The following is a 288,358-nucleotide window of genomic DNA, read 5'->3' as shown; positions in this document are numbered from 1 at the left end:
GCATAAGAACAGGAAAAGCATAGCATTCAGCTCCTAGTTCAGGCTGGACTGGGGCTGGAGATGTGGAGGAGGCTGACATGTGAAACCAAGACAGTAAAAGTCACACAAAGAGACAAAATCAAACAACTGGTACAAACTCAAACAAGACCCCTTACATCATGGGCACAAAAAAGACAGAAAGGGGGCTCTGCTGGTCTCGCAGACAGGCCCCCCAAATTCCAGCTTCCTTAAGGACAGGCACACACTACTAAAGAGAAGCCAAAGGCATCTGTGTTCCAGGAAAAAACGATGAAGACATCTTCTATAACCCCGCAGACTAACCCTAGGTACCAGCTGTCACACTTTCCATCCTTAGCACTAATTCCTCCAATACCTGATCATAGTGAGGGAAGGAGGCTCTACAGATCTAGACATTCACAAGTGACAAGTTGGCAAACTAAATTGAGATAGTCACTCTTAGGCCACTTTCCACAACACTGACTGCCAAGACAGTAGAAGGCTGCTGTAGCATCTTACGTCAGATCTGCTCTAGTCTGCTTTTCTGTGAAAAAAAAAGAGAAAGAAAAAGAAAAAGAAAGAAAAAAACAATGAAAGAAAGAAGAATGAAAGAAACAATGAAAGAAGAAGGAAGGAAGGAAGGAAGGAAGGAAGGAAGGAAGGAAGGAAGGAAGGAAGGAAGGAAGGAAGGGAAGGAAGGAAGGGAAAGAAGAAAGAAAGAAAGAAAGAGAAAGAAAGAAAGAGAGAAAGGGAAGGAAAAAGAAAGAAAGAAAGGAAGGAAGGAAGAAAGGAAAGAAAGAAAGAAAGAAAGAAAGAAAGAAAGAAAGAAAGAAAGAAAGAAAGAAAGAAAGAAAGAAAGAAGAGAAAAAAAGAAAAAGCAACTTGGGGGTGGAAAGTGTTTAGTGTTTATATGGCTTACACTTGCAGGTTGGGGGAAGTCAGAGCAGGAAAAAGCAGAGACCATGGAGCAATATAGTCTCTGGATTACCATTTACACATAAGCATAAATTACTTGCTCTCCTTGATTCTAACTACTAAGACAGGGCCTCACCACTCAGTCAGGTTGCTCTTGGCTCTCCCAATCCTCCTTACTTTTCCAAGTGCTGAGAAAGCATAATCTGTGTCCCACCATACTTGCCAAACAAAAAAATGAAACAAAACAAAGCAACTTCTCTGGGTTGACACTTAGGAAAGGAAAAGATAAAGCACGAGACGGAAGAAATGAAGACTGGCGTCAGTGAAATAAAGGAGATAATAAGATCAAAGATGGTGGCAAGTTGACAGATATCCACAAACATAAACACACGCTATCCCCTAAGGAAACAGAGGCTGTGTCCTCACGATGTTAGAGAAGTGGCTACTCCAGCCACAAATGCAGACTCTGGGCTTAGCAGTCCTAGCACCAATTCTATGACTTCAAAACATTTCTTGTCCCCATGAAGCCTCAATTTCTTCAACATGAAAACAGAAATCACAACATCTACCCAACTAAAACAAAAACCTTCCACTCTATAGTCTCACATTACTCTTCAGGCTGGATCTTAAGATTCCAGAGTCTGAACCCCTCACCCCAAACCAGTCTGCCTGTGTCTTCATTTGTCTTGGGAAGCCCTGGGTCATCTGGGTCTCAGAATTTAACAAAGTCAACCAAAGTCATCTTGTTGTAGCAAATGTTGGAAGGATGAAGCTAGTCTTAAGTCTCCATTCTTCCACAGAAATACATGGTGCTGAACCAGACTGCTGTACACTATATGCACTGAACCATATTCCACGGTCCAACGGCAGTCTGCTGAAATGCTGCTGTCACAGTGAAACTTACTACCCATCTGGAGAATGGAAGGTTATAAAGTTTAGATGAACTGAATACAGAATCTCGCTTAAAGTTGGTTTATATGTGCAAAGGGTTTACTATGAGCTTTTGTTTCTGCTTCCGGGGAAGTGTGGTCTGGCTATTAGACAACTGCTTTAATCTTCATAAAGCGAGCTTGCATATCAACTATGCTTCTAACAAGCACTTCTTGCAATATGGTTGGTAGCAAAATGACTTATAATGCCTGGGCCAAATGCCGAACTCTATTAACAACAGAAGTTCAAGACTTTTCTCTGTAAAGAAAGTTCAGTATCTTTAATGATTAATTCATTTAAACATGAATACCAAAACTACTTAAGAGTTATAATTCTGTATCAAAGAATAACATGCTGCTGCTTAATTCTATGTACTTTTAATATTTTTTATAGCAAGGTTTACAAGAGACTTTTCAATAATCACTATAAACTGAGAGGCATCCAACTCAGAGTCATAACAACTAACCAAAGACAGGAGAGATTTTTCCCTGATGACAAGTTGTTACGCAAAATATTTATAGCTCTGCCTGAATTCCACTTTACAAAAGGCTGAAGTAAATACCTGAAGTAAGTATTCTTTAAATACATATAATACTTTGCATGAGAAAAAAACACAGAGCTGGGGATCTAGCAAAGTGGATCTAGCTTGGCATATACACAGCACACACCCCCATCTCCACAGTAGAAACCTCAAGAACTTCAAAGGAGGAATGACGAACCTAAATTCGGATGACAGTTTGATGATTTTGGGGGGAGGAGAAGAAAAGAAGACTATACACAGCCATATATGTATTTAAGGCCTGGATTTTATCTATACGTATTTATTATATATAAACAGTAAGGTATCCAAAAAGCTATGCAATGTGAATGTTAAAGTCACAAAAACATGTAATTTAATACAGTCAGCTACACTTGCGTGTTCATGTCCTTAGAGGCTCACAAAGGATGCTTCTTTGTTTGCTCTTGACTTTCTACAGTTAAAGACTACACGCCAGCATGCTTGTCCATCCCCTTTCACAAGCGTGTTCCCATGACATTTCCTAAGAAAAACTAAATAAGGAACGCTGCACTGCTTTTTCAGCACTGGCACCTTCCTGTCAATGAGCAGGCTGCAGTGAACCCACCATGTCTAGCCTTACATATCTCAAATGTGAAGAGGCTGAACTGTCTACCTCTGAGCTGTACTCCCAGCCTGCTCCCTACCATATTATCTGTTTTAACAACCTTAAGCTCCCAGACTTTGGCCATCCCCTTCCACAACCAAATCCTGGGAACTTGTCATCACAAAACTCTACCACAACCAAATCCTGGGAACTTGTCATCACAAAACTCTACCCCTCACTAGACTTCAGCAGCCTATTTTCAGATAAAATCAGAGTAAAGAGGAGAACCCCCCCCACACACACACACACAGGCAAGGTTTTACTAAATATGCTTATGACAAGGAAACTATTAACTTCCTTTGAGCTGGGGATAGAAGAAGATAGAAGACAGGCCTGCCTTGGGGCGGGGGAACTTCTCTCATAGTAAGATATTTAGAGAGCTCTTTAGGAAAGGCAGGCACTTACATAAGAGAAAAAAACTGCCAATGAGGAATGCTATGTATGAGCAGGGAGATACGCCAGCAAGACTCACTTGGGAAACAAAATCTGGCAAGCACTGACTATCACTGCTGAGAAGAAAGCTCACGTTGACTGTAGATTAAACTGTATGCATGAAATGTTTCTAAGTGAGGCTGAGATCACAGACACCTGACTATTGAGAGAGGTAAGGAGAAACAAGAATCCAAAACTGTTCTGCAGGGGCAGGCACCATTCAAGGGGAAGATCAAGTTTGCTTTTAAACCAGGAGTGTTCAGTAGACAGCAGAGTATATGGATCAGAGGTTCAGGTATAAGATATGAACTAGACATGTGTATTGAAAGTTTAATATTAAAAAGTAGTAAATCCTATTTCTAAGTAGTATCTTATTCAAGAGAAATGTTCCGGAAATACTTAACTTCCTAATGTTGTTTATTTTGTTTGTACTAACAAAGAGTTAATACCAAGCTGAGTTGTTTTTGTATTTTACAAAAACTAAACTTTCCTATGAACCCACCAATAAACAGTCTCAGGGGAAAAAAAAAAAAAGATATGGTTGCCAAGTCCCCAACACTTCCTCTTTTGGAGCTTTGAGGAATAACAGACAAGCACATGATTGGAACCATTACCAACTTGTAAATTACAAGACCAACTTGTAATTCACTGCTCTAAAAGGCATTTGGCTTGTTTAGTGAAGTGTGTTATTACTTCTGAGGACACTGCTCTAAACAGTCTAATAAAAATACTATTCAGCAGGCAAGCATGCAATTTGTCTTTAGTCTGAAGGTAGAATTAAACCACAAATTACAGATCAGGGAGTTAAAGCTGAGCAAGCTGAGAAAATTTAATTTGCATATAATTATCATGCCTTAAAATATAAGTGTTTATCTCATTACTAAGATATGTAAATACAAACAATGGCATGGTATGGGCAAATAACAAAATATGCACTATGCTTCCTCCAATGGCTACTGTGTTCTACTGCTTGAGATGTGAATGTTTGATAGTAGACAGAAACCTCTTTCTCCATAACTGAGTGCTCTATACATCTTAACAGAATGCTCACACTGGGTCGGTGCACAGCAACAATCTAAGATACTAAATGAGCTTCCTCTGTAGAGTACAACTCTGGACCACTTCAGTCTTCCGTCCTTTACTCAACATCTCTCACCCACAGCAATCACAGATACTCACAAAGTAAAGTATAAGAGGAAAGGCCCTTTTCCTAATAATGTTGATGGCTAGAAGTTAGTCCTGATTCTGCCAGAAAGGGTCAATACTTCCATTCTGAATTTACCTGTCAAACTGAAAATCTCAGTTCTATAAAATTAGTACAAACTTCAGATCACACACCACACTATGCTCTGTAAAAACTCAGAGTAGACATAGTCTCGGCACACTCCTGTCATTTGGCAGCTCTACTCCAAGGGCCAGTCCAGCACTGCCTGGTCAAGCATCACCTGGCCCAGCCACCTTTTGCCTACAGCAGCCCAACCACAGGGACACCAGTATCTTTCCCACACAAAGCCACTCATGTCCACTGAGCAAGACACACACTTCTTCCCACGTCTCTAAGCAAGCACTCATGTACTTTCTCCCAACAGTTCTGGTACCCACTTCCCTATTTTCAGGCTTTTTCAGTAACTACCCAGGGGACTGCTCATCTGTATGTTGGCAAAATGAAGCTACTTGGCCAGCCTCAGTATTTAGCACCATGAGGCAAAAATAGGACATGACTGAGATAATATTACTTAAAAAGATAATCTTCACATTACAGCATCAATTTTCCCAAGATTGAATCATTTAATGTATGTGTTTTGAATTACTTTCCCCTCAACAATTCGTTATATAGTTGATTCCACTATGAATTCAAGAGCTAAAGCTTTCTCATAATTTTAAAATCTGTTTTTTCAATCTCAAGATAAGAAACATTCCATTCCATTCTATCTGCTTATGATGGGAGAAAGCATTATTTGAACCCAAAATGCCAAAAAGCTTTAGTGAGTCTCTCACATGATCATTTTAAATATATTTGCCACAATCTCATAATAAATGTGCAAATCAAAGTTAAAATTACTCTGAAAATTAAAATGGATAAGAAAAAAATAGACATAACGTTGAAATCACTTACTTTCTGCTCAGAATTTTCCTGAATTAGAAGTCCAAAGTAGTCCTTCTCCAAGAGATTGAGGTGTTCACACACTCTGTCAAATAATACTTGCCCCTTAGCACGTTTCTGCAGAAAAACAAAGCACATCCTTACTTCTCTACAGATCACAAAACGGAAATGAGGTGTTGACCAGGAAATGGCGAAGAACACACGTGACATAAATGAAGAAAGTGTGGGAGCATGCAAGAGGACGAAGAACAGGGGAGAAGAGAAACAACAAAAACAAATTTTGTGTGAAAAATGCCATAATAAAACCCATTTTGTATACTAATACAAATTATAAAAGAGTATTTTAAAAGCACCGATTTATTCCAAGTTAATATAAAGCATTTATTTTCTAATGTTCAAACAATGCAAAGTGTGACTGCTACTCTTATTAGATACTTACAAGATTAGGAAAACAAAATGCTGACTATCATCTACTCCTACGAACAACAGTGAAAACGTATGTTCAAAGTGTTCCCTTCAAAACCTGAGGATGACTCGCACCCATTCTAAAAGACGCTGCCCTATGAACCTGCCTTCACGTCACACAGCTTCCATGGCCCCTACGAGCTGTCTGACGTGACCTCCCACAACTCCCACTGGCAGCACTGGGGCTTAGTTTTCTTGTCATTGCTGTTGTTCCAAGTTATTTGTACAACACCAGCTTTTCCATTTAAATTACCCTTTTATTTCTAGTTTTCTAGAGAATATAGCATTCATTCTTTAGGAAACTTAATAGAGATTTAAAAGCCCCAGGAAGCCGTATTTCTATGGCTTTTTCAAGTGATTTAACCAGTGACAAAGCATACTTATTTCCAACTAAGACACACAACCTTGGAATGTCCCAACTGAGTTCAATCAGACACATGTCTCCTCCCCGCAGGCATGTATACATGCCACAACTAGATGGCCAGTGAAACAGGACCAACTAAAGCAGATTTCAGTGGACATTATCAAAATATGCACCTAAATATACACATTAATGCAGTACAGAGAAATTACACATGCACATGTGCACACAGAGAGAGAATGAGAGAGAAGGATGGAGGAAGGGAGAGAGAGATTAATCGATTGATTGACCCTGGAGAGTAGAATGCAGTACTTGTAGTAGATGTTCCGCAGCAACATTTCTAGAATCTGGTTATTTATTATGTCAGTGGTAAACGAAAGGAGAGATTCACACAAATTATATCACTATAAGCAATGTGCTATATTTATCACTGGATTCACAATCAGTAGTTGGCATTTAGTTGTTACTAAGTTGACACATGTTTCTATTCTTTACATATTTACAGTACGTAGAAACCCTGAAGTTGAAACACACCATCACTTCTAACAAGTGAAGAAAGACCTGTGACTGGAGGCATTCACCATCCTCCCACCAATTTTCACAGGTCTGAGTGAGGACAACAGAACATCCCACGAGGTGTGGCAAGCATGAAATAAACTGAAACGTGTAGCTACTGGTTGTGGATTTTGAAATTAGGAATATCTAAGACAATGTCTATAATATGTGTGTCACAGAGCATTTTAACACTGGCGTAAAGTCAGTTTTTGTAAGCTCGTGCCTATTCACTAGTTTCTATCTCAGAGACAGGCTCTCCCGGACATAATTATCCTAAAAGACCAAGATGAACACATCCAGAAAGCACCCCACAGTCCACTGTTGGTATTCTGAGCAGGACATCAAGCCCAGCTCAGGAAATGGAGTCAGACCCAGTTCTTCAGCATCATTTTAGCATTTCAGGAACATCGGTCCTGTTAACTAGACAGTGTGACAATGGGAAAAGCACAAAGTCTCCTATATGTAACTGCAGACAATAACTATCTAACAGCTCTCCATAAGTGAAGTTAATTAGACTTGTGTCTGGGTCAAGCCAGCAGAGATCTACTCCCAGCTGCTGGGACTAAAGCCCACAACTCATAATTACCAAGATTACTGTCTCCACGATCAAGCCGCTCCTCCAACCAGGATTCCATGCCCCTCTAAGACACAGACATTTTACCAGCCAATGACTACACACAGCTGTTTACTAAACTTCCAATTACAATCTCTGCGCTCCGAGAGCTACGGGAACACTAAGGACCAGAAAAAACACAGCTTCAAGAATATGACATTGCATGTGAATTTGAAAGGATGAAATGATTTCTAAAAGTGGAGAATACAGATATTTGAGGTCTTGTTTTTCACTTGTGGTGTTTAGTAAGCCTGGTACAGTGAATTTCTGCTCAGAGTCACTGCAGGACATAGGAAGATGTAAAGGGAGCCATCTGATAACAGACAGGCATTCATGATGATGCTAGGTACTGTCCCTGTGCAGATGACTGTGGGGCTTGCCAAGCTGGACGGCTGAATACACTGACACTGCAATAGCAGGTGTTGGTTCCTGCACTGAGACAGCAGAGAAACAATGATGAATGAAATACAAAGAGTCTAGAAATTTTTATTCAGTTGGAGGACAGAAAATGAATAGAAAGAAAAACAATGCCTTACTGATCAGCACTAGAAGATGGTAAGAAGAGAAATTAGGTGTGTGACATTTTTAATAAAATATCTGAGGTATTTCGTGCATTCACAGAAGGCCTTAGAGGATCCTTGTGAGCTGATTCTAAAAAATAAATAAATACATAACTTGGTGTTAAATATGATTCAAAAGCTTCAGTTACTTAATTCAACCTCTTTTGAAGTTACAGGAAGTTGAAACGACTCAGTTTTCCTGTCTGCTTTTCTGAATCTCTTTTAAAGAATTAATGAGGAATATCTGTAACTGTAACACTTACACCTTCTCTCTGGGGAGACAGTTTTTTCTTTGTCTGGGCTACAATATTAGAATGCAGGCTAGGCTGGCCTCAAACTTGAAATCCTCTTGCCCCAGCTTCCTGAGTGCTAGACTATAGGCATGCAAAACTATGTCTAGCCACAAGTTTTGTTTTCTTATAAACAATTACAGTTCTGTTTGATGAAAGAACAACAAATGAATATTGGCCAGCCAAGCAAAATGAAAGACATCTGCTTTACAGCTTGTAGCAAAAATAGCAGTTTGTGTGTGCATCCTTCCAAGTCCACTTATGTGCTGCTTATACATAAATGATTTCAGTCCACTTGGATGGCCAACCAAGGGCTCATCCTTGATGGAAATGGAAGGTACTGCAGGAAATGAAGGTACACTTTCATTTCCAAGGAAGAAAATGGAAGTGAGAAAATTATATATTTGTTTTTTTCAAAATTAAAAAAATGCATGCATATGTATACACACGTGTATAAATATGGAGGGAACTGTCCCAGAAAAAAGAGAACCCTCAAATCATTTATCTTGATTTTTTAAAAGAAAACCATTTATTTGTATGGGTTTTTGTGTGTACCACAAAGCACACAAAGAGATCCAAGAACAGCTCTGTAGACTGAGCTGAGGTGGTCCAGGCTTGGCAACAGGTTCCCACTGAGCATTTCTCCAGCCTTTTCTACTTATTTCCAAGGGTCGAAACTCTGCTTCTGCTTCTAAACAAATCTCTCAATTTTTGTCTCCTGTCAAAACTCTTCCAATCTCCCAATATTTAGACTTTCATCCTTAAGAACTTTATTTTATATCTCTCATACCCACTCTTTCCCTCCCTTCCATACTTAGGAATTTCAGTGCCTGGGTTTAGAGTGTATCTTGCCTCAATGCCTCCTGCGGCAGAACTTCACTGAATTAAAAACCAGTAGGACATTATTGGACAGAATGACTCACGGTATCAATGCAGGCCAAAACCCTGGCAGCGTTGAGTCTAGAATTCAGTCTTTCTGGCTGACAGGCAGTTTCCTGGGTCCTCCTCATTCATGACTATCAGCCCACAGACATCCAAAGAACTGAAGCAAACACACACTGCCAAAAAGACTTTGGGAGAAGTCGGCTACAAACCTACACAACTTTTCCTTAGTCAAGGAGAGCATCTCCGGAAGCCTTTGGAGAACTACACAGCAAATGGCTCTGCATCTGTCCTGACAGCAGGCCACACCCACATCTATACCACCTCAGTGGTAGACCTTGTCTAGCATACACGAGGTTCTAGGTTCAAGCCCGAGTACTGTCACGAAAAAGGTTCATAAAACTAGCCAGGCACATTTTAAAAAAGAAATTTTAGTTTTTATATCAAATTCCAACAAGCTAACAGTCTACTTCCCCCATATGCCTCTCATAGCCCGAGAGGCACGGGGAGAGAACCGCTCTACTTTCCCGGTGGCACTCAGACATTTTATGCCTCTGTACGGAGGGCCTGTCCTGTATAAGTTTACCCGCGTAAGTGTACATGAAAAAGGTGTGTGTGCCTGCGGTGGGAGGGGTGCGCGTAAGTGCACGCCAGGGCTCAACTCTGGGTGTCTTCCTCGTCTTTCTTGTTGTTGAAGATGAGGTCTCTGACTGAATCTGAAGCTCCCTGGCTCGGCTAACCTGGCGGCCAGCACGCCCAAGGGATCCCTGCCTGTTTCGCAGCCCTGTCAGGCAGGCTGCCTCCACAAGGGCCTTGTAAGTGAATGCGAGGGAGTCCTCCTGCTTACACCGTATTGGTTGAGCCGTCTCATCAACCCAGATCTTTTTTGGTTTTGTTTATTTGTTTGTTTTGGTAGAGGCTGCATAATATATTAGAGATATGCAAAGGAGATGGAAAAAGTAAAATAATTTAGATGAGTTTTCCAAAATATTTTGCTCAAGGACTAGCAGACTAGCTTATGAGAAGTTTCTCAAAAAAAAAAAAAAGCAAATCCCAGCTGAAGAAAAGCAGACTGAAATGTGAGACACTGAGCAAAGTCTCCTGTATCTGTGCTGTTATTTGTGGCATTCATTACCGAAGCCAAAATATGACATTTCTGGAGGCCTCACAACTTGGAGGAATTCGGGCTGATGCTTACCCAGCAGATCGCAGGGGCACCACACAGCACCACTGTCTCATGTAGGCCCCTCCACAGTGCCCCATTGTGTGCCAAGAAGCCAGTGTTGGGAAGTGCACAATGCAATCCATACATCACTGCCTGAGAGCTACGCATTCTGCACTTGCTCCAAACTACACTGTGCAAATATAAAAGGCCAAGGAACAAAGGTGTGCACAGAGCCAACAGAAGCCATGCACTGTGGCGGGGCAGAGGAAATCAGCTAAGCCGTATGCAGGAGGAAAGGGGCCCCTCAGCCTACAGTCGTGATGGTTGGAATTCTTTCCCTACAAATGAGTCACCTGTCCACAAATCTGTTTCCAAAGTTCATTCAACTTCTGGCAAAAAGAAACCAGAGCCACTGACCTTTCTGCATATAATCAGAACATAATTCTACAGGTAAATATGTCATTTATGGTTTCCTGATGATGAAAACTAACTTTGAAAAGGTTATTTCAAGTACTCAAAAATTCTTCCCAGTGGGGATGCCTCTAGAAATGTTCTATTTGGAGAGAGAGAAAAAAAAAATTACATCTGACTGAACGTACGTGGACTTTTCCCCATTGTTGTCATTCTCAAAGCGACCAGTGTAGTAATATTACTACCGCATCAACACGGAATTATAGATTCTAGGTGAGTTAGCGCACACATGAGAACGACATTATGAATACTGGGCTATTCTACGGAAAGGATTTTATGTTGTGTGGCTCTGGGCATTTGTGGAGATTTTAGAAGTCAAAACTAGGAACAATCAGATTCTAAAAAAAAAAATTTTTAAACAGAATAGTATTTCTATACTTCTATCTCCTCTGACAAAACCTCCATTTTATCCAATTAAATATGTATGTAAAATAAAGTGGATTAGCTAGACACTTGCATGAAGAAATAATAAAAGAACATCAACACTTATAAAAATCTTTAAGAAAAACCACCAATAGTGTCAAAATAGAAGTCATAAGACTGCCAGAACTAATTAAAAGTCTTAAGAGATAATAATTTCAAAAACTAACTTTAGGACATGTTATATTCAAAGACTCCACAAGCTTATTTTAATCCAGTGATAAAAAATACTCATTATAGAAAAATTTTTTACATAAACTAAGATTTAGAATGGAAAACACACATTCAGCTCTAATCCCTAGAAAAACTATTACATATATTTTAGTAGCTATGTATGAGAATGCATACACACATGCTCTCTCAGCTGCCACCACCACACAGAGTACCCCTGCCCCATGCGTGTACCAGAAGACAGAATGAAATTCACAGCGAAACTTCAGAAAACAGACCCCAAAGTTAGGGGGTGGAGTCTGTATTTCTTTCCTTGCAAGAGAGTAAAGTACCTCTCAAGAGGATTACCGTAGTGGAGAGCGAGCTTATCCCTGATGTACAGTAGTAATACAGTCACTGACTTTGAATGATCCAAGTCGTCATAGTTAAAGCACAGAAATGGCAACACTGGCCCATAAAACCAGTGAACAAAGCTGACAGTGTACGGTATTAGGGGTTAGTACTAAGGTATCTTAACATGCCTTTTCTTTTACATAACTTAAAAGGAAGCATATCTTTCTAACACACTTTGCTATTTCATGGAAGATTACATCACACCATTTCATCTTTAAACCTTGACAAAAATCTGGGTTTTTGTTGGTGGTGTTGGTGTTTGTTTGATAGTCTCAGCTCAAGAATTTAAATTTTTTAAATTAATTAATGCAATTTACATCTCAGTCATACACCCCTCCCTCCTCTTCTCCTCCTGTGTCCCCCATCCCCCACTTCTTCAAAATAGGAGAGACCCCTACCCGGACACCCTAGTTCATTTATTCACATGAGGACTGAGTTGTCTTCCTCCCCTGTGTCCTGGTAGGAAAATCCCATCAGGAGGAAGTGACCAAAAAGCAGGCAACATAGCCCACTCCCCTGATGGGCCTCACTAGTGAGCCCACATGAAGCCTAGGATGCCCATCGGGCTTATCTTCTTGGGGTCTGTGCATTGTAGTATGTTTATCCTGTACTATACAACTAAAACCCACTTATAAGTGAACATACAACATGTGTATCTTTATGGGTCTGTTTTACCTCACTCAGGATGATCTTTTCTAGTTCTTTCCATTTGTCTGCAAATTTCATGCTTTCCTTGCTTTTAATGGCTGAGTAGCATTCCATTCTGAAAAATGGAATACAGTTTCTTTATCCACTCTTCGTTGAGGGATATCTAGGTTTTTTTCAAATTTAAATTTGCTTAATTCCTCCATTAATGATGAGAAAAACATACCTATGCAGACTTTCACCAATTTTATTCTGAACTTCAGCTTTCCCATCATAACTTAAATAGTTCTTCTAGTTCCTGCTCTGCTTTCAGTCAGGTCCCAACCCTGGGACAAATGGCTGACTGAGTTACCTGTTTAACATATCGAGGTGGAGCTGGCCTCCAGCTTCTCCCAGAATCCCTCGGTCTCTACCAGTTAGTTACAGGGCATGGCTGGAATAATCCCCTACTGGCTATGCTCTCCTTCACATCTACAATAAAGCTTCTCCACCATACCTAGGAGCTGCCATGTCCTCCTTTTCTATTTCTTTTTTTCACTTAGTACCAACAGGTGGGTACAGCGCAGAGCTACTGAGTGGTAACTGCCAAGGACTCTCTGGGAGAAAGGATCAGTAAGATAAGCAGTGTACGGCAGGTACCCACAAATCCTCCTATATTTTAAAACAAAAAGTAGAAAGGATATTACAGAATTTCATGACTACTCAGAATTGAAAGCCACCCTTTCAAGAGAAGACATTATTAAGACGTCAGAGTAAGACATTGCTGACTTTTACCGTGGCAAGCCCAACCCCGTCGGCAGTTTACTGCATCAAGAAAGGGGAAGACTCCCACCTTTCCCTCCAGGCTGCGCATTCCTGGGGGTTCACCTCTGGACTTTAACAACCTTTTGTTAAAATATAATGAACTGTTTTCATTCATTAAAGCCTTGAAGTATTTCTACAAGTTAGCCAACCGTTGCTAAGCATTAAAAAGCTGCAGTGAGGGACAAAAGAAAAAATAAAATTAGAAACGTAATTCAGCAAATGCTCTCAAGACACCCTAGGAAAAAAGGATAAAAAGTATATAAATGTAGCAGAGCGTGGTGGCGCACCCCTGTAGTCCCAGCACTCTAGAGGCAAAGGAAGGCAGAGATCTGAGTTCAAGGCCAGCCTTGTCCACAGAGGCAGAGGGAGTTTCAAGACAGCCAAACTACACAGAGAAACCCTGTCTCAATGTTTTTTACATATGTATATGTACAACAAAATAAATGGAAATAATTACTTTCTAGAACTGACTTAGGCAAAGTGTTACATTAACACTCCGTAGGGAAAGTTTCGGGTAAAGAAGTGATAAAAGCATTTTTACCAAACTGACAAGTACTTAGCACCTGTTCAACAACACAGGAGAGTCTTACAAGGCAGTGCATGATGAACAAACACAGTGACAGCATAAATAAGCTCAGAGGACGAGACAAGATTGAGAGCTGGATATGAACCAGACATTACAGACCAGAGAGGAACCAGGTAGCTGAGGAACACAAAAGACAGGTTACATGACCAAAAACTGACAGCGAGCCGACAACTCAGGGCTGTGCAGGGGGAGAATGTTTTGCATGTCAGGGAAAGGAAGGGAGCCTGGGGTCACATGTCACAGCCCTGAGTGACCAGCTAGGAAGTAGCTTCATGGTCTAGGTCAGCTCCCAAGACTCTAAGTTCTCTGACTTCTTCAAGAGGGACTGAAAACCTCTACTGTTCCCACGGCACCCTTTTCCCACTTTAAAAAAATCAAGCCCTTGGACACAATTATCACCTGAAAACATACACACACACACACACACACACACACACACACAAAAGAAATAAATGGGAAGTTGATCAGACATTATATTTGGATCTAGTCACTGGAATTTTTAATTTGCACTGAAGTTATTCTCAACTCCAAATACACACATCTCTCCCATGTGGGATTTTCTAAAGTATCATAACTTCTAGATCCTCCAAAAGTATGTAGATAACTGAAATCACTTAACTGTTCTACCTATAAGGGTCACAACTGTAGACTGAAAACAAACCTGGGGAGGCAAAAGTAGATACAAACACACACCACAGGAAAAAGCAAGGATACCAACTTGGATTTCTGAAACTCAAAAGCAGTACAGAGAAGGCCTGGGGCCCTTGACACATCTGCCTTCTGATGAACACTGTTACCAGAACACTGCTGCTCAGAGCCTGCATTCTGACTGCCTTATTCATTACTAAGAAAAATGGTTGTGACATTCCTGTGTGGGCTAAAACAATGCCTTCAATTCTCAAAGTCAACACGTGGGACAAACTTGCAGATGCCGGAGGAAAATGTAAGGCTTTACTGAGAATGCACATGTACTCACACTTCCAAAGCCTCCCAAAATTCCATATTTCCTTCCCAGCTTTAAAAAATACATACAGAGAAGCTCTAGAAAATCCAGCTCAATCCTAGAAATAAAGGAAGCAAATACTTTCATTCTTACTTTGCAATCTGAGAATAGAAGAAAGGGCAGGAAGTCACTTGCTCAAGACATACAACGAATCAACAGAAAAGTAAACATAAATCTCCTGGCTCTACCCAGGACTTCAAATAAACCTTAACTCTATTTTTCCTTAGAGGAAAGAGCCCGCTGTTTTAGCACACCAAGTGTGAAATGACTTCTACAGTGGTGTCACAGGAGTCCTAACCAAATGTCTGGGGCCAGCATGCAGAATCCATGACCCTAAAGTTTACAACTTAAGCTCTGGCAGCAAGCTAGGCCATCATACATCACTTAAATAACAGAATGAGAGAAAAGCTGGCATGACCTTCATTTAAAACTAAAATACTCCTCCTTGGCTATGGCGGTACACACCTTCAGCACTCAGGAGCAGAGGCAGGAAGAGCTCTGAAAGCTGCTCTCCACTGAGAGTTCCAGGCCAGCCAGGGCTACAGACACTGAGACTCTTTCTCAAAAAATAACAGTAATAATAATAACAGTAATAATAATAATCCCCAAAAGTAAGATTTAAAATACCTATGTGTATAATTCAATTTACCAACAGATGATGACAAATTAGAATAAAATATAAATAGCAATTTTCATGGACAATGAAGAAAAGGTAGTTAATGATCTGAAACAAAGACAGGAAAATATACTAGGCTTTAGATAAAGGAAATGCATGCCATAGCCATAAGCTATTACTTCATAAGCCAGAGACAGCACGACAGGCCAGCCGTTCCCACAGGACTGTTTAAGCTTAACTGGAGCCATCTCTAGAGCACAGCACTGCTGTTGGATCTTTGCTTGTCACCCCAGCTGCTGGGAGGCGGGCACAAGGGTAAGGCGCTCTTTTATCTATCAATCTTAACCTGCTTCTCCTTTCTGGAAAGAACGCCAACTTCAAAGGTGACACAAGTGTTTGAAAACCAGTTTACTCAGCAGTTGTCTTTATCTAGTTCCTGAGACTCTGGAGCAGAACGAACAGGTTCAGGGGTTCCCTAGAGAAAAAGAATTTTGAAACAGGAAGCCAAAAAAAGTAAGGGGAAGTCACATGTCTGTCCACAGTCCCAGCTACTGGGGAAGGCTGAAGAAGGAGAACATCTTCAGATCAGGCATTCAAGGCCATCCTTGGTAACTTACTAAGCCCTAGCTAAGCCCATGTCCAAAAAAAAAATAGTCTTTGTATGCGTAAAGAGTGGATGCTGACAAGTTTAGAAATATCTACATTATATACATTTATAAACTAGTAAACTAATATATAATATGTAGTATGTATATGAATGCATTAGACAGATCCTGAATGGTAATTCTATCTATGTAGAGAGATCTGAGTAGCAGACATGACATTTACATAGGACAAAAAAAAAATCTTGCAGAATTATGTATCCTAACATGAAAAAGACATTCAATAATATATAGCATCACATAGCTAAAGGTGGGTCCTTTATTGACAAAAAGATAGATAATACAAACAGGAATTTGCTGACCAATGTTTTAAATAAATTATATAAAACTGTCACCTGCATAGATGATCAATGTGTAACTAACCAAAGCAGTGAGGTTTAACACCCCACCCGTCAACTGCAGCAGCACAGCTAACAGTTTCAAATTGTAGGTGGCATCTCGGTTTTGTTAGATTCTTAGCTCCTTGGCTCTGGGGGTCAGTTTTAATCTTATATGTATCTGAAGTCTTCCAAAACCTCACTCTATTCTATAAAGACCCTGTGAATCTATGGCCATCTTCTCATGACTTCCTATAGTGGCCGATTTCCTTTGTGTCTGTTTTTTTGTGTGTTTTTTTGTTTGTTTGTTTTTCTTTTTTATTTTATTTTTTTATTTTCTTAATTTTTCTTATTATTGTTTGTTTTTCAAGATAGGGTTTCTCTGTGTACTCCTGGCTGTGCTAAAACTCACTCTGTAGACCAGGCCTGCCTCAAACTCAAAGAGATCTGCTTGCCTCTTCCTGGGATGAAAGGCATGTGCCACCATACCTAGCTAGTGGTCAGTTTGCTAATGGCTCCCCTCTACGACTGTGAGTGCCCTAAATGAAAATCATTAGGCCCTCTTTACTGCTCATGTCATATAACCTAAGGAAGGCTGAAAATTAGACACAAGTACATAGACAAATAAAAAACCATGAGAGAGAGATAACTTTTACTGACAGTTCTCCCAAGCCAAAAAAAAAAAAAAAAAAAAAAGTATGTAAGTGCCTTTCTCAAATGCTCAAAAGTTCATGAATAGCTACAGTTTCCCACACATACTTCCTCAAATAACACCCAGACACTAAGTTCCGGGTGGATCTGCAGAAACGCAGATGAGCAGCATCGGTCCAGCATCAGACAGGAAGCATGCAGCCAGCCAGGCCCCAGCAGCCCATGTGCCACTCCTGAGGCAGACAGAGCAGCTCTGTGGAGACACAGAGCCAGATTCATGTGACCACGCAACCAGAGAACCACGGTGAGAAGAAAATTTAGATGACAGAGACATTAATTAGAGGGAAAACAGTGCCTAACCTCTGCACTACTGCAGCTTCTGCTGGGAGGAGAGGAATTACCCTATGTTCAGGTTTAAATCCCTTCTCAGAGCTCAAGCAGGCTGCGGGTGCAGGACCTCTACTGCAGGAGAGTACCAGGAGTGTCTACCCAGTTCCCTTTTGCTTTTGTACCTGAAAAGAATTAGACATGCACTCAACACAACTGCTATAATTCTGGCTTAAGATCAACTGGCCTCAAAGTGTGTTCTTAAACAATCCACATTAAAGAAAAGCTATAAATTAATACTCCCATAAAATTACAAGAATCAGATTTCCCCATTGCAGCTTTTCACCTTTGGTACTATCTCAGCTCTGCTTTGGAAAATACAACAAACTCATGCCCTATGAGCAACAGAATCAATCATAGAAAACGACCAGATACACTTGCTTTGCAGTATTACTAAAAATGAGATCGGAGATCTAATAAATACACTAACAAGACAGAGGGAAATAAGCACACAGGAGCAAACTTCCATCAGTGTTGTCTCTAAGACAGACAAATTCCAAGAGAAGAGCAATAAAAGAGGAAGCAAGTAAACAAAGACATAACCCAAACTTAGATGGTAGAATAGAGCCACACACATCTAAACTAGGATGCTGATTCTCTAGTTCAAAGCTAGACTAATTTAAAGACAAGTCTCTTCTATCTTAAAAGAAATGGCAGGAGGAGGGCCAGACAATTACTAACCAAAGCGATTGTAGTGATATTACTATCTAATAAAACGGATTTAAGGTATATGCAGCAATAAGGAAAATCATGCAACAATATGCAATTCTAAACAGTTGATAATCTAGCCTAAGTTTTTAGAAAATAATAAATTTATAGGAATACTAAGGCAAATTACTAAAGTGACCATTACAGAATCGTTGTAACACATTTCAGAATCAAAAGTCAAAGCAGTCAAACAGTATAACATGAAAGAGATGTAATTCATCGGATCAAGGACAGATCTAAAACTCTATATGAAGAAGAAGAAGAAGAAGAGGAGGAGGAGGAGGAGGAGGAGGAGGAGGAGGAAGAGGAAGAGGAGGAGGAGGAGGAGGAGGAGGAGGAAGAAGAAGAAGAAGAAGAAGAAGAAGAAGAAGAAGAAGAAGAAGAAGAAGAAGAAAAAGAAAAAGAAGAAGAAGAAGAGGAGGAGGAGGAGGAGCCACACATACCAACCTCAAAGGGAACTGTGCTGACTAGCTATCCTGCTTTAAGTGAGTCTTAAATACAGCAGGATCCATTCTAGACCACATTCTGAGCAGAGTGTAACAAGAAGCTGGGATTCTGAAAAAAGAAAATTATCTTCTCACAGCACATCCATGTGTATACTCACACACTGAAACTTTAAATCTTACCTGTGAAAATTCCAAAGTCAAAATAAACTGTGATATGAAAAACACTAAAAGATATGATTAAGAGCCAAAAACTATTATTACTAAGTATTAAACTTGAGGAATTACAAAAACACAGAAACTGGGTGGGGAAAATAAAAAGAAACAGGAAACAAAACTTAGTTGTTGGTTTTGGGGGGGAAATAATGTAAATTTGCAAGAAAACTATAAAGAAAAAGAAAAGAAGTGTTGATTCTGTGTCCTAATACTTTGCTGAAGTGCTTATCTGCTACACAGTTTCCTGGTACGGGTTTTAGGGTCATTTATTGTTGGGGTACATTGAAGTTGTGTCTCTGAATATTCCACACTTGACTATTAAACCGGCAGAGAGCTGAGTACAAGCCAGATCGTTGTATTGTTGATCCTATGGCTCATCACCAGTGTTATATTTTGTAAATATTCATCCTTCCTCACTTGCTGACAATAGCTAGTCAGAAAGTAGAAGGTAGAACTTCCAAAAGAGAGAGAGGCTCCAGGAGAAGAAGAAAATGTGGAAGATTCGCTAGTGGCCATGGAGGTGAGCAGATGGACATGAACAGGAGCAAAGAGGTAGAGCTAGCCACGTGGCAGGAAGTAGTGCCAGGATTAGCGAGATGGTCAGCTGGGAGACTAAAAGGCCTAAACTTTAAAAATACTAAAAACTTCTGTGTCATTATTTCTACCAGTGGCTGGTCCGAGAGAGTCCACTATAGTTTATGTATGCAATCATATCTCTAGCAAATAAGGAAACTGACTTCTTCCATTCCTGTTTGCATTTTGATCTCCTTCAGTTGCCTTACTGCCCTAGATAAGACTTCAAGTATGATAATGAAGAGGTATGGAGAAAGTGGACATGCTTGTTTTGTTCTTTACTTTAGTAGACATGCTTTTGTTTCTCTCTGTTTACTCTGATGTTGGCCATGGGCTTGCTGGCTAAGTCTATCTCTAGCCACATCAGAGTGGTGGTATTAAGAGGTGGAGCCTCTGAAGAACTCATGAGGCTTCCACCTTCATAACTGACCTTAGTACACACTCACACAACGTTAAGGGAGCTGTGAGCTACCTCTGATCATGTGGGAACAGTTTCACTCCCTGCAGCACATGCGGGGTCAACAGAAAGGCGCCATCTAGGAAACACACTGAACTCCTTGATCATGTACCTCTCAGTCTATTCCAGGGGCTCTCAACCTTCCCGATGCTGCCACCCTTCAACAGACTTCCTCATGTGTGATGGCCCCAACCATACAATTATTTCATTGCTACTTTGCCACTGTTATGAATCATAAAGTAAATATCTCATGTAGGATTTGTGACCCCACACAAACCACCAAGGAGTCACAACCCACAAGTTGAGAACCTCTGGACTCTACTCTTCAAAGTATTTTGTTAAAACACCAACTAAGACAGGGATTTTTAATTCTTTGTTACTCTATTTTTGAAATGCCTCAAGTGCCAGAACAATTATACATGCATGGGTGGAAGGTCTAGACAGTTTATACAAAGATGAGAAAATAATTACAAGTGCTCACTGAGTATCCTTGCCTGGCAATATAATATACTCAAATATAATAAAAGTGATGTTCTACTAGATAGCCACAGCTGTTCTGACCAAACTTCAAACAAAAGTGCAAGGAATGGTGATGGAACACGCCTTTAATCTCAGCACTTGGGAGGGAGAGGCGGGCGGGTATCTATGAGCTTGAGGCCAGCCTGCTCTCCAGAGTAAGTTCTAGAACAGCCAGAGCTACACACAAAGAAACTGTCTCAAAAAAAAAAAAAAAAAAAAAAAAAGAGTACCAGGGATTTGGCATAATTTTTTAAATCGTTACTAGCAGACTTAGGAAAGCTTAGTCTGCATTTAAAGTGAGTAAGAAAGACAGATGACCTGTGGGATGTCTGCAGGTCACGAGCTCTAGTGCCAAGGTGCCATAGCAGCAGGCCTGGCGCTTGTACCACCTGACGGTTCCCCTCCCACTGTGACGCTGAGAATGGAGTCCCACCTGATACATGACCATCCACTCAAAGTACTTCAACACGGATCAGTGCCATTAACCATCGGTGTGCGTCATGTGAGTAAGAGTCACTGAAAGAAAGGCTAGCACAGAGCCCTGAGAAGCCGGTGCTTTGAGAGACTACACTACAATGGCAGTGAGGGCAACTGCCCATCTTACCAATCACGGGCATCTTTTCACCAAACGATACAAAAGTAATGACCTAGGTTTCTAGCATTCTCTTACGCAGAATAAAGGCTTACTGCTGAAACTTCCTTAGTCTAAAAACCAACTTACAACCGTCACTTCTCACGATATCCTCTAGAGGTGATGGTCAAAGCTGACCCTTCAGAACAGACATAGTCCATGCGAGGGTGGATGCACACAGCGGAACTCCGTCCCTGCCTGCCCCAGAGTGGAGTACTGCTGTTTGAAATGGGAACGATGAGCCTCTTTCTTCACTCATGGCTCTTAATGTTTTGAAGACAAAACTGCAATAAATTGGCCCAGAGGAACTTGGTAAAATGAGACATTCACGGTGCCATGCAACCAGGAGAGCACGCTGCTTGTAACCCGCCCATCAACAGACCGTTGGCTCAGTCCCTGCCTCACCTCTAGGTCACAGCTGTATTCGGTGCCATCTAGGAGGGTCACTTTGGCCAGGACAGTCTTGGTCTTCTTGGTAGCTTTCTGAGAGGCCACCTCTGCTTTCAGCTCACTTGTCTGCACCTCCTTGGTCTCCCTCTTTGCCGCCTCTCCTTCCTGCGTCTCTTCCTGCGCCTCCTCCTGCGCGTCCTGTATCTTCTCTTCCTCTTTGTCCCTCCTTACTTCTTCAGCAGGCTGCCCAAATAAATAAATGCATCCACATTAACCGACTTGTAGAAGACAACATCAACAAGAAAAAAGTGATCACAATCTACCTTTCTCTGTAGAACCAGTACTGTACCCAGGGCTTTGAATGTGGTGGCAAGTGCTCCAGCCACATCTACAGGCCCCAGGAAGATCTTTTATGAGAATTATGGTTTTCAATCTAGTAGCTTTAAACAAGCTTTGTAAGATTGAAACATGACGTAAGAAAGGGTATTTTTTCATTCTTCATTTTGGTAGGTTAGTGATTTAGGCATTAAATGAATAAAAGAAACTATATTCCAGCAGCCACCTATACTTTTAAAAGCACTGAAATAACAAAATTTCTAAAACCTTAAGCCACAGCAAAACCTAGGCTTCCACAAGCAAACAAAACACACACAATCCACTGTTCACTTAACACTACTTGACTAAAGAAAAGACAGATAAAAGGGCATTAGCTTAACAGAAGAGGTGAGAGGTCTGCCTGCCTGCTCAGCCTTACCAGACCAGGTGCTTCTGAGCGGGCTGAGAGGGTTGTGTGCCTTCTGTTGCTGAGGTGGTGGTTTTGTTTAAAAAGACTCACAGGAAGACTGAGGTGCAAGAAACGGTTCTGGACTCAAGATACATCAGGCTGAGGTTGTATCTCGATACAGAAATGGGAAACAGTGGAAAGCAAGGCAACCCCTTTCCCTGTGAGACTATACTCTCGTTCCTAGTCTTCTCCCACTTACCTGGGTCTCAGCACTGCTTTTCAAGGAAGGCTTTTCTTCCCTGACCTCCACCTTGACCTCAAAGTGCTTTCTCTGAGCCATCTCTTCTGCATCACCCTTGGCCCGATTCTCTTCCTTGGGAAGCGAATCCTCCTTTTCCAAGACCTGTTCTTCCACATCAGCTTGGGTAGGCTCCTTTTTATCTCCTCCGTCTTTGGCTACTACCAAGTTATAAGACTTCTGCTTCTTCAGCCAAGGGGGTATGAATCGAGAGATGCCCCTGCTCTCGGATGGTGTCTTCTCTCTTTTCCGGCGGTGGGGACTGCGTTGGCTTTCCACTGCAGGAGCTGGCTGGGAACCTTTCTCCTCCTCTGGCTCAGATAACGGATTCTGCTCGTCCTCTGCCTCTTTCGCTTTCTCCTTGGGTACATCTGCTCCTGCCTGGTCAGAGTCCTTCTTCACTTCAGATGCAGAGCCAACTTCAGTAGTCATGGCTACAGCTTATACTACAAAAGGAAAACCACAAGATAATAGTTTAGAAACTTTCCCACTTTCAATCTGGCGGCAAGGTGATGGAAAGGGTGAAATGGAGTAGGAAGAGAAACTGAACAGAGAAACAGGAACAAGGCAGTGTTAAAACAGAAGGCACAAGAAGACTGCTCTGTGAGAACTCTGAGTCACAGAACCAGCAGTGTCACAATGGCATACACTCTGGACAGTTGGAAAGCAATCACCCAGACCCAAGAGAGAGTGATTACTTTTATTTTGATTCCAACTAGCTATAGAATAATTGACACAGAAAGTCCAATGTTTATGGGTCTGTTTTACTTCCAGCTTTCTTCTTTACTAAGGAAACACTGTTAGCAATATCACCAAGCACTGAGACACATTTCACTACAATTTCACACATTAAACCCAAAATCTGTAAGAAATTTTAAGTATTAGCCAGGTACTGTGGTGCACACCCTTAACGCCAGCACTCGGGGAGGCAAAGGCAAGATGATTTCTATGAGTTCGAGGCTATCTTGGTCTACAAAGAGAGTCCAGGACAGTCATGGCTACACAGAGAAACCCTGTTTCAAAAAACTAAAAAAAAAAAAAAAAAGAAATATATCTGGGTGTTTAAGAACAATAAAAACTTACTTAAACAAAACTATATTATTATATTGCTTTCCAATATTAAATTCTGATTTTCCAGCACTATTCCAAAAGTTCAGCTTCTGGAAAAATGATTAAAGCCAAAATTAAAACTCCAAGCCTTCACCCTACCCAATCTCAAACATGTGTGTGTGTGTGTGTGTGTGTGTATGAGGTATGGTGTAAGCTAAGGAAAGGTCCTAATACAAACTTACATAAAGATATTATAGATCAGAAAAGAGAGGAGAACCTCCCCTATCAGTGGACTTGGGGAGTGGCATGCATGCAGAAAGAGGAGGGAGGGTGGGATCGGGAGGAGAGGAGGGAGGGGCCTATGGGGGGGATACAAAATGAATAAAGTGTAACTAATTAAAAATATATAATAATAATAATAATAATAATAATAAAGATATTATAGAATGTGAAAAACTATAGCTAATGACTAACTCCATCACAACTAATGAAACAAAACAGGTTAAATCTAAAAATAACTGCCAGCCCAAATTTTAAAACAAGCAGAGAGGGTCTGCTCAAGCACAGCAGGCCTCACCCACAAAGACAGCAGCTGGGGCTGGAGCCAGCTCATGCTCCCTGGCTCCCCAACCTCAGGGTCCTTTTCCCAGACTGTTCTGAGCACTGGCACCCTAGCCAATGGGAAATGTCACAGCTAGCCTCTTAAAGGGTACAAATAAGAACTGTTTTAAAAGGAATATTAAAATACAATTGTTTTAAAGCAAATTCACAAACCACACATGTGGCAGTTTAAAACATACTATGTCAATATAGTAGAATGCTGTTTAGTCAGAAGAAAGCCCTAATAGATGCTTTTACATGGACACATCCTGAAATTAATTGCTTCTAGAGCTCAAGAGCTTAAACTAATAATGTGATAAGATTCTTGTTTCAATAACCCAACCTGACTGTAAGGTCTAAAGTGACAGACTGAAACAGACATCGGGGAAATGACTGCAAAACTCCAGGCATATTCTTTATTAAGGCCAAAGCACATCAGGAAGAAGGTAAGAAATAAATCTCATAGGAAAGGCAGAGGCTATCCTAACGATGGAAACAGAGAAAAATAATCTAGGGACTTTATGGGAGACTAGGGAAACCTATTCGTGGAAATAGGCGATCCAGGAAGATGGGTCTAGCCCAGACTCTAAATTTGCTGTGACTGTAGAGAAAACAAGCTCTGATAGAGACTAGATGCGCATGGGGGATACCATCTGGGAACTGTGGCCACACAGATGAAGAGCTGCAAGCACACGCGATGCCAGTATCACCTAGGAAACTGGTGTTGCTCAGTATCAGAGGACTCTGCAAAGGACCCTCACTACACCCACACACGAGGCAGAGAGATACAGAAGAAACAGTGAAATGCAGTATCAGAGGACAATGTCTTTGAGAGCAGTAGCACACGTTAACTACCTGACCCACTGTGACATCCTATTCTTAGGTATTTACAATTCAAAATGCACACCAGCAAGAACAGGATACAACTGGGTCAATAATGTTCAGAAAATGTCTTTTTCCAAACATACTTAAGAATATTATGTACATTAGTCATGTGGAACCAAAGCTGATTTCTGGCATGTACTGTCTAATTACATCCCGAGAGCTAAATAAATACCTAGGTAGTTAAAAGAAAGATGCCCCACACTTGTATAAGTAACCAAGATAAACTGGCAGTTCTCTAAGTACTCTGGCTACAAGAAACAGGGGAACAATCAGCTAACACTGATTTGGCCAAAACAGTCAGAAAATAGTGAAACATAAAACTAAAGTTTCCACTGTCACGGTGAACAAATTAATAGTGGTTCATATTTTAATCACAGAAGATATCACTGTGGTGGTTTGAACAGGTATAGCCCCTATAGGTTCATGTGTTTGAATGCCTGGCCATCGCGAGTGGCTCTATTAGGTGGTGTGTCCTTGCTGAAGTAGGTGTTACCTTGTGAGAGGAAGCGTGTCACTGTTGGGCAGGCTTTGAGGTCTCCCATGCTCAAGCTAGGCCCCGTGTGGCACAGTCCCCTTCCTCTGCCTGCAGATCAACATGTACAACTCTTGGCTCCTTCTCCAGCACCGTGTCTGCCTGCATGCTGCCATGTTTCTTACCTTGCTGATAATGGACTAAACCTTTGACCATGTAAGCCAGCTCCAAGTAAATATTTTTCTTATAAGAGTTGACGTGGTCATGGTGTCTCTTCACAGCAATAGAACCCTAACTAAAACAAGCACTGACAGATCACTGTGTCAGGCAGTGTGCATTTTCTGTTCTTCAAAGCATCCATGAATTACCTAGTGGTCAGAAAACTTCTGGTTTACTCCTTAGAAAAAATTCATGTTAGTTTATGGAAATGATTATAGAACATATTATAAAGCATATTCTCACCGTAAGTAGCTCTTCCCCAACCCAAACATATTATCACGTCATAGTTGAAGGTCCTTGTTGATCATGTAATCACAAGCTAAAGGACAGATGTTGAGGACAAACTGTAAATACGAAAATAAAGAGCACAGGTGAGCCAAGCACAGGCTGAGCCTCACCAACTGCAGCAGAGACCACCGAACTCACAGCCATGGGCTGCCCAGTGTCACTCATTCAATGTGATGTTATAGAAAAACAAATAGTAAAAATAGCTTATGGAGCTGTGAAGAGGCAACAATAAAGGTGGGCGTAAGTCTATGTAAACAACCATATTCTTAACATAGTCCCAAGAGCTCAAACCTAACACTACCTTCTTTGTTTGTAAGATGGTTTCTGAAACAAATCACTACCATCAGGAGGACATGATTACAGCACATGCATTCGCCATAATTGCCACGCTTGTGGCTTACAGCATTCAGATGTGGACAGGCCTTTAACTGCACCACCCAGAAAAAAGGAAGCTCAGGGCTGTGTGGTATACTTCCAAAAAAACTAAGTCAGGGTTGCATTTCCCACTAAAGTGAAAGGGCCATGAAGGCAGGGCTTTCATTTATAGCGGTAGCATCTAGGCTTGTCTTTTAAAGGGTGGCAAACACCATTCAGTAAATACTACTTTCTGGGCATTGTTAAATTTTCTAGTGTAAACCAGGTGGTGGTAGCGCACACGTTTGATCCCCACACTCAGGAGGCAGAGGCAGGTGGATCTCTGAGTGTAAGGCCCACCTGATCTATAGAGTAAGCTCCAGGACAGCCAGGACTACACAGAGAAACCCTGTCTCAAAAAACCAGAGAAGAAAAAAACAAAAATCTAGTCTGATATCCTCACTTTATCAGCAAGGGAAAAGACTCAGCAAGCTAGATTTGCCCAAGACAACAAAGCTAAATGGGCAAAGGCAAAACCAGAACTAATGTTCCTCAAACTATAGCAATGCTCATTAATCTTTAATTAGAATTACCCAATTAGTAGTATAGTTATATAATATACTAAGTAAAGATTTTTTTCTAATCAAAAACCAAAAAAAAAAACAAAAAACAAAAACCCAAGGCTGTGAACAAGGAGCCCATTAGAGAAGCATTTGGCTTTGACACAATTACCACACTGGCATTCTCCAACAGGGCTGACGAAAGTGTTTGTTACTGTGACAGCTTCAGAAGAAGCATGCGTGCATCACTGAACAAGCAATCACGTGGAAATCTATCAAGGGAAGGCCAGAGTGTTTAGTAGATGATGATACTAAGGAAAACCACTCTTTATGTCCTGTGTTTTTAAAAAAGGCATTTATGCAAAGGTGCTGTAGCTACACTGGCTTAAACGACCTACTATAATTCCGCTGCTTATAACACAGGCTCTTACAACCATCAATACTATGCAAAACAGACAGCCATACAGCTGGACACACTCAGGAAGAATCTCACGTAAAGGTCTGTGCTAATGGTAGCTCCAGGTGTTTCTTACAACCATAGCGGTGACATGCAACCCTTAAGCAGGAAACTGGGAGAGTGGGCCTGCAAGAGTGGTTCCCTTCTTGTGCGAAGATCATAAGCAGCCATTTCTCTTAGCAGGACAGAACCAAGTATTTAAGGAGCCAAGATTAACAAAGAGGGAAAATATATATTTTTAAACTTCAAAACTGGTGGTGAGAGGCTAAGAATTTTTTTTTTGATTCAACTCTGAGAAACACAGAAATAAGACTGTTCTTGCTACATATAATAGCCATGAACATAAAAATATATTGTCAATGTGTGGACAGTTCTAATTCATCTGTTTTCTTCAGCTAACAAAATTCATCTACCATTTTCGTGACAGGGTACTAGATAAGTAGAGGATCTTGCTAATATCCACAACTGCTCACTTTTTCATTTCTCCAAAGAGCCAACGGCCAAAGGGAAGATTCTCTTAATACCCACAATCTTCCATTAGAGCATCAACTGTGAGAAAACAAGTACAGAAATGAGCCAGCAGCTACCTAGTTCTACTGAAGAATAACAGGGTGATGCTTCTCAACTATATAAGACATTAAAGAGGAAGACAGATGGGAGGAAATGGTGAGAGAGGAAAGGGAAGATAAAAAGCCTCAAGAGGAAGGAGAGGTAATAAAAACAAGCAGATGGAATGGACTGCAAGGACTGATGTAGACAATTCAGAGGAGAGAGTGCTGAGCACAAGGGAGGAGAGGAAGAAGGGAGGGAGTCTCTGCAGGTTTGTTTCTCTTAAGGATGAGATGATCTAGAAGTGCTGTGCTCTCTATCCACCAAGCACAAATACTTTTCAAAGAAGGGACTGGCCAGTATATGGCATCTATTCAATGACATTAATTTAAAACTCATAATGACATACTATTTCTATAAAGATGTAAACTAACATCTGCTTGAAATTAAGCCCCCACACTGAAAAGATATGGACCACAAAGCAGTTGTTTGCTAGTTCCAGTGCAGGTATGCATCTCCTCTGCTTTTTCTCCTTTTTAACAAAGCCCACATTTTGCTTAGTTTTCTCCCCTTCCTCATGTATGCACAGAGAATGATCCAGGCTAAATCCCAATGTAGGTTCTGATGGTCTAGAGCAATCTTGACATTTCCCCTTTCTTGTCAAAAAGACATGCATTCATCAGCTGATGAGTTTCCAGGAAGAGATTTCTTCCTCTACAGAGGTAGTCGACTTCACCGCCTCTGAACACTGTAGCAATGGTATAACCACCTGGAATCCACAAAGGAGACAGCCTAAGGAGAACTTGGCTCAGGATACAGAACACAAACAGAAGTTACAGGGAAGTTACAGGAAAGATGGCCATCCCCCATGCATGCCAGAACCAGTCTGGTCCCTTTTCTGTGACATAAGGTAACATACTCTACTGTGGATGCAACTGTTGCCAAAGGCATTCAAATGGCATTAAAAAGTTGACATGGCTACAGGATGATCACAGAGCTGAAACAAAAAACGCAGTTCCTTGAATTCCTAGTAAAAGAAATGCACCCAACAGGTGCTAGTCTGTGGCCTCAACAGAAGGAAGCTAAGGCAGGGGTCAGCTAACTCTCTTCTGGCTAGAGAAGGAAACAGTATTTAAAAAGAAAAGGGAAATACAGTTACGGATTTAGAATGGAGGCACCCTTATCACATGATCACAGAGCACAGCTACTGATGCAGACACTTTCCCACACAGCTGTTACTGAAGAGTGTTTGGTAGACACACCATGAATGTCAGTTTGTCAGTAGCTGTATCTTGGGGGTGGGGCTGAACTTGGTGATACACGCCCTTGATTGCAGCACTTGGGAGGTCGATACAGGTATGTCTCTGTGAGTTTGACGCCAGCCTAGTCTACACAGTGAATTCCAGGACAGCCAGAGCTACCAGTGAAACCTATCTTAAGAAACAGAAAACTATCACAATCCCAAATGCGTATTTCAAATTAACAGTCCCGCTAGGCTACCTTTTAGGTTGCAAGCACAGTACATGAAAGAAATAAATGTTATGTGCACATACATATCTACTTGTATATTATGGAACAAACTAGAAAGAAACTAGAAGAGTAACAGACTGTGAGAAACGGTAGCTGGCACTAGGCAGTGAGATGTAAGAAAGGTGCAATGCAAGAGAAAAGAGCCCTTCCTGAGCCGAAGTTCCAACAAGGTGAAGTCCTTCCACACTGCGTAAGATCTGTACACTGAGAGGGCAGCAGAGCCATCCTGCCCTATCACACAACTCCAGTCACACCAACCAACTGCCTGAGCACAGACAAATTCCAGGCTGCTCCAACTCACAGGCATGAAATTGATTTCCTGGCGAATGGAGTTGAGCAAAGTAACTCATTTCGGCTAGTCTATTTGAAATACTCCGCATACCAACCTCATCCTGCACAGACTGCTTACCTAGTCGAAAACCTGTGTGTAGACTAGTAGTACTTCTGAAGAAGTATTCCTCATGGCCCTTCAAGCCGGCTCGGTGGGTAAAAGCTCCTGCCCCCAAGCCTGCAATATGTGTCTGATCCGAGGACCCCTGTGCTGAAAGGACACTGCCTCTAGCCTCCACCCATGCACCTTGGCACAGCACGCATAGACACACACCTTATACACACTTAGATAAATGTAATAAAAGTAAAGAGTATTCTCAGTTGTGTGTTTAGAAAGACAGAAGGCTAGAGCTTCTGAGAAAGCCCTGCTTGGTCCTTTACCCTTTACCTAAGGACTGAGCTGAAACATGTCTTTAATCATAGCCTGTAGTGCAGGGAAGCCACGAAAGATTGCAGCTCTTCTCTGCTGAGGGAAGGAAGACAGAGCACTAACCTGTTCTCTCAAAGCAGAGAACATTTTTTAAAGGGAAAGGGAATGTGTAGGATGCTCACATGTAAGCACTTCCAAGCACATTCAGCAGCTTCCTCTTCCTTTGTAGGGAGAGCAGCAACAAACTGGCCTCATGAGCACAGAGATGTTTCCTGTCCACACCCCCTTCCTGGCCCACATGTGCCTCTACGCTCCAGAAAGAGGGACATTTTTGTGAGATGAGTAAAGCATCATGTTCCCAGTGCAGTGTCACACATCCGGTGGCTTCTCAACAATACTTCTATGTTATTCCTAGTATCTAGGGAGCACTTAGTAGATCCTCATCATATAATACTCTACAGAAAAGAAAAATACACAATGTGTCTCCGAGTGACATCAAAATCAGGCTCAAGCAGAGCAGGGCCCAAACCATCATCTCTCTGGATCCTAGCACCTAACATGAAAAAAGTGTCCTTTTCCTAAGCTCATCCCAGCCACCTTCCACAGGGTGCGGGGCCAACCAAGTGGTGTTCAACAACCAGTCACCTACACGGATGCAAATAAACTCTAAGTCCTGTGCTACAAAACACTCCTGCTAGAGTGTTTCCGGAGGCGCTTCCCAAATAAGCTAAAGACAAATCCACCAAGGTTAACTGCACGGATAAACACACAGGCTGCAGACGCTGCATTTTAATGGGTCATAAGACAAAAGCTTGTCAGAGTCAATCAATGCCCCAGACTATGACAAGTCCACCAAGCTGGGGCCTGCTTTCAAATCCTCTTCTCTGTAAGCCCGGGAATGCTGCAGCTTAAGCTCACAGGCACTCACCCCTAGCCCCTTCCTCCATACGGCAGGGGAGTCCCTGTGGTAACCAGAACACAGGGATCACCTGCCAGTCATGGGGGTTCACTTTCTATTGTTAGGACGTGGCAAAACTAAACAAAAACCAGTTTGAGATTTTTCTTCTTCATTTTTAAAGAAAGATTACTAGATGAGGTAAATTATTTAAAGAAAAAAAAACAATTTTTTCAATCCCAGATGAATGTCAGAATCTAAGCAACAGAATGAATTTTCACATTTCCTCACTATGACAAAATTAGATACTAAGAAATAAATAGAGCACACTATCACGTAAACAGCACACAGTTTTGACAACTGTATACCTACAACTCTAACACTGTGGGAATTTACATCTCTAAGAGCTAAAGAACAACTCCTTTTAGCTAGTTGTATTAGGGTAAAAAAAATTCTATAAATCAATTACTACACTGAAATTTTCGCCTTTTAATGTGCTAAAAAATAACTGTGCACCAGACCACTGACTACACAGAGTGTTGGAAAATAATTCACCTTCATTTGGTTTCTCAATCTGGGGCTGTGAAAGTCAGTGGGGAGGCAGGAGGACAAATCTATAAAATCAACTAGCTCCACTGCTCTCAGAGCAATGAAGCTATTTGTGTTAAAGATAACCCACACACATTCAATATTTGCCTAGCAAATAACCAGTAAAACAAAATTTTGGCCACCAAAATAAATACACATATATATGCTGTCGGTCACGCACAACATACACATACACTTTCACTCATTTTTAAAGGGGCTTACAGCAAACACAACACAGCATTTCTTTCCCAAAGAGTATACACAGCCAAGTGCCACCTACTCGGTACACTAGCACAGTCCACATTTTTCAGCCCCCCCCCCCATACCTAATTGCACTCTCACAACTTCTCTCACAAGTAGAAACAAGTCAGCGTGTATCACAAAACCCAGCTGCTCCCACAGCACTCTCTCGGATGTACATACACAAACAGCATCTAGGCACATCCAGCGGCTGTCTCCTGCTTCCTGTCATTGGCAGACTGTGGGAAGCTGGTGGAAACCCAGCTCCACAGCTTAATGAGCAATCTGGGCCCCACCCAGGCTGGACCCTGCTGCAGAAGGGCATGCTCAGTATAGCAGCCCATCATGCTTCCAAGTCACCTCCTTCTTCGGCTAGAAAACTCGTGTAGTTACTGCTGCCCATTTCATGCAGTAACTGCATAAAGACTGTCTAGTGACAAAACTCCAATTCTATAACTGCAATTTTTATGATTCAACCATTACTAAGAATGCCTTTCTCACTTAGTTGGGTTTTTACATTTATTTACTTGGTGGGGGAGGGGTCAGAGAACAACTTCTGGAAGCCAGTTCTTTTACCATGCGGGTCTGGAGATCAAACTCAGGCCATCAGGCTTGGCAACAGGCATCCTTACCCACTGATCATTTCACAGTTCCTATCAGTTTTTATGGTAATAATTTTTGTTCCCCTCAAGAGCCAAAGCTCTAAGACCGAGCGGGAGAAGTTATCTTTTGAGCTGCTGTTCAGGACTGTCCAAGAAACTCCCAAAACATTGGAAGTTACTGCTGTTGCCTTTGGTTGCTCTCCAAAGGTGGAAGGTAAATCTATACTAATGATGAACTTCAGACTCAAGGCCCACAGGGCTTACACTAGCTATAGCAAGGTCTTAAAAGGTTGAAATGGGAATATTTCAATCATAAGCAAAGCATTTTAGGTATCTTAACAAACAAGATGTCACCTATACCAGATGGTTGGAAAGGATAATGTTTTCTTTGTGAGAAGACTTGCTCAAGGTAAGTTTTTGTAAAAGCTCCAAAAAGATTCCTTTATCAATGCAATTACAAAACTTTAAAGTTGGTCTATATAACAAAAACACGCTATTCCCAGTTTTCACCTTACCATGAAACAGCAATTTGGTGAGACTTCCAGTAGAACCATTTTACTTGAAAAGTTTCATCCTTTATTTCCATTAAGTTTTTGCAATTTTTAATTATGAACCTATTTTTAAACTTTTTTTACACTTATTTATTTTGTAAATTAGAAGCATGGACCACTTACAGAAATCCTCTCTCTCCACTGTATGAGTTCCACATACTGAACTCAGATCGTCGACATGCCAAAAAGCATCTTAACCAGTGAGCATCTCACATGCACTTAAAACATTTTTAATAAATGTTGGTTGAACAAATATATTACATACACGGTTCCAGACATTTTCTGGAACACAGTGCTCTGTGGAATGAAAAAATCTGGCAGCACTAACGCCAGTAAACCAGGCTTCAGCTAGCAGGTCTCTAAATACTAGCTTAGACATCTCCTGCCACGCCTATGTAGCTTTCTTTTCTTGCCCATATTTTGCCTGTAGAGACAGAAATTTGTCCCCCTAAATCTGTCCTTTGTACATGGAGGCTGAACCTTTAGGAGACCACAACTTGGAACGAAGCTGAGGAGGGAGGGCGGTCCTGATGAAAAAGTTAGTGCCCTGTGAGAACAAACACCAGGGAGCTTACAGCACAACTATCTAACACACACCCAGGAAGAGGTCTTACCACAAATGATACCAGCTAGTCCAATCTGGACTCTGACCTCTAAAGTAGGAGAAACTGAGTTTCTGATGTTTCGGCCGCCCAGCCTAATGTTAGAGCAGCCTGCCTCCTCACAGGACGGATGTCAGCACCACTGCCTCAGCTCCTGCTGCCTTCAAAACTGAAGACCACACTCAGACACAAACCTTACACTGAAGAGAACTAAGCAGCATGGCAGCGTGGTGACTTCTGTGGCATTAGAATATAGAAATACAACCCAAACATATTAAATGTAATTCCTGCATTCATCCATCCAGTATGCAGGAAGGCCAAAATCTATACTCCAGTCTGCTCCAAAGCAGTCGGTTTTCCATCTGTTACCTACTTAACATCCTTGCTTTCTTGATTAGTAAACTGAATCCACAAGTGAAACAACTTTAGAAACTTACCCAACAGGTTATCAGCAGAGAATTCTATGAGTATGTCCAGCTACATTTAAATTACTTTGTTCCCAAAAAGAATGTAAACAATTCAAAGTACATAAGCTGAAACACAGCTTGCATTTTGTTAACACGCACTTGTGTAAGTTAAATGCACCTTGGGGAACTATTTTTATGCTGTATCATCATTATCATAAAACTGAAATTAGGAAAGTTTATAGTTAAAATGTGGTCTGTATAAGTAGTCAAGAGAATTGTTTGTTAGGGTAGAAAATATTGTCCTTTATTTGTGTACAAAGATTTGTGTAGATTTTAATCTTAAACCTAGGGTGACTATTTCTTAAAATTGTTTCCCACCCAAAAGAGAAAAGGGAAGAGGAGGAGAAGAAGAGAGAGAGAAAAGAGCAGAGGACTCAATAATCTCAGAGGCGGTCAGCTCAAGGCTCCAAACCAAGAAGGGCACAAACTCGGTGAAAACGGTTCTTAGTGTCACAGAAAAGCCAAGAGGACAGCAAGCGTCTTTAGCAGGCACATCTCTACTCTGCCGCATGCCCCTATGAAGTGAGCATCTTTCTAGGGTCTATGCAGCGTCGTATATCCTGTACTACATGACTAAAATCCACTTATAAGTCAGTACATACCAGGTCTTTCTGGGTCTGGATGATCTTTTCTAGTTCTACCCATTTGCCTGCAAATTTCAACATTTCCTTGTTTTTAATAGCTGAGTAGTATTCCACTATGTAAATGTACCACAGCTTCTTTATCTATTCTTCAGTTGAGGGACATCTAGGTTGTTTCTAGATTCTGGCTATTACGAATAAAGCTGCTATAAACATAGTTGAGCAAATGCACAACCCAAGACCCACCCCATGGAAGAGAGCCAACCCCTGACAGTATTAACAATATTCTGTTATGCTTGCAGACAGGTGCCTATCAAAATTGTCCTCTGAGAGACTCCACCCAGCAATGGTTCAAAACAGATGCTGAGACTCACAACTAAACATTGAGCAAATCATAGGGAGTCTACTAGAAAAGAAGGAAGAAAGAGAAAAGGACCCAGAAGTGACAAGTGCTCCACAAGAAGACCAACAGAGCCAACTAACCAGGGACCAGAGGGGCCTGTGAAGTCTGAAGCACCAACCAAGGACCACGGGCTGGACCTAGGTCCTCTACATTAAAGTAGCCAATGGGCAGCTCGGGCTTCATGTGGGTTCACTAGTAAGGGGAACAAGGGATATCTCTGAAATGGCCTCTGTTGCCTGCTTTTTGATCACTTCCCCCTGATGGGACTGCCTTACCAGGCCACAGGGCAAGAGGATGAACTCAGTCCTTGTGAGACTTGATGAACTGGGGTGGGTGAGTGGGGGGGGCTCCTCTTTTCTGAGAAATAGGGGAGGGGTGGAGAAGGGAGTGTGAGAATGGGAAGCAAGGAGAGAGAATAGTGTAAAATAAATTAATTAATTTTTTAAAAAGAAATGAACATCACCTGCCCAGCCAGGAGAAATGCAGACAACACAATTTTCTAGCATTGCCATAAAATCACATGGAAAGCTCTCAGAAATAAGCCTCTTTCTCTTTCTTTTCTAATACAATTGAGCTTACTGACTGAGAACCAACATTCCCGTCAAGCAACCATCATACAAGACTTTATAACCCCCACCACCACCATGGAGAAGTTGCCTGACTCTTCAAATGGATGTTAATTTTCTAAAACATCTTAGGATGACTGCTATTGGCACATGTATCTAGGGTGAACAGAAGACAGACACAGGGAAGGAAGAGGACCGGTATTTCCTAAGTACCTGGACTCCAATGTACAAGTTGTCTTTGGACCACACACCGCCATTTAATTTCTTTCAGGCTCGAGATGCAGAACAATCTGTGGATGAGTCATCTGCAAACCTCCTTTCTTATCCAGACGTTCTGGCAGAATTATACTCACACGTTCAACTACATGCCTTAAACTGAAGCATTTTATAGATTCGTAGGGCTCTGGACACCCAAGTATGACTTGAATTTCTACAAGGGATGTGGAGACAAGTGGAAGCAAGTACAAGGAAAAGAAGAAAATAATAAAGGGTCTGGGATATAGCTCTGTGCGAGAATGCACAGGGAGCTATGTTCAATTCCCAAGCACTGACAATCACCCCAACATAAACACACACACACACACACACACACACAAAGACAAAGCAAACAATGGTGGCTCAAACTTGCTAATTAAAAAGTTACTGCTTTTAAAACATCAGAAGGTATTCTAACAAAGCTCTTAACATGTACTCTTTAAAAGAAATAACTGCTAAAGACTACAGCATAACAGAAGTATACAACTGGACTCATGTACTAAGCCAGCAAAGATGTCTGTTTTCCATTCTACTTTGGCACTGCCAGAAGCCAAAAGAGCAACTAACTGTCAATGATGTTAATGTTTTGGTTTTTTGTTGTTTGTTTGTTTAAGATTTATTTATTTACTATGTATACAGATCTCATTCTAGATGGTTGTGAGCCACCATGTGGTTGCTGGGAATTGAACACAGAAGCTCTGAATGAGCAGCCAGTGCTCTTAACCTGAGTCATCTCGCTGCTTTTGTTGATGGCAATGTGGGCAGAATCTAGAATAGGATAGTACTTTAGTCTATGGAATGAATGTGATCATGAGCTGAGAGAGAAGGCCAATGAACTCAGAAACAAAAGCCAGACTGATGCTTTCACAGCTAGTTAAAGCAGAAGGAAGGGCTTGAGTGTGCCAGCTCAGGTAAACCGATTAGTTACTGTAAATCTCCTAGGGTGGTTGTGGTTTTCTGTTTGCTTTGGCTTTGAAATTTGGCCCTTTTCAGACTCCAATTTGATTACATAGCAACTAGCAAGACTCTACTCTGCTTTGCTTTGGGTACTGCTTAAGGCCAGCGAGAAGAAGTTCTCCAAAACCACAGTGCCAAAGTAGCACTTACTAAGTTCCTCCCAACGTCAGACAATGCTCTTCCACCAGAAATTCAAAGTCCAGCAGGGAGACAGACAGGTAAACAAATCATAGGCCATATATGATAGGAGATGTAGGAAGGGTACAGGAAGAATGCAGCCGAAGTGGCCAGCTCATTTGGGAAGTCAAGAAAGGAGTTACAAGCTGACAATGTACAAGCTTGTTCTTCACACTGCAGTGAGCAGGGGCTACTGTCAGTAATAACAATTTCCATGCTGCCTGAAAGACGAACAAATGAAATTTTAAAAACTACTTACCACAGACACTATGGCAAAGAGCAAAAACAAAGGCTCTGGTAGTCACTGTTAAATACTCTTCAGCAGGATAAAGCAAAGCAAGGCTTTATAGATTCAACGTCAAAGCCAAAACAGTCAGCACTCACGCACCTCATGACGGCCTTTAACACATGGAGAATCTGAGCCCCCACACTGGGATGATGTCTGGATTACAATGTCAGTCAGCAGCTGAACTAACCAAGCTAGTTTTCAGATTCTGACTCATATTCCCAATTCCTTACCCTATACAATAGTATGCCCTGCCTGGCTGAGGAAGGAAAAGGAAGTCATAACTAAAGGAAAGAAGACGGCAACAAGGCCCTTTACTATAACCTAATGCCAAAACCACAAAAATTAAAACCTAGCTCCACTATAACAAGTGCAGATCTACGTACTTTCCAGCCTGCCCCACTTCTGTACCTAAGAAAAAGCCAGTACCTTCCCAAGGATGGTGAGCAAAGGGCCGCTGCTACAGCACATTATCCAATGAGGCTGAAGAGATGGCGGCTTGGTTGGGAGCACTTACCATGCAGGCCCGCAGGAGACTGGGGTACATTCCCAGGCCTGCAGCGTAGCTCACAGGTGTGACTCCAGAGTCCTGGGCACCTGACACCCTTTCCTGGCACACTGACATACATGCAGGTGAAACACTCAGAATTATCTACTTTTTCAACCAGAAAAAATAAATAAACTTACACTCAAACAGTTTAAATATTCTCACACTACCCTTTACCTTAGTCTACAAAATTAAGGTGTCAACCACTAATCTTTAGGAGGACTGGGGTTGAGATCAATAAAAAATCATTACAATAACTGCCAGTAAAGTACCAACACTAAAGGAGTGCAGAATACTATTAAACAAAAATTTTCACTGCTCACAATCTTCAGCCATTTTTCTCTGAAATGGCAGAATGCATCTTATATTAACTTTATTTTTAAAAAGAAAATATATTAAAAATACAATAATCTCCCTAACCAATTTATTATTTTCTGGATATTCGAAATGAAAACGACTCGCACCCAGGCTACCTCCTGTAGTTTCTCTCCGAGCTTTCCTAATCAGGCTTTTTAAATAGCCATCTCTGGGACCTGGAGGTGACGCAGCCGTGCATGCTGGCATGAGGACCTGAGTTTGAACCCATAGCACCACAGAGAGCTGGGCAGCAGTTTAGGGCATCTGTAAGCCTAGCAAAGTAGAGGAAGGGGCACAGGGAAGGCGGGCAGCTCTCACTGACGAACCGGGCCACCCAACCCTGAGCGCCAGCTTCGGAGTCCCTGTACTGAAAAATAAGGGAGAAAGCAACTCAGAAAGACATGCAGTGCCAACCTCTGGCCTCAACAGGCACACATATGCACAGACACCCACATGCACATGCTTACACATTCATATGTATTCCATGCCTGACAACCTAAATCCAATGCCTGGGATAGGGGAGGGGAGCAGACACAGATTTGGGGCACCAGCTCCCAAAAGTTGTCTGTTGTGGATGTTTTGATTTATGATATATAGACATGTTTTGTTAAAATTTCGAATTGGGGATTTTGGTTTGTCCACACCTGTTAAGTGTCTTGTGCAGAGCGTGTTCTTTGCCAGGTGGAATTAGTTGAATTCTGAGGACTTTGAGGGGTATAAATATGACAGCCCAGGGGAAGAAGGCACAGCTGCTTAGAGGAGGACTGCTTGCTGCTGGTTCATCCTGAAGCTGCATTTGCTGTTTGCTGATTTGCCGGTCACCTGGACTTCTGGATTCTGGACAAATGATATTGGTACTGCCCCCCCAAAAAAAGAGTCCTGAGACCCTACCCAGCAGGAAGTAGCAGAGAGAACTCCGCCTCTGTCTCCACTAACTTTCTTTTTCCCTCCTACCCTGTGTTGAAGAGTTGTGGGGGGGGAGGGTAGAGGCATTTAATAACCCTAAATAAAGTAAGTTTGTTAAAAACTCAAGGTCAACAATTATCCTCTGATCCTCGTACTCATGCCCCAAACACACAATATAGACAAGTTATAAAGTTCTACAAAGCTGAGCACTGATTTTTCCATTGGAAAATACGAAGGTGCAACATAATGTTCAGTACCCAGCTTTCTAGTGCAGCCTGGGGAGGTACAAGCCTGGCGGGGCTCGTCTTCCCTCCCTGGCAATTCTGCTGCCATTTACTCTGGAAAGCAGCGTACTTCCAGCTGTGCTTCACTCGCATCCTACCTGGGTACTGCAGCTGTGTGCATGTGCTTCTGTATCTTCAGCAGCATACTTAAATTAGGAAGACAGTCATAACCATGTGTACGGACATGACCCTGAGAACTAATGCACTCGCAGCCCAAGCGCCTCTGCCCAACACAAGAACACAACTATGCGTCACTAAGCCTGAACACACATCATTATTTGTGCCTACGAGATCTTGACTCCAGTTCTGTCCACTGAGGTTGGCCACAATCTGCTCATTTCGTGAGGACCTGCTCTTTGCATGCTGAAAGCTCCTGAGACTGCAGGCCTACACCAACGTGGCTCTCCGCAGGGTGAGGGCGCGCTAGAATATACAACTGCACTAAGAAAGAAAAGAGTGATAACGGAGGCACAAACAACAATAACTGACTTGATGAGGAAAGAATGACTCCCAAGGTGACCTTGAAGGATAAGAAGGAGCTTCCTGGCAGATGATAAGTGGGCGTAAGTACATTCCAGACTGTGGGAACGGTTGGGAAGGGCCCTGGACCATTAAAGATAAATGTGCTGCAGAATGGTGAGCACCTCATCTGCCTGGAACACAGGGTGGGGAGTGGAGATGGGAAAACGGAAGCAACAGCCAAACAATGCATGGTCAGTGCTGAACTCAGATGTTCTCACTCAATCCTGCAGGCAATGGAAAATAATATTAACTTTGTATTTCTGGAAGACTACTTTGAGAGTCATTTGAAAACAAGTGATATAATGAAAGGAAGTTGGATAAAATGAACCTCCAATGATCCAAGAGACTAAGATAGGGGTAACAAAAGTACAAATAAAAAGATGGAGTCTGTAACTGTTCAGTGAACAAAACAGACAAGACTTCATAGTAAGCTAGACTGGGAGTAAAGGAGAACAGAGTTCCTACATTTCTACAAGTCAAAAGCCAAATAAGAGCACCACTGGCCTAGAGAGACTTCCAAAATGAGCAGAAAATAAGGACAAAGAAATCAATACCACTTGGAGGGCACTTGGACTGAAGTGTCTACATGATACTCAACCAAAAAACAAAAGGCTGACAGGTGATGGAATCAAAGAGGCTAGGTTTCCATATGAAGAACTGGAACAGACAGAGGATAGGTCAAGCAGTGTCAGTAGTAGGTGGAGCCCTGGGCAGAGGGGGACAAGGAAAATACTCCTGATAAATTTCCAGGCAGCAATGGCAAGGAACTTCAGGAAACTGTGAAAGAGATGACAGGAGGGAACCTCCCAGATGGGGACTAGAGCACAGGAGAACGGCTGCAGCAACCCTCAAGGGTTAACAAGTGCTAGGAGGCTGTAGTGCAGGAAGGAGGGTAAGCAGGGGACCTCGGAAGGCTAGAATGAAGAAAAGGCAGGGAAGCAGTAACGACTAAACACTTCATGGCTGGGGAAAATGGCTACATGCTCCACTTACGCAGCTTAAAGCACTTAAGTTTTAGGAAAGGGGAGTTTGGGGAAAAATATTGCCAATCACTTCTGATCAGTGACATAGCTACCAGAATGTATGTAAATAAACAGGAAGCACAAAGCCAGTTAGGTTGAACAGTTTCCAGTGAGAAGGCATTGTTTTGTTCTGTTTTTTAACTTTTCAATGTTTGGAATTTCCTGTGTAATCTTCCATCTTCTGATATATAAACTTCATTTGTAAATCAGTACTTTTTACACTACCAAGAAGAACACAACCACATGAGTATCAATGTGCTTATCTGCAAAGGTGACTTTAAAAAGTCACCACTAAAACTGGAAAGCTTAAGGAAGGGTGATTTGTTTTCCTCACAGTGTGTGCCAAGGGCAGGACTAAATTTATTTTACAAGATAGAAAAATTACAACTGTAGTTGCTATTCTGAAACTGTGAAGCCTGTGTCTAATAAAATGTCAGTTCAAAGACAAGCCAGAGAAGACCCCCAGTGCCCCGTAAGAACGAGTGACGTTATAAACAGTACTCCTTTTACAGAGCTAAACCCTGTCCACGGTGGGCTTTAGGACACTCTGCAGTGCACACAAACACCATCTCTGGAACGGAACCAAGTGGCACAGCTGCAGGACATCTTCCGCGGGCGCTGGAACCAACTCAGTCGCAGCTCTCCCTTTTACAAGAGTCCAGGAAAGCCAGGAGCAGGACTGTTTTCCCCTACAAACTGCTGAGTGTAACTTCGCTCTCCTGATCCAAACCTCAGGGGGGAAACTAACATACACTGTAGCATACATTAACTTATAATGAAAAATGGGAAAACTTGGGGGAAATCCCCATCTGCACGAAAATCAAGCTTAAGTATAGAAGCACACATCTGCAAATTACAGCCCGCTATCATCAACCAGCAGGAAATTTAGATCTGCAGTGGTAGAATTGTTTTCAAGTCTCAACAGCAATAATAAGCAATAATTAGATAATTTGTATTCCTATTAAGGATATTTATTTGAACTTCATATTTATGCTATATGGCTATTTCATGACAGCTAAGAATAAGAAAAGGGTATCTTAAAAATCACTGTAGCAGAGCTCCACAAGGAGAGCAACAGAACCAAAAAATCTGGGCACAGGGGTCTTTTCTGAGACTGATACTCCAACCAAGGACCATTCATGGAGATAACCTAGAACCCCTGTACAGATGTAGCCCAGAGCAGCTCAGTCTCTAAGTGGGTTCCCTAGTAATGGGAACAGGGACTGTCTCTGACATGAACTGATTGGCCTGCTCTTTGATCACCTCCCCTGAGGGGGGAGCAGCCTTACCAGGCCACAGAAGAGGACAATGCAGCCACTCCTGATGAGATCTGATAGACTAGGATCAGAAGGGGAGGAGAGGAGGACCTCCCCTATCAGTGGACTGGGGGAAGGGCATGCGTAGAGAAGGGGGAGGGAGAATAGGATTGGGAGGGGAGGAGGGAGGGAGCTACAGGGAGGCTACAAAGTGAATAAATTGTAATTAATAAAAATTAAAATTAAATAAAAGGAAAAAAAAATCACTGTAGTAGCCCCAAGACAGGCAGCCCAAGGGACCCCTCCTGACACTGGCATCCCACAGCTAAGAAAGATGGCCCTATTTGAATACTCCAACTGCAGGCAAGGAAAAAAAAACAAACAGCTGCTTCTCAACAATCAAAAAATTAAAAAAAAAAAAAGATACAAAGAAATGTCCCTTCCCAAATTTCACTGCACAAACTTCAAAGCCTATGATTTAGATGAGCATCAGGTGCAGTTAACTCAGTGTGAGAGTCTCCCGGGTCGAGATGGTAAAGACAGAGCATAAAACTGTCTAACTTCTCTGACATAATCACTCGGGACAACAACAAAATCCACAATAGAAGGAAATAAGCAATTATCAACAAATCAGCTTGGAATGTTACCTGCAGCTATCAAAACACTGAACTAAAGCCCGTGTCAAAATACAAAAGCAATTCATATTCTAAAGCCAAATGGTAAGTGAATCCCTTGCTTTCAGATGCACTTGCAAATCTGTGCTAATGCCAGTTTGAAGTTTAAAAGAACAAAACAGAACAACATTTGGCTCACTGTAGTAATCCTGTCAGCGTAGGAAGCAAGATCTTCCGTATTACATCCTCACTTCTATTTTAAAATCTCTGCAAAGCAATAATTAAAAAATTCATTTTAAGCCTCATGGTGGTGGTTCATGTTTTTTATCCCAGCACTCAGGAGGCAGAGGCAGGAGGATCTCTGGGTTCTAGACCAGCCTGGTCTATAGAGCAAGTTCCAGTATAGCCAAAGCTATACAGAGAAACTCCTGTCTTGAAAAACAAACAAAAAAAGAAAAAAACCAAAAACAAATCATTTCATATTATAATACAATAAGGCTCGGGGAAATTAAATAACTCATCTTAACAGCACAGAATGCAAAAACCAGGACAGCTAATCATCCGCCCTGGATTTCCACAAGTCGGCTTTGGATTTCTGGCTCAACATCCTAACCACTGTTTGAAGATACTTTAACACTATGCTGTGGTCCTTGCACACCTTAAACTCCAAGAATCTAACCAAAGACAGACCCACCTCCCTACATTCACATTTGCATACATACGTTTCCACAAACAGAAGGGCTGCCTGAATTATTTCTACTCTAATAAATTTTCTGAAAACCATTTTTAGATATATGGGATAAATTATAAAATATGGAGAAAAAGAAACCCACTACCTGGATCCTTCTGTCTTCTATACACACATACAACTGCCACATAGACACACTCCTGGCAATTAATGTCAAAGCACTGTTGAAGACTTGGTAACACCAGAAGTTGAAAAGTTTTCCCTGTACACTTGTATAAGAACTACATAGTCATTAAGAATGTATGTCCACATGCCAAGTGTGGTGGCGCGTATTTTGAAGCTCTACACTGGAGTGGCAGACACAGTCCAGTGTAGTCTAGAGAAGACACTCCAGGTCAGACAGGGCTACACAGTTATTAGACACTGGCTGAGGAGGAGGAGATGGGGAGGAGAAAAGACAAAGCACAATCCAGGATGCTTCTGGGATAGTGAGTGTGGAAATAACACTTGTGCCTGCTGCTTTCACGGGAGGCCTCTTCAGGTGCTCAGCCATGCAGGCACTGTTGTTTGGACCACACTGGTCCACACCAGATCCTGGGCCACAGATCAAGAGAGCTGCCCTGGCCCCTGGAGTGAATCCCAGTTGCTGGGTGCAGCATAGGCCAGCAGGGACTGTGATCCAGGGTTCTGCAAGGAAGGGCTTTCAAGCAGGTAGGGATGAAGATGCTGCAGGCACCACAGGACATTCTTACTGAGCCTACTGGGACCTACAGAGAAAACTCTTCCGCCCAGCCCTCAGGCTCTGGACCTGTGGTTGCCATCATCTGGGAAAGTGGGTGCACACCTCAGCAGCCATGATACGACACACTGAATAGATGGAGACAGCCAGGGTTGGGGTGGGAAGACATTAGGAAGACTTTATCCGTGATGCTAGTGGAAGGGGCAGAAGAAGGCCCAGCTGTGGTTCCAGAGCAGCAAGCTGCTGAAATGGGCAACGAGTGGGTAGCACACAAGCTGATCCCCAGACTAAGGGTTTGAAGAACTCCAGGGGCCACCCAGGACAAACTACCTCTGTGAACAAGAACACAAACCCACACCCTTCCCATCACCCAAACCACTTCCTGTTCATTATTTTTCCTACTCTATCCCAAGTGAGTTTAAGCCTCAACTTTATGTGTCTTTTTGTATCCTAAGCCAGCACAAGATTGGATCATACCCTTCTATATAGAAGTGGAACACTGTAAAAGATGACCTTGCCTCCCCAAAAGAAGACATTAAAAATCCTCTGCTTAGGAAGAACAAAAAGGTTTGTCTGTAGACACGACTAACACATATAGCAAATACCCCAAAAGTTCTAATTTCTAGTGTCCTCATCTCCTCGGGTAAACTCACAGTCTATATCACATTTTCCAGTTTATATATTCATCAGATTTAAGGATTTGAGGAGAAAAACTATTGCAGACTGAGAGTGGTGAATGAAAGAAATCCAAATGCAACTTTGAAAAACAGAAGTTGGGCTCTCACAGTAGCACCCAAGAACTGTAGGAACAGTTGAAAAGTGAAAAGCAAGGTGCACAAGATGCTCTGAGAGAGTGGGAGTGGATGGCAATGAGCAAAGCAGTGGACCTGTGAGTCACTAGACCCGAGTTACATACAAAGATAAGTTAGTGGTAGCGCTGTATGCAACACTGTCTCAACAAACAACAACCAATAAATCATATTAACAGAAATGAGGAGTCGCATACACAGGGCTATTTCAAGATAGGAAAAAAACTTGACAAGTCCAACATCTTGAGTCAGGCATGGTGACACACACCTTGAATCCTAGCATTCAGGAGGCAGAGGCGGGTCTGTTAGTACGAGGCCAGCTTGGTCCACAGAGTGAGTTCTACGGCAGGACTGCCAGGGCTATTGAGAGAGATCCTGTCAAGAAGAAGAAAGAAGATGAAGAAAGAAGAAAGAAAAAGAAAGAAGAAGAGGAGGAAGAAAAAGAAGAAGGAAGAAAAAGAAGAAAGGAGAGGAAGAGGGAGGGAAAGAGGGAGAAGAGGAGAGAGAGAGACTCTGAGAGATGGGGAGAGGGAGAAGTGCAGTATTTTTCCATCATAAACATTCAACTAAATAGGTACATGGAGAGAGTGTCTCATCTATCAGCATCTACCCTTCAAATGTGCTAGATAGAAAGACAACCTTCCTCTTAACATCAGGAAAAAGAGGATTCTCCTCAACATTTCTACTCAACATTGTATTCCAAGTTCAAGCCAGGTTAAGTAGGCAAAAAAAAAAAAAAAAAAGGTGGGGAGAGACATCTGTTTTTAAGAAAATAAAAAGAATTAAATGATAAAATAAAATTCAGCTAAGAAAGAAGTAAATTATCTCTCTTAACAGAAGATACGTCTTATACTTAGAAAAACTCTAACGAACATTTTTAAAATAATGAACCAGTTCAACAATGATTATTATACAAAACCAGTTGTATTTCTACACAATGGACAACACAAAATGAAAACGTTTCCACTCAGCATTGAGAAGAATAAAAGTTAGAATAATAAGCTTAACTGAGGAAGAAGAAGATTTATACTAAAAACCAGAAAACACTGAAAGAACTGAAAGCTTTGGGTAGAGACGTGTTGGCAGGTTCAAAGGCTGAATGGTGTGAGAGCGGCAATCAGTACCTTCCATGCTGATGTACAGATGCAGTAATGTGTCAAGCAGGCTGGTTTTTGCCAAAATGACAAGATAATCCTAAAATTATGTTGACTTGTAAAAGAACTCAAATATCTAAACTAATATTCAACCAGAAGGAAAAGTGAGGCCCACTTTAAAATTATGCTACATTAGTCAAAATATTATAGCACTGGAATAAAAGAGACATACAGAACAATGAACAGTAACTGATAATCCAGAAACAAGAATGACAAGTCTATTAATAAGGAGCAAATTCTTCAACAAATGGTAATGGGACAACTGGATATGTACATGCCAAAGACTATCTCACACTGTGGACAAAATTAAATCAAAATATTATCAAACACCTGAAGGAAAGTGAAACCTACAAAGCTCTTCGAAAGAAACATGTAAATCATTATTTTCCTGGGTTAAATGTGAAACCAAGAGCAACATAAGGGGGGAAAAAGGGAAATAAATGAATTGAACCTCACCAAAATTACATATGTTAACAAATGTTAACTAAAGGAAGCAACTTGGAATGAAATAAACAACCAAATAGTTGGAAATATTTGTGAGCATGTATGTGATAACGGTTTACTATACAAAACATGTAAAGCAACTTAAAACCAAACTCAAAAGCTGGGCAAGTCTTGAACAGACTTTTCTCAAAATAGTTACAAATAGCCAATCACGACATGAATGAAACGTGTGGAATTACTCATTACAAAACCAAAATTGTGATAGTCCTTCACACCCACTGGGATGACTGTTTTAAGAAAAAGAAGATGAAAATAGTGTCACAAGACAGGTGTGATCACACATGCATGTAATGATAGCACCTAGAAGCCTGGAATATATGGTAAAATCCTACCAGAAAAACAAGGAAAATGTGTGCATGGTGTGTGTGTGTGTGTGTGTGTGTGTGTGTGTGTGTGTGCATGCGCACATGCATGTGCATGCAGGAGAAAACACACACACAAGAGAATCTGGAACACCTACGGCCTGAATACCTGCTCCGGGAAATGTGAAGTGGTATTGGGAAGAATAGGAATGACCACTCAAGATACACAGGGTTTCCCCTAAGAAGAGAAGGTTTTAGGGGTCCACAACATGTTGGCTATAATATAAAATATGGTGAGAAAATAATGTGAAGAAATCAGGATTGGAAACAGCCTACAGCAGAAGAAGGAACACATTCATGTGGCCAACTAGAGAAGATACAAGGGGTTGGGGGTTAAATGATCAAATCACCGAACAGCAGAGCCATTTGCTGGGACAGTTATCAAAGAAGGAACAGTAAGGGGATACATTCAACTTTCAGTTGTGTATCAGTAAAACAGAGATGTAACCTTAGTGGAGATAAATGGAAATCAAACAAACATTCAATTCATCTGCAGAGACAGGAAAAGAGGAAAAAGTAATGAGAGACACAAAAAACAAATGGAAAAACAGCACTCAACCACATTAACAATTACATGTAAATTATCTAAAGGCACCAATGAAAAGGCAGCAAGCACTAGGAGTGAAAAGGAGACCCCACTTTATGTTATGTGCTTAAAACACAAAACCAGGGCTCAGCTGGCCCAGGGCAGAACAGAAGCAGTGGGTCTAGGAAACTGAAGCTACCATGAACTGAGCCATGACCACAGGAGACCCAGACTGTCATTCAGAGGAAGCTGTACAAATAGGTTACTTCAAGACAACACTGATTATATTATAGAGATGATAGCCAAAAAAAAAAAAAAAAAAAAAGGTCAGAAGCAAATGACAAAACTAAACTATGTCTGTTTCCAGGGAATAACATAATTCAGTTCACCATATGTCTCATGGGGTGTTAGAAAAACAACTCTGCTACAAACGAACAAGCCAGTCCAGTGGTTCTCAGCCTCTGGGTCGAGATCCCTTTGGGAGCTAAACAACCTTTTCACAGGGCCACATGTCAGATACCCTGCACAGCAGATTACTATTCAGAACAGTAGCAAAGTTACAGTTATGAAGTAGCAATGAAATAATGTTATGGTTGAGGTGAGCACAACATAAAGAACTGGGTCAAAGGGCCACAGCATCAGGAAGGTTCAGTACTGCTGCTCTGAAGTTTTCAGAAAGCAGCACCTCTGTAGTTGTGTGCCTTCGAGGGGATGAGGCGAAGCAGCCACAGTTCTTCCCTTGCCATTTCTAGCACTAGACCTGAAAACAAGAGGTTCCAGGGTTTCTACGAGGTCACAGGAGCAGAAATGTCCACAAGGAAACCTGAGGAGGCAGCACTCTCTGAAGATGGGATAGATGTTATGTCAGAACCAGATGTTCCTGGTGATCATGACCTCAGTTTTGAGTCTCTTACCTCACAAAAACACCTACAGTGACCCTTCCATGGGTCTCTTCTTGCCCTTATGATGAGGTTTCTTTATCAGGCACCTCCAAGGGCTGGCGCTCATGTCGACAAGCTGCAAACCAGCAGCAGCATTGTGCCCTTCTACCCTATTCCCACCTCCCTCATCTACCATGTTAGTAGCATGCTCTCACATGACACACGATGTAATGCTGGTCACAGGGAGGGCCAAGATTAACTACGCGGGTGTGGTGTGCCAGGTAGACATTTACAAGGCCTCTACTTGCATAATTATATCCTAATTCAATAATTTAAGCTAAAGCCTTTAAATATATCTAGGTCATGTTTCACACAGTAGGAGACATTTTTATTGAGCATCCCTGAATCTTTCACTTTCCTTTATAAACCTTAATTTTAACAATACAGTATTTCTTTCCCCTCACTTCTAAAATATCTACATTCTGAGAACACTAGTATCCAGTGTTACGTGACCTTTCAACCCAACCTAAAAGTGTCTACATATGTACTTTTCTCTGCTGGATTTTTAAAGCTTAAAACCATGACAACACTTGATATGCTCTGTAAATTACTTGAGAAGGTAAAAGCAACATGGACGCATACAGGCTTACTGTGTTCTCGTTGCTTTATTCTTCTTCAGAAGATTTACTCTTTGTGAAAGAAAAGCATGAAGAATATTTTAATACTCTCCAGAAGACTGTGAAAAGTTCACAACCATAGCTATAATTTGTGTCTCTTGGATCTAAACATGCACACACACCCACTGGCCTCAGGAAACTGCTTGAGCAGAAATCTTAGCCAGCCCTAAGTGATACTTCCTGGCAGTGGGAGAAAGACTGTAACGGCCTTTAGCTTCGCCAGCAAGGCCCTTACATAATGGATGAGCAGAGCAGCAGCCGACGGATTTATGAATACCTGTACGTAACGGCTACTACTGACCCATTCTAAAGAAAACCAAGGGCCTCTGAGCAGAGACGCCCTCCTGCCTCTTCATCTCGGCTTACTGCTGCACTTCTATGCATTTCTGTAACCAGCACTATCAGTGCTTACATCTATCAGTGTCTTGCGAACTCAGCCACTTAGTCTTCTTACTCAGCCTGAACCTCCTCCGCCCGGCACAAGGTAAAACTGGACCCACACGTGTTTCACAACAACAAACACCAAAGTTGGCTCCTCTCTGAGCATTCCCAACTTGACATAATCCTCTGTGGGAATCGACCAGAGACTTGACTGTAGTTGTCTCTAAAGTAAATAACATAAACAAACAAATAAACAAAAAACGAATGAATGAAAATTCAAATAACATCAAGGCTATCTGATAAAAACTTCAAGAAATATTATTTTTATGTTTACCTAAAATTATACACAAGGTGTGTGTGCGTGCACGTGTGTGTGCGTGCATGTGCGCGTGCGTGCGTGTGTGTATGTGTGTGTGGTTGTGCATGTACACATGTGAGTGTCTTAAAGGAAATTAAGCCACTTGAACCGACCATGCTTGCAAGAACCACAGACTAAAGCCCCAGCATGAGGAATGTCCATTCAAACGGCTGCTCAGAGTAGTCCAAGTGACTCCAGAGAATACACAGATTATGGATGCCTCCCAGGGGTGGCGAGTGGGCCACTATCACTGAAGGTTCCACAGTTAGGGGACAGGACTAGGCTAACTCCAGCTAGATCTGACCTAAAACCTCTTTCCTGAAGTCTGGCTTCCAAGGCACCAGAAGATAGTGCTCTGCAAGATGCCAGGAGGAAGCGGTTAACAGTCCCTCGGAGCTCCCCCTTCACAGCCCTCACACCCTTCAACTCCAGCCATACCAGCTTCTTCCTGCTTCATCTATTAATGGCAGACCTTCATCTTAGGTCTAAACTGTCCACTTCCCATGTCTACCTCCAAAAGCAAACACACCAACAAAAATCCAACATGACTTTCCAGATCTAAGGTTAAAAATAGGCAGCACGTGACCAAATCCAGCATTTTTAAGCCACAAAATACCCAGAATGACACTTGGGCCTGAGGGAAACCCAACAGTTAATTGGGAGTTTATCATAAATACTCAAACAACAAAAGCCATGAAACAGAAATCTAGATAAAAACCACAGCAGGCAAATCCCCACTGGCAGAATAAAAGCAGGATTTCAAAATGAGCTACATATAAAAGGACCCACTTCACAGGGACCCTGAGATACAGCACGAGAAGCAAGTCCTCCCAGCACAGGGACAGGAGGAGGCAGTCGGGAATCACAGGAAACAAGAATGCCCCAGGCAGCACTGCTCCCTCACCTAGTCATCCACCAGAACCACATGACCACTCACCTACAGAACATGACGGGGACATGCAAAAGGCCAGGGCAGACCTACCAATGGTACTCACTGCAGCAGACTCGGAGGAACGAACAGCCCTGTGTTCTGTGAGGCAGACATTCCCTCCAGACGCAACAGATCAAATAAAGCTGCAAGATTTGCCCTGGAGAAGTAAGATCTGGTATGTATACACCAAGTACGCTCACGCGCACGCGCACACACACACACCTAACTTTCCCTTTGTCCTACTTGGCTAAATCTTTCCTCCCTCCGTGGCCAACCCTAATCTGACTGCATATTCAAGCAATAACTGGGAACCATCTCCTATCTTCCTTCCCAATCCTTTCCTAGTCCCTTCTAGTTTAATGGTACTAGAATAAACTAAACTGCTTAGTTTTAACTCAATAAGGAAATCTGCCTTTTCTGTCCTGTTCCTATCTAAAGTACGAATTAAATAAGAACAGTCATAAAAGGAAAATTTGCTTGTGTCTTGGTGTTGATTCTCACAGGATTTGCCTATACCAACTGTATACTGACCTTTAAAAGAAATGGATGAAATATGGCGCACTTCCCTCACACCAAAGTGCCATAGCCCAGACAGACAGAAACGTGGTTAGCCCCACACACCTCTGCCCAGGCAACACATCAACCCTGGAAAAGCAGCAAACCAGCTCTCTGGGCCACATAGGCTGTGTGATCCGTTCTCTGTTTCAATGGCTCCTTAATGGTTAAGGGACCTACTATACTTCTACCAACTCAGAAAACATCCAGAATGATATCCAAGCCCTTTCTGGCCACACCTGAAGTCAATTAACACACACACACAACTTGCTACTAAAGACAGCTTTCAAATAAAGTTAACATTTCCAAACACAAGCTCTACCATAACAGTCTCTAGAGCACACACATTGTTTTGCACTGCCTTGTTCTGTCAAAGGAAAGGGAACTTAAATAGAGACCGCCTCTGTGCTAATGCCCACAGGCACACCTACAAACAAAGACTGTAAATGCTTACCAAAAATGCTAACTGGTAATTCCAGAAATATGGGCACTGGGAAATCTTGTTTTATTGTATTTTCCTGTTACCACATTCTCCGTACAAAATGTGTACTGTTACTGAGAAATGCAGAGTCATCAAGATGGCTCAGCAGGTAAGGGTGCTTGCCACTAAACCTGATCACCTGAGTCCAATACCCAGGTCCAACATGGTAAAAGAGCTACAACTCGCACAAACTGTCCTGACCTACACAGACACACACAAAAGGGTAAAATGAGATACACAGGTTCTCCTGTGTAAAAAAAAGAGGAAGGGTGGCTGCAGTTACAGCACTGTGCAGGAGACAGACCTGAACACAGAGGTGCACTCACAGCAGGCTCTCTAGGCAGGCACACAACTGCTGGACTCTGAAGAGCTAAGGCTTTCAGACAGTTATCCCAGACACTCTCAAAAGTCTGATTTCAACTGGACTCAAAAGCATGAAAGGAATTTCCTGCATTTTATCAAGGCAATTTCCCAATAGACTTTTGCTTCCAATTCTTTTTAATATGAGAGTTAAAATCACTTAGCAAATTAGAGTGTATTTCCCACTAAAAATTCTGTAGACAGCACATAAATCCAGAGATACTTAAGGAGCGGCACATATCAACAGTAGGCTGAGTCCTTCTCAGAAGTCATTTTCAGTAGGAACTTGTTCCGAGTGTCAACCATCTGTGTCACATCTAAGGGCGAGAGTAACATCTGCTTGAGACCACACAGGAACACATAACATACATCTTCTGAAGATCAACCAAGAGCCTGTCTTTGTTTTGTTATCATATGACAAGTGTTACTGTTCAGTTTTCTCTATAACTCCAACCCAATAGCAACCACAACACACATACAATTTAACACAGAAGGGCTGACATGCTTTCCAGAACGGCAAAATGGCATCTGTAGAATGTATAAAGGAGTAACAAAGGCGCTTCTTTAGCCTAACAAAGAACACTGTTTCCACTAAAACACTACAGGGCTGTTGGCTTTTGGAGGGGAAAACCAGTAAAAATTTACAGTGCAGAACTAAGAATGCAGAATGACAGTATATAGAGAAAAAATAAAAGTATTAGGGGACAAATTTCCCTCATAACAACGTGGAACAAAGTAACTACAAATATGAAACTTACAAAGAAAAACCATAACAAAAACTTCAAAACCAGTTACCAGCGAAATATTTTTGTCCAAGCAGTGTATGTGAGGAGTGCCACTGCTGAGGAAGAAGCTTTGCAAGACACTTACTCCCGAGTGACCGCAGGCTAAGAACACCATCCAAGCCTCCTTCTGCGGCTAAGGACACTATGTGTCAACAAGACCAAGTTTATTTCCAAAATCCTTCACGTACCAGTTAGGACACTGACTGACATTCACATGGATTAAACACAAGCCATTTTCAAAAATGGCAGAAGAGCTTTCCTAAAACACCACATAAAGATGGAGCTGGGGTAATGACTCTGGAGGTTAGAGGGAAACAAAGATAGATCCGCTCAACTCAGTCAACCCAGTAACATTTTCCAACCCTGTGCAGAGTGGGTTAGAAATGAATGGAGGGAGAGGATCCTCAATGGTAAAGCACTTCCTTGACACGTCAAGCACACCTGGGTTCCATCCCGGAAAAACAAAAGCAAAGTAAGAACTGTTCTGGGAAGGAACAGGAGTTGCAGGGGCAGGGACCAGGAAGGAGTGCACCTGGGCACGTGGCACGGCACAGGGAGAGCCACCTGCAGGGCCCGTGCTCAGACATCTTCCAAAGACAGCACCCTAAACTGCTCGTTGATGTCTTTTGTATTTGATGGGAAAAACTTCAATCATAACGATAAATTAATGTAAGTAAGTTACCAGCAAGTACACTGTTCTCCCTCTAATTGTTCCTCATAACTTACTGGTCAGCCCTACCTACTTCCACTCTTTCAGAACACTGTTCCTCAACCATCTTCCTCAATCCCAGTTCTGATGGAACCATTTTGTCTGGAAAACTTCAGTGGCTATAACTACCAACAGCAACGGGATTATGCACAATGCAGAGACCTGTAAGGGGCAGGCTTGATGACCCTCTCAGAGTTTCTCCAAGGCTCAATGCTATACTTCAGCAAGGGAAAAGTGCCTTATCCCTTCCCCCGCCCCCTCACAGCCCAGGCCTTACTCAAGAGGCAGGCAGAGCAGAACACAGCTTCAGCACCAGCACTGAGCAGCGGGAGTCGCTGCCACCCATCCTTCACACCACTCTTACCCTCCTCTGGGTCCCACTGCCCCCTCAGAGTTCCTAATGTCCAGAGTTGTGCTTAGTTGAAATTAAATAAGAAGAAGTGGGGCAAAAGGAGGAAGTCAGCAGACCTACATTTCAAGCAATTCTGGTACTCATAATCGCATTTTTCTGTTACCCGAGGTGGTCATGTAATGATCCCATAGATATAATACCGAATTAAGTAGTACTCTGGTGATACATATATTTTGGTGCATTTTAATGAGAAAATTTTTGTCATTTTTACAGTGCACATTAGGAAATATGAGGAATGGCAGGTATGTACAGCAGTTTGCACGTATAATGCCAGGTGTAAGGGAAGTGGAGGCAAGAGAATGAGAGTTCAAAACCAACCTCAGTTATACAGCAAGTTCAAGACCAGACTGGGCTCTGGAGAGACCCCTTCCCAAATACCAGTCAGGGAGGGGCGTTAACTCTAAGGGAAGAACAGGAAAGAGGCAGTCTCTGAAATGAACACTAGAACAAGCCAGGAATACAGACCCTTCTGAATGACAGAAACAAAATAAATAGAACAAAAAAAAAATCACTTTTATTTTATAAATATCAAAGAACCTGAGAAACTTTAAACTGACCTAAGTACACAAGAGGTCAGCTTTTTAAACTGAGAAAGGCAGAATGGCCCCTGCCCCACCCCACTCCCATTCAATGGATATCTGCCAGCTAGGCCTCACTTGCATGAAACATGTTAAATGGTATGCTTAATGTGGTTCTGAATGAACTTACCCTCACTCACTTTCATCTCAAATGAAGCTCATTTCACCTGCCTAGTTCCCCAGTGCACTTCACTGTTAAGTTTCCAAATTTTTTTATAAAAGGCAACTAAAATAAAATTCAGGACAGTGGCTGGTATGGTAACATATTTGTAACCCCAGCACTCAGGAAGCTGGGGGCAGACTTGGCCAACCTAAGCTACATAGTAGGGCTGTTTTTAATAAATAAATAAATGTAAAGTAATACAGTAATATTACTCGTTAAAGGACCTGACCTGGCTCTGCAGAGGCGCACGAGGGAAAGCCAGCTTTCTGGCTGGGTGGAAGCCAAGCATGGCCAGCTACTCCAAATATAAAGTGAACCCCTTTGGGCCTGACCTGGACACAGGACTTCCATCAAGAAAGCAGCTTCAGCATAAGCCATGCTAAAGAGATGGAGAAACAGTACCTCCTTGCTAAGATAGCGTACCTTCCCTCTCCAGAATTCCCACTGCCAGCTCTCCCAGCCTGCCCAGGGTGCTTAGAGAGCTGCAGCTTGGCAAGTTGGCACACCTCTCTGTATTCCTCAGAAAGCCAACCTTTCTCTCATTAGCTCTCTTTTCTAAGCATGCCTTCCTAACACTGGGCTTCAGTCCTTCTCTAAGCTCCCCTCCCTACCATGTGGCTATTTGTCTACCATGTGACTGACCTCTATGTCAGCCTAGTTCAAACAGCATGGCTTCCTCTTCTCCACCCTCTACTCCCAGCAACTGCCACAATTTAAAGTTTGCTGTCCTGGGGTTTTCCTTTAAAATCCTACTAAAATTGCCCTCATACTTCATGGAATCTGTTCTTAAACTATTTGATCAACAGGACTAAGAGCCCAAAACAAGAGACCCCAATTTCCATAGTAGCAAAGGTCAAAAAGTGCCTGGAAAAGTAGGGGTGCTTATTCTAGAAAAAAAAAAAAAAAGCTATGGCTCACAACTGAGCCATAAGACAAGAAATCTCCAGCATTTGATTCTTCTGGACCCCCTCAAATATAACATGCAAGGGCAACACCCAGAATTTAGGATATTGCTAAATAAAACACAACTTGTCTTCTAGACAACCTAGTCAGCCTAACGACCAAAACACCAGGCTGGCACAGTGCCTCAGCCCACTGAGCAGCTGGCTCCTCACCAGCTGGATGGACACCTTCTCACCTTGCAACACAACAGAATCCTTTGTGACCAAATTCAGATATGCATTATATATACATTGTTATACATACATTGTGTATATATACATACGCACAGACATTGTTAGAACACTGCCATCAAAAACCTGCTGCCAGTACCCATCAAGCCATCAAAGCACAGCATCCCAGGAAAAGCTCAACTCACATTTATCGGTAATGGAGTACTACGAGCGCTCGGAACCCACACTGCCACCCAGGTCTGCAATCACTGCCACCTCCTCGCTCACCAGCCCTGCACAGCCCAAGGACGCCTGGATTAGGATAAAGCCCTTAAGTAGCAGTGCTGACACAGTTCAGTCCTAGTGCTTAAGTCAGAGGTGGCACAGCTCCAGGTCAGGAAACAATGCTATTGACACCAGAACCCAAAGATAAACACAGACATCTCCAAGAAGCAGTGTTTCTCAGTCAGAAAGGTCATTCCTGAATTACCTGCCAAACATAAAATAATCCCAAATGTCTTGGAGGGATACAAGACTACTAAGTACAATAAATCATTAAGCAAAAGATAATCAACAGATGAGATCACTCAAGCATTTTGCACAAAAAAAAAAAAAAAAAAAAAAAAAACCTCTCTTCACTTATACCCACAACACACAAAGGCCTGTCACCTGGGCATGGAGTGATAGGGCTGCTCATGTCATGGAATCAGTCATTCCTTCTACACATCCTGCCACCTCAGGGTCAAGAAGTAGGGTGTGGATGACTCCAATATCTCCTTTAACAGGAAGCACACACAAATCTACTATCACCTAAATACAGTGAATTAATGAGCAGAAACTACTCAAGAGAAACAAGAGAAACATTACAGAAACAGTGATGCCACAAGAAGGAAAAATAATTCTTTTTAGTTGTTTTCCCCATCATATCTAGCCACTTGCCAATTTCTGTTATATTTCTCTAATACTTAAACTGTCATCTCTAGTGGAGTTTCCCCACCCATTCCAATCACTTTTTAAATCTTGTAGGGGAAAAAAATTTATATATCAACTTTGCCAAGTGGTGTTTGGACTCAGACTGCACCCCACAATATCTGGCTGTCTTGTTGTTTTTCCATCTCTTTCTACACTTCCATTTTCTTCCTACCTACAAATAGATGCAGTGGTTCCCTTTCGTTCTCACTCCCTACTGCTGAAGAGCTTCAGAACAGAGTAGTTCCACCCTTCCCATCTTGCTGCGACAGCTCTCAAAAAACACAAGCCATGCATGTTGGGTCCTTCCTACAGGGCCAGTGTGATCCAAAGAGGCCCAGTAAGGACAATTGCACAGGGTTCAAAGTAGCCTGCACCAGTGAATTCCAGGCCACAGTGATATTGGCTCAGAAAATAAAGCAGGGAACTGGATGCTTCTCCATCTATTTTCAGGTATTCCTCCACATCTCACCAGTGTTTAGCTCATAAACAATCTCTTCAGATTTAGAGTTCAAACAGATTTGTCAGAGAGTTTGAAGCCATAATAAAACTACCCTTTGACCAAAGCATGTGTGCCAAACATGCCAGACTTGTTTATTCCTCAGAGATGTTTCTTAGATCAGCAAGGCCAGAATGAATATAAGCCCAAGAGACCATGTTTCTTCCCATGTTCCCAAAGTGCCCAAACATCTTTAGTAAGCCGTGAAAAGAAGACTATGGCCCTTTACGGTCCTCTGTTAGGAGAGGAGAGAGGAATAAAGAGCAAGGGTGTCAACAGGGCATCCTTATCCTTGAGGACAAATCTCAAATGGTCAACAGTGATGAGTCAATTCCAAGATAAGAGCAGAATAAATGGCTTAAGACTATGTGTGAACAACTGCCAGAGGAATTAGAAAGCTGCAACTTCTTACAGGAATTCAGCAAAATAAGGGCACATACATCCCAGAGTAAAACACGTGAGATATGAAACACTTCACCAAAAGCTCTAAAGTATGCTGGGGAAATGGCTATCAGTAATATGCTTGACACTCGAGGATGGAGCTGGCTCTCCAGCACTCACACTGGGGTGGGAAGAAAAGAAAAGAGAGGGAAGGAGAGAAAAGGAGAGATAGAGGGAGGAGGGTATGGAGCATTAAACTGTGCACACAAAGCTGTCAGGGACATACAGGTTTTTAACAGAGTGGAAAAGAAAAGCTTCCAATATCCATACGCTAAAGGTAAAGCACGTTTTAAGTCCAACTGCTTTCAAATAACTCAAAGAGCAACAAAGCAGCCACAGCATAGTGTTTCTCAAACTTGCCCAATCACTAAGGCTGAACTGCTGAATAGTTGTGTCTGGGTGGTCTCGACTTCTCATTTTTTCATACTTGAAGCGATAGATGGAATTAACTCTCTAAGGTTAATGATCATTAATTTATCCTAGAATACACAAACACTTCACAAAATTTTATGGTAAATGAGGCAAAATAGAATGCTGTATGTATTAAGAAAAGTACTGGCTCTATAGGACTGATTCTAACCCAGCTCTGGAAATAACAGATGTCATGAGCAAGTTAATTTTGTTTTACCTTCTTCATCTATGAAAGTAAGAGAATTACTCATAACATAAAATATACCTTAATTCTAAAAGTATATGTTTTTTTCAAAAGAATCTGAAATTGCATGGCAAGCGATAAAGAATAAGCAAAGAAAGACATCATGATCAAACATAGTTCACAAAAAGACCCACTTCATAAAAAGCACACAAATCTATATTTACATAAGCTATGAATTCAGAGCACAAGGATACAAACAATATATTAATAGCAATACATCTGAAGGTAAGAATAAGAACGGTCTATGAAGCTGGGCATAGTGGCGCATGCCTGTGATCACAGCACTGGGGGAGGCAGAGGCAGGCAGAACTCTGAGCTTGAGGCTAGCCTGGTCTAAAAAGCAAGCCCAGGACAGCCAAGGCTATAAAGAGAAACCCTGTCTCGAGAGAAAAAAAAAAAAGAGTGGTCTATTAAGGATTCTCTGCATCACAAAGTCTGATACACATGTGGATTTCTCCATTAAATAGATCAAATCTCTGGAGTCCATGCTTGGCATTTAACAGTTCTTCAAACTTTACAGAACAAGCTGGTAATCAAGAGCTCTCTCAGGAAAACACTGAAAATTTGATCTTCAGGTGAGGGAGGATTAAGAAAGAGAGAGTCAACTTTGTCTTTGTTCTTGTCTCTGAAGAGTCTGAAATCCCTGCCTCACCCTGCCTCTTCTCCCAATTCCCACACATCATGCCCCAGCAGTGCCTCAACATTCTGCCTGCTCTCTTCCTTTTGCCTTTCCACATAGGGAAAAGAGAAATGAGCTGGCTTCTGTGGAAGTGATGTCCTAGCCATGGCTTTGAACTGTCTCCAGACAGCCACAGCCTGACGCCCCTAACCCAGCCCATGTAAACAGCTCCTCTCCTAGCCCTACAGAGCCTCACAGTCACTGGGCTCTGCTTGGGAAACCCTGCAGTAACAACTTCTCAGTGTTCAATTCTTCATACCACGCATCAAATTCTGCCAAGACAGAACCCTAAGACAGGCTCCACATCCCAGCTCCAACCATCTGTTTAGCTACAGGACACCCTCCTAACCTGCTTCCCTTGTCAGGAGCCGGTCAGGTGACATAACCAACACTTGCACACTTGTTTTATACAGGAGTTTAATGCAGAATCAAACACAGTAAGTGAACTTGTGGAAGAGGGGAACTTCTAAGGAGTTAACTGGGGAAAAAAAGACAACCTACCTTCATAAACAGGGCAAAGGAAAAATAGATTATCTCTGATGTTCAATGTTAGCGTAAAAGCAAAATACAAATGTTACTTTTAATACTGCACCATTTTCCAACTTTTGCTAAATGAAATAGTTCTACAAATTTCTGTCCAATCTCAGCCAAGGCATGGTTTCTAGTAAATAAGATTAAAAATTCACTTTACAAAATCAATCTTCTGAAAGGTCCAATGACTGAGTGGGAAAAAGCATTTTCTCACACATACCCAAAGCCCATTTGGACTTGCTGGTTTGCCCCACAGTTGTTTTCTAGCCACAAGCTTCTACAAACTGTTCAGACCTTTTGGCAGCAACACAGGAAACTGCCCTTTTCACCCATTCTCTCACAAAAAATGTAGTCAATTTCTAAGCAAACCCTTCTCCCAAGGGTACTACACTTTGTGAAGGCAGATTTGCACAACTTCTCATTTAGCAATGAGAGCCCCAAATACTTTGCATTTTTGTGAAGAAAACTGAAAGCAAGTCACCAAATACATATGGGCAAAGTTCTTTATTGAATCAGCTCAAAAAGTGTGCTATGCCAACATCTGAAATTTATGAGGCATTAGGAATCACAGCTGTTTCTGTTTTGTGCAAAGCATCAAGAACGTGACAGGCAGGACGTGAAGCCATTTCCTGCACTCAGTATCCTTAGAGTCCCCACTATTTTATATTATTAAAATACGTGGAGTGGGGGTTGTTTGACTTTAAAAGCGAAACAACCCACTCACTGTAGCTTCGATTTTGATCTCAGGTTTGCTACAACCTTACACAACATACAGACATGCGGGCAAGCAATAAGGCTGAAACTGAAGGTCCTCGTCAGCCTCTCACCCCAGGACCCAGGCGACCCACAGATTCCTCATTTGCTTAAGAGCAGCTGACAGCAGAAGGCGTTAAATTACCCAACAGCTATAAAATATTTAATTTCCAAAAATAAAGCCAGCACTGCCTCTTCAATACAAAATTAAAGACACACCTTTGGAAACCAGAAATTCCTTTGTTCCCAATGTGGCTTAAAATTTCACAGACTGATCATTTATTAAAAAGAAAAAGAAGCCAAAATAGTAAAAAAAAAAAAAAAAAGGCACTAAAAAATAAAATTCATTATACTATGTACTGGGAGAATCAAGTGCCAAAATCCAGTCTGTGAACAAAAGTCATGATCCCTAAAGAAAAACAAGTATCTGGCCAGTATCCTACAGGCAACATTTTCTGTCCAAAGATGACTTATAACTGCTAATGAGGTCCAGTAACAACACAAATGTGGCCTTTCCAAAAGTACAAACAATAAAATGTATACACACACACTTACATATACACACAAACACAAACTCTCTCCCACACACAATCACTCACACACTCTCTCACATAAACACTTTCTCACACACACTGTCTCTCACACACACATGCACTCACAAACACACAATGATGATCTCTACTCCTGATCCTCCTGCCTCCACCTCCCACACACTGGGCTTCAAGCAAGCATTGCCACGCACAGTTTTAGGCAGTACTGGATATAGCAGCTGGGGTTTCAGGTATTCCAGGCAAGCATGCTACCAACTAAACTACACCCCTAACCCAAGACCTAATACTTTGGTCTGAAAGTATCCTTTTATACATTTTTATACCAAAAGAATACTTTCAGAGTTCACCATAGGTGTGACTATAAGTTAGGTTAATAGTCAAAACGCCTTGTCAAAGAAACTTTTAATCATTAAACACATACACACACACACACTACAGATAACATAAGAAAAAGATTAGGAAGGCAGACCAAGTAATTCCACCTAGAAACTGCAAGGAAAATAGACAGCAAACAGGTAAAAAAAGACTTGTGTGGTATTGTTGGAAACTTTTCTAATTTTAACAAACTCCACGGTGGAGAAAAGGATAACTATAAACATTTGAATTCACTGCTTGCCTTAACCGTTATTAATAATGATGGTGATGGTCTGACTTCATCTCTATGACAATGGAACAACAGGCAGCTTAGTGTTTGATAGCTCATCAGCGTCTTCAGCATACACATACACACAGTTTGTGTGGGAAGGAGGAAGCACTCTGGCTGGAGAGTCCCTCAGCTGGCTCCAATCCCTGTGTGCTGTTCAACAGCAGCGTGACACCACTGAGAAGGCAAGCACACACTTCCTCAGTGGACAGCCCACACGCTCACACCTGCTCCAAGTAGGGACAAGTGAAGAGAGCTGCCCAAGGTCCTGCAGACGTTTGGCAAGGAACACAAAGCACTGAGGATGATTTTCAGACTCAGGGTCTTCTGGCCCATGTTGAAAAATGTCAGTCTGGGAACAATCTACCTCAGATTTGAGCTAAACGGACAATTAGGGACTCTTTTCCACCATTTTCATTTTTTTTCCACAGTTTTCAATTTTTCATATCAAAGACATTTTCTGGACAGTAAAGTAAGCCACTAAGTGGTCAGACCTCACCCTCCTCTAACCCTACATCCAGGAAGCATTTCTTGAAGCTGCATTAAGGGCACAGGAACAGCCATGACTCACAGCACAGTGAAGCAGAGGGTGGGCACAGTTCCAAACACAGTCTGCATCTGTATTCACACGTTACTTGGGCACTGGTACTCTTGCTGTGTGTCCTGTTTTATAAGGGACCTCAGCCTAGTTTACCTCCTACAGCACAAGCGCTGAGTGTCCATTACAAACCTAGAAAGAAAACTATGAGCATTTGGCTTCAGAAGGACCAGAACTTTCTTGATGGTTGCAGCTATGTCTGAATTGTCTACATTTGTGTACTGCAAAGGCTCATGGGGCAGTTTCCTGTGGTGCTGCCAATGGCTGGACAGTGTGTACGGGAGCTTGTGCTGGAGACCTCCCTTGAGAAGAACTGCAGTTCCCAAGCCGCTCTGCTGCAGCTGGTACACAGTAACGTGGGCTTTTTCCTCCTTCTTTCATTCTTTTTTCCATTACAGTTTCTCCAGTAAAGTCCATGTAATTTTATAATCATGTTTATAAATGATTCCAAAAGACTGACACTAATGATCACCGGAAAATAATTTCGCACATGTGCAGCTTCTGAGCCTTCAATTTTTCCTAGCGCTGTCCATTAGCAATTGATACCAGGCACAGCCAATTCACCTGGGTATACTCCCAGATTCCTGGCACATCCCTCCTGAATTCATCCTGAACATGTTTACTAAAGTACTCAACCAGAGAGGGAAGAAAAAGAAAAAAACATGAAACCAAATTTAATATGCACACCACATCATATTATTCCTTGATGATAATAACAATACCTGATGGGTTATAGAGTGAAATCCAGGCTAGCCTGAGCTACACAGTGAGACTGTCTGAAGAAAGGAGAAACAAATGCTACAAGAGACACATCAAGTAATGAAAAAAAGCAAGAAGAAAGAAAATGTGAGGGCAATCCCAAACTCATCCCATAGTTTTGTAGAAGCGCACCAAGTGTCAACAGTGAGATGAAAATCTATCAGTGAGCTATCACTAGACATGAAAATCTATCAATGAGCTATCGTGAGTAGGAAGCCTCATCTCTGGATCCCTTCAATGAGAAGCCTAGCATACCACTTCTTTATTAGGAATAAGTCTGCTATATAAACAAAGTATACCTACGATTGTTTGTTGGGAAAAAAAATAAAGTTACTATAAAAATAACTAAATTGAGAACCATAAAGTTATTATTGTTTTAATCTATTATGCCCACACTGTATAAACAGCTTAGTTACAAGAATTCTTCCATATCCCTCATGCCAACCACAAACTATGTAAGCAGCTAAGCAGGTAGAAAATTCTATGAAGTTTTCTATATATTTCAAGGTTGGATTTACAGTTGCTTACTTTCTCCACTACTTGCAAACCAGAATCATCAGATATAATCACTGGCTTCAAAATCTGAAATGCAGTTAGTCATGACAGTAAGGATATAATTAAGTCCTGTACTGAGCAGCACTCATACACAACCATGTGTTTTAATATTACAAAAGATGATAAGGCCACAGCTCTCTCTCCACAGGGCCATGTACATCCCTATATACTAGTTTAGCTCCCCCTGGGACACAACTCACTGGGTTTCAGCAGGCCGTTGCCTAGGAAGTCAAACAGCTAAGCATTACTTCACAAGCCTGCAATGATTCAAATGTTTGCCAAAAGCATACAAGGCCAATACTGAATATAGCCAATGACTGATTATGTAATGACTCCATGAGCCAAACAGCAACAGGACTTGCATCAACCTTGAAAAGTTATATAATGTCCATTACATCATCAAAAATTGAAATTCTTATATAGTTTTGTGCTCTTGCTCTGATACTTACTACAACCCAATATTTAAGGATGGCAGCCCTGCTTATCTCTCTGAAATAAAATGATTATCATGAAAAGGAGTCTGTCTTTACTCAACTTTAGGCCCAACGGTGACCAAACCTTCCCATGTCAAATGAGCAAAACATCTGAAAAAACTGATGATTTTATATGTAATTTCTTAGATAAGTATGCTAAAAACTAGCAATGCATTAAGATAACTGCAAAATTGGGAAAACTTCAATTTACTAAGGGGAAAAAAATCTTTTCATTCAAAAAAAGTGTGCTCACTCTTCATCTAAACATTAAAACTTTCAGTTAATGAGTCTGACTCCTCCAAGTTTATAAATCATTTAAAACTGACTCGAGCTGCCAAGAGTTGCTCTTACAGTATTCTAAAGTCAATTCATTTTCTGCTGATAACTAATCTTAAAGTTTATTAAAAGCTTCCATGATTAGAAATACTTTTGAAGAAAACAAGTAAATTTTTTCTTCATAACTTCGATGGTAAGGGCCTACTCAAAAGCCACATACTAACATACAGTAAGTACACGTACTTGACAGTTGCCAAGATCATTTAAAAGATCCAACAAGAAAAAGGCACCAGTGGATCAGCAGTAAAATGCCAGCACTGTAACAGTTAACATCAGACACTAACAAGACCTAGCGGATATCATTCATCATGTAGATCTGCCCTTCATGACTGCTTTGTACAAAGAGGTTGAGAAAAAAACAAATAACATTACTAATCACCCAAAACATCAGAATTGCTATACCTTCTAAGAATTAATACCCATGTAAGCCTGCGAGGTACAAAAACTGATCCTTCAGTCCCTTTAAAAAGTATAACCCAAACAGGTCTTTCATGACATGGGCACACAAAGCCGCTCTGTCCCTGTGTCCACAAGTAATTTTACCTTCTGAAAGTGACTGGGTAGGTGCTGCCATGGTCACTAAAGGATTAGGTCACCAAATAACTACTAAGCCCCAGCTGGAATTTCTGAATTGGTGCTAGATAGCAAACATTTTAACTTTTCATCTCTCAGTCAGTCTAACACAACATTTCCAATAAAGAACAAATACTTTCTTCAAACACTGTACATTCATAAAGTATTTTCCTCCCTTATACCTCTTTGTTTCCAAAATTCTAGAAATATCAGATTGTTTCATTAATTTCCTCCTTTAGCATCTAGCACAATGAGAAGACTCCATTCAGCTTAGGACTAAACATAAAAGTTTGGTGTTTGTTTTGTTTCTAAAAAAAATAACAAAAGAAAAAACCAGTAACATTGCCATTCTACCTAAGCATGTATGAAAAATCAATCACAGTAAATTCTCCTGAAGAAATTTACATAGGATTTGTTCTGACAAATCCTATGGGTAAATACTACACCAGTCGTGGCCCACCAGAGGCTAAATTTACAGCTTACAATCCCAATCTATGGAAGTGAAAGTTACAGAGCAACTGCCTGAACATTCAGGACCGTCAGCGGCTACTGAACAACAGGAAAGGGGCTTCTAGTTGTCCACAGCCATCGGCAGCACAACAGCGCAGTCTGAGCCAGGACCTGACTGCTGTGAGCGATCTACCTATCAGTGAAGCCACAGGTTGGACTCTGGGCTTTAGGGGCTGCTGTGTTTTGCCATAAAGCACCTGCAACCCAGACAAGGAATTTCTTGATGAGGACAAGAGCACCGCGGTCATCCAGGAAGACTTAGGACTCAGTTATAAACTGTGTGGAACCTCTTTTAGCTTCCACTAAACTGCTTTAATGAAAGGTTCAGGGCTTTGCTAAGTGTGACCTTCTGAGACCTGAGGTCTCAAGGCAAGAAGCAAAGGCTGTACAACCTACAGGGCCCGCCCGCTCCTCAGCCAGATGACAATACGCCCGTGGCCATGTGCTCTGTGGCCCTCCTGCGGTTTTTAGCTCCTGTTCTCAAAACAGCCTCTCTAACCTTTAACTCCACAACAGTTTAAAGTAAAGGCTTACAACTGCCTCAACTTTAGCAACAGGCTTTCTGAATGTCGTTTCTCCCTTGACTAAGTGGCCAGAACGTGGCTAAAGGCTGCCACATCTTCAGAAAGCTGTAAGTCAGTGACAAATACCTACACACTCCAGATCCCCAAATACATCTCTTTCACATGCCCTGTCTTAGTTTGCCTTCTGTTGTGATAAACATGGCTGAAACCAACCTGGGGAGGAAGGTTTTTTCACCTTACACTGTATAGTCCACCATCAAAAGAACCTAAGACAGGAACTGAAGACACGAACCAGGGGAACGGAGCTGAAGCACAAACTATGGAGGGGTGCTGCTTCCTTGCTTATTCTTCATGGCTTTCTCAGAAAACCCAAGCCACCAGCCTAGGTATGGTATCACTCACAGTGGGCTGCACCCTCCAACATCAACCATTAATCAAGAAAATGTCCCATGGACATGCCCATGGACCAATCAGTGGAGGGTCCCTCTTCTAGGTGACTCTGGTTTATGTCAGGTTGATAGAAAGTAACTAGCAAATACTCCACTTCTAAACAGGCAATTTCTCCAGCACTCACCTCACTACTAAGCCATTTTTAACTGAGTCATTTATTTAACAACTTCACCAATGTCATTACATAAAAACCTATTTGCAGTCAAACAAAACTGCAGAGTATTCAAATCATCAATAAATTGAGATCCTCTGCCTAGGGATCCCAAAGGCTCTAACTTATAAATGCTTATTAAAAATGTCCAGGTATGTTGTCACATACTGAAGGAGGTGGTCCATGACAAGAGCCCGTCTCAAAAACCAACCAATAAATATAATTATAGCGCATAGTAAAGAATATTGAAATGCAGTGCAGATTGGCTCCAGTAGCACTGACTGTCCTCTAAACAACTCTTGGCAACTGAGGTGTAGGGGTTGCAAGTTCAAGACCAGCTTAGCCACCCAATGAGACTACTGTCTCAAAATGAAAAATATACATAGGGCTGGAGACATAGCTAAGTGATGAAATACTTACCTACCATATGCAAGCAAGACCCAACACTCAAAAAAACTAACTAATAAAACAAACTGTAGTGAGGAAGTAAATGAACAGTAGGTACACTGGAAAAAGACAAAATGACTGAATTCTCAGGGGAGAGAGAAAGAATGAAAACGGGAAAAAAAAAAAACCTTTCCAAATTCTGTAAATGTTTATTTGGATAATGACTAGGAAAGTAACCAAAAGAGACAAGAATGAGAAAATATAAAATGATTCCTTTTAAGCTATATCAGAGTCTACCGTGTGATAACAACAAGAGGATCAAGGCCAGCCAGGACTACAAGCTACTACCCTATCTCAAAAGAAAAGCTGACAGCTGGAGAGGTGGCACAGAAGCTAAGAGCATGAGCTGCATTTGCAGTTCCATTCCCGGCACGTACACAGTGGTTCTCAACCACCTCTGGGATCCACACCCTCTTCTGACCTTTATGGGTACCAGGCACACATGTGGTATATACACTGACATGCAGACAAAAGTACACATATTTTTAAAAATCTTTAAAAAGAAAATAAGAAAAGCCGATCAACATCATCAAATTATTAGGGAAATGTAAATCGAAGCCACAGTTAAGACACTTTACCCATCAGGATGGCTGTTACCTGGAGAGACAGGGGACACAAGTAAAACAAGCGCAGGCGCTGATGTCGAAGAATGGAATCGGGGTAACACACACACAAGCACAGCACAGCGTGGAGCAGCCTGAAGTCCAGGGGTTGTCACAGAGCTTCTGTGAAACAGCAACTCCTCTTCTACCTTCTGCCCAAGGCGAGAAGCAGAGACTCCAAAACTTGCTCACCTGTGTCCCGGCGTTACCAGCATTATCCACAACAGCAGAAGCAGGTCCAAGACAATGCTCAACAGGTACATGTGCAAACAAAATACAGAAGAGGTGTGCAGTGAAACACTGTTTTGTCTCAAATAGTAAGGAAATTCTGACACATGATACAAAACAAACGAACCTGGAACTTTCCCTGGTTACGTGAAATAAATCGATAAAGAACAAGTTCATGGCTGTATGAAGTGGAGAGAACAAGCAAACTCACAGGTGAGACATAAAGCACGGTTACTCAGGGCCAGTGGAAGGAAGAAGGAAGTTATTTAATGGGTACACAGGCCAGATCGAGAGTGGGGAAATGCCTTAGCTGCTAAGACGCCAACCATACAAATACGAAGATGTGCGCTCTTCCCAACACCCACGGAAAAGAAGTGCAGTCCAGACTGGGGAGGTGGGTGATAGGATCCCTGCTGTGCGAGTCAGCCACTGTAGCCAGTTAGTCAGTTTCGGGTTCAGTGAGAGACCCTGCTTCAAAAAGTAAGATAGACGTGCTTACCTGGTAATGACCTCTAGCCTCTACACACATGCCCACCTGCATGCACGCCTGCATATATACATGGGCACACACACACGCAAATACAGAGACATGTAAATACAGCACAACAAAAAGAATAGTTTGTTTTTGTTTACGTTGTTTTGTTTTGAGTTCTGGAAATAGTGGCAATAGATGCCCAATTCTGTGGATATACTTAATACCAGCAAATAACAGCTAAACTGGTAACTCGGTTTGTTTTATGGCAAAATCGCACTAGTCCATGTATCCTGCCTGATCTCAATTTGCAATCTCCTACTTCAACTTCCCCAGTGCTAGGATTACAGATGTGTGCCACCATGCCTAGCCAAAAATGATAAATCTTATGTATGTTTCATATAGTTTTAATGTATCTTTCATGTATTTTACCAAAATAAAAGATACTATAATTCAAGGGCTAACAGTTCCCTGACAACAGCACAGAAAGTGTTTACGGCCGCTAAAACATTCCCTAATAAACATGGCAAGCTTCAAACCAGCTTTGCAGCTTCCGGAAACACTTCATAAGCTACAGACCTGTGTCCCCCACCCCCAAGAGGAAATGATTTCACTTCCATCACAAATAAACTGTGAAGGTGACGTCCAACTGTAGTAAACACACGGGGAGGCGAGCAAGAGTAACAAAACCCGGCTCACTACACTAAAGTCACAAACACAGAGAGTTCACCTCATCTGTCCAAGGCCATCACGGGCTGAAGATGAAAACAGGGTGAGAACAGGCCCCATCTGTTCTCCCCCATGCTGCTCCCCATATGCCTACTTTGGCTTCAAGGAATCATTTAGCCTCCCTCCTAAGCCATGCACCGCATTCATTTCAAAGTGGTTATTCAAATGCCTTGAAAAGTACACTTCAGAGAATGCCCTCTAAGTGTGCTCCTCAATCTACAAGGTGCATTCTCAGACCAACAATCACAAAAGACTCAGGCTGGCGCAGTATTGAATTGTTTCAGAAGAACAAAGAACACTAAACACAAAACCTAGGGGAAAAAATTCCAGGAAATAGATATGCTTAAGTGGCTTAAGGGTTTCACCTTCCCAAAAAGGACAACTGACAGACAATCATTCACACCTACTGCATGACTGCATGTTCACGTCTACCTGCGGAACCACAACAGACACACAACTGCCCACATAAGCCACACTATCACTGAAGCCACTTGCTCAGCATAGGGAGCACACCAAGTTGGAAGAGCTCAGGACAGTAGACAAGTTGAAGGTGGTGGCTTCAGAGAGTGCCCTTCTGTGGAAGCTTTAGTACTCCTGCTGGAGAGAGCCTTGGTACCAGCTACTAAGGAAACACCATATGCAACAATGAGCAAGGCCAGGCGTGGCAGCATGTATCTGGGATGCTAGCACAAACTCTACAAGTGAAGTCAGAGTCTGTGTTGTGCACATCATTCGTGGAATGAGATGCCTGTCTCCTAGAGCGGTCCTAGCGCACTTCGTCTCTCATCTTCCACAGCCTCTGCCCCAATACCAATGCTCTGACATTCAAATATCGGACATCCTTAAATTAAGGGGAAAAAAACAGGCACTGAGCTGAAAAAGGCTGGTACCAGTGACCTAGAAAAGACCCCTCAGGTAAACAATTACAAACAGGCTCAGTAAGCCTAGCTCTGACCAGATCCACACACAAGCCTAAGCCTGACATGAAAGACTTTTCCTCTTTAGGCCTTCGTATCTTTCTGTCCTTCCTTCTAAATGGTGGGTATTGGTGCCCTGCAGTGTGGCTATAAGGAACAATGAGGTAACCACCCACAAAGTAAGCCCCAGAATCTACATTATTATTAATTTTTTTATTTATTATACTTTATTCACTTTGTATCCCAGCTGTAACTCCCTCTCTCATTCCCTCCCAATCCCACCCTCTCCCCCTCATCTCTTCCCATGCCCCTCTCCAAGTCCACTGATAGGGACTCCCCTTCCATCTGACCCTAGCCTATCAGGTCTCATCAGGGCTGGCTGCATTATCTTCCTCTGTGGCCTGGCAAGGCTGCTCCCCCCTCAGGGGGAGGTAATCAAAGAGCCAGTCACTAAGTTCATGTCAGAAACAGTCCTTGTTCCCCTTACTAGAGAGCCCATTTGGAGACTGAGCTGCCATGGGCTACATCTGTGCAAGGGTTCTAAGTTATCTCCATGAATGGTCCTTGGTTGGAATATCAGTCTCAGAAAAGACCCTTGTGCCCAGATATTTTGGTTCTGTTGCTCTCCTTGTGGAGCAACTGTCCCCTCCTGGTCTTTTTATCTCCCACTTCTTTCCTAAGATTCCCTGCCCTCTGCACAAAATTTAGCTATGAGCCTCAGCCTCTGCTCTGATAACTTGCTGGGTAGACTTTCAGAGGCCCTCTATAGTAGGCTCCTATCCTGTTCCCTGTTTTCTCCCTCTTCTGATGTCTATTCCATTTGCCTTTCTGAATAAGGATTAAGCATCTTACACAGGATCCTCCTTCTTGCTGAGCTTCTTTAGGTGTACAGATTTTAGTCTGATTATCCTACAATATATGTCTAAAATCCACTTATAATTGAGTATATACCATGTGTGTCTTTCTGCTTCTGGGATACCTCACTCAGGACAATCTGTTTTAGTTCCCACCATTGCCTGAAAGGCCAGTCATGGTGTTCATTTGTAATCTCAGCACTGAGGAGATGAAAACTCTGGGTTTGTGAAACTTCCTGGTGAGCCAGTCTAACTTGCAGGAACAACCCCCAAGGCCTCCAGAGATGTGTGCATACACATGCTTATGCGCCTGCATACACACACACATCGCATGCACATATGTACACAAACATACACACAAAAAAGGTCAGGATTTAAGAGGGAAAATGTCTTCAGTAACTTTCAGCAAGAATAACGGTTACATCAGGAATTATCGGGTATCCTATTTATGTGTATATTTGTTTTGTTACTTTTATTTTATTTTTCAGTTGTGAGCCATTAACCAAAAATAACAGTATTTCGCTGTGTGTGGTGGTGCATGCCTGTAATCCCAGCACTGCAGAGGCAGGCGGATTGCTGTGAGTTTGTGGACAGCCTGGTCTACAGAGCAGGTTCTAGGACAGCCAAAGGTATACAGAGAAACCCTGTCTTGGTGAAGGGGAGGTGGGAAGAGAAGGAAAGTAGGAAGGAAGGGAGGGAGGGAAAGAGAAAGAGAGAGAGAGAGAGAGAGAGAGAGAGAGAGAGAGAAAGGAAAGGAAAAGAAAAGAAAAGAAAAGAAAAGAAAAGAAAAGAACAAAACAATCTGATAAGTAGAATGAATGTCTTCTATACGTACGCTGGGCCATGGTTATAGCTATGTCTGTAGATACTCATTTTGATGCTTTCTGTTAATTCTGAATTTATCTGACCCTAATTGGTTTTTAAGTAATTTTATCGTAAACACTCCCTGTAAGATGGCTTAAATTAATTGTATGGTAATGTACAAAACAGCTGCCATTCAACCTACACACACTTGTATTTTCCTCCATGTCCTTATAAAGGACAGTGCTAAATAACTTAAATTGCACTTATTCACAATTCACTGATATTATGAATGTGAACGAAAAAACCAAGTGTTCGGATTATTCTGGTTGCTGTCACATCTGGAACAGTCACAGAAGAGCTTTATCTGCTGGAAATGACAGTATTCAGTTTCTGCAGTTTGTGCAATTTTAGATATTTTTTACGTAGTGGTTCTTTACAAAATAAGTTTCTTTTTTTTTTTAATTCAGTTTACATCCTTGTTGTAGCCCCATCCCTCCCAATATAAGTTTCTTATAGTTTCAAAAATGTTGTATTTTACAAAACTTAAAGGTATAAAGAAGAATATTTCTAACTAAAATACAATATAGCTTTTTTTTACTTACTCTAAAACTTAACTCGCTGGAGAATGAACACAGAATTCCGTTACACTCCTTTCTATTCTTGGAAGATAAACGGCTTTTCAAAGCACAGCATTTGGTTTGTATTACTATGGTATGCAGCTGCATTATCTGTGTGGCTGCCCAACAGGCAGCACAAAGTGTTCAAAGTACTTAGAAGCTGGAGCCACGATGGCAACTATGGGAGAACGGGGATAAACTACACCACTTTTATTCTGGAAGAGACAGCCTACAAAACTAAAAAGAACTATTGCTTACACGATGAATGCAGTGTGCATTAAACTCTATTGTAGGAAAAGAAAACTTACAAGCCACCGTGTGTTTTAAAGGTTTGGAAACATGATGTGCTCATGAAGACTTTATTCAATCACTAGTCAATCCGTCACAAACTCATACCTTTCAACTCCTAATTCCACCTGTTTACTCAAATCAGGGGAAACAGAGCTGTCTGCAGGAAACTCCCAGCAGTCTATTAATCCAGCATGACAAGGTTAATGTTCAGAGAGAATGCTTAGCTATGCTCTAGGATGAAATGAAAGGCAGAGGTTGGCATGCAAATCCCTCCTCATTTCCTCTCAGGGTGGAGTTTTTTACTCCCAAGTATGCTGGAACTTTCCCATCTCCAAATTGAATCCTTAGCTTGGAAAACTAACGGGATAGGGAACAAATCCCATTAGCTAAGTCAAAATCTAACAATACACAAACTCTTGAAATATTTTGTTCCAATAACGACTAAATAGCAAGATAATATTTTAAGTGTTAAAAGACACAAACCATGCAGAGAGGAGAGACCTTGGAATGCCTCTCCTCTTACACTCTATTTCTTAAGTCTGGTGACTTTTTATCACAGTATAATCTCTCTGATTCACAGTACTTTCTTTATACCACAGATCATTTTATGTTGTAGTTAACAGACATTTTATGCTATTCTCAAAAAACACCTTTAAGTAAACTCATTCCTTTTTTTTTTTTTCCAAAATTTGATAGGGTTAAACAAAACGACAGAGACAGTTTGAAAGGACTCAAAAAAAAACAAAAATGGGGAGGGGAGGCTGAGTTTAACTGCTTGAAGTCCACTGAATAAAAAAATTAAAAAAATAAAAATCCTAAATCAATGAAGATACTCAAAAAAGAAACAGACTGTTTCCGTTAACTTCCCACTTCTGTGACAAATGCCTGAGACAGATCAACTTGTAAGGACAAAAGGCAGTTTTTGCTCACAGGTTCAAAGGTTTCAGTTCACCACCCTGAGGCCAACGGCAAGGCAACGGGAGTCATCCCAGCGGGAAGAGCCAAGCCCAGCAAGACAGCCAAGAGCAACAGAGGGGCTGAGACCCCAACATGCCCTCCCGTGACCCAGCGTGAGTCCACCAGGTCCCCACATCCTGACCACTCACTCTCCTCCGCCATGGCACAGGCTGTCAAAGTCTTTATACATGGGCATTTTTCTATTAACACTGAAATAAAGAAACAGGCCTGACTACTAAGCCTCCTTCCAAACTGCAATATAACGCAAAAAAAAAAAAATTGAAAATTTATCCTGCATTTTATGGTAACCAAAGAGCTCACATGGATAAAGAAAAGCTACTTAGCAAAGAGCAAGCAAATAAAACTAAAGTAATAAAAACTGTAAATGCCAGGACTGCAGCTGAATAGCTCTTGCTGCTCTTGCGCAGTACTGGGGGGTGGGAGTGACGGGACATCAAAACAGGAGGTCATAGCCACCTGTAACTCAAGTTCAGGGGATCCAACACCTTCTGGACTGCACAGGTGGCACACACCCATGGTGGGTGAACATGCATGCACAGACACAAAACACTCACACATAAAATAAAAATAAATCTTTAAAAAAAAAAAAAGGTTTAAATACCACTTCAGGTTGGCAGTTTGAGTGCTGTGAAGATCAGCACATCAAAAAAAAAAAAAAAAAAGTAAGACTGAACTATATGCTTTAGAAGGATCAAGATAATACACTTGTGTTTTGACTCGCATTCTTTTTTTTTTTTCCTTGCAATGGAGCAATTGTCATCTTTTTGACTCACATTCTTTAAAAATCCTGTTTTTTAGTGTTGCTAATTCCAGGAAGATAACTGACTCTGGTAAGACCACCAATGGACACTATACTAGGTAGAAGTTGGATGAAGAGCTAGACACATATGTATTGCCAAAACTACTCTCCTCCCAGATGACGCACGGCGATCAAGGGGGAAAACATGGTTTCACAATGGGAAAATCTATCATCACCTTAAAAGTCACTTCATAAACAATGACTTCTGTGGTTCCTGCTATGGATGCAATGGCTCTGGCTATTAAACCCTCTACTAAATCGTTTGCTCTGTATTCTTCAGATCAGCTTTCACTTTGACAGAAAATAAGGGATACAGAAGAATGAGCTAAACACATTATAGAACGAGTAAAACCAATTCATAAAAAGAAAGGTTTTAGGGAGGCTGGAGAGATGGCTCAGAGGCAAGAGCACTGGTGCTCTTCCAAAGGTTCTAAGTTCAATTCCCAGCAACCATATGGTGGCTCACAACTATCCATAATGAGATCTGGTGCCCTCTTCTGGCATGCAGGTGTACATGCAGGCAGAACACTGTATACATAATAAAGATAAATCTTTTTTTAAAAGGTTTTAGGCGACATTAGATGACATCACACCTTTCTAACAAGTTGCTATCATGAAAAGTCATGACGTGAGAAGGGAGCTGAACTACTTCAAATTAAACAACATTAAGTGGACAAAAGAGTGACTAAATGAGGCAAGTGTGCCTTTGCAAAATTCTGGCTAATAAGCGCACTATAAAAGACATCATGCGAATGAGTGGAGATATTTTAATATCCCATAAATTAGATATTAGAGAATTTCTGTCAAATTAACTTGTAAAAATAGCAGTGCTCTGATTAAATGCAAAATTCCTTTTTTCACAAACACACACTAAAGATGGGAGATGAAAGGCTCTGAGATCCATAATTCAAATTACTTGATTAAAAAATACACACGGTGGGAAGAGAAGAGGAACGGAGGTGGGATTGGGAGGAGACGAGAGAGGGGGCTACAGCTGGGATACAAAGTGAATAAACTGTAATAAATAAAAAAGATTCAAAACAATACATATGGAAATAATTTACTAACAATGCATCCAGGCAATTAATAACCTTACCAATGGTGCTAAATACCACCTTGCTAAAAGCCTGCTGGAAATTTTTATATATCTGGGTGCAGGCCTGACCCATCTTCATCCCAAAGACAGCCAGCCACAAGAGTATCTTTTGTCTGTACAATGCTTTGCATGTGTGTGCTGTGCTGTGGATGCACAAGATTTGTGTATGTGTGCTATGCAGTGCTGTGGGTGCACAGTGCTTTGTGTATATGTGCTGTGTTGTGGATGTGTGCAGTGTTATGAGTGCACAGTGCTTTGTGTATGTGTGCTGTGCTGTGTATGTGTGCTGTGCTGTACTGTGAGTGTGTGCTGTGCTGTGGATGTGTGCTGTGCTGTGTTGTGGATGTGTGCAGTGTTGTGAGTGCACAGTGCTTTGTGTACGTGTGCTGTGGTTGTGTATGTGTGCTGTGCTGCGCTGCAGATGAGTGCGGTGCTGTGGTGTACATGCTGTGTTGTGGACGCACACACTGCTGCACATTTGTGGGAGTCAGAGGATAACTCTTCGTAAGTCAGTTCTCTCCTACCATATAGGTTCCAGGGATTGAACTCAGGTCGCCAGGCTTGGGGACAAACCTTGTCACTAACCCTACAACAGTATTTTCTGATGAAACACCATAAAAATAAATGCAAGAATGAAGGACTCTAACTCACCTCCCCACAAACTAACCTTGAATCTTACTTAAGTGTCTGCCTACCTATTTACAGGAAAGCAGAAGGCACAAACCTATCAAACAGTACCACAGACATTGATGCAAAAAAAAAAAAAAAATAACCAAAATTTCCACAGAACAAATAAACTGAAAAACAAAGAAAGGAAGAAGCCCTACATTAAAATATTCAAGGGCCACAGCAATCAATATAAATATTACTCAGTAGCCAATGTGAGTAACAGCAAAAGACTTTTTAAAACAACTAGAAAAATATGGACCCAACATATCTAATGACACAGATATGGGATTTTGCTGCTATTTTGCTTTGCTTTCTGAGCCAGGCTGTCCTCTCACTATGTAGCTCTGCTGGCCTAGAACTACCTGTAGGCCACACAGCCCTAACCCTCAGAGATCAGTCTGCTTCTGCCTCCAAGTATTGGGAGTAAAGTCAAGCTTTTTAGTTGTAATCATGAAAATGTGGCTTTTTTTTTTTGGTGCTTATCCATCACAGACATTTAAAAAGAGAGAGAGAGAATCAATGAATGAATGAATGAAAGAAATGACATCATGTCTGGGATTTGCTTTAAGATAATCCAGCATGGGAGCTAAAGAAATGACTCAACAGTTAAAGTTAAGCTGGAGCTCTTGCAGAGGATTAGAGTTTGTTTCCCAGCATCCACATCAGGTAGCTCACAACTGCCTGTAGCTCCAGAAGACACCTTCTTCCGGTATCTGAGCGCATCCATACACATACAGCATATAAACACATGATCCTGTTGGGTTGCTGTTTGTTTGTTTTTGGTTTGGAGTGTGTGTGTGTTTTAAATAACCCAATACAATCCAATATAGAATTAGGGGAAGGTGCTATACAGAAGAAACTGATTAGCCATATGCTGATAATCAGATGGAAAACGGTACATGAGATCCATTACTCTCTTCTATGTTTGTATATGCTTCCATTATGATAGCACTTGCTTAAAAAGAAACACAGTGAGAAAGCATTCCCTTCACCTGCTACCTAAAATGAGATCCAACCAAAATACATAAGACAGAACTAGCAAAATGTCAGCATTGATGAAAGAAAAAAAGACACACTCTGTGCCACAAGTCTAACAACAAATGGAAAACGAAATTATTCCAGTGGACGGCAGTGCAACCCCATCCCATCTCCGTTAGACAGATGAGGGGGATGAAGGCACAGATGTCATGACTCCACTGTCTGTCTATTTCTGTATCTGAAAAGTTCCATTAAAAAACAGGGCTAGGGAGGGATGAACGAAGGGGAGGGAGAAAAAGAGGGAGGGAGGAAGGAAAGAAGGAAGGGAAGGAGGGAATGAGGAAAAGAGGGAGAGAGGGAAAGAGGGAGGGAGGGAGAGAGGGAGGTTGGTTACAAATGTCCCGAGGATGCTCACTGCAGAACACATGTATCTGATTTCCTTACACATCTTCCCACTTTAATCCTTTTACTTCCAACTGCCAAGAAAGAAAAGGGAAAAAGTAATTAACGATAGCTCCTTAGCGGGTGGGAAATGCAAGCGACAAAGCTGGACCGCTTTTGTTACGGTGTGAGGCAATCAGGGCTGGTGTGACTGCAAAGCGTGTCACTTTTAACGGCATGCCAGGTGTGTGCACCAGAGGTTTAAGGCGGCTGCGCTCTCCCCCTCTGTGTTTTAAAGCAAAGCTGGACTAGAAACTCTCAGGTAATTTGTATCTGGCAGTATGTTGCAGACTCTCGTGAGTGGTTCCACTTGTTTTTATGGGAGATTTCAGAAGATGAAGGCCTCTCGGCCGAATCCTTACAGTTGGTTTCGGAACACTCCCTGAGATTAAGAAACAAAACCAGAGGGCTGGAGAGAGTGCTCCACAGTTAGGAGGGCAGGCTGCTCTTCCAAGGGACCCAGGTCTGTTCACTGCACCCACATTGCAGCTCACAACTGTCTTTAACTACAATCTCAGGGAACTCAACACTATCTTCTGGCCTCCAAAGGCCCAAATTGCACACATGTGATGAACAGACATACGTTCAGTCAAAACACCCATACACACAAAATTAAGTTAGAAATCAGAAAAGAAAATATGGGGGCTAGAGAGACCGCTTAATGAACCAGAGGCCACTCTTCAAAGGACCTGGGTTCAATCCCAGCACCACACAGCAGCTTGCAACCTGCAACAACTACAGCTCCAGAGGACAGAGGATCTGAGGCCCTCTTCTGGCCTCCTCAGGAACCAACCATGTACACAGTACAGAAACATACATGCAAGCAAAACACTCAAACACATTAATAATACACCTCAAAAAGTTAAAGAAAATGTCAAACAAAATAATAATAGAAAAATGAACTGGAAACTGATTTTTTTAAGCCTCTGTTTATTCCTACCATCCTACAAGGGACAGAGTAACAGAACACTCTACAAAGATGACAATGGCAGCATAAAAATTTTGGGGATGGTTCAGAGCAGGAACCCATCACTTCAAACAAGTAACTGGAAGAGACAGAACCTTTAAGTTAGAGAAAACTGAAGCAAACTATCACCAATCACAGTACATGGGCCTAATTTGGATTCTGATTCCAACAGCATAAAAAAGAGCCAGGTGGTGGCCCACCCAAAACCCCAGCTCACAGAATGCTCAAGCACTGTCTCAAAAGTCTAACTTTCAGCACAGCTGGCGGTCAATACCCACTGAATAACACAGCCCAAGGCCGCTAACTCCAGCCCTGCACTCAATGCCAAGCCTCAGCTGCTTTCCACATCTCTGTGCCCTAAAAACCAGCAGTACCTGGTGACTTATGCTGGTGGCTGATTCTGGGGAATCAGTCCCAGATTAATGAACCTCAATGATGCTGGTCTCTTCTTAGCCACTGCTACTTTCTCAGCTCCACTAACCAACATCAACTGTCCCAGTAAAACCAAGGTGTCACTTCAGTGGTGCTGGTCTCCTGCTAATCACACTTCTTCTTCAGCACCAGCTGACCAGAACCACAGATTCTTAATTCAAAATATCACATAAATGGTCCCATTGGAGTCTCTGCTTCCTTCTGAGACTTTGCAAACCAGACCTTCAGTGTCCGTACTGCCCTCAATAGTCTCTTTGAAGCTCCAACAGAACAGCCCACTGAGCTCTGAGCTCTCAATGGCTTTTGTGGCCCAAAATTCTATGGTGACAACAATCCTCCCAAAAACACATGGTCAGGTCTGTCACAGTAAACCCCATTCATGGTATCAATTTCCATCTTAATTAAGGTTTCCATTATTTCCGTTTACAACTTGTACGTAATCAACATATCCAAAGAACTTAGGGCAGGAACTCGAGGCAGGAACTCGAGGCAGGAACTTAGAGAGTTCATGGAAGAACACTGGCTGGTCTGCTCCACCCGCTTTCTTCTACACTTTCAGGACCACTGCACAGGGATGGCACTACGCACATCAATCACTAAGTAAGAAAATGCCCCCACAGGCTTCCTTACAGGCCCAGCTGGTGGAGGCATATTCCCAACTGACTCCAGCCTGTCACATTAAAACTAACACAGCCAGACTAAATATTCACAGGCTAAATGTATATACACATAAAAGAAAATAATAATTTTCAAAGACTTTTAAAGAGAGAGAATCTTGTCAAAACCAAGGAGAGCAGAGCCAGTGAAGTGGACCTTTCCATGAAGCCTGACAATATAAACTCAAGTCTTGGAACCAGATGTGGAAGGAGAGGACTCCGGAAAGCTGTCCTCCAATCTTCAAATGCATGTTTTGACACCTGAGTGTCCCAACTCTCTCTCACACACACAATGATAATATTAATAGCAATAAGTCTAAACCAGGAGAGAAATGGGGTGGGAAAAATAAGTTACAGAAGTCACCCAGGCTAATCCTCGCTGTATACTGAATTGTTTTCAAGGAATTTATAATTGGAGAAACTGAACAACTCACTCGTAGAAAAGTTTGTGTTGTCCATCTACTTTGAAGTATGGCAATGTACACGGCTTCTAAAGTTTCCCTACAAACCTCTACATACTCAAAGGAGACTGGATCAGTATTTCAAGTTGACATCGATGGGCCACTAGGGAGATGGCTCAACAGGTACAGGCACCGCTGCCAAGCCTGACAAACTGCTGCCAGTCTCCTAGAGCTCAGATGGCAGAAGGAGAAAACGTACTCATGAAGGTTGTCCTCTGACCATCACATACACGCTGTAGCACACACACAGAAAGCAAAATCACTACTTACAACAGCCAAGAAGCAGTAAGGTAGCTACAGGCATTATTTTCAGAAGCTTAAAGAACAGAATGTAAATGTTTCACCATAAAGAAGTGTTTGGATAGATATACTGAACACAACTCAAATATTACACAATGTACACATTTATCCACATATCACATGAAAATTCATAAGATGTACAATTCTTATGGAGCTTTCTATGGTCGTTTTGTTTTTGAGGTTTTTTGGTTTGTTTTGAGACAGAATCTCATGCAGTCTGGCCTAGCACTCACGATTGCCCTGCCTCCACCTCCTGAGCAGTGGGACGGCAGACCTGCACCTGCACACTCAGGGTACAGTGATGAGGACTGTACTCAGAGCACCTTAGCCTTAGGCAAACACTGCTGAGAAAGGTGTGTGTAAAGCCCAATTTTTACGCTATGTATCAGTTAAGAAAATAAATGTCAGTGCTCAGCATGGTGGCGCATACTTTCAAGCTTAGCACTGGGCGGAAGAGACAACAGGATCTCTGTCACTCCAATCAGCATGGTCTCCACAGCAAGCTCCAGGGACACATGGTGAGTGTTCATCTCAAAAGTAATTAGAATACTACACTTTAAAATAAAACTTTAGTGAGAGCCAGGCAGCAGGGGTGCACACCTTTAAAACCAGCACTCAGGAGTCAGAGGCAGAAGGATCTCTGATTTCCAGGCCAGCCTGGTCTACATAGTGAGTTCCATGACAGCAAACACCACTAAACTGGTTCCTACTAAACCATTTTTCCAAAGTCGCTATGAAAGATACCATGAAAAACTTTTGTCAAACATCTTATCAAAATCTTTCACCTATTTTTTTTATAAGGAAGGACATTTTTAAGTGACTTTAAAGAGTCACAAGCACATGAGTCAGGACTATCCTCACCACATCTGAGGCACCGAAGAGAGACCAGATGCTAGAAGCAACACAGGTACCAGGCACCGTCCTCAATGATCAGGGCATGAGACTGGCACATGGGCTACAGCCACCTTCTACCATCTTTCAGAAGAAAGCGGCAGCAGGAGACAGCATCTAATTACCTGTTGCGTAAAAGTCTAAAGACTCAGGACAAACTCCGGTGAAAGTCTGCCGCCTTGGCTAACCACAGCTTATGTTCCTAACACACTCACCAAGGCACTCAACTGAAGACACAGGGCTCACCAGCCCCTGCTGCCTTCAACTGCCCTCACCAGCCTTTGTGACTTTAACATTCCAAATGGAATCCACATTCCACTTCAGAGGCAGGGGCGGGGCCAAGAGAGGACCAAGGAGAAGAACAAAGATGTTTATCATGTTTCTCTTGAATACAGAATTTCACTATATTTACATGAGTCATGATTTTACACACACACACACACACACACACACACACACACACACACGTGTGCACATGAGCAACATAAAGGTAAAAGGGAGAGTATTTGAGAAATAGAAAGGGCCAGGTTTGGGTGAGGATGAGAGACGGTAAGTAGGGAGTCAAAGCACATGACACACTGAATGAAGACAATATGTGGTCAAGGCGCTTAAATAAAAGTGTCTACAGAACCCATGACATTTCTCAGTGAATGCAGCTAATTACTGTGTAAAGTGAACGATGAAGGAGCATGGAAATAAGAATAAAGGATGATGATATATTTATATGCATGGTCACAATGAAATCCATTACCTTGTATGGGAACTAAATACACACACTCACACACACACACACACACACGCATATATTTTAATTCTATTTTAAAGGTAGAAGAAACTTGAAAGTTTTCTTTCTTCATTAAGAGAAGTGAATTAAAGGAAACTCTAAGATTCCTCCCGCAAACATCAAAGTGAGTGACTGAGTTAGAGTAAATGTACGTCAAAGTGCAACGCCAGGCACGCAGGAAGATGAAGGAGCGTCAGCTGTTCCCACTGCTCCACGAGACTGAGTGCATGCAACTTACGAGTGTAAACCAAATGTGAACTCTTCCCAACATAAACACCCACTTGTTAGTGAGGGAGGCGTTGCAGTATCAGAGCCTCAGCTGTGGCTACGCCACCAGGAACGGCCAGACTCCTAAGCCCACGTCAGTGTTTTAGGTTGTGCCCTGCTCCCCACACTGCTGGTCGTTTACCAACAGAAAGAATGAGTTCTCACTTATTGCAGTTCTCACGGGAACCAAAGGACAGAAGGGAAGAAAAGGGGGTCGGGGGATGTAAAATAAATACAAGTTGAAGGCAGGGGGACTATGTATATAAACATCACCTTAAAAATACACTAAAGGCCAGGTACAGCGGTGCACACATTTGATCCCAGCACTCAGGAGGCAGAAACAAGAGGATCTCAGTGAGATTTTGGCCACCCTGACCGACATAGTAATTTCCAGGCCAGCCAGAGCTGCAGAGAGACCCTGTCTCAAAGAGGAAAATGTACTCCAATTAGCTCTCTCTGCTCTGTCTTTGTGACCACTCAGAAAATTCTGTGTCACAGTTTACTTCTGTACTGTGGTGTCTCACTGCTGGTGCTGGCTAAAGCATGCACAGTGCTGTACTGAGACAAATCTGCTTTCAGTGACAAGAACAATACTCGGATATTTATTTCAAACACATGACAACTAAGTTAGTTCTAAATGAACTATTTGGTTACTCAAAGAAGAATCAGTTATAAACACAGACACAATATAGTACCTAACAGGGTTCCCACATTATTTACACAAGAAAGACTATGATGCTTAGGATTTACTTCAAAATATCATGGTGGGCTACGGTGAAAATCAGGGAGTAGAAAATACAGACGAAAGCCTCTCCAGCCCAGCACTAACACAGGGCACATGGGCTCTTTATTACCATCCTCTCCACTCATGAACATACTGTAAACTTTCCAAACAAAGCACAAAAAGGAAGCAGGAGTGCATGTCGGCACATGTCTCAAACCCCAGCACCACCGGAGAGGTGAAAACAGGAGAACAGGGGGTTCAAAGTCAGCCTCAGCTAGAAACCTACCTGCATGGCATGAGACTGTCTCAGTAATAAGACTTTCCCTTTCCTGGAACTGATAATGGTGGGACCTACTGACAAAATAAAAACACCGGCAGATACAGAAAAAGGTATGGCTTCAATAAGCTACAAACACACTTACGAAGAAAACACTCCTTACAACGAGCCATCTTCCACTGCTGTCCTGTGTGCTGCACAGGGCAGTTAACTCCCAGGTCACAATCCACAGAGCGGTCTAGAACCCACCCTGAAGCCTTTGAAGCTCACAGCACCACGGATGAAAGTGAGCTGGCACCGTGCGGGAGACCCCACATCTGCACTGCACGTGCATAATCGACAGTCCTTTTCAGGGCTGCACAAGTTCCGGGTGCCCTCCCCAGACCCCATTCTGCTTCCTGCTGTAAGCTAGGGGCACGCGGGATAAACTAGTGCGTTTCACATTCCTATGTGGGCCTAATTTAAAACAGACGTGTGGCATTAGGAAAATTAAGACACGAGCTTTACTGACGTTGATTTGAACGGCCATGATCCAAAAACAGTTCTGGCTACAAGTGAGTGCACTGGGAAATCTTGATTTCTTTTTTAGACAGGCTCAAGTCATTACTTGACACTTCAAGTTTTCCTACATATAATTTTTATCTACTTTATGGAGCAAGAAAGTTTTCTCTTTCTTCATTAAGAGAAGTGAATGAAAGGAAACTTTTCCAGGAAGATGTTCATTTAGCTGCTTTTCTTTCTGCTGCAGAAGCAATTAGGCAGAGAGTGGCAGGAAGAAGCAAAGGGTTATCATAATCAAGATAGGCTCCCCAAGCCTCAGCTGGACTAAGCACACTGTCTAGATAGAGCCAGGGCCACATTTGCTTTTCAAACACTTCTGAAAGCATTTGGCATCATTCTCCAGCAACCCCCACAGTACTAGACTTCCTTGTTTTTTCAGTAGTATTTCAAAACCTTGACACATTTATTGAGCTATTTTTGGAAGACCTCAGTCTGTCTACCTTCAGGACTCATGATGCAAATATATAAAAGCTACAGGACATCCCTTTAGCTACAAAACTTGGCAGGCTTCCTGGGTCTCCAAGAAAACTCCAATTAGCTACTTTATGAACAGCAAAACAGTACAATGGAGAATGAACAGCTCTGAACACAGGAGACTGGCCGTGCCCATTACTGAACTGCTAAGTGAATTCCATTTAACCTCTTCCTGGCTTGCTTTTCTTACCTGTCAGATCTCCCAAACACAACTGAAAATAAATAAATAAATAAATAAATAAATAAATAAATGAATAAAGATCTTGAAGTCAAATGGCAAAATGTTCTAAGGATTTCTCTTGGAAAAAAATTAACTTTAAAATTAATAGATTTTTTTAAAAAAAAAAAAAAAAAGAATAAAAGCAGCATGCTGGGAACACCTATAACCCCAGGACTAAGAAGGCCAAGCCAGGAGACCTGAGCTGCAGCTGGAGACCCTGTTGGAAGGAGCAAAGGGAAGCAGGATTCTATCGAGGTCAGTATAGCTTTACACTGTTACCAAGAGAAAAAAAAGTACTATATAAATGCATGGCCTAATAAATTTCTCTTGGAACATACCCAAGGTGATTTTTTTGAACGGTCTTGTTTTCTTCGGAGCAGAGTCATGTAGCCAAAGCTACCTAAGACACATTATGAAGCAGGTGACCTTGAGCTCTGCCTCTCTCTCGAATTATAGGCAAGCACCCCTGTGCCCTGTCTTTCTTTCTTTTCCCAGAATAGAACCAAGGGTCTCACTAGCCAAGTGTTCTACGGATGGATTAAGCCATGGCCCTGCAATGTATTTCAAACTTCACTAAGTGGTACAAATTTGTAAACTATTTTATAATTTTTCCAAATCCTGTATTAACTATTTAATGTCTGTCTCTGAGTAACTTTAAAATGTGCATCCATTTCCAAATTAGACTACGTAATAGAAATGAGGTAAGAGTTGGAGAGAGCTGTGCATTTTCCGGTGCACATCTGCACATACAGTTAATCCGAGGTATAAAAAGAGTCTTCTATGCGACACCTTAGTCATTTGGCATGCCCCTGCATTTAGGGGAGACACTGTAATACCTACCACCTGCAGTATCATTGCAGCTAAAGAATTCAGCATTTGAATTTGTAGGCCTCTGAAGCGCACTGGGAAACTTCACATGAAGTATACCCCCACAGCCATTAGCTGCTCCCGGACAGCTCAGCCAATCCTACTCTACAGCCCAGAATCCCTCTTCTGTCTCAACGTCCCCAAAATCCAGTCACAAAAATTCTTAACATCCATATTCACATTACTATAAAACCTCCTACTACTTACACCTTACCTAGCATCTAATCCCCAAATAATATTCCAATTTATATATGGTAGTGTGTGTCACTTTAAAGGCGGGCATCTTAAGAATTTACTATTCCAAAATAAGACTCGCAGTTCTGAAAGGAACATAATCTCATCAAATCTGCTGTCATTGTGTTTTTGTTAAATTTACCTCAGATATGGAACATTTAAGCTTATACTATGACAAGCTTAAACAATCACAAGAAACATCAGTGTGGTACAAATAATGAGTTTCCTGACCTCTTCCAAGGAAAAGCTGTTCTATTCAACCATCAGTCACCCACTCTAAATACTGACTCATTTACCTGATTTTTCAGTAACTGGGATAGAAAAGGAAATAGTTTCATTATGGCTGCAATAAGGATGTGTTAAGTAGCACAATAATCCTCTGAATTTTATTTTTAATCAACATAAAACCCTAAATCCAGCCAACTGAACATAAATCAATTTTTACTTGGTTCCTTAACAAACTAACATTGAAGAAAACAAAACAAGCATTCCTGAGAGGAAGCTTGGGATTGGGCAGTACACACCTTTAGTCTAGGAGCTTGAAGCAGAACTTCTGAGAGTTCAGGCCCAACCTGGACTAAGACCTCAAACCAAAACAAGTGGGGGAGCGGAGGAGATATGCGGCCAGAGTGTGGAAAATGAAGAGAAGAGCAGATCACAAAGCTGCTGACATAGCAGCAGAAGTTGGAGCCTGACTCACTGCTTTGGTGGACAGAAGGCCTGATGGCTGAAGTCCTGCAAACCTTAGGCCTGCAGGTTCCAGGTTCCTCTGGGGCCTGACATTTGACACAGAAGTAAATACAGACTTCTAAAGGCTGCAAAATATGCCTTCAAGCTTTGAGGGGAAGTAACCACTAACTCAGAAGTCTATACAGCCCAAAAAGCCATCAACTGAAAATGGAAGGCTATATCTTAAGACATACCTGGGTCTTCTGCTGGTCTCCCATTTACACTCTCTTGAACAACTGCTAGGTGAGTCCATGTGAAATCAGAGTTAAATCAAAAAACAGATACAGAGCACAGGGGACACAGAACCCAGGAAATAAAGATGGTTACAAAGTCCCAAAGTACAGTTAACTAAATAGAGGTTCCAGAAATAAAATGTCCAGGATGCTAGAGGGACCAGGCAGGATGGGGAAGGGGGACTGAGAGGATGATCAGTACAGGGCTTGCTTACAACTCTGAGGGTCTATGCTCAATCCCAAGCACCCACACAAAAACCCAGACCTGGTGACACCTATTTACTATCCAAGGACTGGGAGGCAGGTATCCCTGGAGCTCCCCGTCAGTCTGGCCTGTAGCAAGCTCAGCATAGAGAGAGACCTCTGTCCACAAAGTGGACAACAGCTCCTGAAAACACCAAGGCTGACCTCTGCTTACACACACAGATGTATGCCTACACACACACAGATGTACGCCGGCACACACGCACACATACACACACAGATGTACACCTGCACACACACACACACACATGCACACTTGTGCATGCACACATGCGCACACACACACACACTCCTAAGATGGAACTAAGAAATTGTTTTCTGTTTGAGCCTAACTGCAGGAATTTTACAGCTTCCAACATAGCTGAACCAAAATTTGACACAAGGAAAACAAACAAATGAGACAAAAGCAAAACAACTTTCAGCAGAAAATATGAAAGACCGGTTTAAAAAAAAATATTTTTACAAGCATAATCAAAGCACTTTACAAGGCTCATCTTTCTAAGTTAAAACAGAGTATGAGTCTGTATAAACAGGTACATGAGTTATATGTACAAGAAGCTGGAGCAGACAGACATCAACAAGATTGCATAGGCTTCTCAAGTGTTGTTCCCACAATGAGACATCAACTGAAACAACTATTCATGTATAAAAATACCTCCATAAGAGCCAAAGGAATTAGACAGTGGCTGCTAAATGTCTGTGAAACCACGCTCTTGACTCCCAGCATGTCCTGTTCCCTTACAAAATACACAAGACTTTAACAAATAATGAAAAGTATTTCATCATTTTTTTCAAGTCAAGAAACAAGAAAATTGTGTTTCCTAGAGACCAAACACACCAGAAAACAAAGTCAAAAGCATTGAAAGTCGTGGCCTCTGGGGATCTGAGAGTTGTCAGAAAGGCTTAGGGCACTGGTCCGCCTGCTGTTTCCCTTGTCTTCCTAAAGCATGCCTGACTTTCTAAATCATGTGAAAGTACTCTAGGGAGTGCCATTTCCACTGTAAATTAAATAGCAAAAAGTGTTAAACCACATGAAAGAAAACACTGGCTGGGAAAAGGAGAGATTTGTACTTTGTTTTTATGTTTTATGCTCTGGCACATTTCACTGATGTGTGAAAGGCGAGATGATGGTCATTCTCCACTTGAGAATGGAGGTGAGCTCTGTGACGCACTGCATGAGCATGCAGCCCTGTGTTCAGTCACAATATGAGAATCACAGCTTAAAGCAGGGCTCAGTCAGGACACTTGTCACTCAGGCCTTCAAGACCGCACCTTCGGGAAGAAAGGACAAGGCACCTTCAAAGCCAGCCAGGAAAGCAACCTACCTTCTATGAAAGCTTGATGCCAGCGATGCCAACAACCTGCAAAATGAAGTCCAGTTCTTAGGTATAGCATCAAATAACAAGGAATTCCTGGCCCCAGTGCACAGAACTATTTTTCAGGCGACACGTACACTAGGCACCATGAGAAACTCATCCAACTGTCAACCTGACCTTCATCTGTAAAGTCAACTGCATGTGACACTAACATGTACAAGTGCAGAGCAGTCTTCCTCCTCCTTGGTCTGCTTTTCTGGGGCCTGCTTCTCTCTCTCTCTTCTAACATGCCATTGACTGTGGATGGTTCTGATTACTTATGGCAGCCCCTAAGACCAAATGAGCCTGCCCAGGCTGTGACAGCACCAGAAGCCTGAGGGCCACAGCCCAGGAAGAAGGCTCAGTGGGTAAAGGCGCTTGCAGCCAAGCCTGAGGATGCGAGTTCAATGCTGAAACCCACAAAAAATTAACTCCCATAAGCTGTCTCCTAACCTCCACAGTGTTCTGTGCTACATGCAAGCCTACATACACAAGCATAAATCCACACACAAAATAAATAAAGGTAAAAACAAAAGCAACAGGTATCAAATAAAAGCCTATGAAATAACCTTGGAAAAACAGGAAAGAGGGAGAGAATTGGGTCATTTTTCTAGACCTAATTCCAAAGCAGAGAAAATATAGGGCACAGGAGGTTAACTGCAATACTATAGAACTAAAAACAACAAAATGCAAGCTGTACTTAGCACATAGGACAATCAATTAAGCTTCTTCAACAAATAACCTGAAAGGAAAAATAAGAAATAAAGAGGCAACAAATCTTAACTGCACCTTCATCCAAAGAATTTTTTTCAAATACTAACTACGGAGAAAACTTAGTGGTTAAGAGCACTTGCTACTCATGCAGAGGACCCAGGTTCCGTTCCCAGGACCCACAGTGGCTCACTACTGCCTGTAACTCTGGCTTCAGAGGATCCAACCTCCTCTTCTGGCCCCCATAAGGACCAGGCACACATGTGGTCCACAAACACATATGCAGGTAAAACATTCATGTAGAGGAATTTTAGTTCAGAACATGGCTGCTCTAACAAGAAATCACATCCAAAGACCTTCTAGGTCTGTGTGATCTGGTTGGAATACAAACATGTCTTTAATCCAGGAAACAGAGGCAAACAGATGTGAGTTTAAGGCCAGCCTGATACAGGGCAAGTTTCAGGTAAAGAAAAGCTTAGGTCCAGGTGTGATGGTACATGCCTTTTATCCCAAACAATGAATGTCAAGTTAGTTTGTAGAAGGAAGCACCCATGTTTAAAAGTGATGTTTAATTGAATGGCAGAAAAAGTGACAAATCAGAGAATGATTTGACAGAACAGGACAGGCTCAACTTTCATGAGAAGAGAGGAAAGGGAAGCCACTTAAGGGTCAATGTGTGGGGCACAGCTTCACCAAGAGAGTTTTACAGAGAGAAGTTGAGGCAGAATGAGCCAGAGAATGATAAAGAGCCAGAAGATTAGGGCAGATGGCTGGAGTTAGTTTTAGGCCAAGCAAAGCAATTCATGGGCAGAGAGAAAAGCCAGGTAGGACAGTCAGCTGGGAAAAGAGTTTGAGCCAGAACAGTTTAGTTCAAACAGCCAGCCCAGAGCTCGTAAAGAACAAAAAGGGTGAGCTTATTCAGCAGTAAGTCTCAGAGGCTGAAAACATTCTAGGCCTAGGTTAGAGTGTATGCAAGCTTCCAGGACTAGGACTAGGTTAGCCAACAGAGGCAATAAACCTCTAAGACAATTGAAACAGGCAAATAAAAGTTCCTTTTATACATTCATACACATAAAATAAATCTTTTAAAAATGGCACTGATTAAATGACACTTGACTAGTTGAGAATGGTAGCCATATATCTGTAATCTCAACACTCAGGAGGCTGAGGTAGGAAGATCACAAGTTCAAGAACAACATGGGCTACATAAAAGAGTCTGAGACCAGGCTGAACAACAAAAGGAGTTCAAAACCATTGCGAGGCTACACAGTGAGACCCTGACTCAATGCCTCCCATTTTAAAAACTGGCACTTAAGAAAATCAAAGACCTTGAGGGAGCTTTCACAATGTCTTCTAGCCTCCAAAGGCACCCATAAGCACTGTGCACATACTAACATGCAGGCATACATATACATCAAACATGCAAGTGAGCACACACATCAAACATGCAAGTGTGCACACACATCAAACATGCAGGCACACACTTCAAACATACAGGCACATACATCAAACATGCAGGCACACAGTTCAAACATACAGGCACATACATCAAACATGCAGGCACACACACATTAAACATACAGGCACACACACATCAAACATGCACTTAAATAAAAACCAATTTAAAGAAGAAAAAGTTGGGAATCAAGACCTCAGTGCTGACAAATGGACAAGCTGGTGGCTTTAAGACATGTTCGGCGTAATGATGGTGTTCAAGTTAATGTCATAAAACAGTGTGCTGTCATCTAAAATTGAAAATGAAATGGAAATCACAATTAAGACAACACTAAAGTTTTTCAAGGGCTGGAACTTAAGCTCAATAGAGTTCATAAGGTCCTAGGTTTGACCACAGTGCCACATAAATCAGGGTGGTGGCTAGTGAACCCCTGTATTCTCAACACTTGAAAGGTAGAGGCAAGGAGGATCAAAGGTTCAAGTTCATTAGGCTATACGACGAGTCTGGGATACATGAGACCCTGTCTCGATGCAGAAAATTGGACTTAACTCACATATCAAGCTGCTGCCTCACAATGCAAGCTTTGGTTGTTCCATTCTTTGACTATGACATCTGGAAATGATCAAAATGACCAAATATCCAGATATTAGCACCCTGTGTCCAGAGATAGAAGAGATGGTCAGACTTGGTTGTGATCATTTCTACATGGTACATACACTATTTTCTCTAGTCTATGTGAGTCACGTGACCCTGCTTTTTCTGAGCATCAGAAGGTAAGTCAGCACTGCTTGCCCGGATGAGCTCCCACCTCCCTCCTTTCTTCAAAAGGCTGCGATTCCTAGGACCTCAAGTGAAAGTGCTTTACAATTTGTGCATCTGAACTGGTACATAAGGAACCGGAAAGATCAAAATGAAAAACGTCACTTTAAAAAGCCAAGTAACATATAATCAGGCACAGTTGTGGGCTATGGAAGTCTAAAACTACGTGTTAGAGAATGAAGCAAATATTTAACGGTAAGTGAGGAAGTCCAGAGCCAAAGCAGAACGGGAATACGTCCACACATTACTCGGGGCTTACTGCACACTGGACACTGATTAACCATGACTCTGGCGGTGCCCCCAAAACAATGCTTTGTGGAGGGAGGGGTGAGAAACAACTGCTGGCCCAAGAAGGCAAAGCCCTACTGCAAGCAACACTCACTCTCAGGTCGCACAGGCCCAGGGGTTTTCACCTATCCACTGCTATTTAATAACTGGAGTATAAATTCAGGAGTCGGTTCACCCAGTGCAAATGAAACGGTGCCGAGAAGAGCTTCACGGCCTGTGGGTCACGACCTAGACCCTGCATATCACATATTTACATCATGAGTCATAACGGTAGCTAAATTACAGTTCAGTAGCAATAAAATGATTTTATGGTGGGTCACCTCCACATAAGGAACTGCATTAAAGGGTCACAGCGTTAGGAAGGTTGAGAACCACTGCTCTGGAGGTAACATGAAAAGGACATGGGGGAGGGAGCGACTGAGACAAGAAAGAGTTATCGTAAAACAATGATGCAAGCTCTGCATGGCTGACAGGTCTTCTAATAGAGGTGTATGGACCCAAGTTTCCCACCCAAAATAAAAGTCTTTATGTTAGATTTCTGGTTTCTTAATACCAGGAGACAGTTTAAAATTAAACACTATTACATATGTCTGCAGATGTATTTCACACATAAAACAGTGCACTAGATTTACAAAGGTTACATTTTACTGTGTTGTTTACCAGAATTTAAACAACCAGCAGAAAAACCCACTTAGGAGCCTTACTTCAACCAGCTCACTTCAACCTCAGAGAAAAGAAATTGTATCACAGCTCATGCACCAACTGTAGACTCAGGGTCCGCTACCTCAGGCAACACCACAAAAAGACTACAATCTCCCTGGACTGCTGAAACCAGATCACAGGAGCTTTGCCACACACACAGTACTTTGTGGGTTATTTTTAAAAGATGGGCCAGATTAAGTCAAAGGTTTTTGTAAAAGTTCGAAATTTCTAATGATACTGTACTAAAAGCCGTTTTAAGAAGGCATTTCAGCCATAAGAAATCCCAGACTCATATCAGACTCTGTTGCCACACATAATTGGTTCCTCACAACTGCAGAAAATGTGCTTCCCACAAGCAACCTACTGGGTCTTTTCATAACCTCACAACTGTCATAGCCAGGCACTATGTGAAACACCTTAAGAACTCACTCAATTCTCTTATCACTCTGTGAAATGGGTAGGATTTATATATATAATATATACACACAAACACAGATACCCCACTAAAAGAAATATTTTGCCCAAAGTCCCCAGCAGAGTAGTAGTCTAGCCGGCACCAAGTAGCGTGACCTTGTTAGTGACCCTCTCTAATCACCAATTCTACCACAAGAAACTTCTAAGGAAACGAGAGCAGCCATTAAACTCACAGGTAAGAATGAAAGTGGCTGAGACTGCACATCAGAATTCAGTTTCGCCTTCACAACACAACAGCACAAGGGGGACTGACTGAAGAATGCAATGGAAAGGAAGTAAGAGTACAGTCAGGCGGGGAAGAAAAATACAAGGTACAACAGTGAAACAAAGAGGAAACTAGGCGAGCCTCTCTGAAGGCTTTGATTTCCTAATCTCAAACAAATTTGCAGAGTCCCGCGCATGTGGTAAAGCTCCTGGGATCTGGTTTCAGCACTACAGGGAGAACGGAGAACGGAGTCTTTCTGTGGTGTTGCCAGGGGTAAGCGACCCTGAGTCTACGTGTGCACACACGCTGTGTTACAGCTTCTTCTCTCTGTAGCTGAAGTAAGCTCGTTGAAATAAGGCTAATAAGTGGGTGTTTTGCTGGTTGTTTAAACACTTTTAAAAAATTAAGCACTAGGTCTGTCTGGGATGTAGTTCGGCTGTACAATGCACACCCTGGGTCAATCCCCACCACATAAGCTGGGTGCTCAAAGCCCTTCCCTGCTACACAGCAAATTCAAGGTCAGCCTTGTCTACACAAAACCTTGTCTCATAAATAACAATTATTACCGAAAAAAGAACTGAGTTAGATAAGCAATTGGAAACCTTTCCTGATCCCCCAAATAATCTCATATTCACTTTGTCTTTCTCTGTGTCTCCCTTCTCATTCACTCAAACACGATTCCCATACAAACAGAAGCATTTGGCTTACTACACTCTGAGACACACCCCAAGCAACACATTCTCACTAACCTCTCTGTCCTCAGGTCAAGAGTGTGAATTAAATCAGGACTAAGCTTCCTTCTGACCAAGTCTAGGGTGGGGAGGTGCAAGTGAAGGGGGGGTCTCTTAAGAATCTCAGGGCTAGAGAGATGGCTCAGAGGTTAAGAGCACTGGCTCTCTTCCCAGGGTCCTGAGTTCAAGCCACAGCAAACACATGCTGGCTCATAACCATCTATAATGAGATCTGGTGCCCTCTTCTGGACTGCAGGCTGAACATTGTATACATAATAAATAAATAAATCTTTTAAAAATAAATAAATAAATAAATCACATCTCAGTATCTTCGAACTACTGAGATATATACGCATACTGGTTGAAGACTGGTGATTCTAAAAACATGAGCAAATTCAGCATGGTTGTTAGAACTCTGGTGGGTTCAACTCCACAGTTCATTCAGAAACCTGGAAACCTGAATTTAGAATTTGAAAAAAAATAACTAGACAGTTGATAATTAGTTGATAATATATGCCATTTTTTAAGCAACTTAGAGAGTGCTAAATGAGAAACATGCTAAAATGAAAAAAAAAATCCAAATTATCTGAATGAAACATACTTAACTGAGAATATAAAATTAGCAAAGCTCTGACTTGATATCTGAGAGAAGTTGAAAAAGGAAATTTCAGAAAACCACATTTTTCAGAAAAATTCTAGTTATAATAAATGCTATTCCTCAAACTAAGGAAAGGGTACATAGATGATTTATGAATCTAGACATGAGAAAACACCCGTCTAAAAAAACCTACACAGATCCCAAATCAGTGATAAAAATAAGGGAGAATTATGTCCAGAGATTTTTTAAAGCAAGCCCCTTTACTATTTACATGGTCTTTCTGTATAAGCTACAAACAATCTTTATAAAGTTGACTCAAGCTTTCAAGGCACACAACTGGAATCCCAGCACTTAAGAGATGCAGACAGGAGGGCCTGAAGTTCAAAGCCAACTTTAGCCACATAGGCGATTCAATACTATCCACAACTCTATGAGACTGGGGTTTTGTTGTTGTTTGGGTTTTTTTTTTTTTTTTTGGCTTTTTGCTTGTTTGTTTTGAGACAGGTCCTTTCTACATAGGCCTAGCTGTCCTGGAACTCATTCTGTAGACCAGGTTGGCCCTGAACTCACAGAAATCTAACTGCCTCTACCTCCCAAGTACTGGGATTAAAGGCGTGCTGGAAAGATGCTCAGCAGTTAAGAACACTGGCTGCTCTTGCAGAGAATCCAGGTTTGATTTCCAACAGGCTTACAAGTGCCTGTAACTCCCGTCCCAACAGAACCAGCATCCTCTGTGGCCTGTGTGAGCATCAGATACCCACATACTGCACGTACATACATGCAGGGAAAATAATCACACACACAGAATAAAATAAACCTTGTAAAAAATATATACAAAAAAAGGTTCAGTGAATTAATTCAACCACTGAGTGTAATATCAAAGTTCCCCATCTGCCAAATATGTGTAAAATATGTGTTGTGTACGTGTTTACTCCCTTCTATAGTATACAAAATACACACACTTACAGAAAAACTACCCCAAACAGTTATAACTGTCAATTTTTTTCCAGATATATTAGAGGTTGACTACTTACTTCCTTTCTGGCTTACTTGTAACTTCTACACAACTACACTATTAATGGGTGCTGTAGTAGACATGTCCCTATAGTTAATAACGCACAGCAGTCATTCCACCTTAGATTTTAGTTTGGGACATTGCCCAGACAGAGGATTGATACAAATCTTATGAATATCAAGTTACTGGTTCATGCCAAAACATGGCACTCCCAAAGGATGCTCTGTCTACACTCTGTGAAGGAGCCATGTACAAAACCTCTATTTATTCTGGTCTTCTAAAGAAGCTAGAAATGTTTGTATGCGGATAGGACAAGGGACAGAGCTAAGAGCAGATCTGCTGACTCCCTAAAGTTCATCTCTGAGATTCCAAGGTTCTATAAAGAGCAGCAAATTAGGGTCTGGCTAGTATTTGCTGACTATGGAAGCCAGAATAAACATTTGCTTGAAGCATTTAAATCTGTAAGAGTCTCCAATGGTAAGGTACAGCAACTCCAAAGGGGGGGGGGAGGCAAGCAAGTCCACTGGAAATGTTTCTAAATAAGGGTGGGGTGGAGGAGACAGGCATGTTTCCTCTGTTTTCTCCAATAAACAATACAGACTTCAAAAAGGCAACATGCCAGTTGGTGGTATTGATCTCTAGAAACTTCTGCCGCTGTTATTTAAAAACACCCAGCAATTCATATTTTCAAAAATGTCTACCCACAGCTACTTTGGTTCAAGTAAAGAAAAAGCCCATGCTTTACTGTGGAAACAAAAAACCATAATCAAACCTCCCACTTTATAAAATATGAAGCCCCACATTCCTAAATAAAATGGCAGAGACACAGCTTTTGCAGGTCACAAGCCACAGCACTGTGGAGTGGTGGTTCAGAGCAGAACTAAATGCTAAGCATAACTGCACAGAATTGCTAGTTACAGAGAAAATATAGCAATAAATATTCTGGTTGAAGACTGCTCTCTCATCTTCCTAGGTATTTTTAGTTGAAAGCGTGTGGTTGGGGGAGCCCACATGGATGTGGTTCTGATTTTTTTTAAATATCTATTTTTTACATCCTGGTCACTGGTTAGGTTTTCTAAACTCAATTCTTTAGCTCTGGTCATTTGGAAAGGGTGAGCCACAAGGACATTACATTAAAGAGCAGAAGACACCAGGCCCACCCGCTTAGGTCAGCAGAGCCAAGTCAAAAGGCTTCGTTCTCACAAACCTAAAAGACGGGTCTCTCTGGTCCAGACTCACATGTAACGTGACCTGTACATGAACAAGATGTCCTAAACCCATGTCTTAAAGTATAGCAACACCTCTGAGTTTCCTTATTTGTCTCTCTGCATTTTTTTTTGGAGTGGGTGGTGGGCCTCCAGATTCCCCCCCCCCTAAAGCTCCAAATGGGCTTCGCTCTCAGAATCAACTATTGTGAAACATTCCACAACAGTTGTCACTGAAAATCTATTAAGGTGAATAATGTTAAATGACACTGCTTTTGATTCTTTTAAACAATCCCTATCTAACTCTCAGACTTCAAGAGCTTTGAGGGTTGGTAGCTCAATCCACCACACTTTTTTTTTCCTTGCACACAGTGCCCTACTTCCACTAGAGGTAAATGACTGAAGAACTGTTAGGACTACGTCTTTCTTAAAGGGGGATATTTTAAAAGGAGAGAAACTGTCCTCTTCTGTTAATGATCAGTCTCTTGTTCTCAGCAGGCCGTGTGCACATTAAGACCACTACTTCAGTGGGAATTCTGCCCAAGAAGTGAGGAAGACAGAATAGGATTAAATTGGGCAAAAATCCACACCATTATTCTCACCATTGCTACTCTTCCACTTTTCCAATAGGCTACAAAGAGTAGATAGATATCTGAGATTTGATTGTGGCTCTCAAACCGAACTGTAGAAATGATCACCCTAGCCTGGCAGAGTCGCTCTAAAAGTCATGCCAAACTAGACGCTTCATCGAGGATTGCTGGCACTTACTGAGATCCAGGGTTACATTGCAATGCAGCCCCACTGGTGGCTGAAAGAGCAAACCAGTGATTTCTCATAGCAGGAGCCGGCAAACAAACTGAATAGTGCAGGAAAACCTGTACAAATATTGAGAACCCAAAACCCCACCTCCCACAGCCAAGAAACGATCAAGTTTCCCTCGAATCCACAGGGATGTCTGACAAGGTAAGCTAAAATCCTGTCAATGCTGTGTTATTAGGCAATAAAAAATACAGAGAGAATGTACTCTCAACGGAAGAATTAAAAAAAAAAAAAACAGGAAGAAAGGACTAAAGAAAAATGAAAACTGTAACTGTAGTTTTTGTTGTTTAGCTAATCACAGTAATAAGAACATAACGCCCTGCACACCCAACATTTCACATGCAAGAAAGTGCAAGACACAGAGAAAACCTTGATTCTGAAAGGAGAAAATACATCCATCACTCACCTAGATTCCACCCTCCCTACCACTAGCCCAGGGACCTTAAAAAACGGGGACAGCAGCTGTTCAGGTGATGGACACTTACTGAAGGGCTTCCTCACTTTGTAACCAAGCCTCCATACAGAGACCACCCCCCAAAATAACACGGGAGCGCCTCTAACTTCACCTTCTCCCCACCCCCCAAAAAAAACCTTGGCCCCGCCAGAGGCTGGCATCTGGAGACACTTAATGGCTAAGGACCACCGCAGACGTCTGGGTCTGGGATGGGGGTCCCCGGACGCCAACCTCAACGCCACCAGCCCCGTTATTTCCTCCTAGCCCTGCAGCTCACCTAAATCTTTCCCATCCCTGGGCTGCCAGCTCAGGAGAAGAGGAAGCCATCGGCGGTGGGATGGCCTGGTGTCGGAGCTGGAAGGCTCGCCGCAGAAAACGTGCACGCGTGTCCGCATCTCCCGGACCGCGCAGCCGGCGGCGGGGGCGGAGGGTCGCCCGCGTGGGGCTGGCGCTGCGCCCTCCCCGGCTCCCGCAGAGCCCACGCGCGCCACGGGCCAGCGTCCGGCGACCCCGGGGAGGGCGCCGCCGCGGCCGACCCCTCCACCCCCGCCCCGGCACCCAGGATGGAGCCGCCGCGCGCCCAGGCTGCGGCTCGGCGGAGCCCGGGCGCGTGACCCCGGGGACGGCGCCGCGGTCCCCGGCCGGGAGGGCCGAGGCCCCACGGCCGCCCCCTCCCCCGCCCCGCCCGGGATGGCCGTCCCGGGCTTCCTGCCGGGGTCGGCTTCCCGCCTGCAGCCTGCGAGGACGCCGCCCGCCACCCCGTGAGCCCGCTCGCCTCCTTACCCCGACGCCGCCCGTCTCGAGCTTGCTCGCCCCCGGGGGACGCGTCCCGCTTCAGCCCCGGCCGCCGGCCCTCCGCGCCCGCCGCCTCCGCCCTCCGCTGGGTTTCAAATTGAAATTCCCTGGCTGGGGCCGTCAGAGAGCTCGCCGCGCAGGCCCCGCCCCCTCCTGGCGGAAGCTCCGCCCCTCATCCCCCGCCCGGCACGCCCCGGGCGCGGAAACCCCCGCGGGCAGGCCACGCCCCTCCGCGGGCAGGCCACGCCCACGGCGCCGGCTGGCGTGGGAGGGGGCCCCTTCCCGAGGGGTTCGCGCGGATCCCGGGCCCAGCGCCCCGCCGCGGGGGTCGCGTTTCGCCCTCGGAGCGACCCCGGAGATAATGACGGCCAGTGCGTGTGTGCGAGGCGTTCTTTCTGAGAATCCTGGCCTCAAATGCCCTCTCAACTTCTAAAAGTTCTTTCTTCGGAGTGCTTTCACTGACTCAACCTTCACCGGGTGCCTATTTCGCGGTGGACGGTAGAGCAGGTCCAGGAAACAGAATAAGGAAAGCTGGGTCCCCGCTCAGTCTGCAATGAAAGAAGTGCTTTCACAGGAAAGACCTGAAAAGAAACCATTTATTCTTCCTGTGCGAGAGGCAGGAGAGATTGGGCAAACCCTGTGGAGCAGAGGAGCTTTGATAGTCAGCCTTAAGAGTTAGGATTTCTCCAGGCAGAGGACCGGGAACCTAGGTTGCAAAGGGATGAAGCAGTGTCTAATGTATATATACACATAAAGGGTGAAATCGTGGAAAGTTTTACTCACACACACACAGAGTCTTCCCCATGTCTTTTGTGCAATTACCAGCTCAATCTCTCCTTATTTCATCTTTTCTGAACATTGCACGTCAAACTGTCAAGAATGTCAGCTCTCTGCCTCCAGCATCTGCGCCCCCATGCTCCTCTAGTCATTTGCTTCCTCTCACCCCTAATAAAATCTTTAGTGATTCACCTTTGCCAAAGTCACCTTTGCTTTCCTAAACACCATAAAATTAACAGTACCAAACTAACACTCGGCAGTGTGGACGATGCTTTCCAGGAAACAAAACACACTCGTGTATTTTATCAGTTGGTCCTCACAATAACTATGAAGAAGTTGGCTACATCAGAAAAGAGAGTTGGGGAAAAAAGCTGCTTGCTAAAATCATGCTTGTAAGTAATAAAATTATTGCAATAATGGCTGGCATTTGTTGGTGCCTGGAACTTGAGTTGGCTTAGTTCACTGCGGTCCGAGACACTGAGTACACAAGGTGAATTTGCTGTGGTGTGTAAAACTTACCGGGGTCCTGACTGCATACATTTCCGGTAAAGAGGAGCTGGGAACTGATACTCATTTTCTGTTGCTCTGAAGAAATAGCCAAGTAGGAGAGTCTTTTGCTTATGGTGCCGCAGGTTTCTGTCCTCGGTCACTCAGCCCTCTGCCCTGAGTGGGTGGCAAGGCATCCTGGCAGGGAGCACGTGGAGCAAATCTTCTCACCTCACGGAATCTGAGAGACCTAGGTCCTAATAGACCCTCTGCTGACATACACCCGGTGACCCGGTGACCCGCCTTCCTCCGGTTAGGCCTGATATGCAAACGTTTCCACCTCCCACCCACAATGTCATCAACTGGGGACTAACCCTTTCAACCCATGAGCTTCAGGGAAAGATTGAAGACCTGGGCCACAGAGGTGGCTACTATAAAACTGATGAAAAGGGCTTCAAGGTTCACTGTTTTCCCAGGCCTTGAAACTAAATATTTGTGACTTTTGATTCCGTATTGAGAATAAGAGCTGTGAGTTGTTTTCATTTGCGTGTGTTGAGACACACACTCACTGTGTGTGACAAAGCTGGCCTAGAGTTTCTGAGGTAAAGTAATCTTCCTACCACATGTAGCTGAGGCTGCAGGTTTGTACCACAGGGCTGAACCTAATCTTGTAAGTTTGGGGGCCCATAAAACCTTGATTCACACAGCTGGGGAGGCGGCTTGATGGTTTAGAGTACTGCTGTGCAAGCCTGAGGGCCTGAATTCAGATCCTGACATCCAGGTAACAAGCTAGGCAGAATGTCCCAGGTGCTTAAGGGCTGGACACTGGGGGATCAGTGAGGCTTCCGGACTACCAGCCCACGCCAAAACACAAAGCTCAGAGAGAAACCCTGCCTCAGAGGGATGAGGCTGAAAACAACAGTTCAACGGACGCTCTTCTCAGGCTGTCGACTACAGATGAATAATTTTTGAAACACCATTGCAGACTTGTAAAATGAACATACATATAAATAATAAAATATAATGGTATTATAAAAAAGATACTCCTATAATATTCTCTGCTGCACTGCTTGGATCACTTTACATGCTCTTTCCCCACTCCTGCCCCACCCCACACAGGGGGAGAGGTTGAGACAAGGTATTAAGCTCTTGGGTAGCTGTTCTGGATAGTTTTATGTCAACCTGAAAAGAGCTAGAATCGTTTTAGAAGAGAGAACCTAAGTTGAGAAAATGCCACCGTCGGAGCAGCCTGTTTGCAAGCCTGAGAGCTCACTGATGTGGGAGGGCGCAGCTCACTGTGGGCAGTGCCACCCCTGGGCTGGTGGTCCTGTGTGCTGTAAGAAAACGGGCTACAGCCTGGAAGTGGTGGCACACACCTTTAATCCCAGCACTCTGGAGGAAGAGGCAGGCAGATCTCTGAGTTCAAGGCCAGTCTGGTCTACAGAGTGAATTCCAGGACAGCACTTAGAAACCGTGTCTCAAAAACCGAAAAGAAAGAAAGGGAGGAAAGAAAGAAGAAAGGAAAAAGAGAAGAGCTAATATTGCTATTTTTATAGCAATAGAACGCTAACTGAGATGGTAGCCCGTGCAGGCTTTTGAGTTCACTACGTAGCAAAGGCTGCCTCCATTTTCCACAGGTTGGAAATAAAGGCACGCGCCACTGTGCACTGCACTATGCCACTTTTAAAGAATATTAATGAGATAATTATGTCCATAAACGGGTTGCTTTTATGTGGAAGCCAACAACACTTGGCTTGAAGAAATGATTTGACGTCATTTTTAAAAGTTTTTATTGACCATGTAGAGGTGTATATGTGTGAGAAAGAGAGATGAGAAAGAGAAAGAGAGAACCAAGCTGGCCTCAACCTAGCAGAAAAAGAACATTATTTCCGTCCTTTCTTTCTTGTTTGGGAATTTCATCCATGCATCTATCTTTTCATCAAAACTACACCCATCCCCTTCCTCAAACTCCCCCCTTTCATCTCCCACCCACCACCACTTCTTTTTTCCCCGCCAACATGGCCTCTCTCCTTTAAAAAGTTTTTTCATATTTTTAATTTTATGCATATGACTGTTTTGCCTGTGTGGATGCCTGTGTACCCTGTACGTGCGGTACCCACAGAGGTCAGAAAAAGGTATCGAATCCATTGAGACTGGAGTTACAAAGTAGCTGTAAGCTGCCCAGTAGGTACAAGGAGATGAACCCGGGTCCTCTGCATGAGTAGTAGACAAAAGGCCTAATCACCAGCCATCTAGCTCTCCAGCCTCGTGGGCTCTCTTTTTTTTTTAATCTCAAAGTTACTAGGTACACCTATTCCTGCCAGTGTATGCGCATGGGCAAAGGGCCATCTATCAGTCAACAGGGATGAGGCATCCAGGCCAGGCTGGTACCAGTTGGAATTTCTCCATGTTCTGTGCATCAAGAATATGGAGTCCGCAGCAGTAAAGTGTTACCATCAGATTCTGAAGGGTAATCGTCCTGCTTTGTTTTTATTATCAACCTGGCATAACCTAGGACCCTGTGTCAGAATTTGCTGTTTCTTTTTTATTTTATTTTATTTTATTTTATTTTATTTTATTTTATTTTATTTTATTTTGATCTTAGCCATTCTGACTGGGTTAGGACAAAATCGCAACGTAGCTTTGTGTTTCCCTTATGGCTAAGGATGTTGAAGATTTTTGTAAATATTTCTTAGTCGTTTGTACTTCTTAAAAGAAAATTCTGTTTAGTTCCATGTCCATTTTTTTTAATTGGATTATTTGATTTCTTGGTAGAGTTGATCTTAGCTCTTTGTATGTTCTAGATATTAAATGCATAGCTGTCAAAGTTCTTTTTTTCCCCATTCTCTAGGCTACCTTGACACTCGATTGGCGGTGTGTTTTCCTCTAGAGAGGCCTTTCATTTTAATTTCATGAGGTCCCATCTATTTTGGTCTTAACCCCTACGCTCCTGGAGCCCTATTCAGAAACCCCTTTCCTGTTTATATAGATTGATACAACTTCCCCACTTTTCTTCTGTAACAGATTCGGAGCATCAGGTCTTATGCTAAGATCCTTGAACCATTTGGAGATTGTGTAAGGTAAGAGATGAGCATCTAGTTCCATTCTTCTATAGGCAGATATCCAGTTTGTCCAGCACAAACTGTTGAAGGTGCTGTATTTTCTCCAATGTGTATTTTTGGGGTTTTTTGTTTGTTTGTTTTGGGTTTTTGTTGTTGTTGTTGTTGTTGTTTTCCTCAAACAACAACTGTGGGAAGATGGTCTTTTATCTAGGTATTCACTTCTATCCTATTAATTTTTAAATTACTTTTTTATGTGTCATGCCTTTATAATGCTGGCCCCATGCTGTTTTTATTACCATAGCTCTACAGTATGACTTAAAACCAGAAACAGTGATATGTCCGGCAGTTTTTATTGTTCAGGATTGTTTTAGCTATCCTGGGTCCTTTGTGGCCTATGTGAATTTTAAGGTTTGTCTTCAGTTTCTGTGAAGAAGGTGTTGGAGTTCTAATGAGGATCGCCCTGGACGTACGGAGTACTTTTCGAAGGATGGTCATTCTTCACATATTAGTCCTTCCAGCCTGGGAACAAGGGAGCTCGCTCCGTCCTCTGGTGTTTTCTTCACTTTCTCATTGCAAATGTTTTGTGGAAAGTGTGTGTTGGTCTGTGTGCCCCTCGGGGGGAGGAGGAGGTGAAGGGGACAGCGCTACCTGTGGGAACTTCACGGCTCTGCACCGTCCTCAGGTGGTGGGAACCAGGGTGGAGGCACAGGTTGTTGGGTGCTACCTGTGAGAAAAAAGCATAACCCTCTCTAGAATATAGATCCTCCTACCACCACCCCACAGGCGCTGGAATTACAGGTGCGAGCAGCTGCACCCACCCTATGTGTTTCTAGGGAGGGATCCCAGGGCTCTGCATATGCTGGGCAAGTACACAACCAACTGAACCACATCCCGGCTCGTGAAAAGGTTTACCTTTCTTGAGAAATCAGTCTGTTAATTTCAAGACTGGATTTAAACACAGCGCTGTATAGCACCAACTAATACTCCTCCGGCTGTTTTTCTTGTGTGCTTGTTTGTTTGTTTGTTTGTTTTAAATAGATTTACTTATTTTATTTTATGTGTATTCGTGTTTTGTCTGCAGATGTGTCTGTGCATCACATGTGTGCCTGGTGCCCACGGAAATCAGAATAAAAAAGCATCCTGTGGAAGTCAGGGAAAAAAACACTGGATCTTCTGGAACTAGAGTTACATTGTGAGATGCCCATGCAGTGTTTGAAATCATACCTGGTCCTCTGGAAGAACAGCCAGGTGTTCTTAACTGGGCCATCTCTGTAGCCCGTTTGCTTTTTAATTTTTTCACTGTGTTGCCCACTCCAAATTCAGACTGCTGGTCTTCTTGCCTCAGCCTCCCAAATGCTGAGATTACCAGCTCAAAACAGCAGGCCCAGGTGTACAACATTCAACAGGATGAGCGCCCTCAGCGAGGACCTGGCAGACTTGATGGGGACACGAGTTCCAAGAACTTTAAGGATGTGAAGAAAACAGATGGGAGATGTTAGCAAACAACAGGTGGCCAACGCAAGCAAGTCTAACAGGAAGGGGAGAGGCCTTTGGACAACACCCTAAATAGGAGATACTCAGTACTGGCAGGCTGAAACACTGGCGGAATTACCAGGCTGTGGTTCAAGGGCAGAGCATTAATCCTCAGGAAACAGACTGGTAACAACACCTGGGGCTTCTTAGACCTCAGTAACAGGTAAAGGACTGACACAGACCAAAAAGTAGGAATGTCAATGCTAGACCTGAGCGTCAACTCATCCAAAAGCACCACCACAGCCTCAATCGTGGGCACCATAAGCAGCAAACACAGACGAGCAGTGTGGACACCCAATGGACACGCGATCTCACTAACACCCTTACTAACTCCATAGGCCTGTAGAGAAAGCTGGTCTTACTATTACTGTATTAGTGATTTGCATGTGTGCCTCTGAATGCCCGGCTCAAGCCAGAGAGCTTGATGTAGTGGCGCTGGGTTGAAAATCAGCCCTTTCTTTATGCAATACACAAACAGGAAGACCTGATGATACAGTCTTCTACTGTGACTGACTCAAGTGTTCTCGAGCTGACATGCGGACAGTCCCAACTCCCCCATCACAAGCGACCATGATACCATTCAAACATCCCAGCAGAAGTCATTCTCATGGCCAAACTTTGGTACAGTTTTGTTGGGCTTCAAAACTGTAAAACAGCCATTTATTACCCATGAGTCTTTTGGGCAGAAATTTCTGCCAGACTCAAAAGAAGTCCTTGTCTCTGCTCCGTGTGATATCAGCTGGGTCAGCTTAACTGTAAAATATAAGATGGTTCCATTCACACCTATCAGTTGATCCTGCCTATTAGCTGGAGCATCTAATTTCTATTCCGCATGAATCCTCACTGCATTCTCTTTCCCTCCCTCCTTGTAAATCTCTCTCTCTCTCTCTCTTCCTTTCCTCTCCTCCCTCCCTCTTTCTTTCTTCTTTCCTTTCTTTTTTTCTTTCTTTCTTTTTTAAATAGGGTCTCACTGTATAGCTCTGACGGGCCTGGATCTTGCTATGTAGACCAGGCTGGCCTTGAACTCACAGAGATCAACCTGCCTTTGCCATACTTTTCCAGTGCAGTATCAGAATCTTCCCCCAAGCAGCCCATCCAGTTTCTATCTGCAGTAATATTCTCTATCTCTATCCATTTTCTATCAGAATCATCACAGTGCCCCTTTCCATATAAGTCATAGTAGATGATGGCAATCTCCTTTTGAAAAGCGACTGTGGCACATGACCAGCTATAGAAATCCCCAGGCTACCGAAGGGTGGTATTTCCTACCATTGTTGTAGTTTTCTCACTAAGGCACCCTGCTTCGTCTCACTCTTAAGAGGAAGATGTCAGCGTGCAACTTCCTGTAAGCAAGAACCAGCACGCCATAGCTGCACATGGGTTCTCATGGTCAATTTCTCCTTAGTACTAAAAACACAAACAAAATAGGCTGAGGAGGTAGCTCAGTAGGAGAGCGTTTGCAAGAGGCCCTAACTTCAAATCCTAACTGTAGCTGGACTTGGCAACTTTGTGGGTTCTCTTTTCCCCATCCTTTACCCCCCCCCCCCGTTTCACTAGATAGGAGGTAAAGAAGGTTAAAGGGAGAGAAAGATAGAGATCTCTGAATCTAACTTCTTTCTTCTTGTTTCTTTTCTGAGCCTGACTACTAACAACCCACAACCAATCCCCCCCCAACAACCAACAACCACCAACCCCCACCTATGGGGGCCCTAGTATTTGTATACCCTTTGAAAATTTCACAGAATTCCAAACATCACACAATCACCGAAACTATCTGCTGCTGACAATACCACGTCTCTGCTAGGGCACAAGGCAAATCACAGTCAGCTCCTGCAAAGCAGCCCCATATGCCCATACCTGGGATTAAGAGGAAAATATATTCTTACAATAGTTCTGTGGGTTTTTTTTTAAAGATTTATTTATTTATTATGGATACACAAGATCTCATTATGCACCAGATCTCCTTATAGGTGGCTGTGAGCTACCATGTGGTTGCTGGGAATTGAACTCAGGACTTTTGGAAGAAAAGAAAGTGCTCTTAACCTCTGAGCCATCTCTCCAGCTCCCGGGTTTTTTTTTTTTAAAGAAACCAAAATTCCAGAGTTCTCACTACACCTGACCTGAAAAAAAGTTCCTAAAAAGCTATGTTTTAGAAGGATACAATTAAGGTTTATGATTTCAGTTTACCAATCTGAAAATCATTTCATACCAAGTCTTGTTCTGGAAATGTAAAAATGAATGAAACATCATGCCCACTGCCAAGTCCAGAGTCTGATAGACAATAAATATGGAACAAAATTTACAAGGATTCAGGAATTTCTGGTTCCTATCCTTGGTCCTCAAAGTGCCCTCACTCCCTAACAGACTACATTTTGTCTTTATCATCTTAAAGTGGATATGAACAGTGAAGATGAAATACTGTTTTACATGAAGAACAAACTTCATTGACTTCCATTTTGTGTCAATTCAGTTCAGAAAATAACCACAGAATAAAATGCAGCAAAAGTTATGCTGTACTTTGACTTAGGCTAATGGGTAAACAAGGGCTATGAGGCTTCAAGATGGAACTAAACTTCTCTAGAAGAATTCAGAGAGCACAAAGAAGCAGGTTTTAGACTCAAAGACCAAAAGAATCCAAGGAAAAGGGTCTGTAGCAGGTGTGCTAAGAACATGGGTACCAGTTTTGCTTGAGATCGGAAGGATGTCTTACCATGTGGAGAGACTGAGACAGAACACAGTATTTTAATAAGATGGCATGTCCTCTCTTCTGATTGTAGCTCCCCACTCATCCGGACTGCCAGCCTGTCTCTGCCATTCAGAGCTCTTTCCAGGGCAGTACTGAGAAGAAGGTTTGATCAGATTATAGAGGTACCATGTCCTTCTAATACCCATTTAATTGAATATGGGAATTGGGAGGCAAAATGACTGTCAAAATGCCTTTTCATTGGACATCACTTGTCACATAAAACAACCACCACAATCACATGGACCAGTTTTCTGCCAAGTGCTAATCAGGCCCGACCCTGCTTAGCTTCAGAGATCTGTGACATAGCCAAAGCCTATAACGGACAACATCTGAGATAGCATGTCAGTGAACACCAAAGTCTGTGAACATGCTATGAGGAATCTTCCTTGTGGAGCATAATTTGTGAATGACCTCAGTAGCTGGTGACATAAAACTTAGCAACAGTGGTGATGGAAACAGCAAAGAGACTGTGGAATCAAGAGAACTAGAAGCAAGCGTTATCCTCTGAATTGGATGGAGTGATATTGTGTAGCCCAATCTTAATGGGCTAGTTTATTCTTAAGGGGCTATAGAAATAGCAGTGACAGAGCCATTGAAAATGGAATGTAAGCCGGACGTGGTAGCACAAGCTTGGAATCTCAGCACTAGAAGAGGCAGAGGCAGGTGGATCTCTGTGAGTTAGAAGCCAGCCTGGTCTCCAAAGCAAGTCCAGGATAGCAAAAGCTACAACAGAGAAACCCTGTCTCAAAAGAAAGGGAGGAGGAGGGGGTGGAGGGAGTGGAGGAGGAGGAGAAATTGGAATGTAGCCATTTCTAAGCAAATACTTCCAGATGGAATATTCATTCTCCTGGACAGTGATCCTTTCCTTACTCAAAACAGATGTGTGGTAGAAAGAAGGTTGGAATTAGCCAACTACCAGCCCTCAGTTGCATTCTGTGTGGATCTTCACAGCACAGAATGTGTTCTGCTTATTGGGAAAAACTTACAATGGATTTTAAGGTTATGTGATGCTATTATTGCCTATGATCCAACCCTTTCCAAAGGAAAATTTTCCTGGAAAACGTAATTGCTAAGAAGAAAAACATACTCAGAGAGTCATAAAAGGCATACAACTGTGGACTCTATAAAAGCAGGGGTTTCTTCTGCTTTGTTTACCATGATATTTTAGTTTTAAGTATAAGGGTTCGAATAAGCCACCTTCATTAAATATTTGTCGTTGGAAGAATAAAAGAATATCCTTAACCAAAAACAAGTGAAGCAACTGTTTCCTAGTTTGACAGAAAAAGGATTCAAAGTGTCAAATGTTCTAAAAGTGACGGATATATAATTGTTTTGTGTGTATGTATGTTCCAGTGTGTATAAATGTTCACACGTGTGGGCAAATGTGTGTGTCTAGGTCAGCAGATAATGTCCGTTGTCATCCTCAACGGACATTACCACCTTATTTTATTTTGAGTCAGGGTTTCTCACTGAATCTAGAACTGGCCAGTCTCTGCCCCTCCAGAGGCAGAGATTGTGATTACAGTAACACCCCAGAACTGTGATGACAGGTACACACGACCAACTTGTATGTGGGTTCCAAAGACAGAATTTAGGTCCTCAAGCTTGTGGAGGGCTTAACTGACTGGGCCATCCCCAGAGCCCAGATTCAGTATTTCCAAACATCCTGTAAATGCAAAGCAGAGCCTGACAGAAAAAGTAAAGTAACTGTAAGAGGCCAGAATGTAGAAGAAGGCCAAATCTCCAAGGGTGAACAAACATTAGAGGCACTGGCCTCTACCCAAATGGACTCGTGTTAACTACCTGAAGGCACCCAGTTGAAATGTGTTGTACCAACACTCTGTTCTTCAAAGCTTGAAGCAGCTCAGAGGACAAAGTGCCCTTTTGAAATACAGCAACCATTAGGGATGTCCTTCCTATTACAGTGCTATCAGATCCATTGCATGGGCTTTGGCCTGAAGCTATCTGCATATTTCTGACAGTTTTAGACTTTCTTTCCCATAAGCCACACTGTTAGGAGACATTGGGTTATGGAGAGCAGCACCTTTATGAGTGACGGAAGGACCAAGCCTTCCCTACAAAAAGATGCCATCGCATTGACTCCTAGTACAGGAAGAGAGAAGTCCAGGTACAGAAGCTCATGCCTGTACCCCCAGCACTCAAGATGCAGAGGGAGAAGGATCACTGCAATTTCAAGACCCACCTGTTATACCTAGGAAAGGGTATCCAGGTGGAAAGGTATGTCTTGGAGGACTCGGGTGGGTAGGGGAAGAGGGAGGGGAAGCTTTTCACTGTGCATTGAAAAGCTGCCTGTAGTGCTCTTTTTTAAAAACTCTACTTTATTCTGGGGGTTTAGGCCTCTACCTCCCTTCCACCAACCCCCCAACCTTAAGCAGGAGAGAGAAAAGGTTAGTGGGTAGAGAGGGTTCAGACCCCTTTACTTCTCCTGGCTAGTTAGGGTCAACAAGTTCTTTTAGGGCTCTGTACCAATCTCTGTCAAACGCGCAGACACAGCTAGCAGGCTCCTCCAGGCCACTGTGCCCCAGTCTCTGGTATCTCCAAACTGCTCCATACCACACGCTACCCACCAACACCGAATGCCACACAGAGTGCCCCCACAGCGCCACGCCTTCTCTTTCTCACTCTCATATTTACACTCTCCGAGTCCTTGAGCACTCCCCTCTCAGGTTCCACATGGACACCACACAGAACAATTCATGGGTGTGGACAAAGGATAGCCCAACTAAAATCCCACAGGGTTAAAACAAAAGCATATTTACATCACATACCAAGAAACCAAAACGTCCATCACAGCATTGGATATGGACAAGATCAGGATAGAGTATATGTGTGTATGTATGTATGTGTGTGTGTATGTATGAAATTGTCAAATAAAACCAATAAGGGAGTTACACTGCTTTCCAGAGGACCTTGGTTTGATTCTCAGCACACATATGGTGATTTACAGCCGTCAGTAACTTCAGTTCAAGGAGATCCAATGTCTTCTCCTGGCCTCCAAAGACGCCAGATATACATGCATGAAAAACACCCATATCCATAAAACATAAAATAAAAAAATACTTTTTCTAACCTTAAAAAAATGCCATTTGAGATGACCAATGCCCAAATTAGCAGTTCATAGGAGATGGCAAGACAGTAAGTTCAAAACCAGTCTGGACCTCATAAGAGAGATCAGTGCTAGCCTGGGCTGTATAATAAAACCATTTCTTTTGTCTAAAGAAATAAAGAAGCAAACAAAGAAAAAATACAAAGACACTTACTACATAATTACAAAAGGAAACAAAAATTTTAAATTTGTATACACGAATGTCGGAGCACAAAATTATAAAACTTTTTTTTTTAATTCAAATAGGCAGCCACTGAGGATGAAGGTGTGAAAATGAACCCATATCGTGCAATGATACAACCGAGTCCAACAAGTTGTCTTTTGACTTACACACTCACACACACACACACACACACACACTTGTGCACCCGTGGTAGAGAGCATGTGCACATATGCACTCATGTGCCCACAAACACAAATACACATAAACAAATGTAATAAATATTTTTAAATGCAAACAGGTTATCTAAAACCACAGTGGTGACAGTTTCCACATAACCTCCTAAAACTGGCGGGGGAAAACAGCTTCACATCACCCCGTGGGACCGGGGAAATTAAAAAGCAAAAGAAAATACTGTGATGGCAGAAATTACAATGAAAATTGCAATCAACACAAGTGCGTTACAGATCTAGTTAAAAGGAAGGTTCGGGGACAGCCCTGTGCAAGGGTGTGGAGGCGAGAGGGCAAGTTTGTAGAGTCAGTTTTCTCTTTCCATCTTTCCCTGGATTTTGAGGACCAAACTGAGCTCTCTGTGCGTGTGTGCTGGACATCGTTACCTGCTCAGCAGTTTGCCAGTCCTGGTGCTGTTCTCTCTAAAGGACCAACTCTGTTTCCTGAAGACTTTGTATCATCCTTGAGGTTCTTGTTGATTTTTGCTCTCGCTCATTATTTCTCGCCACCTACTGCTTTGAGGTTTGGGCTATTCCTGTCTTTCTACAACTTCTGGAGGTGCATCACTAACTAGGGTATTTGAATTCTCTCTCCATCTCTCTCTGTGTGTCTCTTGTTCTGCCTCCTCTCTCTCTCTCTCTCGTTCACATTTTAAAATGTATTTTTGTTGACCTTTATGTGGGGAAGGTCACGCAGATGCCACAATGTGCATATTGTCAGAAAAACTGGAAAAGTGATTCTCTCTCTCCATCATGTGGGTCTTGGGGATTGAACTCACGTCAGTCAGTCCTGGCTACAGACATTTTCATCCTCTAAGCCACCTCACTGGCTGTTTCCTCAACCAGAGCTCTTTTTCTTTAATTTTTTTTGACACCCTGCCATTCTTTGATAGAAGCCCTCACAGACACTGACCGTGCTCTTAGGAGAGCCTTAGTGATATCCCAGTGACTCTGGCCTTTCATTTCCCTTGCATTCTAGGAATGCTTTCATTTCCTCTCTGATTTTTAAATCGACGAATGTATTGTTAAGTCGCCCACTATTCATATTGTTTCTGTGGGCGCACTACAGTGAGTAACTAGGACGCCTTGAAAATAAGAACAACAGTAAATGAATGTATTGGTGAAACAAGAAGTAACATGTTGCAAGTCATTCATCGTAGGGAAATATAAGAAAGACTCAGTAGGGGCATTTTTCAGGCCAATTTTATCAACAGACAAAATAGTTTAAATCCTAAATAAAAGTACTAGCAATGGGAAGAAAAGGATGCTAAATTCTGACTAGGCCCTGACTAGGGCCTCAGGAACATCTGACCAAGTGGGTACCTTGGGATGGGAGAAACCACTTCAACAGTGGCATTGAAGCTCTGAAAATAAGTTTACCCTTTGCACATAATTGGGCAACACTACAGATTTCCATAAGATTAGTAGATTATTGATTTTTTTTTGTTCTTGTATTATAAATATGACTTGCCCTCAACACCTGAAAGCATAACCTAGCTTACTTAAGTCTCACTTTATCAAATTGAACACATATTATTCTGCAACACAGACTGTGCAGAGTAGACTGTAAGCCAGTCCCTGCCTCCCCTCTGAAAGGAGCACTTGTTACAACAGCCTACCTTACTGCTCAAAGGTGCCTAAATAAAAAAGTGGCTAGGTTAAAATTGTTCTATCTGTCATCATTTTTTAAATGTTGAATCTTTAGAACCCATGTAAAAATGTCAAGCATAGCAATAAGCACTTACAATTTCAGCACTAGGGTGGTAGAGACAGGAGGATTTCTGGGGCTAACTGCCCAGCCAGTCTAGCCTAACTGCTCAGCCTGAGTTAAAAGACCCTGTCTCAGAAGAGGTGGACAGTATTTCAGAGGATGAGACCTTGAGATTATCCTCTGGTCTCCAACATGCATGCATACACAGGTGAACACACACCTCCCACATACACTTGCATGCACATGAACACACACATGCATTAAAAAGCCTGTTTGGCATAATATAATAAAAGTTAACCTATGTATATCTTATGACACAAAATCACACTGCAAAGAGTGTGTTGTAAAGAAATGCATGCATAAATACACCCAGAGGTGTGGGAAATGGAGGAAGCCCTGAGAGAACTGTGCAAGGAGCAAATGGATGAAGTCTTGCGTGTATTGTTGACTTGAATACAGCCATGCCAGCAACTCCAATGCTTCAGACGCATGGGGATGGCAAAGCCTTTGTCTAGCCCAAGTATGAGTGTTTACGAATGATTGGCCAGTGTATGCAGAAACTCCTGACCATAGCTTCCTCCTTGGGGAAGACTGCAGCCTGAGAATGTTGCCCACAGATTAATTACGCCTGCCTCCTGGTTTTGCTGTATACAATGAGCCCACCTCCTTGACCCAGACGTATAAAATAAACACACTGTTTCTCAGCTGCTGGTGCTGCTGTTGTGTCTCCATCAGAGAGAACACAGCCTACTCTATTCCAGCTTTTCTGTAGATCTGTCTGCATTTCTTCTGTGTTTGTTATTTCTTCATTCTCGGGGTTGGTCTGATGCTGCATTTTGATGCTTTATTACTTGCCCTCAAGATCTGGTTATTGTCCTATCCTTGTTGTGTAAACCTGCCTAAGACATTATCCCTAATTAGTTAATTAAAAAGGCCTTTGCCTGGGCAGGCAGAAGGAGGTAGGCATGGCAAAGGTTCCTGGGCATTGAGAACAGGAGAGTCACAGGAAGCAGACAGGTGGATGAGAAGAGAGAAGAGAGAAGGGTGCCATGATGAGTTAGCCTGGAAGGAACGACGTGGACCAGGAGGAAGGGACTCTGGGAATGGGGTAGAAAGAAACACCAAGATGAAAAATATAAAGTATTTATAAGATTATGGATGGAAGATAGCCCAGATAGGAATAGTTAAGACAGATGCCATGGGAAGGAAGCTGGGCGGTAGATGGTAAGGTTATTGAGACAGCACAGGTGGGCTATCTGCCCAGCCCAAGGTAAACAGGCAATTATAAAAGCTAACAGGTGTCTGTGTCTTATGATTGTGATAGCAGGCTAAATAATAACACCATAATAATTATAGGGTTAATCATTATATAACCCGACACCGTTTTATTTATAACAACAACTCTCTCATCCATCCCAGTCTAGCTTCAAGGACCAAGCCACGCAGGAAATGGCACCTAATGATACGTGCACAGCAGCATGGACTATAGTCCGAGTTACAAAATTTTAATAAGGCAATTAAAACAAACAAATTGTGAGTAACATTAAACATGGATGCACCTAAAAATATTAACTCTGAGTTAAAAAAAAAATCACTGAATACCATACCTCTGTTTACACAAAGCTCAAATGCAGGCACTACCATCCTGCGGTGATAGCAGCAGTCGATATGATGTTAAACCCTGGAGATGCGATGACAGGCAGGAGGCCTGAAGTACCAGCAGTGGTTTCTGAGATGGCTGGTGGTTACACTGGCATGTTAGTGTTTGCAAAAACAAAAACTATTATATAATAAAATTAATGATCCTGGGACCTGTGGGATGACCCAGCCTGTGAAGGACTTGTCATACCAGCCCAGCATCCTGGATTTGCTTCCCAGAACACACACGAAGGAGCAAGGAGGGAAAGCTAGTTCCATTGTCCTCTGACTTCCATATGTACATTATAGCATGTACACACACACACACACACACACACACAAACAAACAAACACATAGCAGCAACAACAATAAAATAAAAAGTATTTTTTAAAAAGAACTTGACATGTGTTCTTGTTTCTGCATCAGTGTTAATATTTCCATTTAAAAGCTCAGTTCCCAGCACCTAAATGGCAGCTTTCAATCACTGCCAGTTCCACGGGATTCATTCAGCTCCCTCGTCTGACTTCTGAGGGCACAGGGCACATACATGTATGCATGACACTCAGACACACAAAAATAAAATAAATAAAATCGTTCTTAAAAACTAGTTTAAATTTTAAAAACGAAAAGGGAGAGGGCCTAGAGTGCAGCTCAGCCATAAAGCATCCACCTGGCAATAGCAGGCGCTGAGTTTGATCCCTAGAACCATGAAGAGGGGGTGAAGAAGTAAAACAAGACAGTTAGGGGTGGTAATTATACTCCAAATCCCGAGGAAAGAAAGATAACGAGAGAAGGATCTCATGATTGCTTCGGTTGGTGTTCGTGTTGTGTTTCTTGAGGCTGAGTCTGACACAGCCCAATTTGCCCATTAACTGTGGGGGTGAGGGTAGCCTTGAACCAAGAATCCTCATGCTGTCACCTCCAAAGTGCTGGCATCACAGGCACACCCCACCCACCACACCTGCCTTGCAGCCTCTGGGGGATCGAACCTAGGGCTCCGTGTGTGCAAGGTGAGTGATTTTCCCAGGGTTCCACTCCCCGGCCATTTGCCGCCTTTGTCGGCCATCACCAACTGGCGAGGTGAGCACACAATTTTCTATTCTGTTTTAAGACAAGGGTGTCTTGCCGTGTTTTGAAGGCTTAAGGGCCCTAAACTTCCGGGCTCAAGCAATCTTGCTGCCTCTGTCTCACTGTATCTACATGTGCAGGCTTGTATTTTCACACCTGGCTGCCTGCTCTGTTTTCACTCAGTTTAGACAAAAATTTAAAACAAAACAAAACAAAAAAAAAAAACATGCCAGTGAGCAGAATTGGGAAGAGATTTCAGCCCTCTCGTAGGAAGTTGGCTCTTTGTAATTTAGCTCAAAGAAATTTAAATGGCACACGAATTATAAGTATTATTGGAGTAGAAAATTCCACCTGCTTAGACTCAGCCCTATTCTATTCCACACAGTTGGTTAAACACTTATTTAGAAGTGGTTTCCATTTGCTTTTATCGCATTGTTTCCAGGGTCTTGTTTTTCATCCTGTCCTCTGGGAGTTCTCTTTATTAGAATTGTTCCATGATCCAATGAAAGGAGGTGTGTCACCCAACTGGGAAAAAAATAACTTGTTTACCTTCCCCAGCCTATTATTTTTGCCTTATGCTAGGTAAGTTTTCCCACAGGCTATATCTCCTTTACCCTGTGTGAGCTTTTTAAAAAAATATTTACCACTTTGTGTGGTAAACTTATATTTTTCTCCACATGCACTCAGGTCTACAGATAAAATTGTACTCTTATTCCTCAGTTATTTATAAGAAACACAAAGTCTGACTCACACTGTTAGGCTGTTCAAAAATAAAGAAAATGTACAGTGTATTTTATAAAAATAAAATGTTTATTTTAAAGTAAGTAATTATTCCTGTAAAACAGTGGTTGACAAATATTAAATACAGTTGCTCATGTAAATGATTGAAAATATCTACAATATTTAATTATGACAACCAAGCTTTCCTTCATAAGACTTTTTTCAAGCTGCTATGACACATGCCTGTAATTCTAGCAATTGGGAGGTTGAAGCCTAAAGAGTGAGTTCAGACCAGCCTGCATTTCAAAGAGAGTTCTAGGTAAGCCTGGGCTACATACGGAGCCAGCGTTTCAGTAAGCAAAACCAAAATAAAGCAAAACAAAGCCATGCAAACATTTCAGAAATACCAGTAAGAGTTGGTAAGTTAGACAGCAGCCATTAACAGGCCGAAAGATAGGCTCAAAGTCAATCCAGCAAAAACATGTGTTAAAGCCATATCTCTGTTGTTTAAAATGGGATATACCATTTTGACACAGCTTGAAAGACAATTACAGAATGAGCTATTGTAAAAATCTGGTATGAAGGCCTTATAGAAGCAAACAGCTACCATCACTTGCAGATCATATGGAAATTTTCTCAATATCTGTTTTGTTTTGTTTTGTTTAACTTAAAAAAAGTAAATTTAGCTGTGGAACAATCTTGGAGAATTGTCATCTGAGAATCAGGCCATTTATTCCTCCTGAAATTTTCTCTTATTTTTAAATTTAATTTTATGTGCATGAGTGTTTTGCTCGCATATGTATCTGTGTACCGTGAGTGCACAGTGACCGCAGAGGCCGTTAGAAGCTATCAAATCCCATGGGACTGGAGCTGCAGACTGTTGTGAGCCGCCACGTCACGTGGGCGCTGGGCTCTTAGCTGCTGAGCCACCTTCACCAGTGTTTTGGGGATCTAGAGAGAAATGGAACTCTGGCCAGAGGAGATGGCACAGTGAGTAAAGAGCTTGCCTTGCAGGCACACAAATTTCAGTCGAAATCAAGGCACAGGTAGGCCCAGTGTTGGGGAGGCAAAGGCTCTCTGACAGTCCGGCCTTGTCTACTCGGAAACATCCAGACCAGAGAGAAATACTGTCTCAGAACTAAGGTGAGTGCCACCTGACAGCGGAGGTCATTCTCTGACACCTACATGCAGGTAGGACAGTATGCTTGTGCAACAGCTCCCATGAACATGCCCACACTTGCCACACACACACACACACACACACACACACACTCACCACACACACACTCCCCACACACACACTCACATACACACACACACACACACACTCACACACACACATACACTCACCACACACACACTCACATACACACACATACACATACACTCACCACACACACACTCACATACACACACACACACACACACACATACACTCACCACACACACACATACACTCACCACACACACACTCACATACACACATACACACACACATACACTCACCACACGCACACTCACATACACACACACACACACACACTCACCACACACACACACTCACACACACTCACATATACACTCACACACCCACACACACACTCACATACACACACATTTAAAAGTGAATAAACGAATAACACAGAAAATAAAAGGCATGGCATTCATGCAATGGACACGACATGGAAATTTGGGGTCGTGGTGATGGTTTTCTATCCTTGTCTCCACAGAAATCTTTTCTCCCCTTTTCAGATGTTATTTATTTTGACGTTATCTGAAGTCTGAGTAAATTGTTTAGCTCTGTCCGCAGCGGCTGTGAGTTGACAGTGAGGTTGTGCACTTGACCTTTTTATTAGAGAAAACGTTCTTTGATGTCATTCATCCTCCCGAGTTTACCAGGCGGTTGGTAAACACTGAAATGAAGAGCTATGAACATGGGAAGTAATTTTGTCATTATTTCTTTTTCATTCCCTTTATAACCTTATACAAACATCTATAATCCCACATTTATTACAAGACTATAAACATGCAAACTACTTTGAAGTTATGACTTCAGAAACTTTTCGACATTGCGAGGTCTAGTGTGGAGAGAAGACACACTTAAGTCCTGTTTAACCGGCAAAGAATGGCAATAGCTCTCAAACTTTCAAAACAAAATTATCTGAACATCTGGAAGCTATTAAGGACTACGGAAGTGACGCCGCGGTTGTGCTTGGAAAGGCATTTTTGTTATAAATTCCTTCAAGGCACAACGTGGAAAGTAAAACTAAATTTGCCATTGCCACTTTGCTCGAGTTTCTCCTACTAACTAGACATGTTGTAATCAAAATGTAAGCTCACTCAGGGAGAAACCAGGACTACTTAGGATTATGAGATATCGCATGCTGAGCTGCTGGTTTGTGTGCTTGTATAGGATACTGCTTAAGTTCATCTTGATTTGGGGAAGTGTAGAGAAGGCTCAGCGGTTCAGAGCACTGGCTGCTCTTCCAGGGTCCCGAGTTCAATTCCCAGCAACCACATGGTGGCTCACAACCATCTTCACTGGGATCTGATGCCCTCTTCCGATATGCATGAAGACAGAACACTCAGATACATGAATAAATAAATCTTAAAAAAAAAATATATGATGGGCTTCAAAGTCAGTCAGAACCATCAGTTCCACTTTGCAGGAAGGAGGCAGGTTGAAGCGTCATCTATTCAGAGCCACAGTGATACCGTTACAGCCCAAGACCAGAAAATGAGAGGTGGGCAAAGCATTGCTTACCTGAAATGCTTGTAACCAAAAAGTGGTTCAGAATTGGGACTTTTAAAGTTGAGGGGATATTTGCATGTATTAGGTGTCTCCACCCTGTGGCTGTTGGCCAAATGTGCCAGAGGACAGCTGGGACTGCATCCTTACACATCTGTAGATGAGAACATAGTATGTAACGTCCAAAGGTTGGATCTTACATGTGATGAGTAGCTTTGAAATGGAATCTGGGTCCTAACATGAAATTCATTTATGTTGCATAGACTACTTATATATATAAAAGGTAATTTAAAATTTTTTTCTTTTCTTTTTGTTTGTTTGTTTGTTTTTACTTCCTGTTCATGTTGCCATTTACTTATGGAGATCAGAGGACAACTGTGAGAGTCTGCACACTTTTTGTACCATACAGGTGCTGGGGTTTGAACTCAGATCCTCAGACTTGGCAGTGAGTGCCTTTACCAAATGAACTATCTCACCAATTCGTGTGTGTGTGTGTGTGTGTGTGTGTGTGTCTGCAATTCACCGCACAAAAGAATTTTCTACAGTTGCTGTTCTGGTGGTACTAAAAAAAACTTTTGGATTTCAGAGCTGTATTTACTTGCTTATTATTTATTTTTGGTGCTAAAGAGTAACCCAAGTCCTTTCACATGTTAGGCAAATGCTCTACACTGAGGAGCCATCTACTCATAGCCAGGTGTTCGCTGGGTAGAGCAGTGATACCATTACAGAAGGCTGGAAAGAGGGACCTAGATCTCTTTTGTTTCATTTTGAGCCAAAAGCTCTCTAAGAAGCCCAGATAGGCATGGAGCTTGATGGCCTGAGGAGCTGGGATTTTGAGTGATTCTTCAGATTGGAGGGGTGAAAGCCCAATACCACATAGGGACTGGTAGTGTCTGCTTACTGTGTCCAACATATGATCCCTTCTGCCTCTATTTCCTCATCCCTTTTAACACTACCGTCACTTTAGGGCCCAAGGGGATGTCCATGGAAGTCTGTGGTGATTTCCTGCATGCTTCTGCATCGTTGCCAACAGCACGAAACGCTAGACCACCTACACACTGCGCTCATCTGCTGCTCAGAGGCGAAGGAGGAGTGCTCTGAGTCACAGAATACATCACATTGACAATACCCACTCGTTTTTATCCTAACCACTCAGAGGGATTCATCTTTTTCTGTTAAACAATTCTGTCACCGGCTTCCACAGCGCACAGCTGTGTTGGTGGGAAAGTGTGTGTCAGGTTTTGTTTTTTTTAAATCTACTGAGCTCAAAATGGATACAGAAAGCCTGGAAAGATCTGGGTGGCAGTCAGTGGTGGTGGTGGCTATTTAAAAACAAAATGTGAGAGGGACGTACCGAGGCATATAACACATCAACAGCAGTGTCGCCTGAGAGACTGCTCACTGATCCCCCGAACTGTGGAAAAGAGAACACAGCGGCTGAGAATCAGAGCGAGGCCTGAGGCCAAAACGTACAAAAACACAAGCGAAACTGGGAGAGCTTGTGCTGAGCCATAAACGGAAGGAGGATGAAAATATAATAACAGAGAACAGCATCTAGAAAGATCATGTGTTAAACCCTCTGGAAAGAACAAACCTCCACAGATGTGGCAGCTCCCTAACAACCATTAGTCTGGCCGTACAAGTCAGGCCAGAGGGAAGGCTCCCTCATGGTCACCCTCCCTCATGGTCACCCTCCCTCATGGTCACCCTCCCTCATGGTCACCCTCCCTCATGGTCACCCTCCCTCATGGTCACCCTCCCTCATGGTCACCCTCCCTCATGGTCACTGTCAGCTCCCAGCTTGCTCATTTTCTGTAAGGAGCTGCTCCTGCAATCAAGAGGCATAGCTGTCTGCCATTCCCACTTGGGTGCCGGACACACGACTTTAGTGAATGATGGGAAAGATGCCAAAGAAATAGATTTTCTTCTCTTTCTTTTGTATTTTTTTAATTTTTCACTTATTGTTATTAGTTATCATCATTATTTTTGTTTTGTTTTGTTTTGTTTTTGAAGATAAGGTTGCTCTATGTAGCCTTGGCTGTCCTGGAGCACACTCTGTGGGCCAGGCTGGCCTTGAACTCACAGAGATCCACCTGCCTTTGCCTCTGCCTCCCTGAGTACTGAGTACTGAGTACTCACTATGCTACAACCACCTAGCTCTATTTTATTTTATTTTTAAAGATTTTATTCTTTAGTTCTTATACTGGCCTGGCACTCATCAGTCAGCCCAGACTGGTCTTGAACTTGTATCAGTCCTCCCGCCTCTGCCTCCAGACTGCTGAGACTACAAGCATGTACCATGCCTGACAGAAACACAGATTTTGTTACTTGGTGGATAGAGCTTTCTTTCTTACTTGGACATAACATTACAATAGCTTCTGCTGTTTTGAATCTGTCTGAAAATTTTCTTATTAAGAAATGATAATTCAGCCAGGTGGGTGATACAGGCCTGTAATTCCAGCACTCTGGGAGGCAGAGGCAGGTGGATCTCTGTCTTGAAAAACAAACAAACAAACAAATGATAACTCAAGTTTTGTTTCTGTATGATGCAGATTAGCTAAGTTTGGAAATAAACCTTGTTCTTCCTTCTCTATATGTGCAACACGAATCTAGCTTCTGTGTTTAGATTCCTGCACCTGAAAATGTAGGCATTACTGCTGATATCTATTTCAACTGGACAAAGACTGAAAAACTGAGACCACCATGTTGCTGAACATTACAGCAAAGCCAGGTCACTGACAGCTCAATCATTAGCTCCACAGGCAATGGTCTACTGACTGCACTTACCCAATAAGTATTTCAAGGCGTATTTCCTTTCATCACCCCAGTTGTGCTCTGGTCATGGTCTAAACCACCATCATCTTTAACCTGGATTATTGCAATATCCTTCTAAGTAGTTTCAGTGCTTTCGAAACCATCAGAATGTCGCCAACACTCTAACCAGCATGAGCTTTCAAATGAGAGTCAAATCACATCAAACGGGATGTGGCCCACACGTTCTTCCTGCCCTCGTGCACCGGTGCTCGCCCACCCTCTGTACTCCACCCACTGCTCTTCCTTCTGAGGCACGCTCGGCTGGATCCTTCCCACTCATAGAACCCTCTGCTGTCAGGAGCTGCCCTTCCCCTCAAAAGAGCCTGCAGTGAAAAGCCGGAGAGATGGCTCTGTGTTTAAGAGTGCTTGCTGCTTGCTAGAGGACCCAAGTTTGGTCTCAAGCACCCAGGTCAAGCAGCTCACAGTCATCAGTGAACTCCAGCTCCCAAGGGTCCTCTTCTGGTCTCTGGGGGCCACTACATGCATGTGACATGCAGACACACGTAAATAAAAATAAGTCTTTCCCCAAACCCCTGTATTTAAAAGTGTTCAGTAATTTGCTCCCCCAAGTCCCTGTGTATCAAGTAGGAAACTCAGAATGGGCAGTGACAAAGAGGCTCCCGTTGAGCAGGAGCCAAACCCCTCTGGGACTGGCCATCAGAAAGTAAAACTCCCTGCACAAAGCAGCTCAATGGGAAGCTCGGTGGTAGACCACTTGCTTAGCATGCATGGATCCCAGGGTTCCATCTCTGGCACAGAAAAACAAAAAACAAAACAAAGAAAGTACTACAACTCAATCAGCCTTTGGACGTGGGCCCAGACATGGTTTTTCGTTCCTTTCCCAAAACCTCCTTGGCTAATTCTATTACGTAGCCTGGACTGAAAAGCTCTGGTTCAGGGGACTATGGTCTCAATCTTCAGAAGCGCCAAGTAACTTAACTCCTATGAGAACCTTTAGAGACCCAATCAGGGGTGAGGGGTATTTTCCCGGTCCTATTACACATCTGATTCTATTGTGGCTTATCTATGGAAAACTCTGGTCTCCTGAAGTTGTCATAGAAGGATTAATTCCGTGGATTGTGGCTACCAATACCAGACTTAGAACAGAGTACTAAAACATGCATAGTGGTCCCTGAGACCAGGATAGTTGTACCAATAAAAGCAGGTGAGAAAGCTATGTGCAGTGGTGCACACCTGGAATCCCAGCACTTGACAGGTAGAGGCAGGAGGATTAAGAGTTCAAGACCACAGGGGCCTAGAGAGGTGGCTTAGTGTTTAAGTATGGAGGACCCAGGTTTAATTCCCAGCACTTGTGACTCCAGTTCCAGTGGGACTCCCTCTTCTGGCCTCTTGAGAAACTGTGCGCAAATGGTTCATAGACATAGGTAAGCAACATACTCACATACATAAGTACAAACAAATCTCAAATTGTATCCTGTAGTTTGATTTTTTATCTTATTTATATTATTGTTGTTTTTATTATTATTAGATATTAATATTATTATTTTGTTTTTCAAGACAGGCTTTCTCTGTGTAACAGCCCTGGCTGTCCTGAACTGATCTGTAGGCCATGCTCGCCTAGAACTCACAGATATCTGCCTACCTCTGCCTCCGAAGTGCTGCTGGGATTAAAGGCATGTGCCACCATGCCCAGCTTGTCTCCTGTAGTTTAAAAACAAAACAGAAAAACAAAAAACAATCAAAACAAGTGTGCTGGCACATGCCTATAATCTCAGCACCTCGGGGAGGCAGAGCAAGGAGATTTCTGTGAGTTTGAGGTCATCCTGGTCTACAAAGCGAATCTAGGACAGCCAAAGCTACACAGAGAAACCCTGTCTAAAAAAAACAAAAAAAAAAACTCAGCAAAACAAACAACAAAAAAATAGAAGTGAATGATTATAGAAGGAAAGTTGAATATCTAGCACTTTGCTATGGACTGAGTATTTGCGACACTCTACCCCAAAGACTAGCACATCTAGAGTCTCACTCTCAGTGAGACTATCTTTAGAGACAGACCTTAAGTGGGTGGTATAGCTTAGATTTTGGCTGATCCCCAAAGGCCTGTGTGCGGGACTGGGGATATGGTTCAGTGTGGAGGCAGGAGCTTTGATCCCCAGCTCAGGGATGGGAGCAGAAGAGTTGGGCCTAATGGAGAGCTTGGATCACTGGAGCCCTCTCCTTGAAGAAGATTGTGGCCCTAGTGCCTTTCTCTTTTCTCTTTTCTTACAGACCAGGACATGGGCAGGTTTTTCTGTTTGTTTGTTTGTTTGTTTGTTTGTTTGTTTTTTTGGCCGCACATGTACTATGATGTGTTTGCATTATCACAGGCCCAAAAAATAAGGCCAATGTGGATGGAAACTCCAAAACTGGGACTCAGGATAACCTTTTCTTTATAAGCCGATCACCTCAAGTGTTTTGTTGTAATGATGAAAAGCTGACTAACAACAGAAGGTTAGATAGGGTTAGATTGGGTTGTGACGGTCGATCACAGTCCAATGAGATTAGTGCCTTTTTTCTTTCTTTTCTTTAAATGTTCCCAATTTAAAGTTTTAACTTCAAATTTCCCTTTGTCCTTGATGCTGACTTTTGCCTCTGTTGATCATTTTTTCAGTGCCTTTTAAGAAGAGATGTTAGAGAACTCTTTTGTCTCTCTTGGTATCTGTCTGTCGGTCTGTCTGTCTGTCTCTCCTGCACACACACTAAGAACAGAGCACAAAAAGCTGGGTGTGGTGGCCCATGTGCTCAGGGGGCAGAGGCAGGCAGAAAAACCACTCATGCCTAACCCAGTTGGAAGTCAGAATGAGATAAATGAGACAGAGAGAGACAGAGAGAGAGAGAGAGAGAGAGAGAGAACATCTTTGTCCCTCACAGAGCTTCTTAAATTCTCAGGGTTTCCAGACAATTGGTGACATTTAGTAAGCCCCAGGATAATTATCAGGATGGGGCTGATTTCCGGAGCAATGAACAATATGAGCAGAGGCTTACACTTTGATCCACTTTGATCCACTTTGGAGCTCTGGGGATGAGAAGGATCTGGAAATTGAATTCAGTCATCAGTAGCCAATGATTCAATTCAGTCTTGCTTATAAAAACTGGGTGTGGTGACTCAGGCCTGTAATCTCAGCACTGGGATGGCTGAGGCGAAAGGATTACTATGAGTTCAAGGCCAGTATGGACATCCATAACCCCACTTCTAAGAGATCCAACAGGCATATATTTGGTACACATACATGCATGTAGGCAAAACATTCATACACAGCTGGAGGGGTCAGAAGACCCACAGAGTCAACTAACTGGGGCCGATGGTGGCTCATGGAGACTGAACCACCAACCAAAGAGCATGCATAGACTGAACCTAGACCCCTACACAAATGTAGCAAATATGCAGTGTGATCAACATGTGGGTCCCTAACAATGGGAGTCGGGGCTGTCTCCAACTCTGTTGCCTGCCTTTGGATCCCTTTCCTCTAGCTGAGCTGCCTTGTCAGGCCCCAGTGGGAGAGGATGTACTTAATCCTGCTAGGACTTGAGGTGCCAGGGTGGGTTGGTACCCCTTATGGGCCTCCCCTTCTCTGAGAAGAAGGAGAGGGGGGGACTGGGAGTGTGAGGAAAAGAGGGAGGAGGCCGGGGTTGGGCTGTAAAGTGATTAAATAAAATGAACTTTAAAAAATAAAATAAAGAAAACTTAAATAAATATAAAATCAGTCCCTTTGAGCCTAAAAAATAAAACCATGCCAGAATAATAGAACCTTCATGCAAGGTCCTGAAAGTTAGTACTACATAAACACATCCCCAAGCCAGGAACTGCTGCATCTCAACAGAAGCTCCCGTGCATAGGAAACTTCAGGATCTTCCTTGATGTATCTCTTCATCTGGCTTTTTTCTTTTCTCTTTTTCTTCTATGATAAACTAACTAGTGAAGCAAGTAAATGTTTTTCTGGGTCCTGTAAAGCTTTCTAGCCAGTGAGGGGAGCTTGCCTGGTAGCTAATTGGTCAGAAGCGTAGCTGGAAACCTGATATAGACCCAGCATCTGCGATGAGGACTGTCTTTTGAGAGTGAGCCCTTTAACCCAATGGAATAGGATACTAACTTGGGGTAGTTACTTCAGAAATTGAACTGAATTATAGGATGCCCAGTTTGTGTCAAGGGAGTGGGAGAACTTCTTCCCACTGTGGACAACCGGCTCCCATTTTTGGTATCAAAAATATTACGAGTAAAAGCTACTCAGAAAATTATATTTGACCTTAAAGCAAAGGCCAAGAAAGGAAGGAAGGAGGGAAAATGGGTAGAAGGATGCTACCTTGCCAGTACCTTCCAAGGAGCCTCAGAGTATCCATTCCAAAAAAGCAGAAGCTGGGGATGAGATGTGTTGTCTGGAGGACCAAGGTTCAAAGTTATCTTTGGGCACCTAGGGAGCTAGAGGCAAACTTAGGTTACATGAAACCCTGTCTCAAAAACAAGATAAAACAAACAAACAAACAAACACAACTAGTTAAAGCACAACTACACACAGGCAGAGACACACACACAGGAAGGACACAGGAGACCATTTGAGTGCATGGGCTCTTGCCTTAAGCAACTATGGGTACTCCGTGTAATATCAATCCCTTCATACTTCCTCACACATCTGGCACGTACTTGTTTGAGTGTTAAATGGGTCCCTGAAGACTTTCTGTGTGTTCTGTCAGGGAAGGCCCTGATTTAAGAGAGACCAGAACAGTGCGCCCGAGGCCTGCTGCTATGAAGAAACAACTGCATGAAACTGCTAACTCCAGTGACTGGGGTAAAGGCTACAAAGAGGGTCTGAGACAAGACATTAGAATCATTAGTGCAGGAAGCGTGTGGACCTGCGAATTCCAGCCCCCACGCCTAGCTCCAGTCACAGTCCTCACTCCAAGATCCTCCCTCCACTCCCATCCTTTGGCGGGCGAGTTGGCCGCATTAAGAGAGCCGACAGAGCTCTCACGATAAGTCACTCATCTCTTATCTCTCACGCTGTCTTCAAGGGATACGTTGTTTTAGAAAACAAGGTCAGCTATTTTACAAACCAGGTAGAAGAGAATGGTGCCCAAGCACGGAACCAGACATGACCGTTCTGAATATAAACTGTTGTTTGCTTATTTGAATTAATTGTTTTATTATTTTTGCCCTATGGCCAGGGTTTCATGTAGCCCAGGCTGGCCTCAAATTTGCCGTGTAGCAATGTTGGCACTGGGTTCCTTCTCCTCCTGTCTCCACCTCTTGAATGCTGGGACTATAGGCATGCTCCACTGTGCCTCCCTTTATTTATTTATTTATTTATTTATTTATTTATTTATTTTTCTATCCTTTAGCCTGTAGACATTTTGGAGCCTTTCTCTATCAGTAGCTGAAATTGCTCGTCCAAGGAGTGCTAGCTTCTAACACAACACCATTTTTCAGATTCTTGTTGTGCAAACACATTGCATGTGTGTGTGTTCTTTAATTTGATATTTTATTACCTTCCCTACATATTGCTCATATTCATCAACCTCTGTTCTCTCCTTTATAGATGGCCAAACTCTTAGATCATGAATTAGCAATTTATACTCTGCTCTCTGCCTTCTTCCTTTCCTTCTTGCTGGGTTGAACTAGGGCTTTTCATGGTACAGGATAGGAGAGCACTCAATGGGTGAATTACAACCTTTACCCTATTACCTGCTTTTGTATGGTTTGCAAGACAAGAATGTCTTCTTACATTACAAGTGGTTTCTCTGCAATAAAGACAATAATCATTTCGTTGCCTGAAAATTATATGAAATTCTAATTTATGTCCATACATAAAGTCTTATTAGAATAAAGCCACACACACTCATTTACACATGGCCACTGGCTGCTTTTGCCCAATGAGGGAAAGTTTATTAATGGCCAAGAGTGACTCTGTTAGGTAAGCCCCTACTTAGCATGCCTGATTTGCTCCCTAGCCCCACTTTACATGACATGCTAGCACATGCTAACTAGACATGGTAGCACACGTATGTAATCCCAGAATTCTGGATGTGCAGGCAGGAGGATCAGAAATTCAACACCACCCACAATTATATAGTGAATTCCAGGTCACCATATGCTGGATGAGACCTGGACTCAAAAATTAATTAAATTGAAAATGCCAGGAAGGCTAACAGCCCTTCAAGTCCTAAAAACGGTCACATGTAGCCCTTTGCAGATTATTTTTTCTGACCCCTGTGCTAGCTGACAGCAGGATACTTGTATATTAATTAGACTTAGGTACCCAGAAAATTTAAGCCACTCTCTTTAAAAAAAAAAAAAAAAGACTTATATTGTTCTGCCTGCAAGTATGCCTGTGTGCCAGAAGAGGGCACCAGATCTCACTATAGATGGTTGTTGGCCACCATATTGTTGCTTGGAATTGAACTCAAGACCTTTGGAAGAACAGCCAGTGCTCTTAACCTCTGAGCCATCTCTCCAACCCTTCAAACTACTTTCTAGTGAAGATGATTTCTGTGTGGGTTGGGGCTGTAGCTGTAGAGCGCTTGCCTAGCAGGCGGAAGTCCTGGGTCCAATATTCAGCACCACATAAAGGCTTGAGGTAATGATGGATGCCTACAATCTCTACCTTGGGGAGGTGGACACAGGAAGATCAGGAGTCCAAGGCCATCTTTGGATTACATAATAAGTTGAAGGGAAAGTCTGCACCTGTGTGACTCTAGCTCAAAAAATAGTAGCAATAAGAATTTACATGTGTCGCCAGTATTCCCTTTTCATTAGGCTACTCAAAATCTGTGATGGGAAGTGTTTTTACTACATTGTTTCATTTCATCACAAGTCTAGTACATCATTGTATGTGCACAGTATGTGTTTATCAGGTAAATCAGCAGTGACTGAGACAGAGCAACCTCAGACAGACACCATCAAGGAAGAACACATGTGTTCCCGCTACGTGTTTGAACAGAGCTTAAAGAAGCATGCCCACCTCAGCAGGGACACGATTTTTCTTGAGGAATTTGTGCAATGGTGGGGAAGGGCCACTCTTGTAGAGGCTACATGTCAATAAGGAATGCATCTGGAGAGGAAGCCTCAGAGAGCTAACGGGAAATGGAGTTACCTTTGAGTCTCTCCCAAAAGATATGCTTGCTATTTTATAGTAAGAAGTATGCAGAGACACTCCACAGTTTCCTGCGGTCAGCTGGATCACAATGCTACAGCTCAATTCTTCAAACGTCCTCCTGCTCTTTCTTTGGCTTAATCCTTTATATTGTGATATGGGCATGTTTTTAAAGCTCTCTCTCTCTTTCTGTCTCTCTGCCTCTCCCCCTTCCCCTCTCCTCCTCTGTGTGTGTGTCTGTGTGTCTGTGTGTCTGTGTGTGTGGTATGTGGAAGCTACAAGAGGTTGCCAAGCTGTCCTGCTCCATCACTGTCTGTCTTATTCCCTTGAGGCGGGGTCTTTCACTGAGCTTGGAGTCAGGCTGGCCAGCAAGTTGCACTGATCTCCCGCATCCCATAGCTCTGCAGTTATAGTGCTGTGCATGGTCATACTTTTATGTGCGTCCTGGGGATTTGAGTTCCAGGCTTTATGCCTGAGCAGCAACTCTTCTTATCTACTGAGCCATTTCCCCTGTCCAGCTTCATCTGCTCTTGTGGGATGAAGACAGTCAGGTCATGTGTAAATGGATGGCATGGTTGTGCTTCTGTTAACTCTTAGAATGCAAACTGAGCCTGTACGATTTAACTTTCTGACTGGTGTCTTTTACTAAGTAAACACTACCAGGGACTCCTTACTGTGTCCTACACAGGATAAATCCTACAAAAGCATGACTTTCAAATACCACTCCTGTCCCAGTGCTGGCTGATTCTCCATCTCCCTGTCTTTGTAACAACCTGCAAGGACCTTCATAGTCTTCCCATTCCACAGGATTTCTTACTGCCCCTCTGTACTGTGACATTGTCATGCTGACTAGAGCAAGTGAAAAGAAATGTATAAATGCTCTCTGTGTTTCTGAAGATAAATCACAAAGGAGGAAAAGTAATATTCCAGTAACCTTTAGGACCTGCCAACATGGTGAAATGCTTAGGACTCCTATGAATCAAGCCATGCCAAGATGCAAGGGGAAGGAAAGGCTTCATCTCTGCAGCTTGGATCCCCTACCATCAAGGAACCATGTGTATGCTCAGAAATGTACCCGTATTTCTAGCAAATCAGAAAACAATCTGACTTCTGATAAGAGGTAATGGATCAACTGTTGACACTCAACACCATTTCTGGTCCCCCCAGCACTCCCCCCTTCATGTCAGGGGCTGATAAATGAGAAGTGTATTTTCCATGGCCTCTTACCATCAGGGATCCAAGTATAGTTTACGTTATGCCCACGAAGTGTCACGTGCTTGAGGGTGAAGGCAGAGGAAAGGCAGAAGCTGTTCCTCTTTCTCTACGCATCGTGGTGTGGTTGTGAGTGGAGTAGGGGGACTTCCAGCTCCTTATGACGGAGTGTTCCTGCACCGCCAGCACACAGAAGGCTGACGAAGGAAACTTGTGAGCCATCCTGAGCTATCCAGCAAGACCCTGTCATGAAAGAAGTCACACTGAGGGATGGCTCCATGGTTAAAGTGCTTTGTGTATGAGTGTGAGGACCAGTGTTCAGAGTCCCAGAAGCCCTGTAAATGCCAGGAAGACATGCTGGCCCATGTGTAATCCCAGCACTAGAAGTGGAGACAGATACCCCAGAACTAGCTGGCTAGATTAGCCATAATGCCAAGCTCTGAGTATAAGTGAGAGACCCGGCCCTAATGTGTATGGAGAGCAACTGAGGAAGACACTGACCATCAGCAGCTAGGCTCCATATGCCAGTGTACATGTATATGTGAATCTGAACACACACTCAAGTACATCATAAATACATGCATGGTTGAGGGGAAGCGGTGGGGAGAGAAAGGTGGAAAAGGGAAAGAAACAAAAGAGGAAGGAAGGAAGGAAGGGAGGGAGGGAGGGAGGGAGGGAGGGAGGAAGGAAGGAAGGAAAAAATGACTGACCCTAGGGCTTTCAGGCCTGTTATTGATTTTAGTCTGTTGCATATTCCTGATTTCTGCATGAAAACAAGATGCTTCAAATTCTTTGGACTTTAACAAACATGAAAGATGGATGCAGCTTCTATAACTTTACTCCTTAAGACCTTTCAAAAAAATTTAAGTACTGTGTGTTCTCTGCAAATTAAATGCCATTCTGAGCATTGTGGCACATTTCTGTGATCCCAGCACCCATAAGAAAGCGGGGGGAAAAACAGTTTGAGCCAGCCAGAGCTGCATAAGTTTCAATCCAGTCTGGGCTCCATACATAGTGGGAACCCGCCTTTAAAAAATTAAATTCTTTTCTCTTGAAATGTTTAAATGGATCTCCATTTCCTTGGCCGAGACTAAACTGTGTGCAGGAACAGGATCTGAATTGTTTTCATTTCCCATATTATCTAGTGGTATTTGTGAGTGGACTACAACAGAAGAAGTATTTTCATATAGCATACTCTAATCTTTTTATTTGGTGTGATGACCTTCTGGGCATCACTGTTGAAGTCCCTACCTGATACAGGGCGTGGCTGCCACACCCTGCTCTCCACCTCCGGCCGGGCTTCTCGCCAAGAGGCCCTTTGCTAAATTACTAGATATCTTGGCTCCTTGTCCCCCTTTCTCTCCTTTTATCCCTTTCCTGCTCTCTCTCCCTTCCCCTCCAGAGCGCACACTCTCCTCTTCCTCCCTTCCTTCCCCTCCCCCTCCCTCACTGCTCCCAATAAACCTGTGTTTATATAATATAGCTTTGTCTCAACATTAGCTCATTCCATTTTATTTAATTAACCAATCACAACATTTCTATTTAATTGTTCTTATATTTTTTCTTTCTCTTTTAGAATTACATGTATCACATAACATCTTGATACATGTGGCATTCCTGACAACACCCCAGATCATTACCTATGTGTCTGAACCGCAAGCAAAAAAAAGCCTTCCTAAAGGATTAGTCCATGGCATTATCACTCCCTGCCATCTGGCCGTCTCTTATGAAGATATAAACAAGATATTAGTTGGACCAAACAATCCCTGTGGTTTTAATACTACACGCAATTTGATGCTATGTTCTAGCGATATTTTGAAGTCATCTCTTACCATGCAACCTCAAGAGAATAGATTAAAAATAAAATGCTGTAAGATAACTACCAACTGATGTTTTGTATATTCATATTTTTTGAAATTATTAGCTTATTGAGATATAATTCACATGGCACGAATTCACCTATATGGCAGCTCATATACAGTTCTGTTTTTCATATATCTATATGATTGGGTAACAATTGCAAAAATATTGCAGAATATTTTTGTCCTTCCAAGAAGAATCCACAACCACAGAGAGCCACACCCTATTTTAGACCTAGGCAACTGCATGTTTGTTTACTTTTTGTTTGGGGTTGGGGGATTTGCTTAGGCTGAACTTTTGAACTTTCTAACTTTTTTTTAAAATCAAAACATCCTGGTGCTGGCAAAATGATGCCTCTGTGATTTGGGCTTCTCTAAGATAAAGATTTTAAACATCTTTTCATGTGCTAAGTGTCTATTTGTCTATCTTGTTCAGTAAGTTATCTATTGCAATCTTTTGTTTTTTTTTTTAATTAAAGTGTCTTTTTGTAACTGAGTTATGAAATTTTATATTAGGAAGGCTGGGGAGATAGCTTGTATAAAAGTACTGGTCACACTAACCTGAGAACCTAAATTCAGTCCCAGAACCCATGAACATACTCAGATGTGCTGGCCTGCGTCTGTAGTCCCAGGATTCCTGTGGTGAGGTGGGAGGCAGAGACAAAGAACCACCGGAAAGCTCAAGAACCAGCTAGCCCTGAGTACAGACTACAACGGAGCAGCGGGATAAACAATTCGAGACACTGTGTCGAAAGAGGCGAAAACGGATCTACCTCCCAAAAAGTTGCCATTTGAAAGTATTTTCCTGCCACGCAGGTTTGTGCTTCTGTTTCTTTCATTCTACGTCGTTAGCGTTTGAATCCATCGATCATGTACGTGGAGCAATCAGTTCACTGATGAACTCTTGCAGTGGTTCTCAACTTCCCTGATGCTGCAACCCTTTGATACAGTGCCTCGTGCTGGGTGACCCCCAGCCATGAAATTATTTCACTGCTACCTCCGAAGTGTAATTTTCTACAAAGGGATCCCGAACCCACAGGCTGAGAGCCACTGAAGCAGTCCCTTATTTTCTTGATAGTATCTTTGGAAGCGCAGAAAAAAAAAGTAATAATTTTGACGAAGTCCAACTTATCAATTTTTTCTTTTGTCATTTATACTTTTTATGTTGTTCTATTTAAATTGTCTCTGTGAGAAGTACAAAGATTTTTTTTTTTTTAATTTAACTTTGGGGGTTAAATCTCTGGCTTCTCCTCAGCATCCTAACTGCTGGGATTACAGGGGGGCATGAGCTACCACACCCGGCTCCTCAAGTAACAAAGAGTGATTCCTTTATTCCCCCACGTCTATGAATTTATGTAACACACTAATAGTGTGACCATATCAACATTGGGATCATATCAAAGACTGACTCTTAGGTTTATTTTCTGGAAGTTTTATAGCACTATTGGTTTTATTATAACCAATTGTGTGCTCATATAACTTAATTTTTAGCAATAAAGTGTTAATAGCCAGTTCTCAATGCTCTTGAAGCTTTAGCAGATGGTCTAGCACAGTGTGGCTCAGTGGCTGGTGCTGACGGTGTACAATGCTGGGTGAGACCAGAAGAAGCCCAAGTGAAAGCTGACAGTGGGACTGGGGGAGGGGAAGAAAGGTGTGCCCTGGGAAAGCAATATTACTCAAGCACTCTAACCCTGCTTTGCAAAGCAGTCTTCCTTAAACTGAAAGCCAGCCTTTCTCCAAGCAGCAATAAAACTAATCCTGGGCTAATTCTTCTAGGAGTCACAGGTGTGGCTCCAGAAACTGCTGTCAGGACACACCAGGAGGGGATTCCTTTGGGCAGAGTCAGTAGACAAACAGGTGATAGTAAGGGCAGCCTTAGAAAGGCTTGCATGGACTACACAATTCACTGTCTCAAAACAAAAACAAAAGAGAAAATAAAAGAAAATAAAAGAAGGCTAAGCTGACAAAAAATGTAGCCACACAGGGGTCCAACTTCAAGATGTTTTGATTTGGCCAGCCTGGTCTACAGGTCTCAGTGTAGGCAGGAGAGCCAAGGATACACAGAGGAACCCTGACTCTAAAAAACAAAACCAACCAACAGACAAACAAAAAAGATGTTTTAAGTTATCCAGAAATCTCCTAGAATTATCACTTTGAAAAACTTTAACATAGATTTGACTAGGCCTTAGTGAGTACATGTAGAACAAATGTATTGGTTTTTTTTTATTTTATTTTATTTTTTTTTAATTTTTCATCAATTACACTTTATTCATTCTGCATCCCCCCCATAAGCCCCTTCCTCCTCCCCTCCCAATCCCACCCTCCCTCCTCCCTCTGCATGCATGCCACTAAATGTATTGTTTATTGAGAAAAAAAAAATCAACAGGCCACCCAGGGCTACATAGTAAAACCATGTCTAAATAAGTAAATATATATAAATAAATAAAATTAAATGTGCCATGTGCTAAACAGTCAGGTTTCCTTAAGGCCCTAAATATGCAATGATGTGGAACTTTGGTTATCCCAAAGGAGGTGAAAATTAAACACAGGGATTTCAAAGTAGAGAATATTCCCCTTTGGTTGAAAAGATCAGATGAAGACCGTAATTAGTGTCCAAGTGGGTCCCATAGTAATGGGAAGAGGGACTGCCTCTGACATAATCTGATTGGCCTGCTCTTTGATCACCTCCCCCTGAGAGGGGAGCAGCCTTACCAGGCCACAGAAGAGGACAATGCAGCCACTCCTGATGTGATCTGATAGACTAAGATCAGAAGGAAGGAGAGGAGGACCTCCCCTATCAGTGGACTTGGGGAGGGAGGGTGGGATTGGAAGGGGAGAAGGGAAGGGCTTATGGGGGGAGACAAAGTGAATAAAGTGTAATTAATAAAAATTTAAAAAAAAGAAATGAACATATAGGAAGTTCTTTTGCCTGCATGTATGCATGTACACTGAAAGGGTTAGACTAACTTTGTAACCTATATGTCTTCTAAAGCCTATAGTTTTGAGTTTTAGGTCCAGGTTAAGCAAAAGCCTCTTAGTACCTTTCCAGAGAGTGAAAGAATGTGACCCTATCTGTGAGGACAGATATAAAAAAAGGGCAAGCAAGCAATGACCTTCACTCAGCAAAAGAAGGACCAGACCCTTGTCCTTGAGATAGCTTTTCTTAGCAACGAACCTAGACTTCTGAGTAGCTTTTGACCTCCGGCCAAGAGCCCACAGCCCTAATCTTCAAGGATGAGCTAACCACCCCCACCTTAAAGTGCAGCTGCATCCACACTTGACAGGACTGGCCAAGCTTGAGCACCTAAGACTAACCAATTATCTTACTTTATAGCTTCCTCATACAATCCTAAATTGCCAAAACTAAAACTTCAAATTTCCCGCAATTTTTCTTTTAAAAACCTAAAGGCCTTTGTCTCCCGGTGCCACTCTTTGCTGACCAGCAAGGGTGACCCCGTTGTACAATGGTTAATAAACCTCTTGCTTTTGCAACGAGTCTTGGTCTGGGGGAGTTTCTGGGAAGGGCACGATTGAACTCCTGAGCTGTGAGACCCCAGGTCTTACAACACCAGAAGAGGGCACCAGATCTCACTACAGATGGTTGTGAGCCACCATGTGGTTGCTGGGAATTGAACTCAAGACCTTTGGAAGAATAGCCAGTGCTCTTAACCTCTGAGCCATCAATAAAGACATTGCAAATAAATAAAGCAATAAAGCATCTACTGGATGGACAGTTGTTGGTGTAGCGCTCAAATTAACCTGTAAGTGCCACCTACCCAGGGACCAGGTAACTTCCTGGAATTCGGGGAGTTGTAGTTCTGGGAAATAACAAAGCCTTCTGGGAAGGTACAGTGGCCTGTAGATTTGTCCTTACAAGCCCCTGCAAAACCTGGTTCAAGGCCATTCCAGTTGGGAAATTATGGGAAATGGTCCTGACCAAAGTCCAGCTCTTGGTCAGTATTTAATAGTTAAGAAAGCTTGCTTTAAATTTGGCCCTAAATGGTGGAGTTAGTTTTTCTAACCAGTTTCAGGATTAACAGTTGGATGTCTTCAAGGGCACTTAAAGAACAGAAAATGATGTGTTTATTTGGCATGCTGAAGGTTTTGGAGAGTAACAAGGGTGTGTAGAGATGAACTGTGGGGTTGCTAACTCAGAGACTCTGGCTCAAGGAAAGGCATGACTGTAAAGAATCAGGAGGCAGTAAAAGGTTTGGGAGAACTAGCTTCCCCTTCCTGCTTTCCCCTTCCTGTCTTCCTTCCTTCCTTCCTTTCCTTCAAGTCGGTATGAGCCAAAAATCTTACACTGTCGCTCACACTAACCTGAAACTCACAATGTTGCCCAGACCAGCCACAGACTTGCAGCAATCCTCCTGCCTCAGCCCTTCAAGTGCTTCGGTTACAATAGTGAGCTTGCAGGATGCCCTGATTATAATACTTGGGTTTTTTTTTCACCCTGAAAAGATATTTAAAAAAAAGCGCTGTAATCAGGGCATCCTGTGAGCTCACTCTCGTGACTGAAGCACTAGAGAGTTATGCAAAGAGAAGGTGAGATCCAGAGATATTGGCAAGTGTACTCTACCAGGAAAACATGTTAATTATTAAGATTTGGGGACAGGTTAAACAAATGGTGCTGACAAAACATTATAATTTGGAGGCCTTAGGGCCTGCCTCAGTGGTAGAACACCTGGCAGACATGCAAGGGACTCAGAGTCCTAGCACTGAGAAAAAGAAGAAAAAAAACAGCAAGTGACAAACAAAAGTTATGATTTAATATAAACATGGGGCTCACGGACCGTACCTCTAGAGGGACAGGTAAGAAACGGGCAAGATTGGAGCATGTTCAACTTCTGGAACAACATTTGAGACTTAAAAATCTCATCCTGAGAGAGGAAGGCATGTGACAATGCTTTCTCGACGTTTTCTGTGCCTGTCTCAGGAGCACATGGTAGAGCCTCAGGGTTACAGGTGGTCACTCACAAGTCTCCTGTACATCTTTCCCCATGCAAATACAGCATCACCAGCATCCTAGTCCCAGCCAATGACATGCATTCATCCTCAAAACACTTCCCATTGCCCAAGGTTTGTAAGCCTCTGTTTCACTTGAAGTAAACGGAGCCAGGACCATCTATTTCATCAAAGACCATCTGAGACTCCTTGTTTTTTTTTTTTTTCTGGGGAAAGAAGGGCTACCCTCCTCCCTGAAGGATTCGCCACTATAAACTCGGACTTGGTGGCCTCTCACACAGTCATCGCTGCCTCCGTTGCTGCTGAAGGCCGTCCTTCTGCTGAACCAGACCTGCTCTCCAGCCGTGAACTGACCAGGCACAGGCGTTTGCCTCATCCTTCTGTCATTACTTCAGGGACTTAACCTAAGGTCTCTAACATTGCAGTTTCTGCTGTCGACTTGTACTGGCAATCTCATTAAAAAGAGCTAATTGTTTTCTCCTTCCAGCGTCAGTCCCGTTTCCCTTTCTGAGTGAGGATTGATCATCTTACCCAGGGTCCTCCTTCTAGCTCACCTTCTTTAGGTGTACAGATTTTTGTAGGTTTATCCTATGTTATATGTCTAGTATCCACTTATAAGTGAGTATATGCCATGTGTGTCTTTCTGTTTCGGGGATACCTCACTCAAGATGATCTTTTCTGGTTCCTACCATTTGCCTGCAAATTTCATGATTTCCTTGTTTTCAATTGCTGAGTAGTATTCCATTGTGTAAATGTACCACCATTTCTGTATCCATTACTCCATTGAGGGACATCTGGGTTGTTTCCAGATTCTGGCTATTATGAATAAAGCTGCTATGATCATGGTTGAGCAAATGTCCTTGTTGTATACTTGTGCATCTCTTGGATATATGCCCAGGAGTGGTATAGCTGTATCTTGAGGAATCACTATTCCTAATTGTCTGAGAAAGTGCCAGATTGATTTCCAAAGTGGTTGTTCAAGTTTACATTCCCACCAGCAATGAGGAGGGTTCCCCTTGCCTACCATGGAGGGCCTCTGAAAGACTACCTAGCAGTGCAACAAAGCAGATACTGAGACTTATAACCAAACTTTGGGCAGAGTGCAGGTAATCTTAGGAAAGAAGGGGGAGATACTAAGACCTGGAGGGGACAGGAGCTCCACAAGGAGAGCAACAGAACCAAAAAAAATCTGGGCACAGGAGTATTTTCTGAGACTGATACTCCAACCAAGGACCATTTGTGGATATAACCTACCCCTGCACAGATGTGGCCATGGTAGCTCAGTATCCAAGTAGGTTCCCTAGTAAGGAGAATAAGGAGAACAGGGACTGTCTCTGACATGAACTCAGTGGCCTGCTTTTTGATCACCTCCCCCTGATGGGGGAACAGCCTTCCTAGGCCACAGAGGAGGACAATGCAGCCAGTTCTGATGAGACTGGATAAGCTAGGGTCAGACAGAAGGGGAGGAGGACCTCCCCTATTGTAGGGCTTAGAGAAGGGCAGGGAGGAGATGAGGGAGGAAGTGGGATTGGGAGGGGAAGAGGGAGGGGGCTACAGCTGGGATACAGAGTAAATAAACTGTAACTAATATAAAAAAATAAAAATTTAATAAAAAAGAGCTAATTGTAACATGTGTAAAAGCTCTTTTTCACACCCCTGGTGAGATCCGAGTTTTACCCATGCACCTAGCACTGCATGCTTTTTTGGTTCCTGAGGGAAGCAGAACATGGGACTCCAAGGTTCCTCCTCTCCTGCCCAGAAGCCGACAGCACTCAGACCATCCAGCAGCTTCGGGAAACATAGAACCACATATAAATAACACTACAGTTTAAATAAAAAACAGTTGAAACAGCTACTTGAAAACCACTCGTTAAAACTGATGTAAATAGTATTGGGTATATATATATATATATATATATATATATATGTATACAAATGATGTCTATAAAATCTGCTAAGTCATGGTAAAGATTGAAAGAGATCAGAGGATCTTGGGTAAATATGTTTGCTGGAGACCATTTCAGTTTGTTTGTAATTTTGATGCTTATTACACAACTGGATCAAAAGTCAGTGAAAGAGAGTTATTTGATTTAGAACATTGTTATACTTAGGGGAAAAAAAGAAGAAAGAAAGAAGAAAGAAAAAGAAAAAAATGATGTCAATGTCTTAAAAACAGCCTATGCTCTCTAAAAACATACCAAAAAAAAAAAACCCCAAACAAACAACCAAACAAAAACAACAACAACAAAAAAAAAACCCTTTTCTGGTTAAGGGAGAATAGACTCAGCTGAAAACCTCATAGTATAATTGTCAACTATTCTCTATTTCATGTATGGTATGTCAATTACTGAGAATGCATATAGGATTCATCTTGCCAATCCTACACAACTTCTGCCTCAGCTGTCGGCCGCACAAATGAAAAACAAGGAATACTTAACTCCAAAAGTGCAGTGAGAGGACTAGCTCTAGGAAGAGACAAACTGTGCCAACACAGACACTACCATTCTCCTCAAAAGCCTGTGCCTGTGTCCTTCAATGAGGAAATAAGATACCCTTTGAAAATGAGCAATGGGTCTGCTCTTCCAGAGGTGCTAGTTCAATTCCCAGCAACCACACTGTGGCTCACAACCATCTATAATATGATCCGATGTCCTCTTCTGGCAGGCAGATAGGATAAAATAAATAAATAAGTCTTTGAAAAAAAAGGAGGAGGAAATGGGCAGAGGGGGCTTTAAACACAAACTGCATCATTTTCTGGCAGGGCTGAGGAGAACTACACAGTTCACAGCCCCGCTGATCCAGAAATCGGAAGCTGATTTAGCTTTTAGCACTGCCCTTTTAATGTCTAAAACGTCTTAGCAAACAATAAGAAAAATCATAAAAGAAGAATAGTCTGTAGGCCAATAGGTCGATGATGTTCATAACACTAAAAATAGCCAGAAAAGACAGCACTGGGCTAAGCAGTCTCCTAAGATGAAGTGTTAGGGGGGAGCTAATCCCCAGCATTAAGCACATGGCAGAAACCTAATTAGAACTGCTAAGCCAAATCTGCCAACCTGGCATTTGTTCAAAATGTGGTCAAGAAAATGAACAATTCTGGAGAATAAAAATAAAAGATTGCCAGTCAGGTCTGTCACTGGAGGCCTTTCATCCATAGTTACTTTCGAGGCTGAATCAGGATGGTGATGAGAGTTCAAGGCTAGCCTGGGCTATTTAGTGCATTCAAGGCGACTTAGTGAAACCCTGTTTCAAAACAGGAAGTAAAAAGAGGGATATGGTTCAGCTGTAGGACACGTCCTAGCATATGCAAAGCCTTGGGCTCAATTTCCAGTACCACAGAAATAAATGAATGAATATATAAATAAACTTAAAAAGAAAATAAATAAGTGAATAAAAACAGAGGTTGCCTTAAAAAAAAAGTAACATAACATATTGTTGTCTTCTGAGTAGCAAAAAACACTAGCATGTATTCATAAGTAGTTATTTTTGAAGAAAACGCCATATTGTCAGACCAAGAGTCAATATTCTTAATACAAATTCTTAACAGTGGCTTTCTCACATTCACTTAAAAGGCAGGCATGAAATTAGTAAAAAAAAAAAAGTCATTATTCAGGCCATCAAAGAAGTATATATAGAAAAAAAATCAGATTGCCGTTTCAGTTCTATAAACCCACTTCCTCAGCATAAAACCATGGGTTTGTGCACACGAATGGTTGCGTAGCCACATGCACACTTATCTCTTCCAAGTTGGAAAGAGCCCTCCTTTAGTATATTCTTCCTTTACTCTAAGCTGAGTTCATTAAGGAAGCTGACATCTCAGGGTTGGAGCTGTAGCTGAGCTGGTAGAGTGATTGTCTGCCATGCCCAAGGCCTTTGGTTCAATCCCTACTGTCCCTGAGTCTGGATGTGGTAGACCCCACCTGTAATCCTAGCTCTTAGGAAGTAGAGACAGGAGAATCAAGAGTTCAAGGTTATCCTTGGCTGTTAGTGAGCTCAAAGCCAGTCTAGCTCACTGGAGACTGTTTCAAAGAAAGAAACAAACAAACAACACTGAAAGTGACATCTCTAGCAAGAAACCTCTTAGTCAGGCCTGTTGGCACGGGCACGTATGCAATTGTTGCTACTCAGCGGGCTATAGTGGGAGGGTCACTTGGGGCTTCTGAGGAAATTCAAAGCCAGTGTAATGTCCAGGCAAAACACAAACAAATGAACACTCTAAGAAGAGGGGTAGGGATATAGATCCGTGCTTGAGTAGCATGCGCAAGGCCCAATGTTAAATCCTTGGGGCTGCAAGACGAAATAAACAAGGAGCAAATCAATAATAACTCTCTTAGTCAGGCCACTATTCAAATGTTGGACAAGAGCATCTTTGTTGATGTGCTTCCCTGTGTGAGTGCTTTCTTCCCCACCTGACTTTGTTTACCCGTATGACATTCCGTTCTCCTCCTCTTTTCAGTGCTTTCCAGTCTTACACATGAAATAGAGCCAAGCTCAGTAACCTCCTTGAGATCTAGCTCAGCTTGCAGCAATTCTGCTGGCCTGTGGAAGCCTAGCCCCTCACTGAGATTTCTGTGAATTCTTAGGAGTTTACAATCTGAGCCTCCAGACCCACCTACTCCTGTGTGCTCTCTGTTTTTCCTTCTTAAAAAACAAAACAAAACAAAAAACCACGAATTGAGATAATTGAAGAAGGAAAAAAAAAATCTTCCAGGTAACGAGTCTTTGTAAGAACAGAAGTGGGTGGAGAGAGTCCAGACCTCAATACCAAGAGGAAAATCTAGAACAGGTAAACAGCCTTTTCCTTGTGCTGTTACCTTGGGAACAGGCAGAATCTATTCACTAACATGAAAAAGAAATTAAACCCGGAAGTTAAGACTAAGTTTTCTGGTGCTTTTCTGATGCCAAGTTGAAATTCAAGATGAGTTATAAAGGTTTGGTAAAGCAGCAGCCGATGAAACAGTGAAAGATGCTAGAGGTCTGAGGTGGGCACACTGATTTGGAGATAATGCCAGTGCCACTGAGGAAAAGAATGGAGAGAATGAACTAAGAGGTGCAGCGAATGCATAAGGAGTAAATAAAACACGGGACTGTTAAGTATAGAGAGAGGCTCAAGGGATGGAAGGAATCCGAGAAATCTAACCATCACATATCTGTGAGGACCTGTGGCCACATGTTTTAGGTAGTTTTTTGTGTTGGTGACAGAATAGCTGAGGAAATCAACTGCGAGGAGGAACAGTTTGTTCTGGCTCATGGTTTTGCAGGTTTTGGGTGATGGTCGGCTGGTTTCGTCACTCTGGGGCTTGTAGCTGGGCAGAGCATACAGCACCACAGCCAGAAGCGTGTGGTGGAGGGAGGCTGCTTAGTCTGTGGAAGCCAGGATACACACACACACACTCACTCACACAGACACAGAGAGAGAGACACAGACACAGACAGAGACAGAGACAGAGAGGAGAGAATAAAAATTTCGGGACTCAATGGCCTGACTTCCCTTACTTAGATCCTACATCCCAAAGGTTCCATCACCTCCTGGTAGTGCTGCCATCTTGAGACAGAGTCTTCCTTAGACTTTGGGGATATTTAAGGCCCAAACCATGACATAGGAAACCTGCCCTTGTGTTTTCCTGGTGAAGCAATGCTTTAGAGTCACTTTGGCAGCCTTCTCCATTTTGGTCCCTGGAGACAAGTCTCAATTCGGGGACTGGAGCTGTTGCTCAGTATCATGTGCAGGAGCCCTGAGTCTATGTCTCAGCATACCTCCAACAAACAAGCAAACATTTTTTTTGGCTTTGGCCCTCATATCTGTACCATAGGCAGAAAAGCTGATAGGGCACAGTGAACTCAGGATACATAAATAAGCAGGTTTTCTAGGACCCACCCCTGTTACAACCTGCATTTCACCCTGAGTGTTTTGCTGTACCCACCTCAGTTCTTCCCCCTACCCCACCCCCCGCTTCTCATGAGTGTTTTAAATCAACTTAATGAAGTGTGAGATGTGAGCATCTTAATAAAATTTAAGAGTCTTCTGTGGTTGATATGGTGGCTGTGTCTGCAATGTCAGCATTTAGAAGACTGAGTCAAAAAAAAAAATGTAGTGAGTTTGAGACAAGCCTGGTAAAAACGCTCCCGTCAGTCAAACACAGGCTAGTGAAATGTATTAGTGAGTGAAGTTGCTTACAGTTAACCTTGATGGCTTGAGTTCTGTTCCTTGGATCCACGCAGTAAAAGGGGAGAATAGACTCTTGCAAATAGTGTACACCACCAAATAAAAAAATGAAGGAAATAAGCCGGGTGTGGTGGTGCATGCCTTCAATCCCAGCAGAGGCCAGAGAATGGCTGTGAGTTCAAGGCCAGCCTGGTCTACAAAGTGAGTCCAGGACAGCAAAGGCTACACAGAGAAGCCCTGTCTTGAAAAAAAAAAAAAAAGAAGAAGTAAATAAATACATGTAATAAAAACTAAAATAAGCAAACAAATAATTGTTCAGAGAAAAAACACTTTAAGTCATCAGAACAAAGTTATTTTTAAAACCAAGTGAAATTAGTACGTGAAATAAAAGATTTGCAAATTCCCATCAAACTACTGTTTATAATTAAAATACAAGGAACAAATTGGAGCAAATGTTTTCAATATATATGACAACCCTTGTGCTAGCAATGCAGCTCTGTTGGTAGGAGGCTGGCCTAGCTTGCATGCTCCCTAGCACCACAGTAATGAGCTGTGATGTTCAGCTGTAACCATAGCGCTTGGAAGTGGAGGCAGGAGGATCAGAAGTTCAAGGTCATCCTTGATTAAACGGTGAGTGGATGTAAACATGTTTTTTGTTTTGATCGCATGTGTGGGATGTGAGACTGATTCAGATGGTCCATAGCAGCAGACTATTTGCCTCATGTGGGCTCTGAGAGGGGCTCTTTCCCAACTGCAGAGAGTTTAAATCTGAGGACTGCGGAGAGGGAATAAATAAATGCCAGAGCCCAAGAAAAAGAGGGCTCCCTCTTCCCGCTGCTGCTCCTGGTTGCTGTGGGTGCAGCTGGGTGAGAAAAAAGAATTGGACTTGCCCTAAGGAACCCGACAACCCTAACCAGCAGGAAGCAGCTAAGAAAATCTATGCCCGTTCTCCCCACTAACCTCCTTTCTCTCCTACCCAGTGTTGGGGTGTTGGAAGGAATTGGGGTGGAGAAGGGAAGAAGAGGCATGAGGAAACCAAAATGAAATAGTATAAAAAGTAATGCTGACAATGGACTACATTAGTTCTTGTCTCTAAAAACAAGCATGCAAACAAACAAACCGAAAAAAAAAATAATTTAAAATCATTAATAAATAGATTTTATAAAGTACAAGAAAAAGGTGACTTAGAAAAAAAAATAAGCAAATGATTTCTATATAAGGACATTTACATGACTATCACATATATATGGCTTCCAAGGAGTGAAAAAAAATGTCCCTTTTAATCTTCTGAAGATTTTCCAACATGAAAAGAGATAATGTAGAAATCATAGGAGCAAACAGACACATGTATCAATATGTAGGTGTTCATGGGAGTTATACAAAATATAAAACTCAAAAAAGGGCCAAAGCCCAGCGTGGTGGGCACACCTGCAATGTCAGCAGTTGTGAGGTCAGGAGTTAAACAAGGTCATTCTCTGCTTCACGGTGAGTGTGAGGCCAGGCTGGGATAGGCGAGAGCTAGTGTGAAAACAAAACAGACCACGGCCAAACCAAAATAAAACAAACAATAAACAATAGGCCAGATAACTAAAACACTTTTGAAAGGAGAGAGGGAACTGGGTGAGGCAGGCAGACTCAAAGAGGCAGTAAATGGCTTTGCAGGGTAATGAAGATGGCTCGGAGAAACTGCGGGTGATGAACGCTTGGTCCCTCCCTCTCTGATTTCCATTTGATATTCCTTGCTTAATAAAATCTCAGTCAGAGGGTTAAAGACAATCTGGCTCCTCTGTGGTGGATCTGGCCTCTAGGTAGGTGAACTTGAGTGGGCTTGAGTGGAGGCCTTCCTGACGCTTGCTGCTCCCAAGGGCCTTGCAGTTGAAGATCAAAGTAGAGCATTCTCTGAGACCTAACAAAACAATCGATTGACTGACAATTAAATAAATAAGAGCTAAAATAACCATTTGTACTTTGTAGATGAAAAATAAAGATCTTCAAAGTAGTAGAACTTAATAGGCTTCCAAAGACTGCTTAGAAGCCTTAATTGTTTTAGTTTCTTTGGGGAGAGTGAGGGGAGGAATTGCCATGGAGCTCAGGGCTAGCTTTAGACTTACTGTGTGGTCTACCCTGGTCTTGAACTTGTGGCAGTCATTCTACCTTGGCCTCCCCTGTGCCGGGCTTACAAGTGTGGGCCAGTGCATCAAGCAAGCGTATAAATTCGCTTGAACATTTTGGTGGATAATTGGCAATATGGTTCAAAAACTCTATACATAGTCATGATCTTTTATCTAGCAATCTCCTTCCTAGGAATTTCTTTTTAGAGATAAAATACTAGAGAGATGTTGCAACAGTTAAGAGGATTATGAGGATTTGAGTTCATTTTCCAGCACCCACATTGGGCAATTCACAGCATACAACTCCCCTCTCTGGGAATCTGACACCCTCCTCTGGCCTCAGAAAAAACTGCGTTCATGTGCGCATTTGTATTTTCAAACACACACATACACATAATTAAAAACACTAAAAAAAACCCAAACAAACAAAAAAATAAACAAACGCATAAAAAGTAACAACACATTTTTTAAAAAATGACCAAAGTATCATGATAATTAATAATGAAACACTGACATGAATTTAAGTGAGACTGGATAACCAAAGTCAGCAGCAAATTGAATACATTATGGTACTATTACATAAAGTTGAGACTGTGATATAGAAGAATTCTAAATGACATGAGAAATTGTTTCTAATATGTTGTACTATTAGAAAGCAGGTTACAAGGCTGTATATGATATGATTTTTTTCTGAAATGCATGCAGTCAGAAGACATGTATGTATGTGTGTATGTATGTGTATATATATATATATATATTTCTACATCAGTAACAGGCTCGATAGCCTTCTGAATACTTCTGATTGATGTAATATACTGACCTGCTGAGGACTGAACATGGTCCTTAAAAATGCAGGTTAAGCTGCTGCTTCTTCTTCTTCTTCTTCTTCTTCTTCTTCTTCTTCTTCTTCTGAAAACACCAAATGGCGATGACACTGATGCAGCAGGAGGGCCTGGAGGACCTGGGGGCTCAGGATTAGGAGGAGTCTATGGTCTTAGGGCCTTAGGGTGCCATGGTGGACGTGGTCGAGGCCTTGGGCTCATGGAGGTAAAAGATAAGGAGTGGATTCCTATCAACACGCTGGGCCACCTGGTCAAGGACATGAAGAAAAGTCCTTGGAGGAGATCTACCTGTGTTCCCTGCCCACTAGGGAATCCAAGACTATTGATTTTTTCCTGGTGCTAAAGGATGAGGTTCTAAACATCACACCAGTGCAGAAGCAGACATGGGCTGGACCAGGTTCCCATTAGGGACTATAATGGTCACGTTGGTCTTAGTGTTAAGTGCTCCAAGGAGGTAGCCACTGACATGGAGGGGTCATGATCTTGGCCAAACTTTCCATCATCCCTGTGCGGAAAGGCTACTGGGGAAGGAGACTGGCAAGCCACACTGCTCAGTGCTAGGTGACAGGCCACTGAGGTCTTGGTGGGTCTCATTTCTGATCCCAGAGGCACTGGCATCGCCTCTGCTCCTGTGCCCAAGAAACTGCTGATGATGGCCAGTATTGATGACTTCGACATATCAGCCAGGGGCTGCACTGCCACCATGGGCAATTTTGCCAAGGCCACCTTTGATGCCATCTCCAAGACCTACAGCTACCTGACTTCCCGCCTCTGGAAAGAGACTGGGTTTACCAAGTCTCCTTATGAGGAATTCACTGATCATCTTGTAAAAACCCATACCAGAGTCTCTGTTCAGAGGACCCAGGCTCCAGCTTTGGCTACCACATAAGGGTTTTTTAATACAAGAAAAATAAAGTTAATTAAGTCTGTTAAAAAAAAGAAAAGAAAAGAAAAGAAAAGAAAATGCAGGTCAAATCAGGCATGGTGGCACACTCCTGTAACCCCAGCACTTTGGGAAGCAGAGGCAGGCAGATCTTTGTGAGTTCGAGGCCAGCCTGGTCTACAAAGAGAATCCAGGACAGCCAAGGCTACACAGAGAAACTCTGTCTTGAAAACAAAACAAAACAACAACAACAACAACAAAAATATAGGTCAGTTTCTCCAGCATAGAGCTTCATTTCCAGACTGGTGATAATGTTTATTTTATTTTATAAATTTTTCTGCATTTAAATATTTTTTTCTAGAGAACAACACAAGTTTCTTACAAAAACAGTAGTTTAAAGTAGTTTTAAAAGTTCAAAATCTCTGTCTCTGTTTCTCTCTCTTGGGTTTTTGAGACAGGGTTTCTTTGTAAAGCTTTGGATGTCTTAGAACTTTCCCTGTAGACCAGGTTGGCCTCGAACTCACAGAGATCCACCTGTCTCTGCCTCCCAAGTGCTGGGATTAAAGGCATACGCTACCACCTACTGGCAAAAATTCAAATTCTAATAGTTAATACTATCAGTTAATATTTCTCACAAATAGTTAATATTTCTCAGTTGTGTGGCTATTGAAAAACTAATATTAGGTAGGCACAGGAGCTGGTGGTGTAGCTTAGTTGTAGACCAGGTGATTAGGATCTAGGAAGTCCTGGGTTAAATCCTCAGCAACAAAAATGGTGTGGGGCTGTGGGTGGGAGTGAATAATGGTAGGTATTATCTTAAAAAAAACATGTTTTAGGGTTCCTCTCCAACATAGTGGAATGTCATCCTGAGTCACCCTTGGTTACCAAGAGCTTTTGTGTTGATGTTTCTCTTGTAAAATGGCATGAGTTTGCCCTCCTTTGCTGTAGTTTTCACAGCTGTAGTTTATGTGTAGGACTAGTTTCTAGAGTAAGAGTTAGAACAACTGTTCTAGTAGGTGTTCACAGAGAAAGGGCTATAGCCGAAAACAGAAGTGGGGCCCTTAAAAGAGTCTGGTAGGGATGAATGAGCCAGTTAGCAACAAGCTCTGAAGGTAGGAGGTGGTTCTTGCTTCAAGAAGTATGTAGGGATCTGAACTGAACCCTTCCAGGGCAGCCATCTTGACAGCGTACACTGTCTGTCCTACAGAGAGAAGAAAGGCTGAGCGTGTTTCAAGGAACTTACTATGTCAACAGAGTCTGTAAGTAAGTATTTAGAACAGAGGTTCTAAATAATATCTTTGATTTTGCTAATCTCCCTGTAAAGCGCAATGTACCAGGAAGAACTGGTCTCATTTGCCATGAAGACTGGGAGAATCCACAGAGGCTCTGTGAGCCAGCAGGTCTGGTGAGAGGAAAGGGCCTCCTGGAGTTAGCTGGATCAGGAGAGCTCAGTGAGGCTGCTATATAACTGGAAGGACCCAAGAGACTTTTTTTTTTTTTTTTTTTTTTGTGGATACCAATGGTGGCTGATTTTCACCTTCAGGCTGAAGCTGCTTAAAAACATTAAGATTGCTCAAGTCCTGTCCTTTCCTCCCTCCCTTCTTCCTGCCCTTCATTTTCCCCTTCCCCCTTTTCTCCTAACCCTCCCTCCATCTCTTTCTTTTTGAAACTTATTTGGGTGTGCTGCTGAAATTATTTTTTTATTTTTTTATAAACAATAAATACCCGGAGTGACCTCTGTATCCATGTAAAAGAGGCAGAGCAGGCACAACTGTATTGAAGCAGGAAAGGGGAGACCTCTAGCCTAGGTGGAAGGGTAGGGTTCAGGCACCCCTCTCTCGGAATCACACGTATTCCCAGCTCTGGTCCCTTCGATAGCAGAGCTGCCTCTTCTGTTCACAAGATGGTTGATCTTGGTTGCTGACTTGATTGATGAAAGGCTCTCTAACGGGACCAAACACGGCAAACATGACACCAACAGGTTTTGCCCTTTACCGTCTCCCTCCCTTGCTAAAAACTGTTAAATTACATTCCTAAAGATAGCTCCCAAGGTCCATTCCCCTATTTGGCCACTGACTCATTCCTGAGACTAAACACCAAAGCCCAACAATCAAAATTCATTACTTGGCTAATATGTCCAGTCAGGACTTACCAATTCACTCTAGCACAGACTCAAGTTTTTCTCCCTGAAAACCCATTCCTGCAAACAGAGAAACAAACAACCACCTGTTTGCCCTGATGCTTGCTGTCTGTCTTTGTTCTATCCAGAGGCAGACCCCTGCCTCTCCCGTCCCAGGTAATAAATCTCCTTTGCGTTGAGAGTTTGGTATCTGGATGTGTCCTGTACCGACGCCTTGGGGCTGCCAAACCCCTTCAGTCAGCTCTGTAATCATCAGTTCAAGTGAGGGATTTTCTTGATCACATTATCTGAAGAGTGGGAGCCCACCCTAAAACTGAACCCCCACTTCAGGTAGCAGCCCAAAATAAGGGAGATGGAAGAAGGTTGTTTTCATTTTTAATTTATTTATTATTGCTCTTTGGTGGCTCGCCTTCACTCTTTCCCAGCAAGTTCATTTGCTTTGTTGTTGCCACTGCTGGATTCCTCTGACATGTTAGGAACCTACTCTAGTCTTTGAAGGTGGGCTGAAGACCAGTGGCTCGCTAGGAATCCTCAGTGCAGTCCGCAGCAGATGGAGACATGCTGACTTGTGGACTGAGCAACCAGTGTTTCTAGCCTTTCTGGTATGAGATAGCCATTTTTGGAGTTTCTAGCCTTTCTGGTATGAGATAGCCATTTTTGGATTATCCAGATCTTAGTACATAACAAAGAGCGATAAAGTGTGAAGTGACTAGGCAAAAGAAAAGAGGGTTTAGACTTGGAGGAGGAAGGTAGCAGTGGCAAATTATGGGAAGGTGACCAGCAAATATATAGTAAATAAAAGCAGTAAGTCAAGTTTGTTATGCAGGGAATCCTTGTCTCCATTTCCTGGTAGGGGGATACAACAGTACCAGGCAACCCAGGGTACCCTTTTGGATTCTTAGTTTAACAAAATAGTTTAGAATTAGAGTTTGCAGAAAAACACCATGAGCAAAAACAAGTTGGAGGAAAGAGGTTTACCTGGCTTACATTTCATTATTGCTCTTCATCATTGAATGAAGTCAGGACAGGAACTCAAAACAGGTCAGGATCCTGGAGGCAGGAGGTGATGCAGAGGCCATGAAGGAGTGATGCTTACTGGCTTGCTCAGCCTGCTTTCTTATAGAACTCAGGACCACCAGCCCAGGGATGGCACCACCCACAATTGGCTGGTGGGTGGTGCCATCAATCACTAATTAAGAAAATGCCCTTACTTCCTTTCAGATAACTCTAGTTTTTGTATCAAGCTTACATAAGACTAGCTAGCACAGAGTTTGAGAGAAAAACCACCAGGGCAGGCAAGCTGTAAATCCTGGCAGTTGCTTGGAAAAGGAACGTTGAAAGAAATCATGCTTATTAATTTAGGTATGGAGGTCAGAGAAACAGTGAGAAAAGCCAGAGGGTCAGAGGGCATGCTTAGACTTTGGCCAATAACAGAAAAACAGGGAAAAGGAAAAGGAAAAGCATGCCTAGTGCATGTCCTTGAATTTTAGTGTAGAGGAATTTTAAGTCAGAACATGGCTGCTCTGGAAAGAGACCCTGTTCAAAGCCCTCCTAGGCCTGTGTGATCCGGTTGAATGCAGATGAATTGGGCAGTGGTGGCACATGCCTTTAATCCCAGGAGACAGAGGCAAGCAGATCTCTGATGTCAAGACCAGCCTGGTATAGAGTACATTTCAGGTAAAGAAAAGCTTAGGCCCAGGCATAGTGGTAATGTGCCTTTCATCCCAAGCAATGAAGGTAACGTTACTTTGTAGAAGGAAGCATTCATGTTTGAAAGTGATGTCTAATTGAGTGACAGACAAATTGATGAGTCACAGAAAGATTTGATATAACAGGATATTCCCAACTCACGCAAGGAGAGGAAAGGGAAGCTACTTAAGGGAGCAGCACAGAGAATGAGAGAGGAGAGGAGGCAGTTTTACAGAGAGAGGTTAAAGAGAGAACACAACCATAACTAGGCAGAGAACCTAGTGCATACAGGGTCCGTGATTTTTGCTTCAGCCTCTGTGAGGCCCTAAGAGCCCTGCCCAGTTGACTATATGGACTGTGTTCTCCTGGTGTCCGTGAGACAGTGTCTGGTAAGGGTTTCCTCTTGCGGTGAGGGTCTGGGATTAGACCAGTCATTGTTGGCCACTCCCACAAGTTCTGTGTCTCCTTTGCTCCAGATCATCCCTCAGGCAACATAAGATTGTAGGTGAAAAGTTTTGGGGTGGGGTTGGTGCTCTAGTCCCTCCACTGAAAGCTATGTCCCAAGACTAAGGATTGCACAACAGATATAAGGATTAGAAACAGAAACACAGTGCTTTGCTTTTGCCTTTTTAAAAGGGGAGATACAGGAGTGGGCTCATGAGCTGAAGAAAGACGCCCCCCCCGGCACCCCCAAGCATCGGATCACACATGAGGTGCAGCACCCACCTCTCCCAGGTTTGTACAGCGTTGGTTTTTCTGGGATACGCTCTGTTACACAAAGCCCAGGGAAGGTTGGGATGGCGCACCACTCTTTGCAAACTGGCTCTGGCTTCTTTTGCATGTTAATCTTTCCGTTTCACTCTGTTATCCCTACCCTCCCGTCATATAAATATACCTTTAAAATGGGGAAAAATAATCCTTACAAAGAGAAATGTGTATTCTACTTCCAGGCAGAAAAAGGAAGGACAAAAAGGTGTTTCGCTGTCTGTAGCTCGAAGTAATCCTTATATCTTACTGGCACATTCCCTTTCCTTACCTAGCCCAGCTGTCCTAGGCTGGCCTTTGAAGATCGTCCTGCCTCAATTATTTTTTGGTTCTTTCTCTGAGATTAGATAGTCTGCTCCTTTAAAAGGACCGTCTTCCATGCAGATTCACTAGAAGAGGCTGGGGCCTTAAACAGTAAGTAGGGAACTCTTCATACTTCCTCTCTACCAGCTTGTAAGTGCTACAAGTACAGAGAACAGAGAGCTAGAGTCACAGTAACTGCCTTTGAGTTTTTCCAGTACATAGTCCTCATGTCAACTTTTAATTATTTATTTATTGTTTGTTTTGTTTTTTAAGACAGGGTCTCACTGTGTAGGTCAAGCTGACCTGGACCTTGCTATGTACCCCCAGCGTAATGATGATAGGTTAAAAAAAAAATGTACTTTAGACATGTAGAAATAGCTTAGTCAGGCTCTCTGCCACACTCACTGAAGATAACCAGACGCAGGCTTTGAACCCCATGATGCCCACTGGGCAGAGACCAAGAGCAATGCTCTGCTCTGGACAGTCGGAGAGAAGTCCCCCCTAGATCACCCTGAGGCTTGAAGGTCTCCCCCCAGGATCCTGACCCTTGAATCAGAGACTTCTCTTAGAAACTGGACCTGACATTCACCTAAGAAACATCACACAGGTGAGCAGCTTTGGGGAGCTAGGCTTAGGACAGTAGTTAGGAATTTAGAATGTGAACGTTGTGTGAAGACTTTCAGCATAATAAAATACGACTTTTGTTACACTAACTAGATACTAACTATTCTAGATGATTACTTCTAAGCTATTAAAACTGCTGTTAAAAATTTTGGACTGTGCCCCAACTTGGCGCTTTTTTTTTTTTTTTTTTGGTAAAGCAAAGTAAATAAAAGCATCTCATTATGGTGGCATACAAGGCCTCGCTCTTGTACGCTTCACTCTTCCCACATATTTTGCAATCAGGACTGTGCTTCCAAAGCTCTAGGTTAAAGCAAACACACGGGGTCTCAAGAGACAGCAGGCCAAGGAATGCTTTCCCGGTCCCAGTCTCGCCCCTCGAAGCGTGGGACGGGAAGGGCAGCGCCACAGGAAAGCAGGGAGGGCGGCCAGAGGTCGGAGCCTAGGCGGCCTGGGGAGCGCCCCGCCTCCCGCGCCGGGCTCCAATCCGGGTACCCGCGCCCGGGCCGGCTCGGCCCCTTCCGGCTCCTTCCGAAGCGCCGGGTGCCGGGGATGCTGCGACTCGCCGGGCTCCTCGCCTCCGCCGGCCTGCCCGCCCGGCGACCCCCTGGCCTGCGCCTCCTCCGCCTCCGCGCCGCGACCATGGAGCGCCCCACCGCGGGTGAGAGCGCGCCGCCGTGCGCGCCCCGGGGCTGGCCTCCGCCGTGCGGCGTGCTCGCCGTCCCGCCCCGCCTCCCGGGCTGCCCTGCAGACCCACGCCCCTCGGTCGGTCCTCTCCTCCTGCGCCCGGACGGGTGCCGCCCCCGCGGCCCGGTGCAACCCTCGCTGCCCCTGCAGTCCCCGCGGCCCGGTGCAACCCCCGCAGCGCGGGACAGCCCAGTGCACAGCTCCACGCCGCGGGTGCCGAGGGCTGTGGTTTCTTCGGGCCTTGTGACCCATGGCCCATAGTTTTGCAACACATCCTTTCCTACTGTGTTGGAGAGGTTAACAAAACCAAGAAAAAACAAATCTCCATTTCTTTTTTTTTTAATGGCAAATAGAAACATCTGAACTCCATCTTGTATCATTTAGGGTTTTTATTCCATGTTTGGCAAACAGCGCTTTAAAACCAGCGCCAATGTGCTGGCGCCCAGAATGAACTTGAGTTTCGGTCAACTTTTGCTATGAACTTGGGTAGGAATTAAGGGGTTGGATTTTGAGTGAAAGGAACCAAAAGGTAATTAGGGGGAAAAAGGTGTTCTGCAAGATTGTTATATACTAAATGTAAACAAGGCATACAAATATTAAAATCGGCTGTGCAACCATGCTAACTATGTAAATAATTTATATGTAAATATAAATTATGTAAATAGTGCAAATGTGTTTCTGACTTTCAGGTGAATGGAATGATCCGTATCTTGTGGGAGACTTTTTTTTTTTTAATGCCGGAGTGTAGGTAATAGCGCTGATACCGAGACCCTTCTCACCTGTTTACAAGGTGTGGCCTTGCAGTTTAGGATGCTGTTAACATCTTTTCCACACAGTAACAAAGCCCGGCTTGTCCGGGTTAGTGGTCCTCCCTTTCATGTGGTTTTGATTTGTCAATTTCCCCTTAATAAGCTGGACCGCTCTCTTTTCATGATGAGGAAAGGGGAGAATGATGGGTAAGTGGCTTGGTGGGCATGAAGTTTTAACTATTTCCGGAGACTCACTATGGTACTGTTTTAGTAGCTAATTCAAGTAGCTAGACGGTGAATGGCAGGCCCTTTCTATGGCTGTTGAAGCGGCTCAGGGATCAGAAGATACATTCTTTCATAATGGAACTCTATTCTGTTGTTGAGATGGGAAACCTATTTCGTAGGACTCAGTCTGGCTTTTATGTTTTCTGTTCTGTGAAGTGGACCTACGATTTGAATACGTGAACACTTTTAGATGTGTGGTTTCAGATGATCCTTTAAGTGCGCACATTTGTGGCTTTTCTTATAAAAGTAATATTTACTTCAGAAACAATTCAATGCAGTGGTTGGAAAGTACTTAGCATAGTGAGGTGAGGATAGCATTCAGAAGTCTTTTTCAGCCTTCATTCCCCCTTTTCCTAACTGTAAATTATGGGATGATGCAGTTTCCCATCTGCTTTTTAATGTATGCTTGTTTGTTTTGTAATGATTAAGCGTCGGGCTTTGTGTGTGCTGAGTCGCTGTTACCTTCAAGAGCTGCGCCCTTGACCACACATCTGCTTGTCACCTTTCCCCTGTTGTTCCACACTTCATAACCTCTGTCTGTCAGTCCCTGGAGTGATCATGCAGTGTTGGTTTCTCCATTTGGCATTTAAATTACTGCCCCCTTTTGCTTTAAGCCAGGTTGTGAGGGGTCTTGCTTTAGTGTATATGATGGAAACCCAGATTTCAGTAAGAAGAACCTTAGGCCATCTTCCTTGCTCCTCATGGATTGGCACATAACTCTGCCTCAGTTTACAGTGCTTTGGTCAGTATCTGGTAGGGGGTGCAGGGCCGTTGGTTCTGGAACCTGTGGATTATGTAACAGAGTCACTTGATGCAGATGGCAAGTCCTGGACCTTCTTTACTTGTGGGAAAGCTACTGAGTCAGCTGCCTGGTGTAATAACAGACTTGCCTTATGCCATCGTTGTGTGAATTAAACGAGTCACCTCCCAAAGTGTTTCTAGTTGAGCATGCTCAGCAAAGTACCCGTTTAAATGGGGGTTAGTACTGGTCATGCTAATTTCCAGTTTCACTTCATTGTTGTTATTAGTGTAACGTTTTACCACTGTGATTATTTGGATTTGTGAAAAAGATACATTTTGTTTTAATCACAGACAGATAGATCTTGGATGACTTTAGCATTTTTGTGCCCTGTAGCTCAGGTTGAGGATGGCCTTGAACTACTCATCATCGTGTCTGAACCTCCCTGGGATTGCAGGTGTGACCCAACAGGCCTGGCCTAGGGGACTTCCTTTATTTGTTTACTTTGGAGTTGAATCTCAGTCTGGTACATGTCATGTCAACCGAGGACCCTCCCATGGTGGTGCAGCCATGCCAAGCTTCAGTAACTTTTAATTTGAGACAAATCTTACTAAGTTAGTTGCATATGGGTTTGAGTTTGCAGTCCTGTCTCAGCTCCAAAGTACCTGGGATTACAGGCCTGGGCTACCAGGGTCACTGTATTTACGTACGCAACATTGCAGCAGCCAGAGCGAGGAATTTATGGTTTGAATGATTAAGGACCAGCTGTTTTAGGGCTGTTTTCCCAGAGTGAAGTCTTTACACCTTGTGTAAGAGGACATGTAGCTGTGATGGATAGACTTAGTTCTGTCCCTTAGCCTTTGTCCAAAGCCCAGGACTTAGGGGCTTGGAGCAAGGCTTCTTGAAAGTTGGTTTGAGAAATATGGTTCTGGGGAATGATCTGCACTTCTCTTAAGACGTAAGAGACGGATACAGTCATGAACACACCAGCACTTGGTTAAGATAGAAGGATCCCCAGTTCAAGGCCAGCCTGTGGTACATAGGAAGATTGTGCCTCAAAAACAGAGAAGCTAGGATGTGGGAAAGATGAACCTTTATTTGCTGTTGATGAGAAGGTGAACTTGTGTAATAATACTGTGGAAATCAGCATAGAAACTGAAATCATAACTACCGTACAGCCCAGCTGTACCGCTTCTGGGCATATACTCAAAGGATGCTTGTGTCAGTTAATTGATACCGATGCATCATGTTTTTTTCCACACTATTCACAGTATCAGGTAATATAACCAACCTAGATGTCCGTCAGTGGATGAATGGAGAGAGAAAATGGGGTACCTTTATGCTCTGCAAAATTCCACGAAGCAGAATATTTGACATTGCAAAGGAAAACGAAGAAATGAAATCATGACACTTGCAGGAAAAAATAGATGCAACTGGAAACGATTATCTTAAGAGAAATAAGCCAGACTCAGAAAAGTAACTACATGTTTATTCTCATGTGTGGGACCTAAATTAAAATCATATATGTAGGTATATGTTTGTATTTATGTATGCATATTTATAGGTCATGAAACTTGTAGGGGATCCTGACCGGGGTTGGGGGGAGATTCTGAACTGGTGAATAATAAGGAATGCAATGGAATATATGTTCCAGGAAAGCAGAAAAAGGGACTAATGCGAGGAAGATGGGGAAACAGCTGGAGGTAGGCAAGGTGAACTACTATGAACCAAAGAGGATACATATGTATGAAGATGTCATAGCAGAACCCAATAATTTTCTGAGCCAACAACTGAAGATGTAATTCCAGTGTCATAAAGAATAAAAGAAAAAGAAAAAAGAGTTGTAGATGGTATTATCTTTTTGGAGTTAATAAGTCTTGTCTAAAAAAATCGCCTCTATTATTCTCTAACAATGAGAAGTAGTTTGTATTTTACGTTCTTGGCTTTTGTCAATTTTGATAAGACATTGCATTGGAGTTTAATATTCTTTATTTAAAGTGATGGAGAGTGGGTGGCCATTGTTGTGTACCACTGCAATCCCTGAGAAGTGGGGGTGGGGGATGAGGAGTTCAAGGTCCTCCTCAGCTATTTGTAGAGTTGGAGGCCAGCTTGGAGTTAGGACACCTTGTCTCAAAAACAAAAACCAACGAAGCAAGCATAAAAACAAACATAAAAGATGGAGAATACCATAGAGAGTATATACTGTGGTTTAAATTTTTTGATTTTTGTATGTGGGATTGAACCCAGGGCCAGACACGATAGGCAAGCACTTGGCGGATTTCTTAGTTTTAATTTTAATGCCTTTCAGTTCATCCTGTGAAAATGAGAGAACCTGTCATGTCCAGAGACTGCTATTAAATACTGTTGTTTTCATGGGTTCTGAGACAGCCACACTGCAGTGAATTAGTAACCACTCCCACGAGGGTACTTTGTCCCGTCATTCAGAAAAAATTGGTAGGGTTCCTGCAGTTGAGCTGGCTCCCTGCTAGGGGTGGAAGAACAAAAGGGGAACCAAATGGGAAACTGAAAGAGCATGGAAGAGGGTGACCATGTTTATTGATAGGAAGTTCTTTCACCCAGCGTCCTGGTTAGAGTGGTAGGTAGTTCAGTCCTTTTAGAATCTCGTGGCAAAGACAGATGCGCGGACAGCTGCAGCATCATGCGTTCTTGCTGGGCTGAAGGAATCCCTGTGTACCTGGGAGAAGATTGGATTGCTAACAAACTTAGTGGCTGATCATATTCTTTATTACAGTCCTTCACTAGAATAGGTTCATGGTTCAAGGGAAAGGGAGAGTTTTGGCAGTAGTTTTCAAACTTCCCTTGAGCGTTTGAATCGACGTCCCTTGATGGGGTTGGTATAATGCCTGGGATCATCTCTCTTGCTGTGAGATTCCACTTGGCTTTAACACTCACTTAGCCTGAGCTCACTACTGAGCTTGCTCAGTAGTGGTGCTTCATTGATCTTACAACATATTAAAAGTTAAACTGGATCGAGGCCTTCCTAAAGAATGATTTAGTCCACCATCCTATTTAATGATTCTCCTTGCCTTCAGAATGTATCAGAACCCAGAAGTCCGTTTCCGCTATCTCATATGTTGCCAAGAATGTGTGCCGAAGGTGTTCACTGTTAGTGGCAAATACTGCAAGGGGAAGATAAGCCTTAAAATACACCTAGCCTATTGAACAGCATTGCTTAGCAACACAGTCCACTCTACAGTATTGTTTTTTTTTAATCTCAAGGTTGCCTGGAAGCTAGTAGTTACTGCTGCCCTTCCCCCAGCATCACAGGAGGGAGCCGGACCTCATGTCACTAGCCTGGGAAAATATCAACACTCAACATTTGAATATGTTTCATACTGAGTGTTCACTGCTTTCCCGAGAACAAGACTCTGACCACATCCCACAGACTCTGGATGCTGAACCCTGCCCCAGGCCCTGCCTCCTTGCTTGAGAGCTTCCCTCTAGTCACAGGAATAGGGATGATAGCCAGCTTTTGTGCCATCATGAGGTTGAAGTTGTCAGAAGCTTTCCTTGTGGCACATAGACTTGGCAAATAGCATTGATATGCACGTATCATACTAGGACTATTTCCTATCACTACATGCTTAGATTGAGAAAAAGAATTATAACAGTCATAGTTGGGTTTATTTACTCCTTGCATTCTGATTTCTATGCAGTCTTCTCATATGTTATGGGTAGTATTTAGGTATGTTTAACTGTATAAATATTTTAAAAATTACTTTATTGTTGATATTGTTGTTTGGAGTCAAGATCTTAGTCGGTAGCCCAGGCTGGCTTTGAATGCAACATTCTCTCTCCTGTGTGCTAGGAGTAGAGGCATGTATGTGCTCCCACATGTATGTGTTTCCATGCCTGGCTTATAAGTGCTCTTTTGTTAAGAGTTTTTTTGAGTATAATCTTCCTGGTGGCCGATGTTCCTTTACATGGAGCTGCTTTTAAAGACTCAAGATACATATTGTTCTCCTTAAACTTTTGTTTAGGTCTGAACTGCGTTTGTGTTTCTAAAATGCTAGTATATACACAGAAACCTAACATTCCACTTATTCTCATGCTTCTATTCTGAGCTTATGAGTAGAAATATTGTAATCTAAAATTTGTTGATATAAATACCAGACAGTCTGTCTTAGTCATTTTTCTATTGCTGTAAAGAAGCTCCACGACCAAGGCAACTTATAAAGAAAAACATTTAATTGGGGGCTTACTTATGGTTTCAGGGGGTGAATCCATGACCATCATTCATGACCTTATAAAGTTTAAAGATGTCAGAAGGTGACTCTTCAAAAATTCAGGATTCTATGTTTTACTGGACTCTAGGACGGAAGAGATGTTTTTGGTTGCTTGTTAGTCTCTGTTCCCAGTACAAGACCCAACTGATAATTCTCTTCATACAGGTTATAGGGCATTTGTTTTGGGTCTAAGCAGTTGTCATTGGACTCAACAGCAAGTCCCCTGCTCAAAATAAAGCTCTGGGTTCACTTTCACAGAGAACAATACCTTTTGTGTATACATTAATATTGATAAACTGCTACGCTACCTCTGCAACTTGGCTCTCCTACTTCAGACCCAAAGCATGTTTGTCTCATGCTACCTTTCAAATCCCCTTTCCTGAGTCAGGCTGGTTCTCTGACTCTGTGACGGGAGAAGGTGGACAGCAAGACAGCTCAAGAGTAAAGCAGTGACTAGCTAAGGGTCAGCTATTTCTGTCAGAGAGTACTATTATTGTCTCATGATATAATGATGTCTATAGTAGGGCTGGGGAGGTGACTCAGCAGTTAAGAGTACTGGATGCTTGTCCAGAGGTCCTGAGTTCAATTCCCAGCACCCATATGACAGCTTACAACTGTCTGTAACTGTTGGCCTGAGAAGATGATATTTTGTCTCCATTTTAGGACCAGGCCTGACTTTAAAAGAAAAACTGGACCATAGGTCACCAATTCCAGAAACAAGACCTTAACCCAGCTTGGAGATAACCACAAGAATGAGAAGGTATCTTATCTCAGGGTGGGACAGCTGTGCTGGGCAGCCCACCGACCTTGTAGTAGAACATTCGTGGCACAGGAAAATACCTAACATTCCTGGGGTCTATAGATAGCTTGCTCAATGTTAGCTATGTTAGTTAGCCAGTCACTTTGTAACAAGTGGGGATAACATTTGGGGGCTCATCTGGGATCTCCAAGCCAACCCCCTTCCCAGGGCCTGGGCATATGGTGCTGAATACTGGACAGAAAGTGAGCGCTCTGTCTGTGTCTGTCCATGTCTGTCTGTGTCTCTGTGTTGTGTTCTATCTGAATCTGTGAAGGGCTTAAGCCAACTCCTGTAGATCCGGGTTCTCTAAGTGCACATACTAGTGGAGACCCCTGCTAGGTGGGCCCAGAGATGTCTTGACCCACCCTGTGTCTGGTGCAGTTTGATGGAGCCCATGTGGAATATGCCGTTGCGCTGGCCTTTGGTTTGTTGGAACATGATGGAGAGCCCACCGAGGGACAAGCCTCCGTTCCAAACTCTGGTTTAGTTGGGTGAAGCCTGATTTCGGGGCAGCCAGCCCTAGTGGAACAGGATGGAGAGATTGTTATGCCCTGATCTTAGTGTCTCCAAAGACCACCACGTGCCAGACCACGCATGCAAGAGCAAAGAGCTTTATTCAGGCTTAAGCACCGTCTCTCAACAGTTACCAGGGAGGACAGTCCAGAGCAGCTGCACACCAGGGTTTTTATTGGGGTTTAAGCAGGGACTGGGGGTTTCCAGTTTAGGAGTTACAGGATTGGGTGACATTCAGCAAGGGCAAGCTTGTTACAAAGTCATTGGCTGACTGACATAACTAACATTGAGCGAGCTATGTTGGGCATTTTCCTGTGCTGTGGTGAATGTTCTACTACAAGGTGGTGGGCTGCCCAGCCCAGATGCCCCACCCTGAAATAAGATACGTTCCCATTCTGGTGGTACCTCCAGGTTGTTTCTTGGGTGGGGTCAGGGGTGGGGATTTTATGGTCTTGTTTTTTGGAATGGGTGACCTATGACCTAGTTTTTCTTTTAAAGGCAGGCCTGGTCCTAAAATGGAGACAAAATGGAGTTTATGTCACCCTCTCAACATCTACCCATAAAAGATGGGAGACTACAGGGTTACTTATTGTCATCTATGTCTGAGTTGAACACTCTGCTTTAGAAAAGGATTAAAGCCTCAGAAGTTTACTGTTTGATGTAAAAATGCACGTTTACGAATAAGACTATGTTAAAAGAGCAGGTTATAACATTTCTTTATGTAGATTACTAGGTATTGAATTCACTTAGCTGAGTTGTTTTGGTTTTAGAATTGGAGTTTAATAAATAACTATTCAGTAATACTTGTTTCTCTTTCTGTTTTGCTGTAGGAGAAATAAATTCGAGTGAATGTGAAAGTGCTTTAAGAAAAGAGGAAGTGCCAGGGGAACTAGAAGCCAGCACCGTGGATGCCCCGACAGACATGCCTTTTGCTACTGTGGATATTCAAGATGACTGTGGGCGTAAGTACTGTGTTAAAAACAAATATTAGCAGCAGTGGGCATGCGATTATGCATTTTATAATGCATAATCATCTTTAAGCTTTTTGCTTTATATGCGTGCTTTTGAGTGCTAGCAGTTATGTCGTGCTCTGTTGTCAAAACTGTGGCAGATAATATTAAGGCATAGCTTGTGAGATTTTGGATCAGATCATTCTGTGGTTACATCTAAAAGTCCTGGATCTGGCAGAGGGTTCCATGGTTTCCAACAACCTACTTAAGTTCTTTAGAGCCGCCTGGGACTTCAGAAGTACCTAACCATTCATGTAATAAATGGTTAATGGCTTTTGGGTACATGTAGGCACTTAGCTATGCATTGAGAGGGTCCATCCATCTGTTCCTGAACCAGGCAAGCATTATCAGTTCAGCCAGCAGCTTAGAGCACCATCTATAAATGTTACATAATGAATTCTTGATTGAAACCCCAAAGTAGAAATCTCATGTCTTGGTGAAAACAGAACTATATATGACAACTGGGACTCTCTCCTCTACCAAGGTGATAGGTCTCCCTGTTATCCAGGAATGGATGAAACGGTTCACTATCCAGCTGTTGGTACTTCTGATCTGTCCATATCTTATTCATATTTAATGTATCCGAACAGCTTACCATAGGTTTGAGAAATGAGATACTTACAGAATCCCAGACAGCAAACAGTACTCCATTGCCTCTGTAATCTGACTACTGATGTGGAGATCAGTGACCACCATGCACCAGAAAGAAGGACTGGGGTACATTTGTGATACCTCTTCGTGCTTTGAAAAGGATGGCTACTTTTTCTCAGCAAGGGCCTCAGGAAGGATAGCCCTTCATGCAAACAGAATTTTCCTTTTCTTTTTCTTTTCAGCAGGATTTGGCTTTTTTCTTACTAGAGTAATGCTTTCTATCCATGTAAAATGGGGCCTAGGTCAGCCTATTGCAATCCATTCTTAACGATGGGATATTATACCACTCTTTGATAGGAGCTTTAAAGCTATTTGAGTGTTAGCCTATATTCCAAATCACAGAGTGGAAGATAGTTTCAGAATCTAAGCTCCTGTTTAATGCATGGGCCCTGTGAGATAAGAGGAGAAATAGAATTTTTATTTCAGTTTTGATTATTAAAATTTCTTCTTGTGTGACTTTGGTCATTTAAAGTTTGTAAGTGGGACTTTAACTGTAAAATAATATATATATATATATATTTAGTTCCTCATTGAATAACTCAAAATGATTCTGTACAGATCAAAACAGAAAATCTGTATAAGAAAGGAGTTAAAAAATATAACAATGTACAAGTGTTACTTTGTGTGTGTGTGTGTGTGTGTGTGTGTGTGTTTGTATAGTTGTATGTGCTGGTACACATATGTGCATGTGGGGGCCAGACAATGACATTGTCTCTTTTAATCCCTATCTACCTTATTCTTTTGAGACAGTCTCTTGTTGATCCTGCACCTCACTGTTCCAGCTGCCTGTCTCTGCCTACCTCCAGCCCTGGGCTCAACAGTCACAACCTGTGTGCCTGGCTTTGATGTTGTGGTGCCAGGGACTAAATGCATGTCCCCATGCTTTCCATGGAGCCATCTCCCCAGCCCCTTCAAAACCTTTGCATCATAACTCAGTTATCTGACTGCAATCTAGCTCCTATTTTTATGGTAGTTCTTTGTTTCTTACAATGCAAAGGAACAGGTAGAAAAGTTCTTTGTGGACCAGAAACTGTTAACTAGGTTTTCGTGAAGTAAGAGTTTTATATAAACATATATAAAACATATATTGTGGTTAATTTGAAAGTATGGTCTGATAATGTTTATTATTAGCCCTACAATTATTATGGAGGTATTATCTGAACCACTATCACACTCAATAAAAGATACCAACACCTGATAGATTTTAGAATAGCCTTATTTCCCCTGGGGGATGGCAGATATTACCTCCTAAGCTGTCTTTACCTCCCAAGCTCCCATCCCACGGTATCTGCTCTAATAAATTTTATCTGTGTGACCCTCCATTCATGATCCCCAAATCCTTGCTAATGTCCTTCATCGGGGCTAGTTTCTTCCATCCATGCTGATCTGGTCAAGTGCTGCTCTCCACAGTAACCCAATTGCTCTCTGCTTCCTTCCTTCATCCTCCCCTACCTGTCTGCTTCCTCTCTCATGATCCTTCTGTCCCCAAAGCCCTCCAACTTTGGCCACGCCTACCCCATTCTGCCCTGCCCAGGTTTAGGCCTTTTATTCAGTCAATCAGGATTAGTTTCTTAGGCAAAGTTCCAAAAGTCATTTTGAGATATGTGAATGTCTGTACATCTGGGCAGCAGCCAAATCCTGGGGGCCAGTAATTACCATCAGACCAACCCCCAACAGGAGGTTTTTGTTTTGTTTTGTTTTAGTTTTAGTTTTTCCTGACAGGGTTTCTCTGTGTAGCCCGTACTCTCCTGGAACTCACTGTATAGACCCAGCCGGCCTCTAGCTCAGAGATCCACCCCCCTCTGCCTTCCAAGTGCTGGGATTAAAGGTGTGTGCCACCACCAGGCACATAGAGTTCTAGGATAGTTATTGGGGATATTTGAGATCGAGGAAATTACCATTTAATAGTAATAGTTGACTTATGTTTAAAAAACAGTTAATCTAATAGTTAATAGTTAAGTTATATTTAAAAAAATTGAAATATCAAATTCCTCTAAAATTTTTGTATAGAAAAGATTGTGTCTTGGTGGGTATTCTGTATCAGTTAAAAAGAGATAAATTGTGTCTGTGTCCTTTATATAATTAATTGGGAGTGCATGTACCACACACCACTGTATAATGCTTGGCTATGTTCTGAGCTCTGCCTCGTTAGGCTCCTTTTTTGTTGGTGCTGTGACCGTCATAGAGAATGCTGAAAAATAAGATGACTGTGATGCCACTAGGTCATTTTTTTTTAATTTAATTTTTTTTTTATTTTTTAATTTTTTTTTTATTTTAAGATAGCAACTCCGTATGTAGCCCAGGTTGGCTTTGAACTCAAAGTAGTCTTCCTGCCTCAGCCTTCCCAAGCGCTGGAATTACAGGTGTGCATACCCACTCCCAGTCTACTTGAAAGATTTTTTTTTTAACCTGTTCAAATAGCAAGAAAGGAAATATCAAAACAAACTCTTAATTCATCCTTAGGATTTTAAGTAAGAGCAAGTGTGAAAACAACCAAACCACAACAACAGATGGAACAGTAATTAAATTAATTTTTCTTCTAATTCACTCCTTTGTAGTTTTTGAAGGAATAAAGAGCATTGAGGGAAATTCAGTGATTTACATAAGATGACATATGGCGGTTTTGTTAAAAAAACACAAACAAAAGCCCGTGGTTGAGAGTAACAGCCTTTGTCAATGACATAAGTTCATCAGTGCACATTAAATGACTACTGAAGTCATTATGAAAATTAACAAGTATAATAAATTAAGTTTATGGGTTTACAATCTGTACTTGCATGGACGACTTTTTCCTAACCAGTAAAATTACTGTAAACAGTCTGCTGAGAGAACCGGGGCCCACGGCCAGCCTTCTGTGTTTTATGATCTCAAGTCACCAATCTCTAATATTTTTATCCGGAAGCTAGATGTTTGCATAAATATTTGCTTTATCTTTTTACGTGGAGACAAGTAAATGGAGTAACAGCAAATGATCTTTCAGACACAGACTGTGATTACAGAGTTGGAAGGGAGAAAGCAGAGAGATACTACATTTTGGTTCTACAGATAAACTCGACAAATACAGGAAGACTTTCTGCAGACAAGCAAGAACATGACAGTGGCGCAGAGTTGACCATGTCAGCAGGACACTGAATTAAAGGGGAAGAACCCAAAATACACTACCAGGGTTGTAACACTGTACCATGTGCATGAGTGATTGATTACATTTTAGGAAATCGGTTCTCTGACTTTTCTGGAAGTAATGAATTGTGGCTTTTATTTTTTTTTTCCTTTTAAAATCATTATGAGCCGTTAGATTTCGATCATATTTAATATAATTCACACTACTAAATTTGTTATTCAACTTGATGCTCAAGTTATCTCATCTTTAGCCAGTGGCAGGATTATAAGTTGACATTAGAGACTGTCTGACATGATCCCACTTACTACAATTTGGATCATGCATGGCCACAATGGCCCATGTATCAGGTCACTTGTGCTGCTGGGAAGTGGTGGGATATTGTACTAGGAGGAAGTGGGGTTAGCAGGAGGAAATGAGGTCACAGGGAATGGATGAAATAAACAGACAATTAACCGGCAATCCACTTTCCTAGTGGTAGAAAGACTATGACTTCAGACACAGTGGCTACTGCCTCTAATCCTGAATTTGAGGGGCTTAAGAAGGGGGATTGAGATAGCAAGGCCCTTCTGCAAAAAACAAAAACAAAAACAAAAACAAAAAACCCCTTTGGCATGTGGTAGAGAATGCTTGTTAGTGGTACCCTAAGGCGTAGTGAGAATTTTGTAACTTGGGTTTATAAAAAACACAGAAATGTTTTGTGAATATGTGTTTGTTTTAATCCTGGGTGTGGGATAGGAAACTGCTTCACAGCAGGTTACTGTGATTTGTCCCCTGCTCTATCAGGGCTATGGTTTTGCCAGATAGTTTCTTTGAATGTGTGACATTTGGAATTCTGGGAACTTTTCAGAGGATATAGAAATGCAGAGGTGGGGCTGCCATTCTGGCTGGTTGGTGCTTGGATGCTGTTGGTTGCTGTTTATCAAGTAGTTGTGCACAAAGAAATGAAAAGAAGAAATTAGATATCCTGACAGCGAAGGTCAAACTTGCCTCAAGGAACTTGATGCCCCTAGTCAGCAGGAAGTAGTCTAACTATAACTTCTCACCCTTTCCCCTCTAACATTTTTTCTCTCCTCTCTAGTGTATGGGGCTAATAAAGGTAGGAGAGAGAAAAAAAAAAAAAACCAACAAAGGAGCACTAAGGCATGAGTCAGGCTGATCTCCTGCTTTGTAAATAAGCGTTTCCTGGGACACAGCTATATCCTTTCACTGTTTTGTCAGTGTTAGGTAGCTGCAACATAGACCCTATGGTCTGCAAAACCTAAACTGTTTATAAATTTGTTCCTTATGGAAGTGCTTACCAACTCTTGCTTTAGATTTGAAGAAGAGAATTATACAGGGTTGCTGCTTATTGTAGAGACTGCATGACTTCTTCCTTTTAAACTAGGTTATCTTTTTTTAAGTGTGCGAGACGCTTTCTCACTTTGCTTTGTTCTCCTCTAGTCACTGATGTGCCTCAAATAAATTCGAAGAGAAGCAAAGAAAATAAAGGCAGCAAGAATGATCACATAAAGAAGAGGAAAAAACCCACAAAAGATTATCAACCCAACTATTTCTTGTCCGTTCCAATTACCAACAAAAAGGTGATAGTGTCTCGAGAATTTATTTTTACTATGAAGCTTTATTCTAAACTGTTTTAAAGCATATTAAATGTCAGCCCATTTGCTTTGAGATTCTTATAATATTTGATAACATTGTAGTAGGAACATGGGGGTAAACTTACCATTTAAGTTATAGAAAGTTGTTTACATAGTAGTTTTGAAAAAAATATTATTTAAATAATCACATCTAATGACGACTGGGTGAGATGGAAGCCATCCCATTAGAAGACCAAATGGTAGACACCTAATGCAACTTCCCTGAAGACACATAACTTGTGACTAGAGGAGAAGCCAGTTTTGTTTGTTTGTTTGTTTGTTTGTTCCGATCTGTTGCTTGGAGATCATTCCACTAAAGGGTCCCCGGTGTTTTCATTAAGAGGGTGATCAGGCCGTGATACCTGTCACCCCATTATGGTGGTCTAAAAGCCACGCTCACAAGCTCTATGGCAAGATCCTTTCCAAAGTCCTGCTCAGTGTATCGGAGGAGGCCTTTAGAGTCAGGCAGGAATGAGCATGTGCAAAGAGGACTCTGCAGCCTCTGGGAGGATGGGAAATGGGGCTTCTGGCTGCACAGTCCTTTACATGATGGGGATCCTCGCAGGGTTATTCCTTTAAGCATTCTTCGTTGCTATGTAGGCTGAATGTCCCTTGCTCAGAACACTGGAGACCAGGAATATGACACGTTTTGGACTAGTTTGGATTTAGGCTAGTGAGGGTATTTATATGTACATGATAAATCTTGGGGCGAGATCCAAGTCTGGGTAAGGAATGCATTTGTTTGCCTTCATCCCACTCCTGAAGGTAATTTAATGCCCAATTCTAGTGCTTCAGGGTCTACAGTTTATCAGATGATATCAGGTATGAAAATTTCCCCTTGCATTGTGTTTGGATTTGGACATTATAGAGTTTAGATTTTTGGGTTAGGAACACCCAACCTGTACCGACTTAAGATTACACGTTAAACTCAGTATGAATCTATTAAAATCTGACTTTTCAGATTTGTATACATTTTATAAGTAGTAGAAAATGGGACCAGCTAATGATCTCATACTGAGAAACTCTTAAGATAGAAAAAAAAAAAACTGTATCTTAACTGGAAATTCTAAAGCAATGACATAGGAATGAAAACACCTAGGAAGAATACTTCATTCTCAAGGCTACTTTTACATCTTAGCCTAAAGTTACAGCCAGATCTGAATGTGATTGCGAGTTACAGATACTTTTTGACTTAGCCAGCAGTTCTCAACCTGTGGGTCATGACCCCCTTGAAAGTGAAAGGACTCTTTTACAGGGGTCGTATCACCTAAGACCACTGAAAAAACAGTCATTTACATTACAATTTGCAACGGTAGCAAAATTGCAGTTAGGAAGTAGCAACAAGAATAATTTTTTGGCTGGGGTCACCACAGCATGAGGAGCTGTACTAAAGGGTTGTAGCGTCCGCTGTCCTAGGCACTCTGTTAGTGTTACTAAAGATCAAACCCAGGACTATGTGTTTGCTAAGCAAGCCCTCTACCACTAAAATAGATCCCCAGCCCTGCTGAGAATCTTGGGTCAAAGAAATAAACACTGGAGAAAAACCTACCAAGTTTTGTTGGGTCGTTCTAGGAAATACCCAGTCTTTGAGACAGAGTTTAACTAGAGAGAAGAAACAATAAAAAGAGAAAGGTGACTTCAGATTTGCATTCTGGTTTCATGAGCAGTAAGGTAGTCCTTGGAAGTGGATAGGTGAGTCCAAGCAACTGCACACTGTCTTTAGGTGATTGTAAGCTATTTGGGTTGGTTTTCTCTTGCTTTAGGACTTTGTGCACACGGACATCATTAGCCAAGAACAGGAAGTGGTTCTGCTGCTTTAGTGGGCAGCTGTACGGAAGCTCTGAGGAGACCAAATGGTACAAATGGTAGACAGTTGGAATGACATCCCCAAAGACACGTGACTTCTGGCCAGAAGAGAAACTAGTGGTTCTAGTGTTTTGGGGTTTTTTGTTTTTTTTTTTGGTTGTTGGTGCTTAGAGATCATACCACCTAAGAGCCTCCCAATGTGTTCAGATATGAGGGTAATCGAGCTGTCAGCCATTATCGCCAGTGTTGATTTGGTTGATCTGCGTGGCTAGGCACCTGTCTCTTCCTCCCTCAGCACCCGAGCCTCGTCCTTTCTGAAGCTGTGTAGTTGGTGAAAAGAAAGATCTTCCCTGATAGAGGAGGGCTAGTCTTTATCAAGAGCATATGAACAGCTGCACCTCAAACCTCCAAGCAAACTCTCTCAGGGTGTTTGATTGGCCTTTCCCTGCTTTAACAGGGCAGTTTGTCGTATTGATTGTACTTGCAACTTGAAACATTTATGAGAAGGCCTCATAAATGTTAGGCGTGTGCGCTACCACTGAACTACATCCTAACACTCATCTTACTTCTCTACAGAAAGAGCCTCACTCAGATGTTTAGGCTGGCCTCGGACCTATGATCTCCTCGCCTCTGCATCCTGAGTAGCTGGGATTACAGGCGAGGTCCAGCAAGGCAACTGGGTTTATATTTCATGCTTCATGCTTCTGTTCTTTGCATCCATCTTAGGGCATCTCCATCGCTTTGTTGTCAATGTTTGACTCCTCTCTTCCAGCGAGGGTTGGTGGGGGAATGTGATAGGATATGGCATGTGGGGAAGCGGGGCCGAGAGGAATAAGGCGGAGAACTCTTTCTGTCTTCCATAGGATTCGGTCACAGGGGATGGCTTGGAGTTCACAGACCTGGTGACCTGCCATTGCCTTACAAACTCTGCTGGTTCAGGTGACTTGATTACTAGAGTTTCAGCTGCTTCAGGGGATAATGCTGACCTCGAGTGCTCATTTTCAGGCCCCATGCTGAACATAGCAGCCACCTGCTTCCACCAAACTTTCCCACTGACACTAGGGTAGAGTTGTACTGTTGACCCCATTCTTTAAAGACTCTGCTCTTCTGCTCTTCTCCACATTGGGCCTTCTTTCTGTTTGAGACTCTCTTGCCTTCTTGACCAGGTCACTTCCCTATTCTTATTCCATCTCTTAGTTAAAGGTCTGGTTAGCACTCATCATTCTTCCAATTTAATTGTTTTCCCTACAGTATGTCTTATTGTATTCTCAGTGCTATCCAGGATAGGTGCATGTACCTAACCCCACTGTCATTTCAGGGATCCAAGAGCATTTCCACCATGCCACCCTGTAGTCAGAATTCCCACGTCCTCACATATGATAGGCAAATGGTCCAGTCCTAGACCCCAGAGTATTAAAAACAATAAACACCAACACTGATTTCATAATATAATGTCAATAGCAAGTTATTTTAGAGGGAGTAGGGTGGCTTATAGCTGTGGCAAATGCAGCTTAGTTTAATACTTGGGAGGCCTTTAGGGAGCAGTAAGATTTTCAAACTTACATAGGAATATGGGGAAAAGATGCAAGAATTGTACAAGAGTAGGACATACATAACAGATCTTTTGCCAAGAGCCTTTTCTGTTTGTTTTAAAGTATCTAATGTTCATTTTTTTTTCTTTTTCTTTTTAAAACTACTTATGAGGCTGGGTAGGAAGGCCTGGGAAAGAAAGCCCATTTGTCACATTGTTTCAATGGAAGAGTGTATTCCAAGTTCCAGTTTAGTGACCTGCAAACAGGCTCTGGGAAGCCAGTACATTCACAATGAGTTGTTCTACTTTTGGCCTCAGCTTCTTGGCACCCAGTTTTAAAGAAAAAAAAAAAAAAAAAGAAAGAAAAAAAAAAGAAAGCATTCAGAATTACACGGCTCTTTGATTTTTCAACATGTTTTTACTAGTTTGAAATTCTTTATTATGGAAAATTTTCATTTCATATTTTTAAGAAACAGGATTAGAAAATACAGTAGAATTGCGACAAGGTAATATCCCAACTGGTAGCATGAGAGTGTGTGTTTTGCCATTAACATGTAATTACATGTTAATTTAAAAGAAGAAAAAAACGATAGCTTATACTGAAGCTCATTTTAATGGCTGTGACTGTATAATTATTTATCTGGCTGTTGCCCACGGGTGGTTTTATGTGCTTTCACATGCGAGGTAAAGTGCTTGTTGGTTGTCTCTGTAACGAAGTGTCTGAGGTTATGGACTCATAGAGAGGAATGCTACTTTTTGGCTCCCAGGTTTGGAAGTTGTAGTCCTTGACTGGCTTCACTTCTGGGCCTCAGATGAGGTAACGCCCCATGCTTGGAGCCTGTGGTAGAGCAAAACTGCTCCCCTCGTGGCAGAGAAAGGATTGAATTGGGATATCACAATCCCTTCAAGGACATTCCCACGTGATTCAGTGACTTCTGACTAGGCCCTTAAAGAGTCACATCTCCAGAGCACCAACTTGGGGACCAAGCCTTCAACACATGGGCCTTCAACACACGGGTGGGGGAGGGTGCTGTGCATTCATGATCCAAACTATTGCAAACAAATCAGCATTGAACGACATGCAAGGACATTTGTCAGATGCTGTCGAAATGAGGAGTATACCAGATTTTAAATACTTTTTTTGTATGCTAATGGACAATTTTCCTTTTGTATTTTAAAAAGCATTACTCCTGTGTTTCTTCATTTTGTAATGTGAAAAGTTGCTAGTCTTAATGAAAGTATGGAATATTAGTGAATTCAGTGCTAATATACTAAAGTATACAATGTGATCTTATATTAGACACTTGCTAAAGAAGTTTAGCTTGTGTTTCCTGCTTGAGGCTGTTTTTTTTTACTTTTATTCCAGTGTTACTGTATTACTATATTTTCAAATACTCTTATGGTTGTTGATGGGCAAGGAAAAAGAGAGTATTTAGCTCTGTGTTGTGTATATGGGTATTTTGCTTACATGTATGTCTGTATATTACATATGTGTCTGGTTAGGTTTAAGTATTAGGTTTAAGAATGTACTTTACAGTTACACCAGTGATAGAGGATTATAATGGGTAAGGTTTTATGTTTTATAGAATTTTAAACAGTGACTGTAAAAATTAGTTTTTTAAAAATAACACACAGTTAAGAGTCTAGACTGTTTTTCTTGTCTTTTAAAGATTGTAATTAAGAATAAAAAGCATTTAAAAAGCCTTAAGATGATATCAGGGAACCTATAAATTAATTGGAAGCATCAAAGCATTGTTAGAAATATATTGCTTGATTAGATTAGTTTTTAAATTTTCATAGGTTTGAACTTAATCCTATATTACAAGTATTATGTGGCTTCATGGAAATAACAGTCTTCAAAGCATTTTAGAGTTTTAATTTTTAGTTTTACAATTATTGTATAATTCCACAGCACAGATGGTCTAAAGCCATCTGACCATGTAATGCTGACAACAATAATGAGGCCGGCTTTATTTGGCCTAAAGCTTGTTCCTGGCTATCTTCCCATAGAGAAGGTTCTGGCAGGATTTTTCTAAGTTCATAGAAAGGGCATGCCTTCAGGGAGAAGTTTGGACCAAGATCTGCAGTATCCCCCAAGTCCAGAGAAACCTCTTGGCAATCTCTTAGCTGCTGGTCTAGGGAACCCTTCGATTGTCAGGCGAGAGGAGACCTTCTCCTGCAGTCAGATTGTGACCTAAGCCGTGGACTTTTCTTGATAGAGCTGAACTTTTCTGTGGCGGCCTTTTGGTGCTGTAGGAGAAGAACGGACTTGTCTCAGATTCTGTTTTGGCTGGGAACATAGTATCAGATTCTCTGCATATTAAGTGGATTTTCTCATGAACTGCAAGGCTGACAGTGTAATGCCTGAGATAGATAAGATGAGGCTTTAGTGGACCGAGCATGGCATACAGTTCATGTGTATGGCTGATCACCAAGGAAAACAAACAAAAAACGAAAACAAAAACCAAACTCTGGCTTTGATCAACTGGCACACCACAGAAAGAAGAGCAGAGGGCTACCACTGTGAGCTGTTTAGAATCTGCATGCGCGTCAACAACAGTATTAGGGTTCAGAACCACCCACAGTCTCGGAACTACAATTTCGTTCATCTCAGAAAAGGCTTAGACAAACCCTCTGCTTCCTCTGCTGGCTTTTTACCTGGTGGGAGGGCAGTGTGGCAGGCATCAGTCCGTGGCTTTGTTTTAATGCCCACTCCCACCCCCACACAATTAGTGAAAGTCCTTGGATTGACTACAGCGTTAGGGAGTTTGGGGCCATTGAGGCAATGGCCAGTCTACTTGAATATTTATACTTTAACTTTGCCCTGTGCTGGTTGAGGAGGAATCCTACAAGTGGCTTCAGAGTGGTCTGAGTTTCTAGTTTATCACTCCTTGTTTCTGAGGGGCAGTGTAGCCCTCAGACTCCAGAGGGTCAAGGAACCCTGGAATGATTTCTTCCTCCAAAGAGAACTTTACATGTCCCTTCAGAACTTTCAGAAAGAAAGTTCTTTCACCTCAGTGTCACGTGGTAGGAAAGTGTGCATCCTGAGGCTGGTGCCGAAGACGTCTGAACTGGTCATTCAGAGATTCTTTGGAATTGATTTGAACAACGTCCTTTCCCACTGAGATACTTTCTTTACACGAAGAGGTTTGTTGATGCATTACAGTAGAGTGCAAAGCCGGGAAGGGGGGGCAGCCTTCGCTTTCTTCTAACAGCATGTAGGTGATTTCTCATTGATCTTGACCTGAGGGCGCCCATGTTTATTGAGGTGTGTTACTGGAAGCAATGCAGTAGAGCGTGTATTGTGGCCACGTCAGTGCTGACCTTCATTTCAACAGTCAGGGCCTGGAGGGTTGCCCTGATGGTTCGGAGTCTGTATCAGAAGGTGTAGTTTCTTTGGAAGGTTGGTAGCACACCGAACAGTCTTTTTCTCCTTTAGTGTGACTCTGTAATGGAGACAGAAATCTATCGGTCCAGGGTCCCTTGGATTAGGATCTCTTGAGATAAGATTTATGAAGAGAACCTCTTAGTCTTTGTGCATAGAGGGTTTCTTTTTGTTTTGTTTTGTTTTTTAGTTCTTTGGATTATTTATTTATTTATTTATTTTTATTGCATTTTATGTAGGTCGTGACTGTGTACACACATCTGGTGATCAGAGGATAACCTGTAGGAGTCAGTTCTCTTCTTGCACCGTGTGCTTTATGGGGATTGAACGCAGACCGTCAGGGCTGGTGGCAGGTGCCTGCACCCACCCACCAAGCTGGTTCTCATCTTGTTCTTATCGGTCATTAAACTGTTTGGCTGTGGTTCAATCTTATGTTTCCCTGCAGGTCACCAAGCCCTTTGACAAATATCCATAAAAGTCATTTCAGTACCAACGAGAAATACTCCTGCTTTGGTGTGTGATGCCTTTATTTATTTACAAGCTTTTCATCTTTGTAATAACGAAGTTTAGAGAATTAAAAAAAATAAAAGAAAGAAATATTCAAGCTGTGGCTTAAGGAAAATGTTTAACGAGTGAGAGTCCTAATCAAGCACTAATCAGAGAGTGAGTCATCTACTTTTTTTTTCCTGCTTACACTGAGGGAATAATAGACCTTTCAGCCTTCTGTGGGAAGACAATGGAAATAGCGCGTATAGGCCTTTTGGCTGTTTGTTGGGTCCCTAGAAACAGCTTTTGAAGAGTGGCCAATCTTTTGTTCATGTGTATTCACCTGTTGGAGGTATAATGGACCTGGTGCTTTCCTTTGGTTTGGTTTTTCAATGATTTTGGTGGTCACTGGGGCTTCTTTTGAGTCCTGGTTCTGCCACTAAACCCTTAGAGTGGTGGTTTTCAACCTTCTCCATGCTGCGACCATTTAATGCAGTTCCTCATGTTGTGGTGACCTCTAACCATGTAGTTATTTTTGTTGATACTTCATAACTGTAATTTTGCTAATGTTATGAATCCTAGGATAAATATCTGATATGCAGATAGTCTTAGGTGACCCCAGCAAAAGGTGACCCCATTGGCACTCAGAGGGATTAAGAGCCACTGTCTTAGAGAAATATCTAAGTTTGAGTAAGGAGGAATTTATGAATTGGAGACCCTAGACTTAAAGGGCACCTCTTGTACCAGAGGCAGATATTTATAAGAAAAATGTGGGAGTTAAATAAAGAAACTGGTTACACTTATGAAGTTGCCTTTTATGGTTTACCTCGTTGAAACATCCCTAGTCACATAATTATTATATGCTAGTTTGATACTTATGAATGGCTGAGGTTAATCTCTTGGGTTTGGGGTAGAAGCTGAGAAAAAAAAATCACTTCAGATATGGAAGCTTAAAATTAAAGCTTTGTTTTTTTAAGCTCAAGAAGGTGGCCAGTTAAGGATCTGAACCACATCCCCAAGTTGGAGCTGTATTGTGTATTTAAAGGGTAAAAACCACAGAGTTAGGTGACGGGATGGGCTGTAGTATTGCCCAATCATATTTTGACCTAAGGGGTTAAGCCAGGGAGTTTCTATCCATCAGGATAGGAGTAGATCCCTGAGAACGTGAACTTGTTTGACCCTGCCAGCAAGATGGAGAAGTTGTCATTGAGATGGCTGGACTCAGACAACTGTCTCCTCACAGGTTGTCCCTAAGATGTCTGGACTCGGACAACTGGTTCCTCACCACAGAAGCTGTTCAGCTATTGGGAAGCCCCCAGCTCTCCTAGGATCTGGGACCTTGAACTTAGTTTCTCTCTATGATTAGATGGAGTCTGAAAATGAAATGGTAGTACTTAGCATAAGTTTCTTTTGCTTGTTCCCAACAAATCTATGTTTCTGTCGAACAAATCCAGAAACGACTAGAGTCAAATTTTGCATTTCATTTAAACAAAGTTGGAGCTTATTTTTAATCTCCTGGGACAATTTTAAGGGCAGCTTGGTTCTGCTTTACCACGGTCCATGGAGATAGGTATAGGATATAAGAGATAGGAAATGTCTTCTTGGAGAGAGATAGGCTTTATTCTGACCACAGAAAGTACAGTGGGAATTTGTAACAAAGAGCAGAGGTAAGGTCAACAGATACAACATTGCCAAGAAGAAACATGGGGCTTTGACACAACCGCTAAAGGTAGGCCACAGGGAAGGTGGTCAGTGTACCAGTGATGGGAGATTCTCTCCAGCGTGGCTTCACAAGATTCTTACTCAGAAGGGTTCTACAGGGACAGAGAAGAGAACCAGTGGGCCAGTTAAGCAGCAGACTTGGAGCTTGGTTAGAGGAGAAAGTCTAGGACTCAGGACAGTGTCTTAGGGTTTGCTCAGTGCGGTCCACAGATAATGTGGCCGTTGTTCAGGGTAGCAGTCACTCCCGAATCAGAACAGCCTGCTGTGCTCATGACCCCCCTCTCCTTATCCCCGCCTGGCTTTGTTTTGTTTTCCTGGATGCCGCTTCTGTTGCCAGCTCAGCTTTTCCTTTTCTCTCAGTAATGTCTCTCAATGATTCTACAGTCTGGAGCTTTCACAAATTCTCTCAGGCCTTTCACAGAGCTGGCTACTTTACTTCAGATTACTGTCCATCATGCTGATGTTTACAGGTTGACTAGAATTTGTGGGTGTAAAAGGATATGGAGGCAGGAGATGCACCATCCCTCTTCCTGTTCCAGGAGAACAGGTCCTGAGAGGGAACACAGATGCCTGACCTGGGCTTTCCTGTGAATGTCAAAGTTTGGGCTTTCTTCAGCTCTGTCTTCATGGTTATGCCCCACCCCTCACAAGTTAGGGAAAAAATCCCAGCAGTCATTTTTGTTGGAATTCCGCTTATCCCAGAGAATCTCGAAGGCAGAGGAAGAGGTCCAACACGAGGAAGCAGTCCAACACGTTCACTGTGGGACAGATAAATATTACTTCTGACAGAAGTGGAATGTTGTCTGCTGGTTTGACCTTTCTGTGGAAGAATGAAGCTTTTCTCCTGGGAATGATCATAATTAGTGAGTCAAACCCATCTTACAAGGACACATTTCTGAAAGGATGCGTGGCAGTGGGGAGTTTCCCTCCCAGTCTGCAAAGAAAGGCTGTTGTGATCTGTGCTTGTGAGACAGACACACATTTGTGTTTCTCTGCGTTTATGTATCATATCAAGCCGTCCAAGTCTACTCTCTAGCAAGTGTGGGAACAGCTCGGCAATTGTATGTTTGTTTGGTCTCGGAATCTTGACTTCACTTTAATTTTGGTAGTTGGTTGCTTACTTTTTTATTGATTTAAAGTTTTCCTTAAAAAAATTTACTTATGTAAGTCTTTTATTTTTCTTTCTTTCTCTGTGTGTGATCAGATTACAGCTGGAGTCAAGGTTTTGCAAAATTCCATACTACAACAGGACAAGCGACTGGCCAAAGCCATGGTTGGCGATGGTTCCCTTCATGTTACCTTGCTAGTGATGCAGTTATTAAATGAAGATGAGGTGAATGTGTGAGTAATGCACCTTTTCTGAATGTCACTTTCCACATTATTATGCTACTGTTAGCAAGAACAGAGGGCCCAAGAGCCATTGCGATTCTAAAAGAAACAGTCTGTATCCTGATCCTGGTGATTGATAGTGTATGGAGTCTCTTTTATTTTATATAGCATAGACTGACCCCAAACTTGATGTGTCAAGTGTGACCTTGGGCTTCTGATTTCCTTGCCTGAGTTGCCTGAGTGTAGAGGTTACAGGTACTTTCCATCACACTCTGTTTAAATATTCTTAATTTACATTTTTCTCTGCATCGTTATCTGTGGTTTTCCTTGGTTACACAGGATTACGTGGGTGTGTTGCCTGTGTTAATTATGAGAACCACTCTGGAGTCTTTTTTCTAGCGTCTGAGAGACTCTAGGTGAAGATTCTGTAACTGCAGCATAACCATCTTCTATTAGTAGCCCAACTTAGACTTGCTGCCCCAGGAAATAGTGCCAACATGAGCAAGAGCCCTTAGCCTGTGGCCTAGCATGTGGTAGGCATCTACTCTTAGCTTTCTGTCACCACAGCTGTCATTTTCCTGGGGTGGGGTGGACAGTTTCAGGTGCAGTGTGCCGTAGTCATTCTCAGTGCCATGGCATTCCATTCCATACCTCCCGCCCCAAGTCCATAAAGGTTGAATGTAAGTCACTGGTCACTAGAGTGCAGAATTCCTGGCTATCTCCTGTGGAGTCTGCCTTATTAGGTTCAACCTTAGGTGCTTTGGAAAAACCAAAGCCAGGATGAAGTAAACATTATTCCCGTTTCTGCCTTGGCCCATGGGGCTCCTGAGGGAATGAGGAGCAAGGCTTGAGTTGAAAGAAGGCGAGGAAAGGATGGAATAAGAAAAGAAAACAAAATATATTAGTAGTCCACAATTGGCCACATTATGATGACCACTGACGAACACAGTAGCCAGCAGTCTTCTGGTCTTTACGAGCTTCAAGGGAAAGAGAAGCAGAGATTTTACCTGTTTTCTGTCAGCTCGTCACTCTACCAATCATAAGAAAAAGACAAATGATTTGCTCCTTCTTTTTAAATCCCATATTGTATAGGAGTTAGGTATCTGGATTATCAGCTGCTAGTCTATATTCATGTTCATTTTTCAACGTCCAGTGTCTTATTTTAGGGTTTAGTCAAGTATTAGTCAATAGATTGGACATTGAATATGCAGAGACATTTTTTAAGATCATGTACTGGTTTGTGTAGATATCATGTAAGGCCTTTTTGTGTCTTCAGGGTGTGGAAGAAAGACGTAGAAATATATTAGGCTAAAGCAGCTCCTGGTTGATAAGATAGTTGTCCTATCTTAATTTGAATAGAACCTTTGGCTGGAACTCAGTGTAAAGAGCTCGTTTATAAAGCACTCTTGAGAAGGTCTACTTTTAAAGTCTCTGACAGTGATGTTTCCCAAGACACCCTCTGATTTCCTTTTACTCCAGATCAGTAGCATCTCATTAGGTAAATGCTTCACTTTATACAGCCAGATAACCGGAAACCTGCACTATTTAAGTCACCTGTGTTTCCTGTATAAGGAGCTTCCAGAATTCATTATTTCTGGAAAGCCTTAGTCTTTCTCACGGCCTGCTTTAATTCATAGTTCCATGTAGCCTGGACGTCTTGAATTCCCTCAGTTTATGGTAGGTGTGTGAGTCTTCTGTGGTCACATGCTTTGCCGCCCAGAACCCACTGAAGGACAGTGTTGGATTAGAAGTGTGTACACGTCCTCTGGCCGTGAAGGTAGTTAGGATACATGATTTAGGATGTAGACATGGAGTTGCTGGGAGAATTGCTGACAGCTAAAAGCAGCTCTGCAGTATTGCATAGTCACTAGAACACGGCTGTGAAGTCCATGAGTGGGACTCACTCAGAGCTTGGCTATGAAGATTAGTTTACAAATATGATAGTACTGCAAAATCTACTTTTAGACATATTTGCTTGTTGAACAGGACAATTCAATGATGATTTTGTTAGAAGGAAGTTTGACAAATCCTCTCCAAAGTGCCTGCACTCATTTCTTTTTTAAGTAATTGCTGCCCTCTAGTGGGGATTTAATTTTTTCCTCATACTAAGGTGTGCCCATCAGAATTCTTTTCAGGATGGAAGTAATTGATTGTAAATTTAAAACCATGCAAAACTTGATAGTGTCTAACTCAAAGTATAAAGAGAAACAAAGGTTTGAAACACTGAGCGGTCACAGGTGAACACAGGCTACGCAGCTATAGCGAGCATTTACATCTAGTTGGGAAATACAGTTAAACTTACGTGTTATTTGAGTGCAGCCACAATAAATCATACCCTAAAGACCATTGTATATTAAGAGATAATATAAGTTATATACAAGATAGACTTGTATATATACAAGATATATACAAGTTTTGTAGAATAGATTACAAACAGTAAGTTCTGTCTGTTTGAGTAAGTATTAATACTTTCATTCTTAAAAACCTAGGAGGTGGGCTGGGGACATGGTTTAGCCGGTGGAGTGCTTACCTCCTCCGTCAGACAAGCCTGGGTTTGCTCTCGGGCCAGGTGTATGCCTGTCACCCTGACGTCTGGGAGGTGGTGACAGGATGAGCCCTCCTTCACTACTTGAGATTCTGCCTCAAGCCCAAGCCCAGCAGCAAACAAAACCAAACAGAAAGTTTAGAACATTCCCCACAATCTAACAGAGCCCCTATGTGGAATATTTTGTTTTGGGATGTGTCGTTAGTTTAAAAAAATAGTGGAAAAATGTAGCTTTTTGAGTTGTAGTCTTTTCATTCCCCCCCGCCCCCCGGCCCGGCATCCTGGAGACTGAATCTAGGACATCTCATGCAGTTGACAAGTGCTCTACAACTGAGCTGTCCTTAGCACTTTGAGTTATTCTGATCATTTTTTCCTGGTTAGCAATTTCTTTCCTTCTTTCTTTTTTAATTCAAAGTCTTACCATAGTCTGGGTCTTATGTGGTCTAGGTTGGCCTCCAGTTTGCATTTCTCTTGTCTAAGCCTCCAGAGTACCGTGTTTACAGGCGTGTGCTGCCACGTCCGACCTAGAAGTTTCTTGATGAATAGTGAAATAGCATCTGCTTTTACATCTTTAATAGTAATTATCGTGAGGAGAAGACTTAAGTCGCTTATTCTGTAGTCATTTAAGAATTCATATTGGGTTTAACCATAGGTTCTATCTAGAAGACATTTTGAGCTCCGAGATGATTAGGAAGCATATAAATTGTCTCTTGGTAGGATGGACTTCTTTGCTCCTTGTTTGTCTTTGTCTATTTGATTACTCATGGTGTTGCTGAAAATGTTGTCTGTTTCTAGCGGTACGGACGCGCTTCTGGAATTGAAGCCATTCATCGAGGAGATTCTTCAAGGGAAGCACCTGACTTTGCCCTTCCAAGGCATCGGCACTTTTGGAAGTCAGGTTGGCTTCGTGAAGCTGGCGGATGGGGACCACGTCAGTGTGCTTCTGGAGATAGCAGGTAAGATGGACAGATAGCCCTCATGGGGCCTCACGTGTGCTTTTCTCAGTGGCTGCCGCGGAGATTTGGCATCTCCTAATTTGGAGAGCTGGTATATCCGCACTGCACATGAACTGCTTTGGTGTCGGTTGAGTAAGTAGTAGCTAAAGGCCTGGGAGGTTCTCTTGAGGAGACCTCCTAGGGAAAACGCTAGACCGGATTCAAGGATGAACTGTAAGTGCAAATGGTCTTGTTGCTTATCTTGGGATGGGACATGTGACTGGCAATTTGGTCGGTATTGGATGAAGGAGAGACAATCACTGCGTCTCTGTTCAGAGCCTGAGGGAATTGTCATCTCTAGTACAGAGCACCAGCAATGGATCAGCCTACAGCTCCCTCCTCTCTTTTTGCTTAGTCTTTGCTGAGGAGAATGTATACTCGTGAGGGGCTGAGGCCTCACATCTCTTAGAGGCCATTTAAAGCAGACACACTCAATTGCAATAAAGTGGGAGCTGGATGAGTGGGTGAATTCTGAGTTTGATGTGGAGACAGTATGTCAGGTGTTGGGCTACGACCTACAAGCAGTGCTATGTAGTGTCATCTTGTGCCATTTTGTAGGTCACTCCTTGCTCTGAAATACTATCAGTGTTTGGTCTGTGTGTGGTTTACTTTTATCCTTCGCGTTTTTCTATCCTTATCCTTTTTTTTTTCTCTCCTCTCTTTTCTTTCATCTTCCTCTTCATCCCTCTACCTACCTTGTTCCCTCTCCTTTCAACTATTTAAAAGATAACTTAGGAACTGAACGTCTAGTACCAAAATGAAAGCTAAGGTTTCAACAAACCATTGTTGTCTTTACAACCTCGCCCTTGGTCTGCCTCCATTTAATTTTCCCATCATCCTGAAGTTGGTGTCTGCTATCTCCTTGTATTTTCTCAAAATACATTCGTGTTTATTTTAGTTGGTTTTAACATAATAAAAAGAATATCAAGTTGTCCGAAACCTTTTAGGACATGCTTTCATTCTTCATCTTTCAATACCTCTGTGTGTTAATAACTGCTTATTCAAGAGCACCCTTTTACTGGAAGGATGGGTGGTGTGGGCATCAGTTTGCACTGTTGTTTTTTCTTTTCTGTTTTAAAGAACTTGACCAGCCCCTGGGAGCATTACTGGTGTGGCTGCTGTGTCACATGTGCATCAGTAGGTGACAGAGAGGAGAAAGGCTGTGTCTGTGCTCAATGTTCTGACCTGTGAACGTCTGAATGATTAATAGCCTAACAGTTCCTGAAAAAGCCAACCCCAGACAACCACCAGACCAGTGCCATGGGGCTTGAACAGGAAGTGAGCCTGAGATGACTACCAGTCTGGCACCACACAAGCCCCAGCAGGGGTGGGGGAAATGACAGACCATGACCAAGATGACCCCTACCCGGTGCCATAGTGCATGACTGGGGCCTAGCACTCCTGAGACCAGTCCTGAGATGACCCCAGACACTCAGAGACCCCAGGTGCCCCTAAGAGGAACAAGTAAGTGGTTGAAAATGGAAAAGAAAGAGAAACAGAAGGACGTGGGCACAGTGAAGAGAGGCAGAACTGGAGACCTGAGGGTAGTGAGGGACAGCCTGACATGAGTAGCTAGTGATGCCACCTAGTGACAGCCATAGTGACCTGTGCTGCCACTGAGGGCCATGTCTGGGTCTGCGGCCCTGCAGCAGCAGGGGTCTGTTACCACCAAGGGCCAGGCTGCCACTCGGAGACATGTTGATATATGAGGGCTGTGCAGAACTCCCCCCCTCACCTGGGCATAGTGGGAGAGCTGGCCCCAGGTGTGGGTGGCATGAGGGCAAGAGAGCTGACCTTGCCCCTAGCCAGCTGTGGTACCCTGGAGAGCAGAGCCCTGTGTATTGCCAGAGTTGCAGGTGAGCTGGCCCTGAGGACACAGCGAGGGAGAACAGTCCCTAACTACTCTTTTCACATGTGGTGGGACGAATGAGGGAGAGATGCCCTCCTTCCCCTTCCACCTGTGTCAGATGGGAGAGCAGGCCATGCACCTCACCTGGGCAGCACAGTAGAGCAGGCCTAGGTGTGGGGGTTGTAGGTGAGCTGGCCCTGAGGGTGTGAGTGTGGGTGAGCAGGCCCTGCCTCCTGCGTGCTGAGTGTTGGCATCTGCAAGGGAGAGATTCCCTTGTTTCCCTTATGCCTTCACCACTAGCAGTGGGCAGGTGAGCTGGCCCCAGTGGGGTCATGAGAACAGGAGAGCTGGCCCTTTTCCTCACTGGCTGCAATACTCAGGGGACTGGGCCCTGCACCTTGCGTGGGCAGCAGGATAGAGCTGGCCCTGGTTGTGGGGGTTGCTGGTGAGCCAGGCCATGAAAGCATAAGAACATGAGGGCTAACCAGCTTAGATACTGCTCAGGCCGGGATCCAGGGCTTTGAATTGTCCCACCCCAACATCTACCCCATCAATGAACTGCTGAAGTACATGAAGGGGTTGGTCCTACAGATCCAAAAGTATAAGATCTCCATGACAGGGGCAACAACAGGACGTTGAGAGGAGTCCCAGTGAGGTTCCGGTATTGATAGTTAAGCAGAATCCAGAGAGTTCATACTAGAGCCACCAGTCATTGCAATGAACATTTACAAAGAACTGTAGACCAAAGGGTATACCGCGACACACTGTACTTTGTTTTTTGGTGGGGAGGTTGCAAGGGTGGAGGGTGGGTACAAGGAGAGGTGGAGCTGAGTGGGATTGGGGTTCATGGTGTGAAATTCACGAAGTGCCAACAAAAAGTTAAAAAAAACAAACAAAAGAATTTGTGATTAGTATTTTGTGAATTGCAATGTTTTCATAGGGTTCCTCATGACTCAGACTGTCTGTTAAAATAGAAAGGCATTAACAGTGTATAGCTTAAGTTCATTTAGTTGCTATCTGTTCAGGTGTATTAAAAAAAAGAGCTGTAAAAGATATCTATTGTTTACTTGAAAAGTAGCTTACCTAAGAGCATTTTATCTGGGTTATGAATATAAAATTTGCTATTGGTGTTACTGGCCAAACAGCCACATTCCTCTTAACTAAGGCCTTGACGAATTTATCTTCTCTAAATCCATGTCTTTTACATAATGCCAGGGTCAAGGAATTGCACTTTAGTGGGAATAGTCATTGCCGTAATCAGGTACTTGGGACAGTATACTGAAGTGAAATTCTCCGTTCTCTGCAGAGCAGTCTTATGCAGAAGAACTAGATGAGTGAGTATAATGGAATACCGTGATCTCTGCACCTAGGGTTGGGTGCGGTATCCTGAGGGCCCATAGGAGGAGCGTATGTATGGAGGACGGGTTCACAGCGGAGGTCGCCTTGAGCTGAGAGTAGAAGGTCCTTGAAGTGCAGCCTGCTTAAGCAGAGGAGAGGAGGGTGTTCCAGGCAGAGGGGAGAGTGTGTGCAAAGAAATCAAGGCACATTTAGGGATGCTCAAGGAATTCAGTTTTTAGTTTTAATTTTTATTTATTAATATTTTTGTATGTGGTGCATGTCTGTCTGTGTCTGAGTGTGAGGGTGCATGTGTCACACTCATTCATGTATGGAGGTCAAAGGGCATCTTTGTGGCATCAGTTCTCCCTCTGCTTTTACACGGGGCTCTGGGACTTTAACTCAGGCCACCAGGCTTGTACAGCCAGCGTCCCCCTGGCCTGAAGTCCAGTTTTATTGGATTTTAAATTACAAACCTGGAAGAATTGGTCAGAGGAAGTTCATATAATAAGGGAACAAGGAAAGTGAAAAAATGATTTCAGACAAATGGTGAAAGTTTTAGATAGTGATCACGGTAAGTGGAGAGGGGAATTTCATGAAGCGCTGTGTGACAGGACAGCAGTCAGTGCAAGTGTGTGTGGAATGGAGAGAAGAAGCTGATGATGGCATACTTGGCCTTACCCGAAGACTTAAAGGGACAGGAGAGCATGGACACTGGCAAGAGAATGCTGGGTGGGGTCCAATGCTCTCTTATCCAGTTGCTATTAGAGAATGAAATGGAGTGAGGTTGACATTGGAAGGATGGGGCACAAGGGCTGAAGATCAGTGTCGATAGAAGCCTGCATGTGAGAAAAGTTGTAAGGGTTAGCAATGGTCAGAGAACAGCATGTTGAATTTTGAGAATTCAGGAGATTTAGTCTTAAGAGAGATTAATGGAATCTTCTTCCTTTATTTTTACAAAGGACAAGTGATAGATAGATGTTCAAAGACAAGGGAGGACTGTTAAAGCTCCTTGTAGAGTTTAGTGAGGTTATTAGATAAAGTATTGGAATAAGCTATGGCAGATAATTGAGGCCAGTAAGATGACCCCATGGTAAAGGCACTTGCCGCCATGCCTGGTTATCTGAGTGGCTCCTCTTGCTTCACATGATAGAAGGAGAAAAGCGACTCCTGCAGGTTGTCCTCTGACCTCCGTATAGTCACCATGGCATTTGCTCATGTGTGTGTGCACACGCACATTTACAAGTGAATGTAAAAATAATAGTAGATACGTTGAATTAACTAATTTTCTAAAGAGGCGTCATTTCTAACAGCAACAAAAGCATAAGCGTGTGAGAGAGAAATCTGCCCAAGGATATGTCAAGTCTTCTGTGGAGAGAACCTTTTAACTACAACCCTGCTAGGTGTGTTTATCAAACGCTTTCCTCCTCTTCTCCCTTTCTTTTTCATTTGTTGGGAGAGTATCTCTTCTCCTCCACGGGAAATGCATTTCTAGAAAAGACAGAGTCCATCAGAAAATTGCAGGCTTACTTAAATTAAACTGTGTCTCTGTAGACGTGCTATGGCAAAGGTGCTTTCAAGATGTTTTGCCTTCATGATTCATAGAAATGTTACCTATGTATTTAAAAGCAAATGTTGTTAATTCCATGTTACTATGTTAAATAACAACAACAGCTTTTCTAATAAGTTTTTGTTGTTGTTTTTAGTCTCATGTAGCCCAGGCTGGCCTCACACTCACCATGTAGTTGAAGATGACCTTAAACTTCTTCCTAATCATCCTGCCTCTCCATGCACCACCATGCCTAGCGTTCAGGCGCAGGCTTTGGGTGTGCTGGACACATACTCTACCAGCGGAGCTCTATCCCCACCCATAATCTATTTTTTAATCTTAGTATCAGAACTGCTTTCTTAAACAGATTGTTTTTCACTTGATAAATACAGGGTATGTAACTTGTGTTGTTTTGAGATTGACTTCATTGTCAAAAAGCTTACATTTAAGCTTACTTTAATTTAGACTACGGGACACTTCATCTGTTTTTCTAGTTTTAGCATTCTTTGTCTCATCTTCTTTATTTTGTGATCATTTATCATGCTATACAGTTCTTTGGAGTCATCTTAAGTCCTGTTTTGGGGTAGGATAAGACAAAATATGTACAAGCAACAATTTGAACAATAACATTTAGAAGCCAAATAGGATGTAAAAAGCTGGCCAAAGCTCTCAAAGCTTTGAGGGCAGATCATCCCAGAATCAATGCCCACCCACAGTCAACAAACATAATATATATATTTTTCTGACTGACTACTCAGGAGAAAATGCCAGACTTAAGTCTTTTCTTTTGTAATATAAATATCACGGAAACCTTTTTAATTAGTCATTCAATCATTGTCCTTTTAAATGATTCAATGAGTGCTTGCAACATTAAGAATTCCATCCATTCTCTGCAAATATTCTCACAAAAATATTTTTCAGTATTGATGAAAGCTCCATTGTGTAGTGAGGAATGTGAAATCTCACCAGCTTTAATGGGAACAGGAACCCATGGATGCTCCTTTGTCATTTTAGCAAAGGCCACTGCCCCTGTAATTCCTTTCTTTATTCCAGATCCATTAGGGGCCACTGCTTAGAAGTATTTATATTCTGAAAATTTCATCAAAAAAAAATAAAAAAAAGGAAAAAAATAGAAAACATCACCGCTTGTTAAACTTACTTTGAACCTGTTGTTTGAGTATTGTACTGTTGCTTTTGTTTATAGTTTTCATGTGTAGTCAGAAGAAATCCAGATATTTTAATAGTCATGGGAGATTTTCACTCATCTACGCATTGAAGCAAAATTTTTGTTTATTTATGTTGTTGCTTTGAGAAAAGGTTTTGTTGTGTAGCCCTGACTGGCCTGGTACTATGTAGCCAAGGCTGGCCCTGAACTTGGAGCAATCCTGGTCTTAGCTTCCCAACTACTGACATTGTATATATGTGCCACCATGCCAGCTATTAAGGATTCAGCACTGCACTGAGAATGCCAGGCACTGGTGTTTATTTGGTACTTCCAGTTATGGTAGTGGTCATGTAGCCAGAATGTAGACTTTTTTTTCTGGTATTTTATTTCCTTATATTCATTGGGTTACCTTTTGGTATTGGGGGATTGAATGCAGGGCATTGGCCATTTGAAGTATATATTTGATCACTGATTCCCATCCCTAGTCTCTAGATTTAGTTTTAAAGGAATTCTTCAGGATCAGGCTACCTAAGTCCAACTTCATTACCAGGACCTCTCTCTGGTCTCCCCTTAGTTCCCTGACCCCTGTGAAAGGAGCCAAGGAAGACACACAGGTAGTTAAGGCTTGTTGCAGGGTATCCTGAATCACTCTGAAGATGAGAGTGGGCAGAGGCCAAAGGGCCTGCTGTCCTGTCTACATCCCAGGCAGGTTTTCCTGGGTCTCTGTAGCAGCCAGCCTCCAGAGGGACATTTTCCTGTCCGGGTGATTGTTAGGTGGAGTCAGTGGCTTTTTATCAGATAATCTGCTGGATGGTAACCCTGTAAGGATTAGGGTTTAGGAAACCAGGTTTAGATCGTTACTCATGATCTTCAGGGCAAGTCACAATTCAGGATGTCATATCTCCTCCCAGGGCCAGGGATAAGATTCCCATTCTTTCCTCTGACAGTAATTAGAGTCATGGAGTTCTAGGCTCTGTTTATACAGGCTGTTGGCTATAAGGCAAGGGTCTGGCCCCTAATCTCTTCTAAACCTGCACACACCTGACGAGCTCCCTTATGGTATCAGTGCAATAATTTAATAGTTTGTTTCTGTATTATATCTTAAGTGTTTGTTCAGATGGTATATTCTAACTTTCAGAAGAATATGTTTCATCTATCAGGATACCACTAAAAAACATGTGTTATGTGTTAATGTGTGTATGCATATGCCTGAGTAGTAGCATGCATAGGTTTGTTCTGAAGGATAGATGTAGAGCTAGGTGGACTTACTAGAGAGCTGGAGAATTTGTACAGGGTATGAAGAGTGTGATTTATCTAATTTTAATTGGGAGAGGTTTTAGTCCTCAGGTTAAATTCTTAAAGTATTACAGAGTTATTATAAAAAGGAAATGACTTTAGATGCTACTATTTTAACTTCTTACTGAAAACGATCAGAGTAAAGAATGTTAAGAAGCCGCCTGCAAGCCTGATTCTAGCATCAGGAAGGCTGCGGCTGAAGGGCATGAGTCAGAAGCCTGGGAACCACAGTGGGGCCTTGTCTGCAAAAGAAGTAATTAAGCAGTTTTAGTGTATAAAATTGGAGAAAACTTTTGTGTGCATTTAAGCATTCATTAAACGTCTAAATTAATGAGCTTTATCCATTGATGGAATCATGCCCTAAAATCTTCCCTGGATGTATGTGTGTGTGTAGGTCAAAGGTTCATATCCTGTGTCTTTCATCATTCTTTGCTTTAGTTTTTGAGCAGGTCACCAGGGCTCACTGATGTGCTAGGCTGCTTGGCCAGTCAGCTCTCCAGAGATCCACCTATCTCTGCCTCGCCAGGGCTGGGGTTGCCGAAGTGTGGGACAGGGCTGGCTTTTGACATGGGTGCTGAGGATCTACACTCCAGTCCTCATGTTTGTGGGGCAAGTCCTCACCCACTGAGCCACTTCTCCAGTCTATACCCTAAAACATTTTAGTCATTGACTTTAATGATTTACTTCTTTTTATTTTATGTGAACAGGTGTTTTGCCTACATATGTATTTTGCATGGATGTCTCTGTACCATGTTTGTACCTAGTACACACGGAGGTCAGAAGATTCCCCTGGAACTGAAGTTACATATGGTTGTGAGCCACGATGTGGTGCTGGGAACTGTACCTGGGTCCTCTGGAAGAGTAGCCAGGGCTCCTAACCACTGAACCATCTTTCCATCTCCAAAAGCATTTTAGACTAAGGATTGAATTTGAGGAGAAGCCGACAGGTCACTCTCTGACCCCCTTCCTTTGAAGAAGGTTGTAAACTTAGGAAGAATGTTGTAACCCTCCCAGAAGCAGATTCACTGGTTACATTTGATATATTGTCTTCTTTGCACCTGGAGAAAAGAAGTATCTTTTAGTATGATTATCCTATATTATATGTCTAATACCGACTGATAAGTGAGTATATACCATGTGTGTCTTTCTGCTTCTGGGTTACCTCACTCAGGATGATCTTTTCTAGTTCCCACCATTTGACTGCAAATTTCATGATTTCCTTGTTTTTAACTGCTGAGTAGTATTCCACTGTGTAAATGTACCACAATTTCTGTATCCATTCCTCAACTGAGGGACATCTGGGTTGTTTCAAGATTCTGGCTATTATGAATAAAGCTGCTATGAACATGGTTGAGCAAATGTCCTTGTATACTTTAGCATGTTTTGGATATATGCCTAGGAGTGGTATAGCTGGATCTTGAGGTAGCACTATTCTTACTTGTCTGAGAAAGCACCAGATTGATTTCCAGAGTGGTTGTATAAGTTTACATTCCTACCAGCAGTGGAGGAGGGTTCCCCTTTCTTCATATCCTCTCCAGCATGTATTGTCAGTTGAGTTTTTGATCTTAGCCATTCTGATGGGTGTAAGGTGAAATCTCAGGGTTGTTTTGATTTGCATTTCCTTGATGAGTAAGGAAGTTGAGCATTTCTTTAAGTGTTTCTCTGCCATTCGATATTCCTCTATTGAGAATTCTCTGTTTAGCTCTATACCCCATTTTTAATTGGATTACTTGATTTGTTGCCGTTTAACTTCTTGAGTTCTTTATATATTCTGGATATTAGCCTTTTGTTAGATATAGGGTTGGTGAAGATCCTTTCCCAATCCATAGGCTATCGTTTTGTTTTGACAACAGTGTCCTTTGCTTTACAGAAGCTTTTCAGTTTCATGAGGTCCCATTTATTGATTGTTGATCTTAGAGCCTGTGTTGTTGGTGTTCTGTTCAGGAAGTTGTCTCCTGTGCCAATGAGAGAAGCTAAGCAAGAAGGAGGACCCTGTGTAAGATGCTCAATCTTCATTCAGAAAGGCAAATGGGATAGACATCGGAAGAGGGTGAAAACAAGGAACAAGACAGGAGCCTACCACAGAGGGCTTCTGAAAGACTCTACCCAGCAGGGTATTAAAGCAGATGCTGAGACTCATAGCCAGACTTTGGGCAGAGTTCAGGGAATCTTGTGAAAGAAGGGGGAGATAGAAAGACCTGGAAGGGTCTGGAGCTTCACAGGAGAACAACTGAACCAAAAAATCTAGGCATAGGGGTATTTTCTGAGACTGATACTCCAACCAAGGATCATTCATGGAGATAATCTAGAACCCCATGCACAAAGGCAGCCCGTGGCAGCTCAGTCTCCAAATGGGCTTTCTAGTAAGGGGAACAGGAACTGTCTCTGACATGAACTCAGTGGCTGACTCTTTGATTACTTACCCCTGAGGGGGGTGCAGCCTTATCAGGCCACAGAGGAAAACAATGCAGCCAGTCCTGATGTGACCTGATAGGCTAGGGTCAGATGGAAGGAGAGGAGGTCCTCCACTATCAATGGACTGGGGAAGGGGCATGGGAGAAGATGTGTAAGGGAGGGTGAGACTGGGAGGGGAGGAAGGAGGAAGCTACAGCTGGGATACAAAGTGAATAAACTGTAATAATTTTTTTTTTTAAAAGGCTACACACACACACACACAGACATACACACACAAAGTGTCCTTTTCTCTGCAGGCACAGGAACACTGGGAGGCCTTGGTCAGTTCTTCTGGCCTGACACTATCAGACTTCACTTTTTATCTAAATATTCAATTAATCAAACCTACTTTAAAAATCACACAGGCTTACCTGGGTTTTGGGGGGAGTTGGAAAGAGTGTAGTCCTCAATTTCTTATAAAGGGTCCCAAGTCACATAAAACTTCTATAAATAAAATGGCATGCTTTTTCTCATTACTTTGTCTTTTGTTACAGGATTCTGAGACCTCAATATAACAAAGTAAATGATGTCCCTGTCTTCCACAAGCAGATATGCTGCTGCTAATTATTTCTGTTCTTCCAGTGTGAGCAGTTACTCTGTGCCAGTGGGATGAAGGGTGGAGCTCACCTTTGCATTCTCTGACCTGTGGGTCTGTAGTGGCAGCTCCTGGAGAGACTTCAGTTATTTAACCTCAGGGGCTCTGGTTCACATCTTCCTACCTTGATCTTGTTTTCCAGAGTGAAACAGCACCAGCACCAATTCCTAGCATGATCCTGTAGTCTTAGGGATTATGAAGAACGAGAAGGAGGAATTTCTTTACTTTTACAGTGATGAAAGTGCTCTGAAAAGCTTTTGCATAAAAATGGATGTGGAATTTTATTCATTTTTAAGCTAAATGCGGTTTTGTTAAGAAGGTTATTAAAATTGAGAGATTGCTAAAACTTTAGCCTGTTGAAATTATAATGGCCTTTGCATATTTTTGTTCAGAATGAGAAAAGAGCCCTTGGGTAGCATGATAAATGACTCCAAGTACATTTATCTCATAATAGAGAAAATGAAATGCTCCTAGGATGTGCATCTGAGCAATAGGTTTCTCTTTTTTTGACTGTCATTTTCCCTTAAAATGGAGAGGACAAAGTGTATATTCTGATTTGTAAGGAATTTGTTATGTTCCCAGCATTTGGGCCTGCCCTGGCTGCTGTGTTACAGCATGGAGGTTTGGACTTTCAAATACAGGCTGTTGGTAGTGTCTCAGGGGCTTGCTGACCCCTCACCCTGCTGTCTGCATTTAGGCTCTCTTTGGGTATGTCGCAACAACTTTGCTACATTTCCTTCATGTACCAAAGACCAGGCTGTCTGCTCTCCCTGTCCTGAGTCAGCGGAACTGGCAGCTCCTCAGTTTTATTTCTGCCTTTTTGCGTGGGTCATCCTCCATTCTTCCTTTTTTTCCTAGTTTGTCTCTTAACCTTTTTCCTTGTCTCTTTCATTTACCTACTTTTATTTTATTTCTCATTTTTTAAAATTTATTTTTAATTTATATATTTACTTTACATCCGGATTATAGCCTCCTCCCTCCTCTCCTCCTGGTCCCTCCCTCCCACCCTTTTCACCCTATCCCCCTCCCCCTGTCTTCAGAAAAGGAAGCTCCCCCCACTCTAGCCCACCCCAGCATATCAAGTAGAACTGAGCTCCCCCTCATCCACTAAGGCTAGGCAAGGCAGCCCAGCTAGAGCAAAGTGATCAAAAGCAGACAACAGCGTCCATGTCGTAGACAACCCCTGTTCAACTTCCTAGAGGACCCACATGAAGATGAAAATGCCCATTGGTTACATATGTGTAGGGGGCCTAGGTCAAGTGTATGCATGTTCTTTGGTTGGTGCTTCCGTCTCTGTAAGCTGCCATGGGTCTTAGTTGATTCTGTTGGTCTTCTTGCAGAGTTCTCGTCCCCTCCAGGTCTTTCTAACCTTCCTTCTTGGTCCTCCACAGGACTCCCAGAGCTCCACCTGATACTTGGCTGTGAGTCTCAGCATCTGATTTGATCAGCAGCTTGGGGGACCTCTTAGAAAATGGTTAATTTAGGCTCCAGTCTGTAAACATAGCAGAGTGTCCTTAGTGGTATCAGGGGTTGGCTCTCTCCCGTGGGGTGGGTGCCAGGTTGGGCCAGGCATCGGTGGGTCATTCCCTCAGTCTCTACTTTATCTCTGCACATCTTGTAGACACCCCCATATCCTCCCTGTAGCCAACCCTGTCACAGGTCTCCAGCTTGTCTAAGTGATGCCCCTGCCTTCGGTTTCCCTTTTCTCTCCAGGCCCTGAAACCTCCTCTCCCCACTCTCCCCAGACCTGATCCCCCGTTTCCCTCCCCACACTCTCTCTACTTCCTCTTCTACTGTCTATTCTATTTCTCCATCTGAGTGAGATTCATGGAGGGCCTCCCTTGGGCCATCCTTGTTACTTAGCTTCTTTGGGTCCATGATTAGTAAGTAGTATAGTTATCCTGTCATGTATGGCTAATATCCACTTATAAGTGAGTATATACCACATTTGTCTTTCTGGATCTGGGTTACCTCACTCAGGATGATCCTTTCTAGTTCCATCCCATTTGTCTGCAAATGTCATGATTTCCTTTTTTTTAAAAAAGCTGAGTAGTATTCCATTATGTAAATGAACCATATTTTCTTTATCCATTCTTTGGTTGAGGGACATCTAGGTTGGCTATTATGAATAAAGCTACTAGGAACACAGCAGATGTCTTTGTGGCATGGTGGAGTGTCTTTTGGCTATATGCCCAGAAGTGTTACAGCTGGGTCTTGAGGTAGTACTATTTCCGATTTTCTGAGAAAGCATCAGATTGATTTCCAAAGTGGTTGTACAAGTTTGCACTCCCACCAGCAATGGGGGAATATTCCCGAATCTCCACATCCTAGACAGCATGTGCTGTCACTTGAGTTTTTGACCTTAGCCATTCTGACAGGTGTAAGATGGAATTTCAGAAGTGTTTTGATTTGCATTTTTGTGATGACTAATGACTTTGAGTATTTAAGTGCCTCTCTGCCATTTGAGATTCCTCATGAGAATTCACCATTTAGCGCTGTGCCCCATTTTTAAATTGGTTATTTGGTTTGTTGGTGCTTAATATCTTGAGTTCTTTACATATTTTGGATATTAGCCCTTTGTCAGATGTAGGGTTGGTGAAGATCTTTTCCTAATCCATAGGCTGCCATTTTTTTTTAACAATGTCGTTTGCCTTACAGAAGCTTTTCAGTTTCATGAGGTCCCATTGATTGATTGTTGATCTTAGAGCCTGAGCTGTTGGTATTCTGTTCAGGAAGATGTCTACCTTGCCAATGAGTTCAAGGGTGGTTCCCACTTTTTCTTCTAATAGATATAGTGTTTCTGGTTTTATTTTGAGGTCTTTGATCCACTTGGACTTGAGTTTTTTTCAGGGTGATAAATATGGATCTGTTTGCATTTTTTTACATGAGGACATCCATTTGGATGAACACTGTTTGTTCAATATGGTTTTTTTTTTTAAACCATTGTATGATTTTGGCTTCTTTGTCAAAACTCAAGTGTCTGTAGGTGTGTGGATTTCTTTCTGGGTCTTCAATTCAATTCTATTGATCAATCAGTCTGTTTCTATGCCAATATCCTATAGTTTTTATTACTATTGCTCTGTAGTACAGCTTGAAGTCAGAAATGGAGATACCTCCAGAAGTTCTTTTATTGTATAGGACTGTTTTTATCTATTCTGGGTTTGTTTGTTTGTCTTTTTAGTGGGGAATTAAATCTGTTGGTATTGAGAGATATTAATGACCAATGATTGTTAGCTATTTTGATGTTGGTGGTTGTAGTGAGTTTGTGTGTTTCTCTTCTGTTGGTTTTGCAGTGGCTTTATATATTTCCTGTGTTTTCTTGGGTGTAGATTACTTTCTTTGGTTGGAGTTTTCCTTCCAGTATCTTCTGTTAGACTGGCGTTGTGCATAGATATTGTTTAAATTTGGTTTTTATCATGGAATATCCCCCCACCCCCCATCTCTGGTGACTGAAAGTATAGTAGCCTGAGCTGACCTTTGTGTTCTCTTAGGGTCTGCATGACATCTGTCTAGGCCCTCTGGCTTTCATAGTCTTTGTCTTTGGAACTGGAGAGCTTTCCTCAGAAGATGGAGAAAGCCTGGTGGGTAAAGGCAGGAATCAGTCTTCCCAGAACTGAGAGCTTTCCCTGGAATGGTGGGATTAGCTGGGTGGCTGGAGGCTGAAACCACTCATTCCCAGCACCTGTGGGCTCTTCTGTCATCTGGGAAGCCACATTAATTTTACTACCTGAACCATCTTTAAGAACCCTACAACAGCGGTGTTAAGTGTGTTCGTATTACTGTGCAAGCAATCTCTAGACATTTCTTCATTCAGAAAGGCTGCAACCCAGTATCCATTAATATCTTCCTCACTGGCCCAGCCAACCATCCTCTTTACTTCTGTGTCCTGGGATCTGGTTACTGTTGCTTCCTCATAGGAGAGAAATCACACAGTATTTGCCTTTTTAAAAATACAATTTTTAATTGATTCTTTGTGAGTTTCATATCATGCACCCCAGTCCCACTCATTTCCCAGTCCTTCCATATCTGCTTTCTACCCTTGTAACTTTTCCCAAAAGGAAACAAAACAAAACAAAAACAATAAAACCTCAGCATGGAAGCTCTGGTGTCTCAAGGTATGTCACACGGTGTACCCTTTTGCCCAAATACTTTACTTTCAAATGTTCATTGCGGTAAGTCATTGGTCCTGTTCAAGGTCTCTGGCTTCTGCTACATCATCGATAGTGTATCCTCACCAGGACCCCTCTCGGGTGTCCTGCTTTTGCCCTGAGTCATGGAGATGCTGCAGCTTTGCAGGACCGGTCCCTTCCCCATGCTCCAGCAGCTCACAGATGGGGTACATGTTGGGGTGGGCCAACTCAGAGCCCTGGCTCTGGGCCTGGGTGCTAGCTGAGTTGGTCAGCCTGCCAGCCCTCCTGCACCCATGCCAATGGGCCAGCTCTCCTGCGTCACTCAGGGGAGTCTCCCACACCCACAATCAGCTTGCCCCTTACCACCCTTGAGTCTCTTCATAGACCAGGAACCATTCTGCTTCTCTTTCCCTCCCGTCTCTCTACCACATACGTGCTCATCGTAGTGGTACTGGCCTACCTGCCTGCGTCACAGGTGGCACATGGGCTTGGAGCTCCAGTATCAGACTGGACTGTTCCCTCAGCATGACATCCTTAAGTTTACCCATATTACAGCGTGTATCGGAATTTCTTTCCTTTCATGTATCTTCTGTGTGTGCGGGTGTATGCAAACAACTACTGTAGGAAGCTCATCGTATATTGCATCTGCTAGTTAGAATCTTTCCCAGCCAAAGTAATATTACTTTGGAGGAATTTTTCATCGCTCTGTCCCCAGACCCAGACACATAAAACTCAATAAATATATTGCACTAGATAAATCAATGCCAGAGTTTGTTCTGTGGACATAAAGGTATAACTGAACATCCAACATTTAACCTTAGGCATGCTCTCTTCTCTCATTTACACTTGTGCCTGAATTAAGTCCATCCAGGAGTTCTAGAATACTCTTAAGGATGATGTACCAGAAACCTCCCTGACTTTTCCCTTGAACTTGATGGCTATGCAGATGAGAAGGTGACTAATTTTGATCAACTTGGTAAGGCTTAGAATCACTAAAGGAACAAACCTCTGGACCCGTGTGGTGGTTGGAATGGGATGTTCCTCATAGAGTCATATGTTTGGACAGTTGGTTATCAGTTGGTGGTGCTGTTTGGGGAGGCTTAGGAGGTGGCCTTGCTGGAGGAAGTTCGTCTCTGGCACCATTCCCAGGTTGCTCTATGAGCCTGCCTATGTGAGCTCTTCCTTGTTCCTGCTGACTTGCCTACCCGCTGGCCACGCCTTCAGACCATGATGGTAACAGAACTGTGAGCTCAGATAAACCCTTCTGTAAGCTGCCTTGGTCATCGTGTTTTAACACAGCAGCAGAAGAGTCACTAATACGGCATGCCTGTAAGAGATTTTATATCCTGGGCTAACTGAGGTGGGATGGCTCCCTCTGAATGTGGGTGGTGTCATCCCTTGACTGGATAAAAGCAGAATGCCAGCTTAGCTCAGGCGTTCACCTCTCTGCTTCCCAGCTGTGCACCGTGACCACTGCCTGCCTGCAGCTCCAGCTGCCCCAGCCTCCCCACTGTGATGCCTGAGCCCTCAAACCGTGACCTAAAACAAGCCCTTTTGCTCTTAAGTGGCTCTTGTCTGCTGTTTTAGCAGTAAGTAACGCAAGGACCGAGAGAGACTGTGTTATGGTTTCTACCATCAGCGCTGCGTATGTCCAAGAACGCAAGCCGAGCCTTGCAGTGTGTGACCTGACGTCTCTCTGTACTTGTCTGTGGTAGAATGAATGCCACTCATCACATGAAGCTGCAGTTTTCAAGAATTGCTTTTAAGAATGAAATGTTTTCAAATTCTGTTTGACAGTTTTACATAGTAATCGATGGGAAATCTCTATCTTAAATGAGAAGTGTAAAGTTTTAAAATTGAAGTTGGTCTACATTATGACAGCCTTTATTTTGAAACACACAGTTCAAATCCCTTGTGAAAACTGCCTAAAAATGAAATGGGTTTAGGCAGTGGAAACAGGTCTCCTCAGAATAGTATCACTGGGAATGACAGAAAACAGTTACCACTTTTATTTCTTTGAAGTTTTAGGTGACTGAAGACTGGTTCTAAATTTTTATTTACTTACAATATTTTCTTTCTATATGTGACACAATTGCATAGTAACTTATATTGATATTTAAAAGTATCTCCTAATTGAAAAGCATGGAAAAGAATTGCTTAGTATTGTCAGACATATTAGTTCATCACAAATCAGCTTTTTAAAAAATGATTACCTACTCTTCCTATTATAACCATATAGTACCCAACAGTCTGCTCTAGACCACCTCATTTACATTGAACATGCGACTTTGGTATAGATAATGTTTGTAATTATTGGTTCTGTGTTTGGATTTCACCAAGTTAAGAGAAAAAGGCATTAACATATTTATAAAAATGAAAAATTTATTTCATTTTTTATTTATTTACAGTGTGGCCGAAACTGGTGAGAGAAAAATTTTAATTTGCTTCTGTTTTGCCCAGTGTGACAAACAGAGAGAAGATGAGGCAAGTGATAGATGACTGTCACTCATCTCTCACTCTCTGCCTCATTGCCTGGAGACAAGGTGTCTCTGGGCCAGAAGCTCACCCTTTCGGCGAGGCTGGCTGGTTTGGGAGCTCCTGGGGTCAGCGTGTCTCCTGCTGGTGCAGGCAAGGGCAGCCACACTCGGCCTTTGCACGGTGCTGGACATCATTCACCCGCTGGCTCTCATGTTTGTGGAGTTTTCACTCACAGAAATGTCTCCCTAGCCCTGGACGAACTTTATTCTTTGAAGTCTTTGATCATTTAGTTCATTGTGTGGCCCTTGTGGTCAGACTGTTCCAACATAGGAGGAAAAAAAGGGCAGGAAAAAAGAGCTCCCATTACTCCCTTAAAAAAATATATATGTATGTATGCATGCATGTATGTATGTATCTATCTATTTATCTATCTATCTTTCAATCTATGGCCAAATTAGAGCAACAAAAGATGTTCTTTCAAAATTTGCTTTAGAAAGAGTGGCCTTTGGGCCAGGTTAACCCGCAGTCCAATTGTTAAAATGACATGTTGGAACAGAAGTGCTTACCCACAATTTTGACAGTTGTCAAGAACCGACAACACTGAAACGAGGTTGTTTGTAGAACCCGCTTAATTTTATCAGAGGATCTCCTGTAAGAGCTGCTGCTGGAGTAGCACTCGGGGGAAGCGCCCTGTTTTACAGCCCACACATTCTTATAAAAACAGGTGGAAATGTGGTAATGAATATGTAAAAAGTTCCAAGTTTGACCCTTTCCTAGAATTTAATCATGTATAATATCAGGAATTGCATTTTAATAATCGAGCTGCAGTTGCTACTTTTGTTGTGCTTATAGTGCAGTCGGGTAGAACTTCTGTAAGACATTTAGATCTTTAGTTACCACAAAGCAGGATTCTTGGAGTTTAGACCATATTAGCCTAACAACCAGCAACCATATAGATACTGTCATCATTCAAGCAAGTAATTTGTTAGTTTCCCCACTTTCTTTAAGGATAAGGACAGATTAGGTTTCTCCAGCTCAGAATTCTAACAGGCTGGGTGATGGGGGTGTACGTGTCATCCTAGGACATGGAAGGTAGAGGCGGGAGGATCGGAAGTTCAGATTGATTACAGAGTGACTCTGAGGCCAGTCTGGGCTGTGAGACCATGTCTCAAAAGCCAATAACCAAACCAAACTGAAGCAGCAAAACAAAACAAAACCACCAAATAGCAAAAGGAGCAGTTTCGATGATGTCATTCTCCTAATTGCAAACTCCTGGACTGGGCCTGTATGTGCACTTAGCCTTAGTTTCAGTGTGGAGCAGTCGGTATGCGCCTGTGCTCGTATCTTTACTCTAGACAAATGATCAGTGTTGCTTACGGATAGGAGGCCTACATCTTTATTAAAAGCATGATACCTGGGTGTGGAAAGGATGAGGTTTGGTCTTCATATGCTGTAAGTTTTTCTGCAAAAACAATGAAAATGGCATTTTTAACCATCTAGAGCTCAGGGTGTAGCTTAGTCACAGAGTGCTTCTCTTAATTTCTTTCCTTTTTTAAAAAGATTATATATATATATATATAAATATATATAATTTAAAGATTTATATATAATATATATAGTTCTTCTTGCATGTACACCTGCATGCCAGAAGAGGGCACCAGATCTCAGTATAGATGGTTGTGAGCCACCACGTGGTTTCGGAAATTGGACCTCTGGAAGAGCCACCAGTGCACCTAACCTCCGAGCTTAATCTCTCCAGCGCAGTCACAGAGTGTTTGTTGAGTGTGCACAAAGCCCTGGTTTAGATTTTAGCAGAAAATCTAAAAGCACTGTGTGGCAGCTCAGTAGCAGCTCACCTGTCTCAGAAAAGCAGGTGAGTCTCTTTAGTCTGGTAAGACGCTTGGCTTCAGTCACACAGACATCTGACTAACAAGCTAAGAAAGCTACAAAGCTACTGTTCCATTTGGAACAATCTTTTTTTTTAATTTTTATTTTTATTAAGAGAGTCTTTAGTGTTGGCATTTAGCTCAAGCTGACTTGATATTCAGATCCTGCTGCTTTAGCATCCTCAGTTATGGTAAGTACGTCATGATGCCCAGCTGAAATCTTTGAGTTGAAGTGAGACAGAGACAGAGAGTTGTCTGTATAAACTATCACTACAATAGGTGATGGCTGTCTTATAATTACTGTATCAGTACATTTCCTTTACACAAATTACAAACTCTAGAGATTTTAATATAACATTAAAAATAACTTTGTTTTTAGCTGGGCAGTGGTGGTATATACCTTTAATTCCATCTCTTGGGAGGCAGAAGTAAGTGGAATGGAATAGAACAGGGGTTCTCAACCTTCCTGATGCTGCGACCCTTCCATATAGTTCCTCATGTTGTGGTGACCCCCAACCATAGAATTACTTCCTTTGCTACTTCATAACTGTAATTTCACTACTGTTATGAATTGTAATGTAAATATAAGATATGCAGGATATCAGATATATGACCCAAGTGAAAGGGCAATTCAACCCTCAAGGGGGTCATGACTCACAGGTCGAGGACCCCTGGAATAGGAGACCAAAGAATAAAAACACATAGGTATAACCGCCTAATATTTGAAAAGGTGTCAAAAACAAACTGTTGGGAAAAAGAGCCTCTTCAAGATGTGGTGTTTGGAAAACTAGCTATCCACTTGTGAAAGAGCGCAGCTGCATTCATGTGCAAGATCAAAATGGATTAAAGAGCATAAGGAATACCTGAAATTCTAAAGGCCTAGAGGAAAATAAGGGAAAACATTTCAAGACCTCTACACACAGGTAAGGACTTTCAGAAAAGAGCTCCAACAGCACAGAAAACAGGCCCCACAATGGATGGGTGGGATTGAGTGAAATGAAAACGCTTTGTGTAATAAAGGAAACCAACAGCAAAGGGGCAGGTGGAGCGGAAGAGAGGAACTGTAATCACTGCACGTGCATCTTATTAGTATGTTCAGGCCTTCGTGATGAAATGTTACCACCCAGCATTCAGAGTTAGATGAATTACCCTCCTCCATTGCTGCACAAAACCTGGCAAGGATTTTTATTTTTTTTCTTCAAGTCTCTGTCTCTAATTGGACTTCTACAGTATGGTCCACGGGAATCTCTCTGAGAATTTTTTTTTTTTTTTTTAATATATTGAGAAGCATTACAGCCTTGAGATTTATTGGCTACTCCTTGTCTGTTTTGAGGTTTGACTTGCATCTCCTAAAATAAAAAATAAAAAGGGGGAGCTACAGGGAACCATGGAGTTGGCCTTGTCTGGCTGCCTTGAGATGTGTGTGTCACAGGCTTTTCAAGTCCCTGGCTCCTGGGGCGCAGTATGCCACCTGGTTCCTGAGAGAACGATACACTCCCTCAGGCGCTGAAGCGTTCAGGCTGCTTTGTGTTTCTCGGTATGTTCCTTCAGTAGTCAAGGAAGCTAGAAGGGGCAATTGGTCTTAGACATCAATCTGCGTTCTCTGTATATAGCTTATATCACTGTGTCCTGGCATCTACAACTGTATTGAATTGCCTATCTACAATTGCCTATAAAAAGATTGCTCCAGTAAAACTGCCACAGTTTAAGTTTTTCTGGTGGCCCCTCCAACCAGCCTGGTTTCATTCCTTGCGGACCTGTCAGGTGACGTTGGCCGGGTAAGTAAGCATGTGAGCTTACAGATAGAATTTATTTGGGCGTCTGGTTCCAGAGGAATAGAAGTCCTTCACAGCAGGTGGAAATGGCAGCAGGCAGCATGGCGGCTAAAGCAGGGCGCTGAGAGCTCATGTCCTCAATGGCCAACATGTGACATGAGAAGGGAACTAAAGTCTTTCAACTCTCAGAGCCCGCCTCCAGCAACACACTTTCTCCACAGAGGCCGTACCTTCTGAGCCTCCCCCAACAGCGCTACCAACCAGGAGTGACTGTTGAAGTAGATGAGCTCACGGGGGAACTTGTCTTTCAAGCTGCCCAGACTCTGTGTGATTTGAAAAGGAGAGAGAAGACTTGTGGAGATGAATAGGGTCAGCTTGAGGGAAGTAGGAAGGTGGGGGGGGAGGAAATGGCGGGGAGAGAGAGCAGAGGACAATAAGTAACGAGGCTGAAAATGTCACAATGAAGCCATCACTTTGTATTCTGACATAGACATATTAGAATGTTTATTCCCTGTTAATTTTACTCCTCTAAAGCAGTTGTTCTCCAGCTGGGAGACACCATCAGATAATGTTCCCCTGTGCTTTGTCGTGTTTTTTTGTTTTTTTGTTTGTTTGTTTTTTAATTAGACCCCTTGTCATAAAGCCTGTGTCTGCACCTCAAGTGGGTGTATATTAAGAGGAAAAGACATTATGTGTGTATGTCTGCATTATATACACATACTCATACGTACACCAACACACACGACCTTGTTAAGTGCATGCATATAAAAATGAGTGCACTTTCAGTTTTGCATGCAACTGTGGAGAGAGAAAAATTCTTTATCTGTCTGATCTGCCTCCTCATAGCAATGTTATAAAATATAGAAAAGATGAAAGAAAACCTAGGAAGGTACTGTGTGTGTCAGTATGTCTGTCAGACAGCGATGGGGAGATAGTTCTTTCCCTGGGAGAGGAGTCGTTTTCTGAGGCTTGGGCCGTTGGGGTGGGCTACGTTCATTCTTAGTGTGGAATTTCTGTCAGGGACCCCCAATACTAAGGTCATACAGATGGCCTCAAGTTTGAGGAAATGGTAAAAGAGAAGAAAGGGAAACATGAGGTTTGCAAAAATGGGCACCTAATTAAAAATATAGGATTCTGTTAAAATCAATTTAGTACTTTACTTCTAAACAATGTTTAGTGACTTCTTTTTTTAAATTAATTATTTATTTTACGTCTTAATTGCAGCTTTTCTTCCCTCCTAGCTTCCCAGTCCCTCTCTCTCACAGATAGAATTTGCCATCCTCCCAACTTCTCTTTCTCCTCAGAAGAAGCTCACGAAAAGGGAGGCCCGCCCATGGATATCAGCCCATCTTGGCATATCAAACTGTAGCAGGACTAGGTGCATCTTCTCCTGCTGTGTCTAGGCAAGGCAGCCCAGTTAGGGAAAAGGGATCCAAATGTGGCCACAGAGTCAGATACAATGAGTGCCTGCTCCTGCTGTTAGGAATCCCACGTGAAGACCGAGCTGTACAAATATTACATATGTGCCGGGGGCCTAGGTTCATCCTGTGTATACTCTCTGTTTGGTGGTTCAGTCTCTGTGGGGAACCTCTTCACTTTTAAGTATAAATTTATTGCTGCCACACTTTTAAAGAATCCACTTTAATATGAGCTATATAAAGATGAGTATGTAAATCTAAAAAGGCAGACACAGCTGTCTTTATTAGGTTCATCAAAGTGTTCCCTACTAAATTGTTTCAGGGTTCAGCTAGGGCTTCTAGTATTATAAAAATGCATTTAAGCATTTGATTACATTGTGTGTGTGTGTGTGTGTGTGTGTGTGTGTGTGTGTGTATGAGGGCAACCTGCAGGAGTCTTTTCCACCATGTGGGTCCCAGGGCTTGAGCTCCAGTTGTCAACGCTTGGTGAAATCGCCTGCAGGTCCACTGAGACATCTTGCCGCCCCATAAAGCATATTTTAAATGAATTGTTCTTCAGGCAACTCTTTTCATCTTCATCTCTGAGATAAATTGTATTATTTAGGAAGCACACAGAGTTGACGTTTGAAGGGTGCCTGATATATTTGTTGTGTGATTTTCGATTTAGTGCTCGAAGGGAATTTCTGTCTTGCTAGGGAGAATTGACAGCCTCGTTAATTATTCATGAGCGCCCCTCCAGAATAAAAGTGAACACTGATATGTAATTTTCACATTAGCAGAAATTTTTATTTCGAAAGTGATGAATGCGTAATGTCTACCATACCTAGGCTAAGCAATAGATTATGCTCCTACTCGAAACAAAATCATTAAGAAACAACTCTGAGAACAAACGCGTTCCCCACCCTGTTTCTGTACACCTACGAAAGACAACCTGTAGAGAAAACACTCTAATGAAAATTAAATGTGCTCTGTGACATTTAAGAGTGTTGTGAATACATATCATCAAAGATTTTAGGCCCAAAGAGTTGTGAGAAATTATGTGAAAACCAGACAAAACTGAAATGTTTAAAAATGTTTCTTTAGATGTCCTTAGTGGTTGTATCAAATAAGGTAATGTGTAAACATCTAAGGCAGATGGCAGAGAGTGGCTGAGGTGCCCCTGCCTCCGTGTGGATTTGGTTAGCTAGAGTCCTACCTGTTCACCGCAGCTTCTGGTAGCTCTCAGCACAGGGAGCCCTGTGTGTGGCCCTCAGGAGGTACGGTGCCTGTGGGCTCAGGAAATAAAATCAGCGAGAGGCTTTGTTTCCCCACATCTCCCTGCTGGTTCTGCTCTCTGGGAGACAATTCTTCTAGGTGATAGTTCTTAAACATGTAAAGATGGAAATCCCAATCTTCAAATCATGCCTAGTCCCATGGGTCAAATCTTAAGAATTTAGCACACTAGCCCACCGTGGTATGGTTAAACCATGGGACTTTGCCAGTGTTCAAGTGGTTTTGACTTAAGGAAAAACAAAACAAAACAAAACAAAACACTTTTGTGTAATTTAGCCTAATACTTCAAACTCCAGTTAGCCTTCTAACAGCTGAGAACGTATCAATATAGAAAGGACCAAAGTGCAATTAGGTAAAGGATCATAACTGTAATGAATATACGTTGATTGCATCATGATGCTGTCTGCTTTGCCTGCCCTAAACCTCATGCCTGGTTAGATACCTGGCTTCAGTGAGGACAGCTGTGGCCCCCAGTGGTCCAGAGAAGAGGTTTATGATGTCTTGTGTGCCAGAGAACTCGGGGCACCTCTTGGTTACTTAGCCTCTCCTACTCCAGTCACCCATAGTTGCAGTCTGTTCTCAGCTAACACACAGTTGTCCAGCCTTTCAGTGTTTTGTTGCAAACCCTTTTATTACTGTAGAAGAGGGAAGAAAAGCCATTTATTTAATGCCAATGACTAACAGAAGGGTTTTTAGACATGTCCCAAATCCACGTAACATTTTCAGAACACGTGTTGCAGCATACATCAGCATTTAGTAAGCATTTAAAAAGCAGAAAGCCACATGAACGGTTTCACACACAGCTGGGTAGCGTGAGGTTTCTCCTCCTGTCTCCTGTTGCTCCCCCACTCCCTCACGTGAAAGGAGAAGAGAAAAGTGGTTTCCAGAGATGCAGTCGATGAATTTTTTCTGCACCTGATGTTAGCCAAGATACAGTTGTAGATTTAGTTAGAGGCCAAGTAAAGGCATGGCTCCTCACTGCCACCATCTTGTGATGAAAACAGCAGAAAGCCAGAAAGAGGCTGGAGCCTCTGATGTCAAAAGCCAGATTGCCCTGCACTGGATGCTGCCAGCAGATGGGAAAAGAAAGTGTGATGCCATTCCTCCTCCAGGTGGCCCCAGGGTGTTCTGTCCCTGCTCTCTGAGTCAATAACACTTTACTTTCCCTGTTTTCAAGAGTTGCAGGAAGGCAGTGAAGGACCTCAGACAGGCCAGTAGCTGCTTGCTCTGCTGTGCGAGGAAGGGCAGATGCTGCAGAGAGCCCTTGTGTGGGGGAATAAGGGAGGACCTAGCTGTAGAAACAGGCATGGTATAGGTCCCAGCAGATACCACATGGTGACTGAAGACCCCTACCCATCATATTGTCATTCTATGAGAAAAATACAGTCTAGGTGAGAAGGGTCATTACAGTTGTTTGGAGTTTCAGAATGCTCACTCTAGTCAAAATATAGATGAGTAAAGATGACGTCACACAGAAATTGTTCATGCTGAGCCCCCTAACCCCCAGTTTCCCCATTGGGATTAGAATAAAATTCAAAGACTCCAGGGCCCAGCACTTAGAATTTTGCCGCTAGTACATGTGTTTTTGTGATTTTGTGGTAAGGTGTTTTCTGTTTTGAAACTCTGCTATTCTCTCTGAATTATAGCCATATTCTTTTATTATTTTTCACTTGGGCCTATTTTTATGGCAAAATCCTTTATTTTCTCAGGAAAGATTATATGCTCTCATGCATCAGTTTTATTTTAAGTTCTCTGGACAAAAATCTGAAGTCTTACACTAAGGAAGACACATTCGAAGCTACCGTTGACTCTGTTTTCATCCAGATAGTTTAGCATATTATATGTATCATTAGCAACTTCTGGTCTCCAGCCAAATTGGCATCTACAACTGAAGCAAACCATTGGATCCATTGTTACATAGAAAACATCCTTCATTGTTTGTTTTTACAGCTCTCTCTGTGTGTGTATGTGTATGTGTATACATATGTGTGTGTGTGTGTGTGTGTGTGTGTGTGTGTGTGCTTACATGGCCTTGTCACAGCATATATGTGGAGGACAGAGAAGAGTTTGCAGTGGCCAGGTCTCCCAAGGAATGGTAGAATGGTAACATCTTGCTGGCCCAACATCTTTCTCTTTCTTTCTTTCTTTCTTTTTCTTTCTTTCTTTCTTTCTTTCTTTCTTTCTTTCTTTCTTTCTTTCTTTCTTTCTGTCTCTCTCTCTCTCTCTCTCTCTCTCTTTCTTTCTTTCTTTCATAATTTATTATGTAGACAGTGTTCTGCCTGTGTGTACACCTGCATAACAGAAGAGGGCACCAGATCTCATTATAGATGGTTGTGAGCCACCATGTAATTCCTGGGATTTGAACTCAAGACCTCTGGAAGAGCAGACAGTGCTCTTATCCTCTGAGCCATCTCTTCAGCCCTAACGTCTTCCTGCTCTGCTTTTCGTGTTTTGCTTTTATCCTTTACAATGTAATTGTATTAACCCTCCCTCAACCTACTCTTAGATAAAGAGAAACTGAAGAGGTGTTATTAACAGACATTCAAGAGCATGTGCTTTTCACATATGTGAAAAATAGTTCCAGTTCCCCACTTGCACATTCTAAGCATGTGCCGTGTGCACTGACAGCAGTGTTAAACTTCTACAAGGTCACTGTGTGTAAGCTCGCATTCTTTTTGTCAGCTGTGTAATGGTCTTTCGGTATGGCTGTGTGGTCATTTATCAGCCATACCTTTATTGGTGGAGGTTCTATCCGGCCTGTGAAAATTTAGGATGATGTTTTGACATGTTTTTATGTAGACTTTTATGTACCATTTTTTTTCTTCTTTTTTTTTGGTGTGTTTGTGTTATTAAAGTGGAGCTGCTGGTTCAAGATGCTGTGTAGCTTTTTTCTTCACAGTTAGTGGCCAGATCCTTGTCATGGTATCTCCACCACCTATGTCCTCCTCCTCCCTTTCTCTCAGTAGTGCACCTCTTCCTTCTAACCGTTTCCCTTCTGCCTTCAAGACACATACATGTCATTACCCTGCCTTGTTCACCTTTTCATGGTCCCCTTTCTACTTTCATGTCTTATAAGTCCCCCTGGAGATTTTCCTGTGTGGCTGTTGGCAGCATTTCTGGCTCTTGTACACACTGACGCTGCTCCCTCCAATCCTTTGGAATGCCCGCTTCCCTAGCCATAGGTAGCTTCCTTGAACACTGACTATTCTGGGGAACGCTTCGCAGATCCCTGGAGCCTGGCCTCACACTGGGTCTCATACTTAAGCGCTCTGCTCTCTGAACTCTGGCTGTTTTGGTCTCTCCTTTTGGTTTTGTTTGCTCACCCTGGAAAGTTTCTTTCTGGTGTTCTCCTCCTGGACACCTGAGGTTTAAAACTGGAGCAATCAGAAGGCTCGGGTGGTGTGTGCGTATGTATGTGTGTGTGTTATACATGACTATGTGGCTTGCACACATGTGAGGCCAGAGCAGGATGTCTGGGGTCTGTCTATACCACTCTCCATTCTATTGCCTTGCATCAGCTTGCCTGGATGGCTGGTAGGTTCTGAGGAACCTCTGCTCCACAGTGCATGGGTTCCAGGCATGTGCAGCCACACCCAGCCTATTACCTGAGTTCAGAACTGAACTCAGGTCTTCATGCTCACAGAACAAGTCATTTTACCCACTGGGCGAAGCCCTGCCTCTTATTTTGTTAGGAAAGGTTTTTTTGCTTTATCTTGCTGAGAAATTTTAGATTTGAAAGATGGCAGCAGAGCAACAGGTCTTTTCTTACAGCATAAGGAAATCGCCGAGGTGGCTGCTGAGAGGCAGCGTCATGTCTGCAAACACAGGCTTGATTTGTGTGAGAGGCTCCCTTCACATCAGTGTTTGGTGGTCTGTGTGTTTGCAGTCACTGGAAGTGTAACTGTCATATTTGTTATCACACCCACTGTATTTCTTTCTCTAAGAAATACTATAGAGCTATCTTCTTTTCTTTCCATGTTTTTTAATTGAAAATATTTTTTTCACACACTATATTCTGATCCTGGTTGCCCTCCTCAATCTCCTCCCAGATCCTCCCCACCCATCTAACTCCATGCCTTCTCTCTCAGAAACAAACGGGCAAATAAAACAAAATGAAAACAAAGAAAAAGGCACGAGAAACACACACATAGACGCACACAGAACCCATAAAAACACAAATTGGAAACCATATATGATCTTCCTTATAATGGAATCAATCATCTCTTGAACCAGCCTGTTAATAAGCAAAGATAACTATGCGTTACAGTAGCATTTTTGCGTTATTTTTATTTTCTCCAGAGACTGCGAAGAGAACATTTCAAGAGAAAGGCATCCTGGCTGGGGAAAGCAGAAGTTTTAAGCCTCACTTGACCTTTATGAAGCTGTCAAAAGCGCCGATGCTCTGGAAGAAGGTGAGAGCTCCTTTGTATCCTGGTCATATTTTCTAGGGCTCACCAGTCTTCAGCATGGTTTGGGGTGTAAATGACATTTTATGTTTTTTGGCACCCTAACCTTCTTGTTCCTGGGACTCCAGGTCAATTCAGTTCTAACCCAAGAGTGCTGAAGATCCAAGTATTCCTAGGAGCCTGTTACAGCCTCCTTTGCTGAGTGGCTGTTGTGGGCACACTGACCCCCTGCTGCTGTAGCTTTTTTTTTTTCGATTTCTCCCTGGAGAAGCCTCTAGATGGCGCCAGAGGTCAGTTGTGCTGCTTTCTTGCTTATGGTTTCTGCTTCCTGCACCTAGCTCTCAGGGCTTCTGAGGATGCTAGCCTCTGTTCAGCTGCTGCTCAAGCCCAGGCTGAGGGATGCTTTGGGGCTCTATTTTTTGTAGGTTTTTCAGTGATTCCAAAGACAGTCTTGCGCTTTCAGCAATCACCTCTACTCAGGTCCTGGAACAAGGAAGGGTACCATGGCCTGGATGAGAAAGGATCCATGGGACCCTTCCCCTCCCTGTACTTCTCCCTATACGGGTGGGCTACAGTGACAAGCTAGGACAAGTGTGTTTTAACTTCCTTCAGCATTGGGTGATTTTACCCCTACACATACACATACATAGGTACACACGCTTGCGCGCACACACGCATGCACAAACACAAGCACGCGATCACCTTTTCTTCATATTTCCATTTCAGCCTAGGGGTTCCTTATGCAAATGAAGTCATCTGCTGGCCTCTGTTTTATAACAATTTCTGACCGGAACATACAGATCCGTGTCCACTGCCTGCTTCGCATTCCCTTTGCTCTCTTAAGGCTCGTCTGCAGCTCGTTAATAAGTAGAACCCCTCCCCTCCCCCACCCCCACCCACGTGCCAAGTTTAGCATGTTCTGTTCTCAGAATCGTTTTGTTGTTCTTTAAACATGGGTTTGGGTAATTCCTTCTGTGCTTGTGAGCTTTCCACAAACTGTTGTTAAAGATGTCCTCAAAAAGACATCTTGCTATGTGAAAAACTCGCTAATATCAACCTAAGGCATGATTACATAACACTCTAGGAAAAACAATTATTGTGATAGTTTTGCAGTCTTGATTGACGACCTGCAGATCATGTCTGTTTCATGTCTGACTGTTTACTTCTTACTCATTATCTTTCTTGTTCTGCTTTCAATGGATTGCCTCCTTCCAAGTGGTTTCACACTTAATCCCAGAGTGACAAATCAGTGGTAAAGGTAATTCCCCTCTTTCAGAATGTTGCTTTGTCTGTACAATATTAACATACAATGGGATCACCCAGTGACACCTACCGAATGGATGTTTAAATGCTAGAGGATACAGATTTTGACCTTTCAGACTGTTCCTATATGAATTCTTGACATTAGTTGCTCAGAACTGTCTTCCTCGTCCCGGAGGGAAGGGATACAAGACAATAACGTCACATCCTTGAGTTTTGGAGTTCAGTCTCTGCGTCTAGGAACCTGTCTTACTCTCAGTCTCTTCCCTCCCACCAGCCAACCCTAGTTCACTCACATTCATTTCTATATATGGCAAGCTTCTGTTGCAAACCATAAACATTTCATAAAATTTGGTAGCTATTACATGCCAGGGACTGGTGGCTTAGACTTCTGTTGGTAATCAGTGGTGTATAATCTTGAAATCAGATTGCATTCTCTGTAGATTAGAAGTCTTAATGTATAAAAAACAAATTACAGTAGTTTCTCTCTTCTCCGAGGAGGAGCTGTAACAAGGCCTCCCGCTAAATGCCTGAAACCACAGGTAATGCTTATCACTATGTATGTTGTTTTCTCCCTGTGTGTGTTCACTCAAGAAGCAAGCTCTGCCTTATCTTTGGTGTGTCAAATGTATCATCATTACTATGCACCTTGGGGGCATTGTTAGGTAAAAATAAGAATTATTTAAATGTGTGCACTGTGACGCCATGACAGTCAGTTCTGATAGCCGATATGGCCACTGAGTGGCTGCCGGGAGGTCCCTGTGTACAGTGTGGCTATGTTGGCAAAGGGCTGCTAGAATTCGTAGTCCTCAGTCCCCCAGAATTACACGTCTGTACCACCAGGGATGGTGGTGGTATTTTCTATCCACTACTTTTAAGATGAGGTTGACCACAGAGAACTGAAAACGTACATAAAAGGTGGGGCCTCTGCCCTTTTAGTGCCTGTCTGCACTTCCTGTCTCCTGCAGGCTGACTGGCAGGCTGCTTTCCCCTGGAAACTCCCTTCTGGGCAGTAATGAAACAGTATGTCAGTGGCCTCTGAGGTACCCTGTGATCCAAGCAAGTTAAGTCTAAAATGAACTATCCTGGGCTCTCCTCACTAACTATCCTCACTAACTTCCAGTGTTCTTTAGGCAGATAAGAAAGTAAAAGAGAGAGGGGTGTGGTAATAGTCGCCTTTCCTACTTATGTGTGGGAAGCGAGTCACTTCAAGTACTTTATTTTTTATTTTAAACGTTGTTTTGTTTGTAAAGTAGTTGTGCTATGTAGGCAGTTTAATATATATGTCATCCTATAGAAAGAAAGTAATAAAACTTTGTTCATGACGAGGCAGGGCTTCACTGTGTAGCCCAGGCTAGCCTCAAACTTGAGCTCTTGCCTGAGTCTCTTGAGCATCAGGATTGAGATGTGTAACCACATCTGACCACGAATAAAACTTCATATGTCAGGTCCATTTGTGGTACCTTAGACACCTCTCCCTTGGCGGTTGCTTGCTTTCTGTTTCTTTGCTACATACGCGCTGTGGCAATAAGCATCCACGTTCAGTTTCCTTGGAAGGTTACCGTCACCTTAGAGAACTGATCTTTTGGTGTAGGGCTGGTGCTCTCAGAGTACCTTGGATTGTCTTTGAAAACAATGGGTTCTATCTCTAGTGCCAATCACGGTATCTGAGAGCAACATTTGTTAGGTCAGTTCCTGGTGTAAGGACGGCCAAGATTGTAAATAGTGGCTTGTAGAATGGAACAGCCCTTTGGGTTGTCAACCATGTAGCCAGCACTGAAACATTCTACTACAAAAAAAGTGTATTATTGAAGCTGGAGAGATAGCTCAGCAGTTAAGAGCATTTGTTGCTTTTGTAGAGGATTCCAGCCCAGCTCCTAGTACACATGGAGACTCACAGTTACCCTGTAACTCCAGTTCCAGGGGACCTGATGTCCTCTTTTGACCTCCACAGACACTGGCCATAAACATGGAGCACAAACATAGACGCAGACAAATTACCCATATGTGTGACATGAAATACAGAAATCTAAATAAAACTCGAAAGTGTGTTCTTTAACAAAGATGCCTTTGTTGCTGATATTGTCATAAATCACCTTGAAAAGGAAGTTCTTCGTGCATGAAGATGTTCATGGAAACGTTGGCAATCATAGAGAAAGGTTAGAAATAATGTCTACAGTAGAGGGATGTTTAAGTTAGTTATGTAAAGCTTATATCAACGATTTAAGCATCTGTTAAAGTATATAACTAGAAGGACATAATGATAGTACAAGAAAGTAAATGAAGTTTAGAATGTGTGCTTTAGTTAGAGACCTATAAGAACGTGTCAGAGGTTGCTTTGCAGAACTCTTACTGTGTCTTTTTGAATGCATTTCAGAGATAAAGTGTGAGCTTGTCAATGCTCCTTTAGCCAGTGATTTTTCTGGTGTACGGGTGAATAGAGCTGACCTCAGTATCCCTAGCTTTCAGTGAGCTCTCCTTGGAATATTAAGGATTCCTACTCAACTGGTTAGGGTTGTGCTGGGTTCCAATGGAAGACGGTCTTGGTGAATTAATTTTGGGTATGATACTGAAGCAATCCCAAGACACTGGTGGTGCTATTTTGGGATCGATGATTATCGCTTAAAAAAAAAAAAAGTAGTGTGCCAGGCAGAGACTATCTGTAGATTAGCAGAGGCAACCTTCAAGACAACAGGACAGACAAACAGCCCACGCCATGTTAACTGTAGGTGATGCTGTCAGGGAGATTAGTTTCCCTTGTGTAGTCATCGTCATCTTGTAATGACATGAAAAGCTATTATCCACGGTAAACTTGAGGAAAAATTCAAAGCTGGAGCTGTAACAGTTTAGGAAGGTAAAATATCTCATTAGCATCTTGGACAGAGCCTGTACACACTTGGGAAGCACTTTGCCAGCCAAGCTCCATCTGCAGGCCCATCGTGGCTCTCGGTAAACCACTTATAAATAGGACACCAAACCCACTACTCTTTGAGGGGAACTCTCTAGAATAAATTTGAAGGAACATGAATTACCTTGTTTTATAGCCCCAGCAAAATCACAGAGTGCCTCTATGTCATAGGGGCAAGCAATCTTTCCACCTGTTCTGAAGTATCTACTTGGTGGACAATTATGACAAATAGTCTGATTTCATTTTATAGAGATGGTTTTTGTCTTGCTTCGAACCTCCAGCTGGCTTTCTTGTATGTACAGAAGGAGAGTGATAGAGGGAACGTTTTCAAGTTCTTCTAGGAAGGCGGCGGCAATTTAGAAACCTCCTGACAACACCCATGACCATGAGGACAGTGGGGAACAGCCCCTGCAACATCTTTTTGTGCTTTTGACACAGGATCTCATTGGTATTCCTGGCTGGCCGGGAACTCACTGTGTAGACCAGGCTGCCTTCACACTTGTAAGGGACTTCTGTGTCTGCCCCAACACCGAGTGCTAGAGTTACAGGCATGTGCTGCCATGCCCCCTGTATACACAGCATCCTTAGTGAAACCAAGAGACGGAGAATTAGTTTAGATACCAAATTCTGTGCAAGTCTGGTCAGAAGCAACAAGGACCAGCAGGACCTCCTTTGGGTGGGGGAAGAACCCTCTTGGTGGAAGATGAGGATCACTCCAGATTCCCACTGCAGAGGAAGAAGGTGTGCATTATGGGAGTGGCTGAGGAAGAGTCATGTCCCAGGGGTATCACCTTCAGAAAGGGAGGAAGCTCCTACAGCCACAACTGGGGGGACTCATGCATGAGGGTAGATTTTCTGATATGGGGGACAGGATGGGTAAACTGTCCCAGAACTCCAGCAGAGGGGGGAAGTTCTGCCTCAGACAGCCTTAGAGACAGCACTACCACAGCCTCCACCCAGTTCCTGGAAGCAGACACAAGCTGTCCTACAGAGGGAGTAGCCCATTCCTGAGCGTCCGGAATCAGACTTCGTTAAGCTTTATTGCGAGCCTCCACTCCAGCCCTTGAGACCACGAATCCTTGGAACCAGAGCTAACGGCTTAACGGCGTCTGTTTCTTACTTTTGAGTCATTTTTACATCACCAAGTACATTAAAAACACCTCTCCCCTTGTATGGACGGCCGTTAATGCTAAAGGTTCAATGCAGTCTAACGGCAGGTGGAATTATAATTTCTTCTGAAATGCTCTCCATGCCATTTGTCAGCGCGCCGTCGAGTACACCGCTTCTGTTCACTTGCTTCACTGTGCCTGTAACGCATGCAGTCTTGTGCGTTGGCCTGCCGTGTGCTCGGTTTCCACACAGGGATAAAAGCCTAGCTAAGGTTTATGATTGTCTAATGATTGCAGATGGTGACCGCAAAGGTAAACCTACCAGAATGCAAACTTTGTCCCTCTGTACTTCGAGTGTCCTGAAGAATCTAGAAACTGTTGCGAGCTTGCTGTGCCAGAGTCAGTCAGACAAGGTCGTGCGTTTCTACAATGTCAGAATTTATTGGAAGGCAATAAACTCCCAGGCTTGGCAGGTTTCATTTGGCTGCGGTTTGTCACGTGATCTCCGTTTCCCTTGGCAGCTGGCCGTTGGAAAACAGGTTTCAACCCAATCTCAACTGCGATATTAACTTTAGTCAGGCACTTCAAATTGTATCTGTTTCTCTGTATCTATATATATATAGCTTGTGGGAAGAGTTATGAAAGAGTTAAAGATGACATAGCTGAAGATTTCAGGGAGCTCAAAGAGGCCTCAGGGGGGCAGAAGCAGGGTACTGATACAGAGACAGAGGGTCACTTCAGTGATTAGCTTGATGAACCCAGCTGGATTGTTGCTGGAAACTCAGAAGCAGGATGTAGAGTCATGCTTGAACTGCGGGTCAGGGTCGAGTTGAACTGCAAGGGTAAATGTAGGTCTGGGAGGATGCAGAGCTGAAGGGCAGGACTGGTCTGGGTGGAAGAACAGGTGGGATGAACAGCAGTGTCCACAATGGGGGCAAGCTGAGTTGTAGCCCCGAGGACAGTTGGAAGTTCTTTGCCAATCAGCCCGAGGCCCTGCAGCTGCTGGTGGCTGCCTCCATCTTGAAATGAGTCTCAGCCTTAGATCTTCGTAGGAGGTCTAGGGGAGGGTCTGGTGTGTTTGATAAATTCCTGGCCTGTTTTCCTGAAGGTTTTAATGCCTCCTTGATCTCATATGGCCTGAGTCTATTTTTTCTAAGCTTGTGGGTGATGCCTTTTTCCTTTTAAGACTGCATTGTGTATCGGCGAGTGCCTCATGGGTGTCTGGATAGTGTTGATGTCTATAAAATGTTGTTTGTGAAGTGGACTCATCCTGGCCATGATACAGCTTGAAAGCCACTGTCTTACACAACATGGAGTAACATAAAGCAAGGAATAGCCTGACCACCATAAAAATGTGTGGGGAATGGTAGATGGAGAGCTAACTTATTGCTTTATTGACTCCCTGTTGGGCCTGATTGTCTTAGAGAGAAATGACACAGTCAACCTAATATTAAGTCTTCAGAGTGCAGTGGAGATTCAAAGCAAGTGTTTTCATTAGCATTTTTTTTTCTGAAAAGTTTTTCCCAGAATTTTTCAAGAATTACTCGGCAGAGCAGATGCCAACAATGCTGTGCTATGTAGAGTAATTGGACTCAGGATCTCAACATTCAGCCATTTATTGAATGTCACGTGTTTACCACAGGTTCCTTTGGACATGTCATGGGTCAAGGTGACTATGCTGCGTCCTGTGCTTATGCAGCACGTTTCTACGTCATATAGCATGTCTTTACATAGCATAGCACGTCTTTAGGTAGCATATCACGTCTTCATGTGGCTCCCTCCTTTCATCCTTTCAGCAGGGACTTTTTTTTTTTGGTCTGAGAGCTTACATTTTGATCTACAAGTACAAGGCAGAGAAAAGAGGCACTGGGAACCTTGCCAGCTTTTGAAACCCCAGAGCCTGCTCTCCCCTACCCCGGGCACCGGTGACATACCTCCTCAGGCCACACCTCCTAATCAGCTTGGGACCAAGCCTTTAAATGTATGAGTCCGTTGGGGCCATTCTTACTCAGACCACTAAAGCTTGTGTGCATGTATGTTTGTGTGTCTATATGGGTGAGCATTTGTGTGCATGTGCGTGGAGACAAGAGCCTGGGGTATTATCCTTAGAAATGCTGTCCATGCCCTTTGAGACAGAGTGTCTCCTTGGTGTGAAGCTTACCAGTTGGGCTAGACTGACTGGTCAGTGAGCCCCAGTGGTATCTAAACCAACCCGGAAAAAATTTCAAAAGCAGAAACAGTGTAACTAGGGATGGAAATTAGTATCAATCTGAACTTTAGGAGAAATTAATTGCCACTAATTCTATAGTCCAGCATAGTTTCCGTGAAGTCCTGAAGGGAGGAGACCTCATGCCGCAAAGGATGGGTTCAGCACAGCAAAGTGCCTGAACAGCCCTAGGGAAGAATTCAATGTCAAAAACTAACCCCCCCTTTTTTTATGTTGTTTTTTGAGACAGGGTTTCACTGTGTAGCCTTGGCTGACCAAGACTGGCTTTGTAGACCAGGCTGGCCTGGAACTCACAGAGATCTGCCTGCTTCTGCCTCCCCTAGTGCTGGGATTACAGGCATGCACCATACGCCCCTCCACCCCCTCCCCCACCTCCAACTTTACCATAATTCAGCTTGCCTGTGCCTGTGGTTAGTTTTAGAATTTTTTTCCTAGTAACCTGAGCTTGGAGGCAGAATCAGCTGAGAGCTTTTCTGGAACAGAAGAGCAGAGAGCCCTGCCTTGTGGCCACAGTGGTGAATGCCAGAAACACTCGCTGGACTGTTTCTCCGAGACAACGCAGAGGCAGTGAGCAGGCTTGTCTGTGCTGGGTAATCAGCTAGCGTAGCCTCCCTGATGTCGAGTTTGATTGGCATCTTCCAGTGCATCGGAGTAACCGCATCCCTCCAAGAGGCCAGATCGCTGATGACATCCAAGGTTGTTTTGGTCAAAGGTCTAAATGTGGTTTGAAGTTCCTGTGCCTGGAGCTTCCTCGCCTTCCCTGATGTCCCTCTGGGGTCATCTTTTCAACTGCCACCCTTCCTCACTGTATGTTACCAGAGGTCACACCTCTGGGTTCACTGCGTATGCCTGTCTAGAATGACCGAATGCTCCAAACCCAAGCGCGCCAGGACCACTGCCGCTCCCGGTGGAAATCTAAGGCCCCTGCCCTGCTCACGCTGCTGGAAATACTGTTCTTGGTTGAAACTTCTTCTCATTAAAAATACAATGTCTCTGAACATTTTTACTCATTTGAATCCACAGACGAAATTATAGTTTAATTTTTTTAAAAAAAATGAGTTTTGGAAGTTGTCTTAAAAAGGTACAGTACCAAGGTGGCTAATTAGAATTGCCTTTGGTTGCTTTGAGTGTATTAAATATAAAGGTTCTGTCTCAAATTTTACCATGAGTGACAGGAAAAAAATTTTTTTTCCATAAAAAGACATTTTCAGGGATTTGGGGATGTGCATCAGCTGGTGATTAAGTCCATTTTCCCAATCAAGGATAAAAGAGAAAATGGACCGTTATAATCTCGTAGCAGACTGGCATGCCTCCACAGTGGGTTAATGCTGGGTGGAGGCCAAAGGGAATCTCTGGCCATAAAACGAATAGAAGCCGCACGCAAGCAAACCAGCCGAGGTTATTTTTGTGGTAGTGGGGTTTTTATCGCAGGAGGGATTGGGCAGGCAGCTGGCTGCTGCTCATTCTAATTACCCGCACAAAGAAAGGAACGCGGCGTTTTTCCTGAGAGCCCCCTCTCCATCTGAGCGGACATGAAGGCTAACAGACTGGAGTATGACTGGAAGTGTATTCCCACTCCTAAATACATGAGCTGCTTTATTGCCGGGACTCACTGGAGTCTGAGTCTCAGGAAAAGAGATACTCGAAAAACAGAACGACGGCTCCCGGGGAGATGGCGCAGTCCGTCATGCGCTGGTCGTGCAAGTGGGAGGACCTGATTTGGGTACCCAGCACCATGTAAGAAAGCTGGCCTGGCGCAGCTGGAATCCCGGCACTAGCTAGCCACGCTTAGCTACCGGAGTCCAATAGCGTTTTTCACTATTGGCAGATCCGTGTCATCATCTTGAAGGCCTGTGTGCGCCACTGTTTTTACACCGTCCTCAAGCCCATGGCCAGAGCATAAGCGGCCTGTCTGGATTGGATTGTGGTAACCGGCGCACAGCTTCCCTTCAGAGAAGGAGACTGTTCCGCTGCCGCCCCCTAGAGTTCGCAGCTTTTAGTGTTCAGCCCTCTTGGGTTAAAACCCTCCCGGTCTCTGGAGCTACACTTCCTGCTTGCCTGCTCCGCCTTCTGGAAAGGGCAAAAGAATTAAGTCAGGGCTGGGAGGGGTCCCCTGAAAAGGTCCGGGGAAATCCTTGATACCTTGACCAGACACAAGCCTCTTGGCTGGTGCCCGACGTGTACAAAGCGAGGCTGGGGGGACACAGGAAGGGTAGGTCAGGCTTGGGTAGTCTAGCTTTCCTGGGGCCATGCGCTTAAGACAGCACATGATGGGCACACACAGTTTATGCAATCTCTTTAGCTCTGTCATCCAATATTAAGTTTTTCTTTTCCTACTAGGTACATAGTTTATTTTAGTACTGTCGGGATACTTAAAACTGGAGTGATCCTTTATTTTTAAACTCTATAAGAAAAGTGAGTGTGGAATTTATCAATGAGTTCTCATGACTTTTTTTTTTTACTGTGCTTTTGAAGAAATGATATGTAATCTGATTTCAAAGATATGCATTGACCCCAAGTTCCTTAGAACACGTATGTAACCTAGGTAATTATATCCGGAATAGAGAAAGAGACAATTAATAACTAAACTTTTAATTTTGGAATGTGGACAGAAGAAAGGGTACAATGCAGGCTGAAAATAAACTATATTGCAGAGCAGCCTATGCCATGAGTCATTGGATACATTTCTTGTTTTACCTAGAGAGAAAGGTTATTGTTTTTGAATTGGTTTTAGGACTTCACCCATCTCCTGGGTCACCTGTTTAATGGCTGTCATATTTAACTTCTGTTTCCCCCATACTAAACTACATTTTGTTTAATGTAATATTCAGGGAATATCTTCAAGCAAACAGGAAGAAAAAGCCCAATGCATGAGGCCCCTTTGCTCCTGCCTCTCAGGACAGGCAGCACACATACTCATGCTGTCACCTAGCCATTCACTTGTAAGCACCGGAGATCACATGCCTACATCAGAAGCTCTCAGTGTGGGTGTTCTGTAGACTTACAACCTGACCTAATGTTTTCCTCTTCCAGTGCAGCACTCTTCCCTGCTAATCTGTGCTTTCCAACATTCAGTGATTAATGTGAACAAGCTATTGGTATATTAAAAAAAAAAAAAAAAGGTAGTGGCGCTGTCCCAACACTTGCTCTGTGAGGCTGGGGCATCTGAGGTGAGTGGACAGAGGGAATTCTCCTGCACAGCTAGGACAGGATGCATTAGCTGAAGTTAGGCCTTATGTTGAGGAAAACATTGATGAGGGGGATGATGGAGAGTTGAGGAGGAAGAAGGGTGATGGGTGTGAGTCTGGGAAATGAGTCTAGTTCATGAGCAGGGAAGAAGAGTTCATGAAGAGGAGGGAGCGGGGAGCACACAGGATCAGGATGTGCTGCCAAGTGCTTCAGGTCTGTCTTGCTTAATCATAGGGATTCAGGAAGTGGTGTCTGTAGATGCATCTAAATTATTTGTCACTGGGCATTACTTTCAGTGAACTCTGGGTGTTCCCCTCTTATTTGGGCTGTGTCTGCGCTATGGGTAGGTCTGAAGTTCTGTCTGTAGAAAATCTAACTTGGATGAATGGTTCTGTGCTCTGAACTTCTGACCTATGAATGCAGGATGCGTTTTATCACCACGTAGATATGTTGCAAAATGTAGGCCATTGTCACAGTGGCAGGTAAAACTGATGTGCTAGGGTTTTGTGCATGGCCTTATTTCTAAATAGTCTTCTGTGGAGCAGCATCACTACCTTTCAGGCCCTGAACTTTTTTTTTTTTTTAATATACCAATGTCTTACATTAACCACTGAATGCTGGAAAGCACTGATTCACAGGGAAAGTTGTTGCCCTGGAAGAGGGGAACATTAGACCAGGTTGAATCTGCCCTGCAAAGACGCTGTGAACTTCTGATGGAGCGATATCATCTTTAGAGTTTAGAAGTTGTCAATTTGGTCAGTTAAGGAGAAAAATGTAGCAAAGAGCAAAAGCTCAGGAAAATGGATGTGAGTTAGGGAAGAGGCTAGAACGTGTTTCCATTCAGGCGACCACAGGGCTGCTTGGGCCCAAGAACAGAGCTGGAGTTTGGCCCTGTAGCATGGTCTTCTAGCTCTTCTATAGGAGTCATTCTTGGATGCCTCTGCTATAGGGCCCCACTTTGTCTCTTCATTTACAAAGCCATGTGCAAGCAGTTGTCTGGTCCAGTAGCATGTGGTCTCTCTTGATAGACTTGAGAAGCTTTCTGAGAGAGAAACTGAGGTTGGCCCAGCGAACGAAGCATGGGCCTGCATGAGACCTGTGCAGTAAATGCAGGCACCTCAGTGTTCCTCACAGAGTGTATCATGCCTGAAACTGTGAGAACTCCTGTCCCAGTGACCTGTTAACCCTGTGATTAGCACGGCCAGGCCTATATAAATGTCTGCGAGCTAAAGCCAGACACTCTTCTTCTGCTCCGTGCCAGCAGCTCAAGGAAAGAAACACTGGAACTAGGAACCACAGTGCTTTTCTCCCGAGGATTTTATGAAGCAGCTTATCCTATTTGGACTTTCCCTCAGTGACTGTTTTCCTTGCCACTTGATTCTACCCAGGAGCACTGGGCTCCCCTTGAAGTGTTAGGGCATCAAAAGAAAGATGTCCAGACTGGATCAAAACCCTGAAGCTATGGCAGATGTTTCTGCTTCTTACTTCTTCAACGTGGAATATTGTATATAATGTAGGTGAAGAGGTTCTGGGCTTCTTTCCTTAAAGCATCAAGATCAAACAGGGCTGGAGTGCTGGAGGCTAGTTATCAAATGGAGAGATCATGGAGAAGGTGTACCGGAAAAATCCCAGACTGAACTGTATAATGCTCTAGATTAAAATACAGGATTGAGAGCTATTATGTGTTCAGGAAACCATGGTTCTGGAACTCAGGAAATCTCTGCTGGCATTTTACAGTAAGAAAGGGCTTCTTTTAGTGGGCTGGCTCATTTGCATACCTTTTCTGTGTTTAAGCAACATCTATGAGTTCTTTTAAAAATATTTGTTTTTATTATTTTTATTTACGTGTGTGCCTGTGTGAATGAATGTCACCTATATGTGCTGCCCACAGCAGCTAGAAGAGGGAAGCAAGTCCATTGAAACTGTAGTTACAAGAGATTTTGAGCCATCAAACTGTGAACCAAACTGAGGCCTAGAGAAACAAGTCCTCTTGGCTGCTGATCTACCTCTCCAGCCCCTACAAGTTCTTTCAGTTCTTTCAAAGCAAATGGGAACCAATTACTGTGTGCACATAGTTACCACTTGGTGTATTAATATCAAAGCAGCATATTAAAGGCAGCTATTTTAGAATGCTAGAGGTTACCAAACTAATTTTGACATTGGCTTGATTGCATATGATTGTTTCTCAAGCTTCATTAACATGCTTAGAGTTTTAATATCTTAGAGTAAGTAGCATAGAGCTTAGGCTATCTAACTCTGTTCTTTTCAGTTTGTCTGTATTTGTATTTGTCCTGACCACTGACTCTCTGTGTCCCTCGCAAGCGACTAGTTTTCTGTGATGTTGCCTCCTTATCTGGGGACAATAATAGTTCTGGTCTCAAAGGCTACCTCTTGAGTTCATAGAAAGTACTATTTTCTACTATGGCTGGGTGATAGGAGGCATCATTGTTTGCAGATTGATCTGAAATAATAGAGTAGCGTCACTCTTTTTTCTGTTTCCATCACTCCTAATGTTTCTGTAAACTTACTTGGCAGGTACTAAACAGGTGGGCTGTCAGGGCCTTGACCAAGCAGGAAATGGATGTGCTTAGAGAAGGACCACCCTCATTGCTTGACCCCTGATGACAGAAAAAGAAGACTACAAGGCCCTTCTTGCCCAGGGTGTTGTTTGTGGAGTTGAGAATCCCCACACTGTTCCTGAGCCAGTAGCTGGGTCCATGAAAGCGCATGTCTTCCCAAGGTGGTCATGAGCAAGCTTGGTGGACCTGAGCTTGCTCAGTTGTTCTGACTGAGAGAAGCTGAGGAAGCCTGTATGTAGTTCCCCCGGGGCAATTCTGTGTTTCCCATGAAGGGACAGATGCAGTGAGGAGTGTGAACATCAGAGATTGTGGTTATAGTAAGGGGGCCAGGGTGATGGGGAATTTTAAACTGGAGTCTTCTTCACATCTCTACGCCAACTCCAATATCTATATAATTTTTGAGTACCAATAGGTTAATTTTCATTAGAGATAGTGATCACTAAAAATAATCTAAAAACTTTTAACAGACCACTGAAGAAATACAGCCTTCTCTCACTCGTGAACAAAACAAAAGCACAGATGTTACCATTGCTTTTTAACCAGCTGACGCCCAAAAGTTTAGGCAAGTTTGGTTCTGCTCTTAATTTACATTTCTAACTTTGGTTTTAGGTCATTGTCACAGGAATTTCTTGAACTGTCTTATGTATTTTTTTTGGTTCCAGCAATAAAGTGTTGCAAAACATAGCCCAGGTCCTGAAGGTTAAGCTTATTGTCAGCAGGACAGCTTCTCCATTTGACTCATGTGCAGACTGTTTATGTAAATTGTGATTATCATCACAAATCGCAGTAAGCCGTTATCATCTGTTACCTTCCTAATAAAACGACTGCTGCACTGTTGTGAGCACGGGAACTCTGTCACAGATTGTGAGCTAATGTGAGCTTGGCTATTCCACATCTCTAACTGCATTAAAGAAAGCTCTGGATGTTCAGTAATGTCAGTCTGAACAGCCTTTGGCACATTTTAAATTATGCATATCATTGAGTTGATGTAAGTGGTGTTGTGAGTGCTTCCAGAGTAAATAATCTCCATTATTTATCATCACATTCAGCCATCACATGATTCTAAATATACTTGCCAGGCCCTCGTGGCATTTTTGAGGAGTTGGCTGTTCGGGTGCCAAGTTACAGTCCAGTGAAATGCTCACAGCTTCAAGGTACACAGCACCAAAGGCCAACAAATGGCTTTGACCGTCACTGATCATCTCTGTGGCTGAAAGGAGGCTAAAGGGAAACAAATCTTAAGTGATCACGAATAATTAAGGCAGTCTTGGAAATGTTGATATTAAGTTTCACTGGGAAATTGCTTAAAAGTATAATAGCCTGCATTTGCTTATAATAGAATATACTAGATATTGCTGAAATTTTCATACATGTAAATATACATGTATCTTGATTGTATCTATGCCATAAAATTCATATTTAGCGTCCATTTTTTTTCTTTCAGTGTTACAGTGCATAACAGTGTGGTACTTATACTGGGCACAGTTGTATATCTGAAGCCCTTAAAACATACACTGTCCCTGTTAATTTCCAGGGAGAGTAACCTTGAGGTGAAATATTAGGCTGTCACCCCACATATGTAAACACCAGGTCTGCAGCATTCTTAGCATGGTATTGTCACAGAGTTTCTCTGCATTTGAAGCAGTCTCAACTCACTTAGATTTTATTATTGGCTGGATTTTTCTGGACTTAAGAATTTGAGGCTTTTCTTTTCTAATATGTTAATACGTTCTAAGGGTAGAGCTGGGCTATAAATTCCTGAGCCTGAATATAATGCTACCACATCCAGTCACTTTGACTTGAAGCTGTAACCTTCATTGGTGATACCTTTGAGAGTACTTTGCCAGTCCTATAGATTCCTTACAAAAATAGGACGCTTCTTAGCCTTGCCTTGAGCAATGTCTGATTTTGATATAGTCACCAGTCTCCTCAGAATTCTTTCCTTATTTATTTAGTTTTTGAGACAGGGTCTTCCTATATAGCACAGACTGGTCCATTTATTATTAAAACAAACAAACAAACAAACAAACATTGTTTGCTGAAACTGGATGGTGAGATGAATTCAGAGTTTATTAGAAAAGAAATAGGCTGCCCAGAAAATGCTCCAGAGAGCAAAGACTATGCTGATGTTCCAATATATATGAGCTTAAGCACGTTCTCACCTATTGCCAGATTCTTTATTAAATTTTTAATTTTGACTAGGAGAGACAGCTTCATACTCTCCCAAGGCCCCCTGCCTTTCTGAGCTGCACTTTCTATATAAATTATGAATTACGGAATTAATTCTACTTGCTGAACAAAGCCAACACCTTAGGATGTACATTAGAAGTCAGTTATGAAGTTTTGCAAAATAGTTGGGGCTTGTCATGTGCTACCGTTCATTAGTCGAGGACATTAGTTTACAGGCTTCTTGAATCTCCCCCATTCCTCGTGGGCTAGTGAGATGACTCAGCTGGTGATGGTGCCTTCTGAAAAGCCCCAGAACTTGAGTTCAGTTCCCAGGTTCCGCATGGGGGAAGGAGCGGAGCAGCTTCCTCAGAGGTGTCCTCTGATCTCCAAATGTGCACTGTGGCATGGCCCCTCCAAATGAATAAACAAATATAAAATATAAAACAATAAAAATGACATTTTTAAAAATGAAAAGAGAACCTAAAAGTATGCAGTGCTGGATCCTGGGACCTGAAGATGCTTGTCTAAGCTGCCACTGTCTGCTGAAGGAACCATTGACTCCCCCTTTTCACCTTCTTAAGTGTGTCTGAAAGACTAAAGAATGGAAATTTAGATTTTTTTTTGGGTATTGGCTTAAAGTGTAAAGCACAAGCCTGAACGAGGACCAGGCAGGTGGAGACATGTCCAGCCACCTGCAGGGAGGAACTAGCCTTACTGAATTCTTTTCCTGCCCACTAGAGATACAGTTGCTAGGAAACTGGCATGGCCTGGCTGGAACCGTTTATGGACTTGGCGCCTAAAGTAAACCAATCATTTCAAAAGTCAGTTTCCCTTATCCAATCATGTAATGCCAAGGCATGTAATACTCCGCTTGTGGTTTTGCAAGCGGGACCACACTCCTTCTGTTGAATCAGGGAGATGCTGCGACCCAGGCTCGAGCTTATAATAAAAGGATCCTCATGTATTTTGCAACGGAGTCGATTGCTGGTGGTCTTTGGGGGTCTCACAAACTGGGCATAACATATACACACACACAGAGGAATCTATACATGTGCTCACAGACATACACATACATGCACATTTGCATACAAACATGCATATACACCCCCCCACAAACATACATAAATGCATACACACAGAGAAAAACATTTAAAAGACAACTAAAATTGTTTTCATTTTCTCAGAACTTTAAAAAAAATAGACACCCAATTTTATTTAAAAACAAACAAAACCTCTTTTGGCTCTAAAAGCACACATCAACCCCCACACAGCGATGTTTAGTGACCTCAGTACCTGAGTCTAACCTCTACAGAGGCCAATTGGAAAAAAAATTAAAGGAGTCTGGATAAACATATCATCAGCCAAATGGACAGAGAACACACATCCTGCTGTGTTTAGAGGCCTTATTCCTTGGTGTCCTCCATCCTCTCTGGCTCTTACAGTCTTTCTGCCTTCTGTTCTGCAGGGTTCCCTGAGCCCCGAGGAAAGAGATCTGGAGACATTCCATTTAGGGCTGAATATTACAAGGTCTCTCATTCTCTGCACATTGTCTAGCTGTGGGTCTCTATATTGCTTTCCTTCTACTTAGGGAAGGCAAAGACTTTCAGTACAGCAGAATGTCTTTGGGAGTCATTTTATTGCTGTGTTCTGTTAGCACAATGTTTCTCAATCATCTTAATGCTGTCAGCCTAAATACAGTTCCTCATGTTGTGGTGACCTCAACCATAAATTGATTTCATGGCTGCATCATAACTGTAATTTTGCTACTCTTATGACTCATAATGTAAATATCCACTATGCAGGGTATCTGCTCTGTCATCTCCATACGGGTTGTGCCCTATGTGTTGAGAAATTCTGCATTAGCAGAACAGTAGTATTTGGTTGTCTCCTTGGTCCCTGGCCTGTGTGATCTCAGGTCCTTGGCTATCCAGGCAGTGATGGAGATGGTTTCCATCTCTTGGTGTGGGCCTTAAATCTGATCACATATTGGTTGGCTACTCCCAAAAGCTCTGTGTCACTATTGTACCTTGCAGACAGGCCATCATAGTATGCTAAAGGATTTGTAGCTGGTTTGGTGTTTACCTTTATCCTTTGGTAGCATGTAGGGTATCTCCCAGTACTGAACAGTAGTCAGTACGAACGAAGGTTGTAGGTAGCCACCAGCTCAACCTCTCCACGTTTAATTAGGTGTGTAGGTGTTGTCTTCAGCAATATGGCCTTACTTCCGGCTTGTAGAGAACGACCAATAGCTCTGGAAGTATCCTGGGTTGCTTGGGAGTTCCCAGCAGGCCCCTTTGACCAAGAACCCAATGAGATGAAACTCATTTCCTGTGGTGGAAACTTCATTTGGAGGTGAGGTATGCTTCATGCCCTCCATTATTAGGCCATTTCATTTAGATTGTCTTCATAATGTACGTATTCTAAAAGGGTTCTACTGCATTAGGTTCCATACAGCTTTCCAAATGGCTTAGTTTCATCTGTATTCCTTTATTCTGTATTTCTTCTCTCAAGACCTCTTCCCTCACCGTCACCGTTTGATCCTCCCATTCCAGTTGTCCCTACCCTCATTCATCCATAACTATGTTGTCAATTTCCCCATTTTAGGGAAATCCATTCTCTTCCCACCCTAAGTCCCTAACTCTCTACCTAATCTCTGTGGTTATATGGGTTGTAGCTTGCTTATTGATGAATTATCAGCTAAAATTGACATATAAATGAATACATACCATGTTTGTCTTCCACAGACCTTTGACCAGATTTTACTTTGTATAGCCTGGGTTACCTCATTCAGGTTGATTTTTTTTTCTAGCTCTAACCACTTACCTGCAAATGTCATGATTTCATTAAAAACAAAACAAAACAAACAAACAAACAAAAATGCTGAGTAATATTCCGTTGTGTAAATGTACCACATTTTCCTTATCTGTTCATCAGTTGAGGGATACCTAGGTCATTACCAATTTCTGGCTATTGTAAATAGAGCAGCAATGAACATAGTTGAGTATGATCTCTGTGATAAGATGAAGTGTCTTTGGGTACAACATGCCCAAGAGTGGAATAGCTGATTCTTGAGGTAATTCGATTCCCAGCTTCCTGAGAAACCACAGTATTGCTTTCCACAGTTGATGCACAAGTTTGCACTTCCACCAGCAATGGATGTGTGTTCCCCTAGCCCCACATTTGCCAGCATGAACTGTCACTTGTGTTATTGATCTCAGCCGTTCTGACGGTGTAGAGATGGATCACACAGTGGTTTTGATTTTTATTTCCCTGATGACTTAAGGATGTTGAACATTTCTTTAAGTGTTTTCAGATATTTGAGTTTCTTCTTTTGAAAATTCTTTGTTTAGATTTTACCCCATTTTTAAATTGGGCTATTTGTTTTCTTCTGTCCATTTTTTTGAGTTCTTCATCTAATTTTTGCATTAGCACTCTATCAGGTGTGTAGTTAGTAAAGAGTTTTTCCCATTCTGTACTCTGCTGCTTTATCCAAATGATGGTGTCCTTTGCCGTGCTGAAACTTTCCAGTTTCATGAAGTTCCACTCACTAATTGTTTTTGGTGCCTGAGCTGTTGGTGTTCTCTTCAGGAAGTTGTCTCCTGTGCCAAAGGGTTCAAGACTGTTTCCCACTTTCTCTACTGTCAGGTTCAGTGTATCTGGTTTTAGGTTGAGGTCTTTGATCCACATGGACTTGAGTTTAGTGCAGAGTAATAAATATGGATCTACCATCCAACTTGACCGTTTATGGAAGATACTCTCTTTTTTTTTTTTTTCAGTCTATGTGGTTTCTTTATAAAAAATCAGATGTCCATAGGTGTATGAACTTATTTTTGGGTCTTAATTGAATTCCATTTATCAACTTATCTGTTTTTGTGCCAATATCACAGTGTTTTTATTACTGTAGCTCTGTAGTGCAACTTGAAATTGGGAACAGTGATACCTCTAGCAATTCTTTGCTTTTTTCAAGACTGTTTTAGCTATCTTGGTGTTTGTGTGTGTGTGTTTCCATATGAAGCTGAAAATTGTCCTTTCAAGTTCTGTGAAGAATTGTGTTGGAATTTTGATGGGGATTGCACTAAATATCCGCATTGCTTTTGGTAGTATGGCTGTCTTTACCTAATTAACCTTATCAGCCCATGACGCTCTTTCCATCTTCTGGCATCTTCTTTGATTTCTTTCTTTACTGTCTTCAGTTTTGTTTTTTGGTGTTTTTTTTTTTAATTAATTACCTTTTACTTTCTTGGTTAGAGTTACCCCAAAATATTTAAGTATTTTTGAAACTATTGTGAAAGTAGTTTCCTTGAATTTTTTCTCATGTGTCTTTAGGAGGGCTGATTTTTGTCTATGGATTTTGTATCCTGCTATTTTGCTGAAAGTGATTATCAGCTGAAGGGTGCTTTCTGGTGGACTTTTTAGGGTTACTTACGAATACTGTCATATCACCTACAAATAAAGATACTTTGACTTCTTCCCTTCCCACGCATCCCCCCTTCAGTTCTCGTATTGCTCTAGCTAATACTTGAAGTTCTATATTGACTGGGTATGTAGAAAGTGCACAGCCTTGTCTTGGTCTTGGTTTTAGTAGAAATGCTTTGAATTTCTCGTCTCTATTATGTTGAGGTATGTCCCTTGTATTCCTAATCTCCTCAGGACTTTTATTATGAAGGGGTGTTAGATTTTTGTCCCAAAGTTTTCAGCCTGTGCAGGTAGAATAGAATTCCCAAACTGAGTTGGAAAGGGCTGTAAGTGGGGTGACAATAGCAGTTAAGGCCAGTGTAAACACAGAATACAAGTGTGTCTTACTATACCATTAGCTATTAAGGGCAACAGTCTGGTGGATAAATAATGTGATGCTTCATACAGTGGAACACATAGAGACAAAACATTTTTTAATCTATATATTATTGACTTTCTATAATGAAAATGAATTATACTGTTTATTTAAACTGTTATTCAGTTTAAAATAATGAAACTGGTTTTTAAGGAGCACCGAGGATAAAACTATATTCACGTGAAAAGTAAAAAGTCATTTTTATTTGCATAGGAAAAAATGAAACAGAACAAAATTACATGGTTTCCTGTCTTTATTTAAAATGTTCTATAAATTTTTTTATTAGCAATAGGGGGAAATTTCATTAGTAAAAGGTAAAAATTAATAAGAAAGTAAAACTCCGAGACTGTGTCTTGAGACTCTGAGGTTGGAGTGTCAAGACAATGAGTAACGTTGGGTAAGGAGGTGTTTCTTCCTCCTGGGAAACCGCAGTAGTGCCAAGAGCACCTTGCTGAGGGTCTTCAGCATGCAGCTGACCTGCATGTGTTCAAATAAGGAGAGGCAGCTGGAGGAAGATGCAGAAGGGCTGCTGGCCCCCCTGCCCCTGCTCAAATCAGCTTTGTCCTCAGGTGATCTCTATGTAGGGGCTTAAGTGGGGTAGTGTTAGTAGAACCTTCCCCGCCCTATGATAGACAGAGCTGCACCCACACGTATTGCTGCAGCTGATTAGTCCATCCCTGATCCTGAATCATCTCGAGCTTTCTTAGTTCTGAGGCTTGAAGATGCGAGAGGCTCCGAGCGCTACCACATCAAATTAGCACACCTTACTCATGGTTTCAAATACAGCCTGTCCCAGGCATGGAGGCTGTTCCGAAAACACAACAGTTTTGTGGCAGCTGTTTTCAAGTGCCTGGAGACGGTCTCAATTCCAGAATGTAGCATCAGGTTCTGAGAGACTGATAGAAACGTGCACTGGCTGTCCGGGTGAAGTGATTGCTTGACACGGTTTTATTTTGTCATTTCAAGGGAGTGAAAAAAATAGAGCCTGGATTGTATGAACAATTTATCAACCACAGATTTGGAGAAGAAATCCTGTACCAGATAGACCTCTGTTCCATGCTGAAGAAAAAACAAAGTAATGGCTATTATCACTGCGAGTCTTCGATTGTGATTGGTGAGTGCTGTTGAAAATGTCATCCTGTGTTTTTACTTTTGATGTCTTAGCGCCACTTCTACAACGAATATTTTCGATTCATTGTTTATTTTTCAAAATACTATGGTTTTGCTTTCTTTGTGTTGTTTTTTTCTTTCGTAGCAGTGCAGTAGAAAGTGTGCACAGAATTTTCCTCTCTCAGCTTCCATACTCTGGGCATCATAATTAGGTCTTGAAATGTTGGCTGAAAATTTGTTTCACTTAAATTTCATTTCATGGACGTGCAGAGAGCACTCTGTCCAGGGAGGGCCCCAGGCCACACTGCTCCGCATCAGTCATCATCAACATCGTGATGGCTGCTTTTAATTCAGGGTGGTGACGGGCTCTGCAAGTTTCACCACCGGAAGATGAAACATAGGTGGCCTGTGACGCTCCAGACCTCGCTGCTCTATAAAGAAAACAAGCTTGGAGAGGAAGCAAAGGTCCACGCTCGGATGGCTCTGTACTCACGCCTGAATGCTGCCCGTGGTGTGTGACTAGAATGGCTCCGGTGAGTTCCCAGGAGGAAAGTGCACAGGAAAAGAGCATTCTTAAGGAGACAGCCATCGTCTCCCACCTGCCAGAAGGTGGATGGCTTTTATGGGAGCCTGCTCTGTTTGACTTCACTGTGAGACGCTGCAGCAAAGAGAACTTGAAGACAGCCTGATTTATGTGCTTTAAGTAGCCCTGAAGATAAATATTTCAGGTTCTTCAAGCCAAAGTGTAGTTTCTTTCCACATCAATTAGCAGAAAAAGAAAGAAAGAGACAAAAATATATCCGGAGAGAATCCTCACATTCTGAAGTTTATTGAAGGTTTAAAAAAGTTTTATTTCTGAGTCCTTGTTACCGAGCTTCACAGAAGTCACCGCTGACCTCCCAAAGGTCTGTTTTAAACAGAAGATTTAAGATGCAGTTCGAGTTTCCTATTCTGAAGCACTCCAGTCCTGTTTTAAGGAGGGTCTACGAGCTTTCAGAGCCCGCGGGTTTTGCCGACGTCACACAGAGGGGAATTGCAGATATATCCCTGTAGTGTGGATTTTGGCTGGCCTTTCTAGTCTCCTCTGACTGTGTTAGGCCAGCCTTGAAAGAGCATGCGTCGCTTCATTCTTTTCCCCTTTTAAGAAAAAGGAGGAAACTACAGTTTTACAGAAGATACCGTGAGATTTGCATTATAAAACCTATCGTGTTCATGAACTCAGTGGCCAGTAGGGGGCTCTGTTCCACCAGCCCCCGGTCTTTTCTGCCTTTCTGCAGGCGGGTCACCAAGTTTCCTAGCTGTAGTGAAAGCTCAAAGTCTGTCCACCCTTTCCCACACTCCTCTAACGCAGAGTAACTGTTTTTATTCCGCGCGGACCACTTCTGAATTTTTGTACCGTTTAACTTTTAAAGTATATTTTGCTTATCACAAGCACTTTATATTCTTACCCATCACGTTCAGTAATGACAATATGAATTTTAAATTGATACTTGCTTCTAATGTAGTTTATTATAAAACTAGAGGTTTTTCTTTTCTCTCCCTCTCCTTCTCCCTCTCCCTCTCCCTTCCCCTACCCCTCAAAAGCTGTGAAGCGGGGATTAACTTTTAGGAATATATTATTGTTTTAAAGATCTTTGAGTATTCCCCCAGCTTGGTACAGTATATGCTAGAAATCACACATCGGCAGCTCTACATACTGTATCTTGATTGGCAGAGTTTTTAATTGATTCATAATTTGAACCGTTTGTTATGCTTTGAATATAAAATATCTCTCATAAGTGTGTGTGTGTGTGTGTGTGAGCGCGCGCGTTTGAATACTTGATCCCCAGCTGGTGGCACCATTTTCGAAGACTATGCCATCTTTAGGACAGTGGTTCTCAACCTTCCTAGTGCTGAAACTTTTTCATACAGTTCCGCCTGCCGTGGTGAACCCCAACCATAAAATTATTTTGTTGCTTCTTCATAACTGCAATTTTGCTGCTCTTGTGAATCATAACATAAATAGATGTGTTTTCCGATGGTCTTGGGCAACCTCTGCCAAAAGGTCGTTGGGCCCCAAAAAAGGTCTGGACCCACAGGTTGAGAACCAATGGTGGAGGAGGTGGAGCCTAGCTGGAGAAGGTAGGTTGCTAAGGGTGGAGTTTGAGGATCTCCATTTCCTGGCTGGGAGCCGCTTGCTTCTGCTGCCAGCCTTCCTGTGGACAGAGCTTCTCCCCAGCCCTGAGAGACGTGGCAATGTTGAGGTGATTTTGTATCAGCCGCTTCAGATTCCGCCTCCTCCTGAGCACTTGAGGACGGAAGGGAGGGAAGCACTGGGCGGGCCAGTGATAACCAGAGGAAACTCCTCAATGAACCGGCAGCATCAGCGGTTGAGGAAGCTGCCCGTTCCGTGAATGAGCTCACTGAGGAGCGGTTGGACGGTGCTGTCCATGCCGAGGTGACCGAGTAAATAGCTGAGTTTAATACTCAGAGTCTTACAGGTGCCTCTCGTCTTGTGATGGGCGATGGCATGATAAGCTCATGGTAAGTTACAATGTTATGAACACAAAATTCACTTATACACACAATTCAATGACCTCAGAGCTTACTTGGTAGCCTACCTTGGTATGCGGCACGTGAGCGTGAACTCTTTTAGGAAGAGCACTGCCAAGAGTGAACAGGTAGCACCTGCTCTCCTCCAGACCTGAGTTCTGTGGCTGGTACCCATGGGGGCTCACAGCTGTGGGCAACTCCCCTCCAGGGGGCTTGATGCCCTCTCCTGCCTGCACGCTCTCTCTCTCTCACACACACACAAATAAAAATGATCTTCAAAATAGACAGAAAAAAAATCTTCAAATAAAAAAAGAAAGCAAGCCTGTGTACAGCCGGCGTGAGGAGGCGAGAGTGGAGGGGGAGGGCAGCCAGTGGGTTTTGTTTAGCGCCATTGGGTGGAAGGTCTGAAAGCTTTCCAGAAGCCTTGAGCCCAGACCTCTGTTTGATCAACGGCACAGTTAAAACGTTTAGGCTGACAGTGTTCATATGACTCACATCCATATGCCCACTTGAAGATCCATTTAGGAGAAGACCCATTTAGTGATAGAGGCGTCCTTAACTGACTCTCTTCACTTTCTTTTTCCATTGTGTTTATCCTCCGGGGGAGTCACTGTTCTAATAACTTCATGAATACCTTTGTGGGTTTCAAATTCTTTAATAAACGATTTCAGGTTCACCATCTCTTTGCAGTTGGACCCTGAGACATCTTCAAGGTGTCATTGAAGGCAAAATTATTTCTATTTTCTATAAAAATATAAGACGTCATTTGCCCCTCTCACTGGGCCTGCAGTTACACTGGTTATGCTAAAGCAATGGTGGGTGGAAATGCAGTGGCCGGTAGGAATCAGGGTAGCTGCAGTTAAAAACATTCAACATTTACTAGGTTTTGAAAAACTGATTGTGTGTTCATGTTTCTGTGTGAATGCGTGTCTCTGTCATGTCTGTGTGTGCGAATGTGTGTGTCTGTCACATTTGTGTATGAGATGCATGTATGTGTGTCTGTGTGTGTGTTCATGTGTCTCTGTCATGTCTGTGTGAGATGCATATGTGTGTGTCTGTGTGTATGATCATGTGTCCCTGTCATGTCTGTGTGTGAGGTGCAAGTGTGTGTGTCTGTATGTGTGTGTTCATGTGTCTCTGTCATGTCTGTGTGTGAGATGCATGTATGTGTGTCTATGTGTGTGTGAACATGTGTCTCTGTCACGTTTGTGTGTGAGATGCATGTGTGTGTGTCTGTGTGTGTGTGAATGCGTGTCTCTGTCATGTCTGTGTGTGAGATGCTTGTGTGTGTGATCATGTGTCTCTGTCCTGTCTGAGTGTGAGATGCCTGTGCAGAGACCAGCACAGGACAGCCAGTGTCCTTTGTTGCCTTATCACTTTGAGGCAGGTCTCACGGATCTAGAAGCTCGCTGGTTGGCTAGGCTTGAAAGCTCTCAGGATAATCTGCCCGTCCGTCTCTGCCCACAGCACTGGAGTTACACACATGCTTACTCGTGCCCAGCTTTCCACACTGGTGCTGGTTGTTTGAAGTCAGTCCTCATGCTCGCAATGGAAGCATTTCTAGCCACATACACATCTGTCCACCCTCCCCAGATCCAGCTGTTTTTAAAAAGCCATGCTCAAATAAGAATACGCTTGCTGAGTCGTTAAAAGTTAATTACGTTTCCTCTCAGTCCTTGAGTGTCTTTTTAATACTTCATGTGACAAAAAAAAAAAAAAAAAGTTTTTTCAAAAAGTTCCCGTGAAGCGTTTCTGACGAGCATTGAATCAGAGTGGCCTGAGGAAAAGTTCTTGAGCGGCTGTAGATGCTGCTGTCTAAAGTAGCCGTTACCCTTCCTCCAGCTGTTTGTTTTTTTTTTTCTGGAAGAACAATGGACAGACAGTGATACAGGTGGGTGCTTTCTTGAAAATAAAGACGCGGACTTGTCGCGGTGTGTACCACGGTGGACACTGCTGATGAAAACATAGGCCTGAAGCAAAGTTTGGGACACCAGCTCTCAAGAGACCAGAAGGGAGTAAGGGCACGTGCTGCCATACCTGAGGTCCCCAGATCTGCTCCACTCGTCGGCAGACTGTGAATACCATGCTGTGGCACACTCATGCTTCAGCTACAAAGAGGTTAAGAAGAACGCTGGAAGTTTCAGCTGTATCCCCATGAGCTTGCCAGCGTCCAACTTTAAAACATTTCCCCCAGTTTCTATTGCAGGGAATCATGTGCACAAGGTGGAGATTCTGGAGTGTATAATGAACTGTTTCCCAGTTTGTTTTCATCTGTCACATCATATAAAATTTAGAAAACCATGTGCTCTGATGTGTTAACATGACGTCCACACATATTCAAATAATGTAACCAAAGAAGTCCTATTTGTAATTTCCCTGCAAACGTAGCATCACTGTCAAGATACAGAACAGTTTCAGCATCCCAAACGTTACTCCCGTTCCTGGCCGGTCCACAGTAAAAGCCTTTCTAGTGAAGATGGGGTTGATGGTAATGGGAGTGAGTTTTGATGTCATAAGATGACATTGCGTTGAGACTCAGTGGTTCAGTATTCTCCAGCTCACATTACAAGCTCAAACAGGGAACAAAGATCTGCCGGACAACTGAGCGAGAGAGAAGAGGGTCTGAATGTAAAGGAGGAGAAGTCTGCCGTGACCTTGAAGAAACCACAATGTGTCATGTTTGAATACAGCATCAAGAACCCCTCACAACTGTCTGAGTTCAGAAAATATTTATAAATAAAATTCTATATAAAAGCTCTTTGGGACAGAGGGCTGTCACAAATTTTAAATCTCACAAAGAATCTGTAGGGCAAAGCATTTTAAAGTCTCTGCTGGAAGCAGATTTTGGCTGTCAGAATTTTGACCAATATTTTCAGACAATTATTCCAATAAACTAATTTTAATGGGTACTTGCTACTCTGCATTAAAATATAAACCAGTTTGATCTTCTTTATTTCTTTTTCCCCTCTCTTCATTTAATTTCCATTTGAAAGTTCTGGGGTAAAAATGTAACAACTGTAAAAATATAGTAGTCTCTCAGGGACTGATCTGCAGGAAATAATTATTTTGTGAAATTTATATTCTGAAATCTAAGAATACCTGTTTTCTGATGTACCTAAGTTCAGAAGTTTTTCGTTCGTTCGTTCTTCTGTGGAAACTAATAGGGAAATGATTAAGGATGTTTCTCTGTGTAGCTTTGGCTGTCCTGGACACACTTTGTAAACTAGGCGGGCTTTGAAGTCAGAGATCCGCCTGCCTCTGCCTTCCTGATTGTTGGGATTAGAGGCGTGTGCCATTGCTCCCAGCTTAAACATGTTTTCTAAGCAGAGGAAGCTTGAAATTTCGTTTTTACATGTCCTCGTCCAGATGAAGAGCATCTGAAAGTTGGAATTCTTGGGTCATTTCTTTCTATTTTTATGAGTCAGACAAAGCTTCAAGATGGGCAGCTGAGAAGACTAATCCTATTGTTGATCAGGGTATGTACCTGGCGTATCACGTGTGGGACGCTGGCACAAAGCGGCAGCTGTGGTCCAGGCTGTTCTGAAAATCCATTCAGCTGTTGGTCTGGAGTCCTGCCTTATGGCTTATTAGACGTCTTGAGAGGCCTGTATTACAGAGGCAGTGCTAGGTGAGAATTTCCTTCCGACAAAGTAAACTCTATAAAATTAGCCAGTGAGTTATTTGTAGAGCCTTCAATTTGAGGTGTATTTTCAAATAGTTAAAAAACTGAACTCACAGGAAAAAGAAAAACTAAACTCTACAAATAGAATTCTGGTGGAGAGGAGTCCGTTTTCTTTGTGTGGCTGCTGGTAGGGCGACTATTGTCCAATGGATGGCAGTGTGTCCAAGGGTATATGGGCAGCACAAATTGTCCCTGGTGGTCTTAGAAACAAAAAACCCAAGAGGACACCAGTTGGGTGGGCTGGGAAGGGGGTGAGAGTAGGTTGGTGAATATGATCAAAATATATTGTATGAAATTCTCAAAGAAATAAAAATTAAAAAAAAAAAAACAATACAGGGAATTATGTAAGTGCCAGAAGATAAGGCTAAAAAACAGCATTCCCTAGACTCTGCAAAAGTATTTAATCATTAACTCACATCGATTATAGTAACATACACTGAGCCCACATAAAGTGGACCTTATCATCAGTCAGTCCGGGAAGGGGGCAGGGATCACAGGGCTCCACTCTGTACCTCTGTACTCTCAGCTTTTCCTATATTCTGGAGAGGGGATCACCATCTATGGTTGTATACCCTGTCACCCTGAGTTGAGCCCACGAGGCACATGGATAGTCCTGGTGAACCTTAGGTCAGACAAAATACCAGATAAGACATAAGAGCCGAAAAGAGATTTTTGGAGAGGTGGGAGGGGAGGGTGTTCTCTCTGCAAGGCAGACATACGTGAGATTGTAAAGGTAAAATACATAAATTTTTAAAAGAATATAGGAAATTAGTACGAGGAGATCCTGTTGCCAGCACTTGACGCTAGCTAATCTGTCATATCGCCCTGGCTCCTATGAATAAAATTTTCAGGGTCCTCACTACTATTTATTAATATTTTCTAACTGCGTGGCACATGGCTTCTGACATGGTATTGTATGTGTACTGGAGTACTTACCGCAAGCGTGGTCTTTTCTGATAGCAGAGCACCTGTTCATAGTATCAAAGACTTGCATTATTCCTGAGCCTCCCTCAGGCTGGTTCGTGACCAACACTGCATTTCAAAAGCAAAGGTGCCTCTGTAGGTTTCTGTAGGTTTTAGCGTTATGTGTGCTAGTTAACCTTTTTCGTTGCTGTGGCTAAGCATCCAACAAGAACCTGGGGAAGGATTTGGTTGATTGGATTTGAGGCGGTGGTTCTTCATATCCGTCCAGGCAGGAGTGGTGGCAGGCATGACGGCTGTGGCAGCAAATCCTGTAAATGCTTGCTCACATCCCAGCAGTCAAGAAACAGAAAGTCTGTGCCGCCTGGCTTTCTCTGTTCTCTTCTCAAAAATCCAAAGTACTAACTGTATCGTCTGTGCATGCGTATACACGTGCTTGCACACGGAGGCCAAAGATTGGTGTTAGGCGTCTTCCTTAGTCGCCCCCTCGGTATTCTGAGGCCGAGTCTCTCACTAAAGTCTGAGCTTGCGGACTCAGCCAGATCAAGTGGCCAACAGGCCCTAAGACTCTTCCTGCTTCTGTCGCCCCACTGCTGGGACTGCAGTTGTGCAGCCCCCACCATACCCAGCTTCTTTACGTGGGTGCTGGGGATGGAGCTCAGGTCTCTATGTTTGTGCAGAGAGCAGTTTGCAAGAACCCCATCTCCGCAGGCTCCATGTCTTCCCTTTTTATCCCATCAAGGACTCTAGCCTGCGGGACATGGGACCGTTCTTCACTGATGGCTCTTTCTTCTTCAGCTAGTCCTCTCTGGACACACCCATCAGAGTTACCCAGGAGCACATCTCATAGGATAGTCTAAATCGGTGGCTCTCAACTGGTGGGTTGAGAGTGCTTTGGGTCAATTTGTAATGGTGAAAACACACCCTGCATGCCAGGTATTTACATTGCGACTCACAAGAGTAGCAAAATTACAGTTATGAAGTAGCAATGAAAATAGTTTTACGGTTGGGGGTCACCACAACATGAGGAACTGTATTTAAGGGTTGCAGCATCAGGAAGGTTGAGAACCGCCGCTCTAAATCCAGTCTAGGCGACAAAGACTGGTAACCATCATGGTGTGTGTGTGTGTGTGTGTGCGTGTGTGTGTGTGTGTGCGTGTGTGTGCATAGCGTATATACATACATGGATGAAAATGGTTTAATTGTTTTAGCTATGATAAAGTTGACAAATTTATATATTATTAAAAATAATCTGATGACGAGTTGAAATCACAGAGACACAGTTGTGATGCTCAATCAGTCTTTATATTAATGAAGGGTGGGAGAACACAGATGTAGGGAGAGAGAAAGGCAGGGAGAGAGAGGGAAGAGAGAGAGAACGCTAGTGAGCCAGCAAAGTGCAGAACAGAAAACAGTGAGCGAGGGATCACAGACACAGGTCTTGTTCTCATTGCCGCTGCTGCTTCCCAGCTATACAGCTTGTGCACAGTGCTTAATGACTCCAAAGCATTTATAAGACGTGGACAGTGGGTGTGACCTCCTGAGTCTGCTGTGAGGGCTGGATGAGGTCATGCAGACACTGTTAGCATCAGGCCCCAGCACACTGTGCTCGTTGTCACTGCTGCTTTTTGACAGATGTGTGTGGCTCTCCTAAGCCCAGGAGAAGACGTAAGGAAAAGGTTAGTGAAAGAAAGAAAATGCCAGGTCCTTCTTAATCTGTACTGGGAGTACGGCCAACAAGAAAGACTTCGGATTCTTAGGAGGGTCAGGGCACTCAGACTGTGTGTTAGTAGGGGATTTGTAAAATGCCTTCGCTGACCACTTTTTCCAATAGGAGAGGGCAGCGTTGGTGTTTAACCTGAGGTCTGAATAGCCCTATGAAGTTCCTTCTAAGATTGGATCCAAACTTCAGCTATTTTGCGCCAAACTGCAGCTTTCGTCAGAGCTAGACTGGGTATTACTTCATGTCTGGTTGAATGCTAGGGAAATAAAATTCTCACCCTCCAGCTCCACATGAAAGTCCAGTTTCCAGTCTGTTTTCTCGTACCATTCTCCTTAGAACAGGAATGGGGTGAGGCCGGGCAGTAGAGTGAATGGCCTCGGTTGTCGCGCTGGCAGAATGCATTTAGGATTCATTGATTCTGCCTGCATTAGCAGGTCATTCATGGCTCCCACGAGGCAGTTGAGACATTGCTAACTATCGTGTATGTAAAGGCTCCTCCTTCACTTTTGACCATCTTCAGTCAGGTTTGGATCGTTAGAATTTAGCATTCCATTTATTGAGCAGATAATTTTGAACGCGTCAAGATGCCAGACGTTATGCTGTGCATTGGCTGTCAGAGACAGGCCAACAGGAACTGTGCTGCCACATTGCCTTCCTAGCGGGGAAGTCAGGCACACAGGCAATTACAATTGAAAGTGGTAATGACTGTAATGAAGTCCGTGGGAGCCAAGCAGGGTACCTCTGCATGGGGATTGCCTAAGGATATAAACACTAGCCTACAGTGTACGCTAGGCTTTTGTTTTCAAAGACGTTTTTAACATCCAAACATTTAGCTTACCCTTAAGTAATGTGGTGGCTCTTGCGGTTGCATTGTTAATACCCACAAAGGATAGGCTACCAACAGCATGGCTGGTCAGTACCTGTTGATTATACGTCGTGGTCTTTGTTCAGTCACTGCTGTGCAGGATCCAGTCCATGGGAATGCTGGGTTTCCTTGCGTGGCTGGAAGGGTAGGGCTCACCCTCCTTTGGACCTTGCTTGGCCACCCGCTCCAGTTAACTTTCACAGTTAACCTCACCCCAAGAGCCTTTGTACCCCTTGCGTTAGTACACAGTATGTGTTCAGCGTGGCGGACTGCTGGCCGCATGCTGTAATGCTCAGTGTCGGAGACCTGCTGTCTTCCTCGGCCTGCCCCAGCCTCCTTCCTCTGCCGATCTGTGCTCCCCTGAGTGGGGAAGTGAGTTTCCCAGTGTGTCAACATAGAAAAGGGCTTTGGCCACATGTGCTGTTTAAAGTTGGGCAGCAGCTGCATAAAAGAACAAACTGACAGTAACCATGGAGGAGGCATTTGATGGCACCATTTGGAACTTCCTTAGAGGTTATGGATACGGGCTGTGGATTGATTGGTAAAGAGGGAGCTGGCCTTGGTGGCTCATGCCTACCATCCCATCACTTGGGAGGCTGTGGCAGGAGGATTGCTGTGAGTTTGCGGCTAGTCTCAACTACAGAGTGAGGTTTGTCTCAACAAGCACAAAACAAAAACCAAATAAAGTGATTTATTTTATAACCTTACTTTTTGACTTATTTTCTCCCTCCCTTAGCATACGCTTTGGATGGTATGTTACATGTTTCTTCCGATGCTTTACAGAAAAAAAAATCTCTTTCCAGTTACGTGCTAAAACTACACAGTGAGTAGTAATTACATTTCTGTAACTTTTCACTTTCAAGAGTGAAAGTACTGCACAGAGAGGCAGAAGTCTGTTGGATTCCGATGTGATGGGAGTGATGATGGAGTGGTGAGTAGTCCCGGAGTTCAGAGCCAGACCTTAACAGAGAGACTGACCGAGCTCCTGATGCGTTTGCAGCCCTCCCTTCCCCTCACAGTCACACCCAGATGGGGACAGCCTCTGAATATTAGGATTCAATGATGTAGCTTCAGAACCTTCTGCTTTGGCTACAGAATGACCACAGAGATGCAGAAGTGGCATCTTTTGGGTCTAAGCAACAAATGCTTATTGTGTTTTGATTTTTGTGGGGTTTTTTGTTTGTTTGTTTTACATGAACACGGACAAATCAGGCTTTGATGTAGCTCAGTTGGTATAGTGCTTTCCTAGACCATGCAAAGCCTTGGGTTTCTTCCCAGCACTGTATAAACCAGGACTGGTGGCCCGTGCCCATGGTCCCTGCATGTGGGCCATGGAAGCAGGAGGATCAAAATCGCCAAATCATGGTTAGTTCTATAACTAGTTGAGGTCAGCCCTGCCTAGCGACCCTGTCTCCAAACAGACATAAGGAAATAAAATACAGCATTGGATATGACTCCCCTATCTCTTCGCCTTCAGGCCCAATAATTTGTCTTTTCAGGTCTTAATAGTTATGATTTGTGTTTCAGTGAGTTACTAGGCATTCATGTACAAGTGTACATGTTCATATGTATGCATGTGTTCATCTATGTGCTAGTGCGTCAGCAATATAGTGAGTGTGTGCGTGCGTGTGTGCGTGCGTGTGTGTAGACCAGAGGTCAAGGGAGGGGGTTATCCCCATTCTTGGATGCACAGTCTCCCACTGAATCTAGAGCTTATCAGTTTGGCCAGACTGAATGGCAGTGAGTCCCAGGGACACCCTTTTCTCTGCCTCATGGCACTGGGATTACAGACACATGCCACACTGGGGATCCGAACTCAGGTCCTTAGGTTTGTTTGGCAAGCACTGGACTGTCTGAACGGTCTCCCCCAGCCCCTCGTGCCCCTTGGCTACATTTCCATTGAAACTACAGCATATTTTTCTCCTGATAGTTTCCTTATGTGTGCCACCTGCTGAGTCACGGCATCTCCCTGCAGCCTCCCTTGTTTTAAAGGCATGCGTGTTTCCGATGGCTCTGTTCGGGAATTTGGGACGATAGAGCAGGCCTCCCCTCATCTCATGTTTTATGATTTAATGTTCTTCTCACCACTATTTTGAATAAAAGGCATGTTTTATCTTCTTTCTTACATGTGTCCACACGTTATTAAATTCACATATAATAAGTATAATTATTTATATATATTTATAATAATAACAACTATAATTATTTGTTCAGCTTTATAGTCACACTAATTAAATTAACCATTCAAATTATGGTTTTATGAAACAGGTAGCCCAGGCTGGCCTGGAACTTGTAGCCCTTCAGCCTCAGTGCTGAGTGCAGAGATTGCGGGGGTGGGGGGGTGGGGGGGTTCACTGACAACCCTGGCCTTAGGGTCAGGATCTTACAGAAAGACTTTCTCTTCATTTCGAGTAGGACTTTTCCCCGAAAGCACTCTGAAGAGTTTCATCACAGTTAGGCGTCATCTTTTTCTAGGAGAGGTAACAACTGGACCCAGTACTTCAGATGGCACGTAGACAAAGTAGTTGCCAGCCCCCACGTGTTTGGCGTTATTCCTGCCATTTTTGAGCATTAAAAGAAAAAATCCAAAACAGTACAGCAGAGATCTAGTGCCCTCGCTATCATTTGCCTGCAGCCAGGCTCCCGGGAAAAGCACGCACGAAAGGCTAAGGTTTGAGTTTGTGCCAGCTGTATGTGCCAGACACGCCCCTCACTGAGGTCAGTGGTTTTCAGTTTTATTTTTAAGACAGTCCTCATTGTGTAGCCCAGGTTGCCCCCCCCCCCCCCGTCTCCTCAGTACAAGGTTAACCTTTTAAAATCTACATACATACCTGTAAGTGCATACATTTTGGCTAAGAGCCAGACAGGTTGATACCATGCCAAACTCCAAACTCTCAGAGATTTTTCCCCAGCTTGCTTTTTGAGGTTAAGTTGGAGCTTCTGCTAGCCCTTGCCTCCCAGAGCTGTTGTAAGGATTGAATGGATGAGTGACAAATCCCCCCAAGTGTTGATGCCAGTGCCTGACATGGAGGTAGCAGCGGCCAGTGTTAGACTTTAAGCCCCTGCCTTAAATTTCTCCATCGCTTTCTGTATGCTTCACTGTGGTCGAGTCACCTTTTGTTGTGTGAGCTTAGCTTTTTGTTTGTTTGAGATGGGGTCCGCCTGTGTCACCTGGGCTTGCTTTAAATTAAGAGCTTCCTGCTTCAGCCTCTGAAGCGGCAGGGTCATAGGCCCGTGCACCATAGCCAACCAGCTTGGCGTACTCTGGGTGTTTGTGGAGAAGTCTGTGATGCTATCGGCCTCCTCTTCAGAATATCCTTACGAATAGTGGTACTTAGCTATGGAAACATTTTTCGATACTTTGGGCATTTTTAAAGGTTGAGTTGATGACATTCGCGGTAAGGCTGTCCCCCACTGGAGACGGTGTTTGCGTCAGTGGCCTTTATTTGGAGAGCGGTTCAATGTGGCGCAGCGGCAGGGCAGTGCAGGCGTGGGCAGGATTGCTAGCTGGAGCTAAAATGTCTGAGGTGCGCGCAGCTGCAGACATTCTGTTCTCATAGTCCTTATTCTCAAGTACTTTCGACTTTACGGCCACCTTTTAGAACTCAATAATGAATTTACCGGGGAAGGTACTCAGATTCCGACAGGTTAATCTTTCATGGTTGTAAACACTGGACAGACCTTGGATTCCAACTTACAGTTTTATGACTCTAAAGGTCAAATGAGGTCTGGATAGATGACTCAGTTGACAAAGTGCTTGTCAGGAAACATGAAGAGCTCTCTAGAACTCACATCAATTGCTTACTAGTCCTAAGAGGTCCTGATATGGGCTGGAGAGCTGGCTCAGAGGTTAAGGCTGCTCTTCCAGAAGGTCCTGAGTTCAGTTCCCAGCAACCACATGGTGGCTCACAACCATCCCCCGTGGGGTCTGATGCCCTCTTCTGGCCTGCATACAGGTGTCCAGGCAGAACACTCATATGTAAAATATAAACAAGTGAAAATGAAAAGAGGTTCATATATATGATTACTTTTAAGAGTATTTTCATAATTACACACAGACATCTTATTTTGTAGTTTAAAGTTTTTCCTCATGTATTGGTGAATCTGAAAGGAAATAGCGGGATACTTTAAATAGGCTGATAAGCTGTGACGTAACAAACTGGTTCTGACAATGAAATTTGACTTAAAAAATGCTGCATTCCCTTAAAATATAGAAATACTAAGTATATTTTTGTTCAAAATGCTTTGAAAAAGGGAAATCTACTTAAGGATAAGCAATGTTTCAAATATTAGTTTTAATTATGTAGAGACCTGGGAATTTCAGTTAGTCAGATGTTTGCCTTCACAACATAGACCTTTAGTATTTCTTTTTTTCTCATTTATTTATTTTATTCACTTTACATCCTGTAGCCCATTCTTTTCTCCCCTCCCAGCCCTACCATCTCCCCCCCCCCCCTTTTTTCCCGTCCTGCCTATCTTCCCCTGTGGTCTGTCCAGGGAGTTCAGCCAGGGGAAAGTGACCTAAAAGCTGGCAAGTGAGTCCATGCAGTCCCACTTCCCTTACTAGAGGACCCACATGGAGCCTAAGCTGCCCATCGGCTACATCTGTGTAGAGGCCTGGGTCCAGCTCATTCATGGTCCTTCATTGATGGTTCAGTCTCAGCAAACCCCTCTGGGCCCTGGTTAGTTGGCTCTGTTGTTTTTCTTTGGAGCTCCTGTCATCTCCTTTTCTCTTTCCTCCCACTAGTCCCCAAGATTCCCTGCATATCAACCAGTGTTTAGCTGTGAGTCTCAGCATCTGTTTTGAGGTGCTGCTTGGTGGAGCCTCTCAGAGAACAATTCTGACAGGCTTCTGTCTGCAAGCTTAGCAGAGTATTTTTCATAGTGTCAAGGGTTGGCACTCTCTGATAGGGTGTGTCTTCCGCTGGGCCAGGCACTGGTTGGGATGCATAAATCTCACTCAGAAGGGGAGATCTAACAGACAGAGGTACTGGCTGAAGAGAGGGAACAAGATAGGAGAGGGGGCACAGAGAGTTAAGAGGGTGGAGATGAGACCTGAGAGAGGAAGACTGAAAGGGCAGAAGGCCTGTAGAGAAAAGAGAAACTGAGGGCGGGGACCTCTCTGTGGTAAAGTCGAGGCCTAAGTCAGTGTAGGCTCCTGGGTGGATATGAGGTGTATTCAAGCAGAGACTCTTAGTAGCAGAGGCCATAGAGACTAGAGAGGACATTCTGTAACTAGACACAAAAACCTTTACAATATTTCTAATCTTGAGACATTGAGGTATATGTTAATGCGCCCCATGAACCACAGAAACTGCTCACATCATGTGATACACTCTACAGTATTCTCAAGATGTGTGTGAAACCCTTAAGCATCAAAACTCTAGCCTAGTCTAGAGGCTCACACCTCCAGGCTCCGCTACTAGAGTGGCTGCAGCAGGAGGATCACAGGTTTTAGAGTTGTCTGGGCTGCAGGGTGAGTTCAAGGTCCACCTCTCTACTAGGCAGGCTGTTTCTCCCTTAAAAGGGGTGGGGTGGGGGGCATGGGGAGCCTAGGGATGCAGCTCAGTGGAGCTTCATTCGCCTAGCATCCCTCAGGCTCGAGGATCAGTCACTGGCACTGCCAAAATTCTATGTGAAAAGGCTGCGGCAGTTACAGTCTACTGCAGGTCAGCCTTCTGTTCTCGACGCCATGCCTAGGATCGGTAAGACTGATGAACTTACTCTTCGGAACGGTCCACTCTCCTGGTTTCTGTGGGTGTGAAGGTAGGTGTGCTATGTTCGGAGCCGCTGGAAGTGTTCACTGTGTCCCCCTCTCCATGCAACGCCTGGCAGAGTGGTTGATGTCTGTGACTTGCTGGGTCTAGGCCGAGCAGGAGTGAAGGAAGAAGCTCTGGGGGGGACCCTGGTGCTAAGCAGTCCTTCGTCCCTGCAGAGTCAACACACGTGGCCACACCCCGAATGAGACCACAGCTCTTAAGCAACGACAGGGACCATTATTTCCTCAAACATCTCAAAGGATACCGTGCCTTTTGAAATTAGTAGTTTTGCTAGCCTTGAATTCGGCAGTCACCTTGAGGCTTCTTTCAGAGTGATGCCCTTATCCCTGATCTGCTTCTCAGCGGTACCTCTAGATCTGTGGCTATTTTTTAGGCTCCTAAGATGTTTTTGATGCTACAGTATCACATCTTAAGTTATTGACTAATGCTTTCACAGGAGAATAGGGGAGTGTTTCAACAAGCAGATATGGAACTTTAAAGATAGGTGTCAAGTGCAGATAACGGTTGATTCCAGCCTCCCCCGCCCCTTCTCTTTGTTTATATAGTTTGTTGGGTATTTAATGGCACTTGAAACAAGTGGGGTTTACAGCATTCTGCTGTGTTGGGGTCTCTGTACACAAGGCAACAACCGAAAGTATCCTGGGTAAAAAAAGGAAAGGTCTTTCTCTTTAAATAGCAAACAGAAACGATGGCTTTACAGAAAAAATTCTGGTTTGCATTCCGTGTGTAATTGCTGCATCGGTTTATGTGAATCAAGACTCAGGTCTTCTCCTTTACCTTCTTAAAGACACACGCTGACAGCCTGGCTTCCACATGTGGTCCTCATCTCAGTCCGGGGCACCGGGGTGCTGGGAGAATTAGACGAGCATATGGCCACTTCCCTCGCCAGTGCGTCCGGGAGCGGTCGCTGGAGCTGGAGGGCCAGGAGGAGGAGCCTTTTCGCCAGGCGGCGGTGCTGTGCTCTGTGCTGGCTCTCCACGCTCCGAGCTCTGGTTGCAGGCGGCAGCCAGGCAGACCGAGCTGTAGCCATAGCCGCAGCAGCCTCCTGGTGGGGTGCCCGTCAGGAACACCGGGACCATGGGCCAGCTTTGCTGCTTCCCCTTCGCCAGAGACGAGGGCAAAATCTGTAAGTACAAGGAAGCCTTGCTGCTCGCCTGTAATAAGGAGGTTGCCTTAGGGTTAGCTTTGGGCTCACCCCCCTGGGAGTCAGCGGGGGGGGGGGGAGGAGGGGGGAATGAGCGGTGATTGTCAACTGTGCATCTAGTGCAGGTGAGAAAGTACAGGGAGAGGGTGACCCTGGAAACTCATTCCTCACTGTCTTCTGCTGAGAGCCTCACAGCCCTCTCTCATGGCACTCTCTAGCCCAGAGTTTAGTTTTGAGTTTCTTTAAATCACTGCATTCGGTTCATACATTCTAAGTCAGCCAGCTTTGGGAGCAGCACTCAGTCATAGCATGCAGGGGTCCTGTTGGTGCCAAAAACGACGGGGACTGGACGTTTGCAGATACTTTCCCATGCCCTCTGCTTTGTTCTTGCCGGACGGTTCAGGTGTAACCATAAGCCACACCAAACGAGTGATGCTGCTTTGCCTCTCACCGAGATCTGGCTGAAAAATATTCTATATGTGGTATATTTTTTTTAGCAGATGTCAGACAGATTCTGTACCTGCTTCTGACCCACAAAGAGTTCAAGTGGCGGTGTATGCATCGAAAGCCACCCCCCACCCCCTACCCGCCGGGACTTGCATGCATTCACTTAGGTTTTAGCTCCTGTGTAGGCTGCTGGCTTCAGAATTTGTGTGAACAAGCTGTCTTATGCTCCTCACCCTGAAATAGGGAATTTTTACTCCCCTCCGAATGAAGTCTTTGCAGCTATACCTTTGAATTCGTAGCCATATATCTGTCACTTCAGTGTGTGATTCTCTCACTTAAGTAGGTTCACAGAATTTCCTCTCTAGCTTAGATACTCAGACATCCCCATCTGGTTTGTGTTTCCTGCTGTTCGTTCCTCAGGAAGCTGAGCAGGGGCAGGTTTAAGTAGTTAATGGATATTCTATGCCCATTACTCACTTGGGAGGCCAGTCAATTTTCCTAGGAAATCTTTTGGGGAGGGCTTTGGAGTAAATGTTGAGAGACTTTGGAGCATTCAGCTCCTAACAGGACCCAATAGATGTCTCTGAATTTTACTTATGAAAGTGACACTGTGCAGCATGACAGTCCTGCTCTTATAACCCGAGACACACCAGCCACTTTCTTTCTTTCTTTTTTTAAATATTTACTGAACAACCATTTATTCAACATTTATTATAAGGTAGGACATAGGCTCAGGAGATACAGTAGAAAATGTGGGAAGTCTCCCTGAAGCCTCCAGTTTCTATTTCTACCCTTAAGACATGTTCTTCCTCTGTTCTTCTGTTTAATTTTAAATATTTATTTATTTATTTATTTCACAATTTATTCACTTTATATCACCAGCCACTTTCTGACACTGAGCGTAAGCTCTCACCTGGCAATTGGCCACTTTCCGGGTATGTCAAAAATGACTTACCTATAGTTCTGGAGATCTGGAGGCCATCCCTATCTGAAAAGCCTTGGTGTGGACAGATGCCAGGACAGGAGTTCATGCCTTACCCCCCACTCTGTGCCTCTTGTTCTTTGTGTGGGTCTCCTGCCTGCATGGATGTGCTTTTGCTCCTATCTGTGAGGAGTCCTCCTGGCTCTGCTAGAAGTCATGTTTCTGTGCAGTGAGGCGTGTGTGTCCTTTGCCTCTTTCACCTGGGGTGGCTGAAGCATGAAGCCATGTGTTTTTAGACACAGTGCTTCTAATATTGGTCAGTGGGAAGTTCTCTATAACGCTCTTTGGGTTCTCTTTCTCAAAGTCTAACCCTCCTGAAGGAAAATGAGAATAGCACACTGTGTCTGAAGAAAACACCCAGCCCATAAGTGCAGAACCGACACATTTGCTCATTGCTCCCTCTCCATGCCCACCCCAGCTGACCCCTGCTCTTGCACATCCCTTCCTCACCACTCTTTCTCCTGTCCTTGGTCTTTTCTTGACGTCATTATTTCCCCACACTCAATCACACATCCCATGCACACAGGCATTCCTATCGTAGACCAGCTTCTGAAGCTGCATTTCATTTCTTCGCTGTAGAGTGGTCTAAAGAGACAATGTGTCAGGCATGGTTACGCTGTCGATAATGCATGCCTAATAAGACGGTTTACCAAGTTGCGGGTGGGTGTTAAAACGTGGTAGAGATTTCATTGCCTAATATGTCTCAAAAAAAGAGTATGATCAGCACTGACTGGACATATCCAGTCCATAAGTTGTGTTGGTAATATGTGAAAAAATAATCTACAAAAGACACTGAGAGGATCCAGACTTCATTTTGCTCTCGCATCCAAAGATGCAGATACAGTTTCCTGTTGTTTTCCCTGATACTTAGTAGCCTTGTTAGTCTACTCCAAGTCACCTGCTCTGTGAGCACCTACTAGAAGCAGAGCCTAAGAGTGCTGATGTCCCTGTGCTCCTCTCTGTCTCTTAATTGTGTCATAAAGGCTCACGGCCCTGGGCTGCTCCTCCAGAGGGTGGCTCAAATTAGAGAGAACCCAATGGGATGTGGGTGAAAGCTTAAATCTGTGGGTGTCATTCTCAAAACACAGGTGAGTTGGAAAGTGCACCTTCTGCAGTCCTACAGAGATACGACAGGAATAGACCCAGCGGGCTAAGTGGTAAGAACCAAGGGGGAACTCCTCCCCCGCCGCTTTCTCCTGTCTTGGCGCTTTGGTGGTGGTACTGGCTGGTGGAAGGGGTGCTGTTCTAATTGGTTCATCATCGCTACCATTACAATCTGTCAATAGCAGTTGAAATGATCCTCTAATCAATCAGTTGTACGAGTGCCCAAGTTCATGCTGAAAGGTAACTGCGTGTACCTGGAACTCTTGGTAAGAGGGCGGATGCTGAAACTTTGCAGAACTCATCTTGGTTTGTGTATCATTTAACCAATGAAGGCAGCAAAGCCATTTTTACTTGAATCCCAGTGGCTGAACACTTTTTTAGACTTCGGACCAGAGTACCTAAAAGTTACTGAAAATTAGTTGATGATTCTTAGAAAATTGGATCTTATATTCTATATAGAAATATTTTTTTAACACTAAAGTTATTGCAGATGTGGTAGCAATAAAAATTCTATGGCTATTTTTTAATATAGGTTTTTCTGAATTTTTTCTAGGATTCCCCCCCCCCCCCAGATTACCTAGGTTTTAGTAATCTGGAAGGAATGTCAGTGAACAGAGGTGTCATGGCATAGGTATACTGAGCAGCGCTTAGCCCCTCATTCAGGAAACCTCAGAGGAAATTTGGCAATTAGACACCTCCGTAACTAATTACCCCATATTTTCATTGTTCTTTTCCCAGCACACATTTCCCTGTTTTGAAGTAGTCTGCCTGTTTTTGTGTAAATAGTGTAGTGGAAAGGCCACAGATGGTATGGACTACCTCTCCAGGCAGGCAGTGTCTCTCACCGCAAGCAGAGGATGGTCAAACCACTCATGCCTGGGGATTTGACAAGGGCAGGTGCACCAGCCGACCAGGTGATACGTTGACAGCTCGGCTACTTTCTAGTGTTGGGATTCTGTGAGGCTGCTCACCCGGGGTCTGCCTCTCACACACCCGGCTTCACGGATTTGTTTCATGTGTCTGCTCCCTCTCCTCAGATGGATTTCACAGTCGGGACATTCTGTATACTCCTGTAGCTGCACCAGACTCTAAAAACGTCTTCCCCAGAGGAAGTAGGTTGTGAGTGCTTGTCACTGAGGAGGACAGTACTGATTTCCTGTGAGGCTCTGAGTGTGGGAGAATTTGAGATGGTTAATGTGAAGAACAACTATGGATGGGGGCGTGGCTGCAGAGATGGCTTAACATTTACGAGCACACACTGTTCTTTTTAACTTTATTTTTGTTGAAAGTAGAACTTTGTTCATACAATCTATTCCTGTCATGGCTTCTCCTCCCCCTCCTCCATCCAGTTCTTCTTCACTTTCCTTCCCATGCAGATCCACACCTTTCTGTCTCATTAGAAAACAAACAGGCTTCTAAAGAACAATAATAAAACAAAACAAAACCAAACAAAACTATTTGGAATTGGATAAGGGAAACAGACGAAAAAGAAACAAAGAAACAGCATGAGAAACACATGTGGATGCAGAGACCCACTTGTTCTAACACACAGGAATCCTATAGAAGCACAAAAGTGGGAGCCGTAATATAGATGCAAGGACCTGTAAGGTTAAAAAAATAGTGCCCTGACATACATTATGAGACAAAGATCCAAAATGCCATTGGCTTTATTTTGTGTTGGCCATCTACCTCTGTGTATGGGGCCTACCCTTAAGAGAGGTCTGTTTCCCCACTGAGACTCTGTTGGAGAAAACCAAGTTTTACTTTGCAAGTTGTTATCAATTGGAGCTGGCTTTTGGGGAAGGGTGGGAACATGGGTCCACTTCTCCTCTCAGTTCTAGAACCCCATCTGGTGCAGACCCATGGAGGCCGTGTGCGTGCGGCCTCAGTCTCTCTGAGTTCATATACAAGCACATACTGTTCTGACTGAGGACCTCAGTTTGGTTCCCTGAACCCACATCAGGCGGCTTCTAAGTGCCTGTCACTTCACCTCCTGGGGAAACGAACAACTCTAGCCTCCCGCAGTGCTGTGCCCATGTGTACAAACCCAGTACTCTCACATACAATTAGAAATAAATCTATAAACAACAACAATGAAAACACTCCCCCAGACACACAAATAATAAGGTAATAGTTCTTTAACCAACCAACCAACCAACCAAAGACTCCTATGGGGCTGGAGGGATGGCTCAGCAGTTGAAAGCACTTAGTGCTTTTTTTTTAGAGGACCAGGGTTCAAATCCTAGCACCCAATCCCACAACTGCATGCAACTCCAGCTCTCTTCTGACCAATATGGGCACAAACACACACGTGACATGCATGCACACTGACGCCAAAATATGAAAATCTTTCTAAAAAGTATTATGGTTTTAAACGTTTATTTGTCTCTCCCATTTGCCTCTTAGAGCTAAAAGGACTACAGAAATCACAAATATATGACTTTTGATAACCTCTCTTCCTTCTCCACTACCTTTCCTTTCCCCTCCCGGCCTCCACTTTGGCTTAATGAATGCCTACCATCTACCATGTACTGTACCACGGTCATTTTCACAATGCTCACGAAGCATAGTTACTAGCTATATGCTCCCCGACTTCCCTGTTTCCGAGGGGAAGTGGTTGGCAGCCAGCAAGGTGGGGAATTTCTCAGTTATAGTCCTCTGGGGTATTGGGGCTAAAGCTGGCAGAAAGCCTGGATCCCAGGGTGCTCGGTATTTATTGCCCTTTCGGAAGCAGAGAAACTGGTGTATTGTGTAACCCACGACCGAACTGTGCATAGATCCCTTTGGGTACTGTAGTGGTGGCGGAAGTCGCATACAACGTAAAGCCTTTCGCCGTCATCAGTGCTGATCAGACTTCCCGTTGCTTACTGATGTGTACCTGGGGTTCATTTTTAAACTTGAGTATGGAAACATTAGAGCAAAGGCTAGCAGTAAGTACTCTTGTTTCAGCTCCCCAAATCCCTTCATTCACAGGCTGGGGGGGGGTGTCAATGTATTTCTTTCCATTGTTGTTCTCAGGACGTTTGGACACTTGAACAATGCTGGGTAATTTTCCTTGGGGGTACCTGGGTTGTAGGATTAACCCAGTCCTCTGGGCAGCCTTAGGCTGCTGTGAGCCATGCCCTGAGTCATCTTTCCTGGGCACGTGACAGAAAGGAATGAGGGTCTCTGAAGTAGCCTGTTTTCCAGCTGTGACCTGATACCCCCAGAGGAACTTCAGCTGCCCACATAAGTCTAGTGGAATCCTCTGAAGACATGGGATAAACCATTTCCGGTAGATTGCTTAATTCTGGCCATTTTACCCATAGTAAACAGAGTCAAAGAAAATCTCCCAAGTGCTTAGTGTCTTGTGGTAGTCCATGGAGGAGTTTGGAGACAGACTGACCCAGTTTGTAATTTTGGGTCTGATATTTACTGTTTAACTTCTATACTTAGCACCCCAATCTTATGTAGTATCTACCTGTCATGATTTAGCTAATATTTATAACATGCCTTTCTGCTAGCCACCCTTCTTTAATATACTTGGTAAATGTGATCTCTCTACAATAATTAAAGACTATGTTAATTGCAGTTATGTTTGGCACAGTGAGGGTTTGATTTTTTTCCTTACCCCAGAGGGGGAATTAGGACTAAGAATTTTAGCTCAACACGATGTACTTTTGTGGAGAATTCCGTACCCATGTTCTAGAGGTCCTATCTATTGCAATATCTTACCTCCTGCCCCAGCAGAAATATGTGCTTCACATACTGTCAGCCCAGTCTCCTTAAAATCCAACAAGGGCCTTTCTAAGAATGAAGCCATCACCGACAACAGGAGAGCCAGAGGAAAGGCCACAGTTATCAGCCAAGTCTAAGACCTTCTTCATAAAACAATTCACACTTGCCCTTTCTTTGTTTAAACTCATTTGGGTTAAACGTTTATCACCTGCAACCACAGACTTTGGCCATTATATTAGGGGACTTTATTATAGGTCTGAATCTCTGGTTTTGCCAAGCTGATTTAAAGTGTAGCTGTGATTACACATTAACACATTCTCACTGTTGGAGACAAGTTGTGTTTACCAAGTTTATTATGTGCCAAACTCCAGTGTATATTCTGAAAGAAATATCAGTAACCCCAACTCCTTGGCTTCTTTTAAGCCTTCATGTTGCCTTTGGTTTCAGTGAGGTCTGGCCTTGTGTGAGGGATTGCTCAGTGGAATGTGTTGTTTCACTTTTGCACAAGCTTTTCCTGCCTGGAAAGCTCTGACCAGGCGTTTCAAGGACTCTGGGATGAGTCCGCATAGCTATTATTGTTGGAGGTTTCTTTTGAAGTTTACATGACTTTACAAAACAGAAATCTGTTGAATCCCAAAGTTTTTTGTCCTCTCAGTATTACAAGCCAACATGAGGGGTCTTTCTGTCTAGCAGGTGATGCCACACCTTTCCAAGCTGCCATGCCCTTCCTGTGATGCCACGCCCTTCCCATGCTGGGAAGGTTACCCTAAGTCAGAGAAGTGCAGTGAGAGCAGGTTAATTGCCACCCACACAGGCCGTTGCTCTAAGCTTCTCTCATAGGTGACATTTACAACTTGATTCAAGCAAACACAGCTTCTACGATACACATTTTAGGAAATTAAGTGTCCCCTTATGAACATTCATAATGTTAGAATTAAAAGTTAACAGAGCTTGGAACTATTAAAATAAATCTTTCAGTTGGGAAACAGCCATGGACAGAACCTGAAAATAGAGTAAGTGTAGCTTCCACTTAAATGTTGTGTTAACTGGGATATGAATGCGAATTTTACTAGAAGCCAGATAATAGATATATGAAATATAATTTCTCATTTCCATATACTGTTTCTCCGACTTACAAATTTAGCTAAGGGTATTTATGAACATAATATATATGTATGGGAAAAAATGTGGTGCCAGGGAAGAAATGATACACGAACAAGATGCTTGGGGTAGAAGGAAATATGGTTTTATATCCCCCAGAGAACTGGAGCTCACTGGAGAGGGAAGGACCCCAGTGGCACAGAATGGTCCACATTTGCTCCCTTGCCATAGCCTTCACCCCCATGTTAACTGTGGCCAGAGAGCTGTTGTTGGCATTTGCCATGTGAATGACATCAAGCTTTAATTGAATGTCTAACATATGTCAGTTAGAGCAGAAAAAAAAAAAAAAAAGAAATTCACACTTTCTAGGCATTTTAAATGTACAGCCCAAGTTAGCCATGAAGTCAACATTTTCAGGGTTTTGAATGATCTAGTTTGATTGCATGTAAACTGGCAGGCGATTTGTTAATCTACTACTTCTTGTCTAGATTTACAGAAGTCAAACCTTCCATAAAGTTCTGACAAACTGGCATTTGTCCTAAAGGGAGACCCTGCTGGGGAGGAGACTTAAGGATTCTGAGTCCGGACTGGGATGAGGGAAGGAGAGTTAGTCGTCTTAGAATATGTAGAAGGTTGGAAATGTGAAAGGGAAAGTATTCTTTTGAGACTCATTAGGAACAGCGGATGTTTTAGCACATCCTTAGGCTTGGGCCGTAGAAGTCACATGGTTGCTGGTGAGCCGGTGCAGTCAGTATCAGGTCGGATGCTTGATTTGATCCTGCGTGGCAGAAGGTGAGACCTAACTCCTGCATGTTGTCTTCTGACCTCCACATGTGTGCTCTGGCATGCACGCACACACACACAAACACACACACACCACATATAAAAGAAGAAGAAGTCAAATCGTTAAGTCCAGAAACATTCTAGTTGTGTTTACAGTGTTTTCTATTAAACGATAAGAATATGTAAACAGACTGCTAATGGGGACATCCACGTAGAGTTTGTATTCTTCCCTTACAATATGTTGGGTGGCAGAAGATTTTAAAGCAGAATTTCCCAACTATTTTGTCACCAGACTTTGAGTAGAAGACCAGAAACTTTTATAACATGTGCACTTTTAACTTAGTTAATTTATTGTGACTACTGAGTGGCGTTCAAATTAATGCCTTTAAGGATCAGCAAACTTGCTGTAAGAGGATAAGTACATAAGTTTGGGCAATCATCTAGGCACATTATTGTCTAAACGTCGGTTATTGACCTCACTAATTTATTGTTAAGTCCTAGTGATAGCAAGCCAACATGTGCTGCCTGCTTTGTGATTGTCTTTACAAGGGAAGTTGCTTTGAGACTTTAGATTTATTTACAGTACTTTTTAAATTGGCGTGTTAAATCTAAACCAAGAATTCTCTGAGATGTTAGTATACATTCAGGACTGTATGCAAGCAGCTTACTTAACCTCTAATGCAAATTCAGACCTACAATTTTTTTCATGGAATCTAAAATTATATATGAACACTCCGTGAAGTTTGATATTAAATTAATTCATTAAGGTTAAAATAGATTATTTTATGAGGAAGTTTGTTCCTGAAATAGTGTGGCTGTAGCTGCTTTAACTTTGTTTTTAACTTTGGGCCCTTTGATTCTAAAGAAGTTTGAATCATCAATAGTTGCAAAATTGTGTGAGGGGAAATGCAAAAATAGCAGATGTTAGTTATGGGCTAGCTAAGAAAACAGGGGAACTATACTGGGTATTTTGACAGAGAATTTAATGTAGAAAATTAGTTAAGTAAATTTGGAGTATGAGTGGAAAGTGTATTCTTAGTTAAACAGAGATAGTAAGTTCCAAGCTTGGGGATTTATAGAAAGAAAGGTCCTCTGCAGTTAACGTCTCTGAGAAGGGCTTGCTGTCTCCAGGGAGGAGCCTCTGGGACTTAGAAAAGGGACCACCTATGCTGGAGTTTGGTCCATGAGGATGGGACATCAGTCAAGTCTGCTGGCACCTTCACGGGACAATAGAGGAAGACCCCAAGAGTAAGAAGAAGAATGAAAAGTGGAATCAACTGCTTCTGGAACCAGTTGCTACCTCTGGAGGGGCCAGCCAGGATTTTGGCAGGTGGTTGAGGCAGCAGGCATGGGGACAGTGGGTAAATGGCAGAGGGTGAGTTCTGTCCCCTTAGCACAGTTTCCATTTAATATCCTTCTGGGAGAACCTGACAGATGCTTCTGGTTGATGGATATGTTTGTGAGACCCAGCCTTGTGTCATCAGTCTTGGTGGGGAAGAGCCGGGGTCAGTGTTGAGAGACAATAACTTAATAACAGACCCATAATCATTGGCTGCATTTTAATAGTGTCTATGTTTTTCATTGCTCCAAAATACGCATTTAGTTTATGCTAATTTGTAGCCCTCATTTCTTTAGAGACAAAAGTACCAACCATATTGAACAATGATGTGAACTTTTTTAAATTCTAAAATTTATAGTTAAACAAAAATTAAAAGTCTAAAAAATAAGGCTATTTAAAAATAGGCATGGTATATGGAAATTCAAATTAGTTAATGTTTCTAAGAAGAAAACCTTAACAAACTTAAGATGAGCAGATTATTACTTACTTTTTAGTTAGCATATTGATTCTGAGTTTAATTATGGCACCGGCATGCATATATCTATGTATAGCTCATATTCATGTCGTTACTCTCTCTTGACCATTTCTCCCTCACTGGGCATCTTCTCTGGTCATTTTTCTTCCCCTTCTGTGTTTGTGAAGGAGAGCAAATTATTTAAAAACTAGTTTGTCAGCAGTTTGTGAATATATGTTAAAATATTTTTGCTAGATGTGTGCTCTGCAGCCTTGTCCATGCAGTCTGGGGAATATTGGATACTCCTGTCATTCTGCATCAGCACTGAGAAGGATCAATCGCTTGCTCATTGTCAGTGTTAAAGGGAACCAAAGGCTCACGTCAGGGCCCAAGGCAGTGCTGGTTGGTTGAAGCCTGGGGAATTCTGAGAGGGGTCTGGGAACCAGTCAGAGTGAAAACAGAAAGGATGATGGCATGTGTTTGGGGCAGCGACTGAGTCTTAATGAAGAGGGCGGGTATAGGAGAAGATGCATGAGTGAGATGTAGGAGAAGGCTCACGAGTGAGAACAAGACAGCCTGCTTGAGCACTGTCAGCCCTCTGCTTCTCCACCCGATTTCAGTCATGTGTGCACATGTGTGTGTGTACATGTGTTCATGGAGGCTTTTTTTTTTTTTTCTTTTTGAGACAGAGTCCCTGGCCTGGGGCTCATTTGGTTTGACTAGGCAGGCTGGGGTCTTTCCTGCCTGCTTCTGCTTCCCAGTGCTGAGCTCATGAACACGCATCACTGCCTTGGAGTTTTTTGTGTGGACTCTGGGAGTTGAACCCAACACTTGTGCTTGCTTCGTAACCACATGCACATGGCCACCTCCCCAGCCGTCACCTTCTCAGCTTTTGCTTGGTGATAGGCCCGTGGCTCCCAGCAGCTTCTGTGTTCTCAGCCTCGCTGGGTCATGTGGCAGGACCTCCCTCAGCTCTGGGAAACAGCATTCCCTTCTCCTTCCCATGGATAAAACCAGGATAGCTGGCATGTTACTGGCCCTCACTTTCTACATGGCTCCCATAGAGCTATTGAACTGGGCTCCGCCGGCCCCACAGGGTAACCCAGGTGGGGGAAGCCAGGATACACTGGCCCAAGTGGAGTAAGAGTGGTCTGATAATCTTGTTTGCTTCGGGGAAAGGTGGGAGAAAGGTCTGTAAGGGTTTGGGAGGGACGTGGCCTCAAGAATGGAACAGGGCTTACGCGGAAGGCTCTTTGGGCTCTTGACATGCAGATTCACCAGGCTGCTACTCTGCTCTGAGTTTAAGGACATTGGGAATCCGGTGGTGGTCCACCTCTGTGACTTGCACTTTTTCTTGGTCTTCACTTGCTTATTAAAATTTCTTTTTGTTGGTCCTGTTTTTTTTTTTTAATTCTGCTACTATTTTTTTATGCTAATGGCTGTATCAGATCTTTTGGGAGTTTAACAAAAAGGAAAGAATGGCTGGCAGGCAGCCTTGTGATGAAAGGTGGGAGGAGGAGAGCAGGTACCATGAGGAGGAGAGCAAAGCTGAGAGGACCGAGATGGATGACTGCGACATTTGTCACAACTGCGGGGCACACGTTCTGTAGCAGGCGTGTTCTTGGAGGAGCTACACACGAACTGAACCTGATGTGGTCATTATTGCTGCTGTTGTTATTATTTACAATGCTGCACATTTGAGTTTAGTGCATCTGGAACTCTGAAACCCTCTGTATAGTGCTATTCCTGCTGCCGTCTGTTTGTCTGCCGGACGGCTTTTGCAAGATTAATGAATCTCAGTAGTTTTTCTCCACACCAAAAATGGGACAGCATTTGACGGTAACAGAGCGTAGTTGAAGCTACACAGAACATTGCTGGAAAACGGCGGTGACTCTGGAGTGAAGGCTCAGCTGGCTAAGAGTGGGCACGGCTCTTGTGCAGGACCCAGCGGTACGCACCCCAGCTCCAGGGGATCCAAAGCTCCCTTCTGGGCTCTGCAGGCCCTGCACGGCACACACATGTATACCCTGCCCACTCACACATACATACATAGATACAATTAAACGTAAAAATCTTGTAAAAAGAAAGGAAGAAGTGTAAGTGCTGGCTGTGAAGGCACCTCAGTCACTGCTTTGCATTGTCTTAATTTTCACAACAGCTGTGTACTGTAGAACTGCTGTTATCTGTACTTTCTAAGGAAAAAGAGGGAGACAGGAGGGCTGAGTGACTTTCATAGGGGCACAGGTATGGTGTTCTGACCCTATTACCTGAGAAGAAGCATTAAACTATTTTATGATTATTAGTCTCATCGTAGAATGAAAAACATTTTAGGAAGTATAATTGTATAAGGTAGTAGTAGATAGAGATTAGCATTATGTTGCAGTGTCAAAAGTGTGATGTGTTAGAGCCGTGCTGATCGTTATTTGAGTTACAGCTTTGGCAGGTTTTAGTTATGTAGAGTTAGGCCAGTCTTCTGCTTTCCGGAGCCCTGATTCGACATCTGCAGAAGCTGAATTGAGCTTTGGACTCACACGTGTGGGAGAAGTCCACCTCCCAGGAGCTTAGCACAGGGCAGGTCTATTATTGTCTCAGGGTGTAGGACACTAGGTCCTAGAGCATGTTGTGGCTTTGGCTCTGGGGCTGGACTCCAGCTCATTCCATTCGGAAGAGCAGTGAGATGAGTTCAGGTGATTGCTGGCCTTCGCCTTCCACCCATGATTCTAGTACCACTTTCTCGATAGGAACCAAGCTCAGGGCCTGCAGACAAAGCCCAGTTCAGTGGCAACTGCCCCTTGCCCACCTGCTGCCATCCGTGCTGGTTTCTTCCTGCTGTCTGAATTGACTGGTAGCAGGTCTTCTATATGTAAAGATCACGTATTCCGGAAGCCAACACCAGCTGATGGACCAAATGCATGTCCCTTTATATACCACCCCGGGCGGTGTCCGGTGAACACACAGCCTAGCTTGATTTTCTGTCGGATGTTTCTAAATGGAAGTTTCTAGTAAACCGGCAGCCTTAAGACATTGAGAAAAGAAAAATTCCATCCTAAGTTCCATCCTTCAATCACTTCTTTTTTTTTCCCCCCTAGAATTAAACACATAAATTAAAGAGGTCACCAGGCTTCAGATTTTCTGGGAAGGCGTCCTCTGTTTCCTCGTTAGTTTTGACTTCCTATGCCCTGCAAGGAAACAGATGCCCTGCACCCTTCTCGGCATGGCCTGGGAGCTGCCCAGCTTTGCCCTGAGTGTTTCCAGGCTCCTGGCTCACCTTCTTACATCTTTAGTCACCATGCCCTCGTCACCTGGGAAATACTGACTAAATTCACAAGATCTGACTCAGTCATCACCTCCTTCTGTCTTCATGAGGTTTGGGGAATTTTTTCCTAGACTTGACCAGTCAGTTATTTGTTCATTCATTCATTTATTCATGTCTCCTGACCACAGTCTTTCCTCCCTCTACTCCTTCTGGTTCCCTCTCCCCACCCCTCCTCTCCAGACCCACTCCTCTATTTCCCTTCTGAAAAGGGTATTTCTCTCAGGGATATCGCCCAAACACAGCATAACAACTTACAATTAAGACGAGCCACAACCCCCTACCCCCATATCAAGGCTGGATGAGGTAACCCAGTAGGAGGAAAAGGGTCCTAAGAGTGGGCAAAAGAGTAATAGACACAGTCTCTCTCAATGATAGGAGTCCTACAAACACGCCAAGCTAAACAACCACAGCATGTCTGCAGAGGACCTAGCGCAGACCCAGGCAGGCTCCGTGGTTGCCGCTTGAGTCTCTGTGAGCCCCTGTGAGCCCTGCTTAGTTCACTCTGTGGGTTGTGTTCTTGTGGTGTCCTCTGGTTCCTACAGTTCCTCCTCCCCCTCTTCTGCAGGGTTCCCCAAGCTTTGCCTAATGTTTGGGTGTGGGTTCTACATCTGCTCCCGTAAGCTGCCAGAGGAAGCCTCTCTGATGACAATTGGGCTAGGGTCTGGAATTTGGGATAGCTATATATCCAAGGAACTTGTGACCTCTAAAGGTATATCCCAGAATTTGGAGTCTTTGCGCCCAAGGCTTTGTGCATAGTAAGCAAGCACTCTACCGACTGAGCCACAGCCCGGCCCTTGCCTATAGTCTTTTAAGTTTTTCTGTTTAACATGGAAAAGGTGTTTAGTCTACATGTATGTATGTGCCCCATGCATATGCCAGAAGACAATGGCAAATGTTCTGGGACTGGAGTTATAGAGGGTTGGGAGCTGCCATGTGGGTGGTAGGAATGGAACCTTAGTCTTCTGGAAGAGCAGCTCATGTTGTTCCTACCTGCTGAGCCACCTCCCAGTCTGTATGTGTGTAGCCACCCCTTATTGTTGGTCTTCCCTTCACAGTATTTGTGGCCTTTTACTGTTTATCCTCATGCATTTCTATTGGCTTGCAGGTTTTCTGAAGGTAGGGCCCTGTCGGGTCCTTTTTGTATTCATAATGCAGCTGCTTCTCACAGGTAGAGGGCGCTTGGCGGATGTCTGTGCAAGGAAAGCTGAAAGTAGGAAAGAAAGAAGGGAGGGAGAGAAGGGAGGAAGAGGTTCAGGGAGGAAAGAAGTGAAAAGGCAAGGAAGGGCAGGAGGAATTGTGTTGTGACAATAAGAGTTTCTTAGTACTGAGAAATTTCAGTGGAGAATGAGGTAAGGAAGTACCGTGACTGAACCCTGAATTTTCTGGTTCTCCAGTCAGTCATGCATTTGGCATTTCTCACATTTGCCTCGTTTGCACCAGGAGAAGCATTCTCAGGTTACCTGTCTGGGGCGGGTGTTCCGGGTGGGCTAAGCTTCTGTTTTGTAGAACTCCGAATTTCCATCTGCGTGGCTGTAGAATCCTGCGTAGGTTTTGTAAACTCCTGGTGTCGTTGTTTTTATTAAAACACTCACCTTACCTCAGGAGAAGCCTGCGAAAACCAAACGGGATAACGTTTCTGACCCTGCTTTGCAAAGCAGGAAACCCCTCCAAAGGGCCGTAGGCTCTGTCCCCTGTTATCGCTGTTGTGACCCACAGATGGAAACATGCTCAGCCTGGTGTTCCTCCTGACCTGGGTGTGCCCGTATTGCTTTTAAAGAGCCAAAGTGGCAGCCGCCGCCTATGATTTATGTTATTTGATTGTACTCTCTGGAACATTCACTGGGCTGACCTGCCTTGGTGAACACAGCATTTAGGATGTGAAGGCACCCTCCTTTCTGCTTGGATGGAGCCCTGGTTTAGAATACAAGCTTAGAAAGAAAAGCGTGTGTTGTGTTATCATGAGCAGGTGTTTTAGCGAAATAACCAAGAAATCAAAAGTTGGCTATTATGCCCAGCTCTCTTGAAATAGATGGCTAATCAGATGTGCACAGCAATTAAGATTCTAATCACAGCTTCATTTTTAGACTTCATGTTTCCTGCTGATCAAGAGATGATTTCTTTAAAATTTATGCTTTTGGCATGTCTATCCTAAAATATTTTACAATGATATTTATTTTTCTACTGATAATCCTGTGAACCCAAATTTGTATTAATAATACCTACCCCCCCTTTTTTATTCATGATTCAGAATTGTATATCTTAGTGAGTTTTGCACTGAATGACCCAGAGTGGTCTTTGTGACCAGGCAGGGACCTTGAAAATTCCCACACTCCAACTGGAAGAAAGGTAGGAACTGAGGAACTGAAATTTAGGGAGGAACCTTAATGGTTTCTCTATATAGGATAACAATTGTGATGTGTGCTCATAGATAGATTCCACAAACAACACAGAGTGAATCCCAAGGGAAGCAAACTGCAGAGAGGCAGGCCGATTGGCCAGCACTCCCAGGAAGCCGATTTCCACAGCAGAGATAGTGACCACCTGCCAGCCCTCTCCGGTGCCAAGTTCGCTTATACTCTTTGAGCAGATTGGGTAGCTGATAAGCCTGATACTCAGAAGGGAAAGAGGGAAACAATTTACTTGGCTCCTGTCCACATTCACAAGTCATCCCCCCCCCCCAGTCAATTTTATGGAAAATATTTTGAGATTGGACACAACAGAAAGCTATGATTCAGAGAAAAGCAACTGAGGAGCTGGCCTGCAGCTGTGAGATTGCACACATCGCAGCCGAGATATGTCTTAAAAATAGCGGGGACCCGGGAAGTCACCCGTATGGGCAGCCATGGGCTAATGGCAGAGTGGCAGGCATGGGACTAGTCAGCGAGCCCTTTGTCGACCCCTGTAGAGGCAATCCTGGGAAGGAACTGTTCCCATTAGCATTTTTAAAAGTGAAGTCTATTTCACATGCTGTAAATTTGCTCTTACTCATGTTTAGCTCTGTGAGTTTTAATGAGCAGGAGTCATAAGGACCACAAGTGAGATCATATACAGCTCCACTACCCTCCAAATTCCCTTCACCTTCCTTCCTCTTCCCTCCCAGCTCCCCCAAACCGCCAGGCTGGTCCCCATCCAGCGTTTCCTTTTCTACAGCATCGAATGTGAAATCACGCAGTGTGTAGCCTCTTCAGTTTGGCCTCTTTCACATACTGTACCTGAGAATTATCTGTGTGGTAGCATGTATCAGCATGTCCTTCCTCTGTAGTAGTTTTTCATTGCATGGATGTGGCACAGCCTTTCAGGTCACTCATCAGGTGTTTGGGTAGTTCCTATTTTAAGGCACTTTTGCACAGAGCCCCAGACATTGGTGTAAGTGATTTGGTGAGCATCAGCCTTTCATTCATCTGTTTTCAAGTCAAGCTAGAGGCGAGATTGCTACATAGTGTGGTAAGAGTAGTCAGCTTTTATAAGAATTTCCCCCAAACGGGGTTTTTGCATTCTCACCAGCACCAGAAGCTCTGCTTGCGTCATGTCCTCAGCAGTTTATTGTCATGTCCTCAGATTATTGTTATGTGTCCTTTTAACTGAGTCATTTGAGCGAGAGAGTATTGTCACTTTATTGTGTCTATTACCTGTCTCTTTCTGATGGCTAAAGATGTTGACTCTCTTTCGCTGGTCATCCATACATTTTTGTTGTCTTGTTTTTGAGATAGGGTCACTCTACGTAGCTCTGACTGTCCTACAACTCATTATGTAGATCAGGCTGGCCTCGAACTCACAGAAATCTGCATGCCAAGTACGGGGATTACAGGTGTGTGCCACCACGTCTGACTTCCATTCATGGCAGGAATAATTAGATTTCTAGAACAACACACGTAAAACTTGAAGTAATGGAAAGATGCTGAGGAAGGTTTTGTTCACATCTAAGTGAAGTTGTTCTTTTCACTCATTTCTTCCATTTTTTTTCATCACCCTCCTGCTTTCACCTTCCTAGTTCTGTGATTGAGGCATGGGACACCCACACCTGACCGCTTCTAACATCCCTGACCGTAGGCCTGTAAGGTGACCTGAGTATGTTCAGAACATCAGGAAGGGCGGCCTCCCTGACTGGTTTGCAGTCCTCCATGATTGGGCACTTCTTTGTGGGGATCTGCCCTCCAGCCTTGATAGCTACACATGTCCATCTGCGGCTCTCAGCTTTGTTGGCCCATTTCCCTCACATGGTCTTGTCTCCTTGTGTCCCCAGGCCTGACTTGCCCATACTTGCCTCACTGAAAGCACCTTGTTGAAAATACGTAGCAGTTTTTCCTAGTGGAGGTGAGCGTTCTTTTCACACCAACTACTGGCAAGCCGCAGGTGACTTCACTTTAGTGGAGCTACACTGGCTTACGGAGGCATCAAGCCTTTTAAGCCTTTCCTCTGTAGAGTTCCTTGTAAGATCTTTCTAGTAAAGCTGGCATCAGTGACCTCTTCCACACCTTCCATTTCCGCATTGCTATTTCAGTAACTGGTTCCGTTTTGTTTTTGTTTGTTTTGATTTTTGAGACAAGGTGTTTTGTAGCCAAGGATGGCCTTGAACTCACTGTGTCGCCAGTGGTGATGACCTTGACTCTGGCTCCTCCAACCTCTACCCCCCCAAATACTAAGGATTATTGGCAATGGGTCGCCACAAGTATCAGTGGCTTTTAACACTCATATTTCTCCCTGGGTACAGCTTTTCGGTCAGGAGACTTCCCATCTTTTGTCCTTTCCTTTCTTGCAGTCACACTGGGAAGCCGCGTAGGCCAGGTGCTGCTTCCTGGGGAATCTTGTCCTCTTTCCTTGCTGTTGTTTCTTTTTCCGTGCATCCTGTTCATCTCCTCACTTTTGTAGTTTTTCAGCATGGTCTGGTCTGATAGGGCCACGCCTTCATGCCAGCCTTCCTTTTGTGTGTATGCCTTTTGAGCATTAGTAAAGCTTGCAGCTTTTCTCCTTTTGTGTTCTCTCATGAGAATGCCAACAGTGCCTATAGGGCTTATGGTCTAATACAGTATGTTCTTTCTGTGTCGTGGTGACAGCCAGGGAGCTCCTGCTGCAGCCTCGGGGGTCAGAGAAGCTCTGCTTTCCCTAATGAGGCTTTTGACAGTTGGTGTGCAGTGACAATGGCTAATATTCTCAGGTGTGAATGTTCTCATTTTGATATTCTCTCCCCCCACCCCATGTGCATTTATGCATGTGTGTGTGCGCGCGTATCTGTGTGTGTGTTGTGTCTTTCCCCCTCCTTCCTCTTTCTCTCTCTCTCTCTCCCTCCATTACTCTTATGTTACATCTTCTGCTTCTTAAAACGTCAGATTACTACCCACTGATTTATTGATGTTGGTACAAGCAGGCACTTAGACGTTGGTGGTAGGTAGGAAGGCGGTGACAGCCTCTAAGAGCCTTCCCCGTCACACCAATCCAGCTTTTGTTTGGTCAGCTCAGCTCACGTGTGAGGGCCAGCTGAGCCATACTAAGACTCAGCTTAATTATCCTAGGAGTCCTAAGATTTTCTTGCCACCACTGAGGAGTTATTTCCTTTTGCTGATCTCAGAAAAGGAAACTGACCTGTATTGGTCCTGAAGATCTCAGGCAAATATAAACAAAGCCAGAATAACAGCTGTAGACCTTGGATGAACTGTGCCACATTCTTAGGGAGTTGCTTACTCCTAATTACTCATGTGACGCTTGTTGAAAAGTATCTTAATTTTGTGCCTTTTCAGATATACTGTGTTGAGTGGATTTATTTTCATTATGTGATTGATATTTTGGGATAAGCTCATTTTATAGCCCAGAGTGGTCTAGACTATTTTATAGTGGTCACTATAAAATACACTCTAGACCCTCACCTGTTTCACTTCTAAGTGCTAGGATGATTGGCGTAAGCCATCATATTTGACTGTGTTTTGTGGTTCTAAAAGATTTTTCATGACTTTTATATCTTTTAGCATTTTCATAAGAAACTGTGGCTCTGGGTGTGGTGGTTCATGCCTACAATTTCTGCGTTTGGAAGGTTGAGATGGGGATTTTTTTTCTCTTCCAGCCATTCTAGGCTCTGTAATGAGTTCCACACCATCGTGGGCTACAGAGTGAGACTCAGGTCTCAAACGATACCACCAAAGATCTGCTAGGGGAATTTCTCAGATACAGGATGAGAGGCAAAAGCTAGTCTTTTCAATAGGTATGAGAGTCAGTAAACCAAATAAACCAAGAAAGGATACTTTTGATCACGAGTTTGATGCTGTTGTTAGGAATATTTCTGCCAGTATCTTGTTGGAATCAAGAGAGCTGTGTGTATTGTCATACTGTGCTCCACAGTCATTGTTGATGGGGCATCAGGGAAACTGTCTCAGATGTCAGCGTGAGAGACTGCTGTCCTCATGTAAGTGTTAGGCACAGGAAAATGTAGCATAACTTTAATCTGAAAATGTCTCTGTAAGTTGACTTAGGTCTACTGAAAACTGGAAGGTAAGTTCTCACTGGAATGAAGATTCTGGCCTCTTGGACTATTTCATTCTTAGAGATCTGTAGTAAACCCACCCAGGACATACACATGTATACATGCACACATATGCAAAAATGTTTCCAGGGTGTCATGTATCCTAGACTGGCCCTAAATTCCGTATGTAACTAAGGATGAGCTTGATCCTCTCTGGGTGCTAGGATTATAGCACCAAACTGTGCCACACCCAGTTTGCTCTGAGATAATATTAATAGTCTGAGTGGGTTTGCACAAATGATGTGGGGAAGCTGAAGTCCAGGTCAGAGCTTGAAGATTTGTTGATTTGCCTATTTTTGATTGGTTGGTGAAATAATTGCTTACTATGGATTGTTAATTTCTGATCATCATTGGAAGAACTATTTTGTCTTACAGATCAGGTTCATCAGGCAAAGAAGATGTAGATTTTTCGCATAGATATTCGAATTATTCTCAAATTCTCTGCTCTTATTTTAGATTTAATTTTACATTTAAATTTCGGGCCACAGTGTGCTATTTATATAGGATGGTAATAACATTCAAAACTGTTGCTACTGCTTTCAAGGATTTCAATAAAAAAAATCACTAGGCAAAAAAAAAAATTATCGAGCTCTCATTGTGGTGAAAAAACTGTGCCATATGTTAGCAGAGAGGAAGGCAACAGATATCTATTGTAGTTTCTATCCTCAAGCCTGCGTTTGTGTGTGGGTTCAGGTACATGTGGGTGGAGGCATACATGTGTATGTGCAAATGTGCACATGTGTATGCATGCACAAGTAGGCCAGCAGTAAATGTCAGCCGTTTCCTTAATCACACCCACCTTATGTTTTGAGACAGACCCTCAGTGATTCTGGAGTTTAACAGAATAGTTGGCCAGTGAGCTCCAGGGCATTCTCTCTCTCTCTCTCTCTCTCTCTCTCTCTCTCTCTCTCTCTCTGCTTCCCAAGTGCCTGGATTTCAGATATGTACCACTACTCCAGCTTCTCATATGTGTGCTGGGGGATCCGCACACAGGTCCCATGCTTGCATCAGGCATGTCTCTGACTGAGCCATGCTCCCAACCATCAGGCTATGTCTTTGTGAGTTAATAAAGAATGCCCTTAATTTATAAAAGAATTAAAAAAGAAAGCTAGTAGGATCTTGGTTTGTTCTCTACAATATTTAGATAGGCTGAGAGGATATAGGCTATGTATTTTTTATTTTATTTTTTATATTAATTATAGTTTAGTCACTTTTTATCCCAGTTGTAGCTCCCACCTCATTCCTTCCCAATCCCACCCTCCCTCCCTCATCTCCTCCCATGCCCCTCCCCAAGTCCACTGATAGGAGAGGTCCTCCACCCCTTCCATCTGACCCTAGTGTATCAGGACTCATCAGGACTGGCTGCATTGTCTTCCTCTGTGGCCTGGTAAGGCTGCTTCCCCCTCAGGGGGGAGCAACTGAGTTCATGTCAGAGACAGTCCCTGTTCCCCTTACTAGGGACCCACTTAGTAGATACTTAGGACATGACCAAATGGTGAAGTGCTCATATACACATGCCCTTCCAGCTGAGCAAGGCCAAAGGAAGTAAGATTGTAATTGGAAGGGGAAGGGCGGGGATATGTAGAGGGATTGACCTGGAAGCATCTAAGGATGTTGTAATTCACCCCAGAGGTGGCACAATAGTGGCTGTTCAGGCAAACCCCAGGAAGTCCTGAAACAGAAACTTGCTACCCTGGTAAATGGAGACTGAAAGGGGTATTTTATCTGATTTTTTTAATTGACAAATTGAATGTTGTTTTGAAAGGGGGTCTCACTATGTAGTCCTAGCTGGCCTGGAGCTTGATCTGTAGGTCAGGCTAGCCTCAGATTCACAGAGCTCCAGCATCTGCCTCTGCTTCCCAAGCACTGTGGTCAAAGGTGTGTGCCACCACGCCCAGTCTGAAAAGGATACTTTAGAAAATGGATCTAGAGGCTTCTTGTCAGGTGCCTTGAGGACAGGAGAAATTGTGAGGTGCATGTTGACAGTGCTGTGCAGTGAAGTAGGCTGATGAGGGTCAGGAAAGTCTCAAAGATAATCATGCTTTGAGTTAGATTGACATGGATAATAGTAAAAGCATGAGCAAAAATAGGACAGCCAGAAGGGAAATTAACATTTTGTGGGAAGATTTTATATTTCAACCTCTCTCTTTAGGAAAGATGTTGGGCAGGGTCTTCCTCAGTAGCCCACCCTAGTTTTGAATGTGCATCATGAGTATGGGACTCCAAACATGGACAGCAAACCCATTTAACATTTCAAGTCACAGGGACACACCACTGACAAAAACCACGAGGTACGTGATATTAGAACTGAGAAGGATTTTGGAGAATGAGTTATTAATGAAACTTAAATCCTGCCCTGTTATCTTACCATTGAGAAAGCTGACTAGAGTTCTAGAACTGTTCACAAATTGCAGTCCCTGGCCTGGGTGCAGAGCCTTGGTGGAGATTTCGAATGTCATTTTGAAAGTCATGTTTTGAAAGGTTCTTAAATAGCATCCCTTCATTTGCATCTGATTTTCCATTTTAAATCTGAAGAGCCACTATACAAATAGTTGCATGCAGTGCGTATAGAAATACCATCTATACAGGGTAAATATTGTGCTGTAAGATTGAGGGGAAACAATTTAAATATTAGGCAACATTTCCGTGCATTCTTACTAGTAAAAATCAGAACTTTTGCCTGAAGTTATATTAGTGACAGCTCCTTTCCTTGCTTTTTCACAGTGCCGTGACATATCTGTTTAGTAGGTTCTCTGTTATCACCAAGTCAAAGCTTACTCAATTCCAAACACGTTTTGTACTGCGCGTGTGCTTAGGCTTGTAATCGTGGTCCTTGGTGCCATATTTGAGGGGGAAGCGGTTGCTAAGGCATCAATCTAGGTTGGTCTTAACCCATCCTCCCTTTCATGTGTGATGTCTGTCTGCTGGAAGGATAGAGGTGGCTTCCAGCAGAATTAATCCTGCATGTGCGCTGGGGACAAATAACAGTGTTATGAAGGCAGCCTGGGGCCAGGAGTGATCTTTGGCTCATCTTCTTCTGCTCTCCAAGCCCTGTTATGTATGGGGATAGAAAATGATATCCGTGTCCCTACTTCCACTCATTGTATCCTCCGGACCCAGACCTGGACATGCAGAGGTAGAGCTGGCTTTGTCACCGCAAGCCCTTGGATTGTCACATAGAGCTCATCTTACGGTGAGCAGCGTGTTGTTTGCAACATCACCCATCCGCTTTCCAGCCGACACTTCAGAGGAGGGAGTGAGGGTGCTGAGCAGACGTGGTGGGAGAGGCCCCCTTTGCCTTTCTGCAGTAAAGGGATGATCTGGAGAATGGAAGGGTGAAGTAGCATGAGAACACGGGAGACGTGGATCTTATTCCAAACACCAAAGCGAATACTGCACATGCTTCCACCTGGAGGGACAGCAGAGTGAAGATTAGACAGTGGCCCATAGGAAGTTACCACCAGGATCATAATTCTTAGGAGAATTCCCCGTCTCTTGAGTTACAGCGACAGCAACGAGATTTTAAAAATAGAATGCTAGCCTTGCAGTCCTATTTTAAACCAGTCGCTGCTGGCAGTGGTTATTACATTCGCCTTGGTGTGAGTGCTGGGAGTTTATCGACAACCAATCTCTCTGCCAAGCATTTCAAAATGAGTGATCCTAAGCCGTAAGATGGTGGGGGAAATCTCGATTCTCTCATAGTTAGCATTGGAGAGGGAGCAGCAGATCCAGATCTCTTGGGTGAATTCATGTGCCCAAGACCCCGGGTGTGGGCACCAGCAGCTCATAAACATCATTAGCCTTGAGTGAGAGAGGAGCACAAAAGCCATGTAGAAATAGGAAGGCTGCAGCGCTGCTAGCAAGGCTGTGTTCCCCTAATGGACGCCCTTGCAGCCCAAAGTCTTCAGAAATAGACAGGGTCACACCTGGATGAATGTCACAGGAAAAGCCAGCCCACTCTTGCTGGACATATAGATCCCATTTGCCAGAGTGAAGGACACTTGCTCTTTTAACTAGCTGAACTAGCTGGGCCCTGGTGGCCTCGTTGCTATGGCAATATGAGTTCAGTGACCTCTCTTCTCTTGTGGAATGTAGGTGAGAAGGACCGAAGGGAGCCTGAGGATGCCGAACTGGTCAGGCTCAGTAAGAGGCTGGTGGAGAGCGCCGTGCTCAAGGCTGTCCAGCAGTACCTGGAAGAAACTCAGAACAAAAAGCAGCCAGGAGAGGGGACCGCCACGAAAGTTGAGGAGGGCGATCGGAATGGCACCAGTAGTGATAACAACAGGAAGTGAGAGGGCAGCCATTCCCGCTGTCCCTCTGCGAAGTCGCAGACTGACCCGCAGCGTGCTAGCCAAGCGCCCTGTTCAAGCCGCAGAGACGGCCCATCACCTTTAAGATTGGTGCATCGGTGTTGCTGCGACACAACAGAGAAGGAAAGAATGGGGTGCTGAGACCAGCAGAAGAAATGAATTTACAGAAGAAAAATACCAACCTTGTGTGCCATCAGCCATGCACGAGGGAGAGCGGGCGCTTCTGGAAGGCCTGCCAGGACTCAACGGGCGGAGGGAGAGGACCCGCCACCGTCGGAATACTGCCATTTACATTGCTTAGATCAGTGGACCGCTTTATCAGAGGACAAAACTTGCACACAGCTACCAAGTGCTAAAGTTCAGTTTGCCACTGTTGAAATGATCATGAGTATAGTGAGTCCACAATGTTCCATGTTTGTCCCCAGTGTGCTGTTACCATACAGTAATCTTTATTTACAGTAAATTAAGTTTCACATGAATTCTATATTTTGGGCAAAATGCAATCTTTTCTATGAAATGTGGGTAACATTTTAGAGGTTTTTTTAAGCCTTATTTTGATAAGCCAGTGTGCCATATTTAATGTATTTCATTGATATTTGTACTTTAAATGTGTTATATAATTTTCCCCCATAGGTGAGAAACCATTTGGAACCCAAGACTTAATCAATGAAGCTTTGCGCCGAGAAAGGATGGAGCTGAAGTCCAAAGTGAAACAGATAAAGGAACTTCTGAGACAGCCTGAGATTCAGGCCAAGATAAGGAAGGAGCTTTTTGAAGGGAGAGTTTTTAATAATGGGAATCAAGTAAATGATGCTGATTTCAGCATGACTTTGCCATAGTCTCTACTGTTGTTATGCATGGTAAAAGTTTATGAGCTCTCAGCCCACTAAATAGCTCTTTGGTAAATAACCAAAGTGTTCTTACAGTTTCTACAAAGCCCACAAACCAACATTTGGTAAGGAATTAACAACTTCTTGCCAAAGAGAACATATTTTTGCCTTATCACCGTTTTCATCATCATCAGTAGCTAAAGTTGAGTTTTATAATGTTTGTTTTGGTATTGCTGACTCATTTTATAGAAATAACTTCTTAATTAGCTGTTGTGAGATAGTCCATGGGTCCTTGAAGATAAAAAAATAACAGACTATTCAAAAATATATTGTAGGCAAAAACAACAAAACAAAGCAAAACTGACAACAGTATTCTGAGGGTCACCTGCCTCCTGTTGATGTGGCCCTTGTTGCTTCAGAACAGCCACTATCTGGGCTTCTCCAGTCTCTTGTTACTTTTGATGAAAATTTGAATGCTTATTGAATATCAGTACTTGAACGAACATTTCTAAATGTTATCATTGCAGTCACTGGTTAAGAATGTCTTACAATATCCATATGTATTCTTTTTCACTGATGAAAATGTATTTGCTTTTTTTATTTCTTAGTGAACAATGTTCAGGGTTTTTTATTTTCCTCATCTTTGAAGATGAGCCCCAAGTCTTCACAGTTTGAATAGCTTGTTGCACCCGTTCATTTTAAAAAGAGCATTCTTGGAAATGTTTCTCCCCAGGCAATGTTTACTTGTAACAGTTTTTTTTTTTTTTTTGGTTGTCATTTTAAAATTGCTGCTACTAATAGATGATTGGGAAAGGAAATGATTAGAGATTAAATATGTAATTATCTCACATATACAATCCAGTTTGCTCGTGAATTTTGGCTATTTTTTTCACTGGGTAAATAATACTTCCTTAATTCATAATGTATTACTTTGTAAGTTCCTACATTTTCATACCCCTTAATAAATATGCTATTTCCCTTGTTCCTTTTCCTCTTCTTTTCTTTCTTCTGGAAACCATTGGGTCCTTGTTGGTGTTCCAAAGCCATGAGCAGGGTCTCTGTAGTTTTAATGTTTTTTTCCTTTGTGCTCAAGGAAGCACATTGTTACGTCACTGTTGACTTTAGACTGTTTCTTGGTTTCAAATCAGTCAACTTCATACACAAGTGACAGCAGAACAGAAAATTCAAAGACAACCTAAGTGGTGTCTTCAAATCCTGTGTCACTAGCAGCAAATATGAGGAGAGGAAATTCATCTACATATATGCAGATCAGCTAGTTACTGGCTGTGAAGTCCCTCTAAGAAGCTGGCCATGAACCATGAGCCCCTTTTGAGGGGCTGACCATGAACCCCTTTGGGGTAGCTAGCCGTAACTCTCTTGTGAGCTGCCAAATGGGAACCCCCTCTCAGTAGGAGAGTTCATTACAGCTTTTTTTGAGCAACCCTAAAGGAAGGAAGGAAAGATGCTTAGGCCTTCTCTTGTCTTTCAGAGGACAAAACCGACTCCAGAGGTTGGGTGCCCTTGTCAGAGCCACACTACTCTCAGGAATTTGGACCTGAGCCACAGCCCAGTGGCCCTAGTGTTCACTATCCCATAATCCACGAGAACAATTTGATTGACATTTCTTAGCATCAGCCTATATCTTCTCCTCAAGGAGTTATTCTCAATCTGAGTAGCTTGAAAGACACTTTTTCCCCCAACCCTTATTCCATGTCTTTCTGTTAACTTTAATTTGCATATCAGTTTCCATTGTTAAATATCCATGAAGACCTGGGGTATGTGTCAGGTGATTTGGGCACATGGTTAAATTTCTTAAGTGGTCAGAGTTGGAAGCAATTAGTACTTCCTAGATTAGGAAATTGGGGAACTATATGTTGAAATGGCCCACGGATGTAAATCAAATGAAAAGTACAGCTAAATTTAAACTCATATCTGTTCTACCTCAAAGGTGATGCTTTCCACAATGGGGCATTTCCTCCACTTACTAAATACAGTAATTCAAAAATTGAAGATGAGTAATAAAGAGAAAGTCCCTGAAACCACACACATGCGCGCGCACACACACACACACACACACACAGACACACACACACACACACACAGACATTCACACACACATAAAACTGGTTCTGAGTTTTCATAATTATGAGAGCAAGAGAGCCTGGCTAAATAAGCCCAACCAACTCCATGACAGAATATATTTTCTTGATAGACAGAACAGGCCTAAGAGTTGCAGGAAAAAAAAAATATAGGAAAAGGGCAACCAATCAGAAACAGACAAGACCTCTGGCCTGGGGAATATAAGGTTGCTTAACTACCAGCTTGAAGAGCACCTAAGTCCTGACCAGAACCATGTACCCTTCATGTGCACTACCAATCTCAATCGAGGTTATGAAGCCACAGTAGGAATTCCGCTCTCTGGCTTTCAAAGGGACCTTTGAGCTTCCCTCAAGGCTGCCATCAGGTTATGAAGATGGTTGCCCCGGTATGCTGGACTTCTGCAGGACAAACACCCTTCTTTTGCTTGCGTGCTACTCGAGTCTGGGGTCGCTCTTTCAGTGTATTCCGGATCCTAACTAGAGTGGTCAGCCAATATGGAAACCAGCATCTAGATTCCTAGTGACTCTAACGTCTATCAACAGAATCCCCATGTGAACCTGCTCACAAAAACACTGGACCAGGAAGCAACCATTGCCTCTGGACTTGGACTTCACACTGACAGGTGTTCTTGAGTAAAGCAGCTCAGTTTCTCAGCCCTCCTAGCCAAACCAGACAGGTGGTTTCGCAGAGCCTAGGGCAGGTTTCTGTGGGATTTGCCTTGATGCTGCCAGTCCTTTGGCTGCTTGAACATCGTTCCACATGATGACGTTAGAGGCTTAGGTGTCTGGAGGCTATCCCCTTCTATTTCATCTGCTGCTCGCTGGCTTCATGAAGGGAACCTGTAGGAGAAACATCCTCATTTAGAACCACATACTAACGTTTTTTAAGAGTCAGTCAGTAGAAAGATAGATCCTGCAATGGTAAGGGATATCAGAAAGTCACACTTTCAACAGTGGGACAATGTTTTGTCAGCTTTGAGCTTGGCCTCACTGTAAAGTCCTGGATCCTCTCAGTCTTCTCCTCAGTGTAGAATTGGAAGTCATCTGTCCTTTGGATACACAGGTTGCAATATTTTATATAAAATTTTAGGATCAGAAATATATCTGGTTTTAGTTTTTTTTCCAGATTTTGGAGTATTTGTGGTATCTCAGGTATGGATCTCATATTTGAATGTGGACTTCATTTATTTTATATAATACACATATATCTTACACATTACCCTGTGCCTGCATCTTTACTGTAACTTATCCCATGAGGCCAGGTCATTGGAGGAGGGTCTGTGCACTGTGTTTTCAGATGCTGATTTCAATTCCCTGTGATCTGGTTACTTCCCTGCCACAGACATTGTTATGAATGTTGAACCATCTCCTGTACCTATGTGATGTAAGGAATGTTCCCTGATTATCCCCGATTGGCTAAAAAAAAAAAAAAGCCTGTAACTGGACATAAGAAAGGTAGTCGGAGTTTGGGTTCCCCGGCTTTGGGGTATAGAGAGAAAGGGGAAGCAGAAGAGGAAGCAGGAGGAGAGGAAGTGGGAGAGAAAGGAGTTGCCAGGAAGCAGATGAAGACAGAATGATAGAGCTGAAGCCACCTGGGAGTCATCAATTGGCAAGTGATTGGCTTTTATGTGGGTTTTAAGAATAGCAGAGGAAAAAAAAAAAGAATACTAGGATTAGAATAGCTCAGACTCTGTCCAGCGTAGTACTACAGCTTAATAGTAAATCTTAGTGTCTCTGTGTCTATTATTTTGAAAGCTGGCAGGGTTAAAGAAAATTGTTGTTTTGTTAATTAGTATTCCACACAAGGTGAAGAATTTTCTTATTGTGATGTCTTGTCAGCGTTTAAAATGTTTTGAATTTTGGTAAATTTCTGTTTTCTACATTTGGCTTAGGAATGCTCAACCTGTATTAGGTTCACATCTAGAATATAGCTGAAATTCAAATGATTTTCTGCAAAACCCCAAATGTGTCAGTCTCATGTTCCAATGAGATTGAGAGGTAATGACAGCAGTTGGACATCAGTCATAGTCTGCATGCCTTTTCAGACACATGACCAGTAAAACATGCTCGTTCTTTTGTACGCTCAATCACACATGTAGAAAACAGCCATCACCTTATGTTATCAGCTAAGAATTTCTTGCCATTGTCAAAACCAACACAGATGTAGCATCTTTAAGTGTAAATTGGTGAGTGGATGACCTCTTATCAGCCATTGTTCTGAGCATTTTCTTTTCTGTTTCTTTCTTATGTTCTTTTTTGCTTTTGAGATTGTAGTTGTATCAGATCATTTTATTTCTTCCCTTCAAATCCTCCTGTTATCCTGCTTTCCTTATTCTCTTTCAAATTCATTGTTATTACATATATATGTACATGTACATATATATCCCTAAACACATAATATTTTACATATATATGTGATATATATAATTTTAGTAATATACATATATTACTAAACATGTAATGTAACCTGCTCAGTCTGTGTAAGGTTACTTGTATGTATGTATGTTCAGGATTGACAACTTGGTATTGTGTAATCAATTGGTGTGTTTTTCCGTGGGGAAGGCTATTTCTACGCCCTCAGCATTCCTCGTTTGCCTGTAATCTTTTGTCTAAAACTGAGGCTGCCTGAGCTTTTCCCCTCCCATGTTAGCAAGTCTGTTGCTGTCACATCCTTGCTTAGGTTATGTTTTGGTGGCCATTTTGATTGAGATTTCATGGGTGTAGCTTCTGACATTCATAGGAGACGCAATCTTACAGCAAGCTCTCAGATCCTCTGGCTTATAATCTTTCTGTTTCTTCTTTAATGACCCCTGAGCATTACATGTAGGAGTTGTGTTGTATTAGAACTGAGCCCACAAGTCTGCATTTTGATTGGTTGTCATTTCTTTTAATGGTCTTGGTCTCTTGCAATAAGTTTCCTTGATGAGTAGCTTGATTATGTCTGATAAACTACAGTTATGGACAACTATTTAGACTCTATTATCACCTGTAATAATTTTATCTTTAATAATCTTTCAGATGCATTAATTCCAAGTTTTTCAGATAGATACAAGAAAAATCAAACAACAAATAAACCCAGAACACATTCAAAACATTTGCCAGTTCCTACATGTATTTGATAGTTGTGCACACACCAACAAGATCAAACCCCTTGATGGTTTCATTCATAGTTAAAATGAATATTGGAGCAATCAACTTGGAGCCGGTGAGTTTAAAGCTGTGACAGAGTCCACAGCTAACCTTGCTGGATCACCGTGTTGGGATAGCGAGGCTCACTTAGAAGCAGTCTGAGAAGTCCTGAAGACAGGCAGCAGCGTCTTCCACAGTACACTGTGCTCTCATCAACTAGTTGTATTTATTTAAATGCAAGTGATGAGCTCATGTGATGGTTTTAAAATGGAAGCTACACTCTTTAGTCCTCTCTAAATCCCATTATTAGTCACATATTGGGGGACCACAAAATTCTCTTGTCACGGCAAAGCTCAGGACAAATAAACTCAACAGCGAGCTGCAGAACAGAGCAAGTAATTTGGTGCTCCCTGGAAACCAACACTGATTTCCCTCTAATGATCCAAATGACTTTCGAAATGCTGCTATATGTGGCAGTACCCCATATCTTAGGTGTTAATTTCTTTGGCTCATGTTAGAAATGTGCCAGAGTCCTGCTTTTGTGTTCCTGCCAGCTTAAGTCATTACTTGGCTTACACGGCTCTTGCTGTTTAATAGCTGTGCTGTGAATCGGTATAGCAGTCCAAATATTGCCCTACAGTTCCTGCTCCAGCCACCTGGGCACAATGTCCCCAAGGTATTTTGGTACTAAAGGAAGCTGTCATTTCTTCACTGATTTTTTTTTCTCCTAACATTTATTTCATCTTACCTCTAACTTCAGAAAATATTTTTTTACATATACTTATGTGAGATATAAAGAGTTGTAGGAGGTGAGAGGACCAAGAAACAAGAATCTGTACAGCTGGGAAGAAATTATAGTGCTGAGAGCAACAAAAATGGCACATCTACACCAAGGCAAGTATCTGATATGGTAATTGAAGTAGAGAAAATAGCATGAATATGCAAAGGTGGGGAGAGACTAAGTTTAGCCTTTCGAGATCCTGGAGGACAGATTTGGAAGCTGTTCTTGCAAAGTCTGTGTTTGGGAAGTGCCTTTAGGGGAAGGCTTGCTGTGAGGGTTTTCGATGACTCGGTGGACGCTGGTCACAGTTAGTGACTGGTTGGCATTTTAGAACACCCTTCTGATGTTTATTAAGCTCCTACCTTGTAAGCCCCACTTCCCCAGGGAAAGAGCCCAGGCAGAATCCTGGAATATAGCATCTCATTGGTACACTGAGATTCAAATTTCAGATCAGGGATCTACCAAGAAAGAGGGAGATTGTGAATTGAGTCAGCCCATTCTGGTGAAGATAGTGGCTCAGAGAAGCAGAGGACTTGTGTTCTGATCTCTGGAGGCATTCTTCTGTGACCCCAATGCTAGGGTACAGAGATAAGTAGATCGTTGCAGTTCACTGACTAGCCAGTATTGTCAATTGGTGAGTCTCAGGTCCATGGTGGAAACCCTTTCTCAAAAAACAATGTGGAGAGCTATTGAGGAAGACAGCAGACATCAACAGACCTCCTCATGCATATGCATTGTCATGTACCCACATGAACATACACACACCACCCCCCATACATATGTAGCTAGTGCATGTCTGATACATGAACAGTACACAGTGGCACAGGCTTGCTCAGAGTAGCTGGCAACAGAATGGGGCATTGCTCTTTTCTTAGCTTCCCAGCCTGACTTTCTGTGTCTCTTGGGTAGTCTGTAGCCACTAAGTTTTGGTTCTACTTTAAACTGGCTATCGTTGGGCTGGAGAGATGGCTCAGCAGTTAACTTGTTGCTCTTGCAGATGACCTGGTTTCCCAGGCTCCTCATGATGGCCCACAACCATCTGTGACTCCATTCTGGAGGTACAGGGGATCCGACCCCATCTCCTGGCCTCTGTGGACACACATGGTGCACATACATACATATGTACATGGAGACAAATCACTCACACACATGAAATAAATGAAGAAAAAAAAAACCTGTCTAAAGCTGGTGTTGTAATAATTAAAAACTAGAGTGTTGGGCTATATAATGTTTATTATTATTAGCCCTAAGATTATCACGGAGGTATTATCTAACCTGCTATCACAAATAGTAAGACACAGACACCTGTTAGATTTTAAAATTGTCTTATATACCTTGAGCTGGGCAGATATTCCTATCTACGCTGTCTGAATATCCTCACCATCCATCTCCCAGCCCCCCATCCAATGCCATCCTCCTTAACCATCCATAATCTTATAAATGCTTGCTTTTATTTTTCATCTTACCCCCTCCCCCCGATTATTGGAGTCCTTCCTCCCAGCCCCATGTGGTTTCTTCTCCAGGCTAACCCATCATGGTGTCCTCCTTCTTCCTCTTTTCTGGTCCTTCTGTCTCCCGTGATTCTTATGATTCTTCCCTCCTCAAAAACCCGGGAATCTTAGCCATACCTACTCCACTCTGCCCTGTCGAGGTATTGGCCATTTAATGAGTGAATCAGGTATAATGTTTTAGTCAGGTTTACACAAACAAGAACGGGTGTAACCGGTGGGCAGTAACTGGATCTTGAGGATCAGTAATTAGAATTAGACCAACCTCCAACAAGCTGGTTTTAGTATTTTCAATTAAATATCCAAACTAATACAAGTTATTTTTAAGCAGCACTTCAACACAGGGCCTAGTGGGCACTTTGGATCTGACACTTCCACATGTTATAGGAAGACTGTTCCTGAGCGGTAGGCACTCAATGCCAGCAGCAGACTCCAGGTATTATGACAATTAAGTAGCCTCATATATTTCTCATATACTCTCCAAATAAGATCACCCAAGCCCCAGTTGAGGACATACTATTAAATATTGCTTCCCTAGCAGCATAACAGGCAATGCTTTTCATTTCCACCTTATCAAGAAGTAATTTAGCCTCCAAGAGCGCAAGCTCACAGGGGCTCTGAATGTATTGGTTTCCTGGATAGAAATGGGACATGAAACCACCTGCATATTTTGGGTGACAACGACCAAAACATTTATTGCACTTAAAAAAAATGGTTGAATCGATTGATTGTGACAGTTTATATAAAGTTATCATTGCATAAAACTTTTGTGGTTTACATGATTGGGAGGGCAGACAGGCTCTGAGAGAAGAAGGCAATCTCTGAGTTCTAAGGCAGTATGACCTGCTGAATATATTATCATTATATAAGTATAAGAACAGGCCTACTTCTTGTTAAACTTTATGAAAACACTTAAATATATATTACACGCCAAATGGAAATGTCTAAATTTCCAATAATGTTAGAACTGTGTTAGAAATATAGGTGTATTTTAATATAAGAAAAATATTAATTTTCTGTCAGTGGCAGGGGAGAAAGATTTTAGATAAGGAAATGAGAAAGGAAAAAAAAAGAAATGAGAAAGAAGTTTTCCTATATGCTTTGTTAAAACTTGAAGGATAGCTTCTGAATTAAATGACATATGGAGATGCGGAGGTGAGGTCACCTATGGAGATGCTGAAGTGAGGCCAGTGGAGGCTGCTGGATCGTGGTGAGCTCTCCGACAGGTCCAATGAAACATTCAGATGAAAGAATGGGAGCAGAACAAAGGACACATGCACCACCTTAAACACAGTTTGTGGGGGAGTTAGACTTTAAGAGAGAAATTAGCAGTTTTCAGTGCATTCAGAATGCCATACCCATGCTAAAAAAAAAATCGTTTGTTTCTTACCATAATGGATTATTTTAAGAAGTTGGTAAATATCCGGTTCCTATGTAAAAGGAAGCAAGTTGAGAAGGGATGCTGGTCTCATGACAGCTAGGATCCCTCTTCCCTGTTGTGGAAGTTTTGGTTTATGATATGTAAACATGCTTTGGTTTTAATTCCAGGTGTGGGATATGAGGCTGATTCAGATGGTCCACAGCAGCAAACGGTTTGCCTCGTGCAGGCTCTGAAAGGAGCTGTTGGCAGCTACAGATAGTTTAATTCTGAGGAAAAAGGGAATAAAGGCCAGAGCTCAGTGAGTGTTGAAGCAGCTCCAAGAAAGAAGGCTGCTGGTACTCCCCCCTACTGCTCTTGGTTGCTGTTGGTGTAGCTGGATGAGAAGTTGGAGATACCTTGAAATGAGATTGGACTTGCCCCAAGGAGCCCACTGATAATCCTAAACAGCAGGAAGTAGCCTAAGAGAACTATGTCCCTTCCCCCAACTAACCTCCTTTCTCTCCTATCAGGTACTGGGGACTTGGAAGGGATTGGGATGGAGAAGGGAGAAAGAGGATTAAGAAATGTAAATAAAACAGTCTAAAACAGTAATGCTCCAGTCCCTAGTTCTTCATCTCTCTAAATGTTCTTTTCCTTGTGATTTCCATGGAGAGCCTTTTCCATGTAATTTCATAGTAAAACCCTCTGTCCTGTTGATGCAAGGTGTGGCCAGTGACTTGTCTTGAACAACGGGATACTGGCAGATGTGGAACAAGGCAGGGATTACACTATGGAGATGAGACATAACTGAACCAAACCTATAGCCTGGAGAAGACCTTTTGCACGAGGATCTGACTAGCGGCCCTCCCCCCCCAATGCATAGGATTGAAAAGCAAATGGTCGTTGGTTTGCTATGCAACATTATTCTTTCAAAGACTAACTGGTGCGGTTCCTGTAAGTCAAACTGAAACACAAAAGCAAGCTTATGCACTAAAAGGAGCCTACAGTGTGGCATGGCCATTTTGGAAGTAACTGCATCTCCTCTGATTGGCTCAGAGCCTGGGCCACAAGCAGCAATCCATGCCTGCGACTTTGAAGTGTAGCAAAAGACCATGACTAGGGCTGGAGAGACGGCCCAGTGGTGCAGAGAACACATCATTTTTGCAGAGGACCCGGATTTGATTGTCAGCATCCACATGGCAGCTTACAACCATCCATAACTCCAGTCTGCAGGGGCTGGCGTCTTCTTTTGATCTCTGTGTACCAGGGATGTATGTGGTCACAAACATACTTGCGAGCAATATACTCACTCACATAAAAATAAAAACACCTAAGAAGATTAAATATGGACGGGGGAGGTGATCACACATGGGACCTAACCTCCTCCTGCTGATTTATTAGCTATTTATAGATCCTAGGAGAGGGGCCGTCCTTGTTACACAGATAGCCCTGGCTAAACAGCAGTCACAAAAGAAACAGACCTGACTATGAGAAAGGAATTTGTAGAGAAGCTGAGAATTGTCATGGGCAAGGGTGAGAGTTACCAGAATTCATTATGAATGTATAAAATTATCAAAACAAAAAATTGCTTAAAAAAGAGTTTTGGGAGAGAAATACTGTCATATTTGTTACTGAAGAAAATATGGTTTCATTGTTCCTAAAAGAATTTTTTTTAGAACATTCAGTGTAGCCATACTGGCTACATCAATGAGGTATTACATAATTTAATTTGACATTTAAGTTTTTTTAAAAGTAATATATGTTAACATGCAGAAACAAAATGTTACTAGCTATGCTTTCTTAGTGCTGGCTTTAAAGATGTGTTTACTTCACAGTTTATGTACTGGGGATATTTTCAGTGTCATATAAAACATTATTATAAACAAATTCATGAATACGTTTTAAAAAAAGCATGTAGTCATATTTAAGATAATTGACTTCAGTAATAACTGTGTGATGATTACTAACTCTGGAATATAGGGTCTGCCCCTTCATCACCCTTGTATTTATTGAACATTTTCTGGAGTTAGATGTTGGGCTGCATGCTTGGTTCACAGAAGAGCCATCTGTTGGGACGAGGCAAAGAAGATTGATAGAGGTGTACTTTCTTCCTTTTACTGCAATCTCTTTGTTTCCCCATCACTCATTTTATTTACAGTAGCATCCTGTCTTCAGTGAGACGCTATAAACAATATAAGATGAGACACAGAAGAGGCTGATTTTCACAGGTTTCATATTTGGTCTCCCAGGGCACCAGTTAATAGTGTGGGCCATCCATGGACAACGCAATGAAATGCTGTCTGCTGCTATGTCCAGAGGGTCTTCAGAGACTCTGTGGTACAGATTCCAGGTACAGAATATCAGTGTGTGAGAGGGACAGTCCCTTCCCTGTAGCTGCATGAGCAAAGGGAGAGGCTCTGAAGAACACAGGAAGGGCAACAGAACTTTGTGAGGATGAGGTATCTAGACCAAGCTGTACTCTGTACTCTGTCTTCTACGTTGCAGGGGCTATATGCTGAGAAGTATAAAAAAACTCTTAAAAGTATTCATCCAACTCCTCTATATCGTGTGACCCAACCAAACTTTCTATAGACTTCTAGAAACCCAAAGCGGTGTCCCTATGATGACATAGCCACTCTCTGTATTCCTGAATGGGAAGGGACAAGACTACTTATAGAAACAGCCATTTGTTCTATCCAATGACTGGTCATGGGCCATTCCCTTCTTTTATTAGAGCATTCACCAAATCAAAAACAAAAAAGCCAAAAAACCAACCAATTAACCAACCAACCAAAAACAACCAACCAACCAAACAAACAAAAAACCCATAATGCAAATTCCAGCACCTATCACTTTAAGAAGTGTGTGTACTCCTACAACTCTGGAGTGTCTTCCTAGGGTCTAGAGGGCATTCCTTTGAAATGTATTCAATCAGAAAAGTAGAACTTTTATCTTCCCCCCCCCCCTTTTTGGGAGAGTAGGAATCTACATGCACAGATGTCCATTAGCAGGACAAAGATGGCAGCCTACATGTTTTCTTTGGAAAACCCTCCTTCTTAAAGAAAATTTTATTTTTGCCAATCTTGAGGTTGACCTTGCGATCCTGTGTAGACCAGTGCTCAGTCACTTAGCTATGTCCCAAGCCTTCTTCTTACTTCTGGAGACAGGACCTCACTGAGTTTCCCAAGACAGCCTCGAACTCACTTTATAGCTTTGGCAGGCTCTGAGTTTGTGATCTTCTTACTTCAGCTTCCTAAGCGGCTGAGGTTACAGGCCCATGCTGCCAATCCTGGCCACCTGGGAAGCTGTCCCTCAAACTGTAAGCCACATAAGCACATCTTCTTTAAGTTGCTTTTTGTCAGGTATCTGGTCACAGTGACAGGAGAATACCTCATAGAGCTGTGCTAAGAGATGAGTACGTGTGACACAATGACACAGTGCGAGAAAAGAAAGGGACGCAGGCCTACTTAAAATGTGTCATGTGACTCAGTGGTTCTGAGCAAGGACTTGCTGCCCATAACACATAGAATCTGATGCTATGTCAAGGGTTTTTGAAAAAAAAAAAAAAAAAAAAAAAAAAAAAAAGCAGGCTTAGTGACAGTCTGTGGACAAGGATAATGAAAGCAACCCTAACTAGCCTTTCTGACTGGCCAATGAAAATTTCAAGGTCTCTGAGGATAGTTAATGCTTCTGATGTTTTGACCTTGATTGAGTAGAGTTGCCTTTCGCTTTTTTAAGGTTGTGACTTCAAGGTCCGATACACGCACTCCTGATTTTAGCCCACGTAACTTACAGTCCTCAATCTGTGGTTCTGTTGGTCTCTGGCTTTTAATCCCATTCAGCTCAAGGTCATTCTTAGGTTAAGTTTAAAGTACCTACCAGGAAATATTCCGTAAAATATCTTGTATAGCAGAAACGCGGGGATTTAAAGTATCTATCTACAGAGGGAAGTTCCATGCTGATTAGGGGGTCCTAAAGTGGGAAGCATAAGGGGGCTCAGCAGAGTGAGAGAAGTCAGAGTGAAGAACTGGTTACTGTAAACGAGACCAAAGCCAGCTCTGTTTGCTGGATGGAAAGTTTGAAAGTTAAGACTTGGTTGTCACAGAGTTCTGGATAAGTGGCCTTATTCTTTTGATGTTTATGCTCTTAGGAACTGCTCTTAGGTTCCTGAAGGACAATTATGGGTTACAAGTTGTACATTCACAATTTTAAGTAAGCCTTTTAAAGTAAATGACAGTAGAAGGTTCTCGCCTATTGAGAAGGGATTCAGTTTCAACAAATACTTCAGTAACGGAGAGGCAAAGGAACAGATTGCACGTTTTGGATGCTGAGCTTGGAGAAAGAAACAGGCTTTCCACTGGTCCTCACTGGAGGAACGTGGGCCTTGTGTTCAGATACTTCTCTGGCCTCTGGGTCTTCAGAGACTAGAGTGCCCCTTGCCTCTCAGTCCAGCTGTCATCTGAAGGAAGGTCAGAAATCTTCATCTGTGGCTTGCTTCAGGGGACAGGAGTGGCAGAAGGCCATGCTATCTTCCTGCTTTTGTGGTTTGTTGCAAATATCAGTGTGTCCTGGACCATGTCATCTGTTTATTCTTGCTTTAACTGATACTCAGCTTTGTTCATCTTTTCTGCCTCCTCAGCCCAAGCTTGTCTTGGTGGAAGCTTTCTGAGGAACACATGGGTAGCTTGGATCTCTAATTCCAGTCGACAGAATACAGTGGGACACAGAAGACCGATGCCCTAGGCCTTAGCGATAGCCAGAGCTGACCACAGAGGTAGCCAGACTGTTACACTAGTGACCTGGAGGAAGATGAAGTTCAGACTGACTCTGGGTGTATGGAGTGTGGGGACCTGCATGCAACTCGAAATCCACAACTGTTCCCCATGGGAAACAAGCTAATTCAGGCTGGCAGTGGGATGTAAAGGGTTGCCATGGCCATAAGAGGTGGGAGATCTGGGAAGGATATTTGGGACCATTTGAAGCATAACTCCATTCTTCAAGGTCAAGTGGGAGGCTTGCAGGAACCCATAGCTAGTGGGACACTTCAATTCTCCTCCTCCTTTTCCTCTTCCTTCTTTTTTTCTTCTCTTCCTTCTCCTTTCCCTTCCTCCTCTCCCTTTACCTCTCTCCCCATTCTCCTCTGTTTTAGAATTTTGAAGACTGAACCATGTTAGAACCTACAGGCATACCCAGCCACAGTCCCTCTTGCCTCTTCCTGCTAACAGGGCGGAGTGGAGGAGGAACAGAGAAGACGGCAGGGTTGAGAGGCCGGACTTCCTATTCCACTCTAACCCCACAGCTGCAGCACCCCAACTGCGGGTCAGGGAAGACATTGGGCACCAGGGAAGGTGTATTTAACTACTACAGGACTGGGCACTTTAAGAATGGAAGCATGATGACGTGTTGCAGAAGGTAACTTCAGGAACCTCTAACTCACAGGAGAAACCCCAAATCTAAAGGACTGTGTAAGAATTCTGTGCTGGCCCAGCGTACCAACACAGAATGAAGTATAATGGGACAGAGAAACAAAAGCAAAGCTGTATTTGGATAGCATCTCAAGTCCTGTTTGTTCAACAAACTGGTCACAACAAGATGGCATGGCTGAATTAGACTCCTGTTGTCTCTGCCCAGGGCAGAGAAATGACTCACCCAGAAGGGAGGGTAGAGAAAGGAGTGTAAAGAGGACAAGGGATTTTGGCTGTGGCTGCCAATTCAAGAACGGAGGGCCCCTGAGCGCGGCAAGCCCAAGGAAGCACTGCAAACAGCAGCATAGTTAACAAACAAACCTAAAAATTAAAACAACAGCTACTACAGAGGACTAAGGTAGACACAGTTATTTTGAAATACAAAGCTAAGTAAATATGCTAAACAAGATAAGCTGGACAGGACAATATGAATAAAATGCTTCGATTCCTAAGTGGGATTTTCAAAATATGGCTAATGCATTTATATGCAAAGAACATTCTGAAAGGATTACCCTCTCCCAATCATTGAACATATTTCCTCTGGAAAGTGCGAATGAGAATCTGGAGGATAGACGAGGTTCACTTTCCACAAGCGCATGCCGGAAATTCAACAAAGCCCCCAGAGGAAGTCTCAGACACCGAGATTTCATCAGCATCGGGGACCAGGAAAGTGAAGACAGAGGTAAGAAGACTTCAGGAGAGCTCAGACATAGACAGGGGATATATGGAGACACAACCACGGAGGGCAAGACAGCTAGGAGGAGGCCGCCACTCACGGTTCTCCAGGGTTGGGATGCACGAACATGGCAGTGAGAACCAGCGTTGGCAGGTGTCTTGGGTCTTAGAGGGAGGGCAGCAGAAGAAACTGGAAGGATAGCTTCTCTCCCAACAGTTTGCCATGGGATTTGCTATTAGCACAGAACTTCCGGAAGAAAAGTGGGAAATCCTTGCCCAGGATGTGTTTGCTGCAGAGCTTGGGAAGCCTGTGTAAGTCTGTAGGTAAAGTGGGTGTCTCTTCTCTCTGAGAGGGACTCTGCATTTAAAGTTAACACGTGATCATTGTGCATCAAAACAAGAACACAACCCTACGTGTCACTAACAGCTTCAAAATGGGGGCAAAACAAACCCTAAAGAAATAGTGGAAGGAGTAATTATGATAGTCTGCCTTAGGCATTTGACAACATGGCCTCATTGATACTTAATAATGAGACAAACTACCTTGCAAAAACACATAACTGATGAAATAATGAAATTTCTTAAAATGGCTCCTACTCCTCCTCTCTCCTCCTTCTTTGTCATGTTGGGAATTGAACTCTGGTCATGTGCTGCTGAGCAACCACTCCTTTTGAAATGGGAAACATGAAGGAGAAAAAAAAGGTGAAAACTGATGGTGAGTTATACTTTTCGGTAAAAGAAAACAAAAACATGTCATACTTTTTACTTATCGTTTTAGCTAAAGATTTTAAAATAGTGGCCGATGAGCACAGAGGAATGAAGCGGAAGCTGGAAAGGGTGAACTTCCTGAAATGGTGGATTGCTTCCCTTTGCGCTTTATTTCTTAGACATGAGGTGCAGAGAGCTCAGGTGACCCTGAAGCGACAGCACTGTAGCAATGCCAGAAGGAAGCTGCAGTAACGTGCTAAAGATGCTGTCCTGACGATGCCACGGTGGAGCTGATGGGGACCCGAGGTGGGCTGCTAGACATCAGCGTCTTTACCACAAGGGGAACCTTACTGACATGCTGGCTCAGAAACAAGCTGGTGATATTTAGGTCAGCTTAAAGTTGTCCTTTTTTTTTTTTCACAGTAAAACTTTGGGGAGACTGTTTAAATTCTGTTTACACATCTGCATAGATTCTTGAAGCCATCCTGTGTAGGTAAGAAACAACTGTGTCAATGTCCTAGTACATTCAAACTACCCATGGCCTCCTTTCTTCTTGACCCTGGGAAACCTCTTATCCATCCGCGATTCCTGCATCTTTTTTTTTTTTTTTTGCCTTTTCCAAAATGTCATATAAATGGGAATATATAGTTGGTAGTTATTTGAAACTGGGTTCTTTCACTCAGTCTAACACAGAAATGAAATCCTTGCTATTTTTATTTTTCAGAATACAGGCCTGAAGGAACAGGTTAGAAAAGCCTGGTGACAGCAGATGTCCTAGGCATCTTATAAGAAATGGCGACGTCAATGAGGTACCACCAAAATGCCGTGTTTTCCTTCATTGACAAAAGCTCTGTCTATTTAAGGCATGTGTATTCCCGCTTGCCTTTCCTATTTTGGGCATGTTCAGAATGAGGACCTCTATGGGCATCATGGGAGAAAACTTACCTCCCTGTAGGCTTTCCCTGTTTCTTCAGATGGAAGCATGATTATCCAGCTTATGATTAAACCTGTTAGCTGGGCACAGAATGTATTTTGTCTATCACCAGCGAGGCAATCCTCACGGTGCGGGCCCTTGTTTCTGGAGAACTGCAGACTTTTTGGGCTGTCACAGGTTTACCCAGCCCAGGCTGTGTGGCTCAACACACCTGTGCACACCACAGAATCGAGCTGGAAGTCTCTGTGAGATGTGAAGAAGCCGTGCTCTTTTCTCAGGGCCCGAGGGATTACTGCTAGCTTCCATTTTAAGTAACACAGTCTCTTTGCTGCTGAGTTCTGCTCTTTCCTATACTGAAAACCAGTATTTAGGAAAGGGATTAGCAATGTGCTTCGGAATGTCTATCGAGGTAAACATATTGAGCAGACAGAGCAATGCTTGCTGAGTAAATGAAAGAGCAATCTCTATTTACACACACACACACACACATGCACAAGCATGCATGCACGCATGGACGTGCACATACATGCATACACGTAAGCACGCACGCATGCTCCTGAGCATGTGCGCACATATGAACAAGTGCATCATTGTGTAGGGTTGGTTGTTTGCAACATTGGATGAGGTAACCAGGGAGCAATTTGCAAATCGGTCCACTGCTTGAGGTTTCCACGAAGCGGTAGATGTGTTGTGGGGTGGGAAGGGCCACTCAGCTCAGATGATGGCTGTGTGAAAACCTGCTTGATTTGTTCAAAGGACTAACATCAGGCTATTTGAATGGATCAAGTCTGCAGGTGGGCTCAATTCTGTGCTTCGTGGCGTTTTCTTTAAAATATGCTAGAACTGCAAATGATTTTGGTTTTCTGTTGCGTTTCCTCAAACGCTTCATGTTCCCGGAAAGTGGCGG

General features: G+C 43.0%; 2 protein-coding genes and 1 non-coding gene across 31 annotated transcripts in view; 2 read left to right on the top strand and 1 right to left on the bottom strand.

The window, feature by feature from the left end:
• Epb41l2 (erythrocyte membrane protein band 4.1 like 2) overlaps positions 1–98,704 on the bottom strand; it is a 154,326-nt gene extending 55,622 nt beyond the window's left edge. For 19 of the 22 annotated variants that reach the window (XR_009587921.1, XM_060373254.1, XM_060373258.1 and 16 more), the window contains exons 1-4: positions 98,553–98,704; positions 22,479–22,963; positions 21,511–21,738; positions 5,554–5,658 (exon numbers count right to left, since the gene is read on the bottom strand). Coding sequence is in view for 21 of the 22 variants with exons in the window: in XM_060373254.1 (XP_060229237.1) it covers positions 5,554–5,658; positions 21,511–21,738; positions 22,479–22,949 (804 nt within the window). In the remaining variant the exon portion in view is untranslated. Of the gene's footprint in view, positions 1–5,553; positions 5,659–21,510; positions 21,739–22,478; positions 22,964–32,087; positions 32,185–88,262; positions 88,299–98,046; positions 98,313–98,552 lie in introns of those variants that run through there. The other 3 variants (XM_060373255.1, XM_060373256.1, XM_060373257.1) reach the window with 3 other exon arrangements.
• Positions 98,705–150,974: 52,270 nt separating this feature from the next.
• Akap7 (A-kinase anchoring protein 7) lies at positions 150,975–271,774 on the top strand. Of its 8 annotated transcripts, XM_060373568.1 has the most exons (9): positions 152,560–152,688; positions 159,398–159,494; positions 160,877–161,008; positions 166,269–166,408; positions 176,597–176,733; positions 180,062–180,222; positions 207,763–207,875; positions 229,108–229,255; positions 270,596–271,774. In XM_060373568.1, the coding sequence occupies exons 3-9, from the start codon at positions 160,969–160,971 to the stop codon at positions 270,799–270,801; spliced, it is 945 nt and encodes a 314-aa protein (XP_060229551.1). In that variant the 5' UTR covers positions 152,560–152,688; positions 159,398–159,494; positions 160,877–160,968; the 3' UTR covers positions 270,802–271,774. The 8 variants fall into 8 exon arrangements, with proteins under 8 accessions (XP_060229553.1, XP_060229552.1, XP_021501359.2 ...); XM_060373570.1 differs by lacking the exons at positions 152,560–152,688; positions 159,398–159,494 and adding an exon at positions 150,975–151,073; XM_060373569.1 differs by lacking the exons at positions 152,560–152,688; positions 159,398–159,494 and adding an exon at positions 151,860–152,013.
• LOC132649600 (small nucleolar RNA SNORA17) lies at positions 181,349–181,480 on the top strand. Its single transcript, XR_009588096.1, has one exon. It is a non-coding gene; the product is annotated as a small nucleolar RNA SNORA17 (small nucleolar RNA).
• Positions 271,775–288,358: the final 16,584 nt, after the last annotated feature.

This window comes from Meriones unguiculatus, chromosome 20 (assembly GCF_030254825.1).
Source record: "Meriones unguiculatus strain TT.TT164.6M chromosome 20, Bangor_MerUng_6.1, whole genome shotgun sequence".
In the NCBI taxonomy this organism is placed as follows: domain Eukaryota; kingdom Metazoa; phylum Chordata; class Mammalia; order Rodentia; family Muridae; genus Meriones; species Meriones unguiculatus.
The sequence above is the reverse complement of the archived record's forward strand: the minus strand, read 5'-3'. Positions and strand labels throughout refer to the sequence as shown.

Bases quoted from the DNA above. Each gene is read 5' to 3' on its own strand.
- Akap7 (XM_021645684.2), top strand. From the start codon at position 152,580: ATGCTGCGACTCGCCGGGCTCCTCGCCTCCGCCGGCCTGCCCGCCCGG. The intron at 161,009-166,268 runs GTAAGTACTGTG...GTTCTCCTCTAG, and splicing joins TATTCAAGATGACTGTGGGC to TCACTGATGTGCCTCAAATA. The intron at 229,256-270,595 runs GTGAGTGCTGTT...TTTCCCCCATAG, and splicing joins CGAGTCTTCGATTGTGATTG to GTGAGAAACCATTTGGAACC.